Source organism: Vulpes vulpes, chromosome 12 (genome assembly GCF_048418805.1).
Source record: "Vulpes vulpes isolate BD-2025 chromosome 12, VulVul3, whole genome shotgun sequence".
Taxonomy (NCBI): Eukaryota; Metazoa; Chordata; class Mammalia; order Carnivora; family Canidae; genus Vulpes; species Vulpes vulpes.
The window spans coordinates 125,866,204-126,112,980 of record NC_132791.1 but is presented as its reverse complement, the minus strand read 5'-3'; the positions used below and the strand labels follow the sequence as shown (position 1 = coordinate 126,112,980).

Here is a 246,777-nt window from a genome sequence, read left to right as displayed (position 1 = left end):
TCTTGGAAGTGTCCCAGTTTGGATGATATATCATATGGCCACTCTCCCATGAAGATCTTAATTCTTTTTCAACATAAGCCTGCCTATCTTCAGAGGAAGAAAAGGCCAAGAGTCATTTTCAACAATATGCTGAAGTCAATAACACAGATTTAAAACTCCCTGTTTTCCAGCCTCAACCGCAAAAATTTAATGGAACTGGCTCACGGTCAAACACTCAGGTCCTAAAGCCAGTCTCCTGGGTTAAATACAAACCCCACCAGCTGATGTAATCTGCTTTATGCCTCGGTTCCTCACCTGTGAGATGGGAATAATGATAATATATATGTAACAGAACCTCGGTGAGAATTAAAGTCAAAATGCCAAGACATAAAATCAGTTAAACCTGAGAAGAGTGCATCCAAACCGTCAGTGCTCAGCACTTGTCAACAATAATTATTTTAGACTTCATCACATCTTTGTCAGTTACATGCTGCCACACGGATGCTTTTGTTACCTCACACTATTTGGGAAGCATCCCCCAACCTGAATGATTGTGATCCCTCCAGACAGCTAAGATTCTCCATTGTCTTCCCTTGGCCCAAACCTCTTAGATGATGACCTTTGCCCTAGTCAGAGCAGAACTGGTTAAATTCCCTTGATCTTGTGCTTTACGGATGCAGTTTCTCTCCGTGGAGGGGACCATATCTTCTCCCCTTCTCCCAACTCCTGCTCCTATTCACCTATGCTCCCCACTCAATAGAGACACTGGTGTAAAGTGTGACTGGGGGTCAAGATACCCACCCCACCCATTTTAGTGGGCTCCAGACTTCCACTGTTTTGCCACACAAGGCTTTCGTGGGTTCAGGATGTGGGTTGGCTGAGCCTACAGTCAGCGGATTTTTAGTCCTGTGAGCAACAAAGGCAGGGAATAACAAAATACTAATTTATATTTCCCATGAATAATGTTCATTGTGTTTTAAGTACCAATCAACTCTTAATTATCCATAGTAATCGGAGAGAGTAATGACATATTCCCACAGAGCACTGTTCTAAATAACAAATGCTTTGGATCATCATTATTCTCCCCAGCAGATGTACTTTGCTAGTTACCCTGTATTTGTAATTTTATTGAAATGAATCTGCTTCTCCTGAGTATGGAGCCTTATAATCATAGGAGAATACATCACACAAGAGCTTTGTCAGTGGCAGAGGCCAGTCAGTCTTGGCTTAGACATTTAGATTACATGCTTACTATAGAAAAATCCCATACATCTGTGAAGAGTCAGTCATGACCACTTTAGACATCACATGGCAAGAGAATATAGTAGAATTAGGACTGGAAGTGGGGTGTGACTTGAAGTGAGGCATTGACTATATGGATGGTTGTGCTAATGAAATACTCCTAGGAGAGAATCACACAGGAAGAAATAAAAGGAGAGAACACATTAATTCAGTGACATCCTGTTGCAATGTTGACATGTTTCGGCACTATGGTTGTTTACTTCATAGTGAAAGTAATTTTATAACAAAAGAGTTAGTTAATCAAAACTTTGAGAGAGGACAGGGAGAGACAAGAAAAAGAAAGAGAAGAGGAGGCAGAGTGGGAAAGTTCACATTTGCTGAATGTGTTACCCATGCCAAGAACTGTGCTAAGCAATTTAATGTGCGTTAGCTCCTGAAGTCCTTGCAACGACCCTGGGAGGAAGGCATTTCACAGGTGAGCAATGCAGAGAGGGGCCATTCCACGAGAACTCAGGACAATATGATTTCAACATCAGCACAATTCCCTGCGAATTATTTTCTATGGCCTTCCACAGTAGTAAAGGCAGTGATGTTCAGTATAATTTTAACAGAGCAGCAGATAGTGGAGAACACATTTCTAGTTCCATCTCCATTGTAGCTCAGTCTTGATTATGTACAACAGCAGGTCAAAGCAGATTACACTTTATATAAATGCCCCTTCTCAAGCAGAGGTGAAACCTCTGAGGACAAACCACGTGATAGAAAGGGAACAGTCTCTGGGAGCCTAGAAAAGGAAATGGCTAAGAACAACCATCAGACATTGTCCAGGAGGAGAAGCAGAGGAGACTTTGATACCGCAATTACCAGAGCAATGCGATCTGCCAATGTTTCAGCAATTCTTATCATGGCTGTGATATTATTCACACTGTGATTCCCAAGACGTCACGTGGCACACATCTAGTGGACATCAATTCCATGTCATTCTATGGATTACACAAGCATCTTTTGCGGACTATTTCTACCTCCTAAGAAATTTAATTTCAACAAGGGGGTGTCTGGAAATTCAAGTAAGAACATAAAATGAATGTTTTTGCATTGAAGCCTAGTTTAGATGGGAACAAAGGGGACTTGATCAGTCTCTTATGACCTCAGGTACAGAGACTCAGGCCACTGGTCCTGATCAACTCTGGCTCCCTGGTCAAAACTGAGGTTTCTGGACCTGCAAGCCTGAGTCCCACACCTGGGTGGATGATAATCACTGGCCCACCCTCCACCTCAGGTAGGAGGCCCTGTCTGGGTGGCACCAAGTCCCCCCCCCCCTTGCTCTATAACTGCAACAACTTTTATCACTCCCCAGTTGACACTAGTTTATATTAATGGAGTGCCATTAGTGAACAGATGCTAGATATCTCACAAAGTGAACATGCTCATTCCCCAGTAAGTGTGATCTAAGGAGGAAGCTGTCTGAGGGACAGGACATCAGCAGTGCTAACATAGCCATATGCTAGCTAGGAGGCTCTACCATAGAATCTCTAGGGCCACCACTTCTCTGCAGCTTCTGCCTCCTTCCTCAAGCTCCAGCTTACTTTTCATCATGCCTTCCTAAAGGAAAGTTCAAAGATCTGCATTTTTCTCCTTTTGCCTAATTTCTTATGGAAATATTTCCCACAGCATCCCCCACAAACCTGCATAACCCATTGTGTCACTCCAGAAAATAAATGGAGTACATTTAATAAGAATAACCATACCCATTAGAAGGGATTCTGCTCTAAAAACCCCATCCAATTTGCTAGGATTTGGCACATTTTCCCTTCAACCCACCTCTGTCCACACGAGGTAGTTACAGCACAGATTGGGAGCTCAGCTGACATCCGAGTGCCTCCATGCACAAGTGTCACCCCAGAAGGCAGCATTCACTGAAGCAGGGCAGGTTGGGGTGGAGGGATGAAAGAGGTACAACATGGCCCGGTGTAGGGTAATGGCACCTTTTAAAGTATGTTCATCTGTAGATGGAATTAAACAGAATGATGCTAAGTGAAATAAGTCAGAGAAAGGCAAATACCTTATGATTTCACTCATATGTGGAATTTAATAAACAAAACAAATGAGCAAAGGAAAAGAGAGGAAGATGCTAAGAAACAGACTCTGAACTACAGAGAACACACTGCTAGTCACCAGAGGAGATGTTGGGGGAGGGGGAGAAGGAGGGAAACAAGTGATGGGGATAAAGGCGCGCACCTGTCCATGATGAGCACTGGGTGACATAGGGAAGTGTTGGATCACTACATTGTAACCTGAAACTAATATTATACTGTATGTTAACTAACTGGAATCTAAATAAAAACTTTAAAACATTTTGTTTTCCTGCAGGAAACTAGTCAATTTTTTATTTGTTTCAGCAATGTTATTTCAGCTTTTCTTTTATAACAGACTATAAATTCTGGTTGTTCAGACACTCCTGGAACCAGTGATCTTGTCTTGCTGCTGGTTTTTTTATTAATAGGTTGAGTAAAACTTTGATGTACTAAAAAGTAATTTTGTTTGAGTATTTTCTATTGTATTTTGTATTATATAGTATTCTATCTGACTCCCTGGTAACTCCAATCTGTAAATATAATCACATTTAGAAGACCTGTTCTATGTGAGTGAAACTTCTGCTTATGAAGTGTTGTGCCCAAGATCGCGAATCCGAGAAACCGCCAAGGAGCCAACACTGATGCAATCACACGAGGGTTTATTACAAGCTCGAGCCTGGGCCCAAATATACCCGACTCAGCGGAGCAGGGACTTGGACCCCGAGACTAAGAGGCTTAGCAACTTTATAGGGCCAGTGGCCAATGGGATACGCAGAAAGTTGCACAGACATGCTGGTCCACTGAGCCGGATATCCGATTAGGGTGTGTCCTGGTCTTTGATTAGGGCGGGGCAGTGCCCTAAGTAATAAGCAGGTCAGCACAAGGCAGGTACAGCCCAAAATAGAGTCAGTCCTGCTCTGCTTGTCCAGGGGTAGGGGATTTTGTTCAATTTCCTGGGTCCCACAGAAGGAACAACCATGGGTCATAGACACACCTCAGCCTTTGGCAGCTGTTGGTCTCCTGCAGTTCAATGAATGACAGAAATTGCAAATGCTTGTCACCCATCACCACGAGTGACATGGTCCCCATCACCACGAGTGACATGGTCATTGTTCTCCAATGCTGTGTGCTACAGAAGCAGGGAGAGGACTTTTCAATAGTTCTCTGGCACAATTTCTTAACCATTTCTTTCTTCTAGAACTGCACTGTATGCAGCCAATAACTACATGCAGTATGGTAGCCAATAACTACATGCAGTTATTAAAATTAACTAACATGAAATGAAACTTAAAAATTCAGTTTCTCAGTGGGAGCAGTCACATTTCAAGTGCTAAGTAGCCACATGTGGCTGGTGGTGGCTACTATATTTGAGAGTGCAAATATAGAACATTTGCATCATCACAAAAAGTTCTGTTGGACAGTGCTGGTAGAGGAAATTTCAAGCTTAAGTGAAAATGTACAATAAAATAGGATGCCATAATCCTAGGAATATGTCTTTGGAAATCTGTCTTGAGGGTATTTTATTTTATTTTTAAATTTTTTATTTAAACTCAACTTAGTAAACATATACTGCATTATTAGTTTCAGGAGTAGAATTTAGTGATTCATCAATTGCATACAACACCCAGTGCTCATCACATCATGTGCCCTCCTTAGTGCCTGTCACCCAGTTACCCCATCCCTCTACCCCCATCTCCCCTCAAGCAACCCTGCTTCTTTCCTAGAGTTAAGAGTCTCTCATGGGTTTGTCCGTGTCTCTGTTTTCATCTTACTTTTATTTTTCCAACCCTTCCCCTATAATTATCTGTTTTCCCAGCAACAGTAGGGCAATGAATTGTAGTCCTTGGAGTTATCTTCTCTACCTGTCTAGAGGTGAAAAGAAGGAACAGAGGGTGGTACCTCAAATTCCCAAGAGCCAGTGTCTCCTTCCTCTATCTGGACTTCGCTCAGGGACACCGACAAGGGCAATTCTCTTCTGCATTAAGATTCAGGAAAACTTTTCAAATCACTTTTTACCTCCATGTGATAAGTTGTTCACCGAACACCACAAAGACAAATGAATTCTTATAGGCTCTGAATATCCTGCCTCTTAAAGAAAAACTTAGTAAGTTTTTCTTACATTTCTTACTTTTTTTAAAGATTTCTTTATTTATTTGAGAGAGACAGAGAGCACGCACAAGTGCGGGGGGAGGCAGAGGGAGAAGCAGACTCCCCACGGTACAGAGCCTCTTGAGGTCCATCCCAGGACCTTGAGATCATGACCAAGAGTCAGAGGCTCACCCAGCTGAGTCATCCAGGTGCCCCAGTTTTTACATTTTTTAATAAATATATTTTAAAATCATCTATAATTTTCACCTTTAAAATCATCTATAATCTTCACATTTCTGAAGCATAATTACCTGAACAATGTTTAAGAAATATTTGAAACACTTAAAAGGCCCAAGAGATGAAAGGTCCTTTAATCTGTTGGATGGAAGGCAGGGAGGAAGGGAATGGAAAAATTAAACTAGTAAACCATCAGTTTCTGAGTGCTAGAAGAATTTTCTTTTCTTTCTGAGTGAGGAGGTCACTGTTGTGCCCAAGACTGCGAATCCGAGAAACCACCAAGGAGCCAGCACCGATGCAAACACACGAGGGTTTATTTACAAGCTCGAGCTTGGGTCCAAGTGTACCCGACACAGTGGAGCAGGGACTTGAACCCCGAGACTAAGAGGCGTAGCAGCTTTATAGGGGCCAGTGGCCAATGGGATACGCAGAAAGTTGCACAGTACCCTATAGTATCCACTTGAGCTGGCCTATTACTTTGGTCAGAATCGGCGGTGCGCAGTTTTGGTGGGCACAAACCAGGGTTACATTGTTATGAGCCTATTTCCAATTAGGGTGTGCCCAGCGGCTTGACTAGGGTAGGGCAGTGCCTTAAGCCATAAGCAGGTTATGTGGGGGTCATACAGGAGGTGGCAGGTGCAGCACAAAATGGAGTTAGTCCTGCTCTGCTTGTCCAGGGGAAGGGGATTTTTGTCAAATTTTCTGGGTCCCACAGTCACAGGTCAATTATTAGAGTGAAAAGGTACCAAAATACCTCGACATTGGTGTCCACATGTTTTCTTTGACCTTCAATCTAGCTGTCAGGCACTAGGTGCTTTAAGGCTGAACATCTTCCTTCAAAAAGAAATTCATTTTTCCGACCTTGACTTTTGCCAAGAGAGGCTTCTATATCTTTCTTTCACATCATTCACAGACGACTCTGCTGGCTGCTCATTAGTTTCCTTGCACCCCTTCTGCCTTCCCTCCTCCCACCCTCCATGAGCTAGACACCACCACCAAATTAACCTTCCCGAATTGCTGCTTTAACTTAATCACTCCAAAAGCTACTAGGATGCTGCTCCTGTTATGTAAGCTCCACTTTCCTTACCTAGCACTTGAAGCCCTTTGCATTCCTACCCCATCCTCTCTGTCCAGCCGCATCCACTGCCCTTGCCCCTGTGCAGACATCACTGTTTAAAACAGCACCTTTCATGGGGATCCCTGGGTGGCTCAGCAGTTTGGCGCCTGCCTTTGACCCAGGGCATGATCCTGGAGTCCTGGGATCAAGTCCCACATCTGGCTCCTGGCATGGAACCTGCTTCTCCTTCCTCCTGTCTCTTTCTCTCTCTCTCATAAATCAATCAATCAATCAATCAATCTTTAAAAAAAATAGCACCTCTCAGCCCAGACTGCCTGTTAGAAGCCCTGACAGTGCCTAGGCCTGGTTCTCAGAGGTCCTTCTTTCACTGGCCTGCGGGGTGGCTCAGACCTCCGAATTTTTAAAAGTGGTTGTGCTCAGCAGAGAAGCCAAACTAGACTCTGAACACAGAGGTACATACATTTCTGCTTTCACCTCTTTGTAATTAGCCCACTTAAACACCCGTGGGAATCTTCACTTATTCCCCAAAGTGCAGCTAGAGCACCACCTCTCCCATAAATCTCTTTCCTGGCTCCCCTAGCTCAGACTTTTTCTAAATTCTTACACCAATTTTTTCACTTACGCAATCTCTTATGTGATAACTAATCAACTATAACTGATTTCGGGTTTGGCAGTTCATAAAGTTCTTCCACAAATCTCTCCCCCAATCTTTCTTATTTATAACAGAGGCTTTAACTACCCCCAATATATGGATGAAGAAACTCTGGCTCAGAGAGCCTGAGTTTTTCCCCCAAGCTCACACAGTTGGTACATTTGGAGCCTGGGTCTCCTGAGCCTAATGATTGGGTCAGAAATATTTCAAACAGGAGCAGAATCAAATCCTCATTACCATCACAGCACACAAATGTTACTCTAGGAGCCTGTCAAAACACACACGCTGAGTCCTAGTCTCAGATTCTGGCTCATCTACCTGCTCAGGTCCAGGAATTTGCACTTCCATTGGGCACTACCAGGTCATCCTTGCACAGGTGTTCAGGGGCCCCATTTTGAGAAAATTGCTGCAGGTGAATACACACCATATGGAGATGGTAGGAAAACTTCCAAAGGACCATATTACCCATGTAAAACAATATTTCAACAATAATTAGGAATTACTTGAAGGAAAAACAGTTTTGGGGCCGGTAGAGATCACAGCCTTTTTGCCCAAGGGCATCTTCTCTGTAACTGTGCAAGCTGCTTCTTAAAACCACACCTACAGTCTTCCAGACCAGCAGACAGTGGGTCGACCAGATGTCCACTTGGTGGCCAGTGCAAACCTCCTCCCTCTGAATTATGACAGGTGTGCTCACTTTATGCTCCTCCTCTGGGAAGCACAGGTCACTTATAGCATTTCTCATTTCAGAAGGGCTTTGTAGAAACTCATTTGGCTCGGAGCTTTCGTGCCAAATTTCCCTCATGAGAGACTCTTCACTGACATTCTGTTCAGTTGATTAGGGTAGTGTTCTATGGCTTCTTGGGAAAAAAAAAAAAAGAAAAACTCACTCTGCCTAGATTAGAAACAGGACCGCCTGCCTCTGTGGGAAGAGCTTCCAGTATTTTAAGTGATACCATTTCACAACAACCTTGACATTCTGAAGAAGACATCTTTTCAGCATCAGCAAGAATAAAAACTGACATTTGGTCTTTTGGCATGAAACTTCTTCTGGAGGTCAAATATGTCAACAATATCCTGACTTCTGTCTGAGAACTTTGGGGAGTCCAGGATGACTCGGGTCCATTTATTTCCCGAGGAGGATTTTTATAAAGGTTGTTCTCTAACTGGAGGCAATAAATTTTTTCATGCCTCAAGGGAATCTTCCCTCACCTATATAGCATTATATAGAGAAAGGACAGAACACTGTATTGGATGAGTCCTTGTGTCTAGTTTAAACTGAATTTTAAAATAAGGCTCTCTAGTCTCTTGAGCACCACTTGGTTTTTGAGCTCAAAACACTTCTGTCTCTTGCCTTTCCCAATCCTCTGGTTTCTTAAGAAGGCAAGAAGTGTCTGGCCAGTTATAACAATAATACCAAGGATAAGCCTCCAGGGCACTGGCATATAATCCAGTGCCATGTCTTCCTCTCTGAAAAGAATTTTCCCCACTCTCAAAACAATATCCAGGCCTTTTAGCTCCTTGGAAAGGAAAGTAGGAAACTATTAAATTGGGGGTTTCAAGACAAAGGGGAGTTCGTTGTTAGTCAGGCGCGAGGGAAATCCACGCCACACCTTTCTCCCCATACTCAGTGCCCCAGGAAGCTGCCCTGCATGGACTGCACCCTGGGCTCCTTTGCTTTCTGGTTTCCTCTTGGGTTCAGCCAGCGAGAGACACAGGCAGAAGACTGGACAGAGAGGAGAATGAGGTTTATTTATGCCCCCTGACTCCCTACCTGTTTGGCTATAGATGAATTAGTATGTGCTCTTCTATCAAAGGACACTGCTGCTGTCAGGCAGCCCTCCCTCTCCTGGTTCCAGAAACTATCACCTACCCTGGTCTTGTGACTTCAGGCCTAGAGAAAGTTATGGCTCCCAGCTGTTGCCAGCCATGGGTGCTCCTTCTCTCTGACAGCTTCCCCTAACCTGGCCCACACTTTCGTCACCAATCCCTTCAGTAAACTTTTCACTATTCAATTGTGTCACCTGCACTGTTGGCTGGCCCCTAATAAGGCAGATCTGATTGATACGGTTTATTTTATATTAGATTTATTATAACCTAATACTATAACCTATAATATTATAAACCTACTATTATAAAACCAAGCCTCGATAAATTATTGAAAAGTAGAAACAGCCCAAATGTCATTCTCCAATCAGAAATGCAGTAAGAGGAGAATAATAAAAGAACTTTAAAAAATTTATTATAAAATCAGAAAAGTTTCCACTGTGCCTGGGAAATTTAAAGGTCTTTTACGTAATTAACTCTTTGACAATGGAAGTTGCCAGATTTCTTAAAATCAATCGTGATGGAAACATGACATTAAGAGTTTAAAGGACAATGGAAAACCTCTATCAATACAAAAGTAAAATGAAAATAAGTGAATTAAGAGTGTGTGTCACAAAGGAGAGCAGAAAGGAAGGAAATCAGTGAGTCAGAAAATAGAAAATCAGCATTAAGGAGTAAATCCAATAGCTAATTCTTTTTTTTTTAAGATCTTATTTATTTATTCATGAGAGACACAGAGAGAGGCAGAGACATAGACAGAGGGAGAAGCAGGCTTCCTGCATGGAGCCTGATGCAGAACTCAATCCTAGGACCCCAGGATCACCACTTGAGCCAAAGGCAGACCCTCTACCACTGAGCCACCCAGGTGCCCCCAATAGCTAATTCTTTAAAGAGAAAGGTAGACAGTACTGACTGACTCAACTGCTAATGGGGCAATGCACAGAAACACAAAGTAAGAAATGCTAAGGAAAAGTAAACACAGAAAAAAAAAAACTAAAAGAATCATGAAAGACCATTTGGGGCAGCCCGGGTGGCTCAGCGGTTTAGCACCACCTTCAGCCCAGGGCCTGATTCTGGGGACCTGGGATCGAGTCCCATGTCAGGCTCCCTGCATGGAGCCTGCTTCTCCCTCTGCCTATGTCTCTGCCTCTCTCTCCCTCTCTCTCTCTCTCTCTCTGTCTCTCATGAATAAATAAATTTTAAAAAATATTTTTTAAAAAAGACGACTTTGTTCAACTCTGTGTAAACAATTATGAGAACCTGGGTGAAAGCAATAATATTGTAGGCCACAGTATTTGACCTCAGATGGAAGCAGAAAATCTAATTATATTTCCATTGAAGAAATAGGGAATTTTTTAAAGAACTATCACTACCCAACAAAACAAACAGAATAAAGCAGAAAGACCCAGAGTGCCTCATGAAAGAACTGGACCAAACCTTCCAGGACATCACTCCAATGCTATGTGACCATCTCAGAGCTTGAGGAGGAAAGTGAGCAGATGAAGAAAAAAACTTCCATTTTAGTTTTATGAAAAGAGTTTAACATTGACACTAAAACCCAACAAAGACTGCAAGAAAAACCACAAACAATTCTTGTTCATGAATAACAATGCCAAAATCCTGATCAAAATATTAGGCTATTAAAAAAAAAAACATACATGGGTGAGTGAGGTTCACCTGAAAAATTTTCTATGTCAACATTAAAATATTTATTAATATAATTTATCACATTATGGATATAAAGAAAAATAATTACATTCATGTCCTTGGGTCCTAAAATGGCACTTTAGAAACTTAACAACATCCTTGTTTAAGCAAAAGCCAATAAAATAGGGATAGACTTGATATCACAATAAAATTTCAGCCATTTCAGCCTTAAAGGAAATCATGAGAATCATTTCCACTCAGGTTAAGAATAAGACAAAGAAAATCACTATGTTATTATTTGACATTTACTGGAGATACTAATGCAAATAGACAAGAAAAAGAAATTAGAGTCATAAAAATTGTAAATGAGGAGTTAAAACTATCTTATCTGTGTATGATGTGACTGGGTATGTGGGAATAACAAAAGAACTCATTAGAAATTACAACTGGAAGGTATGAAATTAGTAGGCAGAATTTAAGCATTATACACAAACACAGATATTGACTAGTTAAAATACATGCTATGTCCTTGGGTCATAGGACTCAACATCATAAAAATACCAACTCTTCCTAAGTGAATACATAAATTTACTATAATCTAAATTAAAAAAACAAGTTTTTAAATTAAGGTGATTGAAAAAGTGCACACACACACACACACACACACAAATGCAGACAAGAAACTCTGGATAAGAGCAATTGGTGCAGAGGAAGAAGTGACTAGACTCATCAGATATAATAAATCTTCAACAATTAAAACTTTATAGAACTAGTACATGAGTTGACGAAGAAAATCATGAAACAAATTCTAGGGCAGCCCCGGTGGCGCAGCAGTTTGGCACCGCCTGCAGCCTGGGGTGTGATCCTGGAGACCCGGGATCGAGTCCCGCATCGGGCTCCTTGCAAGGAGCCTGCTTCTCCCTCTGCCTCTCTCTCTCTCTCTCTCTCTCTCTGTCTCTATAAATAAATAAATAAAATCTTAAAAAAAAAATTCGAAAGCACAGAAATATATCCAACTAACATATAGAAGATTAATACATGGCAAAATGAGACATCTCAAACCAGTGAGACAAATATAGACCATTTTATAAATGGTACTGGGTCAACCAAGTAACCATGTGGAAGAAATGAACACATTTGACCTTTATGGTACACTAGGCCATAAGATAAACTCCAAAAATAAAGCCAAGATTACCAAAATTTAAGTGTAGAGTGAGAATGGAAAACATGGGACAGTTCCTTAGTATCTTTAAGTTAAGAAACATCTTTCTAAGTTTGATTCAAAGTCCAGAACCATGAAAGAAAAGACTGACACCAAAGCCCCATGTATGGCTACCTATACCATACGCAAACTAATAAGATAAATAAAAAGCTGGAAAAAATATTTGCAACTCACCTCACAAAGGGATAATCCCTAAAAATCAACAGAGAAAAAACTTAGGTCAATAGAAAAATGGTCAAAAGACATGAAGAAATGTTCAACCTTACTCATAAGAGAAATGCAATTTAAATGACCTGAGCTATGATTTCTGTCTATCAGACTGGCAAAATCCAACATCTCAATAACAAATTCAGATGGGGAGTTATTCTCATATACTGCTGTTGGGATTATACATCAGTATAAATTATGTGATGGGCAATTGAAAATAGCAAACAAATTGACAAATGCACATTCTCTTTGAGCCAGGAATCCCACACTTTGGAGTTGTTCCTACAGATATATTATTGAAGAATATAAAAATATACAAAGGTATGTACATGGTTTTACAATAGGTAAGAATAGGTATGTTAGTTACTACTGCTGGGTAACAACATAGAGGCTTAAAACAATACCCATTTTCAATCTCGGTTTCTGGGTGTCAGGAATCTGGACACAGCTTAGCTGGGTCCTCTGCCTCACTGTCCTCTCACAAGGCTGCCACCTGGATGCCGACCCAGAATCTGCGGGCTCATTGGAAGCTGCACCTGGGGACAAATAGGCTTCCTAGCTCATTTAGTGGTTGTTGGCAGCATCTATTCCTCAAGGATTGCTGGACTGTGTTCCTTACAGACCAATGGTCAAAGTTTGCCCCGAGTTCCTTGCCACAAGGCCTCTCCCACATGGCAGCTGCCGGCCCAGAAGGAAACAGAGTCTGCTGCAGGACCGACATCACCTTCTATAGCCTAATCACACAAGTGACAACCCATCACACTTACCGTATTGTTTGTCAGAAGCAAGTCACAGGTCTAGCGCACATGTGAAAGGAAGGGATCGTCTCAGGGCATGAATGCCAGAAGGCAGGCATCATGGGGAGCCGTTTGCTACCACAATCGGAAATGGGAAGATGTGGGGAACTGAGCATATAGATGACAGGGTGTTGGATAGGATTCAAAGATTTTAAAATAACAAAAAAGTTAGTGAAAAGGTACTTGGTGGCGCAGCAATGAAACACCTTTTAGTATTTCAAATTTTCTGAACCATGTGAATATATTACTTAAGATGTCAAATTTAAGATGCACTTACTTTTTTGGTAGTCTCATTCTGCAGGAGATCTCCTGCTTTTATTCCCTATCAGCAAATCCAATTTCTTTACAGCATTTACAGGATTTATAACTTATATAATGACTTGAATACTAACTTGTTTATTGTTAGTCCTTTTCAGGATACTTTAAAGTAAGCTTTAGGAAGGCAAAGGCAGATCTATTTCATTCACAGTGCACTACTTAGGACCACCATGGTGCCTGGCATACAGCAAATATTCAATAATTATTTGTTATATAATGAACAAAACAATAAGAGATACAAGCAATAAGAGTGCCAATGTATATAAGACAAGAATAAAATAGATTTGATTACACTGATCTTCATATCACAAGAAAATGGAATAAAGTTGAGAATGAAGTAAAAAAAAGTAACAATGTATCCTCTTTTAAAACCCAATGGCATAGGACTCCTGGGTGGCTCAGAGGTTGAGCACCTGCCTTTGGCTCAGGGTGTGATCCCAGTTTGGGGATCGAATCCCACATCAGGCTCTGCTTCTCCCTCTGCCTGTGTCGCTGCCTCTCTCTTTCTGTATCTCTCATGAATAAATAAAATCTTTAAAAATAAATAAATAAATAAAACCCAATGGCATGATATAGTTCCTAATCCTATTGCCAAACTTACTCTATCGCACTAGATTGTTTTTCCACACTTGTGAGCTTCTTGAGAGATAAACTTGATACAAATATAACAGATATCAAACTTATTAATATTTCCTTCTCAAAAATTTAGCTCAAACATCTTTAATTATGGCATTTCTTTCAACAAATAATTACTGATTCCCTTCTATGTTTTTATCTTTAGTGGGCTTATATCCTAAAATAAAGAAGGCAATTCATATGTTCAAATGAATATAATGAGGTACAAAGGGATAAGTAAGACCATCCCAGATAAAATGCTTTGGAAATCAGAAGAAAAAGAAATTACCTGGGGTGGAGGGGGGTTGCAAAAAGCTTTATGGAGATCACATTCAAATGCAGCCTTAAAATAATGGGATGATATGAGTATATGAAAATAGCAGAAAATAACATCTTGGGAACAGGAAGAGAAAGATTCAGTAAACAATGCAGGGAAAGTATGAGGCATGCATGGGAAGGAGCATGTGGTTTGGAACAAGTGGAACCCCAGGGTATGAGGTGGGGCAGAGAGGATTGACAGGGCAGACCCAGCAGAGAACCATTGTAAAGACTCACATCTGACATTTGCAGGAGTTTGGATCTCATTATTGGGAATTAAAGGTCACTAATGGAGTTCAGTTAAAGAGAAACGTCTTCAGATTTTATAAAACCCATTTTGGCAGCAGAGTAGAAAATCAAGACAGGTGAGGCTTAGGGCAGGGGAGAAATCAGTGCATGGAATATTTAGGAGTTGGCATCAGTAGGACATGGCGCCCTAAAATGCATGCAGTGACTGAACACTACAAGGCACAATCAATCATGGCACTAAATCTTGAGCTATTGGCAGCATGTGGCATGGAGTTCAGGGCAGAGAGTAGTTGAAAAGGGCTGGAGAGGCCAGGAAAGGCATCTGAATGCCTAGTTATGAGGTGTTGCTTTCTGTGAGACCTTGAGGAGCTGCTGCTTGCTGCTAAGTCAATCACAAGCTTGATGTCAAAGAACCAAGCTCTGTATTTAAGTGCAGCTCAGGAATCCAAAGCACAGCTTGCTCCTCATTATTAAAAGCACGAAGTCACTATATATATATATATATATATATTTACTAAATATTTTTAACTACTCAAGTAATACAGTATCCAGTGATCGAATAAAAAGTAAAATGAGTTGGAAATGTATTCTGGTAACTCATCTAGCTGCACACCAGGTACCAGGGGACATGCTAACTGGCTCAAGTAATTAAACCGTATCTGAAAAAGCAGTTGCCATTCACCACCAACTGGGTGGGCTTCCGATCATCCCCCATTGCTCCTGGAGATCCATCTGTTTTCTGCACCACAGAAAGGCCAGCTGAATGGGGATAGGGCAGCCATGGCCACCCTGGCCTACTTCGAGTCCTTGATGGTGGTGCTCATCTCTGCAGCCCTCGGAAGCTTGGAACTGCTTCTGGTCTGTTTTCTTTATGGAGGTGGTTCTAGTGGCTTCCAAGTGGCCTTTCCCAAAGTAACAGCCCTCACTCCACAGGTCCCAGGACCCACGCAGGAACTCAGAAGCTGCTGGGTTGGGATATTCCAATTATTCATTCCAGAACCAGGGACATCACCACCAGATGGGCTTGGGGGGGGGGGGGGCCACTGGGCCCCACGGGAAGCCAACCTGAGCTTAGACTCCAGTGATCACCAGACCTCCAGGAGCCCCTACCCTCATCGTTGGGCCACAGCGCCATCCTGGATCCCAGAACTGGGGTCAGTTCAGAGCCAGTGTCCCCTAATCCCAACAGGGTCTGTTGACTTTGCCACCGGGTAAGGGGCTAATGTCCCTTTGAGGAAGGCTGAGATGAACATTCACAGTACGAACTTTTGGCAGTGGACCAGCGTCCTTCCTCAAGCTGGGGCTGGGAACTGGCTCACGTCTGGGAGTTGATTGAGGGGCCAAGACTCATTTCAGTGATTCAAGTTAGACTCAAACAATACCTTTCCTACTTACAACATTCAAGTAAAAATTTAGCAGGTTCTCATCTCATTGTCTTTTAGGGACAGCATCCTCAGCCAGCCAGAGCCACGGGTCCCTTGGGGTCAGACTGTCCTTCAATGGTAACCAACCCCGCCTAGCTTTGGTAGTGAGTACAGCCACTTCACCCCTGCCACCCCAGAATCCAATCATTCCCACTGCTTAGGGGATCCTAGTCTGTTGACAGCAGTTCTTGGGCTCTCAATGTATTTCAGAGAAGAGGGACCACAGAGCTCTTCAAGGATCCTAGGGCCTCCTCACAAATCTGCAATGTCCTTGGAGGTGCCCTGCTGCCAACACTGCCCCTGACGCCATCAGTGCTCTGCACAGCTCTGAAGTTGCTCTGGCTGCTAGTTGAAGCCAAGACAGTCCCTGTCACTCTGCCTGTCATCATAGACACTGCTATTAATCCCATGGCAATAACATTCCTGGCCAGAAGACACCACTACACCATTTCTGCCCTACCAGAAAGGCTCCTGGTGCTAACACTGTGAACCTGCACCATGTAGATTCCTTTGTACCCTTTTCTGGAGAGGACCTAGAGCAGCTGTAAAACCCTCGTTGTTTGCAGCCTAGCATCTGTGGTCATTCTGGTCAGTGCAGGCCAAACTCCCTTTGAGAGACCTCTTCCCCATTCTCAATCCCACGGTTTGTGCAAGACTAATGCCACCTGAATATACAAAAGAGGGCCCTGACTGCTTACACCTGTCAAGGGATCCCAATTCCTCTGGCTACAATGACAGGTATAGAGAATTGCACAAAACCCCAGCCCAAGCCAATCAGCCCTCTATGCTCCTGGCCATAGTGATAGTACACAGATCAAAGAGAATCCTGTACCACCATCCTCTACAGTCCACTAGCCAGGGGCCATCTGGCATGCAAGTTTTGTTTTTCCCTTGAACTGGCTAATGTTTCCACTGGTCTGTCTGAAAGCATGGGGGTTCCATTACTATTGGTTTAACTGCTCTATTTAACAAGGAGATGTGCCAGTCTAGCTTGTTTTGTATATTGTCCAAGAGGGGAAAAAGGGAGTTTTCAGTAGGAAAAGAAACCACTATCCTGGTAAATACCTACCGTGCCTTTCCCATTCCTCTCCCAAGGTTCATAAAAAATTAAGGACTATACCACATACTTTCTTTGTTTTCACTTAAAGTCTTTCCCCACACAGGACTCAAATATGTATTAAAAAAGCTAGATCAAGGACTGATTCAAGTAATAATCATATAGACCTACTATCCCCTACATGCACCCACATCCCGGGGGCACCTCTACATCCTAATCTCTCAGTGCCTCTGGAGCTTAGACTTGGGGCTGTCTTTAAATCTCATGAGTGGTGTGCCTAGGTGGCTCAATTAAGTGTCTGCCTTCAGCTCAGGTCATGATCTCAGGGTCCTGGGATCGAGTCCTCTATCAGGCTCCCTGCTCAGTGGGGAGTCTGCTTCTCCCTCTGCTCATGCTCTGTCTCTCACACATGTTCTCTATCTCTCAAATAAATAAATGAAATCTTTAAAAAAAATCTCATGAGCATAAGCAAGGAAAGGTCACTGCTTAGAGTCTATAGCTTGTGCACTTTTTTTGGAAAAAAATATGGACCCTTCCCCAAGAAAGATGTACACATGTACCCATAGATTTGTATCCTGTTATGGGTCACTCACAGACACTCTGAAGCTTATTAACAGACCATAGATGAAGAATTCCTTCCTTAACTGTACAAACTTCTCTAGCTTTGTATGCTGATCCTTTAAAACAGCTTCTAAAGGCTTTCATTTCCTTAACTGCCCCATTTTCCTTGTTGGAAACTACAAAAGCCAGAATGGACATTCTTTAAAATTGCATTTGAGGCTTAGTCACCATTTCTCATGAATCAATAACAAACTCCAACTGCTTTTGCAAGAGGGAAGACAATGACACTTTGCACTCTAATAGAATATCTGTTTTTTTCTTTCACACTTGCTTTTCAGGGCTTTTTTGGGACCTGTAAACAAAGGTCCAACAGAAGGCAAGGCAACAATAAAGCTCTTCACTCCCTCTTTTCATCACTATTTATTACCCCTTGCTTTCTGCCAAGGGCATTTGAAGGTTATGCTCATGCACGCCTGGCTCTTCTTGGGGAAGCATTTTCTCTCCAGTGATTTACTAAAAATAAAGTGCCATCAATCACCTGCCTTTCTGTTGCTTATCCTAATTCGGAATCCCTGGATGTATGTGTTTATCTCAACCTAACGGCCCCTAAAGGAATTTATGATCACAATCCTTGCACTGATTTCTATTTCTGTTTCACTGCCTGGACATCTAGCTGCTCAGGAGTGTGGCCTGAGCTTAAAGTACCTGCTGGATTTATCTGCAGATGTATTACCAGGAGGACGAGCTTAAGACAGCACCATGATGGACCTGTGCCTGAAAGCAATGAAGGGAAGAACAGAGCAAAGCAAAACTGCATCTGAACTGAAGGATAAAGCCCACCAGGACAGATCCAGATAACTGTGGGGCAGCTCCACTCTCCCAAGTTTGGGGGCATTGCTGGCATCTCCTGCTCCCCTACACCCCACCTCAAACCCGTCACCAATGCTGATACTTCTACCTTCAGATTACATATCCTAAAGCCACTTCCACTGCCACCACGCTGTGGCAAGCGTCATCATCTCCCATCCTGATGATGGCCAGGGCCTTCCAGCTGGCATCCCTGCTTTCACCCTCATCATCTTCTTTAGTCTCCACACATTGCTTATCCACTCAGAACCACTCAAATAGCTCACCGTCTGATAGAAAAAACTGCAGACTTTGCAGCACATCCTGTGTGGTCTACCTCCTTTCCCAAACCACCCTCTGCCCTCACCTCCACCAGCTCTCACACAGTCGGCTCCAGCCACACCAGCCTCCAGGCACTTTTGCTTTTGCGTTGGTCTCTTCCTCTGTCTGGAAGGCTCTTCCCCAGACAAGTACACACTTAGCTCCTCCTCTTCTCACAGACAACCATCTTGACCACCCTTTTATTTATTTATTTTTTATTTTTTATTTATTTATTTTTTTCTGACCACCCTTTTAAAGACGAACCCAGGCTGGCTCAGTCCATGGAGCATGGGGCTCTCATTCTCAGGGTTGTAAGTTCGAGCCCCACGTTGGGTGCAGAGATTACTTAAAAATAAATAAATAAAATCTTTTTTAAAAAACAAACAAACAGAACCCATGTGATCTCCCCCCTTAAACCTCTTTTTCTGCTATGCTCCTTTTCTCTGTGGAGGAAAAAAACATCCCTTTTTAACATAATATATGGGTTACTTACTTAGATTTATTGCTTATCGTCTGTCCCACCACACATGTATCACTCCCTCCAACTAGACTGTAAGTCCCATGGGCATAGGATCTCTTTACGTTCCTAGATGCATTCACTATTTAAAATAGTACCTGGCACTAGTAAGCACACAATAAACATGCATTGAATTAATTAATCAGGTAATTAATGCCTATGTCGAACTGATCCCTCCTCCCACCACAAACACACAGATTAGAAAAGGTAAAGGACAGATTTGCTCTCAGGGATGCAATTAGGCAGAAGATGGGGGAAGGAACATAACCATCTAGGAAATAATGAAGTGCTGGCAGTACTTTACATGTAATCTCACATAATCCACCCAACACCTTGAAAGGTGAGTATTATTAGCCTCTCTTTACAGATGCACATTTCCCCAGGGTCCTACAGCTGGTAAGTAGTGGAGTTCGGTTTCAAATCCATGTCTGACTTAAAAAACGCTTTATTCTTTCTAGAACCACTAAACCAATTTGCCTCAGGTCGGAAGGACACCAGGGACGAGTGTTCAGTAAGGCAGACCCTAAAAAGTAAAGCAGGCACAGAGTTCCACCATACTCTGCTCTTCACATCTAATTTTCAAAGATCTGGCTATAATTCCTAGAGTATATAAAATATGATTTGAGCCAGATCAGAGCTCCATTATTATTCTCATACATTTGTCCTATCTTATCCAGTGCTGATTTGAACAGAGTAGCTTCCATATTATAAATAAGGTTTTGAAGCCACATTCGGGGAGCTAGTATTTCTAACCAAATAATCCCTACCCTCAGTCCCCAGATATTTTCATTCAAATCTGACCAAACAGCAGAGGGAAGAATTATGAGTCACACTATAACACTCTCTGCTAAAACTTCAGGTTCTTTCTCTCATTAACTGAAAAATGATAATTCTTCAACATGATAGGGTCATAACTGCAAAAGCTAATTGGAAATCATCTTGTGCCTTCTCTCTTTCCATATGGGAATTCTTTTATGGCAAGATCAAGACTTCAACTAAAGAAGGTTCTTTTAGAAGAAGGCCAGGAAGACTGTACCTTGAATACTCCTCTTCATCTTCAAGGGAAGACAAAATACAGAGATGAAGCTGGGAATCAAGAAGAGGCCAGAAGTGGGAGCTAATACATTCTCTGCCCACTGTGAGTGGAAAACATTCAGGAGGCTGACTTAAGGCTCTTGGTAAGAACAATGGACACACTTAGTAAACTCCTGACTTAGCCACTGTGGCCATTCCAAAGCAGAAAAGCAATGAAAGGAATAATGCAAAGAAAGAACCTCTCTTTTTTGTAAGTGTCAAGGACTAAAGAGATATGCAAAGTAGCAAAAAGAATAAATAATACATTTTAAGAATTTTTATCCTTATAGTCAATCAACGTGGCTTTACTTGCTTTATCTGGAATCTCCAATTCTCAAACACAATCTTCAAACATATTTAGGAACTGGCTAAGATCATACCTCTTTCATACAGAAACTGTGTCTTATTTTCCTCAGTGGATGATAGAAACACTCCCTTATTACATTGGGTTCTCATTTGAAGTAATCCTACTGTAAACAGTTCTGGGGGGAAAAAAAGCATTATTAATAGAATAATAAACTTCTTTCCACCATCAGTCTTTAAAAAATGGGTTCATGAGAATCTACCTTAACATGTTTTATTAATCAAAATTTCCAATTATAAAATTCGTGGAATTCCCTCCCTGGTCAACTCAGTCTGTTGAGAAGTTTATCAATTTTATTGGTCTCCAAGAACATGCTTTTGGTTTCACTAATAATTTCTATTTTTTTTTTCTGTCATTGATTTCTGCTTTGATCTGTATCACTTCCTTTCCTCTGCAACCTGTGCATTTCATTTGTTCTTCTTTTTCTTGTTTAAGAAGAAAGTTGAGGTTCTTCTTTTGAGACCTTTCTTTTCTAACGTAGGCATTTATTTAGTACTATATATTTCCCTGTGAGCACTACTTCCGTAATGTGTTGGGAGTCCCCAAGCTGATTCCCAGGTTCAGCGATTCACTAGGACTCACAGGACTGAGCATATCATTGTATTCAGGGCTAAGATTTATTGTAGTAAAATATATCAGTCATCAAAGGGAAAGGCACCTGGGGTGAAGTCCAGAGGAAACTGGGCAGTAGTTTCCAAGAGTCCTCTCCCAGTAAAGTCACATAGGACATGCCTAATTCCCCCAGCATAAAATGCTGCCAACCACGAAAGCTAGGGACTCAGTGCCCACATTTTTTACTGAGAGCTGATCACGTAGGCACTCTCTGCCTGGCCTGTACTCAAACTCTAGACTTCCAGAAGAAAGGTGCTAAGCATAAACCACCATATCTGTATAAACACTTCAGGCACAGGGAGCTGATCTTATCAGGGCAGAGGGAATGTGCCGCCACTGCTCCCCCTCCCCCACACACACACCAAAATCCAAATTCATGGATACCAGCCAAGGGCCAACCTTCTAAGTAGGTCTTTCTAAGGATAGCAATGTCAGGCCTGCTGTGTTTTTTTGTTTTCCTGCACACATTTTGCTATGTCATGATTTTCATTCAGTTCAAATTACTTTCTATTTTCCCTTTTGAATTCTTGCAAATCTATGGGTTATTTCCAGTGTGGCCAGAGAGTATATTTTGTATGACTTGGATCCTTTTTAATTATCAAGTCTTGTTTTATGACCTTAAAGAAAAGTCTTTCTCAGTAAACATTCTTGTGTATTCTGCTGTCGTTGGCTGGACTGTTCTATAAATGTCAATAAGGTTAAGTTGGTTGTGTTGTTCGAGTCTGTTCTACCCTTACTGATTTTCTAGGTACTTGTTCTGTCAATCACTGAAACTTCCACCTCTAATTACAGATTCGTGTATGTTTCCTGCCCTTACTTATATTATTCTGCTTTGTGTGTTTTGAAGTTGTGATTAAGTGCATAAAAGAACAAAGTTGAGAATTTTCCATCCATGTTCATCAGGGATATTGGTCTGGAATTCTCCTTTTTGGTGGGGTCTTTGTCTGGTTTTGGAATTAAGGTGATGCTGGCCTCATAGAACAAATTTGGAAGTACTACATCTCTTTCTATCTTTCCAAACAGCTTTAGTAGAATAGGTATGGTTTCTTCTTTAAACATTTGATAGAATTCCCCTGGGAAGCCATCTGGCCCTGGACTTTTGTGTCTTGGGAGGTTTTTGATGACTGCTTCAATTTCCTCCCTGGTTATTGGCCTGTTCAGGTTTTCCATTTCTTCCTGTTCCAGTTTTGGTATTTCTGGCTTTCCAGAAATGCGTCCATTTCTCCTAGATTGCCTAATTTATTGGCGTATAGCTGTTCATAATAAGTTTTTAAAATCGTTTGTATTTCCTTGGTGTTGGTAGTGATCTCTCCTTTCTCACTCATGCTTTTATTAATTTGAGTCTTCTTTCTCTTCTTTTTAATAAGCTGGCTAATGGTTTATCTATCTTATTAATTCTTTCAAAGAACCAACTCCTGGTTTTGTTGATCTCTTCCACAGTTCTTCTGGTCTCGATTTCGTTGAGTTGTGCTCGAATCTTGATTAACTCTCTTCTGCTGGGTGTAGGATCTATTTGCTGTTTTTTTCTCTAGCTCCTTTAGGTGTAAGGTTAGCTTTTGTATTTGAGTTCTTTCCAGTTTTGTTGTGTTTTTTTTTTTTTTTTTTTTTTTTTTTATCTTTCCAGTTTTTGAATGGATGCTTTGAATTGAAGTTTTGCAATGTATTTCCCCCTTAGGACTGCTTTTGCTGCATCCCAAAGACTTTGAATGGTTGTATCTTCATTCTCATTAGTTTCCATGAATCTTTTAAATTCTTCCTTAATTTCCTGGTTGACCCTTTCATCTTTTAGCAGGATGGTTCTTAACCTCCACGTGTTTGAAGTCCTTCCAAATTTCTTGTGATTTAGTTCTAATTTCAAGGCATTATGGTCTGAGAATACGCAGGGGACGATCCCAATCTTTTGGTATCGGTGCCATCAGGGAAATACAAATCAAAACCACAATGAGATACTACCTCACACCAGTGAGAATGGGGAAAATTAACAAGGCAGGAAACCAAAAATGTTGGAGAGGATGCAGAGAAAAGGGAACCCTCTTACACTGTTGGTGGGAATGTGAAATGGTGCAGCCACTCTGGAAAACTGTGTGGAGGTTCCTCAAAGAGTTAAAAATAGACCTGCCCTACGACTCAGCAATTGCACTGTTGGGGATTTACCCCAAAGATACAGATGCAATGAAATGCCAGGACACCTGCACCCCGATGTTTATGGCAGCGATGTCCACAATAGCCAAACTGTGGAAGGAGCCTCGGTGTCCATCGAAAGATGAATGGATAAAGAAGCTGTGGTTTATGTATACAATGGAATATTACTCAGCCATTAGAAATGACAAATACCCACCATTTGCTTCAACGTGGATTGAACTGGAGGGTATGATGCTGAGTGAAGTAAGTCAATCGGAGAAGGACAAACATTATATGTTCTCATTCATTTGGGGAATATAAATAATAGTGAAAGGGAATAGAAGGGAAGGGAGAAGAAATGGGTAGGAAATATCAGAAAGGGAGACAGAACATAAAGACTCCTAACTCTGGGAAACGAGCTGGGGGTGGTGGAAGGGGAGGAGGGCGGAGGGTGGGGTGAGTGGGTGTCAGGCACTGAGGGTGGCACTTGACGGGATGAGCACTGGGTGTTATTCTGTATGTTGGCAAATTGAACACCAATAAAAAATAAATTTATTATTAAAAAAAAAGAACAAAGTTGGAAACCTGATTCCAAAACTTATCATGAAGCTATGGCAGCCAAAACAGTGAACTATTAGTATAAAAACAGATACACAGATTAAAAAAAAAAAAACTATGCTGAAATATATCCATATCTGTATGTCCAACTGGTTTTCCAAAAAGGTGTCAAGCAATTCATTTGGAAAAAAAATTAAATAGTCTTTTGAAATGATGTTGGAACTGGACACTGACATCCAAAAAAAGTAAGCTAATCCTTAACATGTATACAAAAATTAATTTGAAATGGATCATAGACTTAAATGTAAGGACTAAAGCCATGAAACTTCTAGATAACTATGTCAGAGAAAATCTTAAGTGATTTGAGTTGGGCAAAAATTTCTTAAACAGAACACAAAAAGGACAACCTTATAATATTAAAAAATAATAGATAAATTGGGTTTCATCAAAATTTAACATGCGCTCTCTTCCAAAGACATTGCTAAGAAAATAAAAGGTAAGCCACAGACTGGGAGAAAATACTTGTAAAATATGTGAATTATAAAGCACTTTTTATCTAGAACACACATAACTTATATAACTTACTCAAGAGAAGACAACTCAATTTTTAAAAATTGATAGATTTGAACCAACTTTCACCCATGAATATATATAAATAGCAAATAAATAATGTAAAAATGCCCCACATCACTTGTGTTTAGGGAAATGCAAATTAAAAATATGGAAAGATACTATTACACATACACAGTAGAAGAGCTAATTAAAACGACTGATAATACAGGTGTTGGCAAGGATGGGGAGTAACTGGAGCTCTCAAACATTGCTCATGGGCTATCAAACTGGGACAGCCACTCTGGAAGACAGTGTGCTAGCGTCTTACAAAGTTAAACATACGCTTACCATATGACTCAGGATTCATCTCTGAGGTGTTTACTCATGAGAAATGAAAATATATGTAGATGCAAAAACACACTCCTAAAGATTTTATTTGAGAGAGAGAGGGAGAGAGAGAGCATGAACAGGGGGATGGGCAAAGGGAAAGGGAGAAGCAGATTCCCCACTGAGCAGGGAGCCGGATGCAAGACTCAATCCCAGGACCTGAGCTGAAGGCAGACGCTTAACCAACTGAACCACCCAGGAGCCCCAAAAATGCACTCCTAAATGTTCATAGCAGCCTTAAAAAATTTTAAGTTCTGACCTGGAAATAGTCCAAATGTCTATCATCTGGTGAAATGATAAACAGACTGTGATAAATTTTTATGATAGAATACTACTTAGCAATAAAAGAAACAAACTATTGATATATGAAAGAACAAAGGTGAATCTCAAAAGTATTGTCTTGAATGGAAAAAAAAAGAGACATAAAAGTCTACAAGTGTATGATTCCAGAAATTCTAGAAAATGCAAAAGTACAGCAATAGAAAGCAGATCAGTCTTGACTATAAGGAGAGAACTAATTGAAAAGGGGCAGAAGCAGCTTCACGGGGTGATGGAAATGTTCTCTATCTTGATGGTGTGAATGATTATATGACTATCCACTGCAATGAGTCAAAACTCATCAAACTGTACACTTAACATCGGTGAATGTTATATGTAAATTATACATTATAGAAGCGGACATAAAGGGGCACCTGCATGGCTCAGTGATTGAGCATCTGCCTTTGGCTCAGGTTGTGATCCTGGGGTCCTGGGATTGAGTCCCATATCGAGCTCCCCGCAGGGAGCCTGCTTCTCTCTCTGCCTGTGTCTCTGCCTCTGTGTGTCTCTCATGAATAAATAAAATCTTAAAAAAAAAAAAAAGAAGCTGACATAAGAATATATTGAAAACATTTGTGTATGTAGAACTTTCTTTTATAAGTTGTTTTAAATTCTTTTTGAAAAGATTTATTTATTTAGTTAGTTATTTGGTTATTTAGTTATTAGAGAGGAGAGTGTAAACGAGGGAGGGATACAAGGAGGGAGAAGCAGATTCCATGCTGTGAGCAGAGAGTCTGACCCGGTGTTCAATCCCACAACCCTAAGATCATGACCTGACCCAAAACTAAGAGCCAGACACTTAACTGACTGAGCCAGCCAGGAGCCCCCAAATTGTTTTAATTTTGAAGTTTATATTACACATAAAGGTATACAAATCAAAAGGTTTTATCACAAAAAAAAAATTTTAAAGGTCTTATCACATACTCAATATGTTTGTGAATTAACACAAAGCAAGCACCCATGTAAAGGGTGCCCAGAGAAAGAACCCTGTGAACACTCCAAAGGCCCATTTGTTCCTTCTTTTCAAAAGTTAACTCTTAAAAAAATTAAATTAAAAAGTTCACTATTATCCAGGCTTGTAAAAGTACACTATTGCTTGTTTTTAAACTCTCGCCTCAAGAAAACTGCATAGTAGAGTTAAACCTTATCCAAAAGGGGGTCTGACCTTTTCCTTAGGCCCCTGGGAGGAGATTTTATCTAAGCCCTTGCAATATCCTGCCTGCTAAGCATCTGTTTACCTGGGGGCCTCAGGCTAAGTGGTTTTCATCCTGACCTCCAGAGCAGCCAGAGGTTAAAGGTTAGCAGCATGGGTAGTTAGCCATGTCCATGCAGATAGGCCTTCCATTAAAAATCTGAACAGTCAGCCTCAGGTGAGCCTCCCTGGTTGGCAACACTCCATGTGTATTTGTCATGTATTGTTTCTGGGAGAGGTCAGCTCCATCCAAATTTCACTGGGAGAGGATGACTGGGAGTTCCATGCATGTAACTCCCATGGTCAATGGTGCCACTTCACTTCTCTTGGCTGGCTGTAATCTGTATCCTTCTGCTGAAATAAACAATGATCATTAGTGTAGCAGTTTCCGTGAGTTCTGTGAGCCCTTCTAGCAAATTATCAAACCTGAGAGTGCTCTGGGGAGCCCCTGAATGTACAATTGGCAACAGAAGCGAAAGTGGTCTTAAGAGACACACCTGAACTCTGCAGGAATCGTATAGTTATTACTCCATGAATGGCTTCTCTGACCCAGTATTAGGTTTCTGAGATCCATTCATAATGTACCTTGTAAGGAGTTTATTCACTTTCATCGCTTATGCAGTAACAATGAACTGACCATTATTTACTCACTCTACTACTGATGGCCTTGTTACTATTGAGACCTAGAAGGACAAATAGAGAAATTCATAATCATAATGGGAAATTTTGATATATCTGTTGCAACTTATAAGCAAACAAACAACATTCCCCCCCAAAAAAATCAGTAAAAAATAGGTTTTTATTACACAATTAAATTAGATTTGACATCATTCAATACCTAAACTCCTGTGGGCTTTCTTTGGGAGTTAACTGTAATAGACATTTTTCCCAAATGCTTACTATATTCTTATAGCACTCAAGAGCTCTGTAAATATTATTTCAGCTAATTTCATAACAACTCTTCCAACTTTATAGCTGAAACAACTGAAGCATGGAAAAAATCAGGGAATTTGTCCAGAGTCCCACAGCTTAAAAAAAAGCGGGGGGGGGGGGGGGGGGGGGGACCAAGAGTTCAACTTTAAATCTGATTCAAGAGCCAAAGTTTTGAATTCCTATGCTATTTTCTACCTGTTCTCCAATTAATTTTGGTATTTTCATCTTCCTTGAAAATCATCTATTCCATCTAGAGTTTAAAATTTATTAGCATGAGTGCTCACTTTGGCAGTACATATACTAAAATTTATTAGCATGAGCTGAACTCAAATTACGATGTGAAGTCCTAGAATTTCTATCAGATTAAAACTGCTTTTTAGCCCCATATTTTTTCTTTCCATATCATAAACCTTATAAATTCATCTGGAGGGAACAATTATAACAATTATAATTATAACCATTGTCTCACCTAAGACCTATTGATCACTTCTGGTTTCTGGAATGTTGATGCTTGAAAACAACTTATCACAAACAGTAACAAGAGATACAATCGTCTGGGCATCATCATTCATGGAAAGCAATTTCTCTCAAAGTTGTCTTAAGCATTATGACTATAAAGGCAATGCATGCTGGCAGTTATTTACAGAAGTACTTTCCTTTGCACATGATCATTTGACCTATGCTTAACTTTCTACCTTTGTTCCTCCTAGAAACTTGACCTAAGTTAACAGAGTAACTATGACATATTTGTAAGTAAAAACTGCTGATCGCACCCAGACTAGAACAAACTGTGAATGAACTAGAAATACCCAACAGTGACACGATGGCTTTGACTATATGGGCATAACTAGGTCTGGCGGACAATTTTTACTTTAGCTATTTAAACAAAGGAGTTAGTATAAGAGCATACTGGGGTTGCCTGTAGCACCCAGTGAACACATTTGGGAGACCAATGAATTCTTGGTAATAAACTACTCAGGATTAGTGGTTATCTCAGCCCCTTAAATATAAATCTTTTGTTCTTAGGTACAACCTCTCACTCCATTTTGCATTTTCCCCATGGCATTTATCACTACCTAGCACATAGTATCTATTTATTTGCTTACCGTTTGTCCTCCTTCTACAATGTAAATTCCAGGAGGGCAAGAGCTTCTGTTCACTGCTCCACAACCAGTGCTTAAAATAGTAACTAATATATAGGAGGGGTTCAATGAGTATCTGTTGGATGAAGTTCCTACTAAGGTATAATTATTATCTGATGGACTAATATTTTACTGAGCACCTACTATATGCCAAGCCCTGTGAGGTGAAGGCACAGAACGGTTATCATCTGTGATTTTACAGAGTTCACAATCAAAGATAAAACTTCACAAACAGGATGCCTGGGTGGCTCAGCAGTTAAGCATCTGTCTTTGGCTCAGGGCATGATCCTGGAGTCCTGGGATCAAGTCCTGTATCGGGCTCCCTGCACAGAGCCTGCTTCTCCTCCCTCTGCCTGTATCTCTGCCTCTCTGTGTGTCTCTCATGAATAAATAAAAAAAAATCTTAAAAAAAAAAAACTTCACAGACAATTCTCTACTGACCAAGAATATTTTCTTTATTAAAATGTTATATGATTACATAACCAAGACTCTACATGATTTAGTTCAATTAGTAACATTTATAGCAAAAAAGTTTATCTTCAAAATACTGTATTCTCACTCCGGGATCCCAAATAGTCACAGACTACTTCAATCACTTTTACAAACCATCCCCGTTCCTCCTCATTTAGGAGAAGTCCACTTTTATGGATAAAAAGAAGTCAGCGTAGTAGCAGCCTGGATGCATCCTAATTAATCTCTACTCCCAAATTTCTCTCAGGCGGTCTCCTTTGGCACTTTTCCACAAGTTCTCTCTTTAATGAAAAAGACAGTAAATCTCGTCTCCTTTAAAAAAACAAGCTGAGCATTTCTTCCCTGTATCTATGTTCACAGAGACAATCAGACCTTTTGAAGAATCACACACCAGTTGCCCTGATCATAGTAGCTCTGCAGGATGCTGACACTGTTCAGAGTCTGGCAGGCGGCTTCCAGCTCTCCCTCACAGAACACGTGGTAGTATCGGTGAAACACAGGGCCTGGGTCATGGGCTCCGGCTGGATGCCCAGGCTTGCCTTCTCCAGGGTTTCCCTGATGGTGCCAGGGAACCAGCAAGTCTTGAGAAGGAAAGGAGGTCCTATTCGTATGAACAGGCAGCTTAGCATTAGTGACTGTCCTTGCCTTATGCCCTCCCTCCGGGAGGTCAGTAACAGAGGAGACACAGCACTCGGAGTCTCGACTACCTACATTAGGCACCTGCTCCACCAGCAACTCTGGCATGGCTGTATCACTGCTGGTCCCCTCTTCCTTTCCTTGGTTAATTCTATTTTCTCGAAGATACTTGGATTTCTTCTTATTATATTCTTGTTCCATTGCCCAGACGTAAACAAGTGCCCGCCCACCAGGTCTCAGGAGCCGAACAAGTTCTTGGAGAGCCGCCACTCTACGCTCCTGGTAGAAAATACATTGTCCTTTATCAACCAAGAGGAGATATGGAGAGGAAACAGGATAGTATAACTGACGAGAGGGATTTTTTTTTAAATTTTTATTTATTTATGATAGTCACACACACACACACACACAGAGAGAGAGAGAGAAAGAGAGAGGCAGAGACACAGGCAGAGGGAGAAGCAGGCTCCATGCACCGGGAGCCTGATGTGGGATTCAATCCCGGGTCTCCAGGATCGCGCCCTGGGCCAAAGGCAGGCGCTAAACCGCTGCACCACCCAGGGATCCCGAGAGGGCTGTTTTTAATTAGGATGAATAGCCCATAAAGTCTAACAAAATAAAACACAAAAGAAAAAAATAAGAAAATTCTGTTCTGTGATTGAAGGGAAGAAGGTATTAAAGAAACAGGGAAAAGAACATTTTTATTTGCGTTAATAAAATAGACATGGAGGGTTTTCTTCTTGATTTCATTCTGAATTCACTTTAGGTCATCAGGTGATGCCAGCACAGGGCAATCTATAAAATTACTGCTTAGATTAGAGGAGAAACCACTGACACACAGGAAAAATTAGATTCTTTTTCTTCTTGTAAGAAAAATACAAAACATTTAATTCACTTATTTTAAAATTAGAAACATATGTGGCTAATTAAAAGCATGAGTAGCAGACTAATACCAGCTAAATACCTGAATTTTGAAAAAAGGGAAGGATGGGAAAGAAGGGAACCCAACCATTAGGGAGGCAAGCAAGGGGCTGAGGAAGGCAGAGGGGAAACAGAGGAGCTTGGAGGCCAAGGGAGTGGGCAGAAAGCCCAAGGTTGCTGAGCCCCCACAGCCAGGACAGCTGAAATGTAGGGACCCTGCATGCGGGGAAGCCAGGAGAAGATGAGAAGACTCAGGGTAGCCCAAGGATGGAGTCCACGGGCTTCTGCGGGAGCACCACTGCCCTGCAGCCCCTCTCCAGGCCACATGCCTTCTCATCAGAGGGAACCACCCTCAGGATGACAAGGAAGAGAATGGGAAGGAAGGAAAGAAAAACTAAAATCAGGTCCACCGCGGTCACTTCCACAAACATCTCTCATCACCTTAGCTATAGGTTCTTGGAGAGAGAGGCGATACTCACTGCTGTTGAAAAATGGTGAATCACAGCAATGGAGATGCAGGCGTCACAGGACCCGCTGCATAGGGGCACTGCCAGCGCATCACAGACGAGGGCCTGGAAACACCGCTCTCTGCAGATGTCCACTAGCTTCTGGCTCCGATCACAACCAATCTGTAATAGAGAAAAAGAAAGAATTGCATAATACCCTGTTTAAATGTCAAGAGAAATTACAAGCAATGGGTTTATTCATTAGTATGAGTTATTAGATTTCACATTGTGAAACGGTGCAAGGTCGTGATTTTCTGCCCTGCAGCTGGCACAAGGTCAGATCATGTGCTTACAGGGCAGTGTTGCTAGTCCTCACAGGCATCAAACTGAACTCAAATTATTGAATGGAAACAGAAGGACTAGAGTAAAGATGACAAAGGTGGAAACAGGAAGTCCTAACTGGCATCCCAGGGGATCACCAACCAGAATCTAGATCTTTTTGTAGTATCATGCGTATAAACATAGAAATTATCCCATAAACACAGACCTTCAGATTTTTGTGCAGAGTTGCAGGTGTCTCCTGACATGACATAAACTGTACTGTGATGGCCCAGATAGCAGGAGGACAGCTGGGGTTTTACCTGCTTTTATTTATTTATTTATTTATTTATTTATTCATTCATTCATTCATTCATTCATTCATTCATTGTTTTATTATTTTCTTAATAAATTTATTTTTTATTGGTGTTCAATCTGTCAACATATAGAATAACACCCAGTGCTCATCCCATCAAGTGCCCCCCTCAGCGCCTGTAACCCAGTCACCCCCACCCCCCGACCACCTCCCCTTCCACCACCCCTAGTTCGTTTCCCAGAGTTAGGAGTCTCTCATGTTCTGTCTTCCTTTCTGATATTTCCCACTCATTTGCCTGCTTCTTTTTACTTTTCAATATATTTTACTGTACAATTGTGGGACCCAGGAAATTTAACAAAAATCCCCTACCCCTGGCAAAGCAGAGCAGGACTAACTCCATTTTGTGCTACACCTGCCACCTCCTGTATCACCCCCACATGACCTGCTTATTGCTTAAGGTGCTGCCCCACCCTAGTCAAGCTGCTGGGCACACCCTAATCAGAAATCGGCTCATAACAATGTAACTCTGCCTTGTGCCAGCCAAGCCAATTCTGACCAAAGTAATAGAGCAGCTCAAATGGATACTATAGGGTAAGATGTAATTCAATCGGCCACCTGAGTGTGGACTGACATGACTATGCAACTGTCTGAGTATCCCATTTGCCACTGGCCCCTATAAAGCTGCTACACCTCTTAGTCTCGGGGTCCAAGTCCCTGCTCCGCTGGTATACTTGGACCCAGGCTCGAGCCTGTAAATAAACCCTCGTGTGTTTGCATTGGTGTCGGCTCCTTGGTGGTTTCTCGGATTAGCGATCTTGGGCACAACACAATCAGAAAATAAAATCCCCAAACAAGAAAAAAGTAAAATAATTTATTTCATTTTTTAAAGCTATTGAGTCTTGTTCTGCTAAATTTACACCTAACCTATATATATCAAGAATAAAGTGATGAATTCAAAATTTGTAGAACGCTATTAAATTGAACTGTTTAGTCAAATGCAATCACCTTGAGGGAATAGCCACACCCCTTCCTCCCCTCCAGGCAGGGAGGCCTCACACACCTTCCACACGACCTGGTCCTGCGGCAAGTGTTCGGGTGCCAGGAGTGCCTATCTCCTCTCTAGCTCTGCTGGTATTTTTGTACACAGTTTTGTGTTTAATCCTGAGAGTACCATATGCATGCATGTGCACATGTGTGTGCACAGGTAGGGAGAGAGCACTGTACAATGTGCACAGGTAAACTGAGGGAGGGCTAGGAGGGGGAGGGGCATAAGAAATGTTAAATCACTAATAATTATCCCCAGATATTTCTTAACTCACTCTGTATGAAATAGAGAAAAAGAAATGTGATAGATTTCAGCAGACAGAAGTAGCCACCTCAAGCCTGTATCTACTCATTTGAATTTTAGATGCTGTGAACACTGATTATTAGGTTCCCTCAGTCTATGTGAGAATAAAGAATATGAGTCTTCGTGTCAAAACAAGTCTTATTAAGTTAAATCACACTGCCATGCTAGTCATACTTAATAAGAATTTGCTCAATTTCTAACTGGTATTAAGCAGCTTCTATATTCTATCCTAGAGCTGCATTAATTTTTGAAGTATAATAAAAGGTACTAAGCTAGAGGTAAAGTATAGCGATGTATCACTGATATATTTTAAGATGAGAAAGTACAAAGGGCCCATTGATAACAGTGACACCATTCCCAATTGCTTGCCGTCTTTACCTACGTAAGATACATAACTGGCTCATTACTTTTATTTTCATCCATATTCTATGCTGCTAAGCCAGCAGTCACAATATTAAGCTGACAATACCACTCAAATAATATGTGTATTACATTTTGGTGGTTGCTACCTTTTTTTTTTTTTACAATAAAATTCATTTCATGGAGTCAGAAGTTTCAAGTCTGTAAAGTTTTGTCAGATTGATATAAATCTTACTAAAAGTCTAAAAAAAATCCAACTTAACTACAAAACAAATACCAGGACACAGTGCTCAACAAAGAAGGGAAGTTATTACCCGAGAACCACAGATACAGCAGAACATGGAACACAGCAGCCAAAGCAAACAAGAGGAAATCCCTTCCTTCTGGCTTCCAGGCCACCACAGGTACCTGTACGAGTGCCTTTCTGCGCCAATGAGACCCACAAAGCAGCAGGTCTGGTGCAGACACGACACAGGTCTGGTGCAGACACGATGCATGCCTGGCTCTGCACCTTCATCCTGTGCTCACCCTGCCCAAGTCTTTCATAAGCTGCAATCAGATGGTCACTCACTTCCTCTCTCCCCATTCCTATTTTTCACTTTCCTTCAGCCTCCGTACCAAGGATACTACCCAATATCTGAGGTTCTCCCTAATCATGCTGCATAGTGTCAACAGCATGAGAGAAAAGGGCTTGTTGATAAATGAGATTTAGAAGCACTCACGTTTATTAAAGGACTCACGACAAGCTACATAATTCTGTACACTGGATGGAGGTCAGGGACATAAAAACACACACTGGTTAGGCTTCAACTGTATACTTACACTCCTTTACAATTTTTAGAATCTTCAACAAAACACGAAACATGCAATTCCAGAAGGACTGCTAAAAATGAAAAAACTTTCACTCTAGTAATCAAAGGTGCAAAATGCAAAACAAGATTTCATTTTTTCTCCTAGTAAAGTATCAAAAATACTTTAAAACCAAAATGCGCTTTGGTGACGGTGGTAATAAAACTCGCTCTCAAAGTGCTGGTGACAGTACAAATGGACCCCACTGATTTTCAAAAGCAATTTTGCACACTGCTTTTTAAGGAAGATAAAAATGTTCATGACTCTTTTTGTTTTTTAAGTAGGCTTCATGCTCAGTGCAGAGCCCAACATGGGGCTTGAACTCACAACCTGAGCTAAGATCAAGAGTCAGACACTGAAAGAACTGAGCCACCCAGGTGCCCCAGAAATATTTACAACTTTTGACCCAATAATTGTTCTTCTAAAAATTCATCCCCCAAAGAACTATCCAAAATATGAAAAAAAGCTAAATGGGCTAAAAAAAATTGCCTTTTACTGGAGCAGCCACCAGGTATGACAGCAGATTCTTTGTTTTAATAACCTCAACCCTGACACACACTCTTGAGTTATCTGTTAACACACTGCAGACGCAGAAGACTTGTCTCACCACATGTAAGTAATCTGCCCCAAGTTAGCAGAGGTAAGTGGTGGGACAGACTTACACCCAGGCTTTCTAACTCCAAAAACCCACATGCTTGCTTCCTTCCTTCCTTTCTCACTCTAAAAACCCACAAGCTTCTCAGCGTAGGTGCTCATTACTGTGTTATGTATACTAACTCCACACTGAACACAAGGAACCTCGCAGAATGTTATAAGGTCCAGTAACTATGTAAGGGTACACATCATAGTGGAAATATGAAGTGATATGGAGTCATCGAGTTGCATGCATACTTGTGATGATATAAAGCTGCTTTATTAGGGTATTAAGATTATAGGCAAACACCTTTCCGTTTGTCCATTTTCCGCATTGCAACTATTTTTATTACTTAAAAAACACAACATTTAAAAAACTGCTAAGAAAACAAGCAACTGTAGGGAAATCAGACTGGCAGTAAGGAGTTCAGAGCGCAGGGGAACAGGCAGACAAAGCCAGTCACGTGCAGTGAAAACGGCCCCCTAAAGTCTTGAGCTAAAGTCTGGCCTCAGCAATAACCAGCTGAACAACCTAGGAAAGGCACTTAGCTTCTGTTTCCTCATTATAAAAATGCCTACATCTCAGGGTTGATAGGAGAACCAAACAAAATGATGCATATTAAATACTTCCTAACCACAAAGGACTATGCAAATGTTATTATTACCATTTGGAACAAAGGGTGGACAAAATCTCTCATCCTGGAATCTAGATACAAAGAGAAACCTATGTATCCTCAAGAGAACCCTATGTATCCTCAAGGTATGTCATTCTGAGCTAGGGCCCACCCATTGTTGAGTCTGTCCCATTTCCTTCAAGGTTACAGAACACAGCACTGTGTCTATTCCACTTTTCATGTGAGAAATAGAAGGTGAACTCACAGGTTTGCTCCTCACCATTCAACAAACCATCAATGAGTTTCCATCATGTGCCAAGTAAGTGAACAACAAATGAGACATGATTTCTGCCACATCTAAGACAACAGCAGCTGTTGTCTGTCACCAGAGCTGGCCATGAAGCTCTCTCTCAGCAGAACGCCAAACTATATGGACTCTGCAGCTGGAGAGGAGGTTCTAGTACTTGTCCTGACATCAGATAACCTTGGGCCTGTTGTAACGTGACCAAGCGTCCGTTCTCCCATTTGTAAAATGGAGACAGGAATACCAATCCTACACACTACATGAGAAAACAGAACACAGCACTTAGCACACAGCAGGTACCGGATATTCTTAGGGCCTTTCTGTTCTTTACTGGGATAGTCAACAGTCAGAAACCAAAACAAAACAAACAGAAATGTACAGAAGAGTCTTACAGAAACATTATCTCCAATTCTTATCACTATAAATAGATTCCTGGCATTATTATTATACCTGTAATCCCAACTATTTACAGCAACCAAGAAAGTCCCTAACACGTATTAAGTAATGACTTATCTACGAACCACATTCAGAGTGAATGTGGTCTGAGACCAATGCACAGAATGATCACTTAGTGAGTGAGCCACGCTGAGGTCCATACTATGTCATCTACTGTTGGTACTATTATAAAGGTAGCAGTCTCTTGAAGGCATAGTCTTTGCTTATAAAATTTACCCCTGAAAATAAAGACAGCAGCCAGTGTTGATGACAGAAATGAGGAGTAACTGAGGACATCTAAAAAAGTGAAAAGCAGCTGATAAAACTCTCTCTGAGAGCCTAAGCTAGTATTTTAAAAATATATTTTGTTAAGGAAGCAGGTAATAATGATAATCATAGTTTTTAAAATTCTGAGACAATCCTACATATGAATACCTCGAATGAATGTCTCAGGTCACATTCCCTCATGAGTATCAAAAAATGCACATATTTTCAGTCCCAAAGTCAGCTGCTCAAAACACACTCCAATATATAGGCTGGAGCTTCAGCAACTTCAAAAGGCAGGCTTCCCGTTTATCACATGTAATTCCGTTTCTGGTATAATGAAAACCGTAATTCCAAGCAGACAAGGAGTTTTCATTCCTCCACTGAACCAATACTTACTGAGCCTTCCCAAGAGGCTAGACACTGCAGTAGGTTCTACGAAGAGCAGAGAGGAAGCAGTACACATGCACTCCCAACCATAAAGTGAATATAAATTATGAGAAGGGACTATACTTGTGATTTTCTAATTCTATTAAACATATTCCTCCTTGAGCAGATTCCGATTTTTTGGCTCAGTTTACCAAGAAATCATTTTTTTCCTTCGTAACAGGATGATGCAATCCATAAGACTACGTCAGTGTGGTTGACCTCAGCCTCAGTTCACTGTCCTGAGTGCTGCCTGACTCGACAAAGCTGTGGGTTATCATCAGGGAAGTCCAAAAGCAGAGCTCACTGGGAAACATTTTGGATAATACTTTAAGATGAAAATATCAGAGGATGTCACTTTGATTTTTAAGTGGCCCATCAAAACTCACTTCTTCCACATTAACAAACCTAACTCATTAGACCTTATTCTTTATAAACTAAAATTTAATTGTAAACATGATGATAATAGGTGGATACTAAGGTCTTATCTTGATGAAAAGCTGTGCTTTTATCTGTCTCAATGTACAAAACTGCCCTCCCTCAGGTGCAAGAGTGACTTACTTTCTTCATGGAGGTGCAGATTATTGAGGACGAGATCGAGATGCAGAGGATGCGCAGTGGGATGCACCCCAGGAGCCCGTGAGCATGGGCTGCTCTTACTCTCCCGGCTATGCTCCTTACTCAGCATCTCCTGCCCCGAATCTTGAAAAAGGGAAGCTTTAGTCCTCCCAAAGCAGCCAGGATATGGCTACCTACAATAATGCCCTAGTGCAGGGAGAATGTTCCACTTGGAACATTCTCACATTTTCCTGCATGGCAGGAAAAAAGTGGACCTTAGGCAAGGAAATCATAGCTACTGGAAAGAGAAATTTGGCAGGAGAAAAAAGTAGGTTCAAATCCAGGGCCTCATGCTGTAACCTCGGTCTCAGGGTTTAAGCTATTTTAAGCCTTAGTGTCCTCCACAGTAAGACACCTCAAAATAGTAACCTTTATTTCTTCCTACTAAAAGAACACCATATGTGGCATCAGAAGCATGGGTTCAAGTTCCAGTAAGTCCCCTAATTATATGACAGCAGGGAAGTACTGTTCTCTGTGAGTCTCAGTGGCTTCATTTCTAACAGACATAAAAATATCAGCTTTTGTGGGACCCAGGAAATTTAACAAAAATCCCCTATCCCTGGACAAGCAGAACAGGACTAACTCCATTTTGTGCTGCACCCACCACCTCCTGTATGACCCCCACATGACCTGCTTATTGCTTAAGGTGCTGCCCCACCCTCGTCAAGCCACTGAGCACACCCTTACCGGAAATCAGCTCATAAAAATGTAACCCTGCCTTGTGCCCGCCAAAACTGCCCGCCAATTCTGACCAGAGTGATAGGCCAGTTCAAATGGTCACTATGACTGTGCAACTTTCAATGTGTGTTACAATCCCATTGGCCACTGACCCCTATAAAGCTGCTACGCATCTTAGCTTCAGGGTCCAAGTCCCTGCTCCGCTGTGACGGGTATACTTGGACCCAAGCTCGAGCTTGTAAATAAACCCTTGTGGGTTTGCATTGGTGTCGGCTCCTTGGTGGTTTCTCGGATTCACAATCTTGGGCACAACACTTTAACTTTCTCATACTTAGGAGGATCTAAGTAAAGACAGTGGCTTCTAGAAATATTCCTTCTGGCCTGTTAAGAGCTTTATAAACATAAGATAGTCTTATTGATAAGATAATCTTAGGAAGCAAAATCTAAAGGGAGGGGAAACACACACACACACACACACACACACACACTACAAATAATGGCACACATGACCACAAATTCTCAGGAGAATAAAAAAAGGAATAGGAGTGTTCATTAATTTTCCATCTGTTGGTTATAACTTTTCAGCAATGACCTAAAAGACAGCATTATGTCATGAGGCAGGTGATAACAATGTAACAAATTAAGCAAAAAGCCAGAAACAATGACTTGCCATATATAACTCCTTATTGACACCAAGATATTTTCCGTTTCCACACCCAACATCGGCCACTAACGAACCACATGGCAAACTTTTCAAGAACTCCACAACGCGTGGCCATGGAGTATGTCTCGTGCTGCTGAAGTGCTCAGCAATCTCTTCATAAACTCGATGGACATAGTCTTGCTCCAGCTGTGAGGCTTCCCTAGCACTCTCTGGAAATGATGGAGGGGTCTCCTTCATCTGGCTGTCACAGACCAAAGGGTAACCTATAAAAAAATAAGGGAATATAAATCTTTCATTTTTATCCAAGTGATTGATAAAGTATCACGTCTTCTTAAAAGAACAAGCAAATCAATGCAAATTTGGCAGCTAGGGATATGCAGGCTCTGATCTATCAGTTTAAAAATAGCTCTTACCTAACAAGTCCAATTACACTGTGAGGGGCCTAAGTAACAAGAAGGGGAAACCATGTGCAATAAGATATGACTGCAATTTTGCCTTATCATGCAGGTGGATATTTCATAGTGAGATTAAGGGTCCTTTTGTTTAGGGAGGCATCTCGATGGGTCTGGCCTAACCAGAAGGAATTTAGCTGAATTAACACAATTTAGGGTTTTTCTCTTGGTGAGCAAAGAAACAGGAGTTCTGGGGCCCTAGGACTATTGGAAAAATAAGCCCCAGGAGCAAAGTGTCATTTGGTAATGATCATGAGCATTTAATGAAAACACTTGAGGCAGTTTGAGACGGATAGTCTCAATTCTCACAATAACACCATGAAACACACTATTGCATCCATTTTACAGATGAAGACAACACTGAAGCTCAGGACATTATGGTCCTGCAGTGACAAAGAAGGTAAGCCACAGAGCCAGTGCAGATTGCACAGCCCACAATCTCAGGGACTACAGGCATTGATCGCCTCTTTCGACAGAATCTGTACACCCTAAGGAGAACATCATCAAGTCAAGGACGTAACAAAAGAAACTGAGAGTACACTGTTACCCTAATTAAATCAATTCTGAAGTCATTTCTTGTTCCCAGCAATCATGTCTAACACTCATTTTAAATCCTTGCCCGTCCTCTGCTATGCTATAATTTCCCTTTATCTTCAGCTGAAGTCTACGATACACGTTTTTATTGCAGGACATGCAGAAGGAAGGAGCACTGCTCCCAGAGAAGCCGCAGACAGGACACAGGCATAGTTAGAAATCATGCGGCAGCTCAGATGTGGGCAGCAGCGTCCATGACTTCAGGAATTCTTCCTAACTCTGGAGAAGGGGGTGGGAGAGAGCTGGTTTCTGCTACCATTTGTAGTGCAGCTCTAAACATTTCACGAAGACATTTAAAAAGGGGTATAAAGCCCAACAGCTCTAAAATGTGCAGGTGAAAACTGACTGGTTACGTAATCTTGGTCACATTAGAATTACAGTACCACACACTCAACAATGATCCTAAACCAGTCTTGGTAAAATTTTATTCTCTTGGCAATTATAAATATCTAAGTAATCTAAAGGGAGGAGAAACCCTTTTCCTAAAAATTCAAATTTTGATCAAAAGTATCCAAAAAGATGTCCTTGAAGATGAAAAACATCTGTAAACTGAATACACATTCAGAGCTTCTATAACATGCCTTACCTTTATAATTAACATTTGCAATAAAGAAACTTTTGCATAAGAAAATTTGCAGTGTCTCTCCAATTAGACTTCCAGTTCCTCAAGCTTTATTTTTCAGTATCTTGTAAAACTACTGTCAGACACTCAGCAAATACTAAATAAATTTTTAATAAAAAATTTGATGTTTCAGGGCCTCAATGACACTTTTAGCGAAAGAAACAAAAATCTGTTTTAAGCTTCACTAACATCAAGATATTAAATATAGCAATTTCAAATTTCAAGTTTTCTAACAGATACTATTTACAAAATGAAAGGGATTTTTATATAATGAGACCATGAAATACAGGTCATGATATACTTGTATAGACAATTCAAAATAACATCCTCTCGATACGTTTTTCAGCACTTCTCTTATTCCCTCCTAGATTTCCAAATTGACCAAAACACAAACCACTGTTTACTGCCCTAGAGTTACCTACTTACCATGAAACAACCTGTCATCTCTAACTTCCTCGTTGGGTTAAGGGAAGTAATTTAGAGACTTGACAAGCTGTTTCCAATAAAACCTATTTTTGTACAAGTGATATTTTAATGTCCTACAATATTATTTAGCACCCTTAACTGTGACTTCAATTTAAAAAAAAAAATGTTTATTTGGCATCCAACTATGCCCAAGTACTGTATTTAGGAAAAATAAAAATCAATAAAATGCAGTCCCTGCCTTTAAGGAACAAACTCCATGGGGGTGGATAAGAAAAATCTATATCGAGTATAATGTTATATGGAACATGAGAAATCCCGTTAGAGATGTTAAGACAAAGCTCCCCTTGGGTCTGATGGGACTTAAAAAGGTTTTTACACTAAATGTTCTCCATTTTACTGCAGAATCAAAATTATATACTTACTACAATTACAAGGCGTTTGCCTCACTTTCCTAAATGTAAATGATGTCCTCATTCCCCTCTTGCTTAAAGTTAAGTCTCCAACATCACTGGTGATAATTCCACTTTGGGGACCCTTGGATGCTTGAACAGTATCAAATTTTCTGGGTGTGATTCTAAAAACAATAGTCAAAATAATTTATTTAACACTGTATTCATAAAAATATTTCAGGTCCTTTTAAAAATATTAAAGAAAAAAGCAAATTTAGAAGAATTTATGGAAAATATCTATTTGATTCCCCCAAATTGTTACGCACTATAGAAAAAACAAGGAAATAGAAGTCTCTATTTTTTAAGAAGTTATCCTCAGGGTATTCATATTAAAATATTGTACACATGGGGTACCTGGGTGACTCAGTGGTTGAGCATCTGCCTTTGGGTCAGGTCGTGATCCCAGGGTCCTGAGATAGAGTCTCACACTGGGCTCCCCACAGGGAGCCTGCTTCTCCCTCTGCCTATGTCTCTGTCTCTCTCATTTTCTCTCTCTCTCTCTCATGAATAAATAAAATCTTTAAAACAAAAAGACTGTACACTTAAAAATTTTTCAAGAGATATAAGTAAAATAACAAATATTTTATTTTTTTAGATTTTAAGTAATTTCTACACCCAAATGTAGGGCCCAAGTCTAAGAGTTGCATGCTCCTCTGAGCCAGCCAGGTGCCCATAAATTGTTAATTAAAACTATATCTGAGAGGGATCCCTGGGTGGCGCAGCGGTTTGGCGCCTGCCTTTGGCCCAGGGCGCGATCCTGGAGACCCGGGATCGAATCCCACGTCGGGCTCCCGGTGCATGGAGCCTGCTTCTCCCTCTGCCTGTGTCTCTGCCTCTCTCTCTATCTCTCTGTGACTATCATAAATAAATAAAAATTAAAAAAAAAAATTAAAAAAAAAAACTATATCTGAGAAAGAAGAAAAAAAAACAAGGAACAGATGGAGCAAAGAGGAAATAAGTAAACAATAAACTCAAATCCAATCAATAATTATGTCAAATGTAAAAAGACTACAACATCTAATTAAAGAACAAAGAATGTCACAATGGACTAAAAAAATAAAGTCCAATTACATGCTGATTACAAGAAACACTCACCTTAAAATAAGGACATAGAATAGTTGAAAATCAAAATAGAAAAAAAAAAAGATGTTACAGAAGACAAGTATTTTGCATGATCCAAGCAAAACCAAAAGAAAAGTGGTATAACCATCCTAATCAAAGTAGACTTCAAAGGAATAAATATCACTAGAGATGAAAAGGGATATTTCTCGTTTTTTGTTTTTTTTTTTATATGCAGGCTCCACATCCAGCATGGAGCTCAACATGGGGCTTGAACTCATGACCCTGAGATCCAGACCTGGGCTGAGATTAAGAGCCCAATGCTTAACCAATTGAGCCACCTAGGTGCCCAAAAAGGGACATTTCATAACAACAGTGTCAATCCAGGAATATATAAAAACTGTATATCTGTATGCGTCTAACTAATAATAATACAGCCTCAAAACGCATAAAACAAAAAGTGAATAAAAAATAGGACAAATAGACAAACACATAATTATCATTATAGCTTTGAATACATCTTTCTTAGATTGAGTAGGGAGGAAAGAAAAGATGTTCAAGAATGTCTTAAGAATTCATTGTTTTAAGATATGGATTACCTATTCCTAAAAACCTGACCTAACTGCTTTTGGCACCCCAAGCAAACTTGGGATGACACTTTCTTAGTAAGTGAAATCTAGTTGAGGGTCAAGGACATCAACATCAGAAAACAACACATAATATGGAACAGTTGCTGCTTGACATACTCATCAATACTTGGAATTACCTGAGTTTTTAATTATAGTCATTTTAGTGAGTAGCAAGTGGTATGAAACTGTTTTTTTTTTTTTTTTAAAGATTTATTGATTGATTTGATAATAATCACACATGGGTGACTAGGAGGTGGGGCGGAAGGAGAGAATCTTCAAATGGACTCCCCACCGAGCCAGCAGCCCAAGCAGGGATCCATCTCAAGACCCATGAGATCATGACCTGAGCCAAAACCAAGAGGTGAGGATACTTTACCAACTGAGCCACCCAGGCGCCCCTGAAATTGTGGTTTTAATTTGCATTTCTCTGATGACTAATGATTCTATATACCTTTCCACCTGCTTATTAGCCATTCATTGATACTTTTTTTTGGTGAAGGATCTGTTTAAATCTTAAGGCCAAACCTTTGTTAGATATATGTATTCTGGATATTTTCTCCCTGAGTGTGGCATGTCTTCTCATTTTTTTTTTAATGATATTTCTTGATGAGTTAAGTCTTTAATTCTGACACAATTAATCTTTTTTTTTCTTTTATACTGTGTTCTAAAATCTTTCTTTAAAAAACTTTGCCTACCCCTAGGCTGCAGAAATAATCTCTTGTATTTTCTTCTAGACAATTTAAAAGTTTCACTTTGACATTTAAATCCATGCTCTACCTTGGGGCTCTTGGGTGGCTTGGTCTAGTAAGCATCTGACTCTTCATTTCAGCTCAGGTCATAATCTCAGGGTCGTGGGATCAAGCCCTAAGTCGGGCTCCCTGCTCATTGGGAAGTTTGCTTGGGGTGCCAAAAGCAGTTAGGTCAGACTTTTAGGAATAGGTAATCCATATCTTTAAAATAATGAATTCTTAAGACATTCCTGAACATCTTTTCTTTCCTCCCTAGTCAAATTATAATCTAGTTGAAAAAGTATTAAATAAAAAGATAAACATTTTTTAGGTTTAAATAATAGTTCAATAGAAGATACATCTCTATCTTCTAAGATAATACAATCTTTAGGAATTTGAGGGAGAAATTACTTCAGGCTAATGCACCCAGAAAAAGTTTTACATATTATAAAGGCAGAGCTGAGCTCTACATCAAAGACAAAAGAAAAGGAAATTTACTGCCAAGGGCTGGCGCGAGAGAGTAAAGGCCAGAGGGCACAGCATGAATTTGGAGAGGGAGCAATCAGGTCCAGCTGTAACAACATGGTTAAGGGCACAGATCCTGAGGCCAGACTGCCTGGCTTCTCATCTTGGCTCTGCTACTTAATGGTTTTGTGACTTTGTTCAAGTTACATAATCTCTTTATGCTCGTTTCCTTTAAAAATAGGGACAAAACCATGGAACAAACTTTCCACTGTGACTTGTATGAGTTAAGTGAGCTAATTGTGTGAAACTCAGAACAGGGCCCAGCGGAAAGAAAATGCTCCAAAACTGATTTAAAAGGAGAGTCAAAGGGATCCCTGGGTGGCGCAGCGGTTTAGCGCCTGCCTTTGGCCCAGGGTGCGATCCTGGAGACCCAGGATCGAATCCCACGTCGGGTTCCCGGTGCATGGAGCCTGCTTCTCCCTCTGTCTATGTCTCTGCCTCTCTCTCTCTGTGTGTGTGTGTGTGTGTGACTATCATAAATAAATAAAAATTAAAAAAAATAAAATAAAAAAATAAAAGGAGAGTCAAATAAATATATAAATAAACATCTGCCAAGCCAGTCAGATAACCTCAAGGAGTGAAGCAGGTGGGTTGGTCTAGAAATACATACAAACAGTTTTATTTCAAAACAGAGTGTTCTCTTCCACTTTTCTTCACTTTTCCACTCATTCTAGCTTCCCATTTCCTACTTCTAACACAGACAAGCTCTAGTTCACATTCAAGTGACTGTGTCCTTGCAAAACACGAGAGTGTGAGCACAGTAATACCTGATAGCTGATGCTCAGCCCAGGCGTGGTGGGATGTGCAGAGAACTTGAGAACACAGGCCTCATCTACATAAGGCCCCAGACTGTCCCCAGGACCAGGGCCAAGGGATCCAATGGCCCAATGTTGTCAGATTTCCCATTTTCTTTGTTTTTAAAGATTTTACTTATTTATTCATGAGAGAGAGAGAGAAAGCAGGCTCCATGCAGGGAGCCTGACATGGGACTCAATCCAGGGTCTCCAGGATCAGGCCCTGGGTGGAAGGTGGCGCTAAACCGCTGAGCCACCCAGGCTGCTCAAGATTTCCCATTTTCAAAAGAAGCTGAAGATTGAGATTTTTAGGTGGAAGCTGATTTTTACATCCAGGCAATTTTTTTAAATGCTACCACATAGACCACCACTGGCCTAGCCGAAACAGAACATGCCTGCCTGCTATGTTTGACTCATGTGCTGCCAGGCTGCCATTTTTTATTTAAGGCATGGTGGCTAGAATAGTAAATCTGAACTAGATCAAATTAAGAGTTTGGAATTAACATTACAGGGCGGAGTTTATCAACCTTCTTTTTTTCTTTTTTCTTTTTTTTTTTTTTAAGATTTTATTTATTTATTCACGAGAGACAGAGACAGAGAGAGAGGCAGAGACACAGGCAGAGGGAGAAGCAGGCTCCATGCAGGGAGCCCGATGTGGGACTTGATCCCGGGACTCCAGGATCACGCCCTGGGCTGAAGGCAGGCACTAAACTGCTGAGCCACCTAGGGATCCCAACCTTTTTTAATTTTTTCTTTTTTTTTTTTTAATTTTATTTATTTATGATAGGCACACAGTGAGAGAGAGAGAAGCAGAGACATAGGCAGAGGGAGAAGCAGGCTCCATGCACCGGGAGCCCGACGTGGGATTCGATCCCGGGTCTTCAGGATCGCGCCCTGGGCCAAAGGCAGGCGCCAAACCGCTGCGCCACCCAGGGATCCCTCAACCTTTTTTTCTTAAAATTAACTTTACCCCTGACTTAGGGCTCGAATTCACAAGCCTAAGATGAAGAGTCACATGTTCCACAGACTGAGCCAGCTGGGTGCCCCAAATCAACCTTCAATCCCTATCCCCCAGTACTACTTTCTAGTGCTTTGTTTTCAGCAGAGATCAAAGTTTTTGTTTTTTTTTTTCTTTCATCAAGGGGTATTACCTGTGGTTTATACATATTTTTAAGTGTATTAAATATGCTTCTTCATCTCTTCTCCCATCTCCCCAGAGATATTAATGAATACCTCCATGGTTGGTATATCATTATTTGGCCAGCCTCTTTCTATTAGTCTCTACCTGTAGCCCCTCCCTCCTACTCTACCCGTAGTCCCTCCCTCCTTACTCTACCCCTTCCCTACACACACAATCACAATAGAGCCAATGGGAATCAATGGAAGCCTTTAACAATAACACTGACGGTTTTTCTTCCCTAAAATCATTGTAAAGAATTTTGATACAAGAGAAAGGCTTAAAAACAAATATTGACTGCAATTCAATATTATAAACTATTCTTAACATTTAACTGCATAATATGCTTTGAACAAAAAAATAATGTTATTGGGGACATCTGGGTGGCTCAGTCAGTTAATGTCTGCCTCTGGCTGGTTCAGGTCAAGATCCTGGGGTCCTGAGGATTAGCCCCAAGTTGGGATCCCTACTCAGTGGGGAGTCTGTTTCTCCCTCTCCCTCTGCCCTAATGCTTATGCTCCTAATGCTTATACTCTCTCAAATAAATAAAATTTTTAGAAAAAAGAAAGAGAAAAAGAAAGAAAAGAATGTGATTGAAATGACCTTTAGGAGAATCTGTACCATTACCCAGAATAGATTAAAATATGTTTATAACAGAGGCCTATGAAAAGAAATTTTTCATTTTATATTTGCTAAAATACCATTACTCTTAAGTGCATCAATAGTAAAAATGCTTAAGCTTAAAAAAAGAAACTGTGAATATTCTCAAAATTCTAGAAGTACTTGAAACCACTGGATCGAGAGGTGGGGGCAAGATGGCAGAGGAGTAGGGGTCCTCAACTCACCTGGCCCCACCAACTTACCTATATTACTTTCAAGCCATCCTGAAAACCTACGAATTCGACCTGAGATTTAAAGACAGAACAGCTGGAATGCTACAGAGAGAAGGGCTTTTGCTTCTAAGGAGGTAGGAAGGTGGAAAAAAATAAATAAAAAAGAACCAAGTGGGGGAGGGACCCCGCGAAGAGCCAGGCTAAGACCAGGCGGTGAAAGCCCCCGGGACAGGAAAGCCCAGCCCCGGAGAAGCACGAACTTTAAAAAATCCACACCAGATTCTTCCCAGACTGAAAGGTGCTTAGCAGGGAAATCAAGCAGAATCGCAGGAGGGGCAGTGGAGCCTCCAGTTTCCCAGAGTCACTAATACAGGAAGCGCACCCGGGGGGAGAGAGTGGCACAGACTGTGGGCCAAGCTTGGTAAAAGGCTGGAGCGCAGCCCAGCGGGGCCTTGGGGAGAAGCCAGTCGGTCAGTCGAGGGCTCCAGACTGAGGGGTCTGCACCCTGCTGCCTTCAGGAGCCGCACCCCAGGAGTACGATTCCAGCAGCACAGGCCCTGGATCCAGGGCGCCAAGAAGACACAGCCCAGGATCCTGCGCTCCCCCTAGGACAGGCAGACATGGGAGGGCACAGGACAGCAAGGACTCTTCCACTGCTGGGTGCCCCCAAGCTGTGCAAATCAGTGCACCCCCACCACCCAGGGGCATCCAAACCAGTGCGGACTGGGAGACTACAGTAGTTACTGTGGAAGCTGACTCCAGAGCTGGAGAGCTGGCCGCTGCCAGTGGTGTTGTTTCTCCTTGTGTCACCTTGTGCCTGGAAGAGGCGGGGCTGCCAAGGGACAGAGGCCTCACCGGGTCAACAGCTCCCACTGAGTCTGGCACCTGGCAGGAGGCGGGGCAGCTCTCCTAGGTGCACACACATGAGAATCAGTACAGCAGGCCCCTCTCTCTGAAGACCAGCTGGAAGCACAGGGGAAGAGCAAGTTCTTGACCAAGCAGCGTTGGAAAGCTCCAGGGGAAGTCGAGGGATTTATAATATATAGAACTAGAGGGTACCCCTCTTATTTTTTTTCCTTCCTTTTTCCAGTACAACTTGTTTTTATATCAGACTGTAAATATCCAATTTTTTTCTCTTTTCCCACCTTAACTACAATATTTTACCACCTCTTCATTTTTAAGATTCTTCCTTTTTGACTCTTATATTTCTACAATTACAGGTCCTAGATATATTTTCCACTTCTAGAATCCCTTCAAACATACTCAACTTAGTTTTGGGAAATATACAAAAAAATGTTTTTTTGGTTTTGTGTTTTCTCTTTTCTCTGCTTCATTTTGTTCTACAATGGTGGAAGTAAAAACCTTCTAAAACATGACCAGCATGCACCCACAATCAAGTGGTATACCGTGCTGGTTCAGTCTGTGAGATTCCTCATTCCCATTCTGCCCCCCTCTTTTATCTCATTTATGTTTTGGTGGTCAATGTTAGGGCCTTCTACTAGTATTTCTGGTTTATATAAATTTGGGACTGAGCATCTTCTAACACAGAACTTAATATACTTAGAAAAAAGAGGATCACCCTCTAGAACCCCTCAGGTAGACTACATTCTCCCTCCACTACAACTTCATCACCACCACCATCTCCCAGTTCCCCTCCTTTTTTTTCTTCTCTTTTTTTTTTTTTTCTCTTCTTCTTTGGGATTTTTTGCCTTTTATTTTTTTACTGTTTTGTTTTAAAATTTGTTTTTCACTTTAGTGGTCCTTTTATTTCATTCTGATCTTTCTTTTCAATTTGTAGAATCATATAGGGTGAAATTTACTTAGGTCATGGTTGATATTCTTGACACAGCCCACTTATATAGCCACTCTGCACTAAGCAAAATGACTAGAAAAAACTCACCACAAAAGAAAGAATCAGAAACACTAATCTCTGCCACAGAGTTAGAGAATTTGGATTACATATCAATGTCAGAAAGCCAATTCAGAAGCACAATTATAAAGCTACTGGTGGCTCTGGAAAAAAGCATAAAGGATTCAAGAGACTTCATGATTACAGAATTAAGTACTAATCACGCCGAAATTAAAAACCAGTTAAATGAGATGCAATCCAAACTGGAGGTTCTAATGACAAGGGTTAATGAGGTAGAAGAAACGGTGAGTAACATAGAAGACAAGGTGATGGCAAGGAAGGAAGCTGAGAAAAAAAGAGAAAAACAATTAAAAGACCATGAAGATAGGTTGAGGGAAATAAATGACAGCCTCAGAAGAAAAAAATCTACATATAATTGGGGTTCCAGAGGGCGCCAAGAGGAACAGAGGGCCAGAAAACACACTTAAACAAATCATAGCTGAGAACTTCCCTAACTTGGGGAGAGAAACAGGCATTCAGGTCTAGGAGATAGAAATGTCCCCCCTGTCAAATAAATAAAAACCATTCAACACCTCGATATTTAATAGTGAAAACTGAAAATTCCAAAGATAAAGAGAAAATCCTTAAAGCAGCAAGACACAAGAGATCCCTAACTTATATGGGGAGAAATATTAGATTAACAGCAGACCTCTCCACAGAGAGCTGGCAGACCAGAAAGGGCTGGCAGGATATATTCAGGGTCCTAAATGAGAAGAACATGCAGCCAAGAATACTATATCCAGCAAGGTTCTTATTCAGAATAGAAGGAGAGATAAAGAGCTTCCAAGATAGGCAAAAACTGTAAGAATATGTGACCACCAAACCAGCTCTGCAAGAAATATTAAGGGGGACCCTGTAAAAGAAAGAGGAAGCCCAGGGAAATAGTCCACAAAAACAGCAACTAAAGAGGTATTACAATGATACTAAATTCATATCTTTCAATAGTAACTCTGAACATGAATGGGCTAAATGATCCCATCAAAAGACACAGGGTTTCAGACTGGATAAAAAAGCAAGACTCATCTATTTGCTGTCTACAAGAGACTCATTTTAGGTCTTAGGACACCTCCAGCCTGAAAATGAAAGGGTGGTGTTCCATTTACCATTCAAATGGTCCTCAAAAGAAAGCTGGGGTAGCCATCCTCATATCAGATAAATTAAAGTTTATCCCAAAGACTGTAGCAAGAGATGAAGAGGGACACTATATCATCCTTGAAGGATCTATCCAACAAGAGGACCTAACAATCATGAATATTTATGCCCCTAATGTAGGAGCTGCTAAGTATATCAATCAATTATTAACTAAAGAAAGAGATATTTAAATAACAATACACTAACAGTAGGAGACTTCAACACGGCACTTTCTGCAAATGACCAATTTTCTAAGCACAACATCTCCAAAGAAACAAGAGCTTTAAATGATACACTGGACCAGATGGATTTCACAAATACATACCGAACTTTGCATCCGAACGCAACTGAATACACATTCTTCTCAAGTGCACATGGAATTTACTCCAGAATAGACCACACACTGGGTCACAAATCAGGTCTCAACCGATACCAAAAGACTGGGATTGCCCCCTGCCTATTTTCAGACCATAATACTTTGAAACTTGAAAACAATCACAGGAAGAAATTTGGAAGTAACTCAAAGAGCAATTCAGCAATGTGACAGGATATAAAATCAATGCCCAGAAATCAGTGGCATTTCTATACACTAACAATGAGACTGAAGTTGGAGAAATTGGGCAGCCCAGGTGGCTCCACGGTTTAGTGCCACCTTCAGCCCAGGGCCTGATCCTGGACATCTGGGATGAGTCCCTTGTCGGGCTCCCTGCATGGAGCCTGCTTCTCCCTCTGCCTGTGTCTCTGCCTCTATCTCTCTCTCTCTCTCTCTCTCTCTGTGTGTCTCTCATGAACAAATAAATAAAAATCTTTAAAAAAAGGAGAAATTAAGGAATCAATCCCATTTATAACTGCACCCCAAAGTGTAAGATAGCTAGGAATAAACCTAACCAAAGAGGTAAAGGATCTATACCCTAAAAACTACAGAACATTTCTGGAAGAAATTGAGGAAGACACAAAGAGATGGAAAAATATTCCATGCTTATAGATTGGAAGAATTAATGTTGTGAAAATGTCTATACTACCCAGGGCAATTTACATGTTCAATGCAATCCCTATCAAAATGCCATGGACTTTCCTCAGAGAGTTGGAACAAATCACCTTAAGATTTGTGTGGAATCAGAAAAGACCCCGAATAACCAGGGGAATATTGAAAAAGAAAACCAGAGCCAGGGGTATCATAATGCAGGATTTCAAGTTGTACTACAGGGCTGTGATTGTCAAGACAGTGTGGTACTGGCACAAAAAAAGACACATAGATCAATGGAACAGAATAGAGAACCCAGAAATGAGCCCTCAACTCTACAGTCAACTAATATTGGACAAAGCAGGAAAGACTATCCACTGGAAAAAGGACAGTCTCTTCAATATATGGTGCTGGGAAAATTGGACAGCCATGTGCAGAAGAATGAAACTGGACCATTCCCTTACACCATACACAAAGATAAACTCAAAATGGATCAAAGATCTAAATGTGAGACAAGAATCCATCAAAATCCTAGAGGAGAACACAGGCAACACCCTTTTTGAACTTGGCCACAGCAACTTCTTGCAATATATATCTATGAATGCAAGGGAAACAAAAGCAAAAATGAACTATTGGGACTTAAGATAAAAAGCTTCTGCACAGCAAAAGAAACAGTTAACAAAACTAAAAGACAACCTACAGAATGGGAGAAGACATTTGCAAATGACATATCAGATAAAGGTTAGTATCCAAGATCTATAAAGAACTTATTTTTTTTAAAGATTTTATTTATTTATTCATGAGAGACACAGAGAGAGAGAGAGAGAGAGAGAGAGGCAGAGACACAGGCAGAGGGAGAAGCAGGCTCCATGCAGGGAGCCCCATGCGGGACTTGACCCTGGGTCTCCAGGATCAGGCCCTGGGCTGAAGGTGGCGCTAAACCTCTGAGCCACCCAGGCTGCCCCTATAAAGAACTTATTAAACTCAACAGCAAAGAAACAAACTATACAATCATGAAATGGGCAGAAGACATGAACAGAAATTTCACCAAAGAAGACATACACATGGCCAACAAGCACATGAGAAAATGTTCCGCATCCCTTGCCATCAGGGAAATACAAATCAAAACCACAAGGAGATCCCACCTCACACCAGTGAGAATGGTGAAAATTAACAAGACAGGAAACCACAAATGTTGGAGAGGATGTGGAGAAAGGGGAACCCTCTTGCACTGTTGGTGGGAATGTGAACTGGTACAGTCACTCTGGAAAACTGTGTGGAGATTCCTCCAAGAGTTAAAAATAGAGCTACCCTACAGCCCAGCAACTGCATTGCTGGGGATTTACCCCAAAGATACAGATGCAGTGAAAGACCAAAACACCTGCACCCCAATGTTTATAGCACAATGTCCACAATAGCCAAACTCTGGAAGGAGTCCAGAGGTGTCCATCGAAAGATGAATGGTTAAAGAAGATGTGGTATATGTATACCATGGAATATTACTCAGCCATTAGAAATGATGAATACCCACCATTTGCTTCAACATGGATGGAATTGGAGGGTATAATGCTGAGTGAAATAAGTCAATCAGAGAAGGACAAACAATATATGGTTTCATTCATTCAGGGATTATAAAAAATAGTGAAAAGGATTATAGGGGAAAGGAGAGAAAATGAGTGGGAAATATCAGAGAGGGTAAACCATGAGAAACTCCTAACTTTGGGATACGAACAAGGGGTAATGGAAAGGGAGGTTTGCAGGGGGATGGGGTAACTGGTTGATGGGCACTGAGGGGGGCACTTGACGGGATGAGCACTTGGTGTTAAAGTATATGTTGGCAAATCAAACTCCAATAAAAACACACACACACACACACAAAAACCCACTGGATCGCCCCACCATTTTCATTTATTGTAAGTGTAAATATTTTAGATGGCCTTGAAAAAAAATCAGGTAAATTTAAGCCTCATTGCACAAAATCAGGCCATTTGTTTTATGGCTCATATTCAGGACACATTACAGAGTGATTTACACATTCATTTCCTTGACTTCTTATTAAAATGCATCGGTTAAAATCTCCAAGCAGGGCGTTATTAATAAATACAGAACTCAGCAGTATTTTAAGTGGAATATATGGAAATTTTAGTAGTTTGATGCTTCTCTTCTAAGGCTAAAGCTATATTCCTGCTGACAGTGCATAATACATTTCTCTGAGATTAAATTAAATCAAACAAACTCCAATTGAGGGACATTCTACAAAACTGGCCCCTTTAAATATGCCAACATCCCAAAAGACAAAGAGAAGCTGAGGAATTGTTTCAAAGTAAAGAAAAGTAGAGACCAGACAACTAATCAGTTTTGAAGACGGAATTGTGAATTAGAGGGAGAGCATACTACAAACCAATAACAAAGATTCTCTGCTCAACCAAACCTTAGTTGGACTCCTCTGAGCCTGATTCGGCCCCATCCTTGGGCATCACCGCCAAGAGCCCAACTTTAGCAAGAGTCCTGCTGAGTCGGTTTAACCAGAATCCCCCACTCTCGACATCTGATCCTCCTCAATATCCGACCCAATTCCTCACTGTCCAACCATCCCCCAGGGGACCTCTGATCAGCAAGAACCCCTACAGTCCTTGGCCAGAACCCAGCCTCCCCCTGCTGCTTCATCGCTGATGCTTCCACTTGGATTTATTCAGCCCCACCCCAGCTCCTTGGCTATCTGTCCTGACTTCTCCTTGCTGTATTTGGGATCCAGCCCAGTTCTATGCTGTGGTCCCTTCCCTCCCACTGCAATAGTCCCTGAGTAAAATCTGGTTGTGCTCTTCTAACTGCCGGCAGTCTTCAATACTACTATGCTATGAAGCACAACCAGCAAAATGTGAAGATGGACAGTATAAGAGTATTTTTATCAGTGCTGATATTTCTGAATTTGAGTTGCACAGCAGCTTTATATTATCAAGGTTGGCAAACTTTTTCTGTAGAAGGGCCAAATACTAAACATTTGAGGCAAAGAGGGCCACATACAGTTTCTGTCACATGTTCTGTTTTTGTTTTTTACAACCCCTTAAAAATGTAAAAACCAAAATAATCATAATCATAATAATCATAAAAATTTTAAAAATACAAATAAAAAAGTAAAACTATTCTTCGCTTAAGAGTGACATGAAGCAGGCTAAGGGCTGAATTTGGCCAAGGAGCCAGATCCCTGATATAACGAATATCCTTGCTCTCAGGAAATATGCAATAAAGCATATTAGAGTAAAGAGTCATGATGTCTGCAACTTACTCTCAAATGATTCAGCAATATTAATAATAATGATAATATATATAAGAACAATAAAATACATGGTGAAATGTTCACAATTGGTAAATCTAGGAGAAAGATGAAAGGACCTCATTATATTTCACTTGTAATTTCCCATTAAACTTGAATTTCATCAAAATAAAAGGTTACTATTTACCATAAAAAGGGCACAGATGTCCCTGGGGGTTGAAATCTGGACACATCAATGTGCAGACATGGGGCATGATTCTGGTGGCTCAAGCAGGAAAGAGGAGAACTCTCACAAAGCAAGAGATGTTCTGTCACCAAGGTCATTTCAATACATACCCATGTGAAATATCAGAAAGGGAGGCAGAACATAGACTCCTAACTCTGAGAAACGAACTAGGGGTGGTGGAAGGGGAGGAGGGCGGGGGGTGGGGGTGAATGGGTGACGGGCACTGAGGGGGGCACTTGAGGGGATGAGCACTGGGTGTTTATTCTGTATGTTGGCAAATTGAACACCAATAAAAAATAAATTTATTATAAAAAAAAATACATACCCATGTGTCCAGAGGTATCTAGATTCTCCAGTCATCACCAGCAAACTCCGACGAGGCAACATAACTGGCACTGTGACACCATCTGGGTGCTTAAAATCCATGACAATCTTGAAAGAAAGATAAAAACAAAAAGATGAATCCAAAATGTCATGTACTCCAAGGACAAGAATTTTTAATTGATTCTGGCTATCTTTCTAGGTTATTAGAGATTAAAACATGACAATGCTTATAGAAGCATATGGCACAGTGGTCCTCAAACTTCAATGCACATAAAAATCAACTGAGTGGAGTGCTTAGGTGGCTTAGTCAGTTAAACGTCAGACTCTTGATTTCAGCTCAGGTCATGATCTCAGATTTGTGGGATCAAGCTCTGCATCAGGCTCTGCACTCAACATGGAGTCTGCTTGAGATTCTCTCTCTCTCTCCCCCCCCTTCGGCCCCTCCTCCCACACACATTCTCTCTCTCTCTCTAAAATAATAATTAAATCTTTTCTTTAAGGTTTTATTTATTTATTCATAAGAGACAGAGAGAGAGAGAGAGAGAGAGAGAGAGGCAGAGACACAAGCAGAGGGAGAAGTAGCATGGAGCCTGCTTCTCCCTCTAGCGGCACTAAACCACTAAGCCAACTGGGCTGCCCTAAAATAATAGCTAAATCTTTTTAAAAAATCAAATGAGGGGATCCCTGGGGGGCTCAGCGGTTTGGCGCCTGCCTTTGGCCAGGGCGTGATCCTGGAGTCCCGGGATCGAGTTCCACGTCGGGCTCCCTGCATGGAGCCTGCTTCTCCCTCTGCCTGTGTCTCTGCCTCTCTCTCTCTCTCTCTGTGTTTATCATAAACAAACAAACAAATAAATAAATAAATCTTTAAAAAAAATCAAATGAATGATTGAAACACATACTTCATGCACACATTCAAACTCAGCAGGTCTAGGATGAGGTTCAGGAGTCTGCATTTCTAATAATCGCCCCAGAAAATTATGATGCAGGTGGTCTGGATACCATACATACAATGCAAAACATTAGGAGAGTGGCCAAATGCTAGGACTTAGAGCTGAAACACACATAACCTGACTTCCATTTGCTAGCCACATGACCCAGGACAAGCCACTTAACCCCTCTGTGCTCAGGGTCCTCAGCCCTTAGAGGCTGGTTACACGAATTAAATACACAATACACATAAATCACAGTATCTGGCATACAACAAATATAAAAAATAGTAGCTATAATTATTCATAGGATATTAAAAATTAATTAGTAACCCCCTAAACAATTATTAGATGCCTATTCTCATATGATCCAATTTGTTTTTAAAGTCACACAACGTTTTGGATATCAAAGGTTAATGTGTAAAAGATAATCTAAGAACACAGGAACATTTTCAGCAACTCTTCCTAAGTTGTGGCCAAATATTATTACAAATAACAACCTATATTGGGCAGCCCTGGTGGCTAAGCGGTTTGGTGCAGCCTTCAGCCCAAAGCATGGTTCTAGAGACCCGGGATCGAGTCCCACATCGGGCTCCCCGCACAGAGCCTCCTTCTACCTCTGCCTGTGTGTCTCTGCCCACCCCCCACCCCCGCGTCTCAAATAAATAAATAAATAAATAAATAAATAAATAAATAAATAAATAGCTTAAAAAACAAATAACCACCTATAAAGACACAACACCCAAGAAACTGTTTTTGTCCTCAGGAATCCAAATTCCAAAGAGTTCAGTCTAGACATAGCAGCAGCTCACAAATGTGCATTCAAAAGGCATGCCACAGGGCTAAAAAATATTTTTAAGCGAACACATCAATCTACTTGAAAAATAAACATGATCACCAAGTACCAGTGGGATAAACAGAATTTAATAGAGCATCTTTGTTATGGGTTAACTTTTAGCACGGTATCTGGCACAGTAACTGTTAGCTACAGTTATTATCAGCAATACAGCAATATTATTGGTCCAAATGAGAAAATAGACATGAAAATTCCTTGTAAACTACAAAGAATTATACAGCTCTAAACTGCTTTCTTTACCTTTAAAGTATGGAAAATAAAGAGGATAGAATTTAATTTTCTAACAATTATCTGTTCGAAATGATCACATATAATTTCAAATAGCTACACTCTAAAAATATTGTCAATAAACACTACAAATGAATTCTAAAGTTGTGGGGGTGAAGTGTACTGATACACACAACTTCCCAAAATGTGTAAGTAAAATATAGTGATAAGAGGATGGACAAGTGTATAGATATTTGATAAAGCAAATATATCAAAATGTTAACTGTGGAATCCAGGTAGTAGGTATATAGGTAACTGTTGTACAATTCTTTCAACTTTTTTTTTCAACTTTTCTATATGAAAATTTTCATACAGAAAGTTGAAGAAAGGGGACAAAAGTCCACTGTACCCATTTTAAAACTAATACATATAAGTTTCAATTTTCTGAAGAAACACTAAGGTACACATGTAGGAAAGAATGAGCACATTTATTAATTATTTTATTAGAGAAAATCATTTATGGCTTAAGGGAATAAAAACTGTTGATGGAAAAATACTCTAAGAGACTAGACTCCAATTTATTCCCTAGACAAATATTTATTTTTCATTGTCTGAGATATCAAAGGCCACAATGTTGAGTGAGAGACATGTCCTTGCCCACCCAGAGGTTAGAGTTTCTGGCTAATTAACACTCAACATGTGTAACAAATACACAGTGGCTATTTACTTGTGAAATTCAAACACATTTCCTTCCATCAACAGGAGTAATGATTTTAAAATAAGGAAATCTCAGTTTAAACAAATGATTAGAACTAACAGGACAAGTATGAATGTGACACTAATTAATTTGGAAATGCTTGTCCTGAATACAAAAACCAAGTTTCAAGGAAGAAAAATACACTATCAAATAAGCCAAATTTTATGGGACTTAGGTTAGAAAATATACACAAAATTTATTTTTACCATTGATGATCATTTTTACTTTGCTTGAGAGGCTCACAGAACTCAGGAAAACAGTTCACTGACTGTCGACCAGTTTATTATAAAATGATAAGATAAAGGATACAGATGAACATCCCAATGTAAGAGACGCACAGGGCAGGGATGTGGGAGGGGGCACAGAGCCTCCCTGACCTCTCTGGGTGTGGTCCTCTCCTAGGACCTCCACAGGTTTGCTCATCAACCTGGAAGCTCTCTGAGCCCCATACCATTAGGAATTTTACAGAGACCTCATCACATAGGCATGATCAATTATTAACTCCATCTCCAGCCCTGCTCCCGTCTGGAGAATCGGGGACAAGACTAAAAATTCCAAACTTCTAACCACGGCCTGTTCTTTCTGGTGACCAGCCCCCATCCACCGCCCACTAAGAGTAAACTTATTAGAACAAAATTTCCTGCCATCCCTGAGGAAATTCCAAGGGATTTAGGAACTCTGTGTCAGTAGCATGCTTACCGTTTGGGAAATTTGCAAGTGTTTTAGGAGTTCTTTGCCAGGAACTGGGGACAAAGACCAATATATATGTTTCCTATTACCTCACAGATATATAATGTGAGAGTACAGTTTTTTCAATTTAAGAAAGATTTACTTATAAAATTAAATGTACATTTTTCTGTGAAAATTAAGTCTTTTTAAAAACATTCTATCATAAAATACTGTCACTGTCATCATATCTAAAGTATCTGTATCTTAACTAAATAATGCTTGTTGGGGATCCCTGGGTGGCGCAGCGGTTTGGCGCCTGCCTTTGGTCCAGGGCGCGATCCTGCAGACCCGGGATCGAATCCCATGTCGGGCTCCCGGTGCATGGAGCCTGCTTCTCCCTCTGCCTATGTCTCTGCCTCTCTCTCTCTCTCTCTCTGTGACTATCATAAATAAATAAAAAAATATTAAAAAAAATAATGCTTGTTAAGGCCAAAATTTTTTAAAGGGTTTTTTTTAAAAGTTCACAAAGGATTCACAATCAATAATGCTTCCTGCAACTCCTGAATCATTCTGCCACGTGACAGCTTTGCTCCACAGGACCTTTTTTCAATTATTCTTTTTGGTTTTACCTATTTTCCTTATTTTCCGAGATGGCAGAATCAATAAAGATAAAGGTCCCAGCAAGCTTCCAGGGCATGACTTCAAAGCAAGCAAACAAAAAGTCCTAGACTTTCTGATCTTATAAAACCTTTAAGCATCCAAAGTACAATAGAATGAAAACCCCAGACATAGCCATCACTCTATCACTCAAGTAGAAGAAGATTTGTGACACAAAAGTACATGAAATAAATAGATCTCTGTGTCGGCTAAACAGGAAAATGGAGAGCACATTCCTACTTCCAATACTTCAGAGAAAGAACACAAACTTAATGTGGATCCTTATTGGTTAGGAAGGGGCTGAGATGATTAGCCTTCTGAAACCCCGAGGAGCATATACACAAGAGATCACACTATGAGAAGCAGGACAGGTGATTCAGAGAATGGTGAATGCCGACATGATGGAAGTCACTGTGTTTGACCTAAGAAGAGATCCCACGGCAGAGAAGGAAGAGGAGAGAGAGAGAGAAGTCCCTGTTTCCCACAGCCTGCCTAATATAAATCTTCTGATGTTGTCACTGGACCCAAATGTAGTAAGAATTTGCTTCTTATTGAAAATAGCAAACAGGTGAGGCATGTCTAACATGTTTGGACAAGTGAGAAAGAAGAGAAGCAGAAAGACTCACAATTACATATGTGTAAGACTGAAGCTACAAACTATTGACAAAGAATCACGGGTAAGTAAAAAATGTCCGTTTATATCCTTTCGTTAGATCACAAATACAGAATCCCAGCATATCGTAAGTAATTAGTTCACTGTGGGAGAGAAGAGGAACTTAGAACATTTTTAGTAAAACAAATATAATTTTCTGTCTGTCTACAAATGACACTCCCAGAAGTATACTTTGCCCAGATGACAAGTAGCTAGACGAGAAGCCTGCTGATGTGCCATAGTATTCCAGGAATAATAGGAATAAGAATAACAGGGTCTCTGGGACACCCTGGAGACGAGCAACTGATGTCATCAATAACCTTTCAATCTCCTCCCATATAAGCCTGCTCAGTTTCCATTCCTTAAAGCAAGTTAAAAATCAAAGATCGAAACCAACCTGTTTCCCTCTATGTTCCTTCCTTAATTCCCATTAGCAAGATATGTTTCCAAACAACAAAAACAGGAACCTTGAAATTTGCTAAATTTCTTGAAAACTGGAATCTCAGGAGAAGGAATCTCACCAAGTCTTGTGAAACTCAAAGGAAAGAAACAATAGCAGCAACAAAACCCAGGGCCTCCCATTTGAAAATCACCAAAGGAAACCAAGCTCTAATTCCTTGTTCTGCACTCAGGAGTGATACAATAAAGGACAGGTCTCAGTATTCTTGTCAAGAGAGAGAAACTCTCACATACTGGAACATAAACATGAGACAGTGCTTTATGGCATAGCAAAGGGGTCCCTCAAGTAGGACATGCAAGAGTGAAATACCATGGTAGCCCCAACGCACTTGCTTCTCACTGCTTCTAAGAGGGGATGTCTGATGTTTCTGGTGTGAAAACTTCCCCAGCTGGTCAGGTACCATGTATGCATTTAGCAAACATACCTGGGAACCTGTCAGTAGTACTGTACATGTGAAACAAGCAAAATGAGGCTAAAATTTAAAAAGAAAAACCTCACAAACAAATCTACTTTTTAGCATATGTCAGCAAATTCCACCTCTCAGTACAACTCTGCCTTACAGAACTAGGTCTCAGCTGCCAAATGAATAGAAGCTGCCATCTCTACCTCTCCACTCCCAAATACACATGATTTGGAACTGTCTTATCTGGCTGAGCTCAGTAGAATGTGAGACAAAAGAGGAGGCATTTTTCTTTTTTAAGTTTAATGGTTTAAATACATTTGCAAAAGGCACAAAAGAGAGCAGAGGAAACATTGCATAACAGAAAAATAAGCCTGAAAGAAAAGATGCTAAATTGCAGATACTTTAGCCACCACTGAATATCTCATATTATGAATGCTTAGCATAAAGGCCTATAATATATGGGTGCCTGGGTGGATGGATCAGTGGGTTAAGAGTCTGACTTCGGTTCAGGTTATGATCTCAGGGTCCTGGGATTGAGACCCACATCAGGCTCCCTGCTCAGTGGGAAGTCTGCTTCTCCCTATCCCTCTCCTTCCACTTCTCTCCCAATTCATGCTCTCTCTCTCTCAAATAAATAAAATCTTTAAAAAAAAAAAAAAAGCCTATAAGATAGTCATGCTCACATGTTTGCAAGGAGACCACCTACTATGAGCTTTCATTTATCACACCGTGGCTTTATTCCTCTATAGGAACTGTGAAGTGAAAATCCATGTCATCCAAAATTGGACTCTAAAACCAAGAGTCAATCACAAGCCATTTCAGTAAAATGAAGTTTTATTTTACATATGACAAAGCTCCAAAGGTAATGAAACATTTTAGCTTTAAAAAACATTTTTTGAGATTTTTGTCCTATTAATTACTTGTTAGAGTCTGTCTAGTAGATTATACTAAAAAAATATTTTTGAATACACAAATGAATACATTCATTATAAGCAATTTATATGAAAAGAACAGAGTAATGTACCTTACATTTTTGGACAGAAGGCTTCCTAAATTCCATTTATTTATTTTCTGAGCTTTCCTCCTGAAGCAAAATAAGTCAACAGACTCATATACACAGATAACCAAAATGAGACAGCTAAAGTAAAAAGAACATTAATAGTCATGAATTTATCTCTAAGGCCTAGATTATTCCTCATTAAAAAAGCTCACTTAGGATAGCACTTTCCATAGGTACCACAATGAGATATCATCTCACATCTCCTAGAATGGCTACTATCAAAAAAAAGAAAAAAAGGGGAGAGGAGGGGAGGGGAGGAGAGGGGAGGGGAGGGGAGAGAAGGGAAGGGAAGAAAAAAGTGTTGAAAATGTGGAGAAAAGAGAACCCTCCTGCACTTGTTGGTGGGAATGCAAACTGCTGCAGCCACTCTGGAAACAGCATGGAGGTTCCTCAAGAAATTAAAAATATCAGAAAGGGAGACAGAACATGGAAGACTCCTAACTCTGGGAAACGAACCAGGGGTGTTGGAAGGGGAGGAGGGCAGGGGATGGGGGTGACTGGTTGGCAGGCACTGAGGGGGGCACTTGACGGGATGAGCACTGGGTGTTATTCTGTATGCTGGCAAATTGAACACCAATAAAAAATAAATCTATTATTAAAAAAATAAAAAAATAAAACTAAAAAAAAACAAACAAAAAAAAGAAATTAAAAATAGAATTAGGGCAGCCCCAGTGGTGCAGCGGTTTAGCGCCGCCTGCAGCCCGGGGTGTGATCCTGGAGACCCGGGATTGAGTCCCACATCAGGCTCCCTGCATGAAACCTGCTTCTCCCTCTGCCTGTGTCTCTGCCTCTCAGTCTCTCTCTCTCTCTCCCTCTGAACAAATAAATTAAAAATCTTAAAAAAAAAATAGAATTAGCATAGGATCCAGTAATTCCACTTCTGGGTATTTATCCAAAAAAAATGAAAGCACTAACTCAAGAAGATATCTGCACCCCATGTTCACTGCAGCATTATCTACAACAGCAAGACAAGGAGGACACCTAAGCGTCCACCGATATATGAATGAAGAAGTTGTGGTATTTATACACAATAGAATATTATTCAGTCCTTAAAAAGAAGGAAATCTTGCCATTTGCAACAACATGGGTGGACCTGGAGGGCACTGTGCTAAGTGAAATAAGTCAGAGAAAGACATGCCACATGGTCTCACTTACATGTGGAACCTAAAAAATGAAAAAACTCCTAGATACACGGAACAGACCACGGTTGCCAAAGGAGGGAGCAGAAGGTAGGTGAAATGGGTAAACAATCCTCCAGTTATAAAACATAAATCCTGAGGATGCAAGGTACAGCATGACAACTATAATTAATACTGTAGTGTATATTTGAAAGTTGTTGAGAGATCTTAAAAGGTCTCATAAGAAAAAAAGTTGTAATCATGTGTGAGGACACATGTTAACTAGACTTACTATGGCGACCATTTCGCAAAATGTGTATATATCAAGTCATTATGTTATATACCTGAAACTAATACAAAATTATATGTCAATTATATCTCAATTACAAAAAACAAACCAGGAAATACACACACACACACACACACACACACACGCGTGAAAAAGAAAAAAGAGGGGGACCTAGGTGGTTCAGTGGTTGAGTGTCTGCCTTTGGCTCAGGTCATGATCCCGGGGTCCCAGGATAGAGTCCTGCATCGGGCTCCCCACAGGGAGCCTGCTTCTCCCTCTGCCTATGTCTCTGCCTTTCTGTGTCTCTCATGAATAAATAAAATCTTAAAAAAAAAAAGCAAAAGAAAAAAGAAAACACCTCATTGAAGGTGGTGATGATCATAGTACACTAGTGTTGGTAGCAGGAGTGGAGGCAACAGTACCTGCAGTCATTATCATTAAATTCTTCTCAGGCAGCCCAGGTGGCTCAGCGGTTTAGTGCCACCTTCAGCCCAGGGCGTGGTCCTGGAGACCCGGGATTGAGTCCCACGTCAGGCTCCTGCATGAGGCCTGCTTCTCCCTCTGCCATGTGTCTCTGCCTCTCTCTCTCTCTGTGTCTCTCATGAATAAATAAATAAAATCTTTAAAAAATAAATAAATAAATTCTTCTCAATTCTGTATAATAACTAAAGCTCAATAATTATATGCCAACTTCAATGTATGACAGAAAGCACAGAAATTAAAAAAAAATTTAAAAAATTAAAAAATTAAAAAAAAAAAAAAAAAAAGAAAGCACAGAAATTAGGTGATTTCTCTGTGGCCCCAAGAGGGATGAGTTAGAACCCAACTCTCCCAACTTGTCCAATGCCAAATCGAGTCCCAGTGCAAACACCTAAGGATCTGGACACAATGCTCACAGACTCTCACTTTTTCTGTTCCCAGGGCTGCGCTGGAGTATTTAATTGCATGGTGACCACAACTGCCCCTGGTGCCTACATTCTTCCATGTCTATTTATTCTGGGAAAGATTACTAAGAAATCCTACTGCCTTTGGAGTTGATACTACACAGATTTAGTATTTCAACATTTTCTAACTCCCACAATTCAAAATCCTAACTAAATATCATAATTGTGAGCTTTCTAGAAGTACAGAAAATCAACCTTCATCTCAAACATTCTGAATCAGAATAAACCACAGTATTTGCTCTGGAAAAAAAAACAGTCTAACAAGGAGAACAGAAATAAACCACGGGGACCTCAAATATGCAAATATCAGATACAGGCTAAGAAACAAAGATTCTTCTCATGTTTACAGATAAAAACGCTACACTTGATAATTTTGGAAGAGAACTGGAAATGACTTTTTTTTAAGACATTGTAAATCTGAAGAAAAACCAAGCAAATACTCTAATACAGAAAAACACCATGACCCATCAATAAATGGGCTTAACAGCAAATCAGACATGGCTGAGAAGAGAATTACAGACAGAAGAAAATGTCTGGAGTAAAGCATGGAGAGATAAAATACACTAAACACAGAAGAGAGGATAAGCAAAACAACTTCTACAGAAAACAGGCAGATGGAAAGAGAATGGAATAGAGACAAAATCTACAGGAATAATGGCTGAGTTTCCAAAACTGATGGGGAAAAAAAAAATCTACCATTTCAAGAAACCCAATAAATCCCCAAAATAAATAAATTCATCAAAATAAATAGAATAATCAGGCACATCAAAATAAAAGAAACCAAAGAAATAAATAAAGGTCATCATCAAAGGTCACAAGAGCAATAGTGGAAGCCAGAAGAAAATAGTCTTTCATGCACAAAGAGAAAGTAACTGCCAGCCTGGAATTCTATACCCAGTGAAAATATCCCTGAAGGATGAAAGTGAAATGAAGACATTTGCAGACAGAAATAACATAGTATGAGCCACAGCAGACCTGGATTAAGGAAATTTAAAGGGTGTTGTATCATGCAAAAGGAAAATGATCCCTGATGGAAGGTGTGACATAAAAGAATAAGGGCAAAGAAAATGCTAAGCATGTCTAAATGAACATTGGCTGTTAACTGTCAAAGTATCTAAAAAAATAAAAATCATAAATCAAGAAAATTCAAATACACAATAATAGGATATAAATTATAAGGAAGTAATGGAGTCAGCGTTCTGATGTTCCTATACTATTCAGCAAAAAAGTAAAGATACTAAGTAAGCTTAGACTTTGAATGAATCTCAATTATGTTGAGTGAAAGAAGCCATATAGCAAAGAGTATACTCCGTAAGATGCCTGTGTAGATGACTCTGGAAAATACTATGTGATCTGTGGTATTGAAGAACAAGAGGAGACAAGGAAACTTCAGGGAATGATGGATATGTTTGTCATCTTGAAAGTGGTGAAGCTTTCATGAGCACCTATTTTAATATGTGTGGCTTACTGCATGACAATTATACCACCAGGAGCTGTTTTTAAAAGTAAGTGTTGTGAGACATAGTTAAAACAGTACTTGGGGAAAAAAAAACAAAAAACAAAACAGTACTTGGAAGCAAAATTCACAATCTTAAAAAGGTATATCAAGAATATTTCCCAGGTTCTAAATTGATGCATTGGTGGACAATTAAACAGAGCAGGAAACTCAGGAAGAGTTTTGTACAGGAGTATAGCAGTGGGTGGTAAACGGTTAAAAACAAAGATGCACTCAGACTTAGTAAAAAGAAAATATCTTTTAGGAATACCTAGGGGTCTTAGTCGGTTGGGCATCCGTCCTGGGCTCAGGTCATGATCTCAGGGTATTGGGATCAAGCCCCACGCTGGGCTCCCAGCTCAGTGGGGAGTCTGCTTCTCCTTCCCCCTCTGGGTGCTCGATCTCTCTCTCTCTCTCTCTCTAATAAATAAATAAATCTTATTAAAAAAGAAAAAAGAAGAAAAGAAAGAAAAGAAAAGAAAAGAAAAGAAAAGAAAAGAAAAGAAAAGAAAGAAAAGAAAAGGAAAGAAAAGAAAAGAAAAGAAAAGAAAAGAAAAGAAAAGAAAAGAAAAGAAAAGAAAGATGAGGTCAGTTTTCTAATGGTCCAGACTGTATTAGTTGTTTCAAGTCCCATCAAGAAAATATCTTCAGGTTTTTTTTCCCCAATTTGTGCTGAGGACAAGAAAACAATGAAATATTTGTCTGCTAAAGCAATATACTCCTAAAAGAGAAGTTACCCTATGAGTCGTCATTCCTGAATACAGGAAGCAATGAGAATCACTCCAGCATCAGAAGATCCCTGGGGCAAACTACACTGCGTTTGGGGGGAAATACCACAGAACCTACACACCTATTTAGCTGGCAACAGAGAAACCGGGTCACTCAAGACATTTCACAAAAAAATTGTATTCAATATCTTGTATTTCAGAAGATCAAGCTGGACTCAATGACTGTTTGCTAAAACCAAGAGCCTGGAGAAAGAACAGGTAATATAATAAAAGACGAGCCCTCTAGCAGGCATTCAATAGTCAGAGTCTTCATTAACCAAATACCCAACTGCCCAGACCACTCAATTGCAAAAATCACCATGATAAAAAGTATTTACTGATAAACCAACTTCTTATAAAATTCCTACTTCTCCAAATATCTGTGTTTAATACCAACAGCCATCTGTGCCCACTGTGGTAACCTCTGGTTGGTCTTTCTGTGAATTTTGATGTAACTTTTAGGGTGACAGAAGGTAAGCAGACTTGTTATGGTAATCATTTTGTAATGTATATAAATTTCTTTTTTAAAAAAGAGTTGTTTTTTTTTTTTTTTTTTTTTTGAGAGAGAGTATGAGAGAGAGAGCACAAGCAGGGGGAGAAGCAGACTCTCTACTGAGCAGGGAGCCTGATGCAGGACTTGATCCCAGGACCCTAAGACCATAACCTAAGCCAAAGGCAGATGCTTCACCAACTGAGCCACCCAGGTGCCCGGTGTATATAAATTCCAAAGCACTATGTTACACCTAAAATCAATATATATTGTATGGCAATTTATGGCAATAAAAAAAGATTAGGAGTTCTCAGAAATTTTCTAGTAAAAGGAAGCAAGTAAAAATTTAAGTATTTTAGCTAAGGAGAAACAAACACTAAAAAAAAAAAAAAAAAAAAAACACAACAATGCCACTGACAAATTATTACAATGGAATGGAAGCTAGACACTATAGTAAATTTCTTACAACAATTAAGGATGTCAAAGATAAGAAAATAAAAAAGGGACAGAAGTCTAGAGCCAGGTTCTAGGTCTGGGGCAAAGACCAGGAGAGACTGCAACCAACTACACTGTGTCAAAAGCAAACAGAAGAGCACAGGAGCAATGGTGGGTAAATACAACAAGAAAAGGTGGAAGCCTTCTTTTTGGTGACCACGGGAAGTCTTATTTTGAGGCCTTCCCTCTGTTACAGAGTGAAACCTTCCAGGAGGGACCAAGAAGCAACTTATCTCAGGAAGTCTCCACACATAAGAACTGCTCTAAGTTAGACAGTTCATCAACATTTACTCACAATCCTTCAGCCAGGCAAGAGCTAGTATTAATCCCACTTTACATATGAAACAAAGGGCTGCAAATACAGTCAACTTCTTAAATAGCATGAGATATTTACATGGTTAGTAAATATTTTTTTCCAAAATTACAAAGATCAGCTACCTGTCAAAACCTATCTTTTATAAGAAAATCTATTGTTCTAGTTGTAACTTGTAACATGCATTCTTTTCTGCTATTACAAAGACGGCTCTAACCAAGAACCCCATCATTCAAATTGGCAGCTGAAAATTATGTGCCTTCGAGACACCAAGTGGAGGTGACAAGCACAGCAGATGATCAGAGAGGGTAAAGGGCTTGTTTTCTCTTCTTTGACTTTTAATTGTGGAAGAACATGTAGTTCCCACTCCTCATATTTCTCTAGGTAAGGTGCAAATTTCCACAGGAGTGAAAGTGTAAGAACAACATACCTGGCTTTTCTCCATTCCTTCACTTAAAAAAAAATTTTTTTTTTTTTTAAATTTGAGAAAGAATGCATGTGAACAAGCAAGGGGAGGCACAGAGGGAGAAAATCTCCAGCAGACTCACCACTGAGCATGGAACTGGATGCGGGACTGAATCTCATGACCCTGAGATTATGACTTGGGCTGAAATCAAGAGTCAAATCCTTAATGTATGGAGCCGCCCAGGTGCCCCTCCAATCCTTCACTTCTGATTCCCGGGAGAGAAGGCTTGAGCCAGGGCCAGCCTGGGGCCACGTTTGCTTGGTTGAGCTCTTCCCTCTCTTTCTCAGGTCCAGCTGGTTCACAGAACCTACTACATGCTCCTTCATGTCAAGGAAGACCCTGCCTCTATGAGGAAGGTATCCAGCTGTCTGACTGTGCCAGTGACAAAGAGACTTGTCACTCTAATTCAGAGGTGAAGTATTAACAAGTATACTTAGCTGTGGGTCTAAAGCCATGCTCTCCATGCTTTCTCAGTAGAGAAGCTGACATTCTGACCTCCAGTTATGTCTTCTTTCTCAGCTGGTTATACAGTTAAGAGGAAAAGACAAAGATGTTCTTTACTGACCCCCTAAAGCCATGAGCCAGGATACCAAGGTAAGATAAAAATAAGCCAGACAGAGGAGAGCTCTTTTCTTCTTCCTACCTGTCCTCATTATTTTATAAAGCATTTAATAAAAATCCACACAGGTGGTTGATAAGATGGTCCCGTCTCATCAAACGTCACTAACTCTCTCGTCACAGAATGAACAGGATCAACAAGCTCAGCATCAGTTAAAGAGCCAAAGTGGGGAACCATACGAATACAAAACAAAAAACAACCTAGTAAACAGTTATTTACCTCCAGGAATAAGATCAGATTTTGAAGAAAACTTTAGTTAGATTAGATGACCTTATATTTTAAAGGTTCTTCTGGACTTAAAATTCTTATCTTTAACTAAAACTTTATCTGTGGTTTGCACTCATCCGTTTCAATCACGCTTTTTATGTTCTTTAACAGTTCAAGTGAAGTGCAGCCATACAAATAAGTCAATGAATAAACATGAGCCTTGCACTCTTCATCTGTAAAAATGAGGATATTACCCTGTACTGCTCAGAGTTTTTGAAGGGATTGAATCAGGTAAAATATGTGAAAAAGTATCAAAATTCTGAGCACACACATTTTAGTTTCGTGTTCCTTTTTTCGTGGCCTGCGGCTACCACCTCTCGCCACTAGATGGCAATGCTGCACGAGTAAGGAGAGTAGTCTGGCTTGTATTCACCAAGTCCAAGTGAAATAAGTAAGAAAATGTGTAAAAAGCAGGGGTTCTCCTACCATCTGATCAGCTGACAGATAAGCTTCATACACTTGAAAGAAGAGGCTGTGACAATTTTATATTCTATAAGAAATGGAAGTATTATAGCACCTTTACTTCTCATTTTTAAATCTTATTTTAATTAAGAAATGCAGGAAATCCTATGAAAACAGTATTATATAAGGTAAAATAGTTGTTGATGGCTAATGAAAATGCTTGAACATTTACCTCTGACCCCAAACTGAGAGAAACAATCTCATCCTCAAAAGCAGAATGTGTATCAATATGAGCAGGAATTCCTGGGACAGAAAATAAAATAACATGTCATTTCATTTTTCCTTTCAGTAGATTTCAGATGACTCTAAATACGGCCTCACACTATTAGGGTGAGAACATTGGTAATCAGGAAAGTACTATAACTTTAGTTAAAAGTAAACATTTAAGAGGAATGTGACTACATAAAATCAAACTAATTCTGAACTAGAAATGTCTTCATATTGAAGTGCTGCTAGCACTCAATTCTGAAATCAGGACGTGAGAGTCACTGTTTACCTAGGCCATTTACCTACGCCCAGCCCAAGAGCATGACATGAAAGGTTAAGTACCAAAGTCGTGTTTTCCCTTCAACAGGGATCCCCAAGTAGATGCACAACAACAGCAATGGCCAGGTGTGAAAACCAAGCATACCAATCATTAAGATGTGGCTTCCTCCATTAACTTCTCATGTAAGTGTACTGAGTAACCCCTAAGAAAAAGGAACTCTGCTACATGGTAAGAGTACATAAAGCAAGTAAGACATATCCCTGTCCTCAAGGAGCAGACAGACCGATAGAAAGACTGACAGGTAAATAAGCAATTACAGTACAGTGTGATAAAAGCAGGAAAAAAACCCAAAACTCCATGACGTCTGCCTTAAGATTAATAAATCCTAAGATTGTTTCATTAGGAAATGATTAATAAAATTAATAATTTCTAAGATTTTATTTATTTATTCATGAGAGACACACACAGAGAGAGAGAGAGAGAGGCAGAAACACAGGCAGAGGGAAAAGCAGGCCCCATGCAGGGAACCCAACGTGGGACTCGATCCTGGGTCTCCAGGATCACGCCCTGGGCCGAAGGCGGCACTAAACTGCTGAGCCATCTGAGCCACCCAATTAATAATATCCTTAAGATAATCTCATTACTATAACTATCGATGTAGATGCTGCTGTAAGTGCAAAAACCTCAAGAGTCTCAAGATTTTTTACTAACGTATCATCCTAGAACTGCCTTCACATTCTCAGAGGAGAAGAAAGAGCAAGACCATGCAACCAAGCAGCCTCCTGCAGGTATCTGTAAATGATACGAATGGTTCTTCTTACCCATGTCTCCTATGTCTTTAAAACAATCTCCTCCCTCTCTACATGAAATGTTGAGAAGCAGACAAAAAAAATCACAAACAGCAACTGTGCCAGTCTGCTAATCTAAACTTTGAGACATGAGGGGCTAACATGTAGATTTGTAAGGGACTAAAGTCAACACCGGTAACAAACAGAAGCAAATCCCTGTGGAGAGTCAGTGTAAGCTAAAAAAAGAATATCTCTGAGTTACAGAATCTACTTAGTTATGAACTATATGACTGGAATGTTAAAAGAAGAAAATACTCACCATGTCCAGGTTCATACTGGTTTACAGTCAACTGGTCGGGTTTGTGTTTAATGAAACCTTCTTTCAACCATTTCTCCAGAAGGCTATCACAAATGCCAGGAAGACCTGATGTCAGTATTCATAAAGATAGAACATTAAGATATTTGCTTTGCATGTTTTACTCAAGAATAAAAAAAGCCACTAGGAGAAAAACCACAGCTTTTAACTTAGCAGTCAAGATCTAAACAGAAAAATAAACCCATAAGACAAAACAAAATAAAAACAAAACCTTAAGAATCTTTTATTTTATTGATTTTAATCAAACAAAATATCCAAAAGAACAATTTTGCTCACAATTTTAGCATTTTGTAAAACAGCAATAAAATTATAAAATTTACTATTATATACTGGAAGTTAGCCTGACCACCCTTTCTTATTTAAATTATTCTTAAATTTAATTTAAATTTAACTTACTTATTCTAAATCATTTCCTCTTAAAAAACACAGTTTTCAGGGGCTCCTGGCTGGCTCAGTCGGAGAAGCATGTGACTCTTGATCTCCAGGTTGTGACACTGAGCCACACATTAGGTATAGAGATTACTTTCAAAATTAAAAATTTTTTAAAAATTAAAATATTTAAAAAACAAAAAAGCAAAAGCAAAAACAAAAACAAAACACGGTTTTCAAAGTAGAACTAATTTATTTTCACTAGAGTCAGAAACATTATTTCATGAATGACAGTAAGCCTTAAATAAGATTAAAAGTCATAAAGATAAATATAACTCCAACAAAATCCTACCGAAGGTTTAATATCCAGATTATATGGTAAAATCTTACTAGTCAGTCAACCCCTTAGGAAAAACTGACAAAGGATATGAAAAGGAATTCCAGAAAGGTAAATAAAAATGGCCAACCTCACTAGTAATCAGGAAACGATATAGTTAAACATTTTATAATATCATATGTTGGTGTGGGTCAGGGGAAGGAGGTACATACACGCTCCATAGGAGTATGTCAATACAGCTGGGTTGGGGGTAATTTTTCAGCATCTATTAACATTTTTAAATGAACAAAACTTCAACATAACAATTCTACTTTCTGCTTACTACATAAGAGATATATATAAAGACATGCACAGCAGCACTCCTTATATAAAAGCTAAAAGCTAGAAATAACCTAAATGTTGAGCAACTGGGAATTAACTGAATAAGCCATTGCTGAACACTGAATACAATGAAAAACTGGGTAAGATCTCCAAGACATTTAATAAAGAAGGAAGAACAGGCTGGAGGTATACATGGAATATGTGAACATACAACATAGCATACAGCATAACACATGTTAACAACTATATACTTTTACAGGTATCTGCCCTACAATGCAATGTCATTTGTTACAGCACGGGAATGATGTGTACATACCTGCTAACAGTACTACTGCTGAGAAGTATGGAGGAAGGATGATGTTCAAAAGGGACTCTACCCTTAGCTCTATGTATCCAGTTCTTACAACAAAACTCCACCACTGTATGTAATTTAAAGGTTTTAAATTTAATCAGCTATTTCAACATTCTGCCTAAAAATGACCAATGAAACATAGCATGACATACTTCCAATATATTAAATCTTTCTTTTCTGAGCTAGTATTTGTCGTTTAGTAACAATTACTTACCCCCAGGTAATGGCATGTCTTTATCTACATTGTTGTTCTCATAGTGGAATTCATAACCAAAATGCTTTACTCTCCTGTGTTTCAAGGATTTTTGAACTATATGAAGAGAAGAAAGTAAACTATTTAAGAGAAAAATATTTGCTTTCCTTTGTCAATTTCAAAGTCAAAATTGTGAGCTGGGATTCCTTGAGTAAAGGTAATTTTTGTTAACTGCTAAATTATTGTCTTTAATAAAATTAACCATTCTACCTCATCTCTGCTGTTCTTTTCAGTCTAAAATGGTAACAAACCCTTATAGAATTTCACCCCATCAATCTGAAAGAGTCAAACATGGGCGCTGCCACTCACAAGACCATTTATGATGTGGAACGAGTCAGAGGAAATCTAATTTGCAAACATCTCCAGGAGGCTCTTCCTGCGTTGCCACTGTTGCGGCAGAGCGGCTGATCGTGCACAGGAAATGTGACTTAGGGGGAGAAGATCAAAGAAGATAATGTATGTGAAAGGGCTTATCAGTGTTAGCTCTACAAATGTCAGCTAATAAATATTAATCAGTTTGGAGCTTAAAATTGATAGCTATATAAGTGTCAATTTTATTAATGCTCCTAAGAATTATTGGTATGACTTGCCTAATATTAGATCTAGCCTACTTTCACTAATTTTGAGGAAATATTAGAAATTTTAATAAAGCAAAGGAGGAGGAAAAAAGAAGCAGTAACATGGCATTCTGCAGAGACATTAAATATCATATTTTAAAAATTTTACTTACCATTTTGATTGTCTATATCCTCTGTCCAGTTAATACTTTCCAAAAGCATTTTCTCATCCTCAGATGAAATAATTTCTTCTACTACCATGAGGCCTGGAGGTAAGGCCTGAAGCCCCAACTCTTTCCACTGTGCTGTGGGAAACCAAAACAAAATAGTCACATACAAAATTTAATGTTCCTAAATATACATAATTCTGTCCAGAGTCCATTTATCAGTTCATAAAATCCCCAACACTCATAATCAAAAATAAGAATGCTAAAGGCACATGACATAGGAAAATACAAAAACAAAGTCCAAGATAAAAATTATGATACATTTTATCCACTTTAATTACCAACGGCAAAACCGTATTTCCTTAAATATTATTTGATCAAGCTACTTTTAAATCTAAGAAACAAGAAACAAGGTTTCTCTTAATATCTACAGTTTGCCTCTCCACTAAAAAGACAGACTCTCTCTAAATACTGAAAACAAAACTTTAAATGCTCATTTTTGCCCTTAGGTTCTTGACACTAGCTAAGGTTCAGTAACAGAAAAAGGTAAAACAACAAAAAACTTATCCTAAAGAAATAAAATGTCATTGTATGAAAAATTATTTGGTATATATTAAAATAATTTAAGTCCCTGTGCCCTTCAAAGAATTAAGGCAGGTTCAGCTGTGAAAGAAAAAGAGGAAAGAATTTACGACTAAAGGAAATAGTGTAATTCACATTTACCATTAGGGATCTCATCATTCACGTTACAGATGTAACTTCTAAAGCTTTTCTGCTAAAGAGTTTTCATACTTGAATCATTTAATATAAAAATTCACAAAAATAATAATATAAATGCCTACTAGATTTTACTATTATTTCAGAAATACAAATAGTGAATTACCTAGCAAATATTTATCAAGTGTTTATTATATATCAGGCATCATATTACTTATCCAAATTATGTAAGAAAAACTTTGGAGAAAATTCCTTAAAGGCAGGCAATTTATAGTACAATTCATACTTAGTTTTCTAAAAAAACCTGAGAAAAAAAAGAATTAAAAATACCCTTTTTTTTGTTATTCAGCGGCTCTCTGATAGTAGTCAAAACAAGTATCAAAAAATTTATGACACAGTTCTGTTCTCTATTCATTTCTACTAAGAATTATTTTCAAGGTTATAAACATGATAACAATAGTCCTGGAAGTACACCTAGATCTAATGTGAGCTTTCAAATAAAGAACACTCCATAAATAAAGCATTTCCTGATTAGAACTTACTCCCAAACCATTCAGTTTTCAAAAGCTGACCATAAACACAATACACAGATACTACAGTTTTTTTAATCTGTAAAGATTAAGTCAGATTTTAAATTAAATACAGATAGATACTGAGAATTATAACTCCTAAAATATATCTTTAAAAAGTCTTTAGAAAAAATAAATAAATAAATAAATAAATAAATAAATAGTCTTTAGAAGTTTCTTCTGCATCCCATTTTACAAAAACAGAAATTCGGTCAGATGATATTCACCTACCCATCTCGAGGGTATCTGAACAAAACATTAAATTACCTAAATAGGTAAATGAATACAATGAGAGACCAGATGTCTACATCAAAGTTCATCTCAATACATCTTATTTCCATGGGACAGTGGTGAAAAGATACAATAATCTCTGCAGCAGTTCTGTAGATCAGTCTATAAAGCTGTTATTTAATTACCTTAAATGAAATTCAATTAAAAAATCCATTCCTCAATCACACGGTCATGTTGGACAGTGCAGCTATGAATGTAGGAACACTGCCACCATTGCAGGAAGTTCCTTGGACACTGCCACTGTGAAGCTTTAGGGCTCTCTGGTGCCTACAGGTGTTCCGCCATCAACGGCACACTTGGCACACAATCATTCGGATCACAATGAATTCTTAAGTGATTAATTGCAAGCTTCTGAGTAGACTCTATAAAATTGGTAATCTGAATCCCCAGCATTGAATTTGAAAAATGCAATTAGGTAGCAGGGTTCCAAAATAAGCACCACGGATAATAAATATACCATTAGGGTGGTAGGTTCAGCCCCTTCTAGGCAGGCTATGTTTAATGTAACATGGCCCCTTGCCTGGCACATACCAAGTGCATACAGAGTGTTTGTCAGACAAAAAGGAGCTGCCTAACGAAGTTCTGTTATTGTTTCATAATAGCCACACCTCCTAACTTAGGTATGAAAAGAAAACACACAAAAGAAACAACTACTTTTTATAAGATGCCTGTATACTGATACCTTTCTCCACAAAATTCAAGTACAGAATGATCTTTTGTCCTAAATCATCCACTATTTCTTTTCCGTTGAGGGTGACATAGGCTTTCTTGGCTTCTTCTGCAGTTCTGTATCTCACAAATGAGTAAGGCTTATGAGGTGGCATTAGGAGAGCATCCACCAGCCCATACTTCTCTAACACTGGGAGCAGATGGTTCCTACTCACACCGTTACCCAACCCACCATTGGCGACAACCAGGCTCTTTAAAAAAAGAAAAAAAGGGAAAAAATGAGCAATTAATATCAATCCATTTATTTTCAAATAAGATAAAATAAGATTATTTTTAAATAACATTTCCAGGCAGCCTGGGTGGCTCAGCGGTTTAGCGCCACCTTCAGCTCAGGGCATGCTCCTGGAGACCCAGGATCCAGTCCCATGTCAGGCTCCCTGCATGAAGCCTGCTTCTCCCTCTGCCTGTGTCTCTGCCTCTCTCTCTCTTTCTGTGTCTCTCATGAATAAATAAATAAAATCTTATAAATAAATAAATAAATAAATAAATATTTCCACAAAGGTGTAATTAAGATGGGTAAAAAGGTTTCCTTATGGTAGTTATTTGGTTTTCTAATTTCATACATACTATATAAACCATATATTAAATATTGTGGATTAAAAAGTACACCTATGTTATAAATATTGATTTTTAAATTAGCCTTTGCAGTAAAATATTCCTTTCCTAATGACCATACATACAAATTAAAAGGTCACATTTATTACTGCTTATAAGTTCAACACAATGAAAGAGAAATAGGAAGGAAACAAGAAATAGGAGTTACCTAATACTTTTTGCCAGACCATACTATATGCTTTCACCTACTTTCCTGCTTACTTCCTGCCATTTGCAATCCTGCACTAAACTTTATTCAAGGGATTTGCTTGGGGGGAAAAGTTTCCTATTTTTTTCTGCTGCATATGGCCCAGCACCTCTTGTAGAACATTCTACACAGTGTTAACATTTTTAATTTACAATCTATGACTCCTAGAAACTTTGTAGCATAAGAAAAGTAAATCATTATCAGTTTTATTGTTTATATCAGGTATTGACAAACTAGGCTTCACAGGCAAGTCTCTATCACATACTCTTTGTTTTCATTTTCAACAACTCTTTGAAAATATAAAATTCATTCTTAGTTTACAAGCCAGATTTGACCTGGGGACAGTACTTTGCCAACCCGATTTATACAAAGCTGGAGATCAGAACATAATGTATTTGTTTCATATATACCAAATGGGAATATCTAGAACCTTGTTTTAAAAGAATGTAATAGAATTATTATAAAACTGGATAAGAAAAGTAAAGCTCTGTGCTGTCATGAAAGAGCCAATACTTTCTATGAATGCAAATACACACATACACATGATGAACAAATATACTAATGATATAAAACATGGTATAAAATTCAGTCTAAGATGGCTTGCCTTGAACCTCGCTGAATAGGGTTTATAAATTAAAGTACTAAAATAGTTTGATTATATGCAGCCACAGTTACAAAAACATTTCTATATTCCCAAATCTAAGGAATTGCAAAGGTGTTATAAATGTCAAGGGTGACTGTCCCATCTAGAAATTGAGGAGCATGGTGAGGTATGACTTGAGGAATACTAGTGCCCCTCCTCAAAGATGCTGTCTAAATGATCTATGGGCAATTCTAAAGGCAAACCACACAAAAACAAGTGGGGAGAGAAACGCAATTCTAAAGGCAAACCACACAAAAACAAGTGCAGTGGGGGAAGAAAGTGAGGAATTTATTACCTGTTGCATGTGAGTCACACGATATAATTAAAAGCAATAACTGTCTTATTTATAATTCTTTAGGTAAGCAATTTTCTCAATAATATGAAGTAGAGAATTCAGAGGGTTTTTTAAGTTCTCTAGTCCTGACAATCTGAAGACACTGCTCTAGAAAAATCTTACAATGGCTATAAATTTAGACAAAGGCACATATACTTATAACACATCATGAAAAGACCATTTGTTCTCCCCTGGATAGATAATATGTAATAGGAGGTCCTTCTATAATTTTATTCATTTCTTTTAAAAATATTGTGGAGAAAAAACCATCATGCCCAAATGAGAAAACAATTTAGAAGCCATGAAGATGAGATTATAGCTTCTAGAAATCTAAAACAAACACAGATCTACTAGAAACAGCTTCAAAGGCAGAAAAGAAATTTAACCCACTTCTTTCCTTACACTTGTCTTCACAACTCTAGAAGGAAGGAGCAGAGAGACTATGTCAGTTTAATCTTCTGAATGCCTCACAGCCTCAGTGGCTTTTGGCAGAAATAGTAGAGTCTGCGCAGGCATGTTACTTCTATCTATTATGTGTTCTATCCTCTTTATAGAAATTTGGTTTAATTCTCTGAAGTCATTAGTACTGTGTTTAATCTAGGCATGGGCCTATTACCTGCTAAATTTAAATCTCCCTCAGTAGGGACGCCTGGGTGGCTCTGTCGATTGAGCATCTGACTCTTGCTTTCAGCTCAGGTCATGAGCTTGGGGTTGCAAGATCAAGCCCCATGTTGGGCTCTGAGCTCAGTAAGGAGTCTGCTTGAGATTCTCTCTCTCCCTCTCCCCCTCCCCCACTCTCCACTCTCTTTCTCTCTAAAATAAACAAATCTTTAAATAAATAAGTAAATAAATCTCCCCTAACAGAGTATTCATTTCTAAAACTATGATGCAGCACAGAAAACCGTGTAACATGATATAAGGGAAGACCATTGGTCTGAAACCCAAGTTTTAATCCTACCTTCACCTTCTCTAGGACATGTGTTCAGCCATTGGTTAGATGATGGCTGATCTTCCTTCTTACCCTTCAGGACCAGAAAAAATACTTTATATTCACATGGAATTTTAATGACTAGTAAGTACTGTCACACACTTGCTCTAGAATCTAAATGTCTTTATAAACAAAGAAAGCTGAGATCAAAGGGACTGTTCATGTCCAAATAAGTGGAGAAGCTAAGAGTTAAACTAAGTTGTTCTGAACTCACAGTCCCAGACATCTCACAGTCCCTCATAAATATAATTGATTATAATATATTATAATATTATATATATACATAATTGAATGATTGCATCAGAAAATGAAAAGGCTTTGTAAATAAGGTCTAATAAATTAAAAATGTTTTGTTGCATGTAATTGAAATCACTTATAACAAAAATGAAGTTAGGAATAGAGGGGAAAAGATTGCATTAGGATACAAAAGATTGAACTTCAGTTTTCTAAAGCACATACCACCTGTCTTAGTCCTCTAACCCATCATATAAGAATTCCCTAAGGAATTAAATATATTAATGAACAGAAGTATGCTTTGTAAACTCTACATAGTTATACAGTGTTTCTGTTATTAACATATACCCACAACTTCCTCTAGTTCAACCAACAGGGTCAATGGAAATTCAAATTATGCCTCTCAAAATTGAAAGTCAGCAGGTCCTGTCACATGTACACTGAATAAAAATGTAACACATGACTGAACTCTGAGCAATTATTAACCAACAGGACTTATAGCACATTAACATGGCAACAAGATTACATTGAACCAGTAACAGTTTTAGGTTACCTGAGTGGCGTAGGATACTGTCTCAATGCCTTCATGTCTCAGCAAAGTGTGCCTGGCTTTAATCTGTTTCCTTAAGAACTTCTTCTCGGTTTTACTGAGTTTGTAATTACTTTGACTGTTGCTGTCCATGGCAATACTGGCGTGGGGGGGAGGGGCAAGGGAGGGAGGAGATACAAAATGTCAACTTTAAGAATCCTAAAGGGAATTATAACAATGCTATTCACATATTCTATAGTTTGTAAGTATTTCTATGTGATCATTTTTTAAAATGCTTACTTTACTTTTCACCAACCAAAAGAAGTGAAAACAAACAGATGCCTGAACCACAAAGGAATATTGAAGAACAAATAACAGCATCTCTGGGGGTTCTACTATAAGCTCTGATGCTTTAGCTCCATTAAATGCACTATATTATCCATAGGTGATATATCCCCTTACTTGTGAGGGGGCTTTTTACCCAGGACTTCACTACTTGTGAAGTACCACACTACTTGTGGTAAAATGTACCACAGACAAGTTTCACAAACACAAGGTTAGAAAAGAAAAAAAGAGAAAGATTCCATTTACATAAAGCTCAAAACCCAAGAGTAAGTCATATATTGTGAAATACACATACAGCAAAATGCCAAGAAAGGTAAATAATAAACATGGAATTCAGGACTGAAGTTATTTCTGGGGGAGGAGAAGAATGTGATATAAAAGGGACATACAAGAGCACCAAAGATATTTCTTAAGCTATATGGTGATCTAGGTGTTTTGTTTTTTAAGCTAGACATATTATTTATATGTATATATAAATATATATATATATATTTGTATCTATAATTTTTTAAATACAGATTTAAGATCCCCATAGAGCTGTGTTTTCCTTCTAAAACATGCCAGTCAGCAAGTAGTTACTGAACACTTTCCCAAAAAGGCCTTCACACTCTACATCATGCCTATTTACGGTAGCCACAGAATTCAACATAATTGGTGATGATTTGCATTTGGTTGTTTAATCTCCCCATCAGGATATACAGTCCAAGAAAGGGAAAAGGAAAAAATCACTTAAATTCAGGAGACACATAGAACTCCCATCAAATTCAACAAAAGCAGGCTAACACCAAAACATATTGTAGAGGAATCTAGACATAGTAGGAGCTCAATAAAAATTTGTTGAAGGGACAAATGAATGATAACAGGCAAATACATGTGTGCCCATTTTTGATCCCCGCGCTCTGCAGCCTACAACTTTAATACACAGTTTATGCTTTCAACAAGTTTATAAGCTAGTTGAAGAAAACAAACACTAAACAATGAAAGAATAGCATATCTTGATATAATTGTTAACTGTAGAGTCTGTCCATGTGCCGTGAATTAGAAAAAAAAAAAGATTCCTATTAACTGGAAAAATCTGGGAGAACTTCAAAACAGAAGTCGACTTGAGTTGATCACTGAAGGGCAAGAGGAACACAGAGTCATCTGGAAGGGAGGCATCCAGTGAGGCAATAAAGAGCAGGAGCTAAAAACAGAAATGGATGTGTCTGGCAAAGACAGCGAGAGGTAGGCAAAAATTTTTTAGAGCAGAAACTGTTGGCTGATCCACCGATCCCACTCTTCACCCACTTGAAAATCCTCAAAAGTTAGCAAACAAAATAAATTTAGGAAGTTAAATAAAATCATAATCCAAAACAGCTCATAAACAGCCAAAACTCCAATTACTAATTTTTATGTCCAGAGAGAAGATGCTGAGTCGACTGGAAGAATAGCCAATGGCTAGCTCAACTGATACACGGGGTGCGTGTGAGGAGCTGGAGCCAGCACAGCAGGCCGCCAGACAGCTTTCCAGGGGAGCGAGAGGCAGGAGGAGCTACACTCATGTGGCCTGGCAAGGAGAAACTATGGGCTAATCCAGCCTGTGTGGAGACTGTGAAAAGAAAGGATAGAGGGAGACGGGGGAAAGACAAGAGAAAAGTTCTAGTACCTTCAGTAGGACTTGTGGATGACTGAGACATGAGGGAAAGGGGAAACAGAGGTCCCTTACTAACAGGACAGAGCTTGAGTGACCGAGAGACCAACAATGTCATTCCAAAACTGGAAAGTCAGAAGAGGTCAGGAAGAGGTAGACAGTAACGAGTAAGGGAGGTCATGAGTAGGACATAGGATACAGCAGGTTTGAGGCACTGGTGGGGTACAGTTCCAATGTCTGCCTGGCAGGTAACAATATGAAGTAGCCAAAAGGAGAACTCAGGTTAGAAAGCTTTTGGTGTCATTAGACAGGAAGACAATAGCTGAACAGGTATTTTTGACATTGCACTAATTATATTTGTTCTAATATTTTGCCCCTTCCATTGGACTCTGAACTCTTTAAGGACAAGGATTAAACCATAAATGTTTAATCCCCAGAGCCCCCATGGGTGTTAGGAGACAGTATAACACAGTGTCTAGGGGTCCAGGTTCTACACTCAAATCTCAGCTCTACCACTTACTAGCTATACAATCCTGTGTGAGTTATTTCTGTGCTTGGGTTTCCTCATCTGTAAAATTGAGCTAATAATGCCTGTTCTTGGCACATAACTAAACCTAAACCGTGCACTAAAAAACATGACCAAACTCTACCATGGCTTCTAGCAGCATAAAGCCTTGTCCCTAGGATGTTCCCAGCTTCCCCATTACAATGTCTGCCCGAGAAAACTGAGCTGCCAGGAAGTTTTACTATTTGTTCTAGCAACACCTGCCAATAGGACCCTGATCTCCCTTTCTTAGAGCATTTACTAAAAGGGGACTACAATTGTGAATAGGTAGCTCTTGCAACTCAGAAGTATCTCTCACAGAACCCATGTGTGGCTCAGTCAGTTGGGCATCTGACTCTTGATTTTGGCTCAGGTCATGATCTTGGGGTCCAGGGATCGAGGTCCGTGGCAGGCTCCACACTCAGTGGGGAATCTGCTTGAGATTCTCTCTCTCTCCTCCCTCCCCTGCCTCCACTCACATGCTGTCTCTCTCTAAAATGAATAAATCTTTAAAAAAAGAAAAAAAGTATCTCTCTCATGGACCTGAAAGCCACTCCTTTGAAACGTAATCATCAGGAAAGATAGGGCCTGTTTCTCATAGGATAGAATCCTAACTATTATAACTGCTGGCTAGCAAACACAGGTGGCCTAACTGCATTTGCAATGACCAACCCTTTGTGATTTTTCACTTCTCTGACTCTACAAAGCCCCTACTCTGCCCCCCACCCCATTCTACCTTTAAAACACCCAAATCATTTCTCACAAATTGGAATGGAGCTCAGCTCTTTCCCCTACTGTCAAATAAATAAATAAAATGTTTTCTACACTTTAATGTCTGGCTGGCTGTGTTAAACTCTGACACTATCTCAAAAATTTGCCAAAAGTATTAAATATGTCTACTAATCAATTGTTGATAACTTCCAGAAAAGCCAGATTAGAATGAATTAAGAAGACAAAGTAAAGCTGAGGGCTCTCAAAGGAACTATCTTATTGTCATTGTATTCCAAGATCATCATCTTTGGAATGGCATCTTGCAAACAAGAGATGAATGCACCAAAAATTCTTTTCTTAATATGTCACATGAATAAAGACTGCAAAGTGGAAGAAATAAGAAAGACAGGATGCTGAATACATCCTTTTAAAAGTATGACACTAAGAGCCCAGTACCAGCAGATGGAGCCTCATGATCACATTCTGTCCTCTCTTCCTTCTTCCCTTTTAAAGACAAATCCAGATAGCTCTGAAAGCCCATTTGTTCCCCATTCCAGGGACTTGGCAATGTGCTGCCCCAGGAGGTCTGAGTCACCTCAACAAAAGGAATAGCCTGATACCAGCTGCTGAGGTCTGGAGATACCCCTTTCTAACAAGGACACATCCCTGGCCAAGAAATTTCTACAACTGCACAAAGGTTTGGATTCTCCATGGCACGTCTGTAGAAGTGTTACAGGATGTGACAGGAGTGACGTCATTATTTACTAGATAAAATATTAGCCATATACTGAGTCCAGTCTAATAAAAGACAGTCTAAGCACTCTCTGTAGGATAACACGAGGTTAGAGATCACACAGACTCTGCTACTAAGTTTAACCCCAACATATCCTATTGGAGATTGCCCTACGTGGTAATAGTAATGTGTGATCCTGCCCTCCCTGAACAAAAGAATATCCATAATGCAGGAAAGCAGTATAGAAAAATGTTCCTGTGCTTGTAGGTAAATTTTGCTTAATTAACAGCTAAAGTTAGAAAGAACTTAAATTCCTCTCAGATGAGGCCTGTTTATAAATTACAGCACAGGTATAAAGAGTATACATATAAATCTCTAGAACAAAAAAGAAATTCGTGATATGGGTTGGCTCCAGGAAAGGGAAATGGGTAGACTAGTACAGGAATGAGAGGGAGATGTCTTCTGTCATAACTTTTGAATTTAGTTGCTATTCAAATTGTACTGCCTACTAAAAAAGGAAATAAAATTTTAAATAATTAGTAAAAACTTACTCCATCACTGGTCGTCTCACCCTGTTTTAATTCCTTTAAGAACACCTATTCTGTATTTTCTTATGCCTCATTAATTTATTTTCTCTCTTTCTCCTCTAACTTAACCAGAAAATAAACTATGAAACAGAGATTTTTGTCTGTATTATTCACCCTGGGGCATTCAGCAACTAGAACAGGACCTAGCAACAAGCAGCCATCCCACAAACGTTTACTGACCACACTTAACCTACCTTGCCTTCTTATCTCCTAAACCACGTCAGGATTCTGAGTTTGGTGGCCCCCTTCAACGCTCTATTACTTGGTGTGTACCTCTCTCTCTGCCATTTTCAGGTTGTATTATAATCACCTGTTTGGGTGTCGGACTAGCCCAGAAAACTGTCGTCTGCTTGAGGTCCCAGACCTGAGAGCCTGGCGCACAGCAGGAACTCGGTAAACGTCTGTTAAATAAACTTGGCTGAAACCGCACCCTGACACTGCGAGGACCAGAGAGCGTCAGGGAGTACTCAACACAGGCACCGCCACAGCAGCTGTGCGACCGCCGCGGGGCCGGCACAGGTCAGGGCAGCCCCGACAGCGCCGGACGAACCCCGCCCGGGCTGCAATCGCCCGTCCCCCACCCCAAAGGAGACAGAGGAGCGGCATAGACGCCGCGTGAGCATCCGCACCGAACACCAACAGGGCCGTGCCCACGGACCATCCCAGGGGCCCGCTCCCGCCATCCCTGCCCTCGTTCTGTCCTCGGGCACAGGCGGGTGAGGCCGACAGGAGAAGGCGGGGTTGCAGCCATCCCGCCCGCCAGGATGAAGCGCCATATATCTCTGCCGTGGCTCAGGCGGGTCTCTCGCCACGCCGGTACCCCCTCCCCTTCGCCAGCCTCACCATTGTGTCCCCGAAAGCCTGGGCGCCGCCATGTTGGAGGAGACAGCACTACATTTCCCATGAGTCTGCGGGGCGACGAAAGGCACTCCCACAACCCCCTTCGCCGCCCGGCGGTCCTCGTCTCTGGCGCGGCCTCGAGGCTTCCGCGCGTGAACAGCTCTGCCTTACGGCGAAGATGTGGTCGTCGTATTTACGGCAAGAGTGAGGACCGGGAGTGCGTCTGACTTCTGGTAGCTCCGCACAGGGACGCTATCAAGGCGGTTGTGCCCCTCGGTCGCGCAGTGATGCCCGCCTCCTGAATCTTCTTGGAGGAACAAGAGAGGGGCCTGGGGTCTGAAGGAGACGTCGCGCGGGCGACGGAGAGGAGAGGGAAGGTGCATGAACGTGGCAATGGAGGGGGCAACCACACTGCAACAGGACGATCTGCGGAGGCCGCGGAGGGTCGTAGGGCGGGAAAGATGGGCTGCCCCAGGTCGCAGAAGATGCAGAGTCGTAGGGCGGGAAAGATGGGTTGCGCCAAGTCGCGGAGGATGCTCGTACTGAGAGAAACCGTTCTGGTCTGCAGGTCTGTGGGGGCGCCTGGAGGAAATGGAGTTCTTGAGCAGAGCGGCTGGTGGAAGGCGGGAGGAGACAGAGAAGGAAGGAGAAGAGCAAACTGGCGCGAGGCCCAAGTACAAGGTAACACAGTGAGTAGGACCCAGCAGGGGCCAGAAGACGCGGGAGCGGATGGTGATTAGCCATGCCCTCGCCCTGATGTCCTGTGTGGGACGTGACTGTACTGTCCCCGTGCCCCGGTGAGCTATGTGAGTGCAGGGAAGAGAAGGGGAGAAAATCACGCCCGCAGAGCAGCGGTGGGGCCCCCGGCGGACCCTGCCCCTGGAAGAACAGCTCCAACCGGAGTGCTGTGCAGTGGAGGCATGACTTCCACGGAGCCTCCTAGGTTAGGGGGAGGAAAGAACAGAAGTCCAGGGAGAGGGAGTGAGGCTGGGGCCGGATTGCAACAGTGAACAGTTGCCCGCTGGAGACGGTCAGATCAAGCACACTCACCAGCCACAGAAGACAGGATAGGGGAAACCTGCTCCATCTCCCCATTGTGTCCTTGCTTGTGCATCACCGGATGTCTGCAGAAGCATGCTCCTCTAGGACCTGCTGCGATGGTGGACATGTTTGTTGTCCAGTAAGGTGGCTGCTCACCATGTGGCTTTCAAGCATTTCAAATGTGGCTAGTACAAGTAAGGAACTGAATTTTGAACTTTTAAAATTTTTATGTGGTTTTAATTAATTAATTTAAATTTAAATAGATGCATGTGTCTTGGGGCTACAAAACTGGACAACAGTGTAAAATATCCCGTTGGCCAAATTCAGTGATTTCATCTCCCCATCCACCCTGCTTGAAGGTACTGAATATTTTAAAGCTTTTGAACTTCTTAGCCTCTGAAACTACCTTGGTTCTGTGAGTTCTTTCCACACATTGTGATCACTTGTTTTCAGAGGTTTTCACTAGCTTGCCTTTCTCTTTCTACAATCAAACAGAAGCAATTCTTCAGGCTTTGCAGTTGACAGTCTTCTCTTATTCTGTAGTATTTCCCCATCTGCTGCCCCAGAGTTTGAGAGATTTGTGAATCATTCCTTAATCTTTTATCTTCAGCCCTTATTTTGCTTTAGGAGGCAGTTTGGTTTAGGAAAAATAATATGGGCATTGGGGTATGACCTGACACAGAAACCGCAAAATACCATTCACCTTTTGGGATTTATATAATAATTACTGTAAAGTATCTATTAAATGGTTCTTCATTCTTTTTCTGTCCTTCTGATTTTGAGTTACAAGCACATATTTCCAACCGCCCACAGTCCATCCTTGCCTCCATATCCTTAGAAAAAGTTAGAGACACATAAAATTTTGCATGAAATTGATTTCATACAGGCCCTTATCTTTTGCTTGGGATATTGCATGGATCGTTTCTCCCAGAGAAGATGACTCCCTGAAGTGATTTTCAGCTACGTTAAGGCCCTGTTTTATTCATTATGTAACTCCAGTGTCTTCCATAATCTTGTAATAATAGAAATCTGATAAATGTTGAGCTGAAAAGAAACTTAATCTGAAGATAGAATTCATCTTCACCAGCTTTACATGGCGATCTATAGTAATTTCTCGAAGGTTTTAAATGCTGAACTAATGACTCTTGCTTTAGTAAAAGTCACCTCAGCTTCTTAGTAGGTGCAGTCCTCTGTGTGACAGGTACAGAGGTTGGCAAGATTTTTCTACAAAGGACCAGATAATTTTTCATCTTTGTAGCCACACATGGTCTCTGGTCACATATTCTTTTTTTGCTCCATTTTTTTGTTTGTTTTTAAACAACCCTCTGAGAATCTAAAAACCTTCCTTAGCTCCCCTGGCTTATGCCAGCAGGATTTGGTTCGTGGGCTATAGTTTTCTGACCCCTGAACCCACTTCCTGGGCTCTGTAATCCTGAGCACAGTCTCAAGGTAAAGCTAAGATTGGTGCCACTACTGAAGACATTTATTATGAATTACTGTATAAATGAATTTCATCAGATTAGTCAATACTACATTTTAAGCATGGAACACAGAGATCTGTCCCACAGTAAAGTTCCAGAAATTAAGGCTAGGAGTAACATATCATTCAGAATTGCTTTTAGTTGCCAGTGACAGTAAAATAGACAGACTGCTTTTTTAAAAAAACGTTATTCTTCCTCAACTGACAATTCATCCAGACAAAAGCAATCACTAGTATTTGTTCTACTGTTCAAAAATGTCATCAAGAACCCAGGTGTTTCCTACTCTCCTGCTCCACCACCCTTTGCATGTAGACTTTTCATTCTCATTCTTGATGTCTCCTATTACAAGGTGGCTGCTGCTGCTCCAGATATCTTGTCCCCATACTAGTGTCTCTAGCTGGGAAAAAGGAGCAGAATCTGTCTTTTCATCAAGGAAATGAAGTTCACAGTGGACTCCTCCTTGTTTCTTTCATCATACATGGGGGTACATACTATGGTAGGCAGAATAATGGACCCCAACGATATCCACACTCTTATCCTTGGAACCAGTGAATATGCAGGAATAATTAAGTTTGCAAACCTCAAAACAGAGTATCTAGGGGCTGCATAGAACCACACAATTCCTTAAGAATAGAACATCCAACCCTCTGGTTCCCTTTCCCATCGGATCTATTCGCTAGTCTTGGTGGTTGTAAAAGGAGAAAAGGAACAATGAAGCCAGCCTCCCAGTGCTTACAGTCTAGCATATAGCTTTTGGGCTGTTTCAAACGAGATCTGAACTTAAAAAACAAAACAAAACAAAACCAGTATCTACTCTGGCCAGAGCAAGAGAAATAGAGCAGAAGAAATAAAAAAGATTCCAAGTGTTAAGGATTCAACACACTGTTACTTTGTCAGAGAGGTAAGAGTCTGTGTGCAGGGTCTAGAGAGAAGCATCTGTAAGCTCGATGTAGCCCCCAGCTGATAGCCAGCAAGTAAGTGGGGACCTCAGTCCTACAACCACAAGGAACTGCATTCTGCCCACACTGTATAATTTTGGAAGCAGATCCTTCCCACAGTATCCTGATCAGGTCCCAGCCAACTGACACTTTAATTCTGTCCTTATAAAACCAGAGCAAAAAAAACAAGTGGGCCAATCCAAACTTAGGGCCTACAAAACTGTGAGACAGTTATCTGTTCTAATTTGTTAGAGCAGCAATAAAAAACTATTACACATGCTTACTAGTCCAGTCAATCACTAGCTAATGGGAGTGGGATTGCCATGGCAGCTTTAGGCTAGTCATGCTTAATTCCATAGGTCTGAGATGAGGCCTGTCCTCCCTGTGATCAAGAAACCTGGATAGAATACATTCTACCTGGAGAAAAGTAAAATTAGGGTTCTATTAGCCAGAAACACAGGAAAACAGCTGTTGAGTAGACAAGTAACAGCATATTCCATAAGTGGGTTAAGCACTTGATCCAGCTGGATTTATCTCAAAACCTGAGAAAGAGAGGCACCTGGGTGGCTCAATGGTTGAGTATCTGCCTTTGGCTCAGGGCATGATCCCAGCATCCTGGGATCAAGTCCTACATCGGGCTCCCCACAGGGAGCCTGCTTCTCCCTCTGCCTCTCTCTCTCTCTCTCTCTCTCTGTCACATGAATAAATAAATAAAATCTTTAAAACAAAAAACACCAAGAGAGGGATGCTGGAAGGATGAGCAATATTATAAATGAATAAAGCATTGAAAGGTAGAATTTTAATAGTATTTTGTATTTACTTCAAAATTCCTCAATCAAAAAATATTGAAGATGTTCCCAGTAGTCCCTGATTATGTATTTACTGTGGTTCCAAATTGTGATTTCATTTCACTGCAGTTTCAGAATTAATTCCTATATTTAGGAAGTTTCTAATTTCCCTTCCTTCCAACCCAGACTGTTGGTTTTTGGCTACCTTCTGGCTTTTTCCCCACTTGTCCCCAGTGGCAAGTATACTACTTTTTGCACTTTTTTTTTCTCCCATTTGTTGTTTAAAAAAAAACACAACTTTTCTTTCTCAATTTTTCCACTTACTCTTCTGCTATTTATTTTCTCCCTCCTAGGTAAATGACAAGTTTGTATCAAATTAAAAGTTTCCTTTCCAAACTTTTGTCTCTGATGCTTCCCGGATTGCTGTCTTTAAACTCTCCCAAGAATGCATTATGTAAAACCATTTGATGTTCACGGTGACATTTCAGGATGGAATGCATTATTCATGCTTTGGTGATAAAAATTCAATGAAAAGTTTGCAGTTTTGTTAATCATATGGTAAAAGAATTCCCATACAGTAATTAGAGGCAAAAAGAAAAGAGAAAAGAAAGGGGACCAGTCTTCAATTTGTTATATAAAATATAAACCATTGCTTGGATTGGTGGTTTTTTTGGTCAGCTGTAAAACATACGATTTTACCAGTAAAACATTAATTTTGTTTTGTTTTGTTTTTTAAGATTTTATTTATTTATTCATGAGAGACACAGAGGCAGAGACACAGGCGGAGGGAGGAGAAGCAAGCTCCATGCAAGGAGCCCAATGCAGGACTTGATCCTGGTACTCCGGGATCACACCCTGGGCCAAAGGCAGACGCTCAACCACTGAGCCACCCAAAAACATTAATGTTTTAAGGCCCTCCTTCCCACAAAATGGTTTACTTATTCTTGAGGCTGAAGACCTGCTGCTTCACAGAATACTTATTTGCAACATATTTCTCAGGTAGCAGAGAAGAAAGAGCAGATAACTGAGGATACAGGGAAATCTTTGAGGTGGCCAGAGGACTGGGATTTGTGGTTTACAAATGTTATGGTCAAATGAAGCAACTTCTTATAAAGGTTTCCCTTTACAAGAATTTAAAACATATCCTAAAAACTTATAAACAATTCATTTTAAAATGTTAACTTTGATGGCTTCATACTATCATTAATCTCTCAAAAACGCACCAAAATAAAGAGATAATTGCCTCAAGACAGCAGGCTTCATCATTAACTGCACTGGATGCAAAGCCGTATTTCAGTATCATCTTCATGATCATTTCTAATTTGGGGGATTTCTTGTTAGATCTGGTTAGATGGTCTTAGCTTTACCTTCATGGCTAACAAAGACTGCCTTCATGCCAGAAGCAGCAATTCTGCCATTTTCTGTTAGTTGGGCTGATTTATCTTTATTCACCTTCATTATAGGGACAACTTGTCCTTTTAAAAAAAAAACAAAACAGTTTTTGAATTATGTAAGCACTTACCAGGCACCAAAATCATGCCTTGCTTCAATCAAAGGAGGGAAGGTACCCATGGCAGCTCCTCTGCCTGAGAACTCCCACTCCGCTCTTCTTTTAGAGTATCTAAGTCTAAAACATGTGACAACCCAACATGCAGGCCTGATGAAGCCTCCAGTACACTAACTGTGAGTAAAGTTTAACTTGCTTTGCATGAAACTGTAAACAGAATTTTGAACATCTTCCAGACACTCGCAGCCTTGCAGCCTGCACATTAGAAGCCACAGCACTGGGGCATATTTCTCAGAGTGGCCTGTAGACTAGCCACCATCAGCATCACTGCAGTACCTGTTAAAAACGAGGAATTCCAGACCCCAGTAGACATGAGTCAGCTAAAGCAAATGTAAGTTTTAATAGCTTCTCTCAACCCAGGGCATTATAGTGTGCATTTCAAAATCTCTGCAGCCAGGGCCTAGCATTCTGCATGTGTAACAAGCTATCCTGCTGCTTTTACAAATGTTTAACCATCGAAAAATTTTGCATATTCATCAACATAGAGCTCTTTAAAAATCTACCCCAGAATGACAAATGACCAGGTTTCTAATATTTTGGGGATTTATTTTAGGTAAAATGTTTTCATTATATAAGGTATCTGGGACCAAGAAACCAAATGGTACAGCACTCCAATTATTAAATTATTACAGAACCTGTGAAATGAATGTCTCCAAACAATTCTAGGGGCACTTCAGAGGTTCCAGTGGTTAAGCATCTGCCTTCAGCTCAAGTCATGCTCTCTAGGTTCTTGCATCGAGCCCCACGTCAGACTCCCAGCTCAGCAAGGAGTCTGCTTCTCCCTGTCTTTCTGCCTCTCACCCTGCTTGTGCACTCTCTGTCTTTCTCTCTCAAATGAATAAATAAAATCTTTAAAAATTCTAATTACTGTCAACTGCATATCCTATTTTACAGATGTAGCAACTGAGACTTAAAGACAAAATGTAAGCTGGTTAAATAGGAGACATTTTTAAGAGAGTGATCAACTTTCATGTCTGTATCCTCACATGAACAAAAGAGCTCAGTTTTCTGTGTTAAAACATATCTGCTATCTTTTGGCAAATACTAGCAATAATATTAAGTTATGTTATTAATCAACCCTAACAACAAAAACAACCCTAGGAGTTTTATACTGTCAATTTTACAAATGTGGAAAGCAAGGCTCCATGCGATGAAGCAATGAAGATGAAAATCACACGGTTAGCGACAGAGCAGCATCTGTCCCAGGGTCCCTCCTTCTCCAAGCATATACATTATGCTCATGGACATCACTCTAGGAAGAAGTCCATTGATATTCTGAAGTCTGTCCAAATAATATGAGACAAAGAGGTGACAGACATGAAAAGTATTTCACTTACATGGTTGCATCTTTTAAACAAGTGTAATAAAGTGTAACTTAATCTTCAATAGAGTGTGTCCAGAATCCCAATTGCAAGTTTAGATGCTCTCTTGTCAACTTTATAAAAAGGCAAGCATTATTAATTGTCTTCTGTTCTTCCAGCTTTCAGTGTCAGAAATAAGACTGGTCACCATAACTTTCTCACCTATTTATGATCATATCATGGCTTCAGAGAGCATGTGGTTAAGAGGACGTCAACTAGACCTAGAATTTACTTTCAACATCTCTAGGAAGCCTGTGGACGTTGTCAGGATGAGGAATTAATAATTAATTAGCACTGATTATGGAGCTCTTCATGAAATTTAACACACCATAATGGAAACAGATAGCTTTGAAAAATCATTTGAAACAAGAAACTTAGTGAACTTAAATTATTGAGGTGGTAATACAGGTAGACCATATCTCAAGTTTAAAAATGTTTTCCATGCCCACCTAAATAATTGTTTGTGATTTAAGAGTCTCTGACATTTCTTAGGTCATCCCTTCTAGGACAAATGCCTCCACAGTTTCAAATGCTCTTTCAGTCCAATGACCATAAATGTTATTATGACAGTGGCCTCATATTAACTGGTTCTGATCTAATCCAAGGATACTGTGGTGGGGTGAAGCGGGCAGGCAGACAAGCCTTAGCTGGGAATTCAGGAAACAAAAGGCGTTAGAGATAAAGTGTTAAATAAATGGGCATCTAGGACCTAAAGAAAGCAAGAAGCACAAAGCCCAAACCTTTACACTGTAGTGGGCCCCTCCAACCAGGAGATGGCAGCAATGGCAGCAGGAACTTACAGGAAACAATAAAAATAAATTAGAATCCTGGGCAAATACCCATACTTGGAAATCAGGGCCTACCCTCCAGAGCTCCAGAATCACTAAAGGCTTCTGGCTGATACCGAAGCCTTCAGGAGGTGCCATGTCCCTGAAGTGACCCCAGGCTTCTCCCATTCAGAGTCCCAAAAGAAAGGGTTAGGCATATTGAGCAAATGCTAACCAAGCCAGGGTAGCAAAGGGTCTCTCAGAAGGCAGCCCAGTTTCTATCAAGAAAAATCAACTAGAAGTAACAGACACCAAAGCATTTCAACAAGATAGAATGATAAATAGGGATTCAGGTCATAAGTCATAGGGCAAAGCAGAAAGCAAATCTGACTGGGAACTAAATATAATGATAACCATGGCCAGTGCCAAAGATCTAGGCTGGGCCTGTCCTGCTAGTTCTTGGAATAGTGGTGGGGAGCACCCCTGGGAGGACTCAGGTCTGAGGTGGGAGGTATTCTGGCGATGCACAGCCATCACATGTTTGGGGGTAGTTCAGTTTCTTGAGACATACTAAAGTGCTGGATGAGAGCAGCTACAATCAAATGGTGCAGATCACAGATACAGCCTTTTCATTAGCTGTTAAACAGAGGAATAAGGAATGAAACCATGGTGTCAATTAGATAAAGAAGGCCAATGAACATTCCTCCCCAGGAGCTTGAAGAGATTGTTGTTGGGGCTGGCATCAGACCTAACCATAAGGAAAAAATTCACTTCTAGTCAATGTCTGCCCATCTTATAAAGCATGGCTTAGTCTCATGATGATCTAGAATGGTTATTCTTCTAGCCAAGTCTATAGCAGAGTGATGGTTGGAGCTTTTGTTTCCTAAAAACACTGACATCAGAGAAATGGGGTCAAACAACCAACTGAAGAAGAGCTGAGAACCTTTGGTGTTCTAAACAAAAACACTTAGATTTCAGCAATCCTTCTATTTCCTGGGGGAGGATGTGTGTCAGGAATGCTCCTGCCCTTAGCCGTACTTTTCAGTTAAAGCAGCATTGTATCAGATTGCCTGTCTGGTCCAGAGCCCAAAATGAAGGAAGAAATCAGCACCCATCCTTCTTTTAAGGAATAGGGCCTGGTGCTCAGCTTCAGGTACACAGCGCAGCTCCTGCCAGATCCAAAACACTCTTCTGAACTCTTTTCTCTTAAACTGAGGGATCCAAGGTCAACTCTCCTGGTGGGTCAGGTTTGGAACAAGTGCTTAGCAGAGATGACCCCCAGGTAAAAAATGGCAAGCAAGCAAAATCAGAGTGTTCCAGAGCCAGAATACCCTTGTTAGTTTCTTGCACAAACAGGGCAGAGAGCCTCCTAGTCTGATATCCCTAAGGAATTTGAGATTCACACTTTGATCACCATGATCCAGGCCTTTGGACCATAAAAAAACAGAACCCCGCCTTGCCCCAAAAAATACTATGAGGGAGACAGGATGCCATCCATTAAATGAGGTCCTATATGGACCTGGAGACTGAGGCTTTGGCCAATAGTCTGTCACAAAGATGTAGCCACAGTTGACAAAGGTCCAGCCCTTTTAAAAGGGGGTAAATGTAACCCCCACCCCTCCAAACAAGGCAATTCCCATACCAACCATTGGCCATGAATATGAATCTGGAGTCCCAAGTCATACACAAATGCCAGAAGTGGACACACAAGCAGCCCACATGGAAGAGAGCTGTCAGGCCTTTAAGGTGAAGCTGAGCCATCTCCACCCTACACCGGACATGCAGCTGGAACATTCTCAGACTCCCACTGTTGACATGGTCTCCTATAAACAGTTGGGGCTTGAGCTCCTCTCTGTCATGATGCACTTCAATTCAAAGACTTCTAACCTTTGAATTTAAAAGCTGGGTTACCGATTCTCTCTCATACCAGCATTGTTTTTCTCCCCCCAGATTTGTCAGGGTTTTTCCATAAATGCTATCCTGGGGACCATTACAGAACAGGTTGCTTACCTCTTGAGGCTGGTGATCTTCAGCCTGATTTTCATGTGATCAGTAGAAGAGTCCGTGACTAGATTCTAGGACTTAGAAAAAAAAAAAAAAAAGTAGGTCAACACCAGATAGCTAGAGGACTCCATATGTGTCCACCTGCACTGTGATGAGAATGTCCCATGTGCTTGGTCCTCAAGAGCTTGTCCTCCTTGGTGAGGTAGGAGATGTAAGACTTCCCAACAGCATTCTCCCATAGTAACTGCTGGTCTAGACACCAAGGAGCCATCATGTTATGAGGAGGATGTCAGGGCCTGGAAGGTACAGGTGAAGCTGCTAGTTTATTCATGTTCTTATTTGCAAACTAGGTTGTAAAAAACAACCGTCCATTAAACAGCATTCCGTTAGATTAATTGCAGCTAAAGACCAGGAGAAGCTACCAGCAAGATGAGACGGCACCTCTTCAGGCACTGTTGGCAAGGTCTGCTTAAACCCAAGGAAGATGTAGAACTACACATCCAGCCACCAGTGTGGCCAGCAGACAGGACATCCAGAAAGCAGACAGACTCAGTGTCATGCCAAGCAACAAAAGATAGCAGAGTCATCCCAAAACAATGATGAAGAAGAGGTCCAGCAGCAGGCAATTATTGAAACTCCCAGCAAAACATCTTCAGAGAAGTCCACCAGCAGGGAAGAGCCCTCGGTCACCAGAGTTTAAGGACAAAGTCGACTCAGAAGAACTCACAAAAAAGCAAAGCAGGTTTCAGTTTCAGGGAAAGCAAGTTCCCATAACTTGGGCTCAGAAGCAGCAGGCAGGAGGGCACGTGGCTGCCTCAGTCGGTGGAACATGTGACTCGATCTCAGGGTTGTAGGCTTGAGCCCCATATTGGGTCTAGAGATTACTTTAAAAAATCTGTTTTAACTTAAAAAGAAGCAATGGACAGGAAACATTTCTGAAGAGCTCATAGACTAAGCTCACAGACACTGAGCAGCTGGGAGGATCCCTGTGGGGGCTTTACCTCCCAATGGGGGAAACAGCTGGGACAGGTCTGAGCCCCCACGTGGGAGGCCAAGGACTCCAGGTATGTTCAGAAGGTATGTTCCTCCCCTGGGGGGACAGTGCAAATCCTTGGGGAGCAGAGATGGCCATTGCCTGATTTCTGCCCCTACAGGGGTCAGGTAGTACCCACCTCCTGGTCTCTGTCAGCTATTCAACTTTTATATGCTGTTAATTCAGTTTCCCCCAGTTAAGCTATAAACTCTTAGAAGGCCTTAGCTTATACTTTTATATCTTACACTGCTGCCCCCAGGATCAAGTACCGCATGTAAATAGTGCTAATATATATTTGAGGATTAATTCTGTTCACTGGTTGAAAGGCAGTAAGGTACATCTGAGAACACACTGCTGGGGGCACAGCGAGGAGTATTTCATTCCAGCAAGTCTCGTCACCTTTCTGCACCTCAACTGCTTCTCCGTGACGTGGGGGACCTTTGGACCAAGCTATTGATTTTTAAATTAAGTTTCACTGAACCTCAGGGGTTTCTTAGAGTTGTGCCAGGTAGTCCCCAAGCACGGTGGGAAGGGGTGAGGGGAGGGACACTGGCCCACACCCACTTTACAGACAGCAGATCTGCTTGTGTCAGTTTTGCATTTGGGAATTCACAGAAGACCATTTATCTGGATTCTGGCTAAAATTTTTCAAAATTACTTGGCTCGAATATTTCACTCTAACATAATAGGATTCTGCAACTTCATTGACATTTACACGGGACAGGTGACTTACCAGGTCACAATCCAGCCCTGGCCAAGGACGTTGCTCCCCTTTCCCGGAACCCCCCCTCCCCATCTGCAGAGGTGAAACATATGGGGCTGTGTTGGTATCTACTTCCCTGTTTTGCTCCATTTTGCACTCTGCACCTCACTCATTTCAGACACAGACCCACCTCCCTTTCCACCAGCTTCTCCTGAGCTTTATCCGTGGCAGGTGGGAAAGGCACCTGGCACCCCCTCCCTGAACTCCACCTGGATACATCCCTGCTTCCTGCAGCTTTTCCCTCCCATAGAGCTCTTACCTGTGCCTCCATCACTTGGTACAACACTTGGGTTCTTTCTTCTATTCTGCCTATTTATACTTGAGGGTTCCCAAGAACACAAAGAATTTCTGCAGGTAATGTCTGTAGACTGACAGCCTGAGCAGTGGAAAAGGAAAAATGTTGGAGCAGGAAGAAGGAGAAAAGACAGGGGCTGAGGAGAGCACACGCAGCAGGAGGAGGAGGTGTGCATGGTCTGGGCAAATGGCGATCTGTGTTCTTCCTCACCCTCCTCTAAAACATACCCCAAGTTGCCACTAGGTGTGGGGCTGCTCTAACATTTAGTAAAAAGATAAAGCTGGGGCAGCCCAGGTAGCTGAGCGGTTTAGCGCCGCCTTTGGTCCAGGGCGTGATCCTGGAGACCCAGGATTGAGTCCCACATCCGGCTCCCTGTATAGAACCTGCTTCTCCCTCTGCCTGTGTCTCTGCCTCTTCTGTCTCTGTGTCTCTCATGAATAAATAAATAAAATCTTAAAAAAATAAGATAAAGCTGGATAAATGTGCACCCTATTCCTTATCACCAAATTAGAGTCAGTGCCATGACTCTGAGAGACAGTATCCCCTGGTTGCAGTCAGACCGCCTGGACTCTTGCTTGCTCCATGACCTTGGGCTCTCTGTGTCCTGGGTTCTTCGTTTTATTTTTTTTATATAAAGATTTTATTTATTTATTCATGAGAGACACAGAGAGAGAGGCAGAGACACAGGCAGAGGGAGAAGCAGGCTCCATGCAGGGAGCCTGACATGGGTGGGACTGGATCACGGGTCTCCAGGATCACACCCTGGGCTGAAGGCGGCGCTAAACCGCTGAGCCATCTGGGTTCCTCGTTTTAAAGTGGGAATAATAAAAAGCACTCCCCCTCATGATTATTACAACAAGGAAGTGACGTCATGTGAGTACAGGTTCCTGAACTGAGGCCGTGCAGGTGATGGACAATACTCTAAAGAAATGTTTTGCTTTGAGACTCTTCCCCATCCCCGTCTGCTACATCATATTCCTTCATAAATGAATTGGCCCCGTCTCCCGTGGCCTTACCATGCCTACCACAACCTAATAAACATTAATGGTAAATGATGGCAAATGTTGCTTTCTCCCTGGAGTGCCTATTAAGTGTCCTTGCTGTCATGCTAGTTAAGTACTGGTTCCACTTAGGCAAAATAAGGAAATAACCACATTATAGTCTATTCGCAATAGGCCTGTTTAGAAGGTTCAACCTGGGGCAACATATACATTTTATGATTTTATTGCAAGAATATAATAAAATATGAGACAAATGAGCTCCTGTTCATGCTTTTACAGAACTTGGTTTATCTCCTGAGTGTGTGGTTCTTAATCAGCTGTGTGCATGAGGGTCACCTGGGAGAGTTTTCAAATACATGCGTACCTGGGCCCCACACCCCAAGGATTCGTATTCACGAGGCCTAGGTGATGTTCTGGCATGTTTATGTGGGAAATATTTACCCAAGCGATTCCAATGCAAAACTAGTGTTCCAAGTATTCCTGGCCCCTCTCCTACCATTCAACAAAACCCAATTTCAACCAGAATGAAAACATCACCCACAGTTTTGATGGCACTCCCCACATAACCAGTCATACTAGGAATTTCTTAGCAAGTTCTCCAATCATAGAAGATGTCTGTATTTCAATTTTATCACATAACCATAGAATCATGTTCCATGAGGACTGAGCTACTAGAAACTCTTCTGTGGGTTCTTCTGCCATTTTAATGAGACAAGAACAAAAAAAAAGAGCCTTTATGGATAATTTTGTAACTCACTTCCTTTACCTGAAGCCAATGTTGAAAGCATGATGGCATCACCGTTGCCACTTTCATTTTTCTCTTGGGTGCTTCTCCTCCTGCTTTCTTATTTTAGGGCACTTGTTTACATTCCTATGTAAGGTACCCCAGGCACACACAACTTCGATCTAGAAACAACAGTAGAACAGGGGACAGGAGAAATACAGTGAATTCTCCTTTATTTAACTTTTTTTTTAAGCATGCGTTTTACTTTCATAAAAGGATAGATGTTATAAATAAAAAAAGACATATTGGTTCACCTACTTGTAGCTCCCCAGCATTGGAAGTTCTCTGTATTACCATTGGCTGCTTCTCTGCCTTTAAAAAAGTGTTGATAATCCAGCCATCTGTAGCAGCCCCTTCTATATACTGGCTCGAAGGAAACACTGGCTAAAGTGATCTAGCAAACAAAACATCCAAACACAAATTTCTTATTTCCTTTATTCCCAAATCCACAGAAATCAATTAAATCAGAGACGTGAGAACCCCGTGTCATTTTAGTTCAGCTCATACATAAAGTGTTTACAACAGTGCCTGGTGGCATGTCATGAGAGCAATGTGGAGGTGTTGGTAATCTTTATTATTCTGTACTGCCTTCAGGTATTATTATCATCCTGGGGCTACAACTAATTTTCAGGACCTAACTATGTGGCCTCCCTCATTGATAGTAGGCGCTCAGGAAACACTTGTTAAAGTGAAGGAAGTTAACTGAATTTACAAGTAATGTTTCTGAATTTCAGAGCTGCTTCACAGAGGAAATGCCCTTTCTACAACAACAAAAGAATGATACTCTAAACCTGGCTGTTCTGTGGAATTTCAAGAGCTGAAAAGTCAGACTTTCAGAGGCACATCACTGCAGACTGCTCTGTATATCATGACTGATATGCTTAAATATGAAATGTAAAGCTACAGCCTTTTTCACAAGCTGCATACCCACACTGCATGAGTCACAGGGTGCAGTCGTGACATGCCACTGCGCTATGGGGAGACATGCTCTTTGATGGACAAATTTTGTGTATAGGAAATTGCTGGACATGCTGAGAGATATTCAGACATGTCTTCCGGTGGGCTCCTATCAGGAATCTGTCCATATCTCCAGTCCACCACTTACTCTTTTGCATTAAATATATCTGTTTCCAGAACTCTTTCTGCTACTAAATTGCTACTGTCTTTGAGGCTGGTCTTCCCAGTATTTATCTTCATGTCCCCCTTGCCCACCAGAATGTAGCACATAGCACTCACTAAATCCAGCATGAAGACAGGATTAGTTTGCATATTAAATTAGTAGGAGAAATAATCTCCATGCATATGGTAACACAGCTTCTGAACCAAAAGTTGAGATTCATCATCTGAAACACATTCTGAGGAGAAAAAATATGTGAAATCTGGAAAGTCTCAGAAAATTCTGGACAGATGAATGCCTTGTCCATGGTATTCATTCATCTACCCTTCCCTCCTTCCTTCCTTCTCTCCATCTATCCACCCATCCATCCAGTTAGCCATCCGCTCATCAATCCATCCATCTATCCCTTATTTATTCGAAGTACATTATCAACTCATACTTCCAAATGGGGGGGAGGGGTATATATGTTGCTTTTGACATTAAATAAATACAGTCACAATGATTACCTTTTTTGCTTGTTAGTACAAAATTTTTTGCTAATAAGTCACTAATATGGAATTTAATGAACACATTTTATTTTTTTAAGATTTTATTTATCTACTTGACAGCATGGGTGGGGATGGGGTGTAGAGACAGAGGGAGAGGGAGAAGCAGACTCCTCACTGAGCAAGGAGCCAGACGTGGGTCTTGATCCCAGGACCCTGAGATCATAACCTGAGCCAAAGGCAGATGCTTAACTGACTGAGCCACCCAGGTCCCCCTAGTGAACACATTTTAAAACCTTCACCAAAACTTGAAACTTAAATTCTTTCCCACCACATAGATAACTATCACGGGAAAAGCCACACTTTAGTATATTATTCCCTCTTCCAACAACAAGCTGGTAGATTCTAAAGAAAAATTTAAAACAACAACATCTGGGACACCTGGATGGCCAGTGGTTAAGCGCATCTGCCTTCAGTTCAGGGTGTGTTCCTGGAGTTCCAGGATCAAGTCCCACATCCGGCTCCCTGCATGGAGCCTGGTTCTCCCTCTGCCTATTTCTCTGTGTCTCTCATGAATAAATAAATACAAATCTTTAATTTAAAAAAAAAATAAAAACACAACGTCTATAACAAACTTGATCTTCACTGTTGTCTCACTGGAGGATGAATGAACTGCATCGATTTTCAGAAAAATCAGGATTATTCAGTTATGAAATAAAAATGAAAATTTCAGCTCCACAGACAAAAAAGTCTTTAGGTTTGATGTTGATTGTGAGGTAAATAGTATATTCAAGGTTAAGGCAAGTGGTATAATACATATGTAGGTAAACATATGAATAGTTTATTAAAAAATAGTTTGCAATAGAGCAACCCCATAAATTCACAATATGTGTTGGAATGAGAAACTTGCAATAATGTTATATTTTGTAATAGCTAATTGTTATAGTGTTTCAGTTGTATCCTTTCAATAGTGTAACATGATCAAGCCATCTGTTTTAAATATAATTTTGCCAGAGATTTTTAGTCTGTTTTTAAATTATTCTAGGCTATACATCCAGCAGAATTCTTCTTTTTTTAAGAGAGAAAAAGAGTGCAGTAGAGGGAGGGGCAGAGGGAAAGAAACCTAATCAGACTCCTCACTGAGCATGGCACCCACACCAGGCTTGATCTCACAACCCTGAGATCACAACCCAAGCTGAAACCAGGAGTCCGTTGCTTAACCCACTGAACCACCCAGGGGTCCCTAGAATTCTTTTCTTTTCTTTTTTCTTTTTTAACAGATAATCAATTTATTAAAAAGGTTGATTTAAGCATCTGCGATGGTGACTTCAACCTCAACTCCAGGCTCAATACTGATGGAGGTAATCTGTTTAACAATCTCAGAAGGACTGTGCAAATCAATGAGTCACTTGTGGATCCTCATCTGAAAACGATCCCAAGTCTTAGAACCTTCACCATAAGGAGTCTTTCTCGTAGTGATTCTCAGAGTCTTGGTAGGCATTCGCACTGGTCCTTTCACTTTGAGATTCTTTTCCTTTGCACCTCTGATCAAGTCAGCACACACCTTTTCCAAAGATTTTACATTGCAGCTGGTTAGAGTAATTCTAATTTGGTGAATCGCCACCTCTGGTTCCACGGGTGTCTTCCCAATGTCTTTAAATGCTATGGCTGCAGTGCGGCTTCCTGACTGACTTATTCCTCTGAGAACAGTGGTGAGTCAGGAGCAGGAGCAGGGCATCCTGTGCTCCACTCTGGCTGTGACCACATCTTCCTCAAAGAGCTAGAATTCTTTTAAATAAACTAGGTCCCAATTCAAAAATTTTCACTGTATCTACAGAGTGCTCCCCAAAGTCAGCAAAATGCTGTCCACTGATGGTCTTACCATCTAAAGAACATAACATGACCACATTATTTTAATGAAAACTATATATGAATTTATTGGGAAAAGTACAAATTTAAGATCTTCCATATGCCTCACTCGCTTTATTCCCCACCCCCAATGGAAAACTATTTTCTTGGGATGCCTGGGTGGTTCAGTGGTTAGGTGACTGCCTTTGGCTCAGGGTGTGATCCCCAGATCTGGGATGGAGTCCCACATCGGTTTCCCTGCGTGAAGCCTGCTTCTCCCTCTGCCTATGTCTCTGCTTCTCTCTCTCGCTGTCTCTCATGAATGAGTAAATAAAATCTTTTTCAAAAAAGGAAAAAAAAAAACTATTTTCTTTCTAGTAATGAGAACTTTCCTTTTTTCTAGAAATTGAGACTTCTGTCCCCAGTAAATGAGAAACAATGAGCCACTTCTTTGCCATTCTGGCCACAGCCTTCTTGACTATGTCCTACTAGTCAATGCCAGAAGCAACAGGGAGGTGGACACAGCTGCGTATGTACTGAGACCCCTGCACATTGATTCCTTCAAGTCTGACCACCTGAGCCATGAGTTGTAGCTCTCATCTTTGAAGATCCATAAGCAATAGAGCCAATTTCACTATTCCACCTTAAACCATGTTGAGCATGGTTCCAATCTTCGGATCAGCAATGAACAATTTAAAATTTTAGTATGCCTGAGCCTCCCTCACACCACTACTGAGACCCAAGAAGTTGGCTGGGTTTTGACCAACAAGGGAAATGATGTCTTATAGAGCCATGCCTAGCCCAGCACCATCCACAAAGCCAATGATATTCCCACTTTTATGTATTTTAGGTCATGTCATTTTGAATGGATGCATTTTTTAATTTGTTGTCTGTAGAAAATCTGTGTTTTTGTAGGTGTCTTGAATTGTCCTGGAAGTTTATCGTGGCATTCAAACAGATAACTTGTCTTTTCAGAGTTTCACCAAAGGGTTTCCATGCAACTTAAGTAGCATAAATTTTCAGGAAGAAATTACACAGGTTCTTAATTTGTATCACAGCTTGGTTTTCATAGATCCATAGAAGCCTAAATTTTCTCCAATCCACTAAATTTGACTGTCCTCAAAAACAAGCAATCAAACAAACAAACAAAAAAAAACACTTAATTTTCTTCTTAAAGATATTCTTATATAGAAGCTGCTGCCTATTACTGTCAATGCCCCAGCCAGAGGCTGAGCATCAGTGAAGGCCATTGCGGGCTCGGCCCACTACAATTCAAGTAGGAGCATCATATGCAGTGTCAGCCACAATAGTCCAACTTTTACCTTGCTGTCTGACATCAGTTTCTTGCTCTTGGATTCCTACAGGATCAGCCATCCTTTCAGACATTAACTAAACTCCCTTGGCCTTGACTGACAAAAGAGTGGGGGCCTGAGCACCAGGACTCACAGATATTTTTAGCCTGCATTGTTATGGCCCAATGACATCTTAAATAAAAACTAGGCCCATCTGACAGGCTGATTGAACAGGGAGGAGAAAGAGGTTCAGTAGAGATTTAATCCTAAATTAGCAAAAACCTGAGAAAAGGTCCGTACTTTGTGTATGTGTGCATGTGCACATGCGCACAGGTGTTTATGCCTCTATATAGGAGTTGCTCAAGATCACAAACTATTTTATCCATCTTTGTCTCCCCAGTATCCAGCATAATATATTATATACATAGGTGTTCAATAAATTATTAGTATATGAACTGCATTTTGGCCAGTGTGTAGGCCCTGGTAAAGCCCTCTCTGTGTCGTATCTTGTGCTGTATCTGCGGCAGCAAGTCTCACAGCCTTAGTGTATTTGGCTTCAAGCATTCTCTAGCATGATGACTAACTCTCACACAATCCTGGGCACAATTTTATCAATATAAAGATTAGGCATATTGGGTCCAACTGCCATGTCAGTTTTGTAGCCAGAACTCCATAAGCTTATAAAATCCATTCTATTAGAAAACAGAATGCCTTTCTATTAACTTCTAAACTTTACACAACAATTAAGCAAAATGAGACAAGACCTAGTACTTTGAAGCCCAGAGCTTGCCTTTCCAGTCTCATTATGAAGCCAATATATACAATACATACATCTCCTACTACCAGTTCTTCAGGTCACAATATTAAGACCACAGCTAGATTAAAAATAAGAATATAGGCCATGACTTTCACCCCACCCAGAAAATGATCCAGGTGGGAAACTCCTACTTGTCCATTGCTCAATTGAACCTTGCTAAAAATAGAAACCTCTGGGTGGGGAGGTTTTTATTCAAATAAATACCTAAGGATGATGGTCTATGAAATATCTCCCAAGCAAGGCAGACAACTCACCTGCCTGGAAAAGACCCAGGCTCTGTGTCACCTGTAATGAGCTAATGTTGAAATCCCAAAGAGGACAGAGCACAGCATCTCCTCCTCAGCTCCACTGCTGTAACTGGGGCAGGCTTTCGTGGCACAAGTTCCTCCTCCATGGACCCTCCTCACTCATTACATCTAAATGCTACATCAGATGATCTCCATTCCTTCAGCTGCCACCTCGATTGATCCCATGGTCATCTGTTAAATATGATTTTTATCCAAAAATAATGCAGCTAGAGTCATGCCTCACATGTATTGAGTACTGTGGGCTAGCCATGAAGCTAAGCACTTTACAAATCATCAACTTAATCCCACCAGCCAGCAACACTATGAGGTAGATGTTCTTACTGTCATCCTCACTTTGGACAGAAGAATGAAAAGAGCGAAGCCTAGATTCCAGAATGTCCAGGCTGGTGCTTTATCATTATGTAACACTGCTGTAGCAACTGTCACACATCACTTCCTTCATTCCAACAATTAATTGCTTCCAAACTATCTGGGCAAGGATCTCCACTGGTTTAGAAGTCCATAAGGACTTCCTGGATTAACCCAAAGATACAACAGTCTCCAACAAGGTTATTACCTGAAATTCTATATGCCTCTCTGCATGTCATCCTACTACACTATTAGTCATGGCGTTCCTGTGTTGATTAGCTGATGAGAAATGCTTCATTGGCCTGTGACAAAACTGCATATCAGAGTACTTTTCCTTGAACAGTGCCTAGCTGGTACTCTATGAGAATATAAAAGATATCTGATGATGGAGATATTTAGAAAAGCTTTTTCAGTTAGCAGAGCATGAGGTACACATCTTGGTGTACTTACAAGCTTGGCAGTTGTAACTGTAACTATGATGAAGCACAAAAGAAATGCCTGGAGTTGGGAAAGAGCCGATGAGTCTCCTGTAAAGAACCCCTGAGAGCGTCACACCAGACAGTCATTTTTAGACATCTTAACAGGGCATTGGTGTCAAATCAGGCTTCCTAACAAACTCTGGGTATGTTTATTAGAAGATGGGAGGTGGTTGAGAGAGAAGAGAAAGAGACAAAAGTTGGTGACAGCCAGGAAAGAGTGAATAAAGATAGAAGAAAATAGTCTACTGGTATAGACTAGCATCCAAGAATAGAGATATCTACTCTGCTGAGACTGAGAGGAAGAGGCAAGGGGGGAACTGGAGGATATATTCACCATAATGAGCTAATTCCTAGGGTAATGACTCTTGATGGTCTCTCTTCACTGGGGCAGTGGGGAGAGCCAGTGGTACATGGTTCAAAATGCGGTGGGTGGGGGAGATGGCAAAGAGAAGTTTTAAAGATAATTGCCGTGGATCAGAGGAAACAAGACTGCTACTGATTTATTTATTACAGATAATAGGTTGTGGCTTTCATCATAACACACCAATTATTTAATAAATTAAGGTTTTCTTTAGAGAGCTCTGGGGACCCTGAAGTGTAAAGATCTGCATATTTGTTGCAGGAGGGAAATCAGTAAATAGAAAAAGGTGAAATTGAGCCAAATAATAGGGTTAGTAGAAAGAGTAATTAGAAAAGAACTGTTGTCTGAGGAAACTGAGAACTTGTATACATTCATTCATTCATTTCACAATATTGTGTTGAGGACTTGTTGGCTAATGGTCATCTGCTAAGTGTTGTCATATAAGGATGAATAAGATCCTGCCCTGGAGTTAAACAATGAACAGTGGCAAGGCTGTCACTAATTGCTATGTAGTACATGTATACACATATGCTTTGGAAAAGTTGGTTCTAAGTGATGCCAAGTCTGTGTCACATTCAGACAATAAGAGAATCAAAGAAAAAAGCTGGAATCATTCTGATGGTAGATAGATCGAAACAGTCAAATGACATACAACGGAGAATAAGTGTTGACATAGTAAAGGCCAAAGGTCGGGAGAGAGGGTGGAGGGATTGGGTGTGGTCCTGGCATGATCCTGGAAGAGAGGTCTGGGACTCAGGAGATCTGGGAATCCAAGTTGAATCCAGTCATTTGAAATGCCATTCCTTGAAGTTAGAGAAAGGATATAATTTGGTGTGGGGGCTAATCTCCTTGGCTTCCTCCCATCCCCTTCCATTCATCTTATGGGATTGCGGGTACCTACCTACAATGGTTTGGGATTAGGACTATTTTAGCTGAGGGAGTAAAATTATTGCTTCAGCAACAACCAGGCAGGGATCCATGTCCATATAGTCTGGTCAGCCTATATGGCCAATATTAATATTTTTATTGATGTTTTGGGAAGGATGAATCTAGACTGTATACATTAATCTGATGAGTAACACAAAGACAAAAAATATACATGACCTTGTGGCTTGGGTGACTATCTTTTAGGTGTTTATTGCCTATCTTCCTCAAACTAGACTATAAGTTACATAAGGGCAGGGACCGTTTCTATCTTGTTTGTTACTATCATCCTGGCACCTGGAACAATGCCGTAACAGTTGCTCAGGGGTTGTTTTAGATGGCTTTGACAATGCCAGTAGACGGTGACACAGGCAGACAGCAGTGTGGCAGAGGAGTATTAACTCTGCCTTGGGGTGTGCAGAAGTCTTCAGAAAGAAGGTGGCATTTGAGCTTGAAGAGTGGGTAGGACTTTGTGAAGTGAAATGGAAAGGGAAGACTATTGCAGAAAGAGTGGGATACCATAAATAAAGGCAAAGTGGCATGAAGAAAATGATGTGTTCAGAAGATAATGAAAAGTCTACTTTCTTTGAGAGAGAGAAAGAGATAGAATGAACAGGGGTGGGGGAGAGGGAGAGGGAGAGTCTTAAGCAGACACCATACCCAGTGCAGAGCCCTCCCTACATGGGGCTTGATCTCATGACCCTGAGTTCATGACCTGAGCCAAAATCATGAGTCAGACCCTTAACTGACTAAGGCACTCGGAAAAGTTGAGTTTTTGAACATTGATACTTATCAAGAGTGGACAGTATTATGCAGAGCAAACTTCCTTCCATAGAGGCATAGCTTACTTTATGCAGTACTAGTGAAACAAGGACCACAGGGGAATGCAAGTTAACTATGTTTAGAAGACTATGGCATGAAATTCTTATGTGGATGATCCCAACCCTGGTGAATTGTCCCTATATATGGCCTTGGTCTAGCTTTTTCCTAGAGGTTTATTCAAGGAAATAGGAAGAAACCAGAACATGGAAAGAAAAGATAACAATAATGGTTTTTTGTTGTTGTTGTTGTTGTTGTTGTTGTTGTTGTTGTTTTACAAAAAGTTAGAAGGATCTGAGTTTCAGGTTATTTAATGTGAAGGGGTGACACCACAAATGTTCACCACCTCACCCAACCTGTCATGAGAACAGATCAGTGGATGTGGAACCTTGGGAGACTTCAGTGAACACCTACTATGTAGCAAGAGCTCTGCCTATTTCCTCAATCCTCCTAGCAGCCCAGGGAAGCCAGGATCACCACCCTCCAGGCTTGCAGAGGCGCGGAATGGGTAGGGACTCTGGGTGGCAGATGAAAATGAAATCGAGGCTCATCGTCTTCCCCTACCTATGCTGCCTCTAACGTTCAGAAGCTCTTTGCCTAAATAGAAAGAAAATGTTCTTCATGAGACGTGAAGCACCGCATCACAGAAAGGCACAGGTTTTGGAGAGGCCGCTCCCTGAAGTAGTGCTCCCTAAATAGCCCCAGCCCACAGCGTGTGTCATGCATCCATTACAATTAACCCCGGGGTGAAGATATGGTTTCCGAAGCCCTGGTTGAAATGCAGATATGTGACCCGAGAGGACTCACAGCATCTCTCAATGACACCTAATTAAGGAGCTGGCTCTGGGGGAACTTGACCCGACTGATCCGGGAGTTGGGAAAAGGCGGGCGCTACTCGCGCACCCCGGAGGGCTGGTGTCCGGGCACAGAAAAGCAGGTGGATCGCGGGAGGCACTCGGTGAGGCCGCAAAGGCCGGGGCTGGGCTAAAAGCAAACTTTGACTTCTGGACAGTTCTCTGGGGAGCGAGCGAGGTGCACACCTTGCCGCCCCGCCCCCTTGCAGGATTCTCCGGGAACCGCGCCGACAGGTGACCCGCGCCCCGCGCGCCCCGCGCGCCCCGCGCCCCCCGCGCCTCACCCCAGGCGCCACCTCCCCTGGGCGGCCGCGGCCGAGCCCGGGCTCTGGGGCCCCGCAGCCGTCCCCCTCCCCCCACCGCCCCGCGCCCGCGCCCGCGCCCCTGGCTGGGCACTGGGCATGCTCAGTCGCCTCCCGCGTCGCGCTCCCAGGGAAGCCTCCGCACGCCCTCCGCGGGCTGCTCGCGCTCGCCTCCCCGCCGCCGGCCGCCCGGGTGCCTCCCGGCTCGCTCCGCTCCCCGCGACCCAGATTCCTGGCCCGCCCCCGCCCCGCCCGCGCCCGCGCCCGAGCCCGCAGCCAGTGCGGCAGCCGCGGCCACCCTGTGCAGCCGCGGCGCGGGGGACGGACGGACCGCATCCAGCGCAGCGGCCGAGCGCGCAGCCCCAGCGCCCGCGGAGGGCGGGGATGGACACCCGGCCGCCGCGCGCGGGGACCCGCTGAGCTGCCCGCAGCCGCCGGGGTCGGGTGAGTGGGGCGCCTCGGGGCAGAGGGGCGAGGGACGCATGCCCTTGGAAAGGGGGGAGGTGGTGACAAGGACCGTGCGAGCCGCGCTGCGTCTGGGGCGCAGCCGAGAGGTCGGGGTCGGGGCCACAGCGGGCTGGAACGAGAGCGCGCCCTGCCTCGGTGCAGGGGGTGCAGGGGCTGCAGGGGGTGCAGGGGGTGCAGGGGCTGCGGGGGCAGCCGGCCCGGAACCCTCCCCCGCCGCCGCCCCCCCAGACCTGACACCCGCGGGGCCGCGCGGGAGGCCGTTTGCGGCTCGGCCCAGACGCAGGTCACCTAGCGACGGATCAGGGGCTCCCGACGAGGCCCCCGACGAGGCCTCCCAGGCAGAGAGCACGGGAGGCGACGCCAGCGGCAGCCTGGGCCCGGCGGGGGGCGACCCGGGTCCCGCCCCCGCCCCCGCCCCCGCCCCCGCCGCGGCCTTGGGCCCCGGGGGGGTGCGGGCGGCGGCCAGGGGGTCCGCGGCGCCGCCGTCCCCGAGGGGCCGTCTGAGGGGCTCCTGGAACTGCTGGGAAACTCCTCACTTGCGAGAACATGTCTTTCCCTCTCGGGTGGAACCGGACGGGCCGGGAGCTGCTGGGCGCGGAGCGGGGGGGGGGGGGGGGGGGGGGTGCTGCGGCGTGGGCGCGGGCTGCTCCGGCTCGGCGTGCTTCTGCCCTGCCTCTCGGCCGCGAGTCCGGTAACGCGCCTGATGAATATTTCAGGACCCACCTCGCAGGCTCGCTTGCTTCAGATCAAGTTTAACGCGTGCCTGCCTGTTGGCCCCGCCGCCCAGCGCAGGCAGGTAGAAGCCCCGCGCCTGAAGCTTCCACATTTCAGCTTCGTTTCGCCCCAACTAGGAAAATGACGCCACTAACCCCCAGAGAGCTCTGGCACGGAACCGCAAACTGCGCGTGTGGGCGGGCATCCAGGCATTGTTCCGCGTCTCCGCAGCGTGCGTGTGCGGTGCGGGGAGCTCGACAGCCGGCCTTGACTGGAGCTGCCAATATGGTGGAAGGCAGGTGCCGTGCTTGTGTTGGGATGAGCGTCTTAGCTCGTTACCATCGTGTGACAGGCACCGGCGGTACCAGTTAACGGCGGACGTGGTCCTCTCCCTCCGAGTTGAATCTGAGGTCAGGCCAGTTGAGATTCCGAGGAAGGCGCCCTCCGGTATCCCTCTCCTTAGGGGGACCCTTAAAGCCTTCGTGGGAAAAAGAAGGGAATGTCTGGTAATAATAATAATGAGCCATCATTGTCACGAACACTGCGAGGAGAACACGTTAAGGTGAGAAACTTTGAGGACGGGAACAAGCTTGTCCCTTTCACTCCCCCCGCACCATCGCCATCGGCAGACCCGCGCGCACAGCGCTTAGCATTCAAAAATGGTACTCCTTTCCAGAAGAAACCTGCTTTTTCTTTCCTTAGTGAGCCAAGTATGTCTTGTAACAGCCCGTGAGGAATTCTTCTGTTGACCAAGGTTTCAAGCCTCCAAGATTTACAGGATACTCAAAAGAGGCAACTCTTAACGTTGCTTTCCAGTCCATTCACACAGAAGCTCAAGCGCTGGGGTTTCCAGAGGTTCCCATTTAGGGAAGGCTTCTCCAACAAAGACCCACTGCGGTTACATCACAGGCTCCACCTCCGCCTGCCAGGCTGCTTCTCCCCAGCCTGTGAGTGAGGACAGGATGTCTCACTGTGCTCCACTAATGAAAAGAAATCCCAAAATGAAAGTCTGACTTATTTTCAATACTGTGTTTTGCTGGCTCAGTCGAAAATACGAAATTTTTAAAAATTATTATTAACACATGGAGATAGGACTTGACTCAGGCATAGTAATAACTATGAATATCAGCTTCGTAGGAGATTTTGAGTAATGCTACAGGGTTCTTTCTGCTAAAATTATTAGTAGATACTGAAAGAAATTCTATAAATTAGCAAAATAGATGGAACTTATATACAGTAAATTATATATATACAGCATTTCCTAAAGCGTGTTACTGAGATGTTCAGAAAGAAACCCAGCTGCATTAAAAGACATAAAATCTTGCCCGACTGAGAAGTTTGCAGAGCTGGGACACAAATCTCCAAGTGCTCTAAAGAAGCATTCTCTAGAATTGTTAAGGAGTCATTGGTAGAATTGTCAGACTTAGCAAGTAAAAATACAGCCTGCCCAGTTAAAACGGAATTTCAGATAAACAGTGAATAATTGTTTTTAGTATAAGCATGCCCCATGCACTACTTGTGGCATACTTATAGTTAAAAAAAAAAAAACAGTATTTGTTGTTAATTTGAAAATCAGTTTTGATGGAGCAACTTGTATTTTATCTGGCAATTCTAGTCACTCACTTTTGGGTCATTTATGGGTTGAAAATAAAGTGGAGCAGGAATCATATGCTGTTCTGCAGACAATCTGGGACAAGCCCAGTTCTGGTTCAAGCTATTGAAAATAACTCATGCTTAAAGTTAGTAGTTTCATTTCAACACATATTTGTTGAGTACCTCTGCTTGCTAGGCTCAGTGAGAGGTGCCAACGCTGTGATGAGTAAGGACTGTGTGTGTGAGGGTGAATCTATAGCATGAGACGTGAGGCTTGCTACACCAAGTGTGTGCAGGAGCCTGGGAGTGACACTGAATTCTGGTGGGCAGCTCCAGACAGGATGACCAGCACTTGTGACGGGTCTGGCCTTGAGTAAGAGAGTGAGATCTCATCCTTACTCTGGGTGGGAAAAACTCTGGGTTTATACCCAGTGAAGGGGAGCCAGAAGTGGAAGGGTTTTACTTGATGGCCTCAGTTAGAGGACAGAGTAGCTTGCTGAAGAGGAAGTGAGAAGGAGATTAAAAAAAAAAAAAAAGACTTTAAATCATTGCTGATGAGAGGGAACTGAGATAGGACAAGTGCAGGGACCGACAAATGGTGCTTAAGTGAATGCATCTCACTGCATTTAAAAAAGCAGTTGATCTGCCCTTTGACTAATACCCAAAGTGGTCCTTCACTATTCTACTACCATCCTGGTTTCCTCAGGTAAAAAAGTCATCAGGTAATACTGGAGTATAGTATTTATATAGTATTTTGTATGAAAGTAGATATTTAAGAGTAATATTTGAAATGCCAATCAATATTCGGTTGCTTTTGGCACAGATTCCTGACATGGAATTAGCAGATGTTTTGGTTTTAGCAAATTTACCTCAAGTAGGAAAAGATACTAACCTGCAATCATTTTCTGATATAGTCCAGCCATCTTTAAGGAAGCAGATTCTGATGGTGGAAAGAATGTAGGTTTTCCAGAAATAGCACTATATGAAAATGACCATATGCTTGTAGTACCACAGAGTCCTTACTCAGAATATTCCAAAAGCAATTAATTCCAAAAAATAGCACACCACTTACATTCTTTGAAATCCCAGTGGGTACTTTCACTATTAATCAGCACAGGAAGTTTCCAGAGGTGTTGAAGACCAAACCAGTACAGTTCATGTAGAGAACTGTCACTCATCACTGGAAGATTCCAATTTGCCAATCTCAAGCAAATGACACTAGAGTGCCATTCTAGATTGTACTTCTGTCAACAAATCCAGATCTCTTAGGGACCATTTTCAGAAGAGGTTCATATGTTTGAGTATCCAGATGGTTAAGTTTCCACTTCATATTTTATAATAAGTCTTAAAAATAATAAAAATTACTCTATCCTAAAGTATATAATGAAGTAATTAGGGTCTTTCTTATCAAAGGATTATCCTTCAAAATAGAGCAAAAAGAAAAGTTCCATTTCAGGTATTTGTACTGCTCCTCTTTGTGCTCTCTGCCAAGCATGCCTTGCCTTATGATTCTGATAGTAGATGAGAAGGAAAGTGATCTAGGACATACTGAACTTACTAGAATTTCCAGGCAGTTAGACCATAGGTTTTATTTTCAGCAAGATTTCACGTGGATATGGCCTATTAAAGAAAGGCTTACTGCAGTGGTCTCTAATGACAGCTTATGTGCACTATCACCCTGAGAGAGTTTTAACTGAAATTGTGTGCTCACTTCACATTCTAAGTCCTCAGTAAATACTCTGAATTCAAAGAATCTGAAGACAGCGTGTTCTTGCATCCCAGAAGCTTTTAACCTTGTAGCGCACTTATGCTGACCACGAACAAGTCTTATTTTACATCAGTTTCTGTGCTGTAAAATGGGAGATAGGCACATTTAAAAAAAGAAAATTGCGCCAACTCCAATCCTCTGTGTCTATAAAATAAATGTTAGCTGTTACAACTGTTCTGAGGGATAAATAACTGCATTTTAGATGATTTGTATATTGTCTGTGTACCCTCTGCCATTTTAGACACCAGTGAAATAATTCACAATTTGTTCTGTTTCATTTTTGCTTTTTTGGTACAAAGCATGATGATTGTGGTAAATGCTTAAAAAGAGCTCATTAAACCTCTTTAAAAAATCAGTCACAAGCTAATAACTGCAGAATTCAAAGGTCTTTACATAGTTTTTAAATGTAGTTTCCATTTTAATTATTGGCATTAGGACTTGGTTAATTAGAATGCTTGGTATAAGAGCTTATTTCAGCTGCTATAATTCTCCCTCCTGTTTCTCTTGTGTAAATAGATGGCAAAAAGCTGCCATGTGTTTTGAAGGTTTGTGTGTGTGTGTGTGTGTGTGTGTGTGTGTGTGTTTTGAAGGTTTCATTCATGATGAAACTAATTATTTATCCCACAGCTGCTTTTTGGCTTAGCAAATATCGATGACATCATAAACTCTGCGCCCCTCCTTTTTTTTTACATCACCAGTTGGCATTGTAAATATTTTAAGTGTGAATTGATCTCTGCAATGAATTTAATTTCTTCCTTTTTCCTTTAGAATAAGAATATTCCACCCTTCAGAATTTAAAAGCCAGATTTTCTGAAGATTCTACATTCCAGTAGGATACTTTAATTTTAATTTTCTTTGATCTTAGAATCCATTTAAGTTAGCAAAAAATGTAAAACAGTTGTTTTTATTCAAGAAGTTAAATCATACATTCTCTTAGAATGGTAAGCATTTATCAAAGTTGTTTTAATTAAAATGTGTATTATGCACATCATTGATTTTTAAAGCCTGTATTAAAATGCCTAATGTAGGATTTTAACTTTCATATTGACTCATGTACTATGTGTATGTAGCCCAAAAGTAAACCCAGTCAATGAAAATCAAAACTTGCAAAAGGTTTGGGTTATAGTTTTTGCTTCACTGAAGAGTTCTGTGTTGTATCAGAAATTTCTCCTACTACTCTTTTAAATTGTAGATAACCTAGAGTATTTAAAATAGAGCCAGACCATCAAATTTCTAAATCCTCACAATCCTTCTGGAAGACATCTGTAAATGAGGATCTTGAGTAATCTTTGTGGGTGAGATACAGAAATGCGGTCTAGGATGTGTCAAATAGCTGGGTAGATCATCTCTACCGAAAGAATATTCATAGGTATGGAAGTCACCATAGAAGGTGGTTCATGTTGGCCTGCTTCAGAGCTCTTGCCTTGACCTGACATTTCTATAATTTTATCAACAATGCAGGTATTCTTAGACTGGTATGTATATTAGGTTTGCTGATGATGCAAAGCTCACTAGTGAATTTGAATGACAATCACTATTAAACTTGTTATCCCTAAGCCCAGAGCAAGGGCTGAAACTAAGAACTGTATTTAAAAAGAATAGATGTTGGCTTCATTTAGGTTCCTAAATCAGTTGCCCAAGGACATGGAATGGAAGTCCTAGTCTAACAACAGTTCAGGTTGTTAGGAAAAATAGTTTCAGTTCACTTGAGTATTAACCAACAAGACAAAATAAATTAATGCTATCTTTGGTGAGATTCATAGATGAACAGAGCCCATATCAGAAAAAAACAATATAACACACTATACTCCAAAGAATGCATTGTCAGGGATGTCAAAGGGGGACTGCCTTTGTTGAGTTGGACGCTGGCTCACATGACCTTAAAAGCACCTCCTAAATCTAATTATGCAGTTTAAATTGAGCTCCCAGGCACTTCTACATGAATCTGCCAATGTCTAACTCAGCCTAATTCAGTAATATTTATGTAACAATGTAACTATTATATATCCTTTTGTTGATTTATAATGAATATCCTTATTCTTTTCGACTTAATGATTATTCCCTAGATAATTAATCATCATCACTTAAAGTATATGCATCTATTCTGTGACCACCACCGGCTTAAATTTAAAAGGACATTTCCAGGTATTCTTTCATTATCTAAGATCATAATTGAAATTCTTAGTTCAAAATGATATGTATTTTGAATAGCCATAAAATAGGCATGTGTCCAGGCTTTAAAATATAACTGCACAATACACCTAATCAACTTAGACAAAGATGGAAGGCAAAATGTGTTCACTCAGTGTCCTCTGTGTACACCACTATTCTTGATTGTGTTTTGGCTTTCAAAAATATTTCTTTATAGAGTGGACCCTGGTTGTTACTTTTGAACACTGCTGTCTGAACCCCTGTCCCATGTTGGGGGCTCTCCCACATTGTGAGGCAGAGCCCACTCCCCACCATAGGAGCTAACGTGCTAGATACATCATCCTTGCATCCTGGGCCCATGACCCAGACTCTGCTCCAGTAGCAGGTGTTACAGATAGCAACACCCCTTGACCAGTCCTGGGGGGGATCAGTGGGGCCTGTTCTAGAGTCCAGACCTGGTGGCAGCAATAGAAGTGACTTTACTGCACTGGCTCCATGTCATCATTTGAAGGGCTATTTTTGGCTACCTAACCTCTAAACCTAGTTCTGTGGCCCTGTTGGAGAGTCTGTGGGTTACCTTCAGAACAAATTCCTTCTCTGCTAAAATAGGCAGAGCTAGTTTCTGTTCCTTGTGATAAGAAATCCTGGCTGTGAAAGAGTGCAAGTCCATGCTTATGCTGACGTTATCAGTCACTAGGACATACTGAACATGGTACACTCTGAAGAGCACAAAAGGAAATGTTTATTCATTTTATGAGTATTTCTGGAACAAGGCACCTTGCTTGGCATTGTACAGGAGAAGCATACAAACATGGTATTTTCAAACTAGTGGTGTGGGGACCAATAGGAGGAGATAGGGATACTACTGTCAGATAATATGGAGGCAGATATTTTGTGGGTTTCCTGATTCTGAAGATTGATTTAGCCTGGGGATAAAAGACTGGGATAAGAAAGGATGCTCTCTGGGAAAATACTGTTTCATCAATTCATCAAGGCCATTTTTTTTTCCATCTTAACATGAAATTAGGAAACATTGTTAGAGTGTGTCATACTTGTTTTTAAAGATTTTATTTATTTATTCATGAGAGACACACACACACACACACACAGAGGCAGAGACACAGGCAGAGGGAGAAGCAGGCTCCATGCAGGGAGCCGGACATGGGACTCAATCCCGGGTCTCCAGGATCACACCCTGGGCTGAAGGCGGCACTAAACCGCTGAGCCACCTGGGGTGCTCCAGTGTGTCATAGTTTAATTGCCACTTTTTTCTTCTAAACCCATCTACCATTTGGTGATATATCACCAAATATAAGATGTCTTTGATATACACTATTACATGTTTTAACCCCTAAGAAACAAGATCTGTAATTTTTTTTTTTTTTTTGAGAGATAGAAAACAGGAGAGGGGGAAGGGCAGAGGAAAAGGGAGAGAATCTCAAGCAGATTCCCCATTGAGTGCAGAGATTGTTGTGGTGCTGGATCTCACGACCATGAGAACATGACCTGAGCCCAAATCAAGAGTCAGATGCTTAACTGACTGAGCCACCCAGGTGCACCTCAGTAAATATTTTTAAATGGCAACACCTAACACCATCTGGAGGCTCTAGAGGATTTAAAATCCCTAAGAGAACCAATTCAGTCATGGAACTGGTGTGGGTTAGATACCAAATTCCTATTCATCTTTGTTGTACTCTTCCAAAGAGTAATAAATTTACCTCTAACTTATATTATGAACAAAGTCAGGTGCTAATCGTCATTGTTTGGCTGTAAAAAATGCCTCTTTTAGTTAAAAATAGACCTGCCCTACGACCCAGCAATTGCACTGTTGGGGATTTACCCCAAAGATTCAGATGCAATGAAACGTCGTGACACCTGCACCCCGATGTTTCTAGCAGCAATGGCCACAATAGCCAAACTGTGGAAGGAGCCTCGGTGTCCATCGAAAGATGAATGGATAAAGAAGATGTGGTTTATGTATACAATGGAATATTATTCAGCAATTAGAAATGACAAATACCCACCATTTGCTTCAATGTGGATGGAACTGGAGGGTATTATGCTGAGTGAAATAAGTCAATCGGAGAAGGACAAACAGTGTATGTTCTCATTCATTTGGGGAATATGAATAATAGTGAAAGGGAATATAAAGGAAGGGAAAAGAAATGTTGGGAAATATCAGGAAGGGAGACAGAACATAAAGACTCCTAACTTGGGGAAATGAACTAGGGGTGGTGGAAGGGGAGGAGGGCGGGTGTTGGAGGGGAATGGGTGACGGGCACTGAGGTGGACACTTGACGGGATGAGCACTGGGTGTTTTTCTGTATGTTGGTAAATTGAACACCAATAAAAATTAATTAAAAAATAAAAAAATAAAAAAATAAAATAAAATAAATTAAAGAAACTAGAAAAAATGCCTCTTTTGGTCATAGTGATTCTCAATTTTGTAGAAGACACCTTTTTAAAAAAATTTTTATTTGGAAAATGTCAAATATATACAAAAGTAGACAGAATAGTATAATGGATCCCAATATTCAAAAATCATCAACTTATGACCAGCACTGTTTGATTTTTAACCTTTTGTCTATTTACCCCATTTTATTTTGAAGCATATTCTAGACACATACCATATATAAATATTTGTTTTTGTGTCTATAAAATATAATGACTTTTCAAAAACACATAAGGGCAGTATCATTATTACATTCTTGAAAAATGTATAATTTGTGGCACTTTTTAAAATAAATTTTGTATTCATTAATTAGGTTTTAAGATGTTTTTGTCTTTGGAGGTTTTTTAAAAGGAAAACCAAATTAGGCCCACTTCCATGTCCACTGATTTCTTTTTAAGAAATTAATATGATGCTGGTAGGTTATATTGCAGCTTTGGAGTAGTATTGATCTTGATTTTCCATTCTGTAGCTTTCTTATGAATGTGTTTTCCATTGAGAATTCATATAAATATGCTGCTGTTCTTGTCATTTCCAAAGAAGTCTTCAGAAAACTCTTATCTATCCCCTTTTTATTTTCATTCCCAAAAGGAAGATTCATAATTACTGACTGTATCAAATGACTTGGACATTCTGTTAGATAATAGGCACACCCACACTGAACCATGTTGGCATTTGTTAAAGCAAATTGTGACGTTCCTGTTGAATATTTTCAGTGCATTTTCATCTATGTCACATCCAGCACTACACTTGCAACTTATGGCCTAGTCAGATACTGTTCTAGAAGTAGGATGGGCTTTTCAAAATTATCCACTTACTGCAGGCAGCTCTCTGGTTCCTTAAGCCTTAGTTTCTCTTTCCTTTTCTTTCTCTTCCTTTTTACTTTTATTCTGTTTTTCTTTTTTTTTAAGATTTTATTTTTTCATGAGAGACACACAGAGAGAAGCGGAGACACAGGCAGAGAGAGAAGCAGGATCCCTGTGGGGAGCCTGATGCAGGACTTGATCTGAGGACCCCAGGATCACGACCTGAGCCAAAGGCAGATGCTCAACCTCTGAGCCACCCAGATACCTCTCTTTGTTTTCCTTTCCTTTCCTTTCCTTTCCTTTCCTTTCCTTTCCTTTCCTTTCCTTTCCTTTTTCTTTTCTTTTCTTTTCTTTTTTTCTTTCTTTCTTTCTTTCTTTCTTTCTTTCTTTCTTTCTTTCTTTCTTTCTTCTATGTGTTGACAGAGTCTAGGGCACTGGAAGAGGAAGCACCACCCTGGGTATGTCATCTTCTTTAAGTTTTTGTTTTTTTCAAAGTAATACCCATCATTCAAAGCATCATAGAATTGTCTGTCAGGTAATCTGTCAGTTAATTTTTTTTTCATGAAAACCTCCTTTCTTAAGCCCCCATTCACCATCATCTTGAGAATTATTTTCACCTTTCTCAAATATGGGATCTTCCAATTCCTGAGTCCTGTGTCTTCTCATTCTCTACCTTCATTCTGGTGGAATGCTTCTTTCAGAAACTCTTAAGAAGGCATGCTTGGGAGGTACATGGAAGGCTTGAGTGTCCAAAATTGTCTTCATTTTTACCTCATACTTAATATTTGGGCTGGGTATAGAAATTTAAATTGGAAATAATTTTTCACATAATTTTTATTCTTGCTTTCATGTTCCTACTGACAAACTGGATGCTCTGATTCTTACCCCTTTGTGTATGAATCGTCTGTTCTTGGAATTTCTTGTATTATTTCTTCAATAATTTTTCACATACTTTTTTCTTTTTTGTAAATTTCTTCTCAGCAGATTTCCTCAAATCTGGAACATTTCTTCAACTTCCTTTCTGTCATTTAAAAAAAATTTCTAAGAACATTTTCTTATTCTCTTAATGTAGATTTTTATTATTTCCTATGTCTCTTTCATGAATGTAATATTTTTTCTAATACCTGTGAAAATTATGGTGTACTGATTGTTTTTCTTCTCTTTGCATTGCTTCTGTTTCTTCCAGATTCCCTGTTTTCACCTTTCTTTGTCTCAATAATTCAATCAAGTTAGAAACTTTCCTTAATTCTCTGATAATCCCTGACATCTATTTGTATTTAAGACTGAGACACTAAAACACTGATTGGAAGCTTTCTATGAATCCGTGGAGTTCGCTGGCCATTTGGCTTCACAGCAGCCGGGGTAAGGGACTGGTGCTTCACTGGGAGATCCACATGAATGTTGGTTAATTTTCTGAGGGATAAATCCCCAGGAGCCTGAGGAGTAGCATTATGACTGCCTCTGTTCTGAGAGTTGAGTGGAAGAAGCCTGGATAAATCTCACATTTATCATGTACATTTTCACCTAAGCTTCTTGGATTCAGTATGAACTAAAAGTTCAGAGCCTCTCTAGTTCAACCTCTTCAAGAATAAGTCTTACCTCTTCTGATAAAATGGAGAGCAGTTATACTTGTTTTCAAAGAATGGGGAAAGAGATCTAACTTTTCCTTATGAAAAATGTCAAACAACCCTTCTGAGTTGACTTCATTGCACAGTACCAGTTTTAGAGGAACTGGGCATTGCTAACTCCTGAATATGACCAAGATTCTCTATTCTAAATTTTATTGCCTATGGGTCAGTTCCCTCACTGCAGGCTTCATTAATTAGGCTAAGTAAATTACCATTTATCCATCCTCTTTTCAAGTCTAGAAATCTGCTGATATCTCATGTATGCCCTTGTTGCCCTCAGCCTTATGGATTTATGCTTTTTTTATTTCTTTACTCTCATGTTGGCAGGATTTCATGTGTTTTATTTGTCATGTTTATTTTTTTAATTTGCCATATTTAAATAGAAGTCCATAACACAAGTATTAAGGGCACACTTAAAAGGAATTAAAGTTGTAAAATACTGTTAAGTACATCAGCAATAATTATAGTGAGATAATTACTACGTAGTAAGGTCTCATATTGCCTATGTAAACTTCCACAATTGCCATACTTGTTTTGCTTACTCCTCTTGTCTCCTAACCCATGGTAAATTTTAATACTCTCTTAACACATTCATACCACCTTCTTAGCAAAAAGTATTCCACTAACATACACTACTGTAAATAATATGTACTCCGCCCTAAAAAGAGAGAGAGAGAGAGAGAATTTCATATAATCACTGATCAGAATCTTGTCACACATCCATGGAAAGTCCATAGTACTGACATACTGGTTAGGAAACCTTACCTAAGAGGATAGTCTGGTTAGGTCAGACATAGCTGAAATGTATGTTCATTTGAGGCAACTCAGAGCTTCTATACTGACTTCAGAAAATCCCTAGACTCCCATGTGTGGGATCTACCCAATTTCCCACTCTTGGATGGCAAAGTCTGTGTCCTGTTTATTTTGTGCCTAGAAAGAACTGAATGTAATAAGTGAATATGTTTATTGACTAGAAATAAGAGTTGAGGTCTTTTCCTACCATTTGGCTGTCTGGCCTTGGCCAAGTCATTTGTTGGATCTGACTGAGGCCCCAAAAGAGAAGGTCACTTAGAAGAGGCGAAGGGGAAGAAAAGGCCCAAGGGTAGAACACTGTGGAACATGTACACTTAAAATGGAGGCAGAAGAATGTGAAACAGATAGAACCAGGATAACAGGGATCATGAAAGCCAAAAACAGACATTCATGAAGCAGCATCACATGAAATTGTATCAACTGAGATAAGGACAAAAAAATGGAGCTTGGACTAGACAGTCCTGTCTTCAGCCAAGTATTTCCATACTCACTAACTCACTCTTTGTGTAGATGAGGCATGTTTATCACTTCTGAGATGTTTATGGTCAGGGCATAAGATGGTAGCATAAGGAAGTTGGGCTGAGTCCCACGTATTTATGAGAACTTGTATGTGTGTGAATTGTGTGTGCTGTGTGTAGACTGGAGGCATTGTTATTACAGGGAAGGGAACCAGAGCCCAGAGACTATGTAGTAAGGGATTGGGAGGATCTCCAGCGAGTTAAGAAGGGCATGAGTTGCTCATATGTAATCAACCTGTGACATACTATGGAGTTACTCAGCCTGGTGTAACCTGAATAGAACTGTTTGAGTTGGGGAGTAGGAATCAGTAGTGTGATCTGCTGCAGGCCATTAGTGCTCTTTGTCATCAACCAATGGATTCTTCTGTTGAAACATCAGGGCCTGGAATTTGTAAGTGAGACTATATTTCATTGATTCTAAGATTTTTTTCCCCACACACTACTGAAATCAGGCGCATCACAGTTTAATTAGCAGCATCTTATTCTTCCTTAAGGACACATGACATGATGATGCATTTTCCCTTGATGGCCATGATGAAATACCATTGGACATGATCAAATAATATTTATTCAGCAAACAAAAATTTATGAAGTCATGCATATCAAGTCATAACTCTAAAGTGAGTTTAAAACTGTTTTAAATTTGTTTTACAGTATGAATTGTTGCAGAAGCCCAACCTAAAACACCTACTTGTCATAAGTGAGTGCTACGGGTGACGCATCTGTGTGATCAGGGTCAGCAACTGCCTTAGGGGCAGGATATTCTGTTTGCCTCCAGGCCTCTGGAAATGCTCCAATTTGCTTGGATTTCCCTGTCCAATGTTTCTAGCAGATGCCCTAACTATATTTTCATTATAAGAAAGAGAAAATTTGGAATGCTGGAATGACTCAGCCGTTTATTTTTATTATTATTATTATTTTTTAAAGATTTTATTTACTCATGAGCGACAGAGAAAAACAGAGAGAGAGAGAGAGAGAGGCAGAGACACAGGCAGAGGGAGAAGCAGGCTTCATTCAGGTAGCCGGACCTGGGACTCAATCCCGGGTCTCCAGGATCATACCCTGGGCTGCAGGCGGCGCTAAGCCGCTGCACCACCAGGGCTGCCCTGGCTCAGCCATTTAACTGAGTCCCACATCAGGGTCCCTGCATGGAGCCTGCTTCTCCCTCTGCCTATGTCTCTGCTCTCTCTCTTTCTCTGTGTCTCTCATGAATAAATATATAAATTTTAAAAAAGAAAATTTTACAAAAGGTATCAGTTTAGATTGGCAAAATCATATCCATTTAATTTTTATACAGACATAGGTTTACCATTTTTATTATGGTTTTATTTAGAAATTTAACTTCTAAACTCAAATATATAAGTGAGAACGTACAAAATCTACATTGAGTAGTTCTGTGGAAAAATGAATTAATACTTAGATTTTGAAATTTCCTTACTCTTTTAAAGATGAAAGACAAATTTTATCAGTTCTGCTTTCCCTACCTTCACTCCCTCCATGAAAACCTTTAAAGGAGATCATAAATATATTTGCAGGCAAACCTGAGTTCTGTGGCTGGCATTGGCCTCCATTGCTATAAATCATAAAAATAAACCCTGGATGAGTATTTTATTCCTGAAGAAGGGAAAAAAACCTTCCTAGTTGTCATTTTAGTGAGTGTCAGCAGAGCATTTTTCAAGCTAATTGCCAAAGGAAGAAAGTTCTGGAATGTGGCCTCAGGGAGAATGTTATACATGAGCATAATACCTCTAATGTGGTATGCTGGCCAGCATGTGTGAAATGTAAATGCATAATCTGAAAGATTTTCCATTTCTCTAGGATGGTGAATTTGCATCTTGCTTGCTCTTTCCCCTCATCTGCATACATGTAATAAAGTAAAAAACCACATTATATACATGTTTCAAATGCTCAAAAATACCTTAAAATTTTTTCTTTACCTTCTCTTTCTTCCCCTTCCCTGCCCTGCCCTCCCTATTTCACAGGGTAAATGACAGCATTCTATCCTCCGAAGCCTGAGTCTAGGGCTCCCTGACACAGTGCTTCTTAGGACTTGACAAAATAGGAAGCACCATGCAAGTTTAGACATTCCCTAAATTTGCTAATCCAGACCTATTTATTTACCGGATTTGAGTCTGATACTTGGCCCACCAGATTTATTTTTTTAAGCATTTTTTTATTGGAGTTTGATTTGCCAACAAATAGCATAATACCCAGTGCTCATCCCATCAAGTGACCTCCTCAGTGTCCATCACCCAGTCACCCTGTCCCCGCCACCCACCTCCCCTTCCACTACCCCTTGTTCATATCCCAGAGTTAGGTGGCTCTCATGTTCTGTCACCCTCTCTGATATTTCCCACTCATTTTCTCTCCTTTCCCCTTTAATCCCTTTCACTATTTTTTCTATTCCCCAAATGAATGAAACCATATAATGTTTGTCTTTTTCCAATTGGCTTACTTCACTCAGCATAATACCCTCCAGTTCCACCCACATTGAAACAAATGGTGGGTATTCGTCGTTTCTAATGGCTGAGTAGTATTCCATTGTATACATACACCACGTCTTCTCTATCCATTCATCTTTCGATGGACACCAAGGCTCCTTCCACAGTCTGGCTATTGTGAACATTGCTGCTATAAACATTGGGGGTGCAGGTGTCTCAGTCTTTCACTGCATCTGTATCTTTGGTGTAAACCCCCAGAAGTGCAATTGCTGGGTCGTAGGGTAGCTCTATTTTTAACGATTTGAGGAACCTCCACACAGTTTTCCAGAGTGGCTGTACCAGTTCACATTCCCACCAACAGCGCAAGAGGGTTCCCCTTTCTCCACATCCTCTCCAACATTTGTTGTTTCCTGCCTTGTTAATTTTCCCCATTCTCACTGGTGTGAGGTGGTATCTCATTGTGGTTTTGATTTATATTTCCCTGATGGCAAGGGATGTGGAGCATTTTCTCATTAGCTTGTTGGCCATGTCTATGTCTTCTTTGGTGAAATTTCTGTTCATGTCTTTTGCACATTTCATGATAAAATTGTTTCTTTCCTGTTGAGTTTAATAAGTTCTTTATAGATCTTGGATACTAGCCCTTTATCTGATATGTCATTTGCAAATGTCTTCTCCCATTCTATAGGTTGTCTTTTAGTTTTGTTGACTGTTTCTTTTGCTGTGCAGAAGCTTTTTATCTTGATTAAGTCTCAACAGTTCATTTTTGCTTTTGTTTCCCTTGCCTTCATGGATATATCTTGTAAGAAGTTGCTGTGTCCAAGTTCAAAAAGTGTGTTGCCTTGTGTTCTCCTCTAGGATTTTGACTGATTCTTGTCTCACATTTAGATCTTTGATCCATTTTGAGTTTATCTTTGTGTATGATGTAAGAGAATGGTCTAGTTTCATTCTTCTGCATGTGGCTGTCCAATTTTCCCAGCACCATCTATTAAAGAAACTGTCCTTTTTCCAGTGGATACTCTTTCCTGCTTTGTTGAATATTAGTTGGCCATAGAGTTGAGGACACATTTCTGGGTTCTCTGTTCTGCTCCACTGATCTATGTGTACGTATAATTGGGGTTCCAGAGAGCGCCAAGAGGAACAGAGGGCCAGAAAGCATATTTGAACAAATCATAGCTGAGAATTTCCCTAATTTGGGGAGAGAAACAGGCATTCAGATCCAGGAGATAGAGAGGTCCCCCCCAAATAAATAAAAACCATTCAACACCTCGATATTTAATAGTGAAACTTGAAAATTCCAAAGATAAAGAGAAATTCCTTAAAGCAGCAACAACAAGAGATACCTAATTTATATGGGGAGAACTACTAGATTAATAGCAGACCTCTCCACAGAGATCTGGCAGGCCAGAAAGGGCTGGCAGGATATATTCAGGATCCTAAATGAGAAGAACATGCAGCCAAGAATACTCTATCCAGCAAGGCTCTCATTCAGAATAGAAGGAGAGATAAAGAGCTTCCAGGATAGGCAGAAACTGAAAGAATATGTGACCACCAAACCAGCTCTGCAAGAAATATTAAGGGGGCCCCTCTAAGAGAAAGAGGAAGCCCAAAGAACTAATCCACAAGAACAGGGACTGAATAGGTATTACGATGACACTAAATTCATATCTTTTAATAGTAACTCTGGACATGAATGGGGTAAATGATCCCATCAAAAGACGCAGAGTTTTGGACTGAATAAAAAAGCAAGACCCATCTATTTACTGTCTACAAGAGAGTCATTTTAGGCCTAAGGACACCTCCAGCCTGAAAATGAAAGGGTGGAGAACCATTTACTATTCAAATGGTCCTCAAAAGAAAGCTGGGGTAGCCATCCTCATATCAGACAAATTAAAGTTTATCCCAAAGACTGTAGTAAGAGATGAAGAGGGACACTATATCATACTTAAAGGGTCTATCCAACAAGAGGACTTAACAATCATGAATATTTATGCCCCTAATGTGGGAGCTGCCAAGTATATCAATCAATTAATAAAGACATACTTCGATAATAATACACTAATAGGAAACTTTAACACGGCACTTTCTGCAAATGACAGAGATTCTAAGCACAACATCTCCAAAGAAACAAGAGTGTTAAATGATACACTGGACCAGGTGGATTTCCCAGATATATACAGAACTTTGCATCCGAACGCAACTGAATACACATTCTTCTCAAGTGCACATGGAACTTTCTCCAGAATAGACCACATACTGGGTCACAAATCAGGTCTCAACCGATACCAAAAGATTGGGATTGGGGAGCCCGGGTGGCTCAGCAATTTAGCACCACCTTCGGCCCAGGGCATGATCCTGGAGCCCCGGGATCAAATCCCTCGTGGGGCTCCCTGCATGGAGCCTGCTTCTCCCTCTGCCTGTGTCTCTGCCTCTCTCTCTCTCTGTGTCTCTCATGAATAAATAAATAAAATCTTTAAAAAAAAATTGGGATTGTCCCTTGCATATTTTCAGGACACAATGCTTGAAATTAGAACTCAATCATAAGAAGAAATTTGGAAGAAACTCAAACACGTGGAGGTTAAAGATCATCCTGCTATAGAGAAGAATTAAAAAGATTCCTGGCAACTAGTGAAAATGAAGATACAAGCATTCAAAATCTTTGGGATTCAGCAAAAGCAGTGCTAAGAAGGAAATACGTTGCAATACAAGCATCCCTCAAAAAATTGGAAAAAAACTCAAATACACAGGCCCACCAGATTTCAAAGACTGACCTCCTCCTTCTGCTTTGTGGATCAGCTCAGCCAGAGTCCAGTCCCTCACGTGGCAGGTGGCTTGCTAGCCACTCCTCATCTACAGCCATCTGTGCCCCTGTCTCTATTCCCACAGAGACATGGGTGTTTGGGAGCAATTTTGAAGTAATCACATTTTAAAATGATCTTGGCTTCAAATATCTGTAAGATTGGGCCTTTATGGGAATAGTTGCCTTGCTCCTCTGTTTTTCCTTCCCCACTAGATATATAGCTAAGGCTGAAGGAAGGGTGGAAAAAGAGGAGCCTGTATCTGTTACTGTAAGCATCACAAATCTCTCCTTGGCTGATTGAGGGATGTCAATACTGTGATTTCACTGGACTCTAGCACGGCACTAGTAACCGTGTTACTCTGAGTAAATACTCTGAGAATATTTGGGGGGAAAGTGGAAATTGCCCCACAGGTTAAGAACATTTACTTGGAGTTTAGTACTTCCATCGTGAAATTTTCTCAAATACTTTTAGAAAATATTGAAAGTGGAATAGTATAATAAAGACACAGGATAAATAGAATTGAACCAAATTAGCCATAGGCTTTCTTCTGATGCCCAAAGCAGCTTTCGATCAAATGTATTTTTAGGGGAGAAAATTATGAAAGTTTTATTTCTGGACCCTATGGTTCAACGTATCATTGTTTCCTTCTTTCAAGTGAAATGAAAAGAGAAGCTCAAAGTGAGGAAATTAAATCAGTGGCAAATAATTTTGCTACTGCTGACTTGACTTTATCATGTGCAGGGTGAAGTTGCAGTTGTGACCCCCTCCCTCAAATGCTAAGCAGACTTTTTTTCACTTCTGCTAAAAAATGTTGCCCAAACCTTGTCTTTTTAATCCAGACCCCAGGCGACAGAGAGAGGAATGTGTCTTCCTCCCCAATTATAATTACACATTTTGAGACTGACCTGTTTGATTTTTTCCTCCTCAGTTGTGTTATAGCATGAAGAGAAAACAACCAATTAGAGAAACCTAAAGGAGAATGGAACTTATTTTGCTTTTCAATGACTTTATGAAAACTCATTCTAGTTAGTACATATTTTCTAAGTAGATGTGAATATTTTACCAGCCATTAGATATATTTCATGTACAGTAAAAAAAAAAAAAAGTATTTTATTTGTAAACTAAAAGGTGTAGTGTATTATGAAAACAAAAACAGAGGTGGGCTGAAAGCAAACCCAGGGAAAATGCTGATTTGAAGACCCTGTCCCACCAATCAATGATTCAAAGAGTAATTTGGGGAAAATGAAATCACCACACAAACAGCTGGAGCTTGAATTTCATTGGATTCTCCCCCAAGGGAGCACTAGATTTACACTGAGGGGAAGGGAACTTTTCACTATGAGTTATTTCATCATTCTACAACTAAGGATTCATATGTCCTTGGACATGTGGCCTCAGGAGAGGATATAAAGCCCACCCGTTGGGGCTCTGTTGTGTAACTTCCCATAAAATGTTCTTGTTTGGAAACTTTCCGATCTACAGTGCATTTGCTTCAGGACAGGAAAGAGTTTAATTTTTAGTGGACTAGTAACCCTTATTATGCAAGAGTTCCCTTGCTAGGTCACAGAGGAACACTAAGTTTTCAAGTGCAGATAGATGTACATCTGAGCTTTATCATTAGCTCTGCAGTTTAGTTTGAGTTGAATACATTATTTATTTATTTCACTCTTCTGTCAGTCCAGAGTTTTACTTCACTGGTTTCCAGAGGCAGCACAGGAGAGTGATTCATAACAATGCCTCAGGAGCCAGGCTGCAAGGCTTTGAATCCCAGCTCTGCCAGGAATAGCTGTGTGACCGTGGAAGGTTGCTGAACCTCTCTGTGCCTCAATTGTCCCAGCTGTAAAATGGAGATAATTATTATTATTCACCTCATAACAGGATGACTGTTAAGTAAGTTAATATAAACAAATATATCACAGAATATTGCCTGGCTCATGGTAAGCACCTTTTAAATATAAGCTTTTTTTTTTAATTTTTTTTTTTTTTAATTTATGATAGTCACACAGAGAGAGAGAGAGGCAGAGGCACAGGCAGAGGGAGAAGCAGGCTCCACGCACCGGGAGCCTGACGCGGGATTCGATCCTGGGTCTCCAGGATCGCGCCCTGGGCCAAAGGCAGGCGCCAAACGGCTGCGCCACCCAGGGATCCCTAAATATAAGCTATTAATCACAAAACTTTAGGCTGAGACTAAATTTGTAAATTGAATTTTAGTTTTTAAATGTGTTCCATACAACTTTTTTTAAAGCTAGAATAATCCCAAATTAGGCAAATTATGAGAGTAGAACACTGTTCACTTTGTAGACTTTTATTTACATATAAACATTATGAGTCCACAAGCATTTGGTTGTTAACAGTTACAATTGTTAGTCAGAATTTAAAGGGCTACATACAATTTTTTTTGTCTCATGTAGGGATTATGATTTTATTGAAAGGATTTCTCTTCCCTCTAGTTGAGTGCTTAATTCATTCCCTGGGATGCTCAATAGACAGAAGGGTTTCTGAGAGGCAGGGTCACCCTGAGGGACTCTACAAAGAGCCATAGGGGGTTTCTCACTCAAAGGAGGCAGGGCAGTTCCCTGATGCCAGGTGAGAGAATGAGTTCTCAAAGGAGCAGATCACTCCTGCTGTTCCTTTCTTCCCAGCTGGGAAAAAAAAAAAAAAAAAGGTACAAAGGGGACATAACCCACACACAGCAGTGAAGTGTCAACAGATCTGTGGAGATGTTTGATGCATCAAACATAGTCATTTGATCCTTTCCTTTGGAACAGGTCTGGGTAGTGGAGAGGAATCACTGCAGATAAACTGAAAGGATCAGGAAACCCACGATTATGATCATATTCTTTATTTTGGTTAAAAAAAAATCTACAAGCTTTTCTTTCTCTTCCAGTGGGGAGATTTTTTGTTTTACTGGTACAGTTATGGATTAGTGCATTCCTCTAGAAGGGTGCAGAGTTCATCCCAACAGACCCATCCTGAGCGCCCCCCTCAATGTGCCAGGCGTTGTGTCAGGCCCCATGGCTTCCCTGGTGCCCTAAAGGAAAGAAATAGGAAATGCACCACTTCAGAACAGCAGGAGGTAATTCTGGTGTCCACCTGGTGAAAAACCCCTCTGGAGAGGAGGTCACAGGGAAGAGATGGCACACAGCGCAGTTCCTGCATGTCCTTGCATGTTGTGAAGCCGGTGGCATTAGAGTTCATGTCTGACTAAAAAAAAAATGGTGAACTTTATATAAATAATACCTGAATAATTCTGAGTTAAACAAAAAGCTAATAGGAGTGTTTTTCAAGTAGTGAGACAGACACAAACAAAGCCAAGTGACTTAATTAATCGAGTTAATCAACAGGCTGGTGTATGAAATACTTGAGAGGGCTACCGTTTTGTTTCAGTGCTGTGCAGACCAGAGGCAGCCTCAATTCTCCCTGATGTCTGGCCCTGCCCAGCACCTGAAAAATGATGCTTTGGCTACAAAGGAATAGATTAACTCAGCACCACTCTGGGGAAAAGCAACTCAAAAGACATTTTTGTGAAACCATAGTGGCTCAGAGTATCATACTTTGCACACTATTTCATGTTCCTATCTTTACACAGATGGTCTAGTTAACAGTAACTAGGACATTGACAATTGTGCCTCCTTTAAAACAAAACTAGATTTAAAAAACTTAGTGGGCAGTAATTTTTGTAACAGAAAACATTTAATGAAGTTACCAAATGGAATACCCAGTGAGTCCTGAGCTAATAGCACTTACACAAGCTTTCCACCCAAAGCCACTTCTGGTGTTTCCTGTTTGGGGGACAGAGAATTAGATAACTAGAACTAATTGTTGTTTTTGTTTCCTGTTTGGGGGACAGATAATTGGAACTAAGTGTGATTTTCCATCTCCTTACTTTTCCCATCCACTTGGTAATGCCTTCTGAATATCTTCCACTTCTGTTCACTTGTCTCCACCATCACTGTCAATGTCCCAGGTCAGGTCACAATGGGACACAATTTATCTAAAGTCTCCTCAGTGATTCTTCAGTTGACAAAATGACTTTTTATTTTAGAAGAGTCTTTAATAAGAATGATGAAATATTAATCTTAACAATGAGTACCAACTCATTTAGTGTATGTTGTATACCTGTCACTATGCTAAGCACCTTACTTGCTTTGGTCCATTCAATCCTTAGTACAACCCCACAAGGTAGTTATAATTTTTTTCCCATCTAATAGGAAGAAAACTAAACCCTAGAAAGGTTAAACAACTTGTCTGAAGCCACTTGGCGAGTGGAAGATCCCAGATATGAACTGTCTCTAAAGCTCATGCTCTTAAGCACCATGCACACACTGCCATATTTGCTGAATTTTCCCTTAAATAGTAAAGCTCCCCTGCAGTATTAAACTATGTGATAATACCCAGCACGATGCTAGCACATAGAATTCAGGAATGTGTTTTGTTTGTTTTGTTTATTTGGAATGGATAGATTCAGGAACACTTATGTAGAGCACAGGAAGCTCAAGTGTTATTACAATACCACACTTCTCCCACATCATTATGAAAAGGCATTTTTTTAGATAAACCAGTTTTCTAAAGAACAAACTAACAATTTAAGGATATTATTGTTATTTTGATAAAATCTTTCTGAAATGTATTTTATTTTTTATTGCCTTAGTAGTACAACTCTAATTTATTACTCTAAGGACAAAGAACTATTTATGAGCAACAAATGTTGAATATACTATTGACTCAGTATTTCCTTCTGGATTGTGGTTTTAATTACCATCTATATGCTGGAGAAGCCCAAATCTTTGTCTCCAGCTGAGATTTCTCTCTTGACTTTCAGATCCATGTATATCCACACTACCACTTGACCCTGCAAGTTCAAAACGCTGCAAAGACCCCCAAATACACGTAGACCCTTAGATCTGCATCTCCAGAATTCCATACCTTAGGGGAAGGAAGATCCTACTGTCTACCCATAGGGACAGGCATGGTATTTGACTCCTCCTTTCCTTCACTAGTGTTCCCTAATCAGTAAATTAACCCAAGTCCTCTTGATTTTACTTTCTAAATATCTCAAATCCATAACACTTATCTCTGTCTATTGTCTTCTCCGGTCACTGGTTATCTCTGCCTGGATTGTTGTAACAACCCTCTAAATGGTGCCCTACCTATAGTTCTCTCACAATCTAACTTACTCTCCATACTACAATCAGAGTATATTTTTACTACCAGAAGTCTGATCATGTCACATCTCAGTTTGAAAACTTGTAGTAGTTCCCCACTGCTTGTGGGACAAGGTTCAGATGTCTTTAATATAGTCTCCTTCTGGGCAGCCCAGGTGGCTCAGCGGTTTAGGGCCACCTTCGGCCCAGAGCCTGATCCTGGAGACCTTGGATCGAGTCCCACATCAGGCTCCCTGCATGGAGCCCCTGCTTTTCCCTCTGCCTGTGTCTCTGCCTCTCTCTCTCTCTGTATCTCTCATGAATAAATAAATATAATCTTAAAAAAATAAAGTTTATTTATTTTTTAGTAATCTCTATATCCAAGGTGGGGCTTGAACTTATAACCCCCAAGATCAAGAGTCACATGCTCCTCTGACTTAGCCAGCCAGGCGCCCCCAGATTTCATTAGTTTTTAACCTAATGTCCCTTTGCTGTTTCAGGATCCCATCCAGGATAGCACATTACACTTAATATCTGTGTCTCCTTAGGAATCTCATGGCCCTGACAGTTCCTCAGACTTCCCTTCTTTGTGATGATCTTGAGAATTAGAAGGAGTACTGATTGGGTATTTTGTGGAGTATCAATAAGAATTTATCTGATGTTTTTCTCATTATTTTGGAGGAATAGGTAGACCCAAGAGGTAAAGTGCCTTTTATATCACATCGTATCAAGGGTACAGAGTCTCAATATGACTTGTCATTGTGGTGTTAACCTTAATCACTTAGCTGAGGTAGTATTTGCCAACTTCATCTAGTGCAAAGTTACTAATTTCCCCCCGTTTCCATTTTGTGCTCAAGAAGTCACTATGTCCAGCTTACATTTAAGGGATTAGGTGTTAGACTCCCCCTCCTTGAGGGCAGAGTATCCACATAAACTATTTGGAATTCATTTGTACTAAAGACTTACCTATTCCCCCTTATTTATTTATTCAGTCATTTATATCAGTATGCAGTCATGGATATTTATTTCCTACTTTGGGCAATAATCCAATACTACTTTATTTATTTTGTTACTTAAATAGTTCCAGCTTTGGCCATTGGGAGCTTTTTTGGTTGGCTCCTGTTGTATTTGATATATCCTTGACTGTTTGTCTTTCAAGCACTCCCTTACTTTCTGGCACAAGATTCTTCAGGCACACCCTGTATATTCCCTGCCCCAGCCCTAGAATCAGCCATTTCTCCAAGGAACCCTAGTTCCCTTTATTGTCAACCATATTCAGAACCACCATCTGGATGCTGGGTAGGTACTAACACTTTAATACAAGACTGGATTCATTTTTTTAAAGCCATAAAAGCACAAAACATCTTCCCACCACCTACCTCTATTATACATTCTTGCCCCTTTGTTTGGCTTCAGATACATGTTAAGAAATAAAACCAGGAAGTCGAAGGCCAGTTTTCCCCAGGGGTCTTTACTCCAGTCCTCACTCCTTCCCTCACCTCCCAGAAGCAACTGCAATCTTCAGTGGAGGTGTAGACACTCTTTTACTCTTTGTCAAACATTCATGGAAGAGTTACAGAAACATATGTAGTAAGAGAAAAACCTGGCTTTTATTTGGGCTGTTCTGGGTGGCAGTGGTGTCTCAGCTCCTTGCCTGTCTCCCACAGCCTGGGGCCCCACTCGTCTCTTCTCTCAGTTGCCTCCAGCCACTCTCTCTTCTCTAGTCTGTACCCTTCCATCTTGTCCCAATTTGCTGCTTTGCAGGCAGCTTCTGGCAACCTCCTTGTAGGGAGGAGGAAGACCAATAGCCTGTAGATGTTGCAAAAGCAAACTGCAAACTGGAAAGTGCTAGACAAATAGAAAACTTCATTGTTTTGTTCAAAGTGCCAAAAAAAAGTTGGAAGGGGGGGCTGCGGGTATAACGTTCATTTGGAGTACTTGGCTCTTTATCATCTAATTTTTAGCTTAAAGATATCAGCAGTGGCTTCTGGCTATTTTTGAGTTGTACTTCTGGAAAGCTGAGGCTGCCAGATCTAAGACCACCAAATATCTGGAAATTATGATAGTTCGTTTTATGATTTTTCATTTCTTACAAATACTGTTCTTCAAAATATAGGAATAATACCCAAGACAGAGAAAAACCTTACTATTGACTAGACTGCTTATGAAAGGAATTATTTCTCCAGCAAGGGACTTAACAATGAAAGACTAACTACATAACTATAAAGTGAAAGCCTTTGGCTGTAATCACCATTCACTGAATTGCAATGCTATGTGAGCAGTTTAGTTGATCATGTTCTGGTACATGACATGTTATCTGCTTACTAAAGCAGTGATCTTGGTTTTGGGATTTCTAGTCCCATTAATAGTAAATATATTAAATTTCTTCCCACAGCTTACACATACTCTGACAAAGGCAAATTTGGAAGCATTTACTTGAGGACAGTGGCTAACACATAGATAATCACAACGGGCGCAATGAAGCACTTCCTGAGGTAAGTATCTATGGTTCTCTGGTTGAGCCCTCTAAAATGGAGATATTTCCTTTCCAGTTAGGAAAATATTTCTATTCATCATTTGTAATCCTATAACCAGGTCTCTTAGGAGTGCATAAAATAGCATTGTATTCTGGCTAAAAATAATTTGGTCACAAGATTCCTCTGCTACTGCTATGCATACTGATGCTAAGAGCCCTTACCGGGAGGAGATGACAAGAGATTCTAAGAGACCACAGGCACAAAAGCATGATGCAGGCATAGTCTGGACAGCCTGGATGCCATGCATCTCTAAAGCCTTAAAGTCAAGGTTTGAGGAATTAGTAGTCAAGGAATCAGTACAATTTATGTAGAATCATTTCCCTGAAAAAAAGTAATTTTAAATATTCCTTAATTAGTTAATTTTTTAAAGATTTTATTTACTTATTCATGAGAGAGGCAGAGACATAGGCAAAGGGAGAAGCAGGCTCCATTCAGGGAGCCTGATATGGGACTCTATCCCAGGACTCCAGGATCATGCCCTGAGCTGAAGGCAGATTTTCAACCGCTGAGCCACCTAGGCATCCCATAAATATTCCTTAAATTTAGATTTTGGTTGGCTGGCCAATCATACAGGTATTTTCAAACATTCTTTTTTGGTAGTAAAAAATATATATGTTCATATGTATATTCTAAGCTTTTGCTCTTCCTGCTGCCTTGATGCCTCTGAAATCTGCATTAATTGTTGGTTCCTTTAAGATTGTGCTGTACAGGGCAACTGGGTGGCTCAGTGACTAAGCATCTGCCTTTGGCTCAGGTTGAGATCCCAGGGTCCTGGGATCAAGTCCTACATCAGGCTCCCCACAGGGAGCCTGCTTCTCTCTCTGTGTATCTCATGAATAAATAAATAAACTTTAAAAAAAAAAGATTGTGCTGTACAGAGTAACATATACACTGCTGTGTTTTGTGGTGATTTTGTTTTGTTTTGAAAGCTGTTTGGCTGGACCTATAATCATAATTATTTTTAAGAGCATTTGACTGCCATTCACAATCTGTTAATGAAATTCCCAGAGAAATTTTACATCATATTAAAATATGACAAAATAGAGTTATTCTGGTCCTGAAAGTTAGAAAATAATACCCACTTTCCAGAATATGGAGTTTCTTTTCCTCAAAATGGCCTACCTCTATTATGCATTCTTACTCCTTTCTTTGGCTGTTTTCTCTAAGCAAATAATTAATGGGCTTCTTTTAGGAGATGATTTAATTCCTTTAGTGTCTGCCATTTAAGATTTTCTTTTCCTCACTGATTTTGGTTACAGCACTGTGTCTGGAACACCTAGATCAGTCTGTGCAGGACTCACTGTGTTTTGGTGGAGCTCTTGGTGTTAGAATTACGAAAACCTTTCAGAAGGTCCCTGTTAAACTGTTTATCGGCTTTAGCTTTTGTTTTACTGTACAGAATATTCCTCAGCCTGTTTATCTCAGCTGTGCAAAAGGACAGTATTTGAAAAATAACTAGGATATCTGCCAGCACAGGACAGACTTGACATGGTTTTGGTTGCCATGGTAATTAACCCATCTATTTACTTACACATTCATGAAAAATTGGTATTTATGAATCCCTCCTGAATGTAAACATGGTCTTTTAGTTGAAGTTTCTAGTGTTAGATGAAGATTAGAGGTCAGCAGCTCCTTCTGACAAAGGGGAGCTGGTAGTGGTGAAATCTGTGGCAAGATTCATATTACTGGGTTCCCTCTTCAGAGTCTTATTTTAGAAAAATTTGAGCAGCCTCTAAACCAGCCATTTTAGGAGAAATAGCATTTGTTTCTGTTTTCTATTAAGCTAAACATCTGCAACACTGTGTTTCATAGAGATTAGAACATTTTTAATTAATTTGTATTTGAGATTTCGAACTGGTCTGGTGAAAATCTACTGCTTAACCTCACACAGGCTAGCCCTAAGACCAGAGCCAGCACATCTCAATCAGTTACATGTTCTGATACAAATTCGTCTCTTTTAACTTGAGACATATTTTATACATATGACTTGACATTGATTCTTTATATGAAACTGAAGCTGAGGTAACAGATTACATATCAAGAAAGAAACTTAAGGATTTTCATTGACCATTGGTTTTGAAATAATGAAACTCAGTGACAGCCCCATGTTGATTATTGCTTTGGCCTTAGTTTGTGTTTTTAATGTTTCTTTATTAAGTCATAATGTGTGTGTTCATTATGTGTTGATGTTCATGGAATCTGAAAGGATAAGAGGGCAAGGAGAATCACCCTAATTCACAGGCTCTGTCAGGTCATTTAGATTGCCTTTCCTTCCCCTGGTGGACCCTTCCCATAGAATGTGGGACAATTGTGGCAATCTTTTCATTTGCACCAAAGAGAGGGTTATATAAACACAGCCTGAACAAATTAGGTGTTTATTCCTGAGTTCAGCAAATACATTATGTAGAATGAAGAGTTGATTCTGAGAAGAATTCAGGATTATTTAAAAGCCCACAGCGTGATTCATCTGTCAACCTCTGAGTTGCTCCAGAATGAAAGGCTTCATGTACAGCTCCAGAAGAAATGAGGCTAATCTTAAACCAGGTTGTGGGAAAGAATGGATTGTAGCCCATAGTTAAGTAACATAGTACCCACACTCTGCTCTAAGCTCACTGCTGCCATTAGGATAACTGTCACCAGTGTATTACTGGTGTGACTCTTCAGAGCATAGTGGAGTGGAGAAAATATTTGATTAAAAAAAACATTACGTGAGAGATTAGAAATAAATGCTATAGGATTAGCACACCAGCTGAAGGGTACTTTTGAAATTGAGAGTAGATATGGGATGCTGGATAAGTAGCCCATAGTCATTTCCATGACTTTAGCCATGGTCTGCATTAAAGGAAGACAAAGGTAAAATACAGAAGAAAGTGTAATTATGTAGATATCAGAAAAAGAGGGGGTACTTTTTGAGCCCCAAATAGAACTGAGGCTTAGGATTTAGTTCATGTATTTTTTAAATTTTAATTAAGTTGATGTATGTAATAGGGATGGCTTAAAACTTGTACTAAGATATTTTCCCTGGCTAGGATTCATTTATTGAAATTATATTTTTTACAGTTATCAGACTATTTTGAAATTTCCTAATAAAGGGAATCTTTTAAGTCACTCTCTATAAATAATTGCTTCCAACTTTCCCAGCCTCAGAGTCTCACTTTCTTGGCCTTGGATTTCACTGCATACCCTCTTCCTCAGGCAAAAGAGAGGGAAAGAAAGCATATCTCACACTCATACTGTGTGGGAGAAATTCTGAGAAACAGAACAAACATGTACCCAAGTCCTGGTTTTAAAGCAATTGACGGGGGAGAAAGTATTTAACGTTAACGCTATCATGAGATAAATAAAGGCTTCCAATTAGCAAAAATATCTGTAAATTGGTTTTTTAAGTCATTCACATTTGATTAATTTCTAGTCCACTCATTGATTTAGTAAGCACTTACTGCTAATAATTCCACATTTTTAATTTTTATTTTCTCTTTATAACAAAGTAGGGATTAATATCCCCTTGTAGAGAGCAGAGCAAGAAGGCTCAGCAAAGTTACATAACTCATCCAGGAGTACACAGATATCTGAATGCAGGCCTGTCTGACTTCAGAGCTGTTCCTCATCATTTCTGCACCGTGTTACCTCCTCACTGTGTGCCTGTCGTGAGGTGTTGTAGGTAATACAAAAGCCAATATGAGGTGATCTCTGCTCCTAAACTACCACTTGCACACGCATACCAAACTCAGATATAAGAAGGAACGTGATCACTGATGGGTCACAGGCATTTTGTGGCAGGAATTTTCAGAGAAGTCCTCGTTGAGATGAGGCTGAGAGAAAGGGAGGCTGGAAGTTAATATTTTTAGATAAGGACAGAGGGTTTGGGAAGTGGAGAAGTTGCAGGAGACATAGGCTGAGAAAGGACCATTTGCTGATCTGGTCCTTTCATGAGGAAGCAGGTTGGATACCACAAGCAGCAGGTGGTCCAGGTTTGTTGGCCCTACATAGACCCTTTTCAGCGTGAGTAGAAGACAAGTGGCAAAGATAAACTTGAGGCAGTTCTCGGGGACCTTGCAGACCTGACACAACACAGCGCAGAAGCATGGTAACCTTTTCGGCCAGACCTACAGTGGGACTTAGAAGGGAGAGTCCGATGAAAACTGAGCCTTGCAACTTGTGTCTAGCCTTTGCTTAGAGCCAGAAATCTAGTCCATCCCCTTCACCTTACAAAGGAGAGGACAGAGACCTAGAGAAGCAACATAGCTTGTCCAAAGTCACACAGCTCATAGTGGCAAGTCCAGGCTAGACGTGAAATCAGGCAGCATTTCCACTCAACACTAACTTGTCCACTGCTTTTAAAGGGCAGAAGGTATATAGAGTCATGCATTTACTAGGTCAAACCCCTACTGACAAGTTAATTTCCAATTGACTGCCGTGCCCCTAATTAGGAACTCCAATAGAACAACTAATATTTTTAAAGTATCATTTCAGAAAATGCATGAAATGTTGGAAACATTGACCAGTCTGTTGTTTTTTATGGCCATTTAGATGAAAAGTGTTTTGTTTAGGAAACTGGTTTGAACCAAGAACTGTAATTATTTTGTATGCATCATTCCTCACCAGTAGTGTGCTTCTTATTTATTACAGGATTTCTTCAAGCAAGAATTAACTTTCATTAGCAAATTCATTGAAACTGTTCAAAATAAGCCACTTTTCTCTTATTATCCCCAAAGAAGACGTCAGTCACAATTTAAGATGCTGGAGTAGTGTTGCACTGCAGGTACCCACACCCCCGACCCTACAGGCAGGGGGCTACATGGTTCTAGGGTGATTCTTCCATTTCAGAGGCCCCATCCCTTCTGAGTAGATCCCTTTAACAAAGCACCACAAAATAGGAGCTCACTTTTATTTGGTGTTAGAGATATGATCCATTTTGAATAATTTACATTGGATGGCTATTCTGGTTCAAGCCAGAGAATGAATGTTAAATAATAGAAGTGATCATAATTGCCTTGTGGAAAAACACTGCTGTGAACTCCACCATAAACCTTACTCTGCAACATATTAATAAATGGTTGTAATAGAAAATGTTGGAAATAAAACATCTGTAAGTAATTCTTATTATTAAAATCAGTTTCTGCCAGTGCTTGTGCAAGGCATTTACAATATGTCCTCCTGCAACACTATCAAAATGCTGTGATAAAAAAAAAAACAGAAACAAACACAAAAATTGCTATCTATGCATGCAATTATTAAAAACAGGAGATATGATCAGTATTTTCTCCTAGTACTCTTGAGAATGTTATAGTTGTCCCTACAAATTGTAGATCTTTTCAATAGTGAGTTGAGAATCTTCCATCAGAACTAAGAAAATAAGTCTAGTGTGATGAAGAAAAAAAGCAAAAGATTCCCCTAATGAAAAGTAAGCCTCTTGTTTTGGTGATTTAGTCCATGAGGAAAGGCCAAGCAGATTTATAAAACCCCTGAACATAGAATTCAGCTGGTGGACAGGGGATGGCTGTATGTCTCATTCTAAAAGTAGGAACTTCCTTCCCTTTTCTCCAAAACCAACTACTGATCAACGTAAAAGCATTTAAAAATCCATTTCTTAATTTCTTCCTTTTCAGAAAAGGATAAACATGCCAAGCACATTTTTAAGATTCTCCTAAAATATTTAATCATGTTTATTCTCCTCTGGACCTTCAGCAGTTTTTTCATAAACGTTACAATTTATGGACTTAAATAGGTCCAAAAACTTAAAAAGTAAGCTCCTGGCAACACCTGTTGGTGAACCACAGCCATTCTGTGATGCTCATATGAAGGCTTTGTTGATCTGGTCCTTTCATGAGGAAGCAGGTTGGATATTGTTTTGTCATTAAAACAAGGCCTCCAAAGTAAAGGGTAGAACTGATGTTTCCATCTCTGTCCATGCCTTAGGTTTCTGATCTAAATGCAAAATAAATTATATCTGTCAAAACATTGTCTGATCTGATGATCTGGCTTGTAAAAAATTCAAGTACCTAGCAAAGCAAGAAAATATAGTGCCTAGCATAGCGAGCTGGCTTTTTAATGAAATATTTAGGGGTGTTTTGGCCCATTAGGAAAAAAGTTAAAATAACAACCTTAATAATTAATATAATCAGGACAACTGGCCCAGAAATTACAAAAGTAAAGAACCAGTGTGTAAACGTCACTCTGCAATTGAATGGGCATTTCTTGTTCACAGTGTGTGATACTACTGTTTATGTGATTGTGTGAGAGGGATGTCGTACCTATACCTCAGAGAGATGAGCCCAGAGAGATGATGCAGCATCTCTAACCCCTCACCATAGATTTCCACTGGGTTTTTCTGTCTTTGATAGTAGGAACATCCTCAAGAGAATTGATAAAAACAAAAGATAAAAGCAAACAGAACATGCTATCTTTTCTCTTCTTTTATGTAAAGCTGTCTTAATGCAAAACAGTTCCCCAGGCATTTTCTTCTCTTGTGCAAGGAGGCCAGTGTTAGAAATTACAGATGGGCTAGAAGCTACTACTATACACCTGGATGTTCCCTGCTCCTAAAAGGACACTTCTAGGCCTCAAGCCACATCTTTGTATGGATTTGATGGAGAAGTTGCATGGGGGAAACTTTCTAGTTTAATTTAAGCTATAAAACGGTCTGATGGCTTGCACCCTAAGTAGAGTAAATACGTAAATACTCCTTAAACAATAATCAGAACCCTTTGTCTAGGAACATTTGGTACCACAAGAACCAAATTGTCCTGGTGTCCTGACACAGGGACTGCGGAGGTTTCATTTGTGGAGTTGGCTCACATGCTAGATAAACTACATGGGCACCATAAGGACACATTGTGGAAAGCTTTTATCCTCAACTTAGTAACAGGAATAAAGCCAATCTATAATATCATTGCCACTTGGCTGGTGACCAGTTAACAAAGATACTGCTCAATCTTTTCTTCTGGCAAAGCTCTCTACTAGGTGGAAAAATGGAAAAGTTTTCCCAAGAGAGAAAGTTGAAGTTTTGTAAAATTTCTCACCCATCTAATTAAAATGTTCCTCTAGAGGCACCTAGGTGGCTCAGTCAGTGAAGCATCTGCCTTCAGCTCAGGTCATACATAACCCTAGCGTCCTGAGATGGAGCCCTGCATCAGGGGAGTCTGCTTCTCCCCCTGCCCCTCTGCCCCCAACTTGTGCTCTATCTCAAATTTTTAAAAATAAAAAAAAAGATGTTCCTCTAAATTTATTTTTAGGTTACCTTTGGGCAAGTGGAGGGGAGCGGGGGAATGGATAACCTAAATCTTAATAGATCTTAGGATGTATTTGGCTAAAATAGTTAAATTTCAGATTTCTAAAGATAGTGAATCAATTTTTTATATTTCAGCAGAATCTGAGTTTACATTGATATTTTATATGTACTTTTATAAGGGCTTTTGGGTGATCATTTTATACATTTTAATTGTCATAACCCTCCTTTTTCTTAAATAAAATGTACTTATTATACAAAAAGGAAAATATACTTAGCCAAAAATGAAAATTGAAAGTACTTATTTTTCCTTTACCCAGAAATACCACTGTTAACATTTTTGTTGTATATTCTGCATCTTTTTCTCTGTGTTCATACATCACTATTAATTTATTTTTATTTACTTACTTTTTTTAGAGAGAGAGAGATAGAGGGGTGGGGAGGGGTATCCACCTAAGAAGAAGGATCATAGGTGTGGAGCCTGAGGTGGGGCAAGATCTCAAGACCCTGGGATCATGACCTGAGATGAAATCAAAAGCTAGACATAACCGACTGAGCCACCCAGGTGCTCCACCATTAAATTTTTTCAAAGAAAAAGAAGATCATATGTGATCTTTCTAATTTTTCTTTTTGTTAAGCATATTATGACATTTTCTTATGTTTTTTTTGACATTTTCTTATGTTACTAGCTCTTCTAGAACATAATTTTATTACCTACAAAGAATTCCATTGTATTATCTTAATATAGCAGTTTGGTTTCCTCCATTCCTTTGCATTTATATGATATAGATCCCATGCCCTTGTACAAATTAGCCTATTAGAATTTTTATTTTAACACAGGCTGTCCAAGATATTGGAGCCAGAGCAATTAAGCAAAGGAACACACAAAGTGTTGGTTCATATACATAGATGGATCACATCACTAAGGTTATTTGTTAACTACTCTCATTAATCTGAATGATCATGTTAAAGTTGGAGGGAATTACTGAACATCTGTGAAAAATAAACATCTTTTAGAAATGACAGCAAAAGGAAGTTATATAAATAATTCTGCCTCCTAGGAATGCACAGTAGGAAAAGAAGATGGGTTGAATATAAGTTCCTGGATGGGAAGTCTTTTCTTCTGTAGCTTGAGTCATTTTGAGACTCTAAACTGTACTGTGATGTGGAAGACACTCACATATTAAAAATGAAAATCAGCATAAAACACAAATCCCCACATGCTAGAGAAGTTGTAAGTACCTGATTGGCAACTATACATTTCATAGTTTGTTGAGGAATTACTGGAATGAGATAGAGGGTGCTATAAAGAAAACTTTGTTAGAAGGAGCCAAGAACAAACTTGTCAAGAGATGAAGTTTAATTTAAATGAGAGGATGTTGGAGAACTAAAGGTCAACCCACTTATTCAATGAACTGATGAAGAGGCCTTTGACCAGTCCACGAAGTGGTGCAACTGGGGAGCAGAGAAGACACGTGCCACACAACCGCGTCCTCTAGTGCCTAAAAGGAAAGCAGAGAGAAGGAGGGAAAGGATGGGATCAAGGGAAGAATCAAAATAGAGGGCCCCCCCACAAGGCACTAAGGCAGGGCTGGAAATCGAGCAGAGCTAGCTGAGAGGCTGTCTACAGAGGCAGAAGAAGGCTCTATGTTCTTCCCCTCAGCTAAGGGAGAGATAACTCCTAAAACACAAGGAGGTACCTATTCATTTTAAAAATGTTTTTAGGCAAAGGCAGGAAAGGGATTCTTGGCTGAGCCTCACCCTCAGTTTTGGGAATATCCACTCTATTAGCATAGGGCATTCTGGAGTTGCCTGCAGTGATAGTGTGTCCTCACAGACTTTGGGCTTCCTTCCCAGTAATGGGTTCTGTAGATACATCAAGTAGAACGTGGTATTAGAAAAATGAAATATGCTTGTAAACCCAGAGTCTAATGGTTGATTTTTTTCTGGGCTCTTCCTGCTGGTGGTGGCTGCTTTCTGCTCTCTTCCAGAGTTCTAGTGGAAGGGTGCTGTCTTTTGTCTTTGACAGAATGTTGTTCCAGGTGTGCCTGTATTTTTACTGTAAATTTTTGTGGCGCTGCCTAAAATTTGTAATGAGAAAACTGACTGGAAGATGTGAATTGCAACGGATCTGCTACAATACCAAGCCTGGGGCTTCTAGAACCATGAAAATCGGTAAGCATGAAACAAAGAAGTGAGCAAAATACAAGCTTGGTGGGATTGTGGATGTTGTGTGTTATATTTGTGTATAGTAATTTTAAACCACTTATAAAGGATAATTTTTAATGACGTTTTTAATTGTCATTTTTATAGAAACATCACTGAGGGATTCAAAAAGTAAGGTAAGTAAAATTGTTTTTATGTTTTTAAGCAACTATTCACTTGGATGCTTACCTCCATCATCAAAAAGTAAACACTAAGAAACAAAAATATATCAATGGGTATGCAAATTGAGAAGAGTTGTTTGCCCATCACAAGCCACCCCACTTTTGACGTGAGAGTAGCCACAAATGTGAATTTCTAGGCAGATTTATGATGCACTTATGACTTTGTTGTTGAATTAATCCTTTTTTATATTTTCCAAATCATGGAATATTCTTTGAAAATAAGAACAATGTTAACTCTCTGGCATTTCTTAAATATCCAGATCATTTAACTTTATACTCAAGATTTCCCAAGAAAATCAGAGAAGCCACTATGCTAGCTGTTATAGCATACTGTTAAGCATCCACATAAGAGACAAAATCTGGGTTGGTTCTTTTTTCAAGATTCTTGAACATTATTATTTAATTTGGGCATTTTTATGACTACATCCTCCATGTCCTTCACTCAGTCATAGGCATACTATCTGTTAACAATGGAAACCATGTATATTGGATAAGAAAAATAAAATAATATTTCAACCTAAGTACCTTGAGAAAGATGAAAATACTAAAAAAAACTTCTGTATTTCTGTTTTATGTTAATTATCTTAATCAGGAAAATTGCACTGCCCCCCTCCATTGTGAAAATGTCTAAGTTACTAGAATTCAAATACAAAATCAATTTTTGCTTTTAGTTTAGTATTAGTTTAGTGTCATTGAGGAGTTCTAAGCAAATACCTAAGACCCCCTTATGAACAGACCCTGCTCAAGTCACTGCCACTCGTGACAAGGGAACTGATTGGCATGTGTCTTCCAGCTGCTGCAGACCTCAGTGACTGCTCACCCTGACGCCATTGAGAAAACCATAGAGGACATCATGGAACTGAAACAAATTAACCCTGACATAAATCCACAGTAAGAGTGTATTTCTGCTGTTGTAAACACAGAACACATGGCATGTGCTTAGTACTTCTATAGTGCTGAGCTGGCTGGCATGCTCTCCCACTCTCCCTGCCACCATCATCTGCAATGTTTCTGACTTTCAGATGAAGAAAAAAGAAAAAAGGTACCTTTTTCATATTTGTAAATAGCAGCAGCTCTCTACTTCTGTTATGATTTACCCTTTGCTTCTGAGCTGCAGTGAATGTAGGAAATCTGATGGATGCCCTGATATCAGAAGAGGAAATAAAGGGCACCCATTTTATGAACAATCATGCCACACAATGCCTGTTTTACATTAACAGTAAATGTTCATGTTGTAAATGTGCCCAAGCTGATTCTGCTCCATCAAAAATATCCCCTCAGTTTATGACAGGCTGATAATCTTGGAGACGGTTCCTACATGCTTGTCAAGAAGACTGGCATGTGTGGGAGGGAAGGATGGTTTTTATACAAAGGCTTCAGAACTTTGTAATTTAGTCCTCTCATTTTGGAAATATTAAAATGCACTTGGCAACGTACATGACTTTTAAAATTAGCTTTATATTTCCCATTGGGTACAGGAGTTTTTCAGTAAAATTTTGGGTTAAGGATGTCGGGTAGAATAAATTCTGCAGGCAGATATATTTAAAGACAGTTTAGGTAGGTAACAAACTGTCTTTTAGATGTGCATAGGCAAGAACTTCACGTTATGGCTGAGAAAGGCTTTTAATTGCCAAAGATGGGAAACTGTAGTTAAAGGGACTTTCCCAGTCTGCTTTGTATAGGTCTGCCTCTTGGAGAGATTCTGGGTACTAGCTAATTGGGGCTCAGCACAAAACCCCATTTCCACATGGTCTCCATAGCATTCTTCTGCAGACACTTCAGCTAATTAGCTATCTTTTCCTTATTCAGTCATTAAGGATGATTTAATTATATAGCAAATGTCTTTTTGAAACCCCTGATATATATTTTATTTCTTTGGGAAGATGATAAGAAGGCAATTCATTTTAAATTAAGTTGAACCAAAAATTTAAGACTGCAGTTGGGCATGAGGGATATATTAGACCCACAATCATATTTGGAGATTGGATTCGATTTAATAGTAAATCTTTTCTGTCTTTTCCATGAAAGTCCTATGTTTCATTCAGGATCATTTAGTTGCCATCTATGGTTTTGATTTCCTTTGGGGAAAAAACTCTTAGAGGCAGTAGATTGCATTTTTACATCTCAATATGGATTTCAGTCCTTTTTTCCTAGACTGACATGACAAAATATAATCTTTTAAAATAGTTTTCTGGAAAAAAAACAGTAAATAGAGAAGACTGGAGGAAATATGTTATAATTTATTAAGCCATTTCTACTGTTAACCATACATTGTGGGGTTTTTTTTAATTCCAGTGTAGTTAACATACAATGTTATATTAGTTTCAAGCGTACGGTATAGTGACTCAACACTTCCCTACATCACCCGGTGCCCATCATGACAGGTGCCCCACCCCCTCCCTTCTGGTGACCTCAGAGTCTGGTAGTTCAGAGTCTGTTTCTTGGTTTGTTTCTTTTTTTCTGCTTTGTTTTTGTTTTGTTTCTTAGATTCATATGAGTGAAATCATATGGTATCTGTCTTTCTCTGACTTATTTCACTTAGTATAATACTTTCTAGATCTATCCATGTTCTTGCAAAAAAAAACAAGATTTTATTCTTTTTTATGACTAATATTCCATTTTGTGTGTTTGTGTGTGTGTGTGTGTATATATATATATATATATATATATATACCTTCTGTGTGTGTGTGTGTGTGTATATACCTTCTGTGTGTGTGTGTGTGTGTGTATATATACCTTCTGTGTGTTTGTGTGTGTGTGTGTGTATATATATATATATATATATACACACCTCACATGTTCTTTATCCATTCGCCTATCTCCATTCACCTGTCAATGGACATTTGGACTACTTCCTTAAGTAACCACATTTTGTTTTACATTTTTTTCAAGCGCTGCTAATGCACTTGAGAAATTACTACAGTAAAAATGGGGGGAAATCGAATTGGCTCCTCTTGTTCCCTCCTATATTCTCTTGCTCTTTTCCTCAAAATTAACTCTCTTCTCAGTTCTACATTGATTCTCTGGGTGACCAGTGCCACTCTGCCCTTTTCCTAAATTTAAATCTCTCCTTTGATTTTGTGGTGCTATGGTAACAGATAAATATAAGGGCCATTTAACTGAGCATTCAGTTTTATTTAAGTTTAGTATTTGGGTTATCTGACCTTATGCTCAATATGTGGAATAGGTATACAATCCTAAAATGTATAATTCTCTATTGCTCCCAACATTAGACTTAACCTCTAAACATCTCATTTTCTCCTTCAAAAAAAAGATGATTGTAACAAACACCACCACAACAAAAAAATGTTCAAATTTAGTGTGAATTGGGAGGAGCATACTGGACAGTTAACTCTGGGTAGGATCCTATGAAATTGCCAATGTTCAACTATCTTTGAGCCACAGAAGTGAATGACTATAAAGAAACTTAACAGGATAAATAAATAATAAATAAATAAATATGAGATATTACCTTTAGATTTTAAAATGCCATCAATGGAGATCCCTGGGTGGCTCAGCGGTATAGTGCCTGCCTTCGGCCCAGGCCATGATCCTGGAGTCCTAGGATCAAGTCCTGCATCAGGCTCCCTGCATGGAGCCTGCTTCTCCCTCTGCCTGTGTTTCTGCCTCTGTGTGTGTGTGTGTCTCATGAATAAATAAATAAAATCTTTAAAAAATAAAATAAAACAAAATGCCATCAAACAAGTACTGGAGAATAGTTTACATGACAGTAGTTTATATGAAAAAAGGATCGTGGTGATTATTTGGTCACTTGTTTTATAGATGTAATGTGACCTATTTTATCTGCTATGTTGTAGGAGAGAAAAGCAACACTGAGGTCACAGAAAGTAGTGATTCTCTGTGTATCACACTTGCCAGACTGTTTTCTGGTGATATGTTTAAGGAGGCTGTTATTCAAACAGTATACATTCAGAGAAGACAACGAGAGAGTAAAACAAGTGAAACCCTTGTCCCATGAGAGGAAATTGAAGGAACTGAGGATTCCTGGAGATGTGAGGATTCCTGTATATCAGACTAGAAGAAAGAATCACTCTCTTAAGATAAATAGTTTTGGCCAGGGAAAGTTGGAAATGAATTTTCTCAGAGAACAAAATTTGAACCACTTGGTAATAAGGAAAGCGAATTTTGTTTCAACATAAGAAAAAGCATTCAGACAAAGCAGTCAGAAGGGAATGAGAAACTCTGTAAAGTAGTGAGTTCTTTCTCTTGGTATTGCCTCATCTATCAGGGATGCTCCCGAGCACAGGTGTTTGGGGATTTTTCTGTTATTGTTGTTATTGTTTTAAAATTTTCCTTCCACTATGCTCCTGAGAACACTCTCTCTCCCCCTTTCTCTCTCTCTCTCTCTCTCTCTCTCTCTCTCTCTCACACACACACACACACACACACACACACACCCCTGAGGTGCTTCTGACAGAGCCACCTAGCAGGGTTAAATCATCCCTCTAAATTCATGATCACCTATATTTTCTACGTCTTATTTAACTCACCTGCGTAAAGAGCTCCCTTGTTTCTTTAAGCCATATTGTTGTAACTTTAAGAAAAGGCCAGAACAAGAGGTAAACTTTAGCCAAGTTCTACAACTGTCCATATGGAGCCTCAGTAAGAAACTGTTCTTCCACTCAAATAAGTGATTGGGAGATCAATGCAGGAAATGTTACATTCCTTTATGTTTCTAAATAAACTAAATATGGTTCTGTGTCCACAAAAAGAAAAACTAGACTACAATTAAATACATCTCATGAGTGGGAAATATCAGTGAGGGTGACAGAACATGAGAGACACCTAACTCTGGGAAATGAACAAGGGGTAGTGGAAAGGGAGGTGGGCGGGGGGTTAGGGTGACTGGATGACGGGCACTGAGTGGGGGCTCTTGACGGAATGAGCACTGGGTGATATGCTAGATGTTGGCAAAGTGAACTCCAATAAAAAAATACATCTCATGAGCAATTTCCTCAATATTATATAAATATGGAAAGTCCTATTGTGCACACATCAAGTGAACAAACGCCAAAATATGTTTTGTTTCTCCTCATGTGTGTTTCTTCTGTTTTTGAACACCTTAGGTTGGGAATCTCTCTTCAAGCTTGCCTTTTGCAAATTGTTGGCTACAGAAATCTTATTGCAGATGTGGAAAAACTGCGCAGAGAACCCTATGATTCTGATAACCCCCAACATGAAGAAATGCTTTTGAAGGTTAGACCTTGAAAACATTTCAGTGCTTTCTTAAGTCAGCTAACCTCTGCCAAGCCCCGCCAAGTGCTAGACACTGGGTGTGTAGCTGGCTGGGAAAGCCTGCTCTTCTTGCTGGTTCAGATGTGAGAGGTAAATTCTTCATTAGAAAATTCATGTAAGAAGTTAAATGTAAAGCCTTTTTAAAAAATAAATAAATAAAAAATAAAAAAAATCTGAGACAGCATCAGAGGTGTTTTCCTTAAGCACTCATTGTCTGGCTCAGGTTTAGGCTGTTTAACTGTATTGAAAGCCAGTAGGAGAAAAAGCATTTGTCAAAGAGTGACATGGGATTTCCATTTATGACTTTTAATAGACATAAAAGAAGATGAAGTTGGTTTCTGCTTCAGCAAAAGCCCTCTTGGGAAATTACCTAAGATCTTATTGCTGATTATTTATTCATGTAACTTGAAGAGTATCAGAAGAGGAGGTTAAGGTTTATATCTGGTTTACTAAAACTGTTAGAAGAACAATGTGCACTTGTAAATACTTCTTCTGGCTGTCAAAGCAAACCCTCAAGGATCTTATATGATCTGATGTGCATTATTAAACACCAATAGCTTGACCTCAAAACACTGAATTTGGAGTTTAAGAAATTAAGACTCACCTTTAGAACTATTCATTTGAAATATCTTCTAAATTCACTTCTGAAAATAGGTGCTTTTTAGGATGGAGTACTTCTTTGTCCTTCGCTAGAATACAAAAGACGCTAACAAAATTGGAAAGAAACATTTGTTTAACTGCCTTATTTTATTGAAAAATGTCAATATGAGCTGTAATTTTAAAAACATATTCTGTGTTTTTGTGTGGAGTACGCACTTTTGTGTATGTAAATACTTACACAGATGACTTGTCTGCTAATTAGTGCCATATCTGATGTGAATCCTTAAAGATGAAAGAAGACTCACTCATTCTTAGCAGTTTTTCTTTTCTTCCTGCTCTGCTTAAATTTAGCTAACCTACTGGCTGAGCTTCGTTTCCTGTTATTGCCTTTTTTATCCTATTTTCTGATAGAAGTAGTCGAGCTCAATTAAAATTACCTCAAGGTGAGAAATAAGAGGTAAATGAAAGAGAAAAGAGGTGTAAAAATGAACAGAGTGGCCACAGGCAGCTGAAGAATTCATTAGAATGGCCAATGCCTTCAGAATTGGTGACATCTAGGTGTCTGCTGTGCACCATCCTAGCTGATCTGTTGTATGGATGTTGTACATAGTGGGTTTTCAACAAATAGGGATGAATGCATGAATTACTGTAGTTCATTAGATACTAAAAGTCAAGGACTTTTATGATATACCTTTTATCTGTGGTCATGATTTGAGTTTGTGTTATTTTTTACTGGTATAGCTATAAGAAATAAGCAAGGTGATGGTTGGTATCTTTACAACTGAACAAACTATAAGCATTACAGTCCAGATTCTGATCCATACAGCTAGTAAGTCATAAAGCCAGGGCAGTCCACTGCTGCCTTAGGCACCTTGAGGAAAGGCATCTTTTCTACCCTCGAGTGGCTTGCGATCTAATTGGGGAGATACTATGCAATGACAAAAAAATCACTAAATCTTATCCATAGAGATCCCTCAAAATGGCTCTTGAATGTTTCCCATACCCACCACCTCATTTAGCATGATCTCTAGCTTGGGGCGTTATAATAGCCTTTTAATTCTGCCACTATTAGCCTCCTCCCTTCTGTCTTCTACAATACTGCCAGAGGGATTATCCAGTCATGTTATTCCCCAGGTTTAAAACTTCAGCTGCCAGGGCAGCCCCCGTGGCGCAGTGGTTTGGTGCTGCCTGCAGCCTGGGGTGTGATCCTGGAGACCCGGGATCGAGTCCCACATCGGGCTCCCTGCGTGGAGCCTGCTTCTCCCTCTGTGTCTCTGCACCTCTCTGTGTGTATCTATGAATAAATAAATAAAATCTTTAAAAAAATAAAATAAAATAAAACTTCAGCTGCCCTGTGTCTGACAGAAGAAAGCCCATGCACCTTAACTTGGCATTCTGGGCCCTTTCCAATCTATTTCCCCAAGCTGTACCTCCTGTAGCCTCTAGGCTCTGTCATTCACCTTGACCCAGAACAGTCCAGGCCATGCCATATGCCCAGGCATTTGCTCATGCAATTCCCTCTATTACCTGGTATCCTCATAGCCAGAGCCAGCTCTTTCTAAATCCTTATTTATTCAATATTGAAATCTTCACCAATCTCCCAGGAACACTTAAAAGTGGGACCTTCATTCTCTTCATTAGTTTATTCAAATTCCAAGTATGATAATAAAATTAGTAATAATAAAACATTCATTCCGTGAATATTTAGCACACATTAATCATTACAGTAAATGTTTTACAGCAGTATTTCACTTAATGGTCACAATAACCTTGTGGTGAGAGATTAGCACTATCCCCATTTTCAAGGGGGAGGAAAATGAGGCCAGGCAGTTAGATGCTGCTCCAGCTCACCTTGTTAGAAAGAGCTCCATGCTTCTGCACTACACTACCTCCCAAGGGAGAAACCGTGCCTTTTTCCCCATTTGTATTTCAAGAGGCTGGTCCATGGTGTGTGTTTAACTGCCTGACCTGAGGCTGCTTCATCTTTAAAATGGTAATAAGACTCTTGTTACCTACTTCATGAACTGTTTAGAGCAGGAGTTAGCAAACTAAAGCCTGTGGGCCAAATCTGGCCTGCCACCCATTTTTGTAAAGCTTTGTTGGAACATGTCCATTCATTGATGTATGTACTATTTGGCTGCTTTTGTACTACAATGGCAAAATTAAGTAATTGCAGCAGTGACCATATGGCCACCAAACCCTAAAATATTTACTATCTGGTCCTTTATAGACAAAGTTTGCCAACTCTTGATTTAGTTTGCTTAGATAATACATTGCCATATTGTTTAAGTGCTCTGATTTATAAATGTGGGAGGCCATTATCAGTGTTCATAGTCTTAAAGTATTAAAAAAATCAAGATTTTATGATCATTTGATTCAAATATAGGGTGAGATTAAACTAAATAACATTGCCTTATGTTCATAGAGTACCGTCCATATGAGTTATTCAAATGAATATTTCTATTAAACATTTGCTGACCACATTAATAATAAAGTGAAAATTTTAGGTAGAGTCAGGTACTCAATAGAAAAAAAAAAAAATAGGGGCCCGTGGGTGGCTCAGTCAGTGAGCATCCAACTCTTGATTTTGGCTCGTCATGATCTCAGACTCATGGGATTGAGCCCCACATCAGACTCCGCATTGAGTGTGGAGCCTGCTTAAGATTCTCTCTCTCAACAACCGGAACAACAACAAAAAAGCTTCTCTCTCTCCCTCTGCCCCACTCTCCCCTATCTAAAAACAAAACAAAACTCAAAATTAAAAGATCCTCTCCTGATGGGAAGAGATAACCCTATGATCGGTGGTCTTGGTGAAAGGCTGCTTCTCCTTGAATGAATGGATAGACAAAGGACCTTGCCCTTGTTTTTCTGAAACAGACATGAGACAGGGAAAGTGTTGAAATAAGCTTGTGATAAAGGCTCAGTGTAAAGAGAAAGAGTGAAACAGAGTGTAGGCCATGATGGATGACAGTCCATCAGGGTACAGCTTCCACATCTGTAGCTTGTCATCTGCCATGGGAATCACCCTTTCTATTACTGGTCTCCTGCCAGTGGCAGGTAGCTTTGTAATAACTCCACTCCCAACAGCACGGTTTAGATGGCTGAACTCCAAAGAGGCCTGCCACCTTGGTTCAGATTTCTGGTCATCTCCCTACATACAAGAAATGACCTCACCCTTCAGGGCCACCCTGCCTCCTCTCCTTACTTTTTCAGGAAAGAGCTTATCTATCAGAAGAGAATCCAGTAACTCATTCTTACAGGAAATATATACATGGTAGCACTATCATATAAATACTTTAGCATAATCAACTTTCATTATCTGAGAAAGTGACCCTTATTAAAGCAGATAGGATTAAGAATTTAATTAAGAACACTTTTTAGGGATCCCTGGGTGGCTCAGCGGTTTAGCGCCTGCCTTTGGCCCAGGGCACGATCCTGGAGTCCCAGGATTGAGTCCCACATCAGACTCCCTGTGTGGAGCCTGCTTTTCCTTCTGCCTGTGTCTCTGCTTCTCTCTCTCTCTCTCTCTGTGTGTCTCTCATGAATAAATAAATAAATAAAATCTTTAAAGAAAAATAAATAAATAAGAACACTTTTTAGCCATTGGTCTGGTCTGTCATGATGCATGAAATTATTAAAATGGAATTTCTTTTTTAAGCATTATTCAAATTTTTTACTTCCCTAAAGTATTTTAAAAAGAGGCTCTTCTCTCATTCTTTAGCGCTCCTTTCCTGAACTCAAATATTTTCCAACCTGATGAACACAGAACACTGATAAATTCTCATATGGATAATATAAAAAGGGATTTCTTAGACTCATGTTTGCTATTTTGCTTTCAAGCATGATAGATTCACTTTGTTCGCTCTGAAATTTTTCTCTCACCCTTTAGCAGTTGTACCACTAACATATTGTATCCTTTGAATTATATCTCTTTTTCGTTAGTGTTTCCTGTCACTATTATGTTCTATACTGTTTCAGATGTGGCAATACATTGTAAAGCAAGCCTTTTGTGTATTACTGTTCTCTGTAAGATTTAAAGTCCGGATTACATAGAATAAACAATTTAGAAGTTGAATTATGTCTGAAACAGTAATAAGAAAATTTTATATTTGTATTTGTCCCTGTCTATAATAAAGACACAATATAAAATATTAATAGTCTAAAAAGTAAATTTGCTTATATGTCCATCTCTTTATTAGAAAGATTAGTTTGAGCATTATATATTTATGCAGCTGTGGGTTTCACTTTCTCAAGTAATAGTATTGCTGAATCTATTTTCAATAGAAAACTTAGAAAAATAGAACCAGTTCCTTAAGCAGTGAAGATCATAGTATTTAAGTTTATTTTTTTTAAAAAAATTTTAAGGGATCCCTGGGTGGCGCAGCGGTTTGGCGCCTGCCTTTGGCCCAGGGCGTGATCCTGGAGACCCGGGATCGAATCCCACGTCGGGCTCCCGGTGCATGGAGCCTGCTTCTCCCTCTGCCTGTGTCTCTGCCTCTCTCTCTATCTCTCTGTGACTATCATAAATAAATAAAAATTTAAAAAAAATACTCCATTTAAAAAAAAAATTTTAAGATTATTTATTTATTTATTCATAGAGATGCAGAGAGAGGCAGAGACACAGGCAGAGGGAGAAGCAGGCTCCATGTAGAGAGCCTGACGTGGGACTCCATCCAGGGTCTCCAGGATCACGCCCTGGACTGCAGGCAGTGCTAAACCGCTGCGCCACCAGGGCTGCCCAGTATTTAAGTTTATATTTGTCAATTAACATATACTAATATTAAAATTCTTCTAGGTAACTCTTAAAAATGATACTATAAAAGAGAATACTATATTTTGAGGTTTATTTATTCATGAACATCAGTGATCTTCCTTCTTCCGGTTATAGGATGCTTGTTTGCTCTCACTTCTACTAGAGGTCAGAAAGGAAACTCAAGGTCAGAAAGGAAACTCAAGTCCACTTTTCTTTTTGTTAATAATGGGGTAAACTGGGTGGCGCAGCGGTTCGGTGCCTGCCTTTGGCTCGGGGCATGATCCTGGAGACCCGGGATCGAATCTCACGTCGGGCTCCCGGTGCATGGAGCCTGCTTCTCCCTCTGCCTGTGTCTCTGCCTCTCTCTCTCTCTCTCTCTCTGTGACTATCATAAATAAATAAAAATTTAAAAAAAAATAATGGGGTAAAAATAATACATGGCCTAAAATTTTTCCCTGTTCGCCACTTATCTTCATTCTCTTAAATATTTTTGAGGACCTTTTCTGGGAGATTATACAGTTATATTTTTTATTAGAAATTAAAACAGAAAGGTGTAAAGCACTAAAATATACAAGTACACATTCCATAGCCTCCAGAGTAATGACATCATCACAGGTCATGCAGCCTCTGGAAAATTCTACTATATACTCATGAGAAGATGAGAAATAAAAGGCAAATAACCTCTTAAGTTTTATTATGAAATAGTTTTTACCTCCCAGATCCTCTGAAAGGGTCTCTGAGTCCCTCCAAGGAGTCTTCAGACCATACAATGAGAACTGCTGTCATAAATTATTGAAATATGATCAAATCTATATTCAGCTTTATAAAGCTCCTCCTAGTAATGTAGTTTACAAAATCTGCCATAGGAAAAAGTGTTTGTGTTTACATCAACAGGCTAACCTTCTATCTTGTCTTCCAGTTATGGAAATTCTTGAAGCCCAATACTCCATTGGAATCTCGAATTTCTAAGCAATGGTGTGAAATTGGTTTCCAAGGTGATGATCCTAAAACTGATTTTCGAGGAATGGGACTTCTGGGCCTATACAATTTGCAGTAAGTAAAACGCAGAAGGGTTAAGTATTAAAAAGTGATGTCCTGGTCATGTGGAAGTGACAAAGTTGAGTTTTACTAGTTCCAAAAGCCACTTCGTAGAAAATTCCAAGAAAACACTGAGGTCCTCTGAGAGATAACTCCGGTTCCTAAAATTTAAAAAGGTACTACCTCTTCCTTTTCTTTGGCAAACTTCACTGTGTTTGGAGGTATTCGGAAAGGCCTCTGTAGGTTCAGGTGACATCGGAGGGTGGCCTGCAGTGTCCCCTTCTCAGTCCTGCTGAGAGGGAAGGGAGGCATCACAGCCTGATGGTGCCATCATAAAGTCCCTCAGCCCTTTATCTGGTCACTTCATCCTTCAATAATCTTCACTGGACAAGTTAATTAATTGTACAAAAAGTGACTTTCCAATTCTGTGATTCCTCTCACAATTGTTGGCTGGAATTCTGTAGAGACTTGGTTTCCTTCATCAATTATGGTTACTTAGTTTCTCTAAAATACAGACAGGACAGATGCTCAAATTTTCTATTTAGTTGCCAAATCTCAAGACTGAGGAGTTGGTGCCATAAGTTCCTTGTTAGTGATCAAAAAAAATTTTTAAGTTTTTTTTAATACAATTTTTAATTCCTAGTTTTATATGTTTGTTGTGATTCAAATAACTGCTCATTCTTTTATTTTCATGTTTAAATTAAGTCATATGGAGTCACTAGTTTTTAAGACAAAGGTAGTTCTTTTCAGTTGCTTCTTTGTGCTTTGACACCATCCTGTTAGGATAGTGATGTGTTTTTAAAGGAAACTAAGCCTTACTCAGTCATTTTTGTTTTTTTGGAGTTCAATTTGCCAAATTATAGCATAACACCCAGTGCTCATCCTGTCAAGTGCCCCGCTCAGTGTCCATCATGCAGTCACCCCACCCCTCACCCACCTCCCCCTCCACTACTCCTTGTTCATTTCCCAGAGCTAGGAGTTTCTCATAGTCTGTCCCCTTCTCTGATATTTCCTACTCATTTTCTTTCCTTTCCCCTATATTCCCTTTCACTATTTTTTCTATTCCCCGAATGAATGAGACCATATTATGTTTGTCCTTCTCTGACTGACTTACTTTACTCAGCATAATACCCTCCAGTTCTAGCCACATTGAAGCAAATGGTTGGGTATTTGTCATTTCCAATGGCTGAGTAATATTCCATTGTATAAGTAGACCACAATGTGTTTGTCCATTCATCTTTCGATGGATACTGAGGCTCCTTCTACTGTTTAGCTATTGTGGACATTGCTGCTATGAACACTGGGGTGCAGGTGTCCTGCGGTTTCACTGCATCCATATCTTTGGGGGTAAATACCCAGCAATACAATTGCTGGGTCATAGCGTAGTTCTACATTTAACTCTTTGAGGAACCTCCACACAGTTTTCCAGAGTGGTTGTACCAGTTCACATTCCCACCAACAGCGCAAGAGGGTTCCCCTTTCTCCACATCCTCTCCAACATTTGTTCTTTCCCCTCTTGTTAATTTTCACCGTTCTCAGTGTTGTGAGGTGGTATCTCATTGTGGTTTTGATTTGTATTTCCCTGATGGCAAGCGATGTGGAGCATTTTCTCATGTGCTTGTTGGCCATGTGTATGTCTTCTTTGGTGAAATTTCTGTTCATGTCTTCTGCACATTTCATGATGAGATTGTTTCTTTGCTGTTGAGTTTAGTAAGTTCTTTATAGATCTTGGATACTAGCCCTTTATCTGATAGGTCATTTGCAAATATCTTCTCCCATCCTGTACGTTGTCTTTTAGTTTTGTTGACTGTTCCTTTGCTGTGCAGAAGCTTTTTATCTTGATTAATTCCCAATAGTTCATTTTTGCTTTTGTTTCTCTTGCCTTCATAGATGTATCTGGCAAGAAGTTGCTGTAGCCAAGTTCAAAAAGGGTGTTGCCTGTGTTCTCCTCTAGGATTTTGATGGATTCTTGTCTCACATTTAGATCTTCGATCCATTTTGAGTTTATCTTTGTGTATGGTGAAAGAGAGTGGTCTAGTTTCATTCTGCTGCATGTGGATGTCCAATTTTCCCAGCACCATTTATTGAAGAGACTGTCCTTTTCCAGTGATTAGTCTTTCAGGCATTGTCCAATATTGGTTGACCATAGAGTTGAGGACCTATTTCTGGGATCTCTATTCTGTTCCATTGATCTATGTGTCTGTTTTTGTGCCAGTACCACACTGTCTTGAAGAGCACAGCTTTGTAGTACAACTTGAAATCCGGCATTGTGATGCCCCCGGCTCTGGTTTTCTTTTTCAATATTCCCCTGGCTATTCGGGATCTTTTCTGATTCCACACAAATCTTAAGATGATTTGTTCCAACTCTCTGAAGAAAGTCCATGGCATTTTGATAGGGATTGCATTAAATGTGTAAGTTGCCCTGGGTAGCATAGACATTTTAACAATATTAATTCTTCCAATCCATGAGCATGGAATATTTTTCCATCTCTCTGTGTCTTCCTCAATTTCTTTCAGAAGTGTTCTGTAGTTTTTAGGGTATAGATACTTTACCTCTTTGGTTGAGTTTATTCCTAGGTATCTTATGCTTTTGGGTGCAATTATAAATGGGATTGATTCCTTAATTTCTCCTTCTTCTATCTTCTTCTTCTTAGTGTAGAGAAATGCCACTAATTTCTAGGCATTGATTTTATATCCAGCCACACTGCCAAATTGCTGTATGAGTTCCAGCAATCTTGGGGTCGAGTCTTTTGGGTTTTCTATGTACAGTATCATGTCATCTGCAAAGAGGGAGAATTTGACTTCTTCTTTGCCAATTTGAATGCTTTTTATTTCTTTTTGTTGTCTGATGCTGAGGTGAGGACTTCCAGTACTATGTTGAATAGCAGTGGTGAGAGTGGACATCCCTTTTGTGTTCCTGATCTTAGGGGAATGGCTCCCAGTGTTTCCCCACTGAGAATGATATTTGCTATGGGCTTTTCGTAGATGGCTTTTAAGATGCTGAGGAATGTTCCCTCTATCCCTACATTTTGAAGAGTTTTGATCAGAAATGGATGCTGTCTTCTGTCAAAAGCTTTCTCTACATCTGTTGAGAGGATCATATGGTTCTTGTTTTTTCTCTTGTTGATATGCTCTACTAGGTTGATTGTTTTATGAGTGTTGAACCAGCCTTGCATCCCGGGGATAAATCCCACTTGGTCATAGTGAATAATCTTCTTAATGTACTGTTGGATCCTATTGGCTAGTATCTTGTTGAGAATTTTTACATCTATGTTCATCAGGGATATTGGTCTATATTTCTCCTTTTTGGTGGGGTCTTTGTCTGGATTTGGAATTAAGGTGATGCTGGCCTCATAGAAGGAGTTTGGAAGTATTCCATCCCTTTCTATCCTTCGGAACAGCTTTAGTAGAATAGGTATTGTTTCTTCTTTAAATGTTTGATAGAATTCCCCTGGGAAGCCATCTGGCCCTGGACTTTTGTACATCGCAATACAAGCATCACTCAAAAAACTGGAAAAACAAATACACAAGCTAACCTCACACCTAAAGGAACTGGAGAAAGAACAGCAAATACAACCTACACCAAGCAGAAGAAGAGAATTAATAAAGATTCAAGCAGAACTCAATGAAATCGAGACCAGAAGAACTGTAGAACAGATCAACAAAACCAGGACTTGATTCTTTGAAAGAATTAATAAGATAGATAAACCATTAGCCAGCCTTATTAAAAAGAAAAAAGACTCAAATTAATAAAATCACAAATGAAAAAGGAGAGATCACAACCAATACCAAGGAAATACAAACGATTTAAAAAACATATCATTAGCACCTATACACCACTAAATTATGCAATCTAGAAGAAATGGACGCATTTCTGGAAAACCACAAACTACCAAAACTGGAACCGGAAGAAATAGAAAACCTGAACAGGCCAATAACCAGGGAGGAAATTGAAGCAGTCATCAAAAGCCTCCCAAGACAGTTCCCTCTTAGCACTACTTTTGCTGTATCCCAAGATTTTGAACACTTGTATCTTCATTTTCACTAGTTGCCAAGAATCTTTTTAATTCTTCTCTAATTTCTTGGTTAACCCTTTCATCTTTTAGCAGGATGCTCTTTAACCTCCAGGTGTTTGAGTTTCTTCCAAATTTCTTCTTGTGATTGAGTTCAAGTTTCCAAGCAATTATGGTCTGAAAATATGCAGGGGACAATCCCAATCTTTTGGTATTAGTTGAGCCTGATTTGTGACCCAGCATGTGGTCTTTTCTGGAGAAAGTTCCATGTGCACTTGAGAAGAATGTGTATTCAGTTGCATTCGGATGCAAAGTTCTGTAAATATCTGTGAATTCCATCTGGTCCAGTGTATTATTTAAAGCTCTTGTTTCTTTGGAGATGTTGTGCTTAGAAAATCTGTCATTTGCAGAAAGTGCTGTGTTGAAGTCTCCTATTAGTGTATTTAAGTATGTCTTTACTTTGGTTATTAATTGATATACTTGGTAGCTCCCACATTAAGGGCATAAATATTCATGATTGTTAGGTCCTCTCATTGGATAGATCCTTTAGATATGATATAGTGTCCCTCTTCATCTCTTACTACAGTCTTTGGGATAAACTTTAATTTATCTAATATGAGGATTGCTACCCCTGCTTTCTTTTGAGGACCATTCGAATGGTAAATGGTTCTCCGACCTTTTATTTTCAGGCTGGAGGTGTCCTTAGGCCTAAAATGACTCTCTTGTAGACAGGAAATAGATGGGTCTTGCTTTTTTTATCCAGTCCAAAACTCTGCATCTTTTGATGGGATCATTTACCCCATTCACGTTCAGAATTACTATTGAAATATATGAATTTAGTGTCATCATAATACCTATTCAGTCCCTGTTTTTGTGAACTATTTCTTTGGGCTTCCTCTTTCTTTTAGAGGGGCTCCCTTAATATTTCTTGCAGAGCTGGTTTGGTGGTCACATATTCTTTCAGTTTCTGCCTATCCTGGAAGCTCTTTATCTCTCCTTCTATTCTGAATGAGAGCCTTGCTGGATAGAGTATTCTTGGCTGCATGTTCTTCTCATTTAGGACCCTGAATATATCCTGTCAGCCCTTTCTGGCCTGCCAGGTCTCTGTGGAGAGGTCTGCTGTTAATCTCCCCATATAAATTAGGTATCTCTTGTCTGTTGCTGCTTTAAGGAATTTCTCTTTATCTTTGGAATTTTCAAGTTTTACTCTTAAATGTCGAGGTGTTGAATGGTTTTTATTTATTGGGGAGTGGGGAACCTCTCTGTCTCCTGGATCTGAATGCCTGTTTCTCTCCCCAAATTAAGGAAGTTCTCAGCTATGATTTGTTCAAATACACTTTCTGGTCTTCTGTCCCTTTCGGCACCCTCTGGAACCCCAATATATATAGATTTTTTTCTTCTGAGGCTGTCACTTATTTCCCTCATCCTTTCTCATGGTCTTTTAATTGTTTTTTCTCTTTTTTCCTCAGCTTCCTTCCTTGCCATCAACTTGTCTTCTATATCACTCACTCTGTCTTCTACCTCATTAATCCTCATCGTTAGGACCTCCAGTTTGGATTGCATTTCATTTAATTGATTTTTAATTTTGGCCTGATTAGATCTAAATTCTGCAGTCATGAAGTCTCTTGAATCCTTATGGTTTTTTTCCAGAGTCACCAGTAGCTTTATAATTGTGCTTCTGAATTGGCTTTCTGACATCAAATTGTAATCCAAATTCTTAACACTATGGCAGAGAGTACTGTTTCTGATTCTTTCTTTTGTGGTGAGTTCTTCTTTCTAGTCATTTTGTTCAGTGCAGAATGGCTGTATGAGCGGGCTGCATCAAGAATATCAACCACGACCTAAGTAAATTTCATGCTAGATGATTCTAATGAGAGCAGAGACCAGAAATTGAAAAGAAAGATCAGAACGAAATAAAACAAAAGGACCACTAAAGTGAAAACAAATTTTAAAACACAGTAGTAATAAATAAAAGGGCAGGAATCTTAAAGAGGAAGAGGGGAAAAAATGATAAGAAAAGAAACAGAAAAAAAGATTAAAAAGAACAAGAAAAAAAGGGGGGTACTGGGAGATGGTGGTGGTGATCAAGTTGTAGTGGAGGGAGAATGTAGTCTACCTGAGGGCTTCTAGAGTGTGATCCTCTTGTTTCTGAGTATATTAAGTTCTGTATGCTCAGTCCCAAATTATATAAACCAGAAATAGTTGTAGAGGGCCCCAACATTGACCATCAAAACATGAATGAGATCAAAGAGGGGGGCATAATGGGAATGAGGAATCTCACAGACTGAACCAGCATGGTATACCAATTGGTTCTGGGTGCATGCTGGTCATGTTTTAGAAGGTATTAACTTCCACCATTGTAGAACAAAACGAGGCAGAGAAAAGAAAAAACACAAAACAAAACAAAAAGCATATCTTATATATTTCCCAAAATTAAGTTGAGCATGTTGAAGGGAATCTAGAAGTGGAAAATATACCTAGGACCTGTAATTGTAGAAATAAGAAAGTCAAAAAGGAAGAATCTTAAAAATGAAGAGGTGGTAAAGTATTGTAGTTAAGGTGGGAAAAAGAGGGGGAAAAATTGGATATTTACAGTCTGATATAAAAACAAGTTGTACTGGAAAAAGGAAAAAAAACAAAAGGAGGGGTACCCTCTAGTTCTATATACTGTAGATCCCTCGACTTTCCCTGGGGCTTTCCAGTGCTGCTCAGCCAAGAAGTTGCTCCTCCCCGGTCCTTCCAGCTGGTCTTCAGGGGGAGGGGCCTGCTGTGCTGATTCTCAGGTGTGTGCACCTGGGGGAGCTGCCCCGCCTCCTTCCGGGTGCCGGACTCAGTGGGAGCTGTTGACCCAGTGAGGTCTCTGTCCCCTGGCGGCCCGCCCCTCCCAGGCACAGGGTGACACAAGGAGGAACAACACCCTGGCAGCGGCCAGGTCTCTAGCTCTGGAGTCAGCTCCCGCAGTAAGTACCGCAGCTCCCAGTCCGCACTGGCCTAGATGTTGGGGTGGGGTGGGGGGAAAGGAGCAGTGACCTGCGCAGCTTGGGGGCACCCGACGGCAGGAACGTCCTCACTGTCCTGGGCCTTCCCCGCCTCTGCCTGTCCCGGGGGGAGCACAGGATCCTGGGCTGTGTCCGCTCAGATCCCTGGGACCCCGGGCCTGCGCTGCTGGAATCGCGCTCCCGGGGCGGCGCAGCCCCCTTGGCCTGGAGCCACCGCCTGAGCTCCCGAGGCCCCGAGAGCGCTCCAGCCCTTTCCCGAGCTCGGCCCACAGTGTGTGGCCGCTCTCCCCCGGGTGCACCTCCTCTATGAGTGACTCCGGGAGACTGGAGGCCCCACTGCCCCTCCCGCGGTTCTACCCGAGTTCCCTGCTAAGCGCCTTTCTGTCCGGGAAGAATCCGGCGCGGATTTTTTAAAGTTCCTGCTTCTCCCGGGCTGGGCTTACCAGCCTGGAGCCTTTCACACACACACACCCGCCCTACCCAGCTCCTTGCCCCCCTGCCTCACTTGTTTCTTTTTTATTTTTTCCACCTTCCTACCTTGTTAGAAACGAAAACCCTTCTGTCTGTGGCGTTCCAGCTGTTTTCTCTTTAAATCTCAGGTCAAATTCTTAGGTTTTCAGGATGGTTTGAAAGTTATCTAGGTAAGTTGGTGGGGCCAGGTGAGTTGAGGCACCTATTCCTCTGCCATCTTACAATGCCCCTTAGTCATTTTTGATGCACCTCATTTTTCTCCCAGATCTTTGCCTTTATTTTAAATTTGAGATGTTTAATAATCACCTATTCTTTTATGAAATGTTGTAAATACCACATTATTACATAACATGAATGAATAAAAAGTAAATTTTGAGGACAAAGGTATTGTGACAAGTGGAGAAAGGATGAGCTTTTGAATAGGTAGAGCTAAGGAGAAAGAAAATAAAATATCTCTTCTCAATCTCGGTTTTACAAATTGGATGATGCCCAAGAGATTCTGCAAGCACGCTTCCCAATGCCACGTTACATTAACACGGAGCATGGAGGCAGCCAGGCTCGATTCCTTTTGTCTAAAGTGAACCCATCTCAGACACACAATAACCTGTATGCCTGGGGACAGGAAACAGGAGCACCCATCCTAACTGATGATGTTAGCCTGCAGGTGTTCATGGATCATTTGAAGAAGCTGGCTGTCTCCAGTGCTTGTTAGGCTGGACATGTGAGCAGAACATAGAAGAGCACATGGGGTTGTGTTCATAATTGCTAATAACAGCTTAGAAACATTCACTTTCCTTGTGGATTTTAATAAATAAAGGAAACATTGTATGTAACTCTTTAGATTATAATTTATTTGTATTCCTTATTTTGTGCCCCTTTCCTGCATCATGAAATTGTAAGGTCATAAAAGTTTTGGTACTTTCTCAAAGTAGATGAGTTTATGCTTTTTGTATCCTAATTTTACAGTTTACAAAGTAGATGTTTTTATGCTTTTACAAAGTAGATGTTTTTATGCTTTTTGTATCTTAATTTTACAGTTATATAAAATCAGAGGTAATGTATTTTGGCAACTTATATGAAAGTCATAATGATCAGAAAGGAAATAAATCTGGATAAAAAAAGTATGGGCTAAAATAATGCTAATACAAATTTGATTTCCTGAAAGAAAAAAAAGCAAGTCTTTATAACTTCTAGGAGATAATCTTTCAGATATGTAAGAAGGGGTCCCTTAAAGACAAAGAAAAAAAAACATAAGCTATAGAACAAAAACCAGTACATTTCACACATTAAAATTAAAAACCTCTGTAAAATAAGTCACCATAAACAAAGTGGAAGGACAAGCCAAGTCTGACACTCACATAAATGTTAAATGATCCCTATCCAGTATATTATTCTCTATAGGGTTATCTGTCTTATTTGTTTGAAGATATTTTTAGATATGATCGACCAAAAAGTATGGATAAGACACAAAAGACATCCAGGCTTTCTAGATGGCCAACAAAAGTCAGAAAAGACAAAAAAACAAACAAAACAAAACAAAGCTCTGAATTGAATAAGTAAGAAAAGAAACTCCATTTCATTAATAATCACGGACATGTGTATTAAAACTGCTGACTGTGGTTTGAAATTTCCTGAGAGAAAATTTAAGAGTTTGTTTTATGCTTCAGATTTATTGGGAAATATATAGATGTCAAATTAAATAACAAATGCTAATGTTTTATTTTGTTACTGTCTTTATGAAATACTTCTTGTGGTGTATTTTAGAAGGTAGGTAAATGTGTGTATTTTTAAGAAATTCCTTGCCCTTTTTCCCCAGGGTAGAATTTTGCTTTTTAGCACCGTATTTTGCATTCATCCAGAATTCAAATACCCATGAATATTCTCCAAGAAAAATGCACATCGTGTCTCCCCTCCTCCATTTTCTTCCTCTCTCTGCCCCTTGGCTGTCACAGCTCCTCCCCTGTCCCTTCATCCAGGCCACTTCTAACTTCTGAGTGGCCTCATCCTGCCCCCTCGTCTATCACCCTTCTTACTGCAAATACCCTTAGCTCCCTGGGGAATGGCAAAGTTAAGATTTTTCAAACCCACTTGATACATTCCTAAATCTGTGTGGGTTTTACAACTATCTTATTATACCATCATCCTATCTGGAAAATTCTATTATGAAAAGCCATCCATTCTCTGGAAGAGCTGAAACAAGTGGGAATCTTCTGCTGGTGTGTATCTCTGAATGCAAAATGGCCTGAAACTGGATTAAAATGAATGCATCCAACAGGTATGGAGCTGTGCCTTTTTTTCCCTCTAACTACAGGTATTTTGCAGAAAGGGATTCTGCAGCGGCTCAGCAGGTCCTCTCTGACTCTCTTCATCCAAAATGCAGGTAACTGCTGAAAATAAAAGATGGATTAGACTTGTGTATTAGGTAGGAGGAAGTTCTCCTCCACAGAGGTGTCAGTGGGATTCTCAGGAACATCAACTCGCCAGAAGTGAAGCTTAAAGCTGTTTCAAATGAACCCTTTGGACAAATACTGATTAGGAGGGTTAAAACTTCAGGTACTTACTACCTGAAGGGATTCAAGATGTGAAGTGTCACTGTTCAAGTGAGACAAGTATTTAAAGGGACTGAAAACATTGCAGGTGTCCAGAGGATTAAGGAGGTAGACATGGAAGGAGAAAGCAAAGTCTAAAAGAAAGATTTCAGAGACAAGGGAGCACGATGGAGCACATGCCCCATGACTGGGAAACAGAGAGGAGATGGGAGTCATGAAGTCAGGGGCCAACTGAGAAATCTGGAATGTTGAGGCTTTTTTATTTTCCTTGATAAAAATCTAGATCCTAAATTTTCTACATTTTCATTTACCTTCCTAATTTTTTTTCTTTAACTGATTACGTGAAGGGATATCACTAAAGAGGAAATAAGGTATTTTTTGTTTGCTTTTGTGTTTTGTTGCTTTTATTTTAGAATAAGTATGGGTAAGAACTTTTACAGAAATATAAATTCATGAAAAAAATTAAAAAACAAACACTAACTTTTTATCTAATATATTTCATTATATTTGGGTTGTGTGTTAGTGGAGGAAAACCAGATTAGATCAACCTAACAGAAAATTTCAAAGAGCCTTTCTACAGTCATGGCTGTACCTGATCAGAGAAACACATTGAGTACTTCACCTAATGTCTGAGCATCTGACCTCATCTACTCCTCAGAGAGGGACATTTTATTTGGAAGTTTTGTTGCATAGAGCAATTCTGCTCTTCTATTAATATACTTGTAACTTCACTATTATAAGTAATAGTTATTATATATAAGGAGTTCTGCCATTTTGCAGTCATACTTTTGTATCACTTTTTTTCTCTTCAGCATGCCAAGTTTCTTATAGTGTTCATATTTAATAAATAAATCCAAAATTTTATACCATTCTCAAAATTCAGAAACAGATTGACTTTGTCCCTGCCACCTTACTATCATACTTGTTTGAGCTTCATTTGGCTAAGGTTCATTTAATTACACTGTACTTTCCAAATTTTTATCTATGATCTTTTATAAGATTACACTTTCATTTTCTTTACCTTTTATTTACTTTGAGAAAAACAGTAAAATCACTCAGCTCTTTCTTGATATATCACATGGTTAAAATCAAGCTATTTTAATTTTTAACAATATTTTCTGAATTGCATATTTCTGTAATGTAGAGATGTTGAACTCCCTCTTAATTAAAATTGTCTGGGGGAATCTATGTATAGACTCAGGTGTTCCTGAAAGAGCATCAGCAAAAACACGGGAATCCTCCATGGTCACGGGGAAGTGACAATAAGCTTAAAATATTTTTTTTGATCAATAATTATGAGGTGATAAATTTTATCTGTGAGCCATTCTCAAAGAAAGGCTTTATAGTTTTATCTCTTGTGTCAACCATCAGAGGACATATTCGAGAATCTGTGTGTAAATACTCTTACTTAAGAAGAGACTAGCGAGTGTGTGAGGGGCATAGAGATAAAGCTACCCTGCTTTCTTTGTCCCTCAAGCCACCATAAACTTGAGTAGACAGACTTCAAATATTGATCACTTCATATTTATGGTAAATGTCAATAAACACAAAGCAGAATGTTTTTAAAATGCTACCATCCTTCACCAATGTCTGAAATAAGTATATATTAACCACTTGTGACAGCAAGGATTGTCAGACCCTGAATATTTCGGGGGTTGAACAGTAATGTATACTAAGGAAAGTTCTCTCCTGTCTGCTGTTACTGCCCTTGTAAACCTCCAATCTGTTCAGTCCTAAAGTACCTTGAGGGACATAAGTACATTCAAGTTTAAGAGGAGAATTTTGCCTGTTTGATTGTTGTTGTTGCTGTTGCTGTTGTGTATTTCTTAAAGAAATGATTTATTCTATTTGGATCAGGATATCCTGTAAGTAATCAAATGAGTGGAGGTCATTTGGCCTTTTCTTGTATTTCCAATGCAGACAGAGGTTTCATTTAACAAATGCAGAGACACTGTATATTTATAAACTTTTGTTAAGAGAAAATAGGTGCTTATAAATTTGTTTATATAGATTTTTTTAAATTTCACCCTTAATTCAGTTTAGTTCAGATGTGAGTCTTTTAAGTAAAAATCTCCCAATGCCTTTTTGGCTGGGTGGTTGGTTGGTTTGTAGGCAGCTACACTTTAAAAAGAGGTGCATATTTTAACATGAATGAAGAAGTCACTTTGATTAGAGCCAGTCATTTGCAGAGTAGAAAGTACATATCAATTAAAATATCAGTTTTGTACATTTTCCTGGTCTCGTGCTGTGTGTATTACATGTGTCTTTTAACCCTACTTAGATGGAAGCTAAATATTCATAACTCTAATTTTAAAATGTTATTTAGTTCAAATGCTAACCACATTTTTTTTTACTGTAAAATGAGGATTACATTAGCCACAAAGAGAAGTGGAACGTGGTTCCTGTTTACAAAACACTGGCAGTATGGAGTAAGAGAGAATGGGAAGGACCTGCAAGTCCACAGAGTAAAAGAACACAAAGCAGTATTTTCAGGATGCTTCAATGATAGAGCCCTTTCTACAAAGTCTTATTGAGAAGCTCAAATTATAAAATGGATTAAAGTGGAACTCATATACTTTAGCTGTCTTAGCCTAGACAGAGGAAATGCCATAGCACTTATTGGAACAGAATTTTTAAAACCTATATATCCTTCCTTCCTCTCTCTGTCTTCCTTTCACTAGTTCACTACTTTATTCATCAATAAACATTTATTTGGCATCTACTGTGAGCCATACATCACAAATAAGAGTGAATAGGATGGAGGCCACGAAATAAAACCAAAGGAAATGCAGTGGGGAATCATGAGAGGGCAAGGGCACTCCTGGGTAGAAGAGACATACCAGGCAAAGGTTCAAGGAAGAAGTACTGGTTGATAATCAATGATCCCATTAAAAAAGTACATTAGTGTTTCACCTTAAGGACTGTCTCCCACTGCAGCACTAAAGGGAATAGGGAATAAGTAGCAGGTCTTTAAATAATCCCATTTCTGAGCTCCACATAAATTTTACTGTGGATTTTTAGTTGGTAACATTTAAGTTGATTAGTGTTTGAGAACTGGGTTACAGATATCTCTGCATGTAGTCAAAAGTTTGAATATAAACATTAAAAGAGAACAAGTACCAATTAGAGATTAAATCTTATTTCTTTATTCATTCAGCAAATTCAGCAAAGCAGAATGGGAGAAGAAAAGGATGGATAAAGCAATTGGGTGAGTGTGGGATTTCATATATAAAGGTTGTAAGAACCAGAACCAGAATAAAAATGTCCTAAAACATGACAAAGATGAAGAATGTCCTGATGGAAATATATAATCCAGCTGAACTTTTAAAAGAAGCTGTTTATAAGTTTTTGGATTCATTTGTATGATTCTATGGTACTACTTTGCTTTTGACCACTGACAATATTTACAAAGATATAACTATATGAAAATGATTTTCAGAAATCATTATTTATCATTGTATTCCATAGGTAGGGTGGCTCAGTTGTGTTAAGCACTAGACTCTTGATCTCAGCTCAGGCTTTGTTTGTTTGTTTTTTAAGATTTTATTTATTTATTCATGAGAGACACAGAATGAGAGGAGAGACACAGGCAGAGGGAGAAACAGACTCCTCTCAGGGAGCCCAATCTGGGACTTGATCCTTGGACCCCGGATCACACCTTGAGCTGAAGGCAGATGCTCAACCGCTGAGCCATCCAAGTGTCCCTCAGCGCAGGTGTTGATCTCAAGGTCATGAGTTCAGGTGCTGTACTGTGTTCCATGCTGGGTGTGGAACCTACTTTTTTTAAAAAAAAAAAGAATTTACCTAGTAGTTTTAAGAATTTTTATCAAGTATCAGGTTATTAAATTATAAATTTACTTTAGAGGTTTTATTTTAATGCCCTATTTCATTCAAAAATATTTCTGAATGGAGAACTCCTTTCTTTTATGTGCTAGATTTATATAACCCAGAGACTGAAAGAGCTCGATTCCATTTAACTTTTGATAGCCATATAGAAAAGGAAATAGGAAATATACCGAGTGTTAAGATAATTAAATTTTGCCTCATTTTAAAAGTAATATATGGCTAATTATGGAAAATACAAGAAAGCAAGCAAAAAAGAAATCACCCCAATCTTATTCCTCTAACATAGAACAGTAATATTTGGTGGCACTTCATTCTTGCCCTCTTTTTGTGCACATTTGTGAACATATAATAAAACCTGGCTTGTTTCATATATAATGTTTCCTACTTAAATAGCCTTTAGGAATATGGTATTTATTGGCTATATTATATGAGATTACTATAATTTATTTCACCATTCATCTTTTTTTAGAATATCTGCATAGTTTCCATGTCTTTGCCATTATAAATAATGCTATAATGAGTATCCTTGAGTATAAAGCTCTTCATTTCTGATATTTTCCTCTTGTATATTTGAAAATGGAATTACCAAATCAAAGCATATGGATTCTTAATTCCCTTGGTTACATTACTGGCATTTTCAAAGTTGCAAATTCAGGGTAGAGATTGGGTAGAAACAGAATGGCAGCCTGCCTCTTTGATAATTTAGCAGTAATTTAAAAATTAGATTATTTTTAAATGCTTGTGTGACACATAGTTGGTTTTGTGGTTTGCACTTTGCAGGTACTCATTTGCAATCGTGGGCATCAATATAACTGATTTGGCATATAATCTACTGGTGAGTGGAGCTCTAAAAACTCACTTCTACAACATCGCCCCAGAAGCTCCAACACTGTCTCATTTCCAGCAAACATTTTGTAAGTGTCCTGTTGCTGAATTATCAATATAGTGTCTATGGAACATTCTACACCAGAAGCAAAGCTGAGAGATCTTTGCTATTTGGCTGCTTTGGGATCTTTGAACTTCCCCTTTGGTTTTGAGTTTGTTGTTTTCTCATTCAAAACTCTACAGTAATATTTTCAAGCACCATGGATTTTTCTCTTTCTCAGCTCTTGCATAATATCCACCATATCAACTTCTGGTCTGGGTATCTCTCTCCTTCTGATCCTGCACGGCATAGCACTTAAGAGTGCAGGTTCAGAAGACAGCCTGTGTTGACTCCCAAATCTATGTTTCCCAACCTCTCTAAGCCTTGGTTATGTCAGGTATAAAAGGAGTATTTCCTCGTAGAGTTGATAAGAAGATAAAGTGAGATAATGGATAAAGAGTTTTTATTAGCTAGTTCCATAGTTAGTGCCTAATGAACATTAGAAAGAGGAGATCTTGGTTTAGTGAGTGAAACTGATGGTGGTGGAGCTGGCACTGGCACTGCTTTTCCTGCCACCACAAGTAGTGATTCAGAAGTTAGTATTAATGAACAGTATCCTTGGAGTTGCAGCTATACTGAGGTTTCAGAAGATAAAGACCGAGACTATATGACAGAGCCCAGAGGTGGTACTTTACATTCTTAGAGACAGAATCCTAAAATCTGAATGTCATGGTGACCTTGCAGGCCACACAGACTGGTTTGGAGAAACATGGAAAGATATTCCAAGTCACTAAGCAAACTGGCAATTTAAAGGAGAAATGTCATTTAAACCATGCTTACTGCTTTGAGGGCCTTATACTTTTTTTTTCTTTATTTATTTATTTATGATAGTCACAGAGAGAGAGAGAGAGAGGCAGAGACACAGGCAGAGGGAGAAGCAGGCTCCATGCACCGGGAGCCCGATGTGGGATTCGATCCCAGGTCTCCAGGATCACGCCCTGGGCCAAAGGCAGGCGCCAAACCACTGCGCCACTCAGGGATCCCTGGGGGCCTTATACTTAGGCTTTCTTAGCAAGAAAATTTCAAAATTTTCCTTCTCTGTAATATTTCTTTCAGCTCTTCTGTTAATTTGCTGAGCAGATCAGCTGTTCATCCCAAATACACTGCAGGGGACTATTGGTGCCCAGTTCATTTTTACAATGTGACAGAGTTAACAGCAATTTATTTCACCTAAAATCCTAAATTAATAGTGCTTATGTTATCTTTTTGTCATTTTTAGTATCTGCTTAATCAGGACTTCTGGTTAGAGATGGCATAATTAATGCATGTATCATGTTCCCTTTTGAGACTTCACTAAAGTTAATGTAAAAGAATTTTTCCAAGAAAGCATAAATCCTTATAATAACAGGAAAAATCAAGAATGAGGCAGGAAAAACCTCATTTTGAAAGCTGGAAAACAGATGAAATGATAACTGATTCAGTAATCCTGAGAAAGCAAATACCAAATAGGTAGTGTGGAAAGGTAAGAAGCAATCTGATGTATTTCCACAGAACCTCCCAAAAGGTTCAGGAGTTGGCAGTATTTTGGTGTGCTGAAAATAGGGGTGAAGGCAGGATCAAAAACAGCAAGATTGCTTGAAAGTATGTTAAGAAACTCTTAGAGGCCCAAATCCCCTTCCCTAGGACATAGCTTCTGTCCTTCCCTTGCCCCCCCCCCCCGCCCCCCCCAGGAGAGTGTGGTAGATTATTCTCCAAAGAGGAGAAAACAAAGGGTCTGTGGTCTGATGAGCAGCAGGTACAGCTGCTGGCAAACCTTACTGAAAATGCTAATGAGGACTGAATCATGCAGGTGGCTCCTCCTTCCCCATTCCTCTAACTTTGGCAGCCAGTCACAAGATTGATGGGAACTTCTCTGGGTTATCAGAGCAGCCCAACAGAAAGGAGGTTACGAGATGCTGACCCCTGGGTCTCCTCAGTGAAACAACCCAGCTATTATCAATCTACAGTCATGCTCACATTCAAGAAGCCCTACCTATATGCTCAGGGCTTCCAATAAGCTTTTAGTCTCTGGCTTTTTATTTTGTAAAAAATATTCAGACAGCCAAGGATTATCAGCTGTCTTAGTGTTCAAAACATGTCCTCAGATTCTTTGACACTCCTCCCATTCACTAAGAGAGGGTTTATTTGTTCCTCTTACCCTTTGAATCTGGGCTGACCAGTTGTTTGGCCAGTAGAGTATAGCAGAATTGACACTGTGACTTCCAAGACTATGTGAGACAAGGGTTTTACCTGGTTCTCAGAGACTGAGCTGAGAGGCATGAAGGCATGAGCCATCGTGTAACAGTTCTGATCTCTACATGTTGTGAGGAAGTCTAGGACAGATGGAGTGGCCATACCTAGGTGATCTCACAGACAGCTCCAGATGAGGTCCGAACTGGTAGCCAGTGTCCACCACAGACCTCCAAATGATTCATGCCACCAGCTATCAAGTCACCCCACCTTCAGGTCTTCCCACTTGAGACTCCAGATGTGTGGAACCATCCCTCCCAGGCCCTTTCTGAATTCCTAATCCACTGAATTCATGAGTGTATTAAAAGCCACTAGATTTTGGAATAATTTCATAAGCAGCACTAGATAACAAGAATAGTGATGAAAGCCTCAAGCATGAAAGAGAGTCCAAAACAAGCAGAAATAAAACCACTAGAAGGAAACAGAAACTATGCAGGGGAGGAAAACTTCAAAAATATGTATCACTAGTATCCCCAGGGAATTAAGAAATTTTAATTTTAAAACAAGAACAAGAGGCTACAGAACACACATCCAGAAGACAAAAGAGCGCTCTTAGAAATTAAAAATCAGATAGTGTAAATGAAATCACCAAAAAGGATTTGAAGATAAAACTGGAAACACTGGGATCCCTGGGTGGCGCAGCGGTTTGGCGCCTGCCTTTGGCCCAGGGCGCGATCCTGGAGACCCGGGATCGAATCCCACGTCGGGCTCCCGGTGCATGGAGCCTGCTTCTCCCTCTGCCTGTGTCTCTGCCTCTCTCTCTATCTCTCTGTGACTATCGTAAATAAATAAAAATTTAAAAAAAAAAAAAAAAAAAAAACTGGAAACACTCCCAGAAAGTAGAACAAAAAGTGTAAATGAAAAATAGAAAATAAAAGTCAAGATATTAAAGGACCATTTTAGAAGTCTTCTTATATATGAATAATGGAATTTCCGGAAAAAAGAATATTGGAAAAAGACCAATAACATTAAAAAGAGGAAATCAAAGAAATAAATCAAGAAAAATTTCCAGTAACTAAAGGATGACTTTTCATATTTAAACTAGTAAGAACCAAAAAAATTTAAAAATTAAAAAAAATAAACTGGTAAGAACCAGCATAATAAATTAAAATAGACTCATACCAAGGTCCATATGATTGTAAAATTTTATGATAACAGAAAGAGGTGGTTCTAAAAATTTCCATAGTTGCCACAACATGAAGAATTGGGAATCAAGATGTCACTGGAAAAAAGAATTAAAAAAAAAAAAAAAAAAGATGACACTGGAATTCTCAACAGCAACATTGAATTCTAGATGACAGTAGAATAATGTCTTCACAAAAACTTGAGAATATATTTTTTTAATCTAAGGGCATATGATTTCAGTTTAGATTTCTATATCCAGGCTAACTTCCCAATTAAGTGTGAGAGTACAATAAAGACATTTTTAAAATGCAAGGTCTTAAACATTTTACCTCCTTGTACCTTTAACAGGAAGCTCCTAAAGTGTATGCTTTCACAAAGAGAGTAATCCTGAAAGGAATAAATGGGGTCCACAGAGCAGAAAATCTATCATATGAACCAAGTGAGAATATTCAAGGATGAAGATGAAGGGAAAGCCCAAGGTGGTATCTGTGCAGCAGGATGAGAATAATAAATCTAGATTTTAGCAGGTTAGAAGGCTCTGGCAGAGTTGAAGAATATGAAATTGATAGAATGTCTACCATGTTTGAACACACTTGAACACACTGTGAAGACAATGGCATAGTTTAGAGTTAACTGGGTGAAAACTAAGTAAATAAAAAGAGGGAAGCTGGTAATACTACACAAAGAAAATTGTTAGAAAATACATGATAATGTGGTTGGAATGGGTGAAAGGGAACTAAATCTTCATCTTATTATAAAGGAAGTCCAAAAAATCAAGCAATGGCAATCATGTTATAAAGAGCTATGGGGGTCAATAATTAAAAGAATCAGCACGAGCTGAAATGTCCATTAAGGGAAGCAGTAATTAAGGCAGAAGGTGCTGCTGGTTTTTTGCCTGTTTTCTGGAACAAGACTTGTTAAAGTATATGACTCTAAACTATGTGCATGTGTAACTTAGATAAAAATGAGCAAATTTAAGAATACATATACTTTATGACTTGTTAATAATGGAAAATGAGGAATTACAAGGACAGATTTGGGATTCATGAGCATTGAGGAGAAAATAAAAGCCACCCAGTGGGGGAGCTCTGGCAGGAGAAAATCAAAATTAGAATCGTATGAACTGACACTTAGAGACAGGCATTTTGTTGTTTGTGATCACTACTGTATCATCAACATAGAGCCTTGTACAGAGTAAGTACTCAGGAAACATTTGTTGCATGGGTGGGTGGGTAAGTAGATGGAAGGAAGAAAGGAATGGAGGGAAGGAAAGAAAGAAAGAGGGAGAGAGGGAGGGAAGCTAAAATATTAGATAATGTCTTTTGTGGAAGAAAGGCAGTCTTGTTTCTCCTGAAAAATTTAGCATTGGCCTGAACTGATAGGCTTTCAAGAGAACCCTAGCCCAGGTGAGTAGCATGCAATAGGGATACTTATTTCCCAAGGCCCTACCAGGTTTTAGAAAGAACAGCAATCCCCTTATGAATTGGGATGTACACATAGGGACTCATGCCTCTCCAGAGGAATCAAAGCATGCCCTGAATTCATTGTTCCTCCATCAGACACGATCAGTTCTGCACGTTTCCTCTGTAATATTCTTGCAATTACCTGTGTCCTTGCTTATGTCTCTGCTGTCTACTAACTGAATGCAGTGAAGCAAAACCAAGATACATTCAAGCAACAACAAATACACTACAGACTTGGCTTGGAAAACTAAATTAGTATTCTAAACAGGTATTTTCATCTAGGTGAAAAAATATAAGAAAATAATGTCTCTATCATTCTGACTTTATAGTATTATTCAGTGAATACTGCACTGCCAAGGCAGTATGCTACAAAAATTGCATTCAATCTAAAGCTCCAATGAAATGAAGTAAGGCTAGGTGCAGTACAGGAAAGTACAGCACAGGAAAGTACAATGACAAGAAGATGAAAAAATAATTATCTTTCTTTTGACCTTCAGATGAAGGGACTATTCAGTAAGAATAAGAACCAGAGGAAGAGAAGCCACTGGGAAAGGTACAGTAGTAGAAAGTCAGATGATTTCAGGTTCTCACTTTCAATTTCCGGCTATATTGTGTAATTGTACACCATTCAAATATGTTGTCTAAGCCCAGTGTTGTCATCTGTTAAATAAAGTTATATCTGAAAAAAAAAATAAAGTTATATCTGCACTACCCACTCCACAAAGCTGTTGTTAAGAATTCATTAAGAGACTGTAAGCAATAGCCTGACCTCTGTTTCCTCCCTCTACTTGTCACACCATTTTGTTAGCTTCCTTACCTAATGAATCATCAGCTGGAATTGTCTACCAGGGTATCTCTTTCCAGGAGACAGAGAAGTAGGGAGCACAGAAACTCTACTTTTTTCTTGTATCTGTTGCATATTTGTTAATTGGCAGATGAGCCAACTGACCAATTGACCAAGTGGATATATGAACACTCTGTAATGTAAAAATGAGTGGAGTTGTATAATTATGTACTCTGAAAGTCAAACCACCATTTCTGCAATTTGATTAAAATCATGTTATTCAATCTCTATTTTCCTGATGGGATAGAGTCTATAAGCTTCACAGCTTCACTTTTGTAGACCTAAGAGGAAGGATCCTGAGAATAGTGTCTGATTGTTAACCACCCAACCTCTAGTCTTATCCTTGCCTATCTTTTAAACTTTTCAAAATGTATTTCTGTAATTTCATGTAGGGTAGAAAAATGGGGAAACCAAGTGGGTCTGCCTTCTTCTAACACTCTGTACTCTACTAGATCACCATTAGAATGAGTTGCCAGTATACCAGCACACTGTAGAAAGGTGAATATTTTATATTATGATGATAAAAGTGAATTCTTCATTAGAAGGTAATTTTCACAGTACCTTCTTATTACTGTCAATAAGGGTAAAGACCTTATCACTCATGAGATGCTTTTAACTCATCATGTATGATTTTAATTCATAGTATTAGAAGCCTGACACTAGATACAAAACAGCTCAGGTGTGTTTATTAGAGCTCAGAGGCCAAGTCAGAAAAATTATGTATTTTATATAGTACAGGAAGAAGAAAGTATAAATGGTCATAGATTTTATTTAAAACCATAAAAAATATAATATTTAGAAAAAAGCCAAGGGAACTTAAGAGGGCATCTTTTAGAGCACTGGATCTCATATTTTAGTGCCCTGAGATTCATCTTACTGAACTATAGTTGATCTGGGAGGTCTGCACTTCTAAAGAGTATCCCATACCATCCGCAGGGTACTTTAGGAGTTTTCTCAGTCACTGAAATGGACAGATGATTGAATTCTTTTGGTTGAATAAGATACTGAAATCAGAGGAAACAACTTCCTCTTGGTATGCACTAAAACAACCAGAATAGAAAACAGACTGTGAGAAATGGTGAGGAAAAATAGGGACGCTTAACCCAGAAAAAAGAGCAGCTCAGGGCATAAAAGACACTTCAATTACTTGAGTTGGAGAAGGACTGAATCTGTTCCAAGAAATACAGGTTAGCGGATTTTGGCCCAATATGAGGAAAAACTCTTTAAAAATAAGGTTCTTCATGCATGAGACAGGCTAATGTCAACGTTGTCATCAGAAGAGCTCAAGGCCAAAAAAAAAAAAAAAAAAAAAAAGAAGAGCTCAAGGCCAGATGCTTCCTCCAGGAATCCAAGCACCAGAGCAAACAGAGATGGATAGGACAGCCCCTGGGATGACTGATACCTGTGATCTGGAACTTCCCTGATGTGATCAGGTTCCATAATAAGAGTGGCCATGGCCCAGAGGTATTTGAGTGAGGTTGATGTGTGTCCCCATCGAGAGATACTAAAAGCTGTCACATCAGTTAATATGTGTGGAGGGCCCAAAGATAATCCAATTGTAAAAGAAATGCAATGGTCAAATCCCAAAAAAAGTAAAATAACTTTACTCTCTCCTTACTACCTTTCTTCCTGTAGCTGTAGAGAGACCATATACATAAAGATGTATAAGCATATTTAACAGATGAGAAACTAGTGTGTTTGTGGAAGTGGATCAATATCTGGAAGTGTGTTGGGGGTGGGAGAGAAGGTCACTTCTAATTTTGTATTACAGTGAGATATGGTAAAGATTTTTAAAAATCTGTTTATGGACCTATGTTAAAGGTTTTCTTGTAAGTAGCTACTTAATAGAAAAACAATTTTTTTGTGTTTTTTTTTTTTTTACTATTAGCAGTGAGAATACTTGTTCCCAAATTCTCTTCCCATGCCCCCTCTCATTTCTGCTGCTCACTGCTTCCTGTGGAGGTGGAAGAACTAGGATTCAAACCAGGTTTCTGGCTCCAGAATATATTCTCCCTCTAATGCTAAAACTAAGAAAAGCTTCTATAACATTTGGTTTTTTTAACTAGGAATGCTTTAATGCTTTAAGGAAAGCCTTAAATGCTTTTTTCTAATACATAATGAGACACTTGAGCTTGTAATAGGTTTACTACATACAAATATCTATTACTGTCTTTTTAAAAAGCTATTCACACTTCAATTCTGAGTCTGGTGGGGAGAGGGTGCACAGTGGGGGGAACAGAACACAGTGAATAAATTCAAATACTTAACATTTATTCCAAAAATGTTTCCAATCCAGATCATTCAGTGATAACATTTTTGAGACACAAGAGTATTTCAATATGACATCATGCTTCAGAGCAAGATGGTCTTATTAACAATTCATGTAGTTTAATGACCAGTCTGTGTTCAGAGTTGATTTACAATTTTTATTGTCTCATAATAGACTGTCAGAACACATTTGTTTGATTTGTCAGAGTAATTTAAAACTTTACTCAAATATCAAGAGAAAAAAAGGTGAGTGGAGTAATTTTGAAAAGTCAGACCATTATGTTAATTTAATCAGGGGGGAAAGGATGAAGTAGTGACTGTTGGCCTTTAGGATTATATTCCAGATGTGATTCATGTTCAAGAGATGGCACAATTGATTTATCTTCCTCCTTAGGAAGAGTGAGAATAATTCCAGGACCAATTGCAAAAATCTTGCAGATTCGTAGCTTCTACTGCACTAGTTTTAAAGAATAATCTTTAACAGTAATACCTGCTGCATCGTGATCTCTTCTTTGAGCTCCATGGTTGCTGTCATTTGGTCCAACACCTCTTTCAGCATTTAGTGATTCTGAATGTGATTAAGGACTTCTTTTTTTCTCCTGCATTCTTATCACTGTCTTATTTATAACAGGCTATTTGATGCATGAGTTCCATAAGTTTTGGATTGAAGAGGACCCCATGGACATAATGGAATTTAATCGTGTGCGGGAGAAATTCCGCAAGAGGATCATAAAACAGCTGCAGAACCCAGACATGGCATTGTGTCCACACTTTGCTGCCTCAGAAGGTCTAATCAACATGTAGTCACCCATGCTGGTTTTAACGGATACCCCCAGAACACTGCCTCATTGTCGTGTTAGATCCCTGCTTAGGTCCCAGCTCACACACTGAATGCACAATGATTGTATGCATGCCTTTTGGTACAGTATTTTCATCTCTTGGTCATAATTACCAGACCCTCAGATACCACTATTTCTGGAGTACCTGTCATCCAGTGACTGTTCATATTGTGGCATTATGCAGTGTTACATTTGCCTTGACACCCAGGTATGGAGAGAGTTTTCTATTTTTTTAGATTGTTTTCCTCCCCCTCGTAATTCAGCATTGAAGAATTGTATTTCTCTAGCTGTATTTTGTATGTAAGAGATTTAGCTGAATCTTGTTCTGTGAAAGCCTTTTAATTTATTGATATGTTTCATGACCACTGTTGCTAGCTCTTCGGGCCAGGTCACGCTTGAATCTCATTCCACTAAAAGTATACTCATTCCATAAAGTATATGACTTTCAAGTAATACAGACAGACAGACACATGATAAGCCAAACCATTCCTGCAAACACAGCTGCGCTTCGTGAAAATATAATGAGGCTGACAAGAAGCAAATTTAGGTAGGTGCTGTCTTTGTTTGAAGTGTGGCAGAATTATATTGTAACTTCCCCCAGTTGCAACTGTGTCATAGTCATATGGATACCAGATTATTTTATTCCCATAATTTTACTGGCTTGGACGCCTAAATATGTTTATGATGCTTGGAGCCTCAGAAAAGAAGTATGCATACTTCAAAAGCTGCAAAAGGTTTTTCACTGCCTGCCTCTTGCTGAACTCAGAGTTACGCCCTGGCACTGTTCTGATCCAAGCACCTGTGCTTGGTTTGTTTTCAATGTCAAGAGGTTATATTAAAAAAAATTTTTCAAGAAAATGTGTTGCAAGAGAGGGACCTAAAATGTGTCCTTCTGTAATAGTTCTTGAAAATAATGACCTTGCCTTGTATCAGTGAAAAAAGTAAATTGCTTGGAAGGGGAAAAAAATCAAATCATTCCAAAACTGCTAAAGATCATTTCAAAAACCATGATTTAGTTTGGAATTATGATTGTAGTCTGTTGAATAGTATTTACCATGGCATTTCATACCCATGGTATTTTATACCTTCTGACTATCAATTTTAGTATTATTAGACATTTGTGTAATCACTTGCTTATTTAAATGAAGTCTGAGTACTGCCTAACTGTCAGTTATATGAATAAATTACATGTCATTCTACTGTAACATATAGTGAATTTCATTTTAATATTTTTGTGCTTGTATAGCTTCTGAATATGCAAATATGTGAGTGGGTAGCATGTCAAAGACAAGCTGGAGCTGCATGTAAATCACGCCATCGCTCAGAGTAACCAGGTGTAGATTAGAGTGTGTCATGTCTGAGAGACTTACTTTATTTAATCTTGAGGCCTGATAGTGCTCTAATGAAAGAATAAGATCCAGCTTCTTCTTTGTAACTTCCCATAAAGCCCGGTTTGTCTACTGCCAGACACCTGATAAAGGCAGCCGTAAGCTGCCTTTTGTTTCCTCGTCCATTCTAGCTCCTCTGGGATTGTGCTACTTTCTGTTTCAGCTGCATACCAGGTGGCAGCATTTTGCATTGCATCTATTACAGCCCTGTGCCCTTCCACAGAACGGAGGAGGGAAGAAGTTGATTAACTCACAATGTGTATCATGAGGAATGACAGGAATATAGATTCCTCTATGGGCGAGAATGTGTGAACCTGCGAACTGGCCTGTCTTGGGAGCCCTGAGCTCCGCCGCAGCTGCAGCAGCCGTGTGTGCAGACAGCACTCCATAACTCAGCACAGCCCTTGTCAGCCACGTGCGTGTTGTCTCTCTCTATCCACCACGGGCCCCATCACTGACTTGGTTTGATAGTATGTGGCACTTACACCCACTCACGTCTCTTCTGCTCAGGTAGAGATAGTTGATGGTTACAAAGCTGGGAGTCTTCCTTCCCAGCTCCTTGCATAATTTCTCTCTGTTGTATCTTAATATGGCTGTACAATTTTAGGATGAACAAACTGCCAGCTCCTTCTAATTCTGAGTATTATTAGACTTCTTGTTCACACTTCTTTGTAAAAGATGCGTTCTACTCAGTTACATGAAGTGAAGTGAGAAAAAGAAGAGGAGAAGGTTTCAAAAGCATAAAAAAATGTGTGATGTGTTTTCCCCTTGATCATTCTTAGCTTGCTTATCCTTATTCCACTGAACAAGGGTTGACCATTTAAAATGTAAATTATGTAGCAAGCCTCTTCCAAGTTTTCCAAAACCCTACTTGCTATGATAAAAACACATTCCAGTTTGCACTACAGAAAGAAAACTCTTTGAAATGCCATTTTTGAAAATTATGACTTCCATTTGACTTGCTTTATCACACTTATTATTATAATACTGAAAAAAATTTTTTTGCCTGATAACCCATCATCTTTTCTACTTGAAACAAAACTTAAATATATACCTATCTCAAAAGGTAGGATGACCTTATAATATATCTTCCCAAGCTCAAGATACTTTTGAGAGGAAAGTAGGATATTGTTAATAATTTCTTTAGGACAACAGCGTGAATCTGGGACAGTATAGGGAAACTGAAATGTTAGGTGCCTGAGAGAGACCAAGAGACAGACATAAGTAGACTGTCTACCCACAATGCAGATAAATGCAACCTGATTTCTTCATGTCCTAGCCTCTGGCAGAAGTACATACAGGGACACAGGCATTTTGATATGTAGGATACTACCCAACATTTTAAAGACCCATCAGAGGCATGAGCTTCATCTGAGAAGGTCACATGAATAGGTTGGGCTTACAGAAAGTCAGCAGTGGGGAAACAAAACCCAGCAATCAAACTCTATGGCCATAAATTATCTTGATCTGTAAGCAGATGGAGCCAGATCCAAACTGAAGAAATATCAGGGGGGGATCAGAGTGGGTGAAGTGTGGGGGTCAGAGATGAGAAACAGAAGAAAAGAGGGATGGGAAAAAAAAAAGTGTCATCTAGGACCACAGTTCTATCTAGGAAACTTTGAGCCACAGTGACATATTCTATCAAAGCAATGCCTCTAATTCTCCAGGGAGCTTGAAGTAACTGCTCTAATCTGGAAACAAAATGGCAGAAAAGCAGAATAAAGTGTAACATCAAGTAGTAGAATGAAAGAGATTCTGGTATAGATTGCATTTCAAGAGCTAACATTTAGTGACTACTGATGCTATGTGCCAGGACCATGCTAGCCTTCATCTGCATTAGTTCACCTCCTTAACAACATACAAAGTGAAACTCTTTGCTTCTTTTTCTAGATGAACAGGCTTAGAGAATCAAATATATTGCCACAGGTCTCAAGAAAGTGAGATATCACCTCTCATAGGAAAATGTTGGTGAGGAGGCGGAGAAAAGGGAACCCGGGTGCGTTGTGGGTGGGAATGCAAGCTGGTGTAGCAGCTCTGGAAAACAGTATGGAGGATCCTCAAAAAATTAAAAATAGAACTACTCTATGATCCAGCAATTCCACTTCTGAGTATTTATTCAAAGGAATTGAAAGCACTAACTCAAAAAGATATCTGTACCCCCAAGTTCATTAGAGCATTACTTAAAATAGCCAAGACATGAAAACAACTTGTGTCCATCAAATGATGAATATATATATGCCATGTTTTATTTATTCATGTATTTTATACACACACACATACACACAGGAATATTATTCAGCCATAGAAAAGAAGAAACTTCTGATATTCATGACTACATGGATGGAACCTGAGAGCATTATGCTGAGTAAAATAAGACAGAAAAAGGCAAATACTTTATGATCTCACTTATATGTGGAATCTAAAAAAAACCTGAACTCACAGATACAGCTACATATCATGGTTGCTGGTTGCCAGCAGGTGGGGGGAGCTGGGTGAAATGGGTAAAGGGGATCAAGAGGTACAGAAAAGAAGTAAATGGCACAGCTAGATCTTAAACCCAAGGCCTTAAGCCCTGACTTTAATCATCATGGTGTCTCCCTAAGTGGAACTATTTTCTATCGCCCAAGGTAGATTTTAAACATGCATATACACTATACACCCTCACCCCCCCACACACACACACACCCAGTTTATAATATACATGTAAACAGCTCTTGCTCAGGTGTCTTTAGGGTAAATTCTTATGTTGCAGACCACAAATGCTGCCATATTGCCCCTCAGGACTTCCCCCTTTTTTGGTTAGAATTTCTTCCTTGAAACACAAAGAACATTTCTGACAGGACTACCAGCTCTCTCCTAATTTCTGTCTCCCCTAAGAGTCCTGGAAGCCTTCACACCGCCTCCAGGCTCCCCTGTGGGAAGCTTCAGTGAGGTTCCTCAGTGGATCTGCAGAGCCCGAGCTGAAATATGCCTACATAGATGCTTAAGAGAGAGGTTAGGACAGGGTTATAAAAATAAAAACCTGGCTCGGTGCCTTCCTGTTATTTTATCTATTATGTACCCAGCACAGTGGTCTGCTTTGCAAAAGAGGCCATAGATGAAAAGTTTATCCTGAGGCACCAGTGTGACTCAGTTGAGTAAGCACCCTACTCTTGGTTTGGCTCAGGTCATGATCTCAGGGTCACAAGATGGAGCCCCACCTCGGGCTCTGTGCTCAGCATGGAGTCTGCTAGAGAGTTTCCTTCTTCTGCCACTCCTGCTGCCTGTGTGTGCGCATGCACTCTGTGTGTCTCTTAAATAAATAAATAAATAAATAAATAAATAAATAAATAAATAAAATGTTTACAGCGATGAGGTAAGTGTGGCAAAGAGAAGAGAAAGCTGAGATATAGCTTGTAAAACAAGGGCTGAAGCCCCTCTATCATACAAGGTGGATTAAGGGAGGTCCCTTAAAGACTGCCATCTACCATAACAATAGTCCAGATGAGAACTCCACAGCATCGCAAGGCTTGGGTCTTAGAATAGACTTTATTAAGGACGTTTCTAAATCAAGGATTAGCAAGAGGAAGGAAGATATGAGTGCATCTCACATCCCATAGCACACCAGGGCCTGTGTGCTATGCTAGACACACTGCAGTCTGAGTTCAGGTGAAGAACTCCCATCCCCCTGCTGCCCTCCTTCTTTTAGGGCAAGCCTAAAAGCAACCATGGGAGACGTGGTGATCTGACAGGATCACTCTGTAGCCAGGCAGTCTGGATTTGGTTGCCAGCTGCCCTGCCCCTGCAGATTTGAGGTGTGTGGACTGGTTACCCTGGGGAGGAAATCTCTGGTCCTAATAGAAGATAAGCATAGAAGCAACCCCTTCTGAAGGGAAAGAAAAGAGTCTTCAGGCACAGGCAGTTTGGTCAAGCAGCCCAAAGAGAGCTTTGTGAATTCTTTTTTGACAAGTCTCATCATCACACACATACATTTAACATTTTAATATATTAGCTCTTCTATGCCAACTGTGTGACAATTAACCAGAAAGAGGGACATCATTAGCCTCCAGCTGTATGATACTAAAAGTCACATAATCTGCTTTTGGTCAAGCTTTTATTATTTCTGCAAAGTACAGCAGAAAAAAACTGGCACTCAGAAGACCCACACTGCAGTGTACCTGCTGCTAGCCTTCCTTGGGCCAGTGACTTGCCCTCTCTGACTTTGCTTTTATCACCTCTATCTGAAAGATAATGACAGCTCCTCTCCAGAGGATTATTGTTAAGAGTAAAAATCAAATAAGCTATCATCAATTAAAGTGCTTAGGAAACTCCAAAGTACTAGTTAAACACATGTTTAATTATGGTGGGTACTTATCCATTTGTTTTTGGCTATGAGCTCAGCCTAACAGAAAATTAAGCTATAAAATTTGTCCTTGTAGCCAGTGTCTCCCATTAATTCAATTCAGCAAATATTTATTGAGAACTCACTTTGTGCCAGGCATCATGCCAAGACTGGGGATAAAATGGGAAACAAGACAGTGTCCTTGGTCTCACAGACCTCATTGTCTATATCTAATGCCTCACTTGTCGAATGTGGTCTTTGGGCCACCAACCTGAGCACTGTTAGGGATGAATCATTGCAGCCTCTCTCCAGACCTACTGAACAAGAATCAGGTAACACTCTCCCAGCTGGTTTGTGTGCACTTTACAGTTTGACAAGAACTGCTCTAGAGGGTATTGATCTGGTCACTCTCCACTGAAACCTGACAAGACCTAAGCCTCAACTGTTAATGGTTTAGAAATAAATCAAACATTCCCTTTGTTTTCCCACAACTTACCCTGGAAAGCAAAGAAGGACTACATGTTCTGTTGTCATCTGCTCAGAAGTACAGACAGGAGTCAACATGGAGGAGGAGGAGGGCTGTGATGGACTGGATGTCTGTGTCCTCTCAGTACACTGTGTCCCCTTCATATGCTGCAATCCTAAACCCCACTGTAATGGTAGTAGGAGGTGGGGCCTTTGGGGAGTGATTAGGTAATCAGGCTTCCTGGATAGGAGTAGTCCTTGTAAGAAGAGACATGAGAATCTCTTTTCTCTTTCTCTCTTTCTCCTGTCTCCCTCTCCCTCTCTCTCCTGGGGATACAATGAGAGCATGGCCATTGGCAGACCAAGATGAGTGCCCTCACCAGACACTGGATCTGCTGGCACCTGGACCGTGGACTTCCCAGCTTCCGAGCTATGAGAAATAAATTGTTTAAGCCACCAGCCTATGGTATTTTTGTTACAGCAGCCCAAACTAAGACATCAGCAGCCCAAACTAAGACATCAGACACAGGAGGATGGCCTGCCTTTCTAACCCAAACGCTTCTTAGAAGCCAAAGCTGGGGCTGCACCACATGCACACTCTCACTGAAGGCCATTCTCAGAGTTTTATTCTCAAGGTATCTATCAAAGGCCAGTCTCTTACATGCTGGAGAAAACAGAGTCTTCACATATTAGCCAAAGTCTCCCCTCACAGAACAGAAATCACCTAGTTGCAACTTAGTAACTATCCAGAGAAGTCATTTGAAGTCTGAGGCATGTGCTTCCTGGAGCAAACCCAGAAGCTTGGAAACACCAAGAGGGTAAGAATCAGATAATGCAGCTCTCCTGCCCAAGTGTTCTGATTTTATTTTAGGAGAAAACAAGGAGCGCACTTGTGATGAGCACCAGGTGTTGTATGGACGTGTCAAACCACTATATTGTACACCTGAAATTAATGCTACCTTGTATATTAACTGAAATTTAAATTAAAAATTTTTAAATAAAAATATATTAATTTTTTTTTTTTTTTTTTTTTTTGCAAAAGGGCGCCTGGGTGGCTCAGTCAGTTAAGCATCCAACTCTTGATTTGGCTCATGTCAGGATCTCAGGGTAAATTCATATGTTGCAGATCTGACAGGACTATGAGATCAAGCCCTGCCTCGGGCTTTGCAGGAGGCATAGAACCTACTTAAGATTTTCTCTTCTTCTTGCCCTCTGTCCCTCCCCACTCCTCTTTCCTTCCCTAAACAAATAAAAACTTCAAAAACCTTTTTAAAAAGCGAGAGAACCAAACATTTGTAGAATAAGGGAGAACTACTCTTAAATAAACTAAAGAACTCACCTGACTTAAAACAGTCTGAATCATTTCTCATGATCTAGAACAAAACTGGCAAATTGAAACCAATTTAAATGGTTTTAATTTTCCTATAGCCAACTATAAGAAATCTATTTATTTTTTCATTTTTTATTTTTTATTTCTTTAAGAAATCTATTTAAATGTCCCTATGGAACTGCTATGTTTGGGGTTGCATTTATCCTTACAATAAGCCACATAGCTAATTTCCTGGCTAGGTCTTTTCCTTGCTTATACTCATGTTCCTGACTCTATTTAAATATAAAATGAATTAACATGTATGAATGTGCTACACAAATGTGAGGGTTTCTCTTTTTTAAAAATTATTACTATTTGCAGAGGATACATGGATCATCTAAACAGGATTCAACTAAAATGCCATTAACTTACTGTGGGTTTATTTTTTTATGGATTAATACATTAATTTTGTTTACTTTCCTAGCTTCTGAAAACATTTTTAAATCAAATTTCTTAAAATAACTGTACATCTTACCACATGCAGTTAAAAGAGATGATATGGGACGCCTGGGTGGCTTAGCAGTTGAGTGTCTGCCTTCAGCTCAGGGCGTGATCCCCAGGTGCCAGGATCGAGTCCTAAATCAGGCTCCCTGCATGGAGCCTGCTTCTTCCTCTGCCTGTGTCTCTGCCTCTCTCTCTCTCTCTCTCTCTCTCTCTCTCTCTATCTCTCTCTCTCTCTCATGAATAAATAAATAAATCTTAAAAAAAAAAGAAATGATATGGAAAGATCCCATACACCCTTCATCCATTTCCCCCAACGGTAGCACCTTGCATAACTATAGCACAATATCACAACCAGGAAATTAACATTGATACAATCACCCTCAATCCATCAGTGTTATATGTACTAATTTGTGTGTGTGTGAGTTTTGTTCTATGAAGTTTTATCCTGTGTGTACATCTGTGTAATTGACACCGCAATGAATATTTAGAATATTTCAATCACCATAATGATGCAACCTTTTATAAGTACACCCATCCTCCTCCCCAACCCGTCTCTAAGCCCTGGCAACCACTACTTTGTTTTCCATCTCTATCATCTAGTCATTTCAATAATGTTTTATAAATGGAACCATACAGTATGTAACCTTTTTTGATTAGCTTTTCATTCAGCATAATTCCCTTAAGATCCATCCAAATTTTTTGATATGTCAAAAGTTTATTCCTTTCTACTGCTGAGTAGTATTCCATGGACTAATCATGTCACAGTTTAACCATTTATCTGTTGAAGCATATTTGAAATGTTTCTAGTTTTTGGCTATTATAAATAAAAGGTTCTCTGAATACTCGTTTGCATATTTTTTATGTGAAAATAATCCCCATCACTTATTTCACCAATCCTCTCACCCACCTCCCCTCTGGTAACCATCAGCTGGTTCTCTATAGTTAAGAGTCTGTTTCTTCTGAATGGGGAAAAATTAGAGAGAAAGACAAACCATGAGAGACTCCTAACTCTGGGAAACAAAGGGTTGCGGAAGGGGAGAGGGGATGGAGTGACTGGGTGATGGGCACTGAGGAGGGCACTTGATGGGATGAGCATTGGGTGTTATATGGTGGCAAATTGAATTTAAATTTTTTAAAAGAGTAAAAAAAAGAGCCTGTTTCTTGGTTTGTATCTCTCTCTTTTCCTTTGCTCATTTGTTTTGTTTCTTAAATTCCACATATAAGTGAAATCATATTGGATTTGTCTTTTTCAACTAACTTATCTCGTTTAGCATTATATTCTCCATCCATGTTGCAAATGGTGAGATTTCATTCCTTTTTATGGCTATTATTGCATTATACACACACACACACACACACACACACACACTATATATATATATATATATATATATATATATATATATATATATATTCTTTATCCATTCATCTATCAATAGACACAATAGATTGCAATGTATATTTAGTTTCTTTTTTTTAAGATTTTATTTATTTATTCACAAGAGACACAGAGAGATAGAGGCAGAGACACAGGCAGAGGGAGAAGCAGGCTCCATGCAGGGAGCCCAATGTGGGACTCGATCCCAGGTCCCCAGGATCACACCCTGGTCTGAAGGTGGCGCCAAACCACTGAGCCACCAGGGATGCCTCACATTTAGTTTCTTAAGAAAGATCCAAATTATTTTCCAGAGGAGCTGAATCATTGTACATAAAAGTTGAGCAGGAATTTTCTAGATACAGCAGAGACTGCCAGTAATTCACCAATATCTGACTGACCCATCTCTCATAGTGATTGAAACCCCTAATTGTGGCTACTCAAAAGTAAAGACTTATATCTCCTGTCTTCCCTTGCAGCTAGGTATGATCACTTGACTAATTCTGGCTAATATTATATAAGTAGGAGTTTTGTGGGAAGCTTCTAAGAACATTACACTAAAGAAATGTAAAACGCACCCTCTGCCCCTTTACTTATTTCTCAGTTCATCCTGCTGCTATAAACTAGATGTGACACTTGCCATCTTGAACCATAAATACCAGAGGTGCATTCTAGGGGATGTCAAAGTGGTAAGCTGGAAGTAGCCTAAGTCCTTGAGGACCCCAGCAAGCCCACTAGCCCTGGACTGTCTTGTCCAGACTTTTATGTGAAAGTAAAATAAACTATGTGTCTTAGGCTGTTCTTTATCTAACTCCCTGTTATTTGTAACTGGACTGAATCCTTACTAATATATCAGGTAGCACAAAGCACAGAGACATACATGACCCAACCAGGAAACACCAGGAGCTCAGAACAGTGTGTGCACAGAGTACTCCTTGGTACCTAACTAGAAATGAAGCAGGAACCAAAGACAAAGGCAAGGCCCAGTCATGAAGGGAGTGGTGTACCAGGTCTGCTCATTTACAGGAACACAGAGCTCTTATTCAAAAGCTTGCCTAAAAGGTCTAGGAATACTCATGCATCCAGATAGGTTTTCCCACAAACCACTGAGGGGGAGGCTTGGCAATAGGCTGGAGCCCTCCTTGAGGCTTCTGCCTCCCAAGAATCTGCTGGGCAGCTCAGCCTCCTGGCTTTACTGCTGCTTTGGCAGCTGACACTGCAGCTGTAGGTGCAGACATTATGACAAATAATTTAGAGCCCCCTCGTCACCAGGTCTCTCCAGTAGCACTGCTTGTAGCTATGGTATCATCAAAAATGCTGAAGAAGACAGTACCTTCAGACTCTGGCCCAAACTCCTCTCCTCCACTGGAGAGGTCTCAGGACCAGATGGGATTTCAGACACATTTCTACCTCTCCACACTTCTTCTGGGACTAAAGCACAAAATTCCTTCCCTCACCCTCACAATCCTAATACACACACACACTTTCTCACTCTCCTGCATGAACCACACACACACATGCACAGAGATAAACGTGGCAACTCTAGGACTATCACAGAGCTGTGATATGGTCAGATTTACATTTAAGAACTTCTCTTTGCTGCATGGAAAATGGTTTGGAAGGCAGCAAGCAGGGAAAATAGCAAATTAAACTGTGATGCCCAAGCAAGAAATTCTGAGGGCCTAAACCAAAGCAGAAACTGGGAGGATGCTTTTGAGGATCGCCTCCCTGCAGAGAGGAGGGGAAATATGGGAGTAGCACAGAACAAGTAAAATCAACAGCATGTGGTGACTGGTAGATATAGGGATGAGGATGGGTAGGAGCATACGGAGACTTCTGGGACAGAATAACTTAAGTTATTAACACTAAAGCCATTTGAAATAGCTAACAATTGCTGGCCACCAACTCCACGCTACACCCTCAGTCTAGTGCTCTATACTCATCATCTCTTAATTCTCAGACTCACTCTGTGGGATACAGTTTTAATCCACAGTTTACAAATAAGAAAACCAAGGTGAGGAAAACTTGAGTGTCTTGCTCAAAGCTTCCCAGCTAGAAGTCAACAAGGATATGCCTCAAACCCCATTCTCCAGCTCAATGAAGGTCTCTATGACACAACTCTGTGCTATGTCCCCCAGTTCAGCACTCAGATTCTATATTTTTCAGAAAAGGAACTGAACAAAAATATACCAAATTGGCTACTTTTGGGTGGTAGAAGCTGTTTTTATTTTATACACATCTATGTGTTGCAGATTTTCTTTCATGCATTCATAATCTAAAGAAAGTAATAAATGTTTTTATTTAAAAAATAATACAACATTGAGAAAAAAGAATAGCCTCAGAAATCTAAATGTACACACACACTCTTTGGCAGGAAAGATGAAAGGGTCTTAAATCACAGGCCCAGGTTGCCAAGGAAGTGAAAGCCCAAGCCTGACAAATATTCCCTGTCAGATGGCAGGCCCCTGGGCTGGTGCTGGCCAGGACCCTTCTTTCACAAAGCCATTGCCTTGAGAGATTCTCATTATCTCACTGGCTCTGAGACTACTAGTTTGTTGGGTGTTTCTCTTTTAAAAAAATTTTGTCACTAATAATTTCAGGCACTGAAGCAAAAATTCCAGACAGCACATCCTCTGCCAACACTTCGTAAGTCTCTGAATAATGGCACCATGAATATTTATGTCTTGTTATTATCACAACTACAAGGAATGACAGTTTCAGCACAAGTGACCATATTTGTCTTCATCTCACTGTTTGACCCTGAATAGTCTTTGCTTCTCCCACTCAGCAGCACCATATACCCTCCTGCGGACCTGCATATGGTCCTGTACACAGGTGGAACACTCTTCACAGAAACGTTCAGTTTTCCTTTACTGTACAACCAGAGGGCTAGGAAACTGACTCAGAATAGCTTAAGCTAAGGGAATTTTTGGTAGGATATCAGGTAGCCAACACAATAGATAGGAGGCTAAACAACCAGGCCCATAAAAACCCATGGAAATCTCGGTAGGAATTGCGGGAAAGGAACAGTGTGGTAAACAACTGTGGTGAAAGAGTAACACCCAACCCTAATTCAGCTGAAGCTGGCTCAAATTCTAAGTCCTCACGATGTGTCTTATTGGCCAATCTTAGTTACTTGCATCATTCCAACCCTCTATCCCTAGGGCCAGGAGAAGGAGGATCTGAGTCCTTCATCTTCTATTATGGGAAATGGTTTCCAAAGATTTTCTTGTCTCTAAGATTACACAGTGGAGGAGAATTATTTCCCCACAAGAAAAGTGGAGTACTATTAGGATTGCGGGGGTCATGCATGTTGGAAGCATAATAATTATCTAGTCTACTACATGTATTAAGAGAGCAAGGAGAGTTGATATTGAATTACCACTCCTCATATCATCAAACAGGTTAGTGTTCCAAGGCGAGAAAGACATTTGATTATTTTCACAGTGTCAAAAAAAGAGTCTTCATTACTGTTGGGATATTTGAAACATTTCTGGAAAATGGTAATGCCAAAAGACCATTCTTTTTCATTATATGTTTGGAGATGAATATATATATATCTCCCTCATCCTCAGCATTGACCGGAGAGTTGGCTTGGTTTTTCTCTCCTCTTCCAGCTCTTTGGAGGAGAGCTGATTCTTGGACCAAAGTTAAAGTGAATGAAATCCTCCAGAAATTATATTTTTTTGCTGTATATAGAGGCGGGGTGGGGGAGGTGGAGAGAGAGAGAGATGGAGAATTTTTAGACATGGAAGAAATGTTAGAGATTACAGAATTTCTTCATTTTATAGATGAGAAAACTAAGATCCAATGATGTTCTGGGGTGCCTGGCTGGCTCAGTCAGTGGAGGGTACAACTCTGATCTTGCAGTTGTGGGCTCGAGCCATGGGTTGGGTATAGAGATACTTAAAAATCAATCAATCAATCAATCAATCAATCTTAAAAAAAAAAAACCACCCAACAACTAACCCCCCCCCCCAATCCCAAGGACATTCTGTGGCTTATCCAGGGTCAAGCAGAAACAAAACTCATATTTCCTGAGGTCAACCTTGCTTTTTCTGTTCTAGCACAAAAACAATGAGAAAATTTTTCCAGATTTCTTTATGGTTTACAACATGATTCAGATCCTTTAGTAAACTGAGCTTCTAAATTCCAGGGATTATATTCTTCCCATTTCATGGGCAACTCTGGATTGGTTTCTCTCCCTCAAGTTTCCTGCACCCCAGGGCCATCTCCCTAATCTGGTTGTATGTCCTTCTACTCCTGCATGTTGCCTGTGTGCACTTGGTCATAGCACAAGGATCATTATTCTCTCATTTCATGAGCTGGCTTCTCCTGTCCCCAGCTCCTTTATCTTTGCCTCAAGATCTAGACATCTGCATCACTTAATAGTATATCAAAAAATGTGTGAACTGAAACTTGTATGTCGATTGGTTTGATTTGCAAATTACCTGTGTTAACAACTTACTTCTTCCTTTCGGTACTCTTGGCCCTGCTCTCCAGGATCTCAGGCTGCTACTGTGCTTAGTGTGGCAACCTACTCAGGCTACAGCCATGTGTCCATCTCTTTCCTGCTGTCTTCCTGACCAACAGAAGTAGCCCATTAGTATACTGGGTTTTGTTGCTTTTTTTAACTTTGATAATCACATTATTGGGCATAAATGTGGCTATACTTGTGAGCAAAGCATGATGTATAAACTTGTTGAATCACTATGTGGTATACCTAAACTAACCTAACATTGTGTGTCAACTATACCCAAATTTAAAAAATTATAAAAATTGAATTCCAAAAAAATAATAAATTTCAGTTTATTCATTTATGCACTATGTAACAAGCTAGCTGTTTTAATATGTATGGCTTCAGTTTCTTCATTAGTAAAATAAGTATAAGAGAAATAGCCACATCATTGCATTGTTGTGAGGATTCGATGAGTTACATTGCCTGAGAAATTAAGTAATAAAGAGAATGAGAATAATGTCTGGCACCTGGTAAATGCTATATGATTGTTTGCTATTGCCGTTATGTACTGAGTACTGTACAAACAATTCTCTATGCCTATCACAACATATCAAGTAGGCACAGTCATATTTTCATATACAAGGAAACTGAGACTCAGAAGGGGTGAAAACTTGCCTTGGGTCCCACACTTAGTAACAATGGCAGAGTCAGTTTCATGTCTATATCTGACTAACTTCTACTGCCTGTCTCAACTCAAGTTTATCTCCTCCCAAAAGCCATCATTTTCCATGATGATGAGCTATTGCTTTCATAAGCAATAGAATTTAATTTTTATAAAATGGTGACCTTGGGGATATAATGGATGGGACTAAAGACTGACATTTATTAGTGAACTTACGTCCATCTCTTTCTCTTCCTAGACATACCCCTACAATCAGTGGCATTCCAAGTTCCCTCTGATCTTTTTGTGACTGTGCAAAAGGTGAAATTAATCATTTTCTAAAGCTTAATAGTGCAACTTTCTAACAGAAGAGTAACCTCCATTTGGGCCATTTAGTATTTAGTTATTCCACTGTGGAAAATTTGCCATAAACTCTCCAAAACAAGATGGTGCTTCAATTAAGTATCTGGCCTCTGGGATGATTTATACTTTTTTCTAATATAAGTTTTAATTGAAGTATAATACAGTAATGTATAAAACATGGCTTTTAACCTATGTATAACCAGTGGAATCACCACTCATATTAAGAAAGGGAGTATCACCAGCTCTCCAGAGGGCTCCTTCATGCTCCCTTTAATCAATCACCTCCATAAAGGGAACTACTATGGTGCACATTTCTATCAACAATGATTATTAGTTTGCCTGTTTTTTAACTTAATATAAATGGAATTATAGGAGATGGACTCTATCGTATTTGGCCTCTTTAATTCATGGTTATGTACGTGAGATTTATGTGTGTTGTTTCATACTCCAATACTTTATTATGTTATAGTGCCGAATAATAGTCCATTGGGTGAATTTTATAATTTACCTATGCTACAATTCATGAACACTTTGTTTTCTATTTTGGTCTATTAGGAAGAGTACTGTAATAAACATTCCCGTGCAAGTCTTTTGTTATATACATACATTCCTGATGTGGGGTATATATATATCTAGGAGTGAAACTGCTGAATCATAAAACTAACATACTGTTGTGCCCAAGATCGCGAATGCGAGAAACCGCCAATGAGCCGACACCGATGCAATCACACGAGGGTTTATTACAAGCTCGAGCCTGGGACCAAATATACCCGACGCAGCGGAGCAGGGACTTGGACCCCGAGACTAAGAGGCTTAGCAACCTTATAGGGCCAGTGGCCAATGGGATACGCAGAAAGTTGCACAGACATGCTGGTCCACTGAGCCGGATTTCCGAATAGGGTGTGCTCTGGTCATTGACTAGGGCGGGGCAGTGCCCTAAGTAAGAAGCAGGTCAGCACAAGGCGGGTGCAGGCCCAAAATAGAGTCAGTCCTGCTCTGCTTGTCCAGGGGTAGGGGATTTTGTTAAATTTCCTGGGTCCCACATTCGCCCCTTTTTCAGAGGATCCTATGCAGGACCCAATCATGGGTCCAGGTTGCTCTCAGAGTGAGCCAGGGGAATGATTATACCAGGATTTTCGCCAACCTTGTTGCTGTTCTCGCTCTTATTTACAGTTAAGGCAGCACATAACCCCCCCACCACCACCCTTTGTTGTATATACAGCTTTCTCAATGTTCCAAAGTGATTCTGTTAACTTCAAAATGGCTACATTAATTTTAAATCACAATAGCAGTATATGAAAATTGCGGTTGTTCTACATCCTCACAAACATTTGGTATTATTACATTGGTTTGTTTTATTTTAAACCATTTTGGCAGGTGCACATATCATTTTTGCTTTAATTTAGATTTCCCTGATAATTAATGAAATTAACTATTTTTATATTTGTTTATTGGCCATCTGAATATTTTTTTGTGAAATTCCTGTTCCATACTTATACTCATTTAAAAAAAAATAGCCTGCCCAATTTCTCTTATTGATTGACATAATATCTTTCTATAGTCCATGAATCTTATATCAGATATACATATTGAAAACTTCTTTCACTCAGTGGTTTATCTTCTTACTCTCCTAAAGGAAACTTTTAAGAAAATGTGTTTTATATTGTAATGAGGTCCAATTTATCAAACTTTTTTGTTTGTTTACACGTGATACTATTTTTTTTAATTTTTTATTTATTTATGATAGTCACAGAGAGAGAGAGAGAGGCAGAGACACAGGCAGAGGGAGAAGCAGGCTCCATGCACCGGGAGCCCGATGTGGGATTCAATCCCGGGTCTCCAGGATAGCGCCCTGGGCCAAAGGCAGGCGCCAAACTGCTGCGCCACCCAGGGATCCCGTGATACTATTTTTTATTGATGTATAGTTAATAAACAATGCTACATTAGTTTCAGATGTATGACATGGCGATTCAATATCTCTATACATTATGCTTTGCTGACTGCAAGTATAGGTACCACCTGTCACCATACAGTGCTGTTAAAATACTATTGATTATATTTCCTATTCTGTGCCTTTCATCCTCACGACTTACTCTTTCCACAAACAGAAGCTTGTATCTCATACTGCTCTTCACCCATTTTGCACATCCTCCTCCTCCCTTCCCAATGGCAACCAACAGTTTGTTCTCTATTTGCAGAAAGTTCTCCCCAGCTGAACAGAAACACCTTCCAGATCATTCTTCCCTGACTCCCAGTTCCCATTCCCCACACTCCACCCCCTAAATCAGGCCTTATGAATTCCTACATGAATTATCTCTGTGGTTCCAAACAGTTCCCTTTCTACAACTTTCCTCCATCAATATACTCTACTATTCCTTGTGAAACTCACCTTCCAAGTGATATATATGATCACATCTTCTCTTGCACAAAAACTTCCTTGATCCCTCACAACCTATATTTCTTTAATATAAGAAATAACTTTTAGAGATCCCTGGGTGGTGCAGTGGTTTAGCGCCTGCCTTTGGCCCAGGGCGCGATCCTGGAGACCCAGGATCGAATCCCACGTTGGGCTCCCGGTGCATGGAGCCTGCTTCTCCCTCTGCCTATGTCTCTGCCTCTCTATCTCTCTCTGTGACTATCATAAGTAAATAAATAAGAAATAAAAATTAAAAAAAAAAAAGAAATAACTTTTAGACAGTATTTCACCCTCAAGGCATTTGGAACAACCATAGACAAGGCTCTTCTTAAAATGATGGAGATTTTATATAGACAAGAAATGCAGAGGCCACTTAAGCTAATTTATAGGCCTACACATTTAGACTCAAACCCTTAAATCTCTATGAAAATGAATTGGTGGGTACAGAGAGGAGAAGTGCTCTTGATCACTAGATGGAGTGAACTAATAATGTTGGAGGTTCTGTTTAAACTTATAGTCTTGAACTATTGCATTAGTCACCTCAAAGTCATCTTACCTTCAATCTCTTCTCCCTCCAAACTTTGTATCATACCACTACCAGAGATATCCTTCTAAAACCCAAATCTCAAGAAGTTAAAAACAGAGCTAACCTACAACCCAGCAATTGCACTACAAGGTATTTACGCCAAAGATACAAATGTAGTGATCCAAAGGGGCACCTGCACTCCAATGTTCATAGCAGCAATGTCCAATTGTAGACATTCCAAACTGTGGAAAAAGCCAAGATGTCCATTGAATGAAGAATGGATGAAGATATGGTCTACAAATGCTTGCGTGGCTCAGAGGTTGAGTGTCTGCCTCTGGCCCAGGGCGTGATCCCTGGATCCAGGATTGAGTCCCACATCAGGCTCCTTGCCGGGAGCCTGCTTCTCCCTCTGCCTATGTCTCTGCCTCTCCCTCTCTCTGTGTCTCTCATGAATAAATAAACAAAATCTTTTTTTAAAAAAAGAAGATGTGATATATATATATATATATATATATATATATATATATATATATATAATGGAATATTACCCAGCCATCAGAAAGGATGAATACCTACCATTTACATTGATGTGGATGGAGTTGGAGGTATTATGCTGAGTAAAAGAAGTCAACCAGAAAAGACAATTATATGGTTTCATTCATATGTGGAATAAAAGAAATAGCACAGAGAATCATAGGAGAAAGGAGGGAAAACTGAATGGGAAGTTACCAGACAGAGAAATAAACCATGACAAATCTTAACTGTAGGAAACAAACTGAGGGCTGCTGGAGGAGAAGTGGATGGGGCCTAGGGTAATTGTGTAATAGGCATTAAGGGGGCATATGATGTGAAGGGCACAGTGTATTATATGCAACTGATGAGTTATTGAACACTACATCTGAAACTAATGATTTACTATATGTCAGCTAATTGAATCTAAATTTTAAGAAATGAAAAAAAAAATTTGTTTAATAAAACCCAAATCCATGTCATGCCTTTGAGAGCTTCCCATTTTTACAAAATATTGTCCATATTTGGTATTCAGATGGTGATAATCTCTGGTATGTGATCTTACTGCAGGAGATTGAGTACTAACATGTCCATAAGTCTTCACCCCTCCCTGTATCCCCAACCTTTGCAGTTTGACTTTGCAGTTCTTCCCATCAAAGAGTGGAGTCAATTTCCCCACCCTTTGAATTTAGGCTGGCCTGTGACTAACTTTGGCCAACAGAAAATGGCAAAAATGGCAGAGTATCAATTCCAAGCCGAGATCTCAAGAGGCCCTGCCTACTTCCACTCACCTTGAAACCCTGCCACTGCCAAGGGAATAAATCCAGGCTAGCCTAATAAATGATTACAGGCCCAATCACCTTGATTCACCAGCCAACCACCACACATGTGGATAAGGCCATCCTAGGCAAGGGAGCCCCTAGGCTACCCATCAGGTCATCACAGACTTGTAACCAAGCCCATCTGAAGTCAGCCAAGTCTTGCCAGATCAGCAAAACCCCCCAACTGGCCTGTATGCTCATGAACAATAATAAATTCTGATTGCTTAAACTACTACATTTATGGTAATTTATTACACAGCAATAGCTTATGGTGACTTATTACACAGCATGGTTGAGATGCCAACCTACTTTTCAGTTTCTCCTTCCACGCCTACCTTGTACTCTGATATTCCTTCATGCCAAAGTACTTGAAATTCCCTATCTCACAATTATATCTCACTGCTTTTGTTATCCTGCACCCACTGTTAAAAGGCCCTTTTCTCTCTCCTATATTGTGAAAATCTCATCATTCATGATCAAGCTCAAGCATTGTTCTCTTACCATGAGATATTTACTGAGGCTAGGTACTAAGGTTTCGAACCTGCACACTAAACCAGCTCACAGCTGAGGAAAGGCTAATGTCACTTTTTACTTCTTTCCACTCCCTGACTCCCTTCAGTAAACTTAAGGCGCCCTTCTTCCTTAGTCACAGCACTCACTGCTCACAGTGTGATGCCAACCATAATGACGGTACCTAACTTAAAGAAATCTCACTAATAATAGATGAGATTATGAAGGCAAAACCCTTAGCACGGTGTGTGAAACAGTAAGTGGAAAATAAATGTTAGCTGTTGTTATTTTTTAGTTAACACAGACTCTTATCTTCTCTACTTGACTGCATGTAAGTTTCTTAGGAGCAGAAACTGAGCCAAATTCATCTTCAAATTAATTCAGCCCAAAGTGTATATGTGCCTGGCACATAAAAACCACCCACCAGATGTTTGTTGACCGCTGTCACCAGATCTGCAAGAAATGAGCACAAACCCAGGAACTGCGGAGCTGGTCAGCAGCCCTGGGGCTTTCGTGTTATACTGGGGCGCCCTCTGCTGTTTATAGATCTGTTCACACATCTAGGTAGTGGGAATTCAAGTAGCTAGAAGTTTCCAGAATGGCTCATTCCAGACAAAGGATCTGTCTCCTTAACTAGGTGGCACTGCTTTCCTTCGCCAGTGCTATACGAGGTGTGTGTGTGTGGGGGGGGGGGGGGGGGGGTCATCCATTTTACAGCTGCAATCACCCATGTCATTTGTTTTTTGAAAAAGCAAAATGTTTGGGCTCAGGTTTTGGGTTTTTTTTTTTTTAAGACTTATTCATTTATTGTAGAGAAAATGAAAGAGAGAGAGAGAGAAAACATGCAGGAAGGAGAGAGGGAGAGACATTTCCAAGCAGACTCCTTGCTGAGCATGCAGCTGTACACAGGGCTTGACCTTACAACCATGAGATCCTGACCTGAGCCAAAACCAAGAGGCAGATGCTTAACTGACTTCAGCAACAACCAGGCACCCAGGCTCAGGTTTTTGTTTTTTGTTTTTGTTTTTAAGATTTTATTTCTTTATTCATGAGAAACAGAGAGAGAGGCAGAGACATAGGCAGAGAGAGTAGCAGGCTCCCCTTGGGGAACCTGATATGGGACTCAATCCCAAGACCCTGGAATCAACCCTTGAGCCACCCAGGTGCCCCTTGGGCTCAGGTTTTATATCTTGTTTAGAACATAAATAGGCCCTCCATAAGTAATAATGGAATAATAAAGAGAGGTGGTGCGGTAGATGGAAGAACAGCTCATAGGACTCCATGCTCTGCCATGTCTGAAAATCCTCTGGAGAGAGAGAGAGAGAAAACACATAGGATGCACACTGAGATTTTAGCTAAAAACACCTGGATGTAGAAGCATCTCAACTGAGAGAATAGACAAATTCTGAGAAATGCCCATGTAAAGCGCACTTTTAATAAATCATATGCCATGGTGAGCCATGTAACTATAAAGAAAATGTTTAAACAGAAGGGATAAAACAACTATAATTAATCTTGCAGCAAATTATTTAAGATATCATATTTGCCTGAAAAGAGTGTATAAGCTATACATCAGCAGATACAGTTTGGACAGTGTGGTGACAAGGGAGATGCATTGGCAGTTATGTACCTCTTTCTATACTAAAGAGAAACCATATTCAAAGAAATCTGCTCTGAGGTCACCTGGGTGGCTCAGTGGTTGAACCTCTGCCTTTAGCCCAGGACGTGATCCTGGGGTCCTGGGATCCAGTCCCACATCAGGCTCTCTGCATGGAGCCTGCTTCTCCCTCTGCCTGTGTCTCTGCTTCTCTCTGTGTGTCTCTCATGAATAAATAAATAAAATCTAAAAAATAAAAAAGCAAGCTGCTCTGAATAACTCAGTGTACAGTGTTCCACAGTTGCTGGCCTCTTCTTAGTCACCTCTGCTTTAAACAATCAAACTTCCAGATGTGGCAGAGCTATGTGCTTACACAGACACTTTGCACCCATAAGACTCAAAGCTGATAACTATTCTTTTATTTTTTTTACATTTGTTTTTATTTAAGTTCGATATGCCTACATACAATATAACACTCAGTGCTCATGCCATCAAGTGCCCTCTTCAGGAACTTCTGCTTTTGCCTGAAGTGAATAAACCTCACTCTATATCATTCTTAAAAATCACACAACTACTGTTAATATGGTGAGTTTTCTGGGTTTTATTTTTCTACTCAAATCTTCTGATGTAGACTCTGCCAAGTCCTGGAATTGCACAGCATGTATCAGCAGAATAGCTCCAAGAGAAACTTGTATTTTCTAGTCAGAGGACCGGGTAGGGGATTGTGAATTTGAAGGAAATCTCCCACTTTTTCTTTTATCAACCTCCTGCCCCTGCCCCTCAGCAAGTCAGAAAGCTGCAACCCTTGCAACAAAGCAGCAGTGGTGAGTGATGGAGGAACACAGGGCTAGCTGAGGACAAGGCACGAGCCTGGGGCAGCACATTGACAAGTCCTTGAAACAGACAGAGGGACCTTCCTCTATGGACTCAGCTGCCTCGATGTTCATACTTTGCTAAGGGCAACAAGCAATCTTAGCCCGACCCACAGGAGCCTGTAAGTCTACTTTAACACATAAAAATTCCTTTAGAAATTTCCTTTTATCTCTAAACCCCTAAGATACATGTTGGCAATCACCCCCCAAGGACATGCATGGCCCACCAAGGATATATATCTGAAGGGTCTCATGACTCAGGTTTTATTAGACGGTAATAAGTGACCTTTTCCCAACAATAGCCAGCCCCCTCAAGGTCCTGGAAACCTGGCTTCCAAAATTCTTTAGAGAGTACACTATCCTCAAACCCCTCCCAACTCCTAGGTATATTATCAGCCACCCCTCACAGGCCCAGGGCAGCAGCTCTCCCTGCCCAGGGGTCCTCCCTGTGCTTTAACAAAACCACCATTTTGCACCAAAGACGTTCAAGAATTCTTTCTTGGTCATCGGCTCTGGCCTCACCTGTATTCCAAAACTTCATCAGTGAGCATGCAGGCACCTAAAACCCAGACAAAATCCTTCTTTATTACATAAGAACTGAGAAAAGAACTGTGATCTGAACAGTGTTGAAGGAATCTTTATTAATTGAGTTCTCTTTCTTTTTTTCTACCCTTTGTTCCTGAGCCAGACCCAGCAATGGAAAGTATGCAACTGCATGGAAAAAAAAAAACAACAAAAACAAAACAGTACTCCTGCTTTCTAACTCCAGCTTTCTAAGGACCATGAAAAGGTGCTCTTGAGAGCTAGGGGATATTGGAAAAAATCATAGAGAGAGACAGCTGCAGAAGTGGATGCCCTAAATCTGTGTATGAAGCCACTTCTGAGCTTTTCATGGATCACTCTTACTCTGGTAGTGAAAAGGTTCTATTCAAAGCCCTCTCCCCAGCCAAGCCTACCAACAAAACTCACAGGTGTCTGTACTTGGCCCTCTTTGTTTTTCCAGGTCATGGTACCCCTCATTCTCAGAAAATAGACCATAACTACAAAATATCTTCCTCTCTAGCTGGACCACAACCCACATTCTGGACAAGCCACGGACAGAGCCCTCCCTCCTTCCAAGTTACCTCTGCTCTACCTGGCTAAGAGTCGACCCCATTCTCACAGACCCTCCCACATCGGTACAGCAGCAACCTTCTCACATCCTTAAAACCCCTTAAAAGGGCCAGCCTAACAGACACTTGGCTTACATCTCTCTCCAGGTCTGGCCTTCTCCTCCCCTGGAGAGTGAATAAACTCCATCCTGCTTATTGCTCTACTCTTTGTACAAATCTTTGCCACCAGCATCTCTAGCCACTCTAATAGGTAGTAGAGTGAAAGAATAATACATTGTGATCAGGTAGGAATATACCCCAGGAATGTAAATAGATTAATTAATTACTAGATCAAACGAGGAAAAAAAACTATATGATAATCTCAAAGGAATACCATTTGGTAAAACTAAATCCATACCCTGATTCTTTTAAGTAACAAATTCAAAATAGAAAAGAAACTTTCTTTACCAGGTAAAAGTTATCTACCAGAAATTTACATCAAATATCATATCTAATGGGGAAACTATACAAGTATTCTCAGTAAAGTAAGAAAAAATTAAAGGATGATGCCCTCTATTATCACTGTTAATTGACATATTATTGGAGAACCTAGCCAATGCAATGTGAATACACAGGACATAAAGCCAGAAAAAAGGAATTACAAGGATGCTTCTGTTCACATTTTTGAGCAAGAATACATTGATGTATTACTTTTGATTTTAAAATCAACTGTTTAAAAATAAAATAAAATAAAATCAACTGTTTTTTTTTAAAGTATGTATGAGTAAGGAACAAGAAAGGGAAAAGGGTAAAGACAGTGCTAATCAGTTAAAAGGATGAAAATTAGGTCTGGTGTTTTTTTAAAGATTTATTTATTTATTTAAGAGAGGGAGTGCATGTGGGAGCGGGGACAGAGAGAGAGGGAGAAGCAGATCCCCTCCCCTGTCGCTTAGTGTGGAGCCCCTGAGCTCAATCTTACCACCCTGAAATCATGACTTGAGCCAAAAATCAAGAGTCAAATATTTAACTGAGCCACCCAGGAGCCACAGGTCTTATTTCTTATTCTAGCCTTGTTTCATACAAACTCCTACTCCCAACACACACATGCACTGATCCATGTGTGGGAGTTGGAGGGGCATTAAACTCTCACAAGTTTATCTTCTAAGGAGATGGTGCTCCATTCTAGTCATCAGATTCAACCTATGTGTCTTAGTTACAAGTTATAATTTATCTAGAATCGACCATATGTATTATTTCTACTTTTTTACTACCTTCTGAGATACATAACATTATCTCCATTTTTAGATTAGACACTGTGGCTCCAGGAAATTTTTTTACTTACCATAGGTCAAACAGCCCATAAATGGCTGAGTCAGGATGAATACTTCATCTGTGGCAAAAGCCAGAGCTTTTTTCCACTATGCCCTCTTGCCTCTCTTCTGAGGAAGAAGGTGTGGAAAGAATTTCTCTGGCATCTCTCAGGGAATAGGATACTGTGTCACTAGGAAGATTTTCTAGCCAAGGTCTTGGTGCCTATGATGATTCATATTTAGATCATGTTCCTTGAGAGTAGGGAAAGATATCTGAAAGCAGCTAGTTTTAGCATCTGAGTTGTAAAGAAAGTTCTCAGGGAAACCATCCAATGATATTGTAGGAAATCTCAGAGGTCATAGGAGCTGTTTGTTCTTCCCCATGGCTAAAATTTTAACCCTTGCTGAAAATTTCCTTCTTCCTGCCATAATAATGAAGGCTAAATAATCATAAGAAGAATTCTGAGAGATTCTGCAGGCTTCTGATTCCAGTACCCCTGAGCCCATATTTTTTAGGTAACTGCACTATTATAAAGCTGAATTTTAAGTGGGGTGGCCTGGACATCTAGCCAGGATGAAATGCCGGCTTATTTTCTGACCTACAGAAAATACAAACTTGGCCATGGAGAGCCACACAATCACACACTTTCAGGTGTATACATACAGAATGAGATTGTTCTTTGGACCACAGCCTAAAAGTATCAGATTTTTCCCTTTTATCCCCCGATCTGAGAGCTATGAAGAGAGATTCCAATAAAGAAATCCAATTATTTGGAGTTTCCAGTTGAAAAATGGTGGCCTAAACATTAAGGCTTATGGCTTCTTACAACTAACAAACCAGGAGTAGTTGCTTAACTTTTCTAAGCTTGGCTCCCCACCATACAATTTCACTGTTGAACCAACTATCTTTGAAATCCTCTCTAGCTGAAACATTCCAGAAATTTTATTGGAGGTCTGGTAGTGAAGAGAAAGTTACTCCCTATGTTTGAAATTAGCCCCAAATTATGGTGGGGGAAGTATCTCCTGCTTCTCTATTGAAGTTTGTGCCTACATCACATCGTCTAATTTAAGTACTGTCACTGGATGAGGCCCAACATGAAGCCTTGATTTAAAAGGTTTCTAATTTCTTTCTTCCTTTCCCTCTTTTTTTTTTTTTTTTTTAAGAAACTGTTTATTTTCTGTCAACATTACTTCCCATTTTGTTGCCTTAGTGGAAGAGTAGCTTAAGACCACTCACTCTACCAAAGAGTTCCAACAGCCTCAGGGAAACTCCAGCCAAACAAAATTGGAATAAATTTCTCTCCAGGAAATAGAAGATATTATAATGAAGTGTCCTAACCAGTTGTAGTTAAAGTAGTACGATAAGATATAACAACTTATATTTCAGGACCAAGTTCTTCAGTTGTTATGATGAGCGCTGGCTGTTATATGTAAGTGATGAATCACTGAATTCTACTCCTGAAACCAATATTGCTCTGTATGTTAACTAACTACAATTAAAATTAATTTTTTAAAAAGGACTGAGTTTTTTTTTGTTTGCACCCAGATAGAAAAAGGCCTCTGATACCTTTTTTTAAAAGTCATCGTATCTAATATTCAGAAGAATATTTGTCAGGTTTTTTTTAAGATTTTATTTATTTATTCATGAAAGACACACAGAGAGAGGCAGACACATAGGCAGAGGGAGAAGCAGACTCCCTGCAAGGAGCCCAATGCAGGATGGGATCCCAGGACCCTGGGATCACAACCTGAGCCAAAGGCAGATGCTCAGCCACTGAGCCACCCAGGTGCCCCAACATTTGTCAGTTTTGAATTGAAAAAAAAAATAGTTCTTATCAAAATATATGCCTTGTTTTGGGTATTACTGCACCCTTTTCTCCCATAAGAGATATTCCTTCATTCTCATCTCCATGGATGGTGGTCATGTGGTTTATACAGCTAGGATTGAAGATGGGGCTTGCTTTGCCTTTTCACCATAAATAGGAAAAAGTGTGATTTTATTTGGGGGATTGATTTGCAGATTAAATACAGCCTCATCCAGTAGTCATATTAATCATTATGGTATTGGAGTAAGCAAATTTGGGACACTGAAAATACCAGGAGAAGGTGGAAGAGAAAAGATGGAACCATGTAGAGACATCTTCAAGGAAAATATATTTCACTATACATATCTCTCTCAGGAAGAGAATGCTTTATGGCTCAGAGGCTAATCATCAATAATATTAAATGTCAATGATATGATCTTTCATAAGTGATATTCAAAATGAACTGGTCCAGAACCATTGTTAAAGTCAGTGACATATGGTATAATGCAAAATGTACCTCATGTTGGCAGTCTCCCCAGTTGCATATAACTGTCTCTCCTTTCCAAAATCAAGGTTTGATGGTATTACCACATGTGACAAAATCAAATCTAACAAGTTTAATTTCCCGCTTATTCCATTAGTCTGCAATCCAAATGGGGTCTCATTCATTCTGACAGGTTGGGTATAGGCGTAGTGACTCACAAACAGCGGTGCAGAACCACCTGATTCCAAGCATTGCTCCTCCACTCAGAGAAATCTCAAAAGTGATTTTAAGACATTAAGAATGTCTTGTCATTCTGGGTGAAATGGAAAGTTCATTGGAAGATGCAGCAAAAGACAGGGCAGTTTTCATGTTGAATTATCAGATAATCACCGTAAGATCTCTGGACACCTAAGAAGGTTGTATGTGAAGACAAGTCATTGTAGGACTTGGCAGGATGTGGAGGGAGGTAGGAGTGCTGAGTATCACTCTGCATGTCACTGTAGACCTAGTATGTATTGAAAATAGACTTTTTTCTTCCATGGCCTTTTTGAGGAATATAAAGTGGGTAAGTGGTTGGAAGAGAAGCAACTCACAGGTGGATCGAGGTCAGACAGTATTGGCTAGAGCCTGTGAACGCTGCCACCAGACCGGTATCACATCATGCAGACCCTGGATGGAACAGCTGCTGCTGAGAAGTCATTTTCACTTTATCCACCCAGGGAGAAAGTAACAACTTTCTGCATTTTTAAAATCTGAGATCTAATGTGAAGACTGCTTTCTGCTGATGTTCTATCCTTGGGTGCAGTCACATTGTCAGGAAGAAGGCGAGGATCAAGTGGGAACACAATGGAAAGATCCATTGATGTTTATGTTTCTAAAGCTCTCAAAATTTGAGTGACAGCTCCAACATTTTCTTTGAAAATGTATCAAAATGGAACTCTTGCATACACGTTAACATACTACATAACCTCTGGTTTAGAAATACTAACTTTCATTAGCATTAGTATTCATATTAGTAAAGTGGAGGTGTAGAGAACATCTGAATCTGTAGGTACGATGAACCAAATACTTTTGAGAGAGCATCTATAGATCTGGCATGGGAACGACTAAGAATGGGGGATAAGGGGTACAAGGAGAGCTTGTACCTGGAAACATGGGGAAGAACAAGAACATAAGTTTGTAATTCAAGGGAATGGGGTGAGAATTCTGTGATCCTTCTGAGAAAATGAAACTGGGAGAACTTGTGAATCCAGCCAGCACCCAAAACCTTAATAGTATTAGAGATACAAGTCCTGTGGTTTGGCATGTGTGGATGTTGTAGATTTGTGGTTCTCAAGCTTTAGTGATTATAAGAATCATCTAGGGAGTAAGTTTAAAATGTAGCAAGGCCCACCCTAGAGATTCCATCAGTATGTCCAGGGTTGGTGCAGGAATCCAGATATTACTCAAATGTCCTTGCATTTTGAGAAAAATGCTATATTATTTTGGAGTAAAGGAATCGGCAATTCTCCTATCCCTTTCCTCTGCTTTAAAAAAAAAAAATTCCAACTTTGGGCACCTGGGTGGCTTAGTTGGGTAAGCATCAGCCTTCAGCTCAGCTCATGATCCCAGAGTCCCGGGATCAGCACCTGAGTCAGGCTCCCCACTCGCGTGAACTCTCTCTTTCTCATTTTCTCTCTCTGTGTCAAATAAATAAATAAAATATTTTTAAAAATCTATCCCAACTTTAACAGAGTGTTTAATTCTCCCACTTAAATAGCGTTGGCATCTCAGCAGCATTGCCCACCACAAATCCTTTACACTTTTTTAGGGCCACAATGTTCCAAACATTGTACACACTTTACTGATACTACAATATTAACTATTGCTTATTGAATATTTACTAATTGACAGACACTAATTATCTAATTAAATATAGGATATCTAAATAATGCCTAACCTTCCTACAAAGAAAATATTATTCTCTATTTTTATGGCTAAGAAAATTGTGGCTCACAAAAGTTCAGTAACTTATCTGAGGTCACATGATAGTATGCAAAATATGGTCTGTGAATCCAAAAACCCTTCTTTCCCAAGTTCTTTATTTTAAAATGATCTAATAAGCAGATGAAAACATCTCCATGTGACAAATCCCTGCAAGTTTGTGTAAGTGGCTAATGCTGTAGACATAGTTGTCGTTTCTACTTAATCCCCATAGATAACACTGACACATTGAAAATAGCTTTAATCAGCCATCAATATTCTTGTCCTTTCTTGTCTAGTGCTCAGTTGACAAAGAAAACATGATTCCAGGACTTTGTATCAAACTCTTGGGAAACAGAATTGTGTACATTGCACACCCTGTGTGATCGAGCTGTAGAGCAGTTAAATTATTTGCCTGGAGGACGCTGATATATACTATCCTTTGGCACTTTAAGCCCAGAATAAGGGAATATGCCTTCTGCCCTAGAGTCACTCATCTGATAATCCAGAGCAGCAGCCCTGTGATTGAAAAGAACTCTACGTGATCTGAGGTGGAAAGAACTGGACTTGCCTCTCAGCTCTGCCTCTCATTAGCTCTGTCTTAAGGCTGGTCATCTGTCCTTTCTGAGCCTTTCTGACCAGTCTTCTCACTTTCAAGGTATGACTAAAAATGAATACTTAACAAGATAAAGGAGAAATAAGTTTCTAACATACAGTAGGTGTACAGTAAGTTTTATTTAACTATGCTACTTATAAATGTAGTTTTACCCTAACTTTTTGCAGTTGGAAAAGAGGACATTTCTCCAGTATCTCTCTGTTTGTAGATGAACTCAAATATGTGCTCAACACACTGGGCTCTGCTGAGTCATTCATAAACACTGTCCAACTGTTCGGGGTGGTGATAGAGATAGATCAAAAGAAGTAAGCACCATGAATATTTCATAAAGATGCCAACTGCCTTTGGAAAAGCTGTTTCAACTGCCTAAAGTTTAAAAGAAGTTTGCTTCGCTCATTACTGTGACAGAAATTTTGGACTACAGATCTCATGCCTCCTCTTTTCTTACACTATGGCGAGCACAGATCATGCACTTAATCATAGAAACTGGTACATGTCTATTCCCAAGATTATTATACCTAGCCAAGCATTTCTTGATGGACTTGATGGATGCTTATCTAGCGATGATGGTCAACCAGCTAGGAACTAAAATTTAGCTTTGAAATGAGACTCCCATGGACTAAAAAGAAATGAGACAAACAACAAACTATGCAATGGGTTAGGTGCTAAGAGCGTGTTAGGCATGAGGCTCACAGAAGGGAATCTCCGAGGATAACTTCCAAGAAGTAATAACACCTAATGACAACCTTAACAAATGAATTAGCCAGGAAAGGAAAGAGAAGAAAGTTCAGAAAAAGGGAACAGATGTGCAAGATCACAGCACTAGAAGAGAGCATGGCATACTTGAAAACTACAAATAGTAAGAAATGATAGGAAATGAAGGGTGGAGCGGGGCATATGGGACAGGTAAACAGAAGAGAAGCTACAGGTAGACATAGGTCAGCTGAGAAAAGTCTTCTGTGTCAAAATATTTTTTTTAAGATTTTATTTATTTATTTATTTATTTATTTATTTATTTATTTATTCATGATAGATATGTGGGGGGAGGGGGTGCAGAGACACAGGCAGAAGGAGAAGCAGGCTCCATGCACGGAGACCTATGCAAGACCCGATCCCGGGACTCCAGGATCTCGTCCTGGGCCAAAGGCAGGCCCTAAACCGCTGAGCCACCCAGGGATCCCAGTGCCAAAATATTTTTAAAGACTTTCTAAAAGCAGGAAAATGATAAAATATATCTCAAAAATGATAAGTAATATATTTGGGAGGAGAGGCACAGAACCAGCTTAGTTTATTTGATCCCTATCTACTGGGGGCACTCTAGGCATTCAGGACAGGATTCTGGATCGTGAGCTCTCAAGGAGGTAACACACATACCCTACCTGCTGAGGAAGGCTCTGGGATCCCATTTAGGAATGACATGGATCACATGCCCAGAGGGCTGTGGGAAGGTGTGAATGGCACAAAGAATTGTGTCCCAGGGGTGTAAAAGGGACAGCTAAGCAAAAAGAAAATCAGTCCCCTTCACCATGAGCTAAAAGGAAAGTGAGGGGTCACACGAGATCAAGCCACTCCAATACAGTTTGACAATTATTTCTCCAGTATATCTGATGGTCAATGGATGAAGGTGGGGGTGGAAGAGACCAGAATATCCATACTTGGTTTGAAAACATTTATTGATGTGTCAGGATACCACCCAAGGGACAGGTTTGCAGAACAAGAGAGGACTCCTTTCTGTGAATCTTGTTATTTTGATTCTAAATAAATAGGAAGAAAGTGGAGGAAAACAAAATTGCAGATAAGACCTTTATCTTTTAATGTGACATTGCCTTCTAAAGAAGGATTCCCCAATTTGTTATTCAGTGAGAGGATATAGTTCATGGTTAGTGTAAAAAAAAAAAAAAAAAAAAAAAAAAGCAAAAGTGCAATGTAGACTGTCCCTTTGAGATGCCTTCTAAAATGATTGAAAGCCAACATTAGAAGACAATAGTTGCGGGGCCCCTGGGTGGTTCAGCCAGTTGAGCAGTCGACTCTTGATTTCAGGTCATGATCTCCAGGTTCATGATCTCGGGGCAGTGAGATCAAGCCCCATCGGGCCTCCCACTCAGCAGGAAGTCGGCTGGAGGAGTCTCCCTCTCCTTTTGCCCCTCCCCCTGCTCACATGTTCTCTCTCTCTCTCTAACTTAATAAATAAATCTAAAAAAAAAAAAAAAAAAAGGACAACAGTGCCAGCACCATCATTTTATGACGATTTTCACATATCCCTGTCTGGGTGAATGGAGCAAAGATGGAAATGTGATTGAAAAGCTGGTCAAGGGCTGCCCGGGAGGCTCAGTGGTTTAGCGGTGCCTTCCACAAGGGTGTGATCCTGGAGTCCTGGGATCGAGTCCCACATTGGGCTCCCTGCATGGAGCCTGCTTTGCCCTCTGCCTCTGTTTCTGCCTCTGTGTGTGTGTGTGTGTGTCTCATGAATAAAAAAATCTTATAAAAAAACTGCTGGTCAGGTTGGAATATCTTAGGGCTCTTTCCTTAGAACCAGGGCTTGGGACATGAATTATATCTCTAATTTTCTTGTACCTATAAGGCCAACTACTTGGCAGTCCTAGAGAGAAGAGTTGGCAACCAGATATGGTGTTAGGACTGTCAACAACTAACAAAAATGTGTGTATTTCCTCAATGTAAGAAAATCATTAGATAAAAAGGGGACATCCCAGGGCTGACTGGCTGGTTCAGTCAGTAGAGCATGCAACTCTTGATCTCTGGGTCATGAGTTCGAGTCCCACATTGTGTGCAGAGATTACTTAAAATTTTTTTAAAAGGTTGGGGGCAGGAACAGATGTTCCAAAAGATGTCCAATTTAGTAGTGAGTTTAAGGAAGACTGAAAGAAAAACCAAAGCTAGCACTTCAAAATACTTTCTTTTTAAAATTCATTTGGTTGGCTGACACTGTAATGTGAGCAGCTCAACTTTAAAAGGTGTTTGAATGGGCAGCCTAAGATTCATGGCAAGAAGAGACCATCACCCAATGAAGAGCCACCCCAAGGGAGAGATGGTAAGTGGGGAGAATTCAACTCACTGCTGTGGGTATGGGTGGCAAAGTGTTCCCAAGTGTTCCCAGGCTGTGTCTAATTCCTATGTAAGCATAGACACTGTTCATGATTATTGGTGGCAGGAGGTCCCTTCCAGTGAGTGAGGAGACATGACAGTGAGGAAAGCCAGAGATGGTCCAACCTGGAAGTCAGGTGCAGTCAGAACCTTGAGACCCGCCTTTACGTGCCATAGCTTCAGCCAGGGATTGGAGAGGTACTTCGTGCTTCAGCTGTGCTGATACTTCCAATTTCCTGGAATAATTGCCATGCTGTCTGACCTTTGAATTTCTATTCTTGCTGTTCCCTCTGCCTGGAATCTCTTCCAACAACACTCACCCCACCCTTCTCTCTTTGAAGAACTAATTATGCCATTATAACCACCCATTCATAGATCTGTCTCCCCACTAAATGATATGCTTCTTGAGAAGGGGGCTTGCCTGTCTTATTAGCCGTTTTTATCCCCAGTGGCTAGTATAATGCCCAACACATCATAGTTTCACATAGGCACTTACAGAATGAATGAACTAAAAAAAAAAAAAGAAGCTAGTGTTGGATCAAGCCCATGAACTGGAACTTTAGCTAACAAGTAGGATTAACAATTCTGGCTGCGGAGAACTAGTGTCTTGTTTGAGTGGGTGGTACCAACATGGGGGGTACTGTGATGATTCAGGTACCTGAGGACTCAGGGATGGTCATACATGAAAGGAGACTTACAAGGTGCCTGGGTGGCTCAGTCTGTGAAGCATCTTCCTTCAGCTTAGTTCATGATCTTAGCTCCCAGAATGGAGCCCCAAGTACAGCTCCCAGCTTAGTGGGGAGTCTGCTTCTTACTCACTCTGCCCCTTCACCTGCTCATACTCTCTCACTTGTGCTCTCTCAAATAAACAAATAAAATATTTTTAAAAAAAGAAAGAAAGAAGGAAAGGAGACTTGCAAGTCAAACTGGAATTTAGTCAAAATGACTAGGACTCCTGAACGTGGAGGAAATTAGACATATTTGCTAATGGATGTCCTACCCCCACAATGGTAATCCATAATGCGGTCTGCAAATGGGTCCTACCAGTAGATCCAATCATAACAAGTTAAGAAGAGAAAGGCAGGAGTACCTGGGTGGTTCAGTGGTTCAGTGGTTGAGGGTCTGCCTTTGGCTCAGGTTGTGATCCTGGGGTTCTAGGATCAAGTCCCACATTGGGCTCCCTACAGGGAGCCTGTTTCTCCCTCTGCCTATGTCTCTGTGTCTCTCATGAATAAATAAATAAAATTAAAAAAAAAAAAGAAGATAAAGGCAAGAGAAAAGCAGATGAGGATTGACAAGCAGAGAAATTACAAAGAGAATTAAAACTGTTACCTTTATCTCATTAGCCTGATGTTTTAGAATGCTAAAGAATGTGAGGGTAAAACTTACAATCAAATGGTTTGGAGATCTATAATAAAGCATGATTTGTTTGCAGTCCCAACAAAGATGAACACGATACTTCTGTCATCCTAGCTTCACCCCTTATATTTGGCTAGTGAGATCTGCGATCCTCAGCTACCACATCTACTAAATGGTGTGATATATGGAAAGTGTGATAGATAGGAGACTCAATAAATGGCACCTATTGTAAATGTTGGCACCATTACTGACTCAGGTGAAGGGACTGTTGTCACTCATTTTGTCCACCTCCCTCTCCACCACCATACACACACCTTCTCAAACACATACACAAACAGTAGTAGATTCTCTGAGGTCTCCTTAGAGTAAGGGAAACACTAGTAATAACTCAGCTAGAGGAATATGGGGAAATGTAGATGCTTGGGCTCTACCCCCTGAGGTTTTTATTAATTGGTCTGAAGAGGACCTCGTGTAAATATTTTGGAAAATCATCCCTGAGGACATACGCTGTTGCGGCCAGGGCTGAGAACCACAAGGTGAGGCAGGCATTGCCTCAGAGATGGGCTGAATTCTCAGCCAGGAGGTCCTCATCTCCATGAGGGAGCTCTGAAAGATGAGGTTTATCAATGTTCCTTTTCTCTGTGGTATCTCCAGAAGTAGCACAAGGAACAAGTGTGATCTCTCTAGTATGGGGCATCCTAGCAACGTGTTTAAGAAACATCTATTTCATACACACATATGTAAAGTTGTATTTCCAATTTTCCTCCTTGCTCTAACTGCAGTTTATTAATGACTAGCTCTACGTGCATAACGACCCATGATAAGCAAACTGGAATATGCTACTCTTAGAGATGTGATTCATGTCCTGCTTTTACTCGGTGGCACATAATTGTAAATATTTAAAACAAAGGGGTGTTATAGAGTACAATATACATTTTTGTGATTTTTTTAAGATAAAATGCAAAACTTCAAGGAAATTGTGTGCTTTCAGTGGACCCTTGAAACTATGCCCCAGACCTCCTAGTGAAATTTATTCTCTCTGCCCTGGAGGCTCGTTTAGTGGGAAAGTTTGAGGAACACTGAATCAACAGAATTATTTGAAATGTGACAAATCTTAATTGACTTGGTTTCAAATCCTTAGCAGTTGGAAATCTTGGCTTATCTCAAACGCTAGAAATACTGTAACATTTGTCACTTCAATCCCAGCCAAGGGTCAAATGCAGTATCACAAATAGAAGCTGAAATAAATTCCAAAAGTCATTTTGTGGTTGACTTAACTTTATTCACATGATAGCTACAGGGGTTGACAATGACTTCCTCTAACATTTCTTTCTTCTGGTGAGTTGATATAGCGTTTGGTTGCAGACAGTGTGGGTGGAAGGGCTGTGTGGTAAGACAGATCAGGGGCTTGTTACAATTCTACACCATCATGAATCATTTAATTTTAACCTTGTGGCTTGTCTAACACATTTGCAGTAAGAGTTGAGGAATAAATCTAATGCTCACTGGCAAATACTTGGCAGCCCTTGCGAGCAGCATCTTTAGAGTGCACACAATCAATCCTAACACTGGAGGCACCTCAGATATTGTGAGTGTGGGTCAGAAATGCCCTGGGGTGCTGAGAAAAGCATCCCATGACAGCAGTGGGAGCTCAGAGCAGCAGCTCTGGAGAGTTGCAGTCAATCCCAGGAGCACGACATGGCTTCTCAGTACTGATAGGACCTCACAAGGAGCCACATAAGAATAACGGTGATCAGGACAATAGTGAAGTTGAGAAACAGCTCCCGGGTGGATATCCCCATTCTCAGAGTTGGCTCGGTGAGAACTGATAGCAGACTTCTGAGGGCACACCCAAGAGCTTCTGCTTGTCCTCACCTAATGGAGAGTGACAAAGAAAACATGGAGATACATGAGCATTCTTTCCTTGTTGTGGAAGAAGAGAGTGTTATGGGCTGAACTGTGGCCCCAACAAAACTGGTATGTTGAAATCCTAACTCCCAATGTCTCAATAGGTGACTATATTTGGAGATAGGGTCTTTTAAAAGGTAATTAAGTTTAAATGAGGCCATTAAGATGCACCTTAATCCACTATGACGTGTTCTTATAAGAAGAGTAGACGAGGACACAGACATGTACAGAAGGAAGACCATTTAAAGGCAGGGAAGACAGTCATCTACCAGCCAAGGAGAGAAGCCTCAGAAGAAGTCAACCCTGCCAACACCTTCATCTTAAACTTCTAGCCCTCTGACTATTTTTGGACTAGAGCTGCCACTCTTCCTGGGTCTCCAGCCTGCTGATCTCCCCCATAGATTTTGGACTTGCCAGTCTCCACAATCACCTAAGCCAATTTTATCCATATATCTACCTATATCTATCTTGATATTAACATACAGATGTAGGTCACACACACACACACACACACACACGCACACACACACACAAATCCTATTGGTTTTGTTTCTCTGAAGAACCCTGACTAATGAAAAGAAACTGGTTTTTCTGCCCAATGTCAAAAAGACCAACAAAGTCCTGATTTTTTTCCTGTAATGAATGTATAGATGCTTTGGATAAACACAAAATGTTATATTTTCTCTCTCCCAGGATATGTGTGCTTGCCTTGCTAACATGGGGTACCAGCAAACAAGGTCACCAGAACAAAATAAAAAACAAACAAAAAGGTATGGTTTAGTATTTGTTCTTGCTTGAAACTGCATGTAAAAGTAGGATCCCATAATTTCTCAGGTGTCAGGCTGCCGTAGGTCTTCATCTAAGCCTATGAATGCATGAAGTGCTTACAGCAGCTGCTTGGCCTCTTATAAGCCCTGAATTGGGCACAGAGCCCACGGGGGTCAACCAAAAGTCCCTCGCATAACAGGCACTCAGTCAAAAGAGCAAGTGTTAACCTCATGGGTAGTTCTATTTCAAAAAGGGCTTCTGCCAGCTATTTTTAGTCAAGTGCAGGATGTGCCTATATTGTAAACACTTCAAAGAGCAGGGATGGTGTCTTTATAGTTTGCACAGATAGTACATGCAGGAAATCATACTTTGAGAGCATGTGCAGTGCAATCGATGAGATTATTACCTTCAGCAATGTGGTACAACTGGTACTTTGAGTACTCAAACCAAATGAAATTAAGATTAAAGATAAACTTCTAGATATTTATTAGATACTAAGATTTTAGATACTATGAAGTGAAAAAGCTTAGGGGGAAGGAGAGTTTTGTTTATTTGCTAAGGTTGGGAATTCAGGGAGTAGGAAGGAGGGTTAGCAAGCTTTTGACCCAAATAGCATTTTTAACCATCTAACCAGATTGAATTATTAATTATAATTACTGTTTATTATATTATTAATGGGCAAAATTATTAATTGTATACACTAACCAAATAATCATTCTTCATATTATGGAATGGTTGGTGTAATTAACACACAGGTTCAGATTAGATGGTGTCAACAGTAGCTTGTTAAATCTTGCTTTAAAAATGGCTGATAATGACCGATTTTTGTATCATTTCCTTTTTAATTGTTATCCATCTTTTCACCCTCCACATTCAGTATATAGTAGATTCCAATGAAACTCTTTACAAATATTTGCTTGAAGGAGAAAGCAAACAGAAGAAAATAAATGGATAAAGGAAGTAGAGAGAATGTGTTAGAAGGTATACAAGAGCATAGAGGAATGCGAAGGTGATGAATCCACACCTGGGGCCTTGAGGCAAAGGATGAGAATCATAGGCAGGCTCCTCTCTCTTAATATAATACAATCCTATTCCATACACTAATTTATTTGGGAGCATTTTGGTGAAATGCAGAGATACCCAAAAAGAGAGAGAGGGAAAGAAGAGAGAGACTATATTTATAATGATCACAACAACCCGGTTCAGGAAGGGCAAAATCACTATCTCACCAAATCTGCCTATTAGATTAAACTCTTAAATAAAGGGTTCCATGGATAGTGACCCAACAAGAACAATCAGAAAATGTGATTGAAAGCCGTCTACAGCTGTGTTTGTGTGACCTTCACAACTCTGTGACCTTCACAACTCAGGCAAATATTACCACGATTTTTCTCTCTCCCATAATGTAGCTGAGAAACTGAGAGAGGAGGTATGTTGTTTGCATAATGGCACATAGCAAGTTAAAGGCAGAACTAGAATTGGCAGACTAGAACTAGTTGTTAAAATTGTGGTTACTACACAGGAGTGATTACAAAAATGAGTTATTACTGCAATTAACTGCCCTGACTACACAAAGTCATGTAAAATTTCAATACTTTGGTAAAACAACTTACATTTTTTTTATTAAGGCTATTAGTGCCTTAATAAAAGGCTCTATCATCCAGCTATTTTGATTCTGCTCTAGAAACTCAAGCACATGTGCACCAAGATACATATACAGCAATGTTCACAGCCACATTTTCATAATATCCCCAAGCTGGAAACAACTCAGATGTTCATCAACAGTGGGATGGATGATGAATTTTGGAATATTCATACATTTGAATGCTATAAGAGCAAAGCAAATATATGAACTATGGCAACACACAACAAGATGGATGGATCTCACAAATAGAATTGTCAGGCCAAAGAAGAATTCACAAAAGACACAAAGAATGTTATTCCATTTATACAAAACTGAAGACAGGGAACTTAATACTATAGTTTAGGAATGCTGACATAGGTGGCAAAACCATAAAGAAAAGCATAAATAAGATTATCTTAGCAATCAAAATGGTGATTACCTATGGTGGGGCAGAAAGGGAGAGATGATCAAGAATGGACTTCTGAGGTGCCAGCAATGATCTCTTTCTTGACGTGGGTGATAGTACACAAGTGTTGCTTTATAATTAGTATTCAAACTAGGTTTTATGATTCTTTTTTTTTTTATTTTTTTTATTTTTTTTAGGTTTTATGATTCTTTACATTTTTTTCTCCAGTAGTCTCTGAATTGACAGGCTACCTCATACACTTCTTTATTTCCTACAGATTACCTCTTACCATTTCTTGCGCTTTGATGGTGTACTTGAATATTTGCTGTTTTATATATTTTTAAGTGGATAAAACACAAAGAGTTAAGATGAGAATTTCTAACAAATCCAATTTAATCAACATATATGCTAACAATAAGAAGTGGAATTTACTTTCACACACATTTATACCAAAGTTAGGTAGATATTCAGATCAGCAAACTTTGGCTTTTCTGTTGTTACCCCACAAAGACAATTTTGGCCTCATTGTAAATCTTCCCCAGAGTTAAGATCACACCATATGATCCAAAGTGATTGCCATATCAGTGAAATAAAAACCAGAAAAGCTCTGACATTGACCTTCTTTGAATGGAGGCTTTGAGAATTAGGAAGGGAGAAATGCATACCAGGAGATGGGAAAAAAAGGCAAGTAAGAATAAATAATACTCTTTGCACCTTAAAAAATACTTGGTACAATAGGTATTGCTTATCTCATTAAGAAATATAAACATGCCTCTGTGTTTTTCATTTGCAAATTGTACACGCAACACATACATACACACACTTTCCTTTCTCTCTCTCTCTCTCTGCTATGTATAAAAATCCTGCTGTCATCTAAAGAAGGTCAAGGACACACCTGGCTGCAGTAGGCTTCTTCTCTCTCTCTCCAACTCAGGCTCCCACTCCCGCTTGTCTCCCAGGCTCTCTGGACTCCTGGACTCTGGGCAGGGCCTAAAGTAGTCTGAGGGAGGTGGCAATCACCGTGATGTCACTGATGAAACATGTCAAAGGAACAACCTCCAAAAGTTTGAGGCTATTTGTGTTTAGGGGGAATATAGAAGTCTGTTGACTAAGACTCTAGTCCTTTGGCTGCCTATTTGTACTAACACCACAGGGACTTAAAGTCTTCCCTTCCAGTTGACTTCAGGCACAACTGATATGAATTTAAAACTTATCTTTTACATCTTCATGAATAGCTCTAACATGTGTTTCGAACATCATAAAGCCAGAGTGATAGATTAATATTAGCAGATCAGTGCTGAATTTGGCCACTTTCCCTACTTATCATGTGAGAATGTAAAAAAAAAAAAAAAAAAAAAGACTTTGGGATGTATGGGTGGCTCAGTGGTTGAGCATCTGCCTTCGGCTCAGGGCATGATCCTGGGGTCCTGGGATGGAGTCCCACATCAGCCTCCTTATGGGGAGCCTACTTCTCCCTCTGCCTATGTCTGTACCTCTCTCTGTGTGTCTCTCATGAATAAATAAATAAAATCTTTTTTAAAAGTACAACTTCATTTCACCACCCATATCCTTAACTATTTGAAATGAGAAGAGCTCTCTGCCTTGCACATGCACCTCCCAAACCACACAGGCACCAGAATTCAACAGACATCTCTAGCTCCTTCAAAACTGACCTTCGTCCAAGCAGTGAAAACTATCTCCTCAGTCACCTGCTCTGCATAACATTCCAGCTAAGCTGTATTTTGGAAGTTTACACATTAATATACAGTTTCATCTGAAACAGCTGTGGAAGCCATGGTTTATATCTCTCTGTCGGTAAACTAATACTGCAGCAAACTCATACAGCAAAACTCAATCCTTGGGAGAGACCTAGAGGGTAAAAGGAGACCTGGTTGAAACTAGTGCGATCGTGAGTAATGGAACCTACTTGCAAGAAATAGACTTGTATAACTTTCTATTACAAACACTAACTAAAACTAGGCTGTTACAATGAGCTTACAATCAACACTTCAGATGTCTGGAGGTGAGTGGAGCCCCTGAAGTACTTAACTGAACTGGAAAGTATATCAGTGAAGCACTTTCAATAGGACCCCAGCAACTGTGTTTGCTCAGCAAATCTCTTCCTTACAGATACTAGAGCAAACCCCCTCTGAATTCCCAGTTAGGGTCAATCAATATAAAGCATTCCCAGAAGGCATAAACCAGCAAAATTCCCTATAGAGTTGTGTTCATAATCAAACCTCTCCCCACCGTGCCTCATACTCCAGAGATGTTACTAAAAGAAAGACTTTCCATCCATTTCTTCATTTTCAACATACACTCAATGAAAGAAAATGTTAAGACAACATTCTGTCACCACATGCCTTGTAAAAAGATAGCTTGGTAAAGTGACAGATAGTATATAATAATTATAGCTCAATCGAACATTGGCACTGATTTGTTGCCATCTGGCAAACCCCTTGAATGTAGTCAGATTTCTGTCTTTTGCCTCGGAGCCCTTGCCAGCTCGTTTCAAACGCTGGGAGTGTTTTCCCGTCACCAAGCCACACCCGGACCTTTTTTTAATCCACTCAAAATTATTTTAGGGACAATCAAAAAGTTATATATTTATTAGAGGACATTTGAAAATATCAAATCATAAAGAAAATTACTATTAGCCATTAATCTCCCCACCCGATGGGGGGTGGAATCCATTCTGCTACTTTCTATCCATGTTCAGGCTGCACAGACACAATCTCAAATTCCCAAGATATTTTTGGTAAAGGAATCTGATACTTGGAAAACCTTTATCTTTTTTGATTCACATAGAATCAAATTCATACTATACCATGTGATTGGGCAGCAACAGCACCGTGTCCATGCAGGATGAGGCCTTCCCCACCTGCAAGGACCTGCTCCGTCCCCGACACCCACCCCCTCAGCCCGGAACCTGCCACTGTCCCGAGATTCCCCTGCATCAGAAATAAACCAAGTACTACGCACCACCCCCCCCCCCCACACACACACAAAAGCTTGTATTTAGCGGACAAGCATTTATTTTGTACATGTTCAAATAGAATTTGCTGTAAAACATTTAAAACATTAAATACAATGGGGAAGTGTTAACCATATTCCAAAACAGCTCACCAACGCTGCCAGTTTGGTTGAATTGGTTAATTTCAACGTAACCGGGAGGGAAAATCCTACTGCTTCATCATGAGTCAGTTCCATTTGTCTACTTGGTTGTCCTGTTTAAGTTTATCCAATTTATACCAGGGACAACTCTGCCCAGTGCATAGACAAATTCCCAGATAGAGGCTTCAGAAGCTTCTGCATACTAGTGGCTTATCCTGTGATGTCACAGGAGAGTATGATTACATTGAGAATTTAGCTTCTTATTAGTTTGATCTAACCCTTTCCAGAAAAATATGCAAGCCACCCAAAGTCACCTGACAACTATTCAAATGCCTATGGGAGAGTTCAGCCTTGAGGATTTGCAGGTCTCTTAAAACAACAACAACAGCAACATTACTGTCTCCCATTTAAGAAACCGAGAATAACAAGATTTCAAAAAAAAATAAAAACAAAAACAAAAAAAATAACAAGATTTCAAACCTCAGTGCCAAAGCAAATGCATCCCTTTCAATTAACCTTCCTTAAAGTCTGTTAATATTTTCCTTTCTGGGAGGAATTCCCATGATTTAACAGCACTCATTCCCTATCAACTTTCTCTTAAGGTACTATTCTGCCCATCAACAAAAGACGTACTGAAAATCCTTTGACGTTATTTCCATGCCTATTAATGTAGAATTCAGCCAAGGGCCAAAAAAGCCAAGTAAATAGTGTTCACGCTGACGTTGGTCCTGGTGATCCACTTGGCACTTCTGCACCCTCCCCGCCTCACCGCCACTAGACATCTGTGGCACAGCACACCCTTTGAGAATCAGGGCTGAGCCCTTGTGCCTGCTTATTCCTCATTTAAATCCCTATTTTCAACCACCTTTTTACTTAGCAAAAGGGAACACCTTGAGGCAGTCCATGGCTTCTATGTCAAGTCTACCACACGACGGGAGAAATCAGCAAGGCCTGATGAAAGGTGATAAGCTCTTAGCACACCACAGTAATGAGTATGATGATGAGGACGATGCCTTTCTCACCTTCACATCTTCACATCCAGCTTCTTGTCGAGCTGCTCAGAAGGAAAGAAACCACTTTCTGCTATGCTTTTTCATTATCCTAAACACACAAGTACTAACCCAGAGAAAGAGGAAACCCTATTTCTTGAAGCTCTCTCCATGTCCTTCAAAAAGTAATGAACATTATCTGTATTCTCAATTCCTTCTGGCACACGTGTGACTTTTTCACTCACTAACTGGATTTTAATTTCAAAGGCAGGGATGGTTTCTTTTATTTCTTTTGTTCTCTAGCTGTGCATCGAACCAATGAAGTATAATAGATGCTCTAGAATGTATAGCATGGGGCTCAGTCTGCACCTCCATTGTATCACATCCCCTACTGAGACCCAGACATGTCTGAGCGTGCCCGGCAAACACAAGTGGAGGATGTTTATGAATGAGGTCTATTCATAAAAGGATCTAGACACAACCTGGGAGAGAAAACTCCTTTGAAGGAAAGTGACCGAAGATATACGTGGTTCAGCAACAGGAAGAAGAGATAGTCATCCCACTGTACATAACACAAATTCACTGGTTAGCCAGGTCCTGTGAGATGTAGATGCCAAGATGGAACTAAATATGCAAAAGAAAAATATATCAGGAGAAATTCCTGAGAGAGAAAATATGGAGGGAGAGAGAAACTGAGAAAGTCATCAAACAGCAAGAGAAAAAGGGAAAAAGAAAAGGGAGGTTGGGTAGGAGCATCTCAGACTGCAGTTCAGTTCTAAGGAAAGTTTGATCAGGCTATTAGGAAGCTTCAAGTCACAGTCACATGTCAGAGACATCTCGTGTCCCCCAGGGATGAGATGGCCTTCGTCTTATGTTCAATCATTGACTGGAGCAGCCCATGGGGTGCACGGCTTCGGTGCAGATGTGATTATGATTTCAGCGGGCATCCTCCTTGATGGCATTGCTGTCAGTGAGAGGCACATTCCTGTGGTCACTGTACTCACATATTAGCCATCCTGCTTCACTCTAGCTTAGAGTCTGGGCCCTAGAGGAGAGAGAGCTATGGCTCAAAACTCCATACCTCTTTGAACAATTAACCTCAACAGTGTGTAGCACTGAGCCGGAGAGAGAGAGAGATTCTTCCTCCACCTGTGCCATCTCGCGGACCTCAGCATATCCACAGAACCAGCGATGTTACTTCCTTCTGCCGGTGTCGCAGAGCCCGGCAGAAGCAAAAACACAAGTTGCAGTTCATATTAAGCTCTGCAGGCCTTAGTAGCAAATAGCAGCAGAGAGTAGCTTAAGCTAAAAAGCAGGGAAAAGCCAAGCACTGTGTGGTAGCCAACAGCACTTGTGCATGAGTCCATGTGAACCACCTCCTCAAGTTGCTGGAAACCATCAGGAGGACCATGACAGGAGCATGCGGTCTTATATAACAGGTGGGAGCGAGAGCCAGAAAAATATGTATTAGTCCTTTTTATAAAAACCTATTTCAAGTCCTGGGTTGGTGAGATGACACCTGTTAACATCATTCGACTTGGAACCGATTAAATTCCTCTTCTCTGGAACAAGTGTATTTCTGCTCTATAATAAGATTCTGCAAGCAAACAGCTTTCTTTCAGCGCATTAAACATAGCAACCGGGGAGAAAAAAGAAGCAGCCAAAAAATGTGTTTACTACTAGGCTAATTCCATCTGCCCTCAAAACATTCCCATATTTCAGATTGGCTTTGTTATTTTTCTGATGGGAAATAAGAATTCAGCAGTCTTTTGATGTGCTGTTACTGAGCCACTCAGGGACACTAGCCAGGCACGCCTACTTGAAACCTTCTGTTTCCTAGTGAATTTGATCGAGGATTTCACTGAATCTCTTTTGAGAACCTGTCAGTCAGAATAACACAATCGCAATTTCAACACGAATAATAAGGATCAGATGAAATTGCTCGTTCTTTGTGAACGAGTTCATTTGGCTTTAGCTATGGCTATGAAAGCAGAGAGAACAGAGTCGTGAAGAATCATGAAAACCTAACTCTGCTCTCTGTGAAGGCAATGATAAAACCAAAGCGCCTCGTTGCAGCAATGTAGAAGATTAGCTGGATGCAAGCGGCAGGCTAAGTTTCCTTTTGGATGAGGGATGTACTATCTCTGAGAGCAATTGGGCACTTGTTCTAGAGTGTGGGGAGTAACCTAACCTTTTACACTTTTACAGTAAGTGATGTGAAGTTGCCAGGGGCTAGTATTCTGGGAATTGGGGCAGCTTATCTGAGAGAAGTGGTTCAGGCCTCCTCTTTAGCTTGTATCTTGCTGGTTCTTGCCTTCAGTTGCCAGAGTAGAAGAGGAAAGGGGATCCCCACACCTCAGGCCAATTATATCTGTGTCCTAATGGGGGTACCCCTTTTGCACTAACAAAAATCCAGCCAGCTAACTTTTTCTTCCTCTTCTCCCGCTCTACCCCACTTTTGCTAGATGTTACAGCACTCATCCTGCCCTTAACTGTCAACCAACTCCCACTGAGTGCCAACACAAGCATAAGACATGCCTGTCACTTCCGCTGTGGACAACTGCATCTCCCAAGCACCACCACGGCTTGCCTTGTCTTGTGCCTATGAGACACCTTTCCTCTGCAGCCACCTCCGCTGGGTACCACAGACTTTGACCACCGTGGTACCAGAGTTACACTCACTTCTGGAGCAAAATGAAGAGGGGCAGTGGGGAAGTGTGCCTTTTTGTGCATTACACACTGTTGAGGAATACCAGAGGAACACTTCCTTGCTCTCACTCCAGTGTCTTTCCAGTCATGAGTTCATAGGGGAAGGAATAGGCATCTTGTTACCTCAGGCTCACCTCTTCCTTCCCACCACTATACATTTGATACTAAACTTTTCTTTTCTTAGAATGAATTGTCTCTCGGCAGGTGGCTAAGTTCCCAGAGCCAATCACTATCTCTCAGGTCTGCTCTATCGGGACATAAGACAGGTACTGACATATGTTGGAATGCAGCCCTATGTATGGCTCAGGCTCATGCTCAGGCCCTCCTGCATCAGCACCCTTGCACAGACAGTGTAGCATACTGCACTTCCCCCCAATTATCCTTCCACGGAGGTCAGAGTAGAAATGGAGTTCTCTGGACTCCAGATAGAGAGCATACTGTTTTGTGTGTCAGTGACTTCCTGTAACTCCCAGATGAAGTTCAAAATCTTCAGCTGCAGAGACAGGAGCCTACCACAATCTAGCTTCTAAACTCACTGCTGTCCTGTGCAGCAATCCCAAACTTGCAATCCTTGGGATGTTCTCTCCATCTGTGAATGCCATTCCCTTTGACTAAAACAGCCTTTCGCCCTCCACTCAACATTTCTTATTTTTGTTTGATGATTAACACTAGTACTGGAATCAAACATCCCTGATCTCTAGGGTTAGAATCCACGGCGCTGTACACACTACTAATTCCACTCTACTGTCAGCATGGACCTTCTTGTCCATCTTCCCAACTTAAGAACAGGGATCAGGGGCAGCCCCGGTGGCCCAGCGGTTTAGCGCCGCCTGCAGCCCAGGGCGTAATCCTGGAGACCCTGGATGGAGTCCCACATCAGGCTCTCTGTATGATGCTTGCTTCTCCCTCTGCCTGTGTCTCTGCCTCTCTCTCTCTCTCTCTGTCTCTATGAATAAATACAAAATCTAAAAAAAAAAAAAAAGAAGAAGAAGAAGAAGAAGAAGAAGAACAGGGAGGATCAGATCTCTCTCACTGTAGACGCACTGCTGAGTCAGGTAGCACAAAGAATGTAGTGGGCACCCCCACTGAAATTTGTTGGATAAAAATATATCTGAATTCAAAAATGGTTGGTTAATAACTGTTCAACTCTGGAGAGTCATTGGCCAATGAATGTTTTCAAAATAAACCTCTCGGGGAGCCTGCGTGGTGCAGTTGGTTAAGTGTGGAACTCTTGGCTTTGGCTCAGACCATGATCTCAGGGTCATGAGATCAAGTCCTGCATCAGGTCCCCTGCTCAGTGTGGCATCTGCTTAGGAATCTCTCCTCCCTCTGACCCTCCTCCTGCTCACACACACTCTACCTCTCTCTCCAAAATAAATAAATACATCTTTTTAAAAATAAAATAATACAAATAAATAAATAAGTAAAACTCTCTAACCTTTCAGTAATTTACATGAGAAAAGATGATAATGTTCACAAGACCTGGAGTAATTTGAACTACTCAGGATTTATTGATCTAAAAATAATACATTCTAGGCTTCTTATCCCTGACCAGGTCTGACAGCTGTTTTTTAGGTTGGTACATTTTAATATGCTTTAAAGGGGTGATTTGGGGGGATCCCTGGGTAGCTCAGCGGTTTGATGCCTGCCTTCGGCCCAGGGCGTGATCCTGGAGGCCCAGGATCGAGTCCCACATCGGGTTCCCTGCATGGAGCCCGCTTCTCCCTCTGCCTGTGTCTCTGCCTCTCTCTCTCTCTCTCTCTCTCTCTCTCTCTCTCTCTGTCTCTCATGAATAAATAAATAATATCTTTAAAAAATAAATAAAGGGGTGATTTTCTCCCTATTGAAGCTGAGCAGCAAAGTAATTTGTTGTAGATTTTTTAGAAGGAAACTTTAAAAGTTAGAAATGTAAAAAATAATTTAAATGTGCCTACCACACAAAATTAACAATTCTTAATATCCTTGTCATATTATTGCTTCATGTCTTTTTTGAATAAGGGGATTAAAATATGATTGATAAAGCTGAGGTCCCATTGAACCATCAATGCTATGCTCCTTTCCATCTCCCCAGATGAAACAGCTGCTATGAGTTTGGGATACAGTCCAAGTTCTATAATTAAATCTTTTAGATTTAGCATCTAGATTATGCTAGCCTGATAGCAGGCTTCTGCCTTTCTTCCTTCTCCAAAAACGGTTTGTGTAAAATAGGCATTATCTTTTTTCCTTTTTAAGATTTGCAATCACTTCCTAAACTATATGACCCTGGTGACCTTTCTGGAGTATGAGAGGAAAATTTTGACTACTTATTTCATGATTTTTCATGGTTATAGTTCCCATTTCATAGGTTTTCTATTTATTCTTAGGTTGATTCTGGCAATTTATTATATTACTAGAAAATTGTCCATTTAATGTTTTTGTAATTTTTCCAAGTATCAAATTTTAAGTTTTCATTTATTTTCTCTCAGTACTTTGAAGCAATAACTGAATTCTTTTTCAGCTTCTATTGCTATGACTGAGGAGTATACTACTGGTTCTTTCTCTATAGTGATTTCTAAGATTTTTTAAAAGATTTTATTCATTTATTCATGAGAGACACAGAAAAACAGAGACATAGGCAAAGGGAGAAGCAGGCTCCCTGTGGGGACCCCAATGTGAGACTCGATCCCAGGACCCTGGGATGATGACCTGAGCCAAAGGCAGATGTTCAACCACTGAGCCACCCAGGTGCCCTGATTCCTAAGATTTTAACTTTTTTTAATGTCCTTTATCCCATTTCTATCTTCCATATTTCTCACATCTCTTTGTCTTTGCATCCTGGAAAACACCTTTTGTTCTATCCTCCAATTCATTATCCCTCTCTTTGGCTCTTTCAAAATTACTGTTTAGGCCATCCTTTCTATTTTTAAATTTTATGACTATATTCTATTTCTAAGATTTCCCATAAGTTCATTTTCATGTATGACTCTTCTGCTCTTATAAACTCCTAATCATATTATCATATGGAGTATAATTCTGCTTTCTGGTGATATTTTTTGACAGTTTTAAACTTTAAGGCCTTTCTAGACTATTCTGTTAGTGTTCTTTCTTTAGTTATGAATTTTCTTATTTATGGATTTATGACTGTTTCTCATGACACTGAATGTCTTCATGCATGTCTTCATGTTTGTAGGACACAGGTGATATTTGAGAGCAAAGAAAATAGCCCTTGTCTCCATATGGAAGAAGAGCACTACATCTCCATCCTTTCCTGATTGGGGCATGTTTAGTGCTTGATCTCATGAAGGCAAGGATGCCACTGCTCTGCCTCAATCCCAGCTTCCCAAGCACCACGGAGTCTTCAGGCCTCGCTTATCTCCATAGTCTCCCTCTCTGCGTTTGTCCATAGAAGTTTTTCTAATGTGATTATATATATTATTTAATATTTTATCTCACATTCCTATGCATTTAGAACAGAAGGTGGAGATTTCTGCATGTACTCATTCTATCATGCTGACCCAGAAATTTTGCTTCTATTTTTTAAACAAATTATTACTAAGGTAAACAACAAAAACTAAAACTTTAATGCACTTTAAAATAAAAAAAACGTGAACCTCATTCCCTAACCCTGAGGTAGTAAGGTAGGTGCATCTTTATTTTTTTCAATTCTCTCATTATGCTTCAAATTATTATGTGGTATTATGTGGACAATGGTGATAATAACTGTCATCACAGTGACATCTGATACTTTCAAAGTATGTGGCTTCTTTTTTAAAACCTTTTATTTGGGGATCCCTGGGTGGCGCAGCGGTTTGGCGCCTGCCTTTGGCCCAGGGCACGATCCTGGAGACCCGGGATCGAATCCCACATCGGGCTCCCAGTGCATGGAGCCTGCTTCTCCCTCTGCCTGTGTCTCTGCCTCTCTCTCTCTCTCTGTGACTATCATAAATAAATAAAAATTTAAAAAAAAAATAAATAAAACCTTTTATTTATTTATTTGAGAGAGAGAGAGACAAAGAGCAGGATTTAGGGGGGTTGGGGAGGGTGGGAGGAGTAGAAGGAGAAGCAGACTCCCTGTGGAGCAGGAAGCTGGACATGGGGCTCCATTCCAGGACCCTGGGATCATGATCTGAGTGGAAAGCAAGACACTTAACCAACTGAGCCACCCAGGCACCTCTCAAAGTATGTGGTTTCTTCAAAGCACTCGAGACTCATGAAATTCCTAGAGGAATAAATACAGGTTGTACTGTATTCTCTGTTTTTAAAACGAGGAAAATTAAATGATCCATACAAATAGTTAAATGGTCAGGTAGGGGTGGAGTCTTACCCTTTATATATGAAAGCAATATTTATAGTCATTCAAAGATACATATTCCATATCATGCTCTTTTCACTGGAAAAATGTTTCCTAAACTTTAAGAAAATATTTATTAACAAAATGCATACTGAAAAAAAAGTCTTAATAGCTTTAAATGAATTCTATAGCATCAATAAATATTTAAAAAATAGTGATAAGTGTCATGTATCCAGACCATAGGCTGTGCTTGATATGAATAAGAATTCAAATATCTTGGGGGCACCTGGGTGGCTCAGTTAAGTGTCTGCCTTCAGCTCCGGTCATGATCTCGGGGTCCTGGGATTGAGCCTGACTCAGCAGGGAGTCTGCTTCTTCCTTTCCCTCTGTGCTCTCTCTCTCTCTCTCTCACTCTTACTCTCTCAAGTAAATAAATAAAATCTTAAAAAAAAACCTCACAAACCTTGGTGGTAACTCCATAGCACCCAGGCACTAATCCAATCTACATCATTCATGGAACATCCTCAGTCCCTTGAAGTTTCATGAACAACAGGGGCACCTGGGGGGCTCAGTGGGTTAAGTGGCTGCCTTTGGCTCAGGTCATGATCTCAGAGTCCTGAAACCAAGCCCCACGTGAGGTTCCCTGCTTAGCGGGGAGCCTCCTTCTCCCTCTCCTTCCTGCTTGTGCTCTCTCTCTCTCAAATAAGTAAATGGAATATTTTTTAAATTTCATGAACAATATTACATAATAAATCTCTACCTGAACTTCTTGAAGAATTAGAAGAGTTCTGATATCATTTGATACGGGGGAATCCAACATGGATCATTCAATGGGAATATGTTTATTCTACTGACCTTCCTATGATTCCTAGAAAGTAATAAAACCAAAACAAAACTAAGATTAAAAATAAGAAAAACATTAGATAAGGAGAGAAGACAGAATATTCAATCGTCCATTCTTTTCTAAGGATAATGAATCTGCGATTCTATTAATTATTGAAAGATATCAGAGAAATTTTTGTTTTCCATGAAGTCTGCCCCCATACTCATCATACAAAGGAAGATCTTGCTGATAAAGGCCAGTACTTTCTTTTATGAATATATTACATGATTATCAAAAATTGAAATACAGACTGGCTGTCATGTTTTTAAAAACCATCTATAGACAAAATTGTCACAGATAATTTGGTTGCAGCAAAATATAATTACTAGTTAGAACTATCTACACATGGGGCGGCCCGGGTCGCTCAGCGGTTTAGCGCCGCCTTCATCCCAGGGCATGATCCTGGAGTCCCGGGATCGAGGCCCATGTCCGGCTCGCAGCATGGAGCCTGCTTCACCCTTTGCCTATGTCTCTGCCTCTCCCTCTCTCTCTCTGTGTCTCTCATGAATAAATAAATAAAATCTTTAATTAAAAAAAACTATCAACACGCAAACTTTTTATCAAATGAATAGCTCTCCTCAAGAATAAAAAAAAAGAGATAAAGTATATTTGTTATTATTCATTACACCAAGCCTTATTTGTTTAAATAAAATTCATTTTCCTGATTATAAAAGTAATATGAGCAAATTGCAGGGGGAAAAAAGAGAACTATTAGGAGGAAACAATTAAGTTAAAAATAGCAACACTAAACACTATTAACATTTTGTCACTTACCTTCTGGTCTTCTAGTTATGTTTTTCATCCTAGAGACCATAACATCATGTGTTCAGAATGAATGGAGGCACGCTGCAGAAGTCCTCTGAGTTAGCTAGGACCAAAGCTGTGGAGTCCTTGGTGGCAGGGGAAGGAGGGGAAGGATTCTTTCACTTCCTCCTTCAATCATGTTGAATGATTTTTATGTTTTACTAAAAAATAAATAAATAAATTCAGTGATAAAACTATATAATGGGGAATAAATGGGGGAAAGTTTGTTCTGTCTACAATTAACCTCATTTATAATATTCTTACCATCCTAAGTTTATATGGAATTGTAGAAGCTGTGAGTTGAGAGATTATTATGTCCAATCTGTTTTATGGATGAGAAAATTAAGGCCAAGAGAAGTTAAATGACTTGACAGAAAAATCACATCTCTAATCCCTCTGACCTATGTGTTGCAGGTTAATATTAATTTACCTTGACTAGCTAAAAAGTATGTGCACTTTATTGATCCACTATAACATTTATCTGGATTTGTCATAAGTAATATTCTCAGTTATTAAAAGCTTTTCCCAACATACAGACCCAAAATAATTCTTCCTGGTTATTCTCCTTCATAGCATTCTGTTCTTTTCCCTTATAGCACTTAGCACAAATTTTAAATATATATTCACTTTGCTTATTTATTGCTCTAAACTCTTCAGAAGCTAACCTTATGTGTATTCTGTTTTCCATGATATACCTAGTGTCCAGAACAGTGCCTGGTCTTTAATGGGTGCTCAATAACATGCAATCAGAAGGTCATAAAGTTGTTTACTATGGTTTATCTTTGCTGAGTGTCCTGTCATGGGCACCGAAGTTCCCTCAATTTATTGAGCAAAGTTGTAGAACTTAGACAATGTAAAAAGCACATCATATATGTATATGTGCTTTAATCTCAAAAGGAGTGACATCTGGGTGGCTCAATGGGTTAAGCAGCTGCCTTCCGTTCAGGTCATGATCCTGGAGTCCTGGGATCAAACCTTGCGTCAGGCTCACTGCTTGATGGGCAGCCTGCTTCTTCTCCACTCTTGTGCTCTCTCACTCTCTCAAATAAATAAATAAAATATTTTTTTAAAATCTCAAAAGGGACTTGCATTATTATCTCTATTGTACTGTTAAAAAATACTGAGGCTAGTAGAGGTTAGGTAAATGTCAAAAGATCAGAAACCCAGCAAGTGGCAGACAAAGGGTTCAATCCCAGGCTTAATTCCAGCATCTAAGCTTTGAAACTTTATGCTATCTGGTTGCTAATTTTCTGGCTTCAATTAATGTTCAAGATTCAGTAATAGGAATAGCATCTCTTTACCCTCAATTTACAAGTTTTCTGGGCTTCTGGGTGAAGATAGCAGATTGAACATATGCATATGATTCTGGTCCCGCTCCAAACCCTACTAAAATAACAGTAGAAAGATGTTTTTAAAAAAAGACATAAAGCCATAAGGACAAGGAGAATAAAAGAAGAAAAAGCAGCAAATAAATTTTAGAAGCTGTAAAGCAAAAGGACGGGCGTAACCAATTTAGCAAAGCTAAGAAAGCTGAATCCTAAACTGGTAGTAGGGAAAGCCAAGAGCCAATCTGATTTAGACTCTACAGATTGGTGGCAATGGGGATAAAAAGTGAGGTGGCTAAAATAAGAATTTTTTGAGAGTTTTTCAAGAAATTGTTACATGCCAAGATCTTTCCCTCCCCTAATCCTTAGTACAGCCAACAATTCCCCTTCCACCATCTAGGCAGAAGGCTGGGGTTTTATTCCCAAGAGAGAGTCTCTGGACTGAGAAACCAATGCACAGTTAAAGAAAGAAGTACCCTATTGACAAGGGGGATTTAAATGAAAGTACATCTATATGGTGAACCTATCTCCCAACCAAGCCTTCTTCCCCTGCTCAGGTTCCAGAAGAGTAGAAGTTAAGCCTTCACATGAAGCTCCAGGCAATAGATGAGAACTCTCTCTGAGGAATCTCAGCAGCCCAATGGGAAAGGTTACTGACATTGGAATTCCCCAGTGAAAAGGCCTCAATATCAGTGGAACAGAATAGAAAACTCAGAAACAAACCCACAACTATATGGCCAATTAATGTTTGACAAAGCAGGAAAGAATATCCAACAAGAAAGACAGTCTCTTGAACAAGTGATGTTGGGAAAACTGAATAGCAACATGCAGAAGAATGAAACTGGACCACTTTTTACACCATGCACAAAAATAAACTCAAAATGGATTAAATAGCTAAATGTGAGACAGGAAACTATAAAAATCCTAGAAGAGGCAACAAGTTCTCTGATTGGCCATAACAACCTCTTACGAGATGTCTTCTGAGGCAAAGGAAACAAAAGTAAAAATGAACTATTGGGACTACTTCAAGATATAAAACTTCTGCACAGCAAAAGAAACAATCAACACAACTAAAAGGCAACCTACAGAATGGCAGAAGATATTTTCAAATGACTGATCTGGGGGATCCCTGGGTCACTCAGCAATTTAATGCCTGCCTTTGGCCCAGGGCATGGTCCTGGAGTCCCAGGATCAAGTCCTGCATCAGGCACCCTGCATGGGGCCTGCTTCTCCCTCTGCCTGTGTCTCTCTCTCTGTGTGTCTCTCATGAATAAATAAAAAAATATATTTTTAAAAAAAATGACTGACCTGATAAAGGATTAGTATCCAAAATCTATAAAGAACTTATAAAACTCAACGCTCCAAAAACAAATAATCCAGATAAAACAGAAGATATGAACAGACATTTTTCCAAAGAAGATATAGAGATGGTCAACAGACACATGCAGATGTGGGAAGGAAATGATCAGAACTATAGTGAGATATCACCTCACACCTGTCAGAATAGCTAAAATCAAAAACACAAGAAACAACAGTTGTTGGAGAGGATGTAGAGAAAAAGGAACCCTCATGTACTATTGATGGGAATGCGAACTGCTGCAGCCACTGTGGAAAGCAGTATGGAGATTCCACAGAAAGTTAAAAATAGAACTATTCTATGATTTAGCAATTTCACTACTGGATATTTACCCAAATATACAAAAAGACTAATTCAAAGGGATACATGCACTCCTATAGTTATAGCAGCATCATTTATAATAGCCAAGAAATGGAAGCAGTCCAAATGTCCAACAATTGATGAATGGATAAGGAAGATGTAGTATATACATACAATGGAATATTACCCGGGCATAAAAAGTAATGAAATCTTGCCATTTGCAACAACATGAATGGTCTTAGTATTATGTTAGGTGAAATAAGTCAATCAGAGAAAGACAAAAATCATATGATTTCAATCATATGTGGGATTTAAGAAACAAAATAAATAGGCGAAGGGAAAAGAAAGACAAACCAAGAAACAGAGTCTTAACTATAGATAACACACTGATGGTTACCAGAGGGAGGGTGAGCCGGGAGATGGGCAAAATAGGTGATGGGGATGAAGGGGTGCACTTGATATGATGAGCACTTGGTGTTGTGTATAAGTGATGAATCACTATACTGTACACCTGAAACTAATATAACACTACATGATGGGGCAAGACGGCAGAATAGTAGGGTCCCCAAGTCACCTGGCCCCACCCACTTACCTAGATAACTTTCAAATCATCCTGAAAACCTATGAATTCGACCTGAGATTTAAAGAGAGAACAGCCTGAACGCTACAGAGAGAAGGGTTTTCCCAAACAAGGTAGGAAGGCAGAAAAAAAAATAAAAAAGAATCCAGTGGGGGAGGGGCCCCGCGAGGAGCTGGGTTAGGTGGGGTGGGGGGGATGTGAAAGCCTCCAGGACAGGAAAGCCCAGCTCTGGAGAAGTGGGAACTTTAAAAATCCACCCCGGATTCTTCCCAAACCGAAAAGCACTTAGCAGGGAACTCAGGCAGAACCGCAGGAGGGGCAGTGGGGCCTCCAGTCTCCCGGAGTCACTAACACAGGAAGTGCACCCGGGGGTGGGAGGGGAGCGCCACAGACTGCGGGCCGAGCTCGGGAAAGGGCTGGAGTGGGGGCCTGGCGAGGCCTCAGGGGGAAGCTGGTGCGTCAGGCTGGGGCTGGGACTGGGGGTGGGGCCGGGGGTGGGACTGGGGGTGGGGGGGCTGCGCTCTGCTGCCTTCAGGAGCTACACCGGGAGTCCGATTCCGCGGCACAGGCCCCGGATCCCAGGGCGACGGGGGACACAGCCCATGATCCTGCGCTCCCCCCGGGACAGGCAGAGGCTGGGAGGGCCCAGGACAGCAAGGATGCTGCTGCCCCCAGGCGCCCCCAAGTTGTGCAGGTCAGCGCCCCAGCCGCCCCGGGAGCATCCAGGCCAGTGCGGACTGGGAGCTGCGGTAGTTACTGTGGAAGCTGACTCCAGAGCTGGAGAGCTGGCTGCTGCCAGTGGTGTTGTTCCTCCTTGTGTCACCCTGGGCCTGAGAGGGGCGGGGCTGCCAGGGGACAGAGGCCGCAGGGGGCTAAACACTCCCACTGAGCCCGGCACCCGACGGGGGGGGGGGGCAGATCGCCCAGGTGCACACACCTAAGAATCAGCACAGCAGGCCCCTCCCTCTGAAGACCAACTGGAAGCACAGGGGAAGAGCAAGTTGTTGACCGAGCAGCACTGGAAAGCTCCAAGGGAAGTCGAGGGATTTACAGTATATAGAACCAGAGGGTACCCCTCCTTGATTTTTTTGTTTTTTCTTTTTTCTTTTCCTTTCTTTTACAGTACAACTTGTTTTTAGCCACTCTGCACTGAGCAAAATGACTCGAAGGAAGAACTCACCACAAAAGAAAGAATCAGAAACAGTACTCTCTGACACAGAGTTACAAAATTTGGATTACAATTTGAGGTCAGAAAGCAAACTCAGAAGCACAATTATAAAGCTACTGGTGGCTCTGGAAAAAAGCAAAAAGTATTCAAGAGACTTCATGACTGCAGAAATTACGTCTAATCAGGCCAAAATTAAAAATCAATTAAATGAGATTCAATCCAAGCTGAAGGTCCTAACGACAAGGGTTAATGAGGTAGAAGAAAGAGTGAGTGACATAGAAGACAAGGTGATGGCAAAGAAGGAAGATGAGGAAAAAGAGAAAAACAATTTAAAAACCATGAGGAACAGTTGAGGGAAATAAATGACAGCCTCAGAAGGAAAAATCTACATTTAGTTGGGGTTCCAGAGGGCACCGAGAGGGACAGAGGGCCAGAAAGCATATTTGAACAAATCATAGCTGAGAACTTCTCTAATTTGGGGTGGGAAACAGGCATTCAGATCAAGGAGATAGAGAGATCCTCCCCTAAAATCAATAAAAACCATTCAACACCTCGTCATTTAATAGTGAAACTTGCAAATTCCAAAGATAAAGAGAAAATCCTTAAAGCAGCAACAGACAAGAGATGCCTAACTTATATGGGGAGAACTATTAGATTAACAGCAGACCTCTCCATGGAGACCTGGCAGACCAGAAATGACTGGCAGGATATATTCAGGCTCCAAAATGAGAATAATATGCACCCAAGAATACTCTATCCAGCAAGGCTGTCATTCAGAATAGAAGTAAAGACAAAGAGCTTCCAAGATAGGCAGAAACTGAAAATATATATGACCACCAAACCAGTTCTGCAAGAAATATTAAGGGGGACTCTGTAAAAGAAAGAGGTAGCCCAAAGAAATAATCCACAGAAACAGGGACTGAAGAGGTATTACGATGACACTAAATTCATATCTTTCAATAATAACTCTGAAGGTGAATGGGCTTAATGATCCCATCAAAAGACACAGGGTTTCAGACTGGGTAAAAAAGCAAGACCCATCTCTTTGCTGTCTACAAGAGACTCATTTTAGACCTAAGGACACCTCCAGCCTGAAAATGAAAGTGTGGAGAACCATTTACCATTCAAAAGGTCCTCAAAAGAAAGCTGGGGTAACAATCCTCATATCAGTTAAATAAGTTTATCCCAAAGACTGTAGTAGGAGATGAAGAGGGACGCTATATCATACTTAAAGGATCTATCCAACAAGAGAGGACCTAGCAATCATGAATATTTATGCCCCTAATGTGGGAGCTGCCAAGTATATCAATAACCAAAGTAAAGACATATACTAATAGTAGGAAACTTCAACACAGCACTTTCTGCAAATGACAGATTTTCTAAGCACAACATCTCCAAAGAAACAGAGCTTTAAATGATACACTGGACCAGATGGATTTCACAGATACATACCGAACTTTGCATCCGAACACAACTGAATACACATTCTTCTCAGTGCCCATGGAACTTTCTCCAGAATAGACCACATACAGGGTCACAAATCAGGTCTTAACTGAAACCAAAAGATTGAGATTGTCCCCTGCATATTTTCAGGCCATAAGGCTTTGAAACTAGAACTCAATCACAAGAAGTAATTTGGAGGAAATTCAAACACATGGAAGATAAAGAGCATCCTGCTAAAAGATGAAAGGGTCAACCAGGAAATTAGAGAAGAATTTAAAAGATTCATGGAAACTAATGAGAATGAAGATACAACCATTCAAAATCTTTGGGATGCAGCAAAAGCAGTCCTGAGGGGGAAATAAATCGAAATAGAAGCATCCCTCAAAAAAACTGGAAAAAATTCAAATACACAAGCTAACCTTGCACCTAAAGTAACTGGAGAAAGAACAGCAAATGAAACCTACACCCAGCAGAAGAAGAGTTAATAAAGATTTGAGCAGAACTCAATGAAATAGAGACCAGAAGAACTGTAGAACATATTGACAAAACCAGGAGTTGGTTCTTTGAAACAATTAATAAGATATATAAACCATTAGCCAGCTTTATTAAGAATAAAAAAGACTCAAATTAATAAAATCACAAATTAAAAAGGAGAGATCACAACCAATACCAAGGAAATGCAAATGATTTTAAAAACTTATTATGAGCAGCTGTACGCCATTAAATTAGGCAATCTGGAAGAAATGGACGCATTTCTGGAAAACCACAAACTACCAAAACTGGAACAGGAAGAAATAGAAAACCTGAACAGGCCAATAACCAGGGAGGAAATTGAAGCAGTCATCAAAAACCTCCCAAGACACAAAAGTCCAGGGCCAGATGGCTTCCCAGGGGAATTCTATCAAATGTTTAAAGAAGAAACAATAACTATTCTACTAAAGCTGTTCCAAAAGATAGAAAGGGATGGAATACTTCCAAACTCCTTCTATGAGGCCAGCATCACCTTAATTCCAAAGCCAGACAAAGAACCTACTAAAAAGGAGAATTATAGACCAATATCCCTGATGAACACAGATGCAAAAATTCTCAACAAGATACTAGCCAATAGGATCCAACAGTACATTAAGAAGATTATTCATCATGACCAAGGGGGATTTATCCCCAGGATGCAGGGTTGGTTCAATACTTGTAAAGCAATCAACGTGATAGATCACATCAACAAGAGAATAAACAAGAACCATATGGTCCTCTCCATAGATGCAGAGAAAGCATTTAACAAAATACAGCATCCATTCCTGATCAAAATTCTTCAGAGTATAGGGATAGAGGGAACATTCCTCAGCATCTTAAAAGCCATGTAACGAAAAGCCCACAGCAAATATCATTCTCAATGGGGAAACACTGGGAGCCTTTCCCCTAAGATCAGGAACAAGACAGGGATGTCCAATCTCATCACTGCTATTCAACATAGTACTAGAAGTCCTAGCCTCAGCAATGAGGCAACAAAAAGAAATAAAAGGCATTCAAATTGGCAAAGAAATAGTCGAATTCTCCCTCTTTGCAGATGACATGTTACTGTACATAGAAAACCCAAAAGACTCCACTCCAAGATTGCTAGAACTCATACATCAATTCGGCAGTGTGGCGGGATACAAAATCAATGTCCAGAAATCAGTGGCATTTCTATACACTAACAATGAAACTAAAGAAAGAAATTAGGGAGTCAATCCCATTTACAATTGCACTGAAAAGCATAAGATACCTAGGAATAAACCCAACCAAAGAGGTAAAGGATCTATACCCTAAAAACTATAGAACACTTCTGAAAGAAATTAAGGAAGACACAAAGAGATGGAAAAATATTCCATGCTCATGGATTGGAAGAATTAATAGTGTGAAAATGTCTATGCTACCCAGGGCAATTACACATTCAATGCAATCCCTATCAAAATGCCATGGACTTTCTTCAGAGAGTTGGAACAAATCATCTTAAGATTTGTGTGGAATCAGAAAAGATCCCGAATAGCCAGGGGAATATTGAAAAAGAAAACCAGAGCCGGGGGCATCACAATGCCGGATTTCAAGTTGTACTACAAAGCTGTGCTCTTCAAGACAGTGTGGTACTGGCACAAAAACGGACACATAGATCAATGGAACAGAATAGAGATCCCAGAAATGGACCCTCAACTCTATGGTCAACTAATATTCAACAAAGCAGGGAAGACTGTCCACTGGAAAAGGACAGTCTCTTCAATAAATGGTGCTGGGAAAATTGGACAGCCACGTGCAGAAGAATGAAACTAGACCATTCTCTTACACCATACACAAAAATAAACTCAAAATGGATCAAAGATCTAAATGTGAGTCAAGAATCTATCAGAATCCTAGAGGAGAACACAGGCAACACCCTTTTTGAACTTGGCCACAGCAACTTCTTGCAAGATACATCCATGAAAGCAAGGGAAACAAAAGCAAAGGTGAACTATTGGGACTTAATCAAGATAAAAAGCTTCTGCACAGCAAAAGAAAGAGTCAACAAAACTAAAGACAACCTACAGAATGGGAGAAGATATTTGCAAATAACCTATCAGATAAAAGGCTAGTATCCAAGATCTATAAAGAACTTATTAAATTCAACAGCAAAGAAACAAACAATCTCATCATGAAATGGGCAAAAGACATGAACAGAAATTTCAGCAAAGAAGACATAGACATGGCCAACAAGCACATGAGAAAAATACTCCACATCACTTGCCATCAGGGAAATACAAATCAAAACCACAATGAGATACCACCTCACACCAGTGAGAATGTTGAATATTAACAAGACAGGAAACAACAAATGTTGGAGAGGATGTGGAAAAATGGGAACCGTCTTGCACTGTTGGTGGGAATGTGAACTGGTACAGCCCCTCTGGAAAAACTGTGTGTAGGTTACTCAAAATGTTAAAAATAGAACTGCCCTATGACCCAACAATTGCACTGCTGGGGATTTATCCCAAAGATATAGATGCAGTGAAAAGCTGAGACACCTGCACCCCAAAGTTTATAGCAGCAATGTCCACAATAGCCAAACTATGGAAGGAGCCTCGGTGTCCATCGAAAGATGAATGGAGAAAGAAGATGTGGCCTATATATACAATGGAATGTTACTCGGCCATTAGAAATGACAAATACCCACCATTTGCTTCAACGTGGATGGAACGGAGGGTATTATACTTAGTGATGTAAGTCAATCAGAGAAGGACAAACTTTATATGGCCTCATTCATTTGGGGAATATAAAAAATAGTGAAAGAGAATAAAGGGGAAAGGAGAGAAAATGAGTGAGAAATATCAGTGGGGGTGACAGAACATGAGAGACACCTAACTCTGGGCAAGGAACAAGGGGTGGTGGAAAGGAGGTGGGGGGCTTGGGGTGCCTGAGTGACGAGCACTGAGGGGGGCACTTGACGGGATAAGCACTGAGTGTTATGCTATACATTGGCAAATTGAACTCCATTAAAAAAATATACAAAATTTTTTTTAAAAAATAAAAGAAAAAACACTATATGATAACTAACTGGAATTAAAACAAAAAATTAAAAATCCAAAAAATAAAGAAGAAAAGGCCACAAAAGCACATGGTTTCTTTAAAATTTTATTTATTTACTTGTTAGAAAGAGAGAGCACACGAGCAGGGGAAAGGGACAAGGGAGAGGGAAAAGCAGACTCCCTGCTGAGCAGGGAGCCCAAAGCAAGACTCGATCCCTAGACCCCAGGATCATGACCTGAGTCAAAGGTAGATGCTCAACTGACTGAGCCACACAGGCACCCCTCAATAGCTCATCTCATAGAGAATTTTACAATGAGAAGCTTGATTCATGTCCTCAAAAACTCTTAGCAGTTTTTCGTCCACATACTTATTAGCCAAAAATGTAGAAGTTAGAGCCTAAAATAAACAGAAGAAAAGCAGCTTACAGGAAAAAAAATCATATGGAGGAGAAGAAACATGCAAAGAAGAAGAATTCAATGTGGTGTCCAACTTCTCACCAGCAATATTGGAAGCTAGTAGGCAATGGAGAAATTACCTCAAAATTCTGAAGAGAAACTATATTCAACTGAGAATTTTATCCCCAGTCAACTATCCATCAAGTGAAAGGGTAAAGATATTTTTAGACATACTTGGCTTCAAATAATTAGCTTCCCATTAATTCAGCCCCAGATGGTGTGTTCCACAAAAATGATGGGGTTACCTGTGAAAGAGGATATGGGATCCAAAAAACTACAGATTCCAAGAAGATAGCAAGATAATCATGGCAAAGTGACACCTGGGTACCTTAGAATAAAGAGCCAGTGGTTCACACTGGAGTAGGTCAGGCAGCCATGAGTGATGGCCTTCTGGAAACTGCAAACCACTAGGAAGCCTGAAATGCCTGAAGGTCTTGACAGGAGTTTTAGAGAATGGCAAAATTTGGAGTTAAATAACTTATAAGTATTAGAAAAGCAAGCTAGCAAACTTTTTACTGCCTGGAAAAAATTAAATTTCATACAGAAAATGAAAAGTAGTCACAGTTTATTACATGGCTCAATTACAACTCTAATGTAAAAAAATGAATATTGAGCTAAATGATATTAACGTATAACTCTATTGGGACATTGCAGGGGAGGCAGGAGTAAAAAGAAATAAGTCATGACTTATCTACCATAGTGACAAGTCAATACAAAAACTCAAAGAATAATGCAAACATGTTACTTAAAAATATATAAGTAAACATGAAATGAATCATCAAAAAGGTGGAGATGGCTGGCTTCAGAGGAAGGAGATGTGGGAGCGAGTGCAGAACTGCTCATGTGTTTTGTAAAGTCATTAGTCACTTTACACTAGGACCTATATAACTTCAAAGATTCAAATGTAGGGATGCCTCGGTGGCTCATCAGTAAGCATCAGTAAGCATCTGCCTTCAGCTGCTTCTCCCTCTGCCTGTGTCTCTGCCTCTCTCTGCGTCTCTCATGAATAAATAAGTAAAATCTTTTTTTTTTTTTTTTAATAAGTAAAATCTTAAAAAAAAAAAAAAAAGATTCAAATGTAGATGGGACCCTGGGTGGCTCAGTCAGTTAATCGTCTGACTCTTGATTTCAGCTCAGGTTGGGATCTCAGGGTTGTAAGACTGAGCCCTGCATAGGCTCCCAGCTCAGGACAGAGTCTGCTTGAGATTCTCTCTCTTCCTCTGTCCCTATGCCCTGCTTGTGCATGTGTGTGTGTGTGTGTGTGTGTGTGTGTGTGTGCTTGCGCACGCACGCGCTCACTCTCCCTCTAAAAAAGACAAAATGAAATGTAGATAAATGTTTTTACATGTTATAACACATTCATCCTACCCTCTCTCTCCTCTTCTTTCCTTCCCTTCTCTCTCTCTCTCTCTCTCTCTCTCTCTTTCTCTGTTATAAACCTTATGCCAACCCCTCCAGCCAATCAGCTGGAAAAGAGAGTTGGTTTTAAAGGACTAGTGGACTTACTCTGGTAAATCAGTAGAACTCAAATAGACAACAAAGAAGACCATTTCCTTTCTAGCACTCTATATAAATGGATCCCAAACTTACTGGAAATGGAATTCTAATTTTATCATAAAACAACATGTTTATGATTTATCTTTCACCTGTCTATAGATGCCTGTATTTCTTTCCACTGATCCTCCCCCCCAAAACCCTGCATCATCACTAGGTTGGCTTTTGAAACTTCTTCCAGACTTTATTACATTTGTATTTTCTCTAACTTTATTCTTTCTCTTTAGCTAATGCCTGTGTTAATATTTGACCCTTGCAACGGGTGTTGGGCCAAAGATAGTCCTTGGTCAAATTGTGGCCTGAGAGAGATGGAGAGGTGCCTTAGGGGACTCAGATTACACTTCCAAGGCGTTCTCATGTAACATGCCTTTGATCAAAACACTGAGAAACACAAACCCTCACGTCCTCCTCAGCACAAAAGCAGCCAGGACCCTGTTCTCTTGGATCAAGTATGCCAACTGTTCCATAGGGCTCCATATGCAGTAAACACCCACAGTGGCAGATCTGCAGAGGTACAGGATGACGTGGGTCAGAGAGAGGGAGAGGCAGGGAGGGACACCGGAGGGGCTATTTCCCTTTGTGCTGGCTATGCTGTCGGCACTTGCAGCAGTGCTCGGCACATACTAGGTCTTCAACAAACATTTGTTGAGTAAAGTCCTGAATAAACATACTGCTCTGTCTGGCACACCCTGTACTTTTCTCAGATTAACACATTCTTGCTCATCCTTCAAGATTCAGTTCACTTCCCTCTCATACAGCTTTCTTTGACCCACTAAACTCTTCTCTCTCTATTTATTGGCATTTTGAATAGATTTCTGTTGTTTATTGTTACATCACAGCATTGCAGTTACTTGGTTGCATGACTGTTAGTTCCTTGAGAGCTAAGAATTTGCTTTGTTTATTTCTATATCCATGCCTAGCACAGTACCTGTATATTCATTCATTTGTTTAACAGGATTTCAGTACTTCTTATGCTCCAGGCACTAGAATGGGCTCTGGGGATACAGCAGTGAGCAAGACACACCTCCTATACCCCCAGGTTTCCATTCTATTCAGGATTGCAGACAATTAAAATAATCGTGTCACATGCAATGATAAGGGTTGTGAGTATGCTACGGGATCCCATGGGAAGAGCATGACACAAAGAATTTGAGGGATCAGAAAAAACCAAGGGGACACTGCCCAGAAAGACAAAGAACATCTGAAGAATGAGAAGTTAGCCAGGAAGGGTGAGAATGAGTGTTCCAGGAACTATAACAAGTATGGGGAATGGAAGAAAGGAGAGTAGAAGAAGAATGGATAGATGGGAGAAAGAAGGAAAAAATGAGAGATACAATGGAGGGAGAGAGGAAGGGCTACTGAATGATCTCACTGGTCTCATAATACTTCTTGTTTGAGGGCAGCCTGGGTGGCTCAGCGGTTTAGCGCCACCTTCAGTCCAGGGCATGATCCCAAAGACCCGGGATCGAGTCCCACGTTGGGCTCCCTGCATGAAGCCTGTTTCTCCCTCTGCCTGTGTCTCAGCCTCTCTCTCTCTCTCTGTGTGTGTGTGTGTGTGTGTGTCTCATGAATAAATAAATAAAATCTTTTAAAAAAATACTTCTTGTTCCAGAAAGTGGCCTCACCAAGGGTCCTAAGCAACCAGAGGCCCCCTGCTATCCCATCTGATCTGGATGATCTGTTTTCACCCCAGTCACAGAATCACAGGCTACTTTTGAGCTGCAAGGGTCTTCAAACCTAGTTCTATAACTCTCATTCTACAGGTATGAAAACTGAAGCCCCCAGAAGTGAGTAATAATAACATTTTGCTTTTATCTCTCATCTCACAAAGTATTCTCACCCCTATCCAGCCCTGTGAAACAGCACCATTGTTCTTCACATATCAGGAAACTGAGGCTCAAGTGGAGTTAGTGGTAGCACTGGAAGCCAGGCCTTCTGGAATCACATTCACTGCTCATTCTGCCCCATCTCAGCTCCTCTACCAAAGTCACAGCATTAGGAAGAGAGCCAGTAGTAGACTGGACTCCTCATCCAAAGCTCCTTCCAGAAGGCAAGAGCGTCCTGACACCCGATACGGACTGAGCACGGCTAATTATCACAGTATGTCCCATCACAAGAATACTTGTGCCGGGTGAGTCGTTCGCCAGCAGCCTGAAGGACACTGAAATGATTGGGGTTTACTTGGTCTTGTCTTGACTTGGTATAAGGTTATAGGTCAGCCTCCTTACAAATGAGAAGATTGTAACTTTCACTATATAAAAATATTGAATTTTTATAAAAGCAAGACTCCATAAACCAAGTTAAAAGATAAGCCAAAGACTGGGGAAATAATAGGAACTGCACATCAAAATGAAGAAATAATATCCAGAGTTCAGGAAATCCCTGCAAATCAAAAAGAAAAAGACATAAATGGGCAAAGACTATCAGTAGGCAATTTGCAACAAACAGGAAACTTTAATGGTCAATAAATCATGAAAAATGCTCACTGTTAATTTAAAAATGCACAGGAAAGCACTAAGATAACAAGCCTTCCACTGCAATCAGATTTATAATAATTTTTAAGTCTAGGGTGGGGGAATGGAGTAACTGGGTGACAGGCATTAAGGAGGGCACTGGGTGTTATACTATATGTTGGCAAGTTGAATTTAAATTTTAAAAACATATAAGGTCTAATAATGGGAAGTGTTTGTTAATGAAGATAGAACAACCAAGAATTCCACTCTGGAAAGGAATAAAACAATATATAATAAAGCTGAAAATGCTCATTGACCCAGCAATTAATTCCATTTCTAGATACATAGATACATATGTGACAGATGATAGATAGATAGATAGATAGATAGATGATAGATAGATAATAGATAAATGATAGATAATTCAAGAAACTTACACACACACAGAGGTACATACAAAGTGATTCACTGAAGTATTGTTTGCCATCAAAATTTTTAGAGAGCAAGGACTCCTGGGTGGCTCAGCAGTTGTGCATCTGCTTTGGCTCAGGGCCTGATCCCGGATTCCCGGGATCGAGTCCTGCATCGGGCTCCTTGCATGGAGCCTGCTTCTCCCTCTGCCTATGTCTCTGCCTCTCTCTCTGTGTCTCTCGTGAATAAATAAATAAAACCTCACAGAGGAAGACATAGACGTGGCCAACAAGCACATGAGAAAATGCTCTGTATCACTTGCCATCAGGGAAATACAAATCAAAACCACAATGAGATACCACCTCACACCAGTGAGAATGGGGAAAATTAACAAGGCAAGAAACAACAAATGTTGGAGAGGATGCGGAGAAAAGGAAACCCTTTTGCACTGTTGGTGGGAATGTGAACTGGTTCAGCCACTCTGGAAAACTGTGTGGAGATTCCTCAAAGAGTTAAAAATAGACCTGCCCTACAACCCAGCAATTGCACTGCTAGGGATTTACCCCAAAGATACAGATGCAATGAAACGCCGGGACACCTGCACCCCAATGTTTATAGCAGCAATGTCCACAATAGCCAAACTGTGGAAGGAGCCTCGGTGTCCATTGAAAGATGATGGATAAAGAAGCTGTGGTCTATGTATACAATGGAATATTACTCAGCCATTAGAAATGACAAATACCCACCATTTGCTTCGATGTGGATGGAACTGGAGGGTATTATGCTGAGTGAAATAAGTCAATCAGAGAAGGACAAACATTATATGGTCTCATTCATTTGGGGAATATAAATAATAGTGAAAGGGAATAGAGGGGAAGGGAGAAGAAATGGGTAGGAAATATCAGAAAGGGAGACAGAACATGGAAGACTCCTAACTCTGGGAAACGAACAAGGGGTGGTGGAAGGGGAGGAGGGCCGGGGGTGGGGGTGACTGGGTGGCGGGCACTGAAGGGGGCACTTGACGGGATGAGCACTGGGTGTTATTCTGTATGTTGGCAAATTGAACACCAATAAAAATAAATATATTATTAAAAATAATAAACAAACAAATAAATAAATAAATAAATAAAATCTTTAAAAAATTTTTAGAGAGCAAATTTCAGAATGCTATATACTATATTACCATTTCTATAAATTAAAATAATTCTGTAATACTTATATGAGCAAAAGCGTAAAAGCATAGACTGAACGTATACCAAATTTATGATAATGGTTTTCTCTGGGAAAGGGCAGGAATAAGATTAAGAAGGGAACATAAGGACTTCAACTTTGTTGGGCTTCCTTTTTTTCTCTTTTTATTTGAGTGTAATTGAAACACAAGGTTACATTAGTCTCATGTACAACATAGTGATTTAACTTTTCTATGCATGATGCTAGACTTATGGGCTTTTTTTCTTAAAAATAATTTTTTAATCCAACTCTAAAACTTAAAAGAATATTTTATAACTCTTTGTTCATTTCTGCACCAAAATTCTTCTTCAAAACATTTTAAGGAAGTCTGACATTTCACACGCAATTTTCAAATATTCTCATCCCATCCAGTCTTAACACCTCCAGTCTGTTCATCTGCTAGAGAAAGAAAAGGTAGATTAGACCACTTCTAAGACGGCCTCCAGGCCTGACACTAACCTCCTAGGAATCTCAAAAGGCTTTAAAGAGATTGTAGATGGGTGACCTTTTGTTTGAGTAAGTTCTGGAAAGGGGCTAGGAATATACTGTCAGCTGTTACAAGGGAAGGAAGCCCTGGAACATTTTTTAAATTATGAAAGCTTCTTCTTTTCTCAGTAGCCTCACCCCACAGGCATTCCCCAGTTAGTGTCTTATCTATTTATATTCTGGGAACCCTATC

At 40.2% G+C, this 246,777-nt stretch overlaps 3 protein-coding genes, 1 non-coding gene and 2 pseudogenes across 15 annotated transcripts; 2 read left to right on the top strand and 4 right to left on the bottom strand.

The window, feature by feature from the left end:
• Positions 1-28,964: 28,964 nt before the first annotated feature.
• Positions 28,965-84,658, bottom strand: ALKBH8 (alkB homolog 8, tRNA methyltransferase). Of its 3 annotated transcripts, none has more exons than XM_026006782.2 (12): positions 84,553-84,658; positions 79,184-79,319; positions 75,583-75,820; positions 73,330-73,461; positions 72,561-72,656; positions 70,911-71,015; positions 69,489-69,559; positions 54,946-55,052; positions 41,345-41,496; positions 38,835-39,091; positions 31,035-31,184; positions 28,965-29,916 (listed from the first exon to the last, which is right to left on the bottom strand). In XM_026006782.2, exons 1-12 carry the CDS (start codon positions 84,582-84,584, stop codon positions 29,368-29,370), a joined length of 2,025 nt encoding a protein of 674 aa, XP_025862567.1. In that variant the 5' UTR covers positions 84,585-84,658; the 3' UTR covers positions 28,965-29,367. The 3 variants fall into 3 exon arrangements, with proteins under 3 accessions (XP_025862567.1, XP_025862565.1, XP_025862564.1); XM_026006780.2 differs by having other exon boundaries at positions 83,904-84,587; XM_026006779.2 differs by having other exon boundaries at positions 84,020-84,568.
• ELMOD1 (ELMO domain containing 1) lies at positions 84,630-180,192 on the top strand. Of its 10 annotated transcripts, none has more exons than XM_072729904.1 (13): positions 84,630-84,926; positions 85,118-85,230; positions 134,013-134,112; positions 143,412-143,557; positions 143,696-143,724; positions 144,563-144,660; positions 148,857-148,986; positions 155,298-155,431; positions 165,211-165,279; positions 165,796-165,819; positions 168,606-168,656; positions 170,075-170,208; positions 178,780-180,192. In XM_072729904.1, the coding sequence occupies exons 3-13, from the start codon at positions 134,096-134,098 to the stop codon at positions 178,950-178,952; spliced, it is 1,005 nt and encodes a 334-aa protein (XP_072586005.1). In that variant the 5' UTR covers positions 84,630-84,926; positions 85,118-85,230; positions 134,013-134,095; the 3' UTR covers positions 178,953-180,192. The 10 variants fall into 10 exon arrangements, with proteins under 10 accessions (XP_072586005.1, XP_072586009.1, XP_072586013.1 ...); XM_072729905.1 differs by having other exon boundaries at positions 84,662-84,993; XM_072729908.1 differs by lacking the exon at positions 165,796-165,819.
• LOC112926007 (small nucleolar RNA SNORA61) lies at positions 87,714-87,844 on the top strand. Its single transcript, XR_003236236.1, has one exon. It is a non-coding gene; the product is annotated as a small nucleolar RNA SNORA61 (small nucleolar RNA).
• On the bottom strand, positions 101,182-101,691 carry LOC112925914 (small ribosomal subunit protein uS10-like; annotated as a pseudogene).
• Positions 117,817-121,235, bottom strand: LOC112925915 (rRNA N(6)-adenosine-methyltransferase METTL5 pseudogene; annotated as a pseudogene).
• Positions 180,193-214,383: 34,191 nt separating the features above from the next.
• SLN (sarcolipin) lies at positions 214,384-218,552 on the bottom strand. Its single transcript, XM_026006721.2, has 2 exons — positions 218,415-218,552; positions 214,384-214,688 (listed from the first exon to the last, which is right to left on the bottom strand). The coding sequence occupies exon 2, from the start codon at positions 214,613-214,615 to the stop codon at positions 214,520-214,522; it is 96 nt and encodes a 31-aa protein (XP_025862506.1). The 5' UTR covers positions 214,616-214,688; positions 218,415-218,552; the 3' UTR covers positions 214,384-214,519.
• Between the last annotated feature and the right edge of the window lie 28,225 nt (positions 218,553-246,777).

Coding starts and splice junctions, on each gene's coding strand:
- ELMOD1 (XM_072729904.1), top strand. Junction 148,987..155,297: donor ATGAAGAAATGCTTTTGAAG/GTTAGACCTTGA, acceptor CTTGTCTTCCAG/TTATGGAAATTCTTGAAGCC. Junction 165,820..168,605: donor ATCACTAAAGAGGAAATAAG/GTATTTTTTGTT, acceptor TTATTCATTCAG/CAAATTCAGCAAAGCAGAAT.
- ALKBH8 (XM_026006782.2), bottom strand. CDS start 84,584: ATGGCGGCGCCCAGGCTTTCGGGGACACAATG. Junction 72,657..73,329: donor GGATATAGACAATCAAAATG/GTAAGTAAAATT, acceptor CTCTTCATATAG/TTCAAAAATCCTTGAAACAC. Junction 55,053..69,488: donor CTCTCAGTTTGGGGTCAGAG/GTAAATGTTCAA, acceptor CTTTCTTTCAAG/ATTGTCATGGATTTTAAGCA.
- SLN (XM_026006721.2), bottom strand. CDS start 214,615: ATGGGGATATCCACCCGGGAGCTGTTTCTCAACTTCACTATTGTCCTG.